This window comes from Cupressus sempervirens, chromosome 8 (genome assembly GCF_028749045.1).
Source record: "Cupressus sempervirens isolate cs-2001-9-10 chromosome 8, ASM2874904v1, whole genome shotgun sequence".
Lineage (NCBI taxonomy): Eukaryota > Viridiplantae > Streptophyta > Pinopsida > Cupressales > Cupressaceae > Cupressus > Cupressus sempervirens.
Window position 1 is genome coordinate 289,425,258 of NC_143125.1, and position 265,000 is coordinate 289,690,257.

Genomic DNA, 265,000 nt, shown 5'->3' on the forward strand with positions numbered 1-265,000 from the left:
AATGATAAGAGTGGAAAAACACTACCACCCGACCACCTGGAACCTAAGTGGTCCACTCCCACCGTGTTAAGGAGATAATCTCAAGTCCCAAATAGGCTATCAAAAATCACATAGCATAATTTGTATAAGTCCAGGAATCCTAAAAGTATACTAACTCAAAGGTTCCAATCACAAAACTGACATCTAATTCTTAAAGACACACAATGACATGTAGGAGACCTACTCTGCAAGCAGGAAGTGTCATCACATATATCATGTACAAGTTACCCTCGCAGTTAGCTAAACTCCATGGGTCCATACTGATCTCATGCGGCCACTAGTATCCTCTTATACTGGTGATGCATACTATGGAATGCACGGTCGCAACCATGCATTCTCTCTACTCCCATCCTAGTCTATACAAGCACTCAAGGCATGGGCGAGAACCAAAACAATTATCTTTTTAGGTTCATTTAATCCCCATTTAGTGTGTAAATGTTATCACTTATTAACCAAACTTACAATGAGTTACCCTGGCAGCCACTTAGGGCCCCGGCCCCCATTGCAAGCCACTTCCTGACACTACAAGTAGATAACCTACCCTAAGCTCATGGAATCATAAAATCACCACAGTCCTATACAAGCGACTGTAAAAAATACCAAAAGATAATCCATAAAAAGAATCATCAAATATCCATAATAAAAGTATCAAATCTCCATGAGCATTTGAAAAGTATGCATAGAAAATCATGACCACAACAGTTCTCTATTGGCAACTGAAGGCATCACTAATAATCATAGGTATCCATTGTTTCTCAACAATCAAAATATATCTCAAAATAAATCACAATATCCATTGGTTCTCAACAAGCAACCAAGAATATCTCAAAATCATACTAATCGAAGTCTCCAAAATGATTGAGTTAAAACATGTCACAACATGACATCATCAAGAAATAAATCAACATTTCAGTTTCATCATGGTGACTAGAAAATAATCTAAGGATAACTGTTCGATGACTCAAAAATGATTAGCTCAAGTGTCTCATACACATATATCTCAGCTTCACACATGAAGACTGATGAATAATAACAATCAGTAAATACAAACATTTCATAGAGCATACGATTACATTACCATGGTTGGGTTTAGAAAGATCGAGACCAAAAAGATCAACATGCCATCACATCTCATAACCCCCAAGCCTCTGGTAACAACCTAGGACTGGTCAACACTAGTCAACTCAAAAACCCAAAACAAGAAGCATAGAGAAAACATAATGCAAACACATGTTTTGGTTTACTAATATCACATGGATGAGTTAAGTGTAGAGGTTTCAATTTTTCGTTTGCAAGTATACTTCAAGTATCTTAAGTTTCATCATTTGACATACAAGTCAACCCATTTTCCCCGATAGCATTATCCTTCCATTAATTAGAATAATATTCTAAGAATAAGTTAAGGGTAAATACTTTATTCATTAAACTGATCATCATTGACCTTTAATTAAATCATTCGCTTTATTTTGCTAAGATCAATGTTAAAAATTGAATAACTCTTTCTTATCATTAATTCAACTTTTCAACATGATCAAAGAATCATTATTCGTTAAATTATAAGAGAGCCAATTATCAATCTTCCAATAAGAAGATTATAACTTTATTAAAATGATCAATCAACCTAGGTACACAATCTATAACTTTTATCATTCTAATAATACTTAATTAAAACTTAATTAAATATTACTAAAATTTAAGCCTCTTAATTCAATCATTGTAATAATTAAATCATCACTAATAACCATTAAAATATCTAAAGTCATTATTCAAGTCATTAGAATAAGACTTACCAACTTCGATAATTTACAACTTTGTTATAAAAATTGGTATTAATTCAAACTCTATTACATAACTTAATTATTAATTAAATATAATTAACTCTAATTAATTAATTAAATTAATAATTTACATAGCCATTTCACATCCCAATGAATATCAGTTGACTAGTAACTAACTATAATTTGTACGTTACAAAGTCAACTACAACCCAATACACAAATAATCAAATTAATAGTTCAATAATAATAACTTGTTAATATTTAATAACAAGCTATATTGGGAATCTTATTAATAAAATAACTAAATTCATCACTCTTCAACAATGTTCCCATTAATACTTTAATAATAACAAGTTATAATAAAAACCCCAATATTAATATCCTCAAATAGTTTTCCCCTATGTATGTTGATTTAAAAATTTAATTAATTAATACTCCTCTAAATTATTAACCAATTCAAATCAATTGATATCATTTACAAAACTTCAATCATTAACTTTAATCTGGTTAATTAATAACTATTTAAACCATTTATACCATTATTTATTAATAGTTTGTTAGACCCAACAAACATTAATAAATAATAAACTCATCAAAATTATAAATGATCGCTCTAGAGAACCCTACAAAACTTCATTGGTTAATATTTAACTAACCTTTAAGGTCTATCAATAGTTTAGTTAATAATACATAATGTATTAATCATAACAATAATTCAAATCGTAGCTATGATATAACAAGGTCAAAATGTAACAATGACCCATTGTCCAATATCATTAAAAATTTGAGTCCCTTAATTTAAAATCATCCTCATTAAATGACTATTATTAACGTAATATAAAATTACCATTTCTTAAATTATTTAATATATATTAAATAATATTTAGTATACATTAAATAATTAATATTAAAACTCAACCATTAGACTCAAATTTCTAATTGTTCTAATGATATTTTGTTTATATAAACGTTGTTTGAAAAAGGCCCCTATCAATTTCCAATAATCAATTAGCAATTCTAATGAACCCAATATTATCAAAACAATGATTGCCTGATTCAAAACTTTGATTTATAATATATACTATTGATTAAATTAAATTTAATTAAGTCAACTAAAATATAAAACTATAATGTTAGTATATAATTATTACAAATAATATTATTAACAAAACTAATAACAATGAGCAATAAACAATATTGTTCATAACCTTTTAATAATATAAATCCATAATTATAAAAACCTTAACAAAACTATCAATAAAGCTAAATTGAATTTTAAACATGCTAAAGTGGAGGGGGTGCATTTTCAAGTTTAGGCGATTTAAAAATCGTTGAACAATAACAAAGGCTGCACAGTGGATAAAGGGCCCGTTGTGGATACCCTGCGGTATGCAAGTACCTTGCCACTGCAGTACCTGCCACCGCATGAAGACAGAGGGGGGGTATGGGGTGGATAATCCTGCCCCTCCAACATATGTATAATTTTTTTATAATGTTTTTTGTAAAAACATTTTCAAATGCGATTTCGGATTTTTGTAAAGAACTTCTTCATTGCACTTTTAAATATTCGACTTTTCCACTAAATGTATATATGTATATATATGTGTGTGTGTGTGTGTGTGTGTGTGTGTGTGTGTGTGTGTGTGTGTGTGTGTGTGTGTGTGTGTGTGTGTGTGTGTGTGTGTGTGTGTGTGTGTGTGTGTGTACGGAAAGTTTTGTACTTACTATATATATATATATATATATGTGGAGATTTGAAAATATATATAAACATGTATGTGTCCATAATGAACATATAAACAAAAAGACTTCCAAACTTTAATAATTTTCTTTTAAAATATTTGTTCTCTAAATTTATCCAATAATCCATCCAATAGGTTTAACTATAAATTTTGAAATCATCATTTCTCAATTTGATTCTAATTCAAACCCAAATCTGATTCATATCTAATTTTTCCTTAATTGGATCTAGGGTTTTCTATTAACATACATAACTAGATTTCAATTCAAATTGCAGATTCAATTATAGAGAGTATTCAGACACATATAACAGACACAATGAAGATAGGAAGTGAAAGAGTGCAAAGGGAATATGTGAATATCATGAGTGCACGTGGACACTGATGCTAATTTGCCATGCCTCAGAAGTCCTTAGAAAATCCCTTCCTTCTCGAACATTCACAATTCCTTCAAGATCCAAGCCAACCAAAATTCCCACGTGACTGAAAGTGCTTGAAGAAGCATATAAGCATGTAGAAGCATATGAGCTTCTCAAAATGCATGTAAGCTTTTAAGCTTTTCCAAACACATTAGGAGAGCCTCTATTTAAAGGCCTCTAAGATGCATCTAGAGTGTCTCTAGAAACAACTAGAAGATAAGCATGACAACTAAGCATGAGTCTTCTCCAACCTTCTAGATAACTCATAAGGTTGTAGACATTATGTGCTCAAAATAATATCCTAACTCCTAAGTGTAGACAACTTAGTGCATTCTTAGAGTGCAAACCCCTGTGTTGTCTACATGACAACTCTCGAGAATTTGCAAACTCCTAAGTGAGAAAACATTAAAATAATACACATTAATTAATATAATATTTACTTTACTCTTTTCAATTTAATCTATTTATTTATTAAATCTCATGCACTAACTTTAATAATTCCACTTGTTTAATCTTAATATATTTATATTTTAATCACATGAAATCTAGAATCTTTTAATAATTTTAATATATTTTCCACTTTTAAATTTCATTTTCAAAACTTAATTGCTAAAATATTTATTAGCTTTAATAATATTACTATTTAGTCATTTATTTAAAAATGAACACCAAATATATGATTATTAAAATAAATATTGTCACATTCCAAATTTAAACTTATAACTTTTAGTTTCAAATTTAATTATTTTATTTAATTAATTTCCTAATTAATTAAATTAAATAAATATTAAAATACCATATTAATTTTCCATTAAATTAAGCCATTAATTAAATCTTTTAATTAGGCTTAATTAATACAAAATACTACAAAGACTCAAAATGGTAAAATGCGAAAATCCATCATAGCCAAAATACATACAAAATCAAACCAAGGGTTAATATCACAAATTATGGTATCCAACATATTTGGAGGGTACTCAACATAGATACTTGTCCTAATTTCCAATTAGAACAAATGGCTTAAAGGGTTGGGATTTGGACTTGAGAATTTATCTCCCCTCTCTTATCATCGAGATAATGTGATAGGGTACGCTCATCCTGGCAATTCAGGGAAGTCGATACCTGGTACCTATAACTTGCATAAAAATCATGCATGTAGATACACAATATATACTAAACTAAATAGGCAATGGCAGAAAGGGGTGCATCATGTAGATCCCGACTAGCAAGTGACTACGACTCCCTTCCTTAACCACATCAGACACGCCATACATAAGAACAAACACGCACACCATACACATGCAAGTATGGGGTAAGTAACCATAAGAAAGAACATGTGATAATAAACCATCTAATCTAATCATCATCAATAGCTAAAATCATAATATATACATGAAATATAAAGTCTAAGTAATCTCATCACATATCAACTGAATCCATAGCACAATTTCTAATAGTCTCAAAACAATGCTGCTAACCATCAACATAAACTAGCCCTAAAAGAGCTCGACAATGACAGCAAAAATGTGACCTAGGGGCAGGCACTACATCCACCCCCCCCTAGAATCAGGCTTACTCCTGGAAGCCTACAAGAATGAAAAACTAGGATACTCACTATATGGATCCCATTGAACCCTTTCCCTCTGTAGAGAAATATGATTCCACTGAGAATATTACAACACACTTAGAGCAATATGGTTCTGGTTTAATGGTAAACCGAAAACCACATTGACCCAACATTCGTTCTTTTAACAACTACTAAAATAGATGCCTTAATACACTCTAATCAAGAGCAACTTAATGCTTGCAAAGATAAACAAATTTTTTCTACCTTGAAACATAAATACAAGATACATGTTTTGCAACTAGAATGAGTTTTCAACTTACAATTTTTCCCATGTTTAGGTTTTTAATATAACTTCAAGTCTAAAACCTAGGTGTTGAAGTGTGAAAAATATACAAGTAATAGTTTTAAGTTCTATTTCAGTTCACCTAGTTTCAAGTTTTTAGTTTGAAAGAGATACACATGATAGTTCAAGGTTTTCATTTTTCTTCAACTAGGTAACAACTAGTGGCATTCAAATATACCCAGAGCTCCCAATGTTGAAACTCAGGCTCTGATACCAAATGTAATACCCTGCCAAGGGATCCAAAGAATTTAACCTAAAAATTTTCAAACAATTTTTTTTTAAAACATGAAAGATAAACCATTCACAACTTATACATAGTAACGAAAGCAATAGCAACAATTCAAATAAATATAACATACATAACAGGTTACATTCTTTAAGGATCTCTTAATGATGAATCACATCTAAATTAACCATTCATCTAACATCACATCCTTATGAAATGATAAGGATACATCCAACATTCTTACACAATACACAAGTGTCCTTTTTGTAATTAGAATTTAGTTTAGCTCAATCATCCACTGTACATGTTACAAGGTATGAAGGGCTTGAAAGAATAAACATCCGTATGAATAAAGTACATCATCCAATAATAATCCATGATGAAATAACATAATAAAACCACATATCATACATGATACATCATCACAAAAGATATAAACATCCATCATAAAAGATAACCATATATCACAAAACATAACTAACTAAGTGCACAGTTCCTCCCAACTGTAAATAGCATCATTAGACCATCGTGGATCCTAGCCATCCCTCTGTGCGTAACATTCCAAAGCACCGAAGAGATCATCAGTATTATCATAGTAGGAATGTCACTCCTAAAAACATCCTACTAACATGCAAAGTAAAACATAATATATCATCAACTAACATATGCAAATCATCAATGTAAGAAACATACCAGTAAATACATCCATCATAGGGTACATCATCTATCATAATGATCCAAGAACATAACGAAGATAAATACCAACCAAGAACGCTCTAGCCACAGTGTCTTAGACGCATCTCAAATGATAAGAGTGGAAAAACACTACCACTTGACCACGTGGAACCTAAGTGGTCCACTCCCACCGTGCTGAGGAGATAATCTCAAGTCCCAAATAGGCTATCAAAAATCACATAGAATAATCTCTATAAGTCCAGGAATCCTAAAAGTATACTAACTCAAAGGTTCCAATCACAAAACCGACATCTAATTCCCAGAGGCACACAATGACATGTAGGAGACCTACTCTGCAAGTAGGAAGTGTCATCACATATATCATGTACAAGTTACCCTCGCAGTTAGCTAAACTCCATGGGTCCATACTGATCTCATGTGGCCACTAGTATCCTCTTATACTGACGATGCATACTATGGAATGCACGGTCGCAACCATGCATTCTCTCTACTCCATTCCTAGTCTATACAAGCACTCAAGGCATGGGCAAGAACCAAAACAATTATCTTTTTAGGTTCATTTAATTCCCATTTAGTGTGTAAATGTTATCACTTATTAACCAAACTTACAATGAGTTACCCTGGCAGCCACCTAGGGCCTTGGCCCCCATTGCAAGCCACTTCCTGACACTACAAGTAGATAACCTACCCTAAGCTCATGGAATCATAAAATCACCACAGTCCTATACAAGTGACTGTAAAAAATACCAAAAGATAATCCATAAAAAGAATCATCAAATATCCATAATAAAAGCATCAAATCTTCGTGAGCATCTGAAAAGTATGCATAGAAAATCATGACCACAACAGTTCTCTATTGGCAACTGAAGGCATCACTAATAATCATAGGTATCTATTGGTTCTCAACAATCAAAATATATCTCAAAATAAATCACAATATCCATTGGTTCTCAACAAACAACCAAGAATATCTCAAAATCATATTGATCAAAGACCCCAAAATGGTTGAGTCAAAACATGTCACAACATGACATCATCAAGAAATAAATCAACATTTCAGTTCCATCATTGTGACTAGAAAGCAATCCAAGGATAACTGTTTGATGACTCAAAAATGATTAGCTCAAGTGTCTCATACACATATATCTCAGCTTCACACATGAAGACTGATGAATAATAACAATCAGTAAATACAATAATTTCATAGAGCATACGATCACATTACCATGGTTGGGTTTAGAAAGATTGAGACCAAAAAGATCAACATGCCATCACATCTCATAACCCCCAAGCCTCTGGTAACAACCTAGGACTGGTCAACACTAGTCAACCCAAAAACCCAAAACAAGAAGGATAGAGAAAACATAATGCAAACACATATTTTGGTTTACTAATATCACATGGATGTGTTAAGTGTAGAGGTTTCAATTTTTTGTTTGCAAGTATACTTCAAGTATCTTAAGTTTCATAATTTGACATACAAGTCAACCCATTTTCCCCGATAGCATTATCCTCCCATTAATTAGAATAATATTCTAAAAATAACTTAAGGGTAAATACTTTATTCATTAAACTGATCATCATTGACCTTTAATTAAATCATTCACTTTATTTTGCTAAGATCAATGTTACAAATTGAATAACTCTTCCTTATCATTGATTCAACTTTTCAACATAATTAAAGAATCAGTATTCGTTAAATTATAAGAGAGCCAATTATCAATCTTCCAATAAGAAGATTATAACTTTATTAAAATGATCAATTAACCTAGGTACACAATCCATGACTTTTATCATTCTAATAATACTTAATTAAAACTTAATTAAATATTACTAAAATTTAAGCCTCTTAATTCAATCGTTGTAATAATTAAATCATCACTAATAACCATTAAAATATCTAAGGTCATTATTCAAGTCATTAGAATAAGACTTACCAACTTCGATAATTTACAACTTTGTTATAAAAATTGGTATTGATTAAAACTCTATTACATAACTTAATTATTAATTAAATCTAATTGATTAATTTAATTAATAATTTACATAGCCATACCACATCCCAATGAATATCAGTTGACTAGTAACTAACTATAATTTGTATGTTACTAAGTCAACTACAACCCAATACACAAATAATCAAATTAATAGTTCAATAATAATAACTTGTTAATATTTAATAACAAGCTATATTGGGAATCTTATTAATAAAATAACTAAATTCATCACTCTTCAACAATGTTCCCATTAATACTTTAATAATAACAAGTTATAATAAAAACCCCAATATTAATATCCTCAAATAGTTTTCCCCTATGTATGTTGATTTAAAAATTCAATTAATTAATACTCCTTTAAATTATTAACCAATTCAAATCAATTGATATCATTTACGAAACTTCAATCATTAACTTTAATCCAATTAATTAATAACTATTTAAACCATTTATACCATTATTTATTAATAGTTTGTTAGACCCAACAAACATTAATAAATAATAAACTCATCGAAATTATAAATGATCTCTCTAGAGAACCCTACAAAACTTCATTGGTTAATATTTAACTAACCTTTAATGTCTATCAATAGTTTAGTTAATAATACATAATCTATCAATCATAAAAATAATTCAAATCGTAGCTATGATATAACAAGGTCAAAATGTAACAATGACCCATTGTCCAATATCATTAAAAATTTGAGTCGCTTAATTTAAAATCATCCTCATTAAACGACTATTATTAACGTAATATAAAATTACCATTTCTTAAATTATTTAATATATATTAAATAATATTTAGTATACATCAAATAATTAGTATTAAAACTCAACCATTAGACTCAATTTTCTAATTGTTCTAATGATATTTTGTTTATATAAACGTTGTTTGAAGAAGGCCCCTATCAATTTCCAATAATCAATTAGCAATTCTAATGAACCCAATATTATCAAAACAACGATTGCCTAATTTAAAACTTTGATTTATAATATATACTATTGATTAAATTAAATTTAATTAAGTCAACTAAAATATAAAACTATAATGTTAGTATATAATTATTACAACTAATATTATTAACAAAACTAATAACAATGAGAAATAAACAATATTGTTCATAACCTTTTAATAATATAAATCCATAATTATAAAAACCTTAACAAAACTATCAATAAAGCTAAATCGAATTTTAAACATGCTAAAGTGGAGGGGGTGCATTTTGAAGTTTAGGCGATTTAAAAGTCGTTGAACAATAACAAAGGCTGCGCGATGAATAAAGGGCCCGTCGTGGGTACCCTGCGGTATGCAGGTACCTTGTGACTGTAGTACCTGCCACCGCATGAAGACAGAGGAGGGGTATGGGGTGGATAATCCCGCCCCTCCAACATATGTATAAATTTTTTATAACATTTTTTGTAAAAACATTTTCAAATGCGATTTCGGATTTTTGTAAACAATTTCTTCATTGCGCTTTTAAATATTCGACTTTTCCACTAAATATATATGTATATATATACATATGTGTGTATATATATATATATATATGTATATATATACATATATATATATACATATATATATATATGTATATATATATATATGTATATATATATATATGTATATATGTATATATATATATATATATGTATATATATATATATGTATATAAAAGAGTATATATGTATGTGTGTGTGTGTGTGTGTGTGTGTGTGTACGCAGAGTTTTGTACTTACTATATATATGTATGTATGTATGTATATATATGGAGATTTGAAAAAATATATATATAATTATGTATGTTTCCATAAAGAACATATGCACAAAAGGGCTTCCTAAATTTAATAATTTTCTTTTAAAATATTTGTTTTCTAAATTTATCCAATAATCCATCCAATAGGTTTAACTATAAATTTTGAAATCATCATTTCTCAATTTGATTCTAATTCGAACCCAAACTCGATTCAGATCTAATTTCTCCTTAATTGAATCTAGGATTTTCTATTAACATACATAACTAGATTCCAATTCAAATTGCAGATTCAATTACAGAGAGTATTCAGACACATATAACAGACACAATGAAGACAGGAAGAGAAAGAGTGTCTCTAAGAGAGCCTCTAAGGTTTTCCAAACACACTAGAAGAACCTCTATTTAAAGGCCTCTAAGATGCATCAAGAGTGTCTCTAGAAACAACTAGAAGATAAGCATGACAACTAAGCATGAGTCTTTTTCAACCTTCTAGATAAGTCATAAGGTTGTAGACACCATGTGCTCAACACTTAGTGCATTCTTAGAGTGCAAACCCCTATGTTGTCTACATGAGAACTCTCGAGAATTTGCAAACTCCTAAGTGAGAAAACATTAAAATAATACACATTAATTAATATAATATTTACTTTACTCTTTCCAATTTAATCTATTTATTTATTAAATCTAATGCACTAACTTTAATAATTTCTTTTGTTTAATCTTAATATATTTATATTTTAATCACATGAAATCTAGAATCTTTTAATGATTTTAATATATTTTCCACTTTTAAATTTCATTTTCAAAACTTAATAGCTAAAATATTTATTAGCTTTAGTAATAATATTATTTAGTCATTTATTTAAAAATGAACTCCAAATATATGATTATTAAAATAAATATTGTCACATTCCAAATTTAAACTTATAACTTTTATTTTCAAATTTAATTATTTTATTTATTTAATTTCCTAATTAATTAAATAAAATAAATATTAAAATACCATATTAATTTTCCATTAAATTAAACCATTAATTAAATCTTTTAATTAGGCTTAATTAACAAAAAATACTCCAAAGACTCAAAAGGGTAAAATATGAAAATCCATCATAGCCAAAATACATACAAAATCAAACCAAGGGTTAATATCACGAATTACGTTATCCAACGTATTCGGAGGATACTCAACACAGATACTTGTCCTAATTTCTAATTAGAACAAATGGCTTAAAGGGTTGGGATTTGGACTTGAGAATTTGTCTCCCCTTTCTTATCATTGAGATAATGTGATAGGGTACGCTCATCTTGGCAATTCAAGGAAGTTGATACCTGGTACCTACAACCTGCATAAAAACCATGCATGTACATACACAATATATACTAAACTAAACAAGCAATGGTAGGAAGTGGTGCATTGTGTAGATCTTGACTAGTAGGTGACTATGACTCCCTTCCCTAACTACATCAGACACGCCATACATAAGAATAAACATGCACACCATACACATGCAAGTATGGGGTAAGTAACCATAAGAAAGAACATGTGATAATAAAACATCTAATCTAATCATCATCAATAGCTGAAATCATTAAATATACATGAAATGTAAAGTCTAAGTAATCTCATCACATATCAACTGAATTCATAGCACAATATCTAATAGTCTCAAAACAATACTGCTAACCATCAACATAAACTAGCCCTAAAAGAGCTCGACAATGAGAGCAAAAATGCAACCTAGGGGCAAGCACTACATATATATATATATATATATATAGAGAGAGAGAGAGAGAGAGAGAGAGAGAGAGAGAGAGAGAGAGGCTTTAATGTACTATTTAAAAATGTTTCACATTTAAAATTTAAAGCCTTGATATCTCTCTCTCTCATATATATATATATATATATATATATAATTTGGTTAATAAGTTAAACTAGCTTTCAAAAAAAAAGAAATAGTAATCTATTAATAGTTAAAATAAATGGTGATGAGTATTATTGATAATAATATGAATAAGTCTCATATAAGATTATATATATATATATATATATATATGTATGTATGTATGTATGTATGTATGTATGTACATACATACATACATACATACATACATACATACATACATACATACATACATACATACATACATACATACATATATATATATATATATATATATATATATATATATCTACATACATATGTACATATATATACATACATATATATACACACATATGTATATATATTTGTATATATATATGTATGTATGTATGTATGTATGTATACATAGTAGATATTAAATTCTGTTAATAAGTGAAACTAGCTTTCAAAAAAATAAGAAATAGTAAGATTAATAGTTAAAATAAATGGTGATGAGTATTATTAATAATAATATGAATAAATTTCATATAATATTACACACACGCACACACATAATGATATTTTAAAAAAAATGAACACATTTATAAAAGAAATATAATTTTTTTTGGCTAAATTTAATTATATATTATGCATAATTTTTCCATGTTGCTTGAACTTTTAATAAAACATTAAGTTTTCTAGCATATTAATTTTTTTATCAAGTGTAAAAATATTATATTAAATTTAATGAACATTTTAAGTTTGTTGATGATTACTAATATTTTAATTTAAGAAATTCTTCTTCAATTAGGATGCATCTACTTTTCTAAATAATAATAACGATAAGCGCTAACAAGATGTGTCAAGTTTTTAAAGGGTTGAATTATGGCCAAGTGCAAGAGTCACTAATCTTTTTGCTTTGATGAGTTTGCTTTTGTATTCATGAGAGAAAAGCTGATGGAGGATAAAGAATGATAGGATTAAATTTTAAAATATCTTGACTTGATTTAATATCTCTATCAATTATAATATTGAAATATATGAAAATTTTAGTCTTTAAAATTCAAAAAACTAAAATGTGTCACTTTTAAAAAGACTAGATTTAATTAATTATTAATAATTTTAATCTAATAAAATAATGTCTTAAGAAATCTATTAAAGTAAAATTGAAAATTGTTTGAATTGAATTGATGAGTAATCTAATTATATGTTATAGTTTGTTTCAAATATAAGCAAATAACTAAAATATACAACATAATAAAAATATTTTATTTTTTCTTCACTTAAATATAAATAATCTATCTTACTTTAGAATATAATTAGATTTATTTAAATATAATTTTTTATATGTCATCATTTTAATCATGATAGAATTTATAAACAACAATTAGATTTATCCAATACAAATTAATGTAATCAATGTGTTTGAAATGAGAACCATTTCAATCTCTTCTAGTCTAGAGAAAACTATTAAAATTTAATATTCGTATTTAAAATTTTAGTTACTAAATATTGAAATAATAACATTTTACAATTGGTTACACTAATTAAATAGTCAAACATCTTGACCAAAAAGATTTAAAAAGGTATACATAAATACATACTATTAATTTAGTCCTTTCTTTTCTAAAAATTACTTATCAAAACAACTAATTTTTATTATATTATTTTTTCCTAAAAGTCACCATATGCAAATATAGAATTTATATCATATTACCTGCTCATATTTAGATGCTTGTAACAAAGGATAAGCATTTTTTTGACAAGTGCAAGTCATCCATTTGAGATTGTCTAATTGCACGCAAGAGTAATAAATGTAATTGGAGTCAAAGGATGGAACAAATTAATGCCAACAAATTCTGCCATTTAAATTTTTGATTTTCTATTCATGAAAATACAAATAAAAGCCTAGGAAAATACTTATCGACAAATTAGAAAATTGAAATTAACATAACAAAATAGATTATTAAAATCAAACCTTTGAAAGATTCAAATATTGCAAATGTCTTTTTAGCAAAAAAATTAATAGTGATTGCTATAGAGGGGTCCAATAAGAAAATTAGTTCCCAACAGGGATTAATATAGCTCACATATAATTTTTTCTATAAAATTTTAAGAAAACAAAATGGAAAAGAAATTTTCTAGAACTCTTATCTTTTCCTAGCATGATAATTAACATGTCTTGTCATTGTATTGCAGTAAATAAAAATGTTATGGACACAGTATAACTTAGTGCAAAGAGACTAACGAAGGTAAATCGCAAAAGGCACACAACTATCAGCCGATGCAAACTTTCATCTATTTAGCCAGTGCCCTTCCCATGCTTTATCGTACCCTTTTATCTTTAATTATTTAGTACATCACCTAAGCAAAAATAGGGAAATTGATCAATCTTTCAACAAGTGGGCTATATGGAAACTGAAGAATAGATAGAACAAAATTTAGGTAGTGATGACAGATGTGGATGTGGATGACAAAAAGGTAAAATGAGGGTAGTACTTTAGACTCCAACTACATGTTTTAGAATTGACATCTATGTACAATGCTCTAATTTTTAGGGACCAAAATATGATATTGTGCTACCATAGAATCCCTGATATTGTTCCACCAAATGTGGTCCTAAAGCCCATCCCCACAACAATCATGGAGACTCTTTCATCTATTATAGCCCATATTGATTTTCCATGATCCTCTATTGATGCAAGTAGAGGAGTTTTATTCTTGGGGCTACAACCCTCTAGAGGTTCCCTATATAAGCATAGAAGGTTCTTCTAGAATGAAGTGGCATTGAATGGCTGTAGATCCGTTCCTCTTAGTATCTGTCCACAAAGCCTATTGGAAGATAGATCCAATGAGGCTAGCTTCATCAATAGAGATAGATCCTTTGGAATTCTCCCCTCCAGCTTGTTTTTAGACAAATCTAACTTCTCTAGAGTTTATATATGTCCAAGGGAACCTGTTATCTGACCTTCCAAATGTTTTCCAGATAGATTCAACAATCTTAGGTTGATCATATTCCCTACACTTTCTGGCATCCAAGATCAAAGTCATCAGATTGCGACACATAGCAAGATCAACTAGCTCATGCTTCCCTACAAAATGAAGATGCAAGGTCATTAAACAAAGTAGGGAAGTGTCATGTTGACATGTGGTAGTCGATGATGATGTGGTAGGATCTAGGAACACTTCACCAAATTGTGACACATGGCACAATCTTGTAGAAGATGCTCAGAAGATAAGGAATGTTGGGAAGCATAAAGGCATCACATGGCATTGGGTCTGGGTGTGTGATGATGTGGCAAAAAGTTGTTTTGGAAAATCAAAGGATGCCATGTGGCGATGATGTGGTAGGGCACTCAGTAGGAAAATGTCATGCCCAAACTATGAGGGAAAAAACACACAAATTCTTTTTTGAAATATAATTAAAATGCTCAAGTTTGATAAGTTTGCGATCACAGTTTAAGTATAGGTTCTCTATGTTACGTCTTAAGTTTAAAAATCTAGAGGATGAATACATTGTTAAGATTTTGAAAATTTCGTTATTAGATTTATATCGATAAACTTATGATCTTACATTTCTTATACAACATTATAGTACAATTTATTTAAATAATAATGTAGATGACTTCAAATTAGCTTAATTAAAAAATCTAAGCAATTAACATCTACAATTTAAACTTATTTTAAATAGACAATAACCTTAAATTTAAAACCAATTAATACTCAAAAATTCTAACTAACTACAATACTAAAACTAAATATATTTAAAAATTTAATTAAAAGAAATCAAATCTAAATGAACGATTACATCCATAATATCTAAAATTGAATGAGTCAAAATCAAACTATCTTTAAATATTTAAACTTTGCTTACCTAAACTAAATCTACTAATTACATTTCAAGATTGGAAGCCTTCCAAAAACAATTATCAATTTAACTAGCATTGCTCCTAAAATTACATACTATCAACAATTTTAGTAATACTAACTTACATCTATACTTTTAAATTATGACTAATTGAATTCTTATTATAACCATTAACTTAACTAATACTAATAATATACAAGCAACTAATCTAAACTACTATTAAATAAAACTAAATATTAAACATATAATATGACACAAACTAAAATTAAATAAACAAACAAACTAATCTATAAATAGCTAAACCCCTACTAACACCTACTAACCTAACATCATACTATCCTAGCCCACTTGACAAGTGGGTTTCCTTACATCCTAACCTACCAAATCCACTCACCCCCTATACACTCCTCCTAACCAAGCTTGGGCAGATTTCTAGACTTCCTACAAGTCAAATCGACTCCCCCACAACTGACAACACATACTCCCACAAAAAGAAGCGCTTACCTATGATCAAGGTGAATAACAATGCAAAATTTAACATCATTAACTTTCAAAACTTCCTGCTAACCCAAACTGATGCCCACCCAACACCATAAACACTCTGCTACAAGTACATCAATGCTTCAAAGCGCTTCCCAAGACCCCCAACCCAAAAAGCAAGTGTTGACCAACAAAAAAAAGGTGGCAAAAGAATTTAAAACAAGCAATCTCCATCAAGGAAAAACCTAGCGCATTTTGGAGGTTTAAAACTTGCAAGGATGATGGAACGGTACACATTGACATCATCTTCATAACCATGCTGACTTAGTTAATTGTTACAACATAATGTCTTTTCAACCCCTATAAAAGAGCTGTGACCAACAAGGAAGTATGGGGAAGCATTAATCCCATAAAGTTTTATAGGTAAGGTTATAGATATTTAGGATATTAGTTAGGTTATAATTTCTTTCTTTCTTTTTAAATAGATTTTATTACTGTTTCTTTATTTTTAAATCTAATTTTTTTAATAAAGCAAAAAGGATCTTTTTATGGAATCTTTTGATTCTCTGTTACCAAAATGATTTAAATTTGATCTTCGATACAAAAGGCAAAGATTTTTTACTCTCTTGAAACACATTTTTGTTTTGTCCTAAAATTTCTAAGTATAGATTTTTAAAGTTGATAGATTTACCAAGAGGGGGTAAATTTTTTTTTGAAAAGCAAGTAAAAAGGATTGATGCAACTTAATATATCAAGGATATTAATTATCTATTTTATTCAATAATGTAAGAATTGTTTGATTCTAATAATCATGAAAGCTGAATCTACATCCATAATATGATTTCTTTTTTTTTGATGGATTTAAAACATAGATTTAATCATTGTGACACATTCATACAAGATTCATTGATATCTCAAACAACTAAAATTGAATCATCAACCATAATCATTTTTCTTTTCTCAACATAGTTTTCATATTTAACATATAAGGAAACTTTAAAATTTTGCTTAATTAAACCATCATCATAACATCTTATTTCTGATATGCATCCATCTAATTTAACATTATGATTAAATCACATGAGAACCAATTATACTCAAACACCAATTTTATTGGCAAACCTGATTCAAAGGCTCAGAGGGGAAAGAACCAGGAAGAAAACCTGGCTTTGTTGCCATTACAACAAAGTTTGAAACACAATTTACATAGGATATCAATCCCAAATTACAACAATTTAATTGAATTTTCTTCATGACCCTCATCAGGGCTATAAACCAAGAACTTTTGTTCTTCCATTTTAATATGCCATACTCATACGAGGTTTGTGCTGACAGGTAGGGGCCCATAACACCCTACCCTCTCTCCCTCTTCTCATCCAAAGAAGAGACTCTACACTAGTTGGAGTCCAACTAAATAGACCTTTCACAAAATTGGTCACTTTTTCCCTATCCAAGGGTGAGTAATACAAAAACACCCATGCAAGAAAATCTCAAAATTGCAAACATAAACATGAAAGGAAATCATCCAAAATAACATGGTTTTCAAATCTTCCCAACATACCCACAAACATACAAACATTCAAACAATAACAAGGTAGCATAAGCATGAAACAAACATGAAAATCTGTACAAGAGAGATCAGAATTCCTACCTTCACAAAGAGGTGATGGAAATGAACAAGTTTGAGTAGAGCTTTTTCCTTCCTTGCTCCAATCTTCCAAGACTCCTCTCTAAATGTAGAGATTGGGTAACAACCTCTACTAGTCCAAGAAGGGCCTCTAAATAAGCCTCAAACTCAACCACCAAAGGGGTCAATAACTTCACCCACCCACCTACAAATCTAGAAGCTCCTAACTCAACCCACACTATGGTTAAACACTAAGTGGAGGTGGGTTGATGCAACTCATGGTAGCCATAGTCAATTTTTTCACAAAGGCAAAAAGAGACTTTTTGAGTGACCTCAAAAGTCAATAAAAGGGGCTTGGGGGTTGGAAAAGACCCCCAACCCATACCCATACCCCTTGGGTATAATTATTTCATATTTTGAAGCTTTAGGAATAGGTTTAGAGCCAAACAAAAGCGAGGAATAAAATAGGACCATCTAACAACTCTAACAATGCAGATTAAGCATTAATTCGGATTAGGGATGACTAAACTCGATTAAGAACCAAACTAGCAAACTGACACTAACTTAGTTCAACTTAGGTCCAAGGGTTACACAGCTAACCTTAAAAAGCACGCTGAAGATCCCAAACAATTCACAAGTGTCAAGCGACACTAAAAGAACATAGTTATGAACATAACTATCACTGATCATAGGAAAATACATACATACATCATGCAAATAAAATACTTAAATTACGAACCACAAGGTTTCCAAAATTAGCACATAGGGATCAGTTGTGTTCCTCCATCGATTTCTCGGCTAAAATATCTGCACACTTGTTGCACACATCAGTAGTTCTGTAAAATCACATGTACATATATGTATACATATCAGGAAATCACATAAATTGAAACATACATCAATTAGGGTTTCTTTCATCCTACTTAATTCTTAACCATTTAAAATCTCTTAAATCAAAGTAGTAATCCTTCATTTACTAATTTCATCAACATACATATACATAAAACATTAAATGACAACATCAAATATCTAAAAGTAACATCACACAACATGAAATAATATAATATGTTCTAAGCATCAGATAATGTCTCGACATCTGGAGTCTTGAGTATTAAAATAATAGTAATGTATCACTATGCTACGATGGGTCAGAGCGAGGCCTCACAGAAAATGACATGGTGAGTTGACTATGTAAGGAGATCCAATGAGAAGTTGTCACATGGCATTTTGACAAGTGACAAGTGGCAGATCAGTGGGTCAATCAGAGGGTACCACATAATGCCCAAGTGGTGGCGATGATGCAGAAACTGACCAATCACATCATGCCATGTGTCAAGTTGGTCAACCCAAGTTTAACCCTGATGGAAATTGAAGGGAAAAATCAAGTTTAAAAAATAATATTTTATTATTTCTTAAAATTTTGAATGTGCAAAAGCCCATTTAAATCAAAATATTTATATGGTATAGTTTCAACATTAATATTAAATCAAATATTTGCAAAGTTGAATGGCCTATCATATTAGTTTGAATATGATTTTCAAATAGACATCCTGAGCATTTTTGATAAATCAACATAGGACTATCATATATTGTCAAAAAGCTCTCTGAATAAACTTTCTAGATTTGGATTTTTTTTGCATGAGATGCCACATGTTTGAGTTATTCAGAGTTTTGTACTAGGTGCCTTTTTTCAACCACTTTCCATTATAGTAGTTCAAATTTGATTTTTGGTGAAATGATGAACTAGATCTATGGAAAAGGTAGTAAGGATGTAGTTAGTGATGATATTTTCACCTCCAAATTAGTTTAGTAGAAGATTTTATCAGCATTCTAGATGCGTATATGATATTTTATTAGAGCAAGGGTTTCTCATCATTAGGAAGAGATATTTTAAGTTTGTTACACTCAATGATGGAATTCTTTTCAATTTTTGATTTTAGAGAGAAGAGAGAAGCTTTTTAATAGAAATGGAAGGAGATTCAAGTGGACACGTATCACTTCCATATCAGATCTAACTTCTTGTTCCTTTCCTATAGGGTATGTGCACCAAATTGTGGTTCCAAAAACACGACACCTAAAGTTTTTTTAATTTTAAAAGGACATACACACTATAGCATGCATGCACTTTGGCTTGGGTCACAAGCCAAAGCTCATATGTGATTTAAAAATCAAAAACTTTTTTAAATAGGCTGCAAACCCGCAACCCATTTTATCATTTCATTTGACTTTTATATTTCTCCCAAATAGCACGCATGCAGATTGAAGAAGTTGAAGAATTTTTTCACCCACCTCCTCAAAATGTCTCCTTGTCACTGAAGTTCAAGATCAAGATCACGTAGTATGCTTTTTGCTCTTTTTTTTGCATTTTTTTATATGTTTTTGCAATGTTTTATAAGTTTTTACATTGTTTTGTAGGTTTTTTCAAATTTTCTTATTTTTTTTATTTATTTAGATTGCAATCAGTTTCTTATCAGGAAATGTAAATAATCAACCACCAAATCCCCAGCCAGGTCAACAAAATAAAAATGAAAACCTTCCACAAGATCCTAATCAAAACTCTCCACAAGATGAAAATCAAAACCCTCCACAACAAGAGCAAGAAACTCTACAACTTGCACTGATTGGAAGACATCCTCTTGGCACTGAAGACAACATTATGAATGAAATAGAAAGAGGGAAAATTTAATTAGAAGCACCCATTGGTAGGTTGAAAGCTTGTGGACAAATCAATCTGATGAGAGCACAATTGGTATATCCCTTGAGTCCATTATGACCCATGTAGCTTTTGTTAGTGGTCAGTTGGATATTTGGCATGTTAAGAGGGATGAACAAAGAAGATATTATGAAAAAAAATTATCATATCAAGATGTAAAATATATATATATACCAAAAGGTAGCATTTGTGTATTATTTAAAAAGCCTAGTGAATAAAATATTGTTAGACATACAACTAAGAGGTTCCCCATCCATTGGTGCATCCATGATGGTATTAGAAATAACTTTTGGGATAGATGGTGGATGGTCTTTGATGCCCCTCCCTGCAACAATCATGAGGTTCCAATGTATTTCCTAAAGAAATTGTATTGTGAATTTGTCCTTGGGGAGATCTCAAACTATTTTGATATATGAGAATCTCAAGGTAGAGGTGGGTGGTCATCATTTTAGAGACTGGGGACATATCTTGACCCTAATGTAGTTAGGGCACCTATTGTCAGACCATAGGGTGAGCATGTGATTATTTCTTTAGTTGTGAAGGAACATGTGGAGACCAACACTCTAGGGACTATTAATGCTTTGACACAGACCCTCATTCATTGCATGAGATCATTAGTTGAAGAGGAGCCTTTTATGTGTCATAGTCACATGTGCACATCATGTGGATCGTTATGCACTTTTGGTAGTCATGCTAAAGGTAGTATGGATGATGGGCTAGTCACTGATTAGTTCTAGAGTCAGACATTTGACATTGACACATAGGTAAATTACAATTATAATAAACTAATTTGATCATATTTCGTATGTATACTAAATGACTAATTAATTAGCATGTATTGACATTGTTCAAAATTCAAGGTAAGAGTGTTACTAGCCCTAGTACAGATCCCCTGGCCCCATTTTTCATCTCATTGACAAGTCAAGAGGAATGTATCAATTTAATCATTTAAATTAATATATATATTTATTAAGTAATCATATTAAGGATTGAATTTTTTTATTTTTATGCATGTGCATCAATTTTCTTCTAGACCATCAACATTCACAAGGGACTCTGAGCCTAGGTGTGATCTGAGCTTTGTAGAGGTACATTTGTTTAATGTTAATTTAATTCATTTGATTATATTTATTTCATTTGTTTCATGTTACATGTAAATTGTATTAAATGACATGTAGTTGTTGACATATGATACTCCTCCTCATCTTTGCTAGTCCATCGATCATGGAGTTGCTACAATGATGGCTAGTTCAGAGCCATTGACTGAGGTATGAAAGAATTTTCTTGGTTTTAGTTGTTGTTTATAATAGTTAGTATCAAAATTTTGAATATTATTTATAAGTAATTATATTGATTGAATTATTGTAGGGCCTTGTTACACCCGATCATTCGTGACCCTTTAATGTGGATGTATAGAATGACTATTTGATGGTGGTAAGAAAAAAATTAATTCTATATATACATATATTTGATTTCAATGCATAATAATTATTGATTCATATCTACTTTGTTTGTATTAGCTTGAGTTAGAGAAGAGCCTAAACAAGAGGATGAGTGAACGTGTGAGGAAGACCCCATCAGCCCCATCATCTGCCTCCACACGATGACTGAAGACTTCTAGGGATTTTTTCCCTTCCCCCCATGGGAAGGAGAAGATATAGTTGATTGACACACATGTATAGGAATTAGTGGACATATATGTTGGATTTTGTATGAGTGAACATATTTGATGTATATATAACATTTTATATTTGATGTATGATATATATTTGGTGGATGACATTATCAAACTTATGACATTATTGGTTAATATATGATTATTTTTTCATGTATGATATTATTCGTTATCATAGTATGTATCTTGTTTTTATTTTTTATGTTTTAAGTATATTTCATGTATTTTATTTTAATGTAAATTGCATCCAAAATGATGTAGAATGCTCACATCAAAAGCTAGTGGATTCCCAATAAGAACACTTTTATGGAAAACTACCTTTCTCGTCTTTTTAAATGTCTTAAAAGACTCTTTCCAACTTGGTTACAACATTGAAAAATCTTCTACCCAACTTCACAAATCTACTTGATCACTTTCCCTATTCAAGACTTGGGAAGTAATAAGAGAAAAATGAGCAAATTTGAGAAAAGGATCATAATCAACTTCTTGCTTCAAACTAACATCTTAGACACTTCAATGAACACCTAATAACTATCTCACAAACTTTAGTTTATCATTTATTCCATCCTTCTAAGAGATTCTTCAACATCCTATGACTATATTTTCTTTGCAACAACATGTAATTTGCTAATTTTTGGACAACTCTTTACAAAGGGAAGTGATTATGTTTCAAACCCATGAAATGACTATTAAGAAAACCAAGAGGATCCTTAACATATTCCACTAATTAGTGATAACATGTAGCTATAGGAGGTTTAATGACTCTCAAAACACTTATTGAGTCAACTTATTAATAGAAACAACAAAAAAAGAAAAAATGTTAGGACTAAGGCAACTAGGGTTTATAGGTCACCTCAAGTCCCTTGATCTTACAAACAAGGATTACCTTATTACCATAAAAATATAACATGTTCAAAATGATGTGTATGATCACCCCTTTACCTTCTATCACAAGTCTCGATCATTGGATGAGATGACATATCCAGTTGCCACAGTAAAAAATCACTGCCCTATGGCATTTAGAGACTCTTAGGGATGATTTAGTTTGGCATGCCTGAGAATGTTTGAGCACTCAATAAGATGGGAGGATCTTGGGGCTAGTGTTTACCTAGCCAACCAGATCTAACAAAATAAATAGTTCAATCTCACAATAAAAGGTGAGATAGATTTGGTAGTAGGCAATTTTGTACTAGCTAAGAATACAAGTTTCAACATCACCAAAGATGGTGTCACAAAATAAAAATAGAATAAGATATCCAAAAAGGAAGATAGGTTATTTTAGGTCTACACAACACATTTCTATAACACCTAAAATCACATCCATATCTCACACTAGCTCCAAGATATGCCCTATCAAAGATCATTGCTCTATGGAATTTAGTGACTCTTAGGGATGTTTTAGTTCGGCATGACTAATAACATTTGAGCACTCAACGAGATGGGATGAGCTTGGGCTAGTGTTTACCTAGCCATCCAAAGTTAATAGAATAGATAGTTTGATCCCATGATGAAAGGTGAGAGAGATTTGGCAATTGACAATTTTGTATTGGCCAACACTACAAGTTTTTGCATCACCCGAGATGGCACCGCAAAATGAAAATAGAATAAGATATCCAAAAAGAGAGAGAGGTTATTGTAGGTCTCTATAACACATTTCTATAGCATATGGAATCACATTCATACCTCACATGAGCTCCAAGATATGCCCTATCAAAGATTGCTGCCCTATGGCATTTAGTGAATCTTAGGGACATTTCAGTTTGGCGTGCCCAAGAACATTCAAGTGCTCAACAAGATGGGTCAAGGTTGGGGCTAGGGTTTACTAGGCCATCTAGACCTAAGGGAATAAATAATTTGATCTCATGATGAATGGTGAGAGAGATTTGGTAGTTGACATCTTTGTACTAGCCAACACTACAAGTTTTAGCACCACCCAAGATGGTGCCACAAAATCAAAATAGAGTAAGATCTCCAAAAAGTGAGAGAGGCTATTGTAGGTCTCCACAACATAGTCCTATAGAACCTAGAATTGCATCCATACCTCACACAAGATCTAAGATATGCCTCATCAAAGATTGCTGCCCTATGACATTTAGTAACTATTAGGGACATTTTGGTTTGGTGTGCCTCAGAATGTTCAAGTGCTCAATGGGAAGTAACAAGCTTGGGGCTACAATTTACCAATCCACTCAAAGATAATGGAATTGATAGTTTGATCCCATGATGAATGGTGAGGGATATTTCATAGTTGGCAGCTTTGTACTGGCCAACACTACAAGTTTTAGTATCACACAAGATGGAGCCGCAAAATCAAAAGAGAGTAAGATCTCCAAAAAGTGAGAGACACTATTGTAGGTCTCTGAAACATGGTCCTATAGTAGCTAGAATCACATCCATACCTCACACAAGCTCCAAGATATACCCAATCAAAGATTGCTACCATATAACATTTAGTGACTCTTAGGGGAGTTTCAGTTCAGCATGCCCAAGAATGTTTAAGTGCTCAAAAGGATGGGATAAGCTTGGGGCTATGGGTTACCCAGCCACCTTGAGCTAATAGAATAGAAAGTTCAAACCCACAACAAATGGAAAGGGAGATTTAGTAGTTGGCAACTTTGTACCAGTCAACACTACAAGTTTCAACATCACCCAAGATGGCACAACAAAATCAAAATAGAGTAACATCTCCAAAAAGTGAGAGAGGTTATTATATGTCTCCACAACATGGTCCTATAACACCCAAAAATGCATCCATACCTTGCACGAGCTCTGAAATATGCCCTGTCAAAGATCGTTGCCTAAGAATGTTTGAACACTCAATGGGATGGAACAAGCTTGGGGCTAGAGTTTACCTAGCCACTTAGGGTTAATAGAATATAAAATTTGATCCCATGATGAATGGTGAGGGAGATTTGTCAGCTGGCAAATTTGTACTAGCCAACACTACAAGTTTATCACCTGAGATGGCACCGCAAAATCAATATGGACTAAGATCTCCAAAAAGAGAGAGAGGTTATTGTAGGTCTACAAAACATAGTCCTAGAGCACCCAGAATTACATACATACCTTACACAAGCTCTGAGATATGCCCCATCAAAGATTGTTGTCATATGACATTTACTGATGATAGGGACATTTTGATTTGGCATGCCCGCGAATGTTTGAGCACTCAATAGGATGAGACAAGCTTGGGGCTAGATTTACCCAAACACTCAGATGTAATAGAATAGACAGTTCAATCCCACAATGAATGATGAGGGAGATTTGGTAGTTGGTAGCTTTGTTTTGGCCAACACTACAAGTTTTACCATCACTTGAGATGGTGCCATAAAAATAAATGGAGTAAGATCTCCAAAAAGTGAGAGAGGTTATTGTAGGTCTTTGTAACATGGTCCTATAGCACCTAGAATTGCATCCATACCTCACACCAGCTCCAAGATATGCCCCATCAAAGATTGCAACCCTATGGCATTTAGTGACTCTAAAGGACATTTTGGTTTGATATTCTCGAGAATATTCAAGCACTGAACAAGATGAGAAAAGCTTGGAGGGTTTACCCAGCCATAGAAAGTTAACAGAATATATAGTTTGATCCCATGATGAATGGTGAGGGAGATGTGGCGATTGGCAACTTTGTACTAGCCAACACTACAATTTTCAACATCACCTGAGATGGCACCCCAAAATAAAAATAGAGTAAGATCTCCAAAAAATGAGAGAGGTTATTGTAGGTCTCTACAACACAGTCCTATAGCACCTAGACTCACATCCATACCTTGCACAAGCTCTAAGATATGTCCCATCAAAGATTGTTGCCTTATGGCATTTAGTGACTCTTAGGGACGTTTCAGTTTGGCATGTCCAAGAATTTTTGAATGCTCAATAGGATATGATGAGCTTGGGGCTAGGGTTTAATGAACCACCTAGAGCTAATAGAATAGACAGTTCAATCCTAGGATGAACGGTGAGGGAGATTTGGCAATTGGCATCTTTGTACTGGCCAACACTACCAATTTTAGCATCATCGAGATGGTGCTGCAAAATTAAAAAGGAGTAATATCTCTAAAAAGTGAGAGAGGTTATTGTAGGTCTCCACAACATGGTCCTATAGCACCTAGAATTGCATCATACCTTGCATGAGATCCGAAATATCCCACATCAAAGATTGCTGCCCTATGGCATTTATTGACTCTTAGGGATGTTTCGGTTTAGCATGCCCAAGAATGTTCAATTGCTCAACAAGATGGGATTTGCTTACGGTTAGCGTTTACCTAGCCACCCAAAGCTAATAGAATAGATAGTTTGATCCCACGATGAACAGTGAGGGAGATTTGACTGTTGGAAACTTTGTACTAGCCAACACTACAAGTTTTAGCATCACCAGAGATGGCTCTACAAAATCAAAATGGAGTAAGATCTCAAAAAAGTGAGAGGTTATGGTAGGTCTCTAAATAGTCCTATAGGACCTAGAATTGCATCCATATCTTGCACGAGCTATGAGATATACCCTATCAAAGATTGCTGACCTATGGCATTTAGTGACTCTTAGGGACGTTTCGATTCAATGTGCCCAAGAATGTTCAAGAACTAAAAGGGATGGGATGAGCTTGGGGCTAGGGTTTACCCTCCCACCTAGAATTAACAGAATACACAGTTCAATCCCATGAAAAATGGTGAGGGAGATTTGGTAGTTAGAAACTTTGTATTGGCCAATATTACAAGTTTTAGCATCACTCGAGATGGCATCGTAAAATCAAAATAGACTAAGATCTCCAAAAAGTGAGAGAGATTATTGTACGTCTCTACAACATAGTCGTATAACACCCAGAATTGCATCCATACCTTGCATGAGCTCTGAGATATGACTCATTAAAAATCAATGCACTATGGCATTTAGTGAGTCTTACGGATGTTTCGATTCAACGTGCTCAAGAATGTTTGAGTGCTCAATGGGATTGGATGAGCTTGAGGCTAGGGTTTACCCAAACACTTTAAGCTAATGGAATAGATAGTTTGATCCCATGATGAATGGTGAGGGAGATTTGGTAGTTTGCAACTTTTTACTAGCTAACACTACAAGTTTCAGCATCACTAGAGATGGTGCTACAAAATCAAAATGGAGTAATATCTCTAAAAAGAGAGAGGTTATTTTAGGTCTCTGCAACATGGTCCTATAACACCTAAAATCACATTCATACCTCGCACAAGCTCCGATATATGCCCCATCAAAGATCATTGCCCTATGCATTTAGTGACTCTTAGGGACATTTCAGTTTGGCATGCCCAAGAATATTTGAGCACTCAATTGGATGGGACAAGCTTGGGGCTATAGTTCACCCAACTACTTAGAGCTAATGGAATAGACAGTTCAATCCCATGATGAATGGTGAGAGAGATATGAGCAATATATGTATGCCTAGGCCATTTTGTGCAAGATATGATAAAAAGGTTTTAACTTGTCAAAATTGGGTCTTTTTGAGTTTTGATCAAGGTAGGCTAGGAATAGGTTTTTTTAGGTTATTTTTTAATAGTTTGGAACCATTTCCAAGTCCTAGAAGTGAAATCTAGTGAATTTTGTAAAAGTTGTAAAAGTTGCTTAAAAATGCAAATCTGACTAGAAACCTTCTAACCTTCAAAAAAATGTTTCCCATGATCATTTACCTAAGTACGGATAGTTACAACTTCCCAAATTTCCATTTGCAACTTTTTTGCAAAAATTGCAAAAGTTGCTCAAGCAACTTTTTGAGCAACATTGCAACTTTTGAGAAATTTTTTTTCTTTACTTATTTAGGTCAAATGGTTCCATCTAGGACTATTCTATGACCCTAGTTAAGATTCCTTGGACCTATTAGGTAACCAAATACCTTAGTTTCCCATGAATACTGAAAGGAAATGAATAAGAAATTGGTTACCAGCTACAAAAATTTTAGATAGAGAAGTAACAAGTGCTATAGAATTGTCAATGGAGTAATGTGAAGTGAAGCCTCAAATTGGCTCATTAGTAGGCAAAGAATCTTGTCATGCACTTCATTCCAGCACCATAGATGTTTCAATTAGAAATACCTATTCATCAATGGCCTTGAATTTACAGGACTTGGGAAGCCAAGATAATCAAGCTAGGCATAATCCCTCAAAGTTCTCATAGAAATATATTAATGATCTTAACAGAGCAACAAAAATCTCATTGCCACCTTTAAATGGAGATTGTTAGTTCCCAAACATGTCCCAGTCGGGTAGATGACTGGTGCAGGAGCACCCATTCTAGACTCACTGAAGAAGGCACCTAAGGATCCTAGATAGTTCACTTAAGATAGGTTGTGATGTAGTAGTGCATGGTGGAAGCTTCTAAAAGGCAAGCCACTAGGAAATTAGACAAGGTTGGAATCCTTCAAATTTCCCAAAAAGAGAGTTTAGTGATGGGACACTTATCACAAGCATCAATATTAAACTTATCATAGGTTATCACAACCCAAACAAGGCAAGAAACCTAATCAATAGCTTTGCCTATGTTCAAATGCACCAAAACATAAGGATTATTCAAAAGCCTAATAAGGGAACTGATGCAGAGAGCACAACTAAGAAGCTTCAAATGGTTTTCCCACTCTTGAAATCAACCAACTAGCTATCAAATATTTAACATTATTAAAAGGCTTTAGCACACTCCAATCCTCCAATGTATCAAAAAAACATGCTCTCCAACTTCACCAAGAATCCAAAGACAAAGAATCAAACTTGCCCATTTTATTGGTTTTGCACCAATCTCCCACAACTAGGTTAATACTAGGAAAAAAACCTAGAAGTTTGTCCTAAGGGTTATAAGATGTTAAATGATCTTAGGGCACCTATTTACCATAGACTACACCACTAGTTTGAACCATACACTTACATAAAGCCTCAAACCCCAATTTGGCCTAGTAGCCCTATGAGCCCCCTTTAGCCCTCCTGAAATGGTTTTTGGGATCTAACTGCACATTATTTTAAAAAAGTCCCCAAAAAAAATAGGTTTTCGAATACCCTTTTCAAATTTACTTCAAACCCCAAAGGATCAAGTTCTAGCCCCACTCCAACATTCCCTTTCCTTCACAACGCAACATAGACCTAAGTGATCAAGTTAAACTTAGTTTACAAAGAAACCAATAGGAAATGGGGACATATAAATGAAATTTATGCCTAGAAAGGTATGGAAATACTAAAATAACTTATTTCCAAATGCTCGTCCCTTCACCAATTCCCAAACTCCTACAATTTGCAAATCAATACACTATAAGAGGTCAAATCCTTCATGGTACTTGACCTAGGGCTTGATTGGAAAAATCACAAAACACATCCCCTAGTCTAGAAACCCTAAAATATTCAAATGGACCCTACTAGCTAACATTTTCCAAGTGGCCATGAAATTTCAACCAAGGAAATTGAAGTTAGAGGCCCATTTTTGCTGTGTGCACCAAAATGTCATCCTAAAAACCTAGTTTCACTAAAAATGCAATAACTTGAGTTAAGAAACACATAGAACAATGAGACAAGAAGAAAGAGAAAGCTAATTCAAAGTTCTATCTCAAAAATATATCACATCTAGTTTGAAAGTTTGTATAGTTTGTGCAGCATGCAAACAACTACAAAAATGACTCCAAAATTGAATTTCTTTCTTTGCAACTTCTTCCAATCCATACATTAATGCCATCTAGACCTCACAAATTTTATATATATATATATATATATATATATATATATATATATATATATATATATATCTATTTTAATGGTTATAACCAATATTTTAATAGTTATAACCCTTTTCCCACTAAGTTGCAAATTTGAGCAACTTTTACAACTTTCAACAATGCGATTTTGCAAGAAAAGTGCAATTTTTAGATTTTTCACTTGATTCCACTTCTAAGATTTGGAAAAGGTTCCAACTTAACTAAAACCAACTAATCTTAGGATTTATTGACCAGAAATATTAAAAATCTTGAATTGACCAAAAACATTAAACCTCTAACTTCTAGGGTCACTAGCACATGTACCAATGTCCATACCAGTCTATACCACTCTCTCTCTCTCTCTCTCTCTCTCTCTCTCTCTCTCTCTCTCTCTCTCTCTCTCTCTCTCTCTCTCTCTCTTTCTCTCTCTTCAATCTAATGAACCAGCTAGATTTGATCTACATTTTAATGTCTCAAGTATTACCTCATGGTCTGACTCATGAACTTTCCAAAGAGTCTTATTATGTGGTTTTCTACCATATTTTATCAAGTGGACATCTGATGCGATAACAAGGTTTGAATAATAAAGAATCTTCCTCTCTATTTACAAATCCTTGAATAAACACAAGTTAAGGTTCTTCATAGAATATCATCTAAGCCATGTGCTAGTTATAACCACCACACCAATATGGTACTCTAAACCTTCACCATCTATAATCAAGTGATCCAATTTTTGTTTGGATTGGACACAATGACACAAATAATAATATCTCCCTTCTTCATTGTCTTCAGGTGTAATAACAAAAAAAAACATGGCTTGTAGTGATAAGTGTACAAAATGTGGTCATTAATTAGAAAATACTTAGGTAAAAGTTATAAAGTTACATATTGAAATTACAAAGATATATAAATATATATATTACCAGGTTGCACTAGATCAGAAAAGTAGTCAAAGTCAATGGATGAATCCATCTCTACCATTTTCAGTGCTTGTGGGGGACAATAGGTGTCAATTGGGTCCAAAACCCATATATCCCATTTGTCCACCTATTTAGTCGACTCATAGTCATCCCAAATTTCCTCTGCACATGATGGACAATAGCATGCCATTTTTAGTGTGTGGATACTCCATGAACCTACATCAGAGCTTCTAAAAGAGTTCAACTAAATTGATCCTATTAGTGTACAACAATTCTCATATGGTACAATGTTAGTATCATCTATCAACCAAAAAAATCTATGAACCATAGACTCACCTTCCTTACCTAGACCCTTTGTAGTGTTACACCATTAGATGATGGATTTTGCATCTATCAGTATTGTTCTATCTTTGTACTTTAGTTCTTCATGAGCTAAGGCTCTTTTGATGCATGTTCCTACACCATCATGTCATCCGTTGTACTCATAGGTGAATGCATGAATATTATGTGAACAAATATGGAAACCGATTGAGAAGTATAATACTTTGCTTGCACCTCATTTTGTGGTTGTAGTGTGTAGTTCTTTGCAAAATCTACAACTAAAATAATGGTATCTAGTGGAAATGTATCCTTGCATAACTTGCTCTATGTGTATGCCTTGCATACTCATAAATAATATTTTCATAAAAAATCTTCATGAACTCATACACTAGAATCTTTTCAATGACTAAATCATATTTTTTACCCTATTTCTCATCTTTAAAAACATATATCACTATCTTATATTTTTCATAATCTACTATTTCATTTCCAATTGCATGTGTACTATCCATATGTTCACAAGTTTATAAAAGTTACAAAGAACCACAAAATAAGAATGTTCCATCCAAACATGATGTCTTGTAAAAATTGTTGTTTGTCCCCTATTTCACATAAAATTTTGGATATGAATTTCCTTAAAGATCATGGTGGCTCATTCATGTCGCAATCCTACAAAACAAACTTAGAATGCAAAAACACACATATATGCCTAAAAACATCAAAATGGTTAGAAAATTCAATATGTATCCTACAACAACAAGTTGTGCATGTGTGATTTATCTTCACATAAAAAGGCTTACCCATCTCAAAAAATCTTTGACTTATTCAAATTTGAGGATACATACCAATAATTTTTGCAAAAAATTGTGTCTAAGTTGAGTCCAAAAAATGTTCCGCATGTGCGTCACAATTTTGGCTACCAATCCTCCTTCTTACAATATATCTTTGATTAGGAGATAAATGTGTGTTATTTTCCAAAAATCTTTGATCAATGATTTCAAAACTTCACTAATTTCTTTATCCTTTCATTATAGTCTACCACTAAATGTTCATAACTCATTTTTTGTTGGATCTTCAAATCTCTCATGCCTTAGCGTGGCTCTCCTTAAAGTACCTCTACCAATTTTCAATGTTTTCTTGTCTTTCTCATGAGTCGAGCTTTCTTAATTTTGGTACTTTTTATTGTTAATGTAAGTACTCACCTTGTGATATTACTATCTTTGATGCATGATTTAGAAACCATTTTGTCATAAACACTTATTCGATTCTTTATAATGTTTTTTTCATTTGAATCATCTATCATTTTTATCCCAAGAATCTTCATGATAGGCCTAAATTTCAAATTCCTCGTCATTTTAACAAATAATTGGTATTGAATTGTATTATTTGATTCTTCAAAGAATAATCTCCACATACAATTAACTTTTCTTTAACAAGTATGCTTTTTAATCTTGCCAGGAATTGATTTCAAAATGTTAGTATCAATATCAATCAAATATTTTAGTCTTCTAAAATGAATTCTAGAAGGTATTCTAATCTCTTCCATTCTCTTAACATTTTGAACATCAACATAAGGTTGAGTGCTTCACATACCTTGAACTGAAGATGATGTGCCTTGGTAATAAGATGCAAAAGATGGAATATCACTTTGGTATGTGCAGGATCACGGTGTGCCAAAAATTGGCAACATGGGAAAAATAGAGTTTGAAAATGTCTAAAAGCATTTCAAAATCTACTTTGACTTTTTTCCACCCATCTTGATACCAAAGCTAAAAAGTAGGCTGAAGCCTTATCGAGTATCTAATTTCATATCAAATATCTAATAATATATCGAATATCCAATAATATATCAGATATCTAATATGAAATCAGATACTCGATACCTATATTGTAATTTTAAAAAAGAAGAAGCAAAACCTAAGGGATGTTTATAGCTATTTGTTCACACTTGTATTTTGTTTTGAGCTCTGACATCTGATCTACGAATGGATACCAGATATAGGTTAGCGATTTTTTATTTTATTTTTTAATGTTTTCGATCAATTTAATTATAAATTTGTTAGTTTTAATTGAATTTGTTAAAATTTAGGTTTTTTTGATAGAAATTGTTGAAATTTAGATTTTAAAAAAAAAAAAATTATGTTTTTTGAATTAATAGGTATAACTGACCAAAATGATGATAATGAGGCAAGAAATATTGTTCCTCATAACCCCTACCAAATGATCTAGTGCCCCCTCAAAATCGTTCACTAAATGATCCCTTACCCCATCAAAACCCTCCTTGAATTGAGGATTTGATATTTGAAAATCTCGCTTAATTGAGGGCTTTGTGAAGAACATATAATATTGTACCTACATTAGCTCCTATGTTATCCATGTTAAACACCATAGTAGATAATATTGAAACACTTATCAATGAGAAAAATGCTATTCTTGATTGGTGTGATGAAATGCATGAGATGTTTGATGATGGGTTAGACTATGATGAGGTTGCGGCCCTTAATATAAGTAAAGATTATTTGGTTGCCCTTTTTGCGAACCCAAAAATTGGTTTACTAGTCAACCATAAAAAGCTCAATCTAGCAATTAAATGATGCTGTTACCACATTTTCTTTGCCCCGCCAAATTTCAAAATTCAAATGTTACCCCACCCAACGGTCACCTCCCCAATTAGTAATATTTTAATAACCATGGAAATATTAAAAATACCAAGTTCTAAACCTTACAACATATGATTTGCGGCCCGCAAGTTTTTTGTCATTGAATCTATAGAGATCAATGGTCGGCACCATTGTGCTATGGAGAAGCTGCACGAGATTTATGATAGCGAGATGGCGCCCTGATGACACGTGTCCGATGAGTCCTAGTGTTCGGCGGGCAAGGTTCGCGGGTCAAAAAAGTTTCACGGGTGGACCAACGACGGCGGGCTGGAAAGTTTCAAAAGGCGGCAAGGCGTCATGTTGCCAATAGAAAACTCATGAATTTTCCTTTAGTGACATAGTGCCTAAACTGAAAAATCCATCGCGGCGAGTAATCATTGCATGACAGGTCCCAACAGGTACTTTACATACATGGTAGGAAGCTTGGTGCTATGGCAGCCAATCAGATGGAGACACGTTTGTGATGGAAGGACATGTCATCAGTTGGGCACTATGGTGCTATAGAGATTCGGCCTCGATTTCCTCATAGCGACATGGCGCCTAGTTGACATGTGGCCGCTCCATGGGGTCAAGTCTTGAGTTTGCCAGGGTGGTGCTTTGTTAGGCCAATGAGGAACAGCCACGTATGCCAGCTCCAAATACAGTCAACGCATGGGACCAAATCTTCAATGCGGCCAGCGCAGTCAAAGGTTAAGATCTCCACCGTCAGATCTATAGAGATCAAGGGTAGGCGGCATCGCGCTATGAGAAACTGCTTGAGAGATAACATTGGTGACATAGCGCCTAGTGGACATGTGTCCTCCTAGGACCAGGTATCACCAAGGAATGTATGCTAAGGATGGCCTAGTGTCATTCGAGCATGGTGCAATTGCTAAGGTGGCGCTAGATATGATGGGCCCAGAGTAAGGACACCGCAGAGCATGAGGAGTCTTCATGATCGTCTCATGTTAAGGCTGATCAACGGTCGGTGCTATCTCACCATCAAAAGCTACATGATGTATATGTTGGTGACATAGCGCCCGGCTAACATGTGTCTCACTGGCAGATCAGGGTTGATGGTTAGCTACTGATAGTTAATGTTGTGGTTAGGTTTGTAATCGTCGCAGTTAATGATAATAGTTCGAGGGTGGCACAGTTAGTTCAATGATGGAAGGTCAACCATGAAAAACTTCCCCAGGTGGTAGAATGAAGAAAGGTGATTGGCCTACATGGCCCAGTTGGCTGTGAGACTAGTTTGACTCACTAATCCTACTGATTCATGAACCAAAAAATGGAGGTAATCTATTTTGTTGTGCGATCTGATCTTCATGATCGATCTTGATCTACCTGGAATGAATGCAGAATGAGGAAGAACACTCCACCGTCTTAATCGACCCATCTACCTGGTCAAAGCACAGTTATGGTGCTGTTTCTGTCTTCTTAGGGCATTATTTGGCAACAAAGATTAGATTTTCTTCAGATTCCCATGATTGTCCTCCATAGGACTTAATGGCAGGTAACTGCAAGGTCACTTCAGCTGGAAAAGATCTTAGTTATGCCTGAACTATAAAGGCAAGTTTTTTTTTCATTTTTAGGGTCAACTCTTTTTGATTTCTCTACTATTGCTTGCAGATCTGTAGTGTAAAATTCCCTTTGTCTCTAAGTTGTATAACATTCTGTATCATCTCTTTCAGCCATCAATATATATGTGCATCCATCTTGCCTCCCATTGGTGTATTGTTGAGATCTGTGGCCTACATACTATATCTATTTTTGACCTATTGGATAATATATAAGTGAAATCCTTTTCCTTGTGTTATTCAGTCTGGTTTCCTAATCTGTATGTGGTTGTTGATTCATATAAGTCTGGGTGTGTATGTCTTTTGAATGTTATCTTGGTTCAGTAGCGCATATGTGGGTAGAAATGAGTCTAAACACTCTATTTTGGTGCATCACCTCCTTAGATTAGACTAGGTAGATTTTCTTTCATGCTCTCCTTCTCCCTTTTCCTCTCCAAGAAGTAGATAGGTGCACCCTGATAGTAAGAGGAAGTCGGCCTTCTCCAGAGACTCAACCTCACAGTTCAAGTCCCATAGCTTGGAGGTTGTTTCCATATTTCACTAGGTTGTCCTCGCATATAGGCCTTGGACAAGGGTGCAAACCTAAGTGACAATAGTTTTTGGCACGCCTAGTGGGACTTATTTTTCCAAACACAATCTAAAGTCTACTGGTGTCAAGAAGAAAGAGTTTCAGAGATTAATGCTGAAGAGATAGTGCTAGCTTTAGTATTCAAGCTTTCAAGAGGCTGATCCTTCAAAGTACTTGGTGACTCTGAACATCAACAAATCTGGTTCCAGGCCAAAGTTGAAGTGATTCATGCCCAGAGCTAAAACAAGGGCATCTTCTAGAGGTAAATTTCAATATCAAGAGCTTTCTCTTTCAAATCCTAGAAGAGGGAGGACTAGAACTTCATTATCACCAGTTAGGGGTGGAATAACAGTTAATATACCTGTAAGATCTATCTCTACTCCTCCTACTATTCGAACTCAGCCTAGATTTCCATCAATACTCATCAATAGAACACTTGTTTACATGGCACAACCAAGAGTTCATGCTTTTGCCACCTTTAGTGGTGGAAGTCCTCTATTGTTAGCCCAAAGGCATGATATACCAGTATCTACACTAAAAAGTATACCTGATTTTACTGGTGAAACTTCCATCTCCCCTTTAGAGCATATCCAATAAGTAGCAAATGTCTGTAATAGTCATGGTATCATAGAGGATGATGTTGCTATCAGACTTCTAACTTCATCTTTAAAAGGAAAAGCATTACAATGGTATAGAGGCCTAGCTCATGGTTCTATAACTGATTGGGATGGACTAGGAGCAGGATTATGCAAACATTTTGAGGATAAAAGTGACTATCTGTCACTGTTAGAGCAACTGACTACTATAAAAAGAGCCCCCCATGAGTGTATGACTAATTTTAATTATAGGTTTCAAAAGACATGGGATAGAATACCTACTTCGGTGAAACCCACCCCTAGTAATGCCTTTTTGCATTACCTTAGAGCTTTTAACAGTGATATTGCCACTACAATCCAAACTATGTGAGGAGATACCTTGCCCAATGCTTATGAGATAGCCATAAAAGCTGAGAACATCCTAATACAAGGAGGCAAACTAGCTCCCAGGCCTCCTATACCCTTCTTTCCTAATATCCCAAATGATCAACTAGTAATGCCCCCTCTTCCTACAACTTCTGCATCACAAGCCCTTACTCCAGTTCCCCAAGCTTCCACATCCTCAAATGGAATAGATGAACTCAAAGAGATGCTCCAAGGTCTAGTGCTGCATACAAATAAGAGAGAGAGGACCCTGGATAAAAAATTGCAAGAGCAGGGGAAGGAGTTGAAGGACCAAGGACAAAGATTAGAGGATAGTTTCTCCATGATACAAAAAATGAGTAACAAGGTGGTGGCCTTAGAAAGGCAACAAGCTCAAGGTGGCGAGCCTCCCCAATTGCAATATCAAGCTCCAAATGGTGGTAGGCCTCCTAATTAGTGGAATAGCTCTTTTGATCAGGGTCGGCAAAATAGTCATGCTTATACTTCAAGCTCAAATAAGAGTAGAGCTATAGTCCCTCAAAATAACTTGGCCCAAGATCAAGATTTTTGTCCTTCTTGCAACTATTCTTATACCTATTGCCTGTGCCAGAAGGCAGAATCTTATTTGGCACTAACTAACCAAGAACCTGAAGCAAAGCAATCTTACAAGGAGGATCATCCCAAGAAGGCCTTATATATTCAAAGGCAGGATGATTGCTCTTTCATGAATCATCAGATGGAGGAGCATTGTAATGTAAACCAAGATTCCATTGCTCATAACACAAGAAGTAAGAAGAGAGCTATGGAACATGTCACCCCTCCTCCTAAGCAGGCCTCAACTTCAAGTGCTACACCTTATACACAAGCAACAAATGAAAAAACAAGTGCTTCGTAGTAGCAAAGGCAAGATTCTAGACAGAAAGATGCAAATTTTTCCCCATCTCAACCTCTTATAAGTGTAGCTCCCAAAGTTTCTACCAAAGTCCCTAATGCACCATTCAGTATGGTAGAGAAAATGAAGAAGACCAATGTGAATATTTCTATGTGGGATGTTGTTGCTACCATACCAATGCAGAAGAGGATGTTGTAGCAAGAATTGGAAAAGATTGAACCCAAGGATCAGTCATCTATCACGGAGAGTGCCACAAGTTTAGTACAACCAGCAGGAGATGTGGAGACAAATAAAAAGGTTAGACCTCCTCCATTCTATGTTTCTCTAATTATAGGGGGAAAATTAGTCCACAATTGCATGATAGATTCATGGGCTAGTAGCTCAGTAATTCCTAGGTGTGTTGCTGATGCTTTAGGAATGAAATATGAGCCCATTGTTAGGGATGTGTTACAATTAGATGGTAGTACTATCAAAATTGTAGGTATCCTTAGGAATGTGGAGATGGCCCTACATGCATGCCCTGGTTGCACTGTAATTCAAGATATATCTGTTGCTGAGGTCAAGACATACTTTGCCATTTGTCTTTCAAGAGACTTCACTGCTCAAATTGGTGGATTCATATATGTTGATTGGTCATATATGTCATTTGAGACCAGATATGGAGCCAATGCCTCAATTAGAGCAGAACCTCAAGCCCTTCATCACACTAAATCTTACAACCCCAATCCCATCAACATGAATTGCCCTATTCTAGAGATGGATGAAAATGACATAGTAAATGAGCCTACCACCTCCATAGCAGAGATCCCTGATTTCTTCTTGGATGAATGGGCTAGTACATATCAGTTTGAAGCTATGTCAGAAACTCTTGAGATAGGCCTTAGTACATATTACACAATAGAGAAAGATGCTCAAGTTCCTGATCTTGTTGGGATTAATGATGATATAAATGGAACATGGAGTATGTACTTTGATGGCTCAAGAAAGAGAAATGGATCAAGGGCTGGTGTTATGTTGATCTCTCCTGCACAACTAAGATACTACTTCTCCTTTAGGCTCCAATTCAATTGAACTAATAATGTGGCCGAGTATGAATCTTTGATTCAAGGTCTCTTACTTGCCCAAAGGAGAGGAATTCAAGCCTTGAGAGTATATGGAGATAGTGGGTTGGTAGTGAACTAAGTGAGAAATCAGAACATCACCAAAAATGGCCTACTCAAGTCTTACAAACACAGAGTCTGGGATTTGCTTGAGGGCTTCAATGCATTTAATATTCAGAGCATTCTTAGGAAAGAAAATAAACATGCTGATAGACTTGCAACAGTGGGTGCATCTTATGATGTACCAGGGAATCTTGAGAAGAAGAAGAAGCAACAAATAAAGGTAGTAGTGAGACTTGCCATCCCCGACAACAATACTCATTGGCAAGTGTTTGATTCTGATGAAAAAATTGTGAGTTTCTTACAGAATGAGGTAGAATTCTCAGATAGAAACCAGTCAAGACTACAAGATCAATATGGTGATTAGATCATTCATCTCAGTTCTAACAAGTTTCCCAAGGGTCTCATTACCTTGGAGAGTGTCTTTAATCCTAATGATCAAACAAGAGGCAAAGGAATGAATCTAGCTGCAGAAAAGGATGATTATGCCCCAGTTACAATTGCTGATGGAAAATTTCTGAATATGGTGAAGGTATGTTCTGAAACTGAATAAGAAAACTTCATTCATTTATGTCAAGAATTTAATGATGTATTTTCTTGGACATATGATGATTTAAAATGGTTTGACCCTAGTTTGTATCAACATACCATAGATTTAATTGATAAGGCCAAACCAGTAAGGAAAAAATAGAGGCCAGTGAATCCTAAGATTGAACCTCTAATGAGAAAGGAGCTATCCAAGTTGATAGAGGCTAATATAATATTTCCTATAAAACACTCATCATGGGTAGCTAACCTTGTCCCTGTAAGGAAGAAGAATGGAGAAATCAGACTGTGTGTAGACTTTAGAGACCTTAATTAAGCTTCTCTTAAAGATCATCATCCTCTCCCTTCCATGGAGAAAATTCTATCCAAGGTCGGTGGTTCAAAGAGATTCTCTTTTCTTGATGGATTTTTTGGTTATAACCAAGTGTTAGTTAAGGAGTTTGATAGATATAAGACAACATTCACTACTAAATGGAGCACCTATGCTTATTGCAAGATGCAATTTGGACTAACAAATGCAGGTGCCACATTTTAGAAGGCAATGGAGATGGCCTTTAAAAAATTAATTGACAAGTTTGTCTTAGTATACCTTGATGATATAATGGTATATTCAAAAGATGTAGAAGATCATTTTGATCATCTAAGACAGGTATTTCTAAGATGTAGAGAGTTTGGGGTTCCCCTTAATCCAGTCAAGTGTGTCTTTGCTACAAGCCAAGGAAAATTTTTGGGACACATTGTATCTAAGGACGGGCTGACCATTGATCTAGAGAGAACAAAGGCAATACTTGCCCTTCCTCTTCCCAAACACAAGAAGGGGCTGTGAAGTTTCCTTGGTAGAATAAATTTTGTAAGAAGGTTTATTCCTAATCTTGCTACCATGGTGAAACCTCTTACAGCTATGCTTAAGAAAGGTATGGTCTTCTCATGGACCAAGGAAGGGAAGGAGATTTTTGAAGAGATCAAGGCAGCCATAGCCTCAGCCCCTACTCTCATGAACTCAAATTTTGAGAAAGATTTCAGCCTCTACACTCTAGGTGGTGAGTCAAGTATCTCTACTGTCTTGACTCAAACAAATGGCAAGGATGAGGAGAAACACATAGCTTTCTTCAGTGAAGGGATTAAGGAATATGAAGATAAGTATAGCTTTGTTGAGAAGCAGGCCCTTGGGGTCATCAGAGCCTTGAAGAAATTCAAGCACCTCATCCCACAATAAAATCTATTTGTTGGTGCCCCATGCCAGTGTAAAAGACTTCCTGTTAAGCAAGGATATCAGTGAAGAGAGAGCTGGATGGATCACTAAGGTAATGGAGTATGATGTTGATATTCAGATTACCAAGCTAGTAAGAGGGAGAGGATTATGCAAAGAAATGTTATCAGGCTAGGATTCAGATGAAGAGGCTGCTATGGTAATAGTAGAGCAGCAGGAGGAAAGAAATGCTAATGGTCCAAGGAGCTGGATAAATGACATGAAGAATTTCTTATCAAGGGATGGATATCCTCAGGGATTGGATAGAACTAAAAGGAGACAATATAGACTGCAATCCATTCCCTATGTTGTAATTAATGGTATCCTATTCAGAAGATATTTTAATGGGACCCTGTTGAGATGCATTGAAGAGGATCAGGCTGAGAGGATGACTAAGGAACTTCATGATGGCCCTGATGGTGGCCATTTCTCTGCAAGAACAACTCCCATGAAGATCATGAGGGATGGTTATTATTAGCCATCCTTGTTTCATGATTGTTATAGATATGTGAGAAAATGTGAGAATTGTGCTTTCTTCTCAAGAAAATAGAGGCTTGCAGCTCTCCCCCTTCGTCCTATTCAGGTGGGTCAACCCTTTACCTAGTGGGGATTGGATTTTATAGGCCCCATTAATCCTCCATCTAGTGCAGGTCATAAATGGATTTTGGCTACTACTGATTATTTCACTAGGTGGACAGAGGTAGTTGCCTTGAAGGATGCCACCGAACCATCAGTTGTTGAGTTCCTTGATGGAATTGTATCTAGGTTTGGTGCTCCTTCTACTATCATTTCAAATAATGCCAAGTCTTTTGTTGGAAACCAAATTTGTGCATGGGCAATGAATCACAATATCTACCTGAGTACATCATCAAATTACTATCCCCAAGGTAATGGTTTGGCTAAGTCTTCCAACAAGAATCTGATCAGAATCATGAAGAAGATAATAGAAGACAATCAGAGGGTCTAGCATAAAAAATTAAGGACTACTCTATGGGTCGATAGGATAACACCCAAGAGATCTATTGGGAATTCACCTTTTGTGCTGGTATATGGTTGGGAGGCCAGACTCCTAATCTCATTGGAATTCTCATCCTTGGAGTTGGCTCATCAGCTTGAATTGATTGAAGATAGTGCCATGTCAGTAAGAATAGCAGAGCTAATTGAGTTAGAAGAGAAGAGAAACAAAGCTATGCAAACCCTAGAGATACATCAGCAACAAATGAAAAGGAGTTTTGATAAGAAAACTAGGGTCAGAACCTTTAGAGAGGGAGATTTAGTTCTAAAGTGGGATACAGATAGGGCAAAACAAGGAAGACATTCCAAATTTGATGCACTATGGAGTGGCCCCTATCTAGTTGCTAGTTGCAAGCAGGCTAATGCATTTCAGTTGAGCAGGCCAAATGGTAAAAGTTTACCCATTCCAGTCAATGGGATCTATCTGAAGCCCTATTTCTAAAGATTTGTGAATCCATGTACATAAGGAGTTTAGTTTCTTTTCTATTGTTTCCTGCTTTTCAAGAAGTGTACAGGCATAGCCATCTCCCTGTGAGGTAGCAGATTTTGAGGTGTCTTAGGTTACAGAGGCAAAGCTAGGGTTTTCAATGTTTTGATTTCCTCGCATAAAGGTTAGGATTTTTTGCAGTTCTCAGATTTGTACCTTCCAGATCCATTTTTTTTGACTCCATAGCCCAATGGATTTTTGTAGGCACTGGTCTGATGCATAGCAGGCTTGCATCCCCTATGAGTCACTAGAATGTTACCACATTTTGTTTGCCCCACCAAATTTCAAAATTCAAATGTTACCCCACCCAACGGTCACCTCCCCAATTAGTAATATTTTAATAACCATGGAAATATTAAAAATACCAAGTTCCAAACCTTACAACATATGTTTTGTGGCCTACAAGTTTTCTATTGTCGAATCTGCAGATATCAACGGTTGGCACCATTGCCCTATGGAGAAGCTGCATGAGATTTACGATAGCAAGATGGTGCCCTGATGACACATGTCCGGTGAGTCCTAGTGTTCGTCCGACAAGGTTCGCAGGTTGGAAAAGTTTCACGGGTGGACCAACCATGGTGGGCTAAAAAGTTTCAAAAGGCGACAAGGCACCATGTGGCCAATGGAAAACTCACAAGTTTTTCGTTAGCGACATAGCACCCGAATGGAAAATCCACCGCAGCAAGTAATCATGGCACGGTAGGTCCCAACAAGTACTTTGCATACATGGTAGGAAGCCTGGTGCTATGGTGGCCAATTAGATGGAGACACGTCTGTAATAGAAGGACATGTCATCAGTTGGGCGCTGTGGTGCTATAGAGATTTGGCCTCAATTTCCTCATAGCGACATGGCACCTGGTTGACACGTGGCCACTTCATAGGGTCAAGTCTTGAGTCTACCAGGGTGGTGCTTCATTAGGCCAATGAGGTTTAGCCACATATGCTAGGTCAGAATACAGTCAGTGCATGGGACCAGATCTTCAATGCGGCCAGTGTAGTCAAAGGTTAAGATCTCTACCGTCAAATCTACAGAGATCAAGAGCAGGCACCATCGCACTATCAGAAACTGCTCGGGAGATAACATTGGTGACATAGCACCTGGTGGACATGTGTCCTCGTGGGACAAGGTCTCACCAAAGAATGTACGCTAAGGATGGCCAGGTGTTGTTCAAACATGGTGGGGTTGCTGAGGTGGCACCAGATATGATGGGCCCAGGGTAATAATAGTGTGGAGCATGACGAGTCTTCATGATCATCTGATGTTAAGGCTGATCAACAGTCCATGCTATCTCACCATCAAAAGTTGCATGATGTATACGTTGGTGACATAGCACCCGACTGACATGTGTCTCACTGGCAGATCAAGGTTGACAGTGAGCTACTAGCAGTTAATGTCACGGTCAGGTTTATAATTTCTGTAGTTAATGATAACAGTTCGAGGGTGGCATAGTTAGTTTAATGACGGAAGGTCAACCACAAAAGACTTCCCCAGGTGGCAGAATGAAGAAAGGTGATTGGCCTTCATGGCCTAGTTGGCTGTGAGACTAGTTTGACTCACTGATCCTGCTAATTCATGAACCAAAAAATAGAGGTAATCTATTTTTTTGTCGATCTGATCTTCATGATCGATCACGATATACCTAGAATGAATGCAGAATGAGGAAGAATAGTCCTCTGTCTTAATCGACCCATCTACCTGGTCAGAGTGTAGTTATGGCATCATTTCTGTCTTCTTAGGGCATTATTTGGCAACAAAGATTATATTTTCTTCAGATTCCCATGATTGTCCTCCACAAGACTTAATGGTAGGTAGCTACAAGGTCACTTCAGCTGGAAAAGATCTTAGTTATGCCTGAACTATAAAGGCAAGTTTTGTTTTCATTTTTAGGATCAACTCTTTTTGATTTCTCTGCTACTGCTTGCAGATCTATAGTTTTAAATTCCCTTTGTCTCCGAGCTGTATAACATTCTATATCATCTCTTTCAACCATCAATGTATATGTGCATCCATCTTGCCTCCCATTGGTGTATTGTTGAGATCTGTGGCTTGCATACTGTATCTATTTTTGACCTATTGGATAATATATATGTGAAATCCTTTTCCTTGTGTTATTCAATCTAATTTCCTAATCTGTATGTGGTTGTTGATTGATATAAGTCTGGGTGTGTATGTCTTTTGAATGTTATCTTTGTTCAGTAGCGCATATGTGGGTAGAAATGAGTCTGAACACTCTATTTTGGTGCATCACCTCCTTAGATTAGACGAGGTAGATTTTCTTTCGTGCTCTCCTTCTTCCCTTTCCTCTCCAAGAAGTAGATAGGTGCACCCTGATAGTCAGAGGAAGCCGGCCCTCTCCGAAGACTCAACCTCACAGTTCAAGTCCCACAGTTTGGAGGTTGTTTCCATGTTTCACTAGGTTGTGCTCATGCATAGGCCTTGGACAAGGGTGCAAACCTAAGTGACAACAGATGCCATATGTAAAAATTTTTGGGATCATTGGTGGATGGTTTTTGACATCCCTCCACATAGCAATTTAGAGGTGCCATTTTATTTCCTTAAAAAATTGTTTGAAGAATTCATGTTGGGCCTCAAGGAGAACTATTGGAGCATGAAACCCAACATGGGTGTAGGAAGAGGAGCTCCTCATGATAGACCATCTTCTTAGCAGAAGAAAACTGGCATTTTTCCCCCCCTAGTGATTTCTCCCCCCTCCTCAAATGCAACATCTTGATATCATTATAGAGGCTAGATCTCAAACTATTAGAGCCATCCATAGATTGAGTAGCCTATTGATATCCCAAGCTAGGTTAGTGTTGCCTCCCCATCTTGATGACATTGGTGTGAGTTCATCATCGATGAGCTTATCACATGCTTGTGTGCCCCATACTTGCATAATAATGACATGAAGAAATAGAAGTCTTTTTGGCCCTTTTTGTGAACATTTGTCTATAACATACTGAACTTTATCATCTTTTAGTATAAGTGTTTTGAACTTTTGATGTATAAAGTATGGAAATAGGGCATTAAAATGATAGTTGGAATTATATCTAAAAAGGGGTTCATTTTAAGTTAAAAAACTTTCTTCATGAATGTTTGATATGGATAGATCTTCCTTTAGCCAAAAAGATTGCAAAAACAATTAGTTGAATAATTAATGTTTTCTTTGTAAACTAATAAATGTAAATAAATGTTTGTGTGAAGTCTTGAGTGTATTAAATGTTGATCATAGGAATACAAGTTGAGCTAGAGTTAATAAAAAACAAATTGTGAAGGAATAGCACTAAGGCATTGATGGTATTAAAGAGAAGCGTTATGACACCGTTGTAGCTAGAGACTTGGCGGAAAAGTTAGAACGGACCTATTTTAATGAATAACAAAGAGGGACCTGATAAAGTGGCTGAGCAAGGAAGCAAGCATCAAAGTGATCGGTTAAACATGCAAAGCATGATACCTAGATTCTTGGAAGTTGTTTAAAGTCAGAGCAGATCTAGCATTTGCTATGATCTATATTTGTGGGGAATTTAAGGGATAATTAATGTCTTTACAATTGCATGCTTGGAGTCTTAAGTTGTAACTGACTTTCCCTCATGTGGAAGTCATAATTATAGGGGTTTTTTGTTTTCCTTCCTTTTCAATAAGACCTCATCTATATCTATGAGGTTAGGTAGTGAGTAGACAGATAGAGTTGATAGACATCTCTTCTTCCAAGTTATTGTAATACTACATATTTGAATAAATACATGACTTTGTTGAGTTTTAATACTTTTGTCTGAGTTGATCATTTCCTTCATTTTTTCATGGGGGCCCACATAGAAGGTGGAGTTTACTTTAGTAAGTAGGAGTTAGATTCAATTTTCTAAGTTAAGATTAGAACTGTTGTCCTTGCAGCCACTAGAAATAGAACCAGACACTATTCCTGTAGTAGTAGGTGCATAGATGTATGGTTAAATAATTAGAAATCCCTTTCAAGTATTTGATAGTTGTATTTCTTTTGGATAAACTAGATTTCCTTAATGGTTATTGCATTCAAGGTAGTAGTGAATTTTAGCGAAACTAGAGCATATACTTTGTAGACATCATCTCAAGTTCACGCTCCTAGATAGACATTTAATAAAGATCAACATAGTACTTTGGCAATAAGGGATGTCCAATCCTGTACCTAAAAAGGTGTTATATTGATTAGACATTTTTGGTGTCGTTGCTAGGGATGGTGTCAGTCTAGTATTCACTATTGAGTCATTTAGTTTCATTTTTAGCATTTTTGCATGCATAGGAGAAGAGACCACCTTGGAATATTTCTTCCCAACTTCAATTAGGAAGACCCTTTTTATCCTAACCCTAAAGAAAGAGAAGAGAGAGAAGAAGTAGAACAAGAACTGATTGAGAACATATTTGTAGAAGTATCAAAACAAGTATAATCACCAACCACATCTGAAGAATCCTTCCATTTGAATAATCTTTTTGCTAAGCCAAAATATCAAGACAATCCATTAGCTTTAGTCATTTATCAACCACCACTAGGACATCCACAAATGGTAGCAGCTCAGCCTACCTTCCCTTTCCAATTTCTCCTTAGTAGGGTAACCAAAATTTGAAAAATATACCCTCAACTGCCCTGCCTAAATTCTATGGCCTTATTACTAAGGATCTAGAATTCAACATCCTTTGTCGAATTTATGACTACACAACTGATTCTCATAAGCTGAAATTGTTTCCATCAACTCTCAAAGAAGCTACTTTAAGAGGGTTCATGAGTCCAGGTGCCAATGTTGTGACAGATTGGCCAACTATGAGTAACCTGTTCCTTAATAAATATAAGGAATATTGCAAAGGCTATGATTTGGAAGGAGATGACAATTTTAAAATGTCACAAAAGGACGATGAGACTTTGGAGGACTATGTTGCCTAGTTCATTTTTAACTTATAGTGTAACATATAGCATCAGCTAAACAAGGAATCCCAAAAGCATCTCTTTTTGAAAGGAGTGCATGACGAGAGTATGGAAGCTTTAGACTTAATGGCTAGAGGTCACGTTACACAGAAGATGTGGGCTGAAATCTAGAATATTTGTTTGAACTATTCTAGAGAAACAATAAAAAAGGGATGAGGTTTGAGGGACTTACTCCAAAAAACTTCTGGGGTAGGAGTATCTAATATAGAACTGTCAAACCTCTTCTCGAATTTCAAGCAAGACATCATTAATGATGTTGCTACACAATTGGAAACCATGCAAGAATGAAGGAAGAAGGAGGATGATGATATTATGTTGGAAAAATATTGCCCCCATTGTAGAGAAAAGAAACACAACTACTGATGTTAGCCTATCACTAGCTTGGAATCACAACATGTGCCTACTGAGTTCAAGGCAATTGATGATGATTGGGAAGTCCTCTATGTTTCTTAATGAAGTTGATGGGCTCCAAGATTAGGTATTCCTCAAGACCCACTACATAATTATTGTGGTAATAACCAATGGCAACAATAACATGGTAATTATAATAATTGACTGCAACCTAACCAAGGGTGGCAACAACCTAACCAAGGTTGGTAGTAGCCTATCCAAGGTTGGCACCAACCTCAACGGGGTTGGTAGCAAACTCAGAACTGGCAGCAGCACTAGTATCAACTAGCCTTGACTCAACCTCCTCAATAGAAAACCTTAATGCCTCTTGTAGCCAATACATCCCATCCAAAATAGCCATAGTTACCTGCACAACCTGCGCCTAATCCTAATAGTGCAAAACCTTCAGCCCAACAAAAAAGTTATTCCATCACCCTGAATGATATCCATCTATGAGTTGGAACAACACTTTTCTCACCTCAACAGCCCATTATAATAGAAATAGATGATACAAATGCCAAGTCAGTTCAAGAACCTACCACCACTCTCTCCTACAGCCAAGAAACCACCATTTCCTAGTAGGTTAATAGAGAAAGTTCTTCCAAGTGAAAATCAAGTTGCATTAGATTTGCTTGAGCAACTCAAGCAAATGACAGTAAAAATTTCCTTGCTTGATGCAATAAAGGAAGTCCCTATATATTCAAAATCCATCAAAGAAGCCTATGTTAAAAATCTAGGAAGGAAAAAGAAAGACCCAAAGACTATCCCTATCCTTGGGTAGCTTTCTAATCTTATGCTTGATAATTGCAAAATGTCTAAGTATGCAGACCCTAGAAGCCCAGTAGTGACCCTCACCATTCAAGGAATGCAAGTGCAAAATGTCTTACTAGACCTAGGAACATCCATTAATGTAATGACCAAGGAAGTAGTGTCCAAATTAAGCATCATTGGTCTCAGGAAAATACCAACAATCTTGTAGCTAGCAGATAGTTCTACCATCATTCCTGATGGTATGCTAGAAGATGTCACTATCACATTACATTCATGGGAGTGTCCAGTTGATTTTGTAGTACTCTCTCCAAACACAAGTATGGAGGGATATCCTATCATTCTAGGATGACCATGGTTAGCAATAACAGATGCTTATATTGCTTGTCAATCAGGAAAAATGACTATTTCAAATGGAATGAACACTAAAAATTTAACCTTGTATTCTCCTGCTCAGCCTTTGTTATAGGATGATCAAGTTGTCTAGCCAAATATGGATGACTCTGATATGGACATAGATTCTATTCAATAATTGATGATGATCTCATGGGACTCATTTGTAAATATTAAAGAAGAATATGGTGTCATTTCTTCTATCATACTGAATGAGTATGGAACATAACCTAAGACATCTTCTAAAAAAGAGTGTGTCTTAGAAAGCATTTTTCCTTTACCTGTTGAACTTCATTATTTTGAGTCTACACAACTTATGCATTCACTTCTGCCACATGAGATAGATTCACAACCAATTGTGCAAATTTCAATGGCTGAAAAAGTAGTCAAAACAAAAATCATTCCAGGAAGAGATTTAAATATAAGTAAGTCCTTATCTCAAGCACAACATCATAATACCCTGAAGTTATTACAAAAGCACTAGGATGCTTTTTATTGGGAGTATACAAATATGAAAGGTTTGAATCCTACACTCTATACCCATAGGATTTATATCAGTCCAGATTGTAAACCTGTGGGACAACCTCAGTGTAGGATAAACCCAGCATTAAGGGATATTGTCAAAAATGAATTGCAAAAGCTACTTAATGTTGGCTTCATATATCCTATTTCAGATAGCCAATGGGTGTCACCATTGGTTATTGTTCCCAAAAAAGGGGGAAAATGGTGAGTCTGCATAGATTATAGAGAACTTAACTCAACTACCAAGAAGGATCATTTTCTATTGTCTTTTGTCAATCAAGTTCTTGACAATCTTGGAAGAAAAAAATACTTTTCATTCTTGAATGGGTTCAGTGGCTAGAATCAAATCCAGATAGCACCAGAGGATCAAGACAAGACCACATTCACATGTCCATGGGGAAAATTCGCTCATGCTATCCTACCATTTGGTTTGTGCAATGCACCTGCAACTTTCCAAAGAGTTGTTATTAGCATTTTTTCTAACATATATGCAGATTGTTTGGAAGTGCATATGGATGACTTCACCACATATGGAAAAACATTTGAAGAAGCCAAGGAGAACTTGGACAAGGTTTTACCAAGATGCAAAGACTAAAATTTCTCTTTAAATAGTGAAAAGTGTTTTATGATGATGCAAGAAGGAATGGTGTTGGGACACTTTATTTCCCCTAAAGGAATTGAAGTAGATCCAACAAAAATAGAAGTCATATGCACATTGGTTGTACCAGCTAAATTGAAAGAAGTTAGGAGTTTTCTAGGACATGCGGGATATTATTGATGTTTTATCAAAGATTTCAATCAAATTGCAACACCTTTATGTAAATTGCTTCAAAAAGATGCAGAGTTTGTATGGTATTCAGATTGTACAAAAGCTTTCCTATAGCTTAAGGAAGTCCTCTCAACAGCATTAGTGCTCCGAGGACCCAATTGGGAGTTACCTTTTCAGATACACACAGATGCTTCATATCATTCCATTTGAGTGGTACTTGGCCAAAAGATAGATTCAGTAGAACATGCAATTTACTATATAAGCAAAAATCTTCAAGGAGCTGAGTATAAATACACTATGATAGAGAAAGAACTGCTTGCTATAATTTATGCTCTGAATAAATTTAGACATTACATTACAGGATACCAAATATTTGTACATAAAAATCACTCTTTTATCAAATAGTTGATGAACAAACCAGCAATCTCTGGATGATTGGCTTGACGGTTGTTAGTAATGCAAGAATTTGACATCACCATTATTGACAAGCCAAGTAAAGAAAATATTGTAGCTGATTTCTTCTTCAAACACCTAATGATCCTACAGCCATAGAAGATAGCTTTCCTAATGAACATCTCTTTCTTTTTTTAGCACAAAACCCTTGGTATGCTGACATTGCTAACTACCTAACTATTGAAAAAACTCTCCCACATTTCTCTGCAAAAGAAAAATGATTGCTAGCGTAAAAGAGTTTTAACTTTTCATGGATCTCTGGGTTCATGTTTTATACTAGACTAGATCAGGTAACACAAAGATGTCTTGGAGAGGATGAAACTTATGATGTCCTTCACGCTTGTCATAATGAACCTTGTGGTGTCCACTTTGCTAACAAAGGGACTGCATTAAATTTTTTTAATATAGGTTATTATTGGCCCACACTTCATAAGGATGCAGCCCAATATACAAAAAAATGTGATAAATGTCAAAGAATGGGTCGACCAACAAAAATAGATGAAATGCCCCTGTAGCCACAGATAGTACTAGAACCATTTGATAAATGGGGAATTGAATTTGTTGGCCCTATTGAACCACCATCAGAAGGGAAAAGTTACTTACTAGTTTGCACTAATCAGGTTACTAAGTGGGTAGAAGAAAAACCCATGAAGCATAATCGTGACAATAATGTTGCAAAGTTTCTATACGAATGTATCTTTACCAGATTTGGTGTTCCAAGAGAATTAAAATCAGATCAAGGGCCTCAGTTTACATCTAATATGATAGTTGCACTCATAGAAGAGCATAAAATTTGGCATGGAACATATACTCACTAAAACTATGTCTTTGCATCGAAAATATTGGGCACCTAGACTTCTTGAAGCCTTGTGGGCATAAAGAATAGCATGGAAATCCACTACTGGGTTTACACCTTTTTAGCTCCTATATGGGAAGACAGATGTTATGCCCATTGAATTTGAGCATAAAACTCTATGGATAGCTTTGGAACTTGATATTACCCTTCCTGCAGCACAACAGGATCACATTTTCCATCTCAATGAGTTGGGTGAATGGCAAAAGTCAACTCTTCATAACATAGAATTAATTCAGATTAAAGAAAGCAATGGCATGACAAATTCATTAAAGATAGAGAATTCTCTGTTGGTGATTGGGTGCTCCTGTATGATTCATGATATGAGTGTCACCAAGGAAATTTTCAAACTTGATGGCTTGGTCCCTATGAAATCATTGTAATTTTTAACAATGGAGTAGTTCAACTATCATCAATTGATCTGGTCAAATTCAAACTCCTAGTTAATGGGCATCGCCTGAAGTTATATCATAAACTAGCAACTCAGGAAAAATTTCTTCAATAGTTCACCACAACAGATACATCTCTTCCTGTAGCCACTCTGTTTGAGTCTCCCACTCAAAAGCCTATAGCCCCTTGAATTAATTTTCAAGGCCTTCATAATAAAAAATTTTCATTCATGTGAAATTTATTTCTTTTTCACCTCATTCCATTCCACCTTCTTTTCTTTCCATCATCATGCCATCTCACTTTCTTTCTCTCATACGGTACCACTCGGACCATCCTTCCTATCACACCTTAGGTCAATCACACTTGACCCCTTTGCATTTATTTAATTTATTATTTATTTAGAAAAGAATGTTATTTTGATTTTCAAAATTTGCAATCTGTACAGTCTGGTGGGACCCAGTCTCTGCTAGGTTGGGGGGAGAGAAAATCAAAATCATGAATGCAAATCAAGGAAAATCTTAAATTGGCATGTAGGATGTACGAGGAAGGGTCATTTCAGTAATGAGCTGGCACTCCTTTGTACTTCCAAAATGTGTGAAAAAATATAAAGAAGGCAAGCTACCTATGTACAGCAAGGTAAAACCCAGTCAGTATCCCACCATTGCTTGATTAGGGCTATAATTGAAAGGGAGTTGATTAGGAAACACTTGGGAACATGGGAGGATTTTGTAAAACTCAAGACAAAGGGACCTAAAAGGGGTGAACCTAAAAGGCAAGGAATGAGGACAAGAGAGAAAACTATTGTAGGAGTCAGGAAAGTAGTATATAGAATGCCTCAAGAAGCTTCAACTTCTGCATCTGTACCTAAAATTGTGAAAATGAAAATTTGCTGGAAATGATTGAAATGATCATAAGAAAAGTTGTTGGAATAATAATGGAATTGGTAATTAATGTCCTCAATCATTGTTTTTTCGTTGATGTCAAACTTGCTACTTGCAGGGATGACATTTTCTTTAATGATCCAAATACTATCAATTAGTTGATTGTCAAGGTGGAGGCAATCAATAAGATGTAACTAGAACACCTAGAGAAAGGTTGAAGTTATGATGTTGTAATGAAGTACAAGGATCAGCTAAGCCATTGATGAAAAAGTGTACTTGATGACATACTATAAGATACAAAGAATGAGCACACTGAAACATATCAAAGATCTAAGGTTTTAGCTAAGTCTTGTGTAAAGCTCAAACCAAGTTCAAGTGCCGAGTAGAACCAAGTGTCGAGCAAGTTCAAGTGCCAAGCAAAACCAAGTGCTGAGTAGAACCAAGTGCCAAGTAGAATCAAGTGCCGAGCAAGTTCAAGTGTTGAGCAAGAACCAAGTGCCGAGCATCAGTAACTCAATGATGCCGAGTAACACAGAGGTGCCGAGCACCAATAACTCAATAATGCCAAGTTGCTGCATTATTTAGAAAATCAAATATTCGCCAGATCTAAGCTGACAAGGTTGTTATCTAGAAATTTTTGAATTAAAAGGAAGATAAGAATGATGAGTTGGTGGCACAAAACACCATGTAGAACATTTTTAAGATACAATTGGTGAAGAAAACAACATATGGGGTAGATACATTGTATCCTACCTAATCCATCTTGAAACCCTAAAATTAGAGAAGGAGAATTGAGCGGCAAAGGAAAATTAGACTTGTATATAAGAAGACATAAGTTAATGGAAAGTAGAGTAGAAGAAAATGGAATAGAGGGGAATAGTGAGAGAGAATCGTGGTCAAGCATAAATCATGAAATGCTGAAGAATGTACTAAGGAGAAGATAGCATAGGAACTTTGTTTGGATAGATGACCACAAGGATAATTTTATTGGCAGAATGAGTATGAAGACTCAAGGAGATGAAGCTTGAGAGGGAGATAAGCAAGTCAGAGTAGAAGTGATTGAAGCCAAGCATAAGGATTGAACTAAAAGAGTGATATGAAATTTGCAAAGTATGTTGTAAATTATATCAGATCAAAAGACCATTATCGTTACTTTCTAGCAATTGTAACAGTAAGATAAGTCTTATGGACTTAGGTTGGTTTAATAGCCATTTGATAAATCCTTTAACAGGGTGACATTCCAAGTGGATGTTCTAATGACCTTTAACCGAGCCCATTCCTAACAGTTTGGTGAAATCCTCTAACAAGGTCACATTTAACAGTGTGTTGTAAGCCTTTAACAGGGCAGGCTTTTAACAGGGCATCACTTCAGAAGAGTGAGAATCAAGTAGCATGTTACTAGTGGTTTTTCCCAAATTGGGTTTCCATGTAAATCATTGTGTTATGTGTTGATCTTGAATTTTTTATCTTTGCATGTTGATTTACAGTAATTTGCTTATATGACTGTTTTAAGTTTGAACAGAGGAAAAGGGTATAAAAGTATTAGAAAGGTATTATTAGGGCATTTTGGACCTTGAATAACTGATTCACCCCCCCTCTCAGTTATTCTAAAGAATTCTAACAATTGGTATCAGAGGAGACTGCTGATTCAATAAAAAGGGACTATAAGTAGAAAAGATCAAAATGCCAAAGAGAGAAGTTCCCAAGCTCAACAAAGACAACTTTGTTGCATGGAAAAGTTTGATGAAGCTACATCTTGGATCCATAGGAGATTATGCCCAAAATTCAATTGTCACTGAACATGTAGATCCAACAGGTGCTCCTATTGCAGAAGACATGAAAAACAAGCAAGAACACAACCAGACAATGCTAGAAATTGCCTATGCACTCATCTATGCTGAATTTGATGATATTAAAGGATGTGACACTGCATTCAAAATGTGGAAAGCCCTATCAGACATCTATGGAGGAGATCAGAATGTACAAAGAGCAAAAGAGAAAGTCTTAGAGGAAAGTTTGATGATATGAAAATGGAAGAAAATGAGAATGTTGCTCAGTATGGTGCAAGAATAAAGGAAGTGGTAAGTGCAATAAGATGCTTGAATGGTCAACTGGATGAAGATACTATTAATAGTAAGTTCTTAAGAACCTTGCTCCCTATCTATGCTATTAGAGTATCAGCAATACAAGAGCTAAGATGTATACCAGGAAATAATCTAAGCTTTGAAGGTATAATAGGCAGACTCACTACATTTGAGTTATCTAACTTTGACAACTACAAACCTGAAAAAGTTGAATCCGCTTTTAAGGCCAAGTTATCACTAAAGGATGCCAAACAGGAGAAATCAAGGAAAGGAAGAAAAATGAAGTATGCATCTAGTGATAGTAGCACTGATGAGGAAGATGTGGAACAATTGGAAGCATTGCTCGCTAGAAGATTTCACAGGGGCAAAGGAAAATTAAAAGGTAAGATGCCTATCATTTGTTTCAATTGCAATGAAGTAGGTCATATTGCTGCAAGATGTCCATAGAAAAAGGATTTCAAGGAAGGCAACAAATACAAGAACAGAAGAGATGATGACAAGAGAGATTACAAAGAAAAAGGTAAGAAGTGTTATATTGTTGAAGAAAATTCTGATGACAATGATGATGAAGTTGTTTATGTAGCCATGAAGGACCAATCTGATGAAGAAGAAGCCACAGCACTGGTGACATGTATAAACAAGAATGATGGATGGATCATAGATAGTGGATGCTCACATCACATGACAGGAGACAAAAGTAAGTTTGTTAACTATACTCAGTACGATGGAAATAGTGTTAGATTTGGTAATGATGCTCCATGTTAAATCAAAGGAAAAGGTTCCATTAAGCTCACAGACCAAATTTCATGTGGCAATGCATACTATGTTGAAGGATTAAACTACAATTTACTGAGTGTCTCTCAATTAGGCAATATAGGTTGCAAAGTGGAATTTGAAAAAAAACTGCAAAAATCTATGACAATGATGGTAAACTAATAGGAAAAGGAGATCAAACAAAGAGTAATTTGTTTTACCTTGATATGGATGATGCTTCTTGTCTATTTGCAAAATTTGATGATGAATGGTTATGGCATAGAAGATTATGTCATGTCATCTTTGACAATCTGGTCAAAATCTGTAAAATGAAGAAAGTCAAACGTCTACCAAAATTGAAGAAGCCTGATAATATCATGTGCAAACAATGTCAGCTAGGAAAGATGAAAAAGTCAAGTTTCAAAAGCAAAAACTATACATCTAAAGAGATACTTGAGTTAGTTCGCACTGACTTATGTGGTCCAATGGAAATACAAAGCAATAGAGGAGATAAATACATAATGTTATTTGTTGATGACTATTCAAGGATGATGACTGTTATGTTCTTAAAACAAAAATATGATGCTTTTCAAATGTTTAAGTGGTACGTGGCCAGAGTTGAAAAGGAAACTGGAAAAAGCTTGAAATGCCTAAGATCAGATAGAGGTGGTGAATTTACATCAAATGAATTTGAGATATTTTGTAATGACAATGCAATCAAAAGACAGAAATCAACTCCTAGAACTACCCCACAGAATGGAATTGCTGAAAGAAGAAATAGATCTATAATTGACTGTGCCAAAACATTAATGATGGAAAAGAATGTTGCTCTAAAATACTGGAGAGAATCTGTAAGTGTAGTTGTTCATACATTGAACCGAGTAGAAGTCAAGAAAGGTACAAATACAACACCTTTTGAATTATGGTATGGTTGCTCACCAAATGTAAAACATTTCAAAGTATTTGGTTGCAAATGTTTTATCCTTAAAGATGTTAGAAAAGGAAAATTTGATGCAAAAAGTGATGAAGGTATATTTCTTGGTTACTCCACAAGAAGTAAGGCATATAAGTGTTTAAATGTTAACACTAACAAAATTGTGGAAAGTGCAAATGTAAATTTTGATGAGCACACAGAAGTCCAAGTTGAAGAACCAAAGAAAATGGAAGAGTACAGAACCTTTGTATATTATTATGAAGGAATGATTGCTGATGAGGATGATGTCAACCAAATTGAAAGTCAACAAGTGTCAGTTTCAGCTGATTCACAACCAGTGAATACCGAGTTGCATTCAGAAGCCATGTTACAGAATGAAGAAAATGCACAATCTGATTTTGCAAATAGTACACATAATGAACAACCTAAAAATGAAGTACATAGTGATCTTGAATTCAAAAGATCAAACATGGAAACAAGGACAGAGCCAAGATTATCCAAATATGTGAAAAGACATCACCCTGTTGAACAAATAATTGGTGACAAAGATGCAAGACCAATGACAAGGAACAGACTAAGACATGAATCATGTCTAATTAGCAAATCTGAACCCAAGACAGTATATGGTGCATTACAAGATGATGACTAGTATAAAACTATGGAAGAAGAAATTAATCAAATAAGAAAAAATAAAACCTGGAGTTTAGTTTCCAGACCAACTGACAAGAATGTGATTGGCACCAAATGGGTATTCAGAAACAAACTAGATAAGAATGGTGAGATTACCAGAAATAAAGCCAGATTAGTATGCAAGGGTTATGCTCAAGAAGAAGGAATAGACTATGGAGAAACATTCACTCTTGTTGCTAGAATGGAAGGAGTAAGAACTTTACTTGCATATGCTGCTTACAAAGATTTTAAAGTCTATCAGATGGATGTAAAACTGCCTTCTTAAATGGTATACTAGAAGAAGAAGTCTACATTGAACAACTAGAAGGATTTTTTGATGAAAACAATAGGGATATGGTGTGTAAGTTACATAAAGCACTCTATGGTTTGAAACAAGCACCTAGAGCATGGTATGAGAGACTTCACAAGTATCTAGTGCAAATTGGATTTGAAAGAACTGATGATAACAACAACATGTACATCAAAGCTAAAGAAGGTAAAGACATTATTATATCTGAAATTTTTGTGGATGACATAGTATTTGGTTGTAAGGAAGTACTTTGCAAAGGCTTTGCTAACAAAATGAAACATGAATTTGAGATGTCTATGTTTGGAGAAATCAAATTCTTTGTTAGATTACAAGTTCATCAACTCAAACATGGAATATTTGTTACACAATCAAAGTACATCAAAGAAATTCTTAAAACATTTGGATTGGAGGAATCCAAACCAGTCAGCACACCAATGGCCATAGCGAATAAACTATCCAAAAATGATGAGTCAGCTGAAGTCAATCAAACAATGTATAGATCCATGATTGGAAAATTACAATATGTTGTACATAGGAGACCAAACATAGAATTAGTAGTTGGAATAGCGGCTAGGTTCTCTGCTAATCCTAAAGAAAATCATCTTATAGCAGTAAAAAGAATAATGAGATATCTCAAAGGGACTGATGATTTTGGTCTATACTACAAAAAGAATGGAAAATTTGAACTCAATGCATATACAGATGCAGACTGGGGAGGAAACATTGATGATAGAAAAACCACAAGTGGAGGTGCATTGTTTTTAGGCAAAAGGCTGGTTACCTGGACTAGCAAGAAACAAACATGTATATCCCAGTCCACTGCAGAATCAAAATATGTGGCAACTACAGTCAATTGTACAAACATCGTATGGCTCACACATCTATTGAATGGAATAAAAGAAGAAGTAACAAAACTGGTGATATTGTATTGTGATAATACAAGTGCTATAAATATATCTAAAAATCCAGCAATGCATGCAAAAACCAAGCATATTGTAATCAAGTATCATTATGTCAGAGAATTGGTAGAAGACAAACAAGTGAAGTTGGAATACATTCACACAAAGGAACAAACTGCAGATATCTTCACCAAACCATTTCCCAAGGATGCCTATGAATATCTTAGAGGCAAGTTGGCGATTATACACCTAAATCAAGCAATTTAAGGTGACAAGGAAGCTACCTTCCATCAACAGGAATAAATCATTGAAATATTAACAGGTTGATGCAAAGGATGAAAGCAGGAACAAAAAATCCAAATCAGTCACAAGCATGGTGACAGAGGGAGAAAGACAATAAGATGCCAAAGCTTATATTTTACATAATAAAGATGCTACATCTTTGGCATTTATGTCAAAGAGGGAGAAATATGTAGAAAACTAATCAATGCAAAGAAAGAAGAGGGAGATATATGTGATCAATAGTGAAAGTAGTGAAAATGCAGCAAATCAATACAATCTTGGTGGTAACTTAATTGATTACTTGATCAGTTTGGTTTGCCATCAATGCCAAAGAGGGAGATTGTTGGAAATGATTGAAATGATCATAAGAAAAGTTGTTGGAATAATAATGGAACTGGTAATGAATGTCCTCAATCATTATTTTGTCATTGATGTCAAACTTGCTACTTGTGGGGATGACAATTGCTTTAATGATCCAAATACTATCAATTAGTTGATTGTCAAGGTGGAGGCAATCAATAAGATGTAACTGGAACACCTAGAGAAAGGTTGAAGTTATGATTTTATAATGAAGTACAAGGATTAGCTAAGCCATTGATGAAAAAGTGTATTTGATGACATACTATAAGATACAAAGAATGAGCACACTGAAACATATCATAGATCTAAGGTTTTAGCTAAGTCTTGTGTAAAGCTCAAACCAAGTTCAAGTGTCGAGTAGAACCAAGTGCCGAGCAAGTTCAAGTGCCGAGAAAAACCAAGTGTTGAGTAGAACCAAGTGCCGAGTAGAATCAAGTGCCGAGCAAGTTCAAGTGTCGAGCAAGAACCAAGTGTCGAGCATCAGTAACTCAATGATGTTGAGTAACACAGAGGTGTCGAGCACTAGTAACTCAATAATGCCGAGTTGCTACATTATTTAGAAAATTGAAGATTTACCAGATCTAAGCTGACAAGGTTGTTATCTAGAAATCTGTGAATTAAAAGGAAGATAAGAATGATGAGTTGGTGGCACAAATCACCATGTAGAATGTTTTTAAGACACAATTGGTGAAGAAAACAAGATATGGGGTAGATACATTGTATCCTACCTAATCCATCTTGAAACCGTAAAATTAGAGAAGGATAATTGAGCGGCAAAGGAAAATCAGACTTGTATATAAGAAGACATAAATTAATGGAAAGTAGAGTAGAAGAAAATGGAATAGAGGGTAATAGTGAGAGAGAACCGTGGTCCAGCATAAATCATGAAATGTTGAAGAATGTGCTAAGGAGAAGATAGCATATGAACTCTATTTGGATAGATGACCACAAGGATAATTGTATTGGCAGAATGAGTATGAAGACTCAAGGAGACAAAGCTTGAGAGGGAGACAAGCAAGTCAGAGTAGAAGTGATTGAAGCCAAGCATAAGGATTGAACTGAAAGAGTGATCTAAAATCTGCAAAGTATGTTGTAAGTTATATCAGATCAAAAGACCATTATCATTACTTTCTAGCAATTGTAATAGTAAGCTAAATCCTATGGACTTAGGTTGGTTTAACAACCATTTGATAAATCCTTTAACAGGGTGACATTCCAAGTGGATGTTCTAAAGACCTTTAACTAGGCCCATTCCTAACAGTTTGGTGAAATCCTCTAACAAGGTCACATTTAATAGTGTGTTGTAAGCCTTTAACAGGGTAGGCTTTTAAAAGGGCATCACTTCAAAAGAGTGAGAATCAAGTAGCATGTTACTGGTGGTTTTTCCCAAATTGGGTTTCCACGTAAATCATTGTGTTATGTGTTGATCTTGAATGTTTTATCTTTGCATGTTGATTTACAGTAATTTGCTTATATGACTATTTTAAGTTTGAACAGAGGAAAAGGGTATAAAAGTATTAGAAAGGTATTATTAGGGCATTTTGGACCTTGAATAACTGATTCACCTCCCCTCTCAGTTATTTAAAAGAATTCTAACAAAATTATGCCCGTAGAAGCCTCAACTTCTAGAAAGAGGAAATCACACACAGTTGCTTCAGAGGAAGGTTCATAAGAAGTATCCCTAGTATCACAAGAACCTACACTCAACCTTAATAAAGGAAAATCTATTGATAAGGGCAAGAAACCAATTTCTACCCCAATTTCTACTCTATGATGAGTCACCAAAATGTTTGGGGTAAATTTGAGAACTAAACCTCTTGTGCCACCTACTGAGCCTCTTATATCACCTGTTGATGTTGAAACTCCAGTACCTACACCTACATAGTCACCAGAGCACACAACACCTACTCCTAAACATGGAAATGATCTTGAGAAAAATTTTGCAAAGCCAAATAGCCCTATTGATATTGATAGTGACACGGAGTCCTCAGAGAAAAGAGTGTTCAAGTTTGAATAGCCAACAGAGGAAACTGATAACCTACCACTAGAGGAATATCCATCTATTGCACAAGAAATGGGTCATGAAATTGTTGAAACATTTTGAGTTAAAATGACTATTGCACCCTATCCTGTAACCATTGTACCTCTAGAAAAATTTGATAACATTGTTGCCTATAAAAATAATAGCTTTGTTGAATGTCAATATTCTCAGGATGACAACACTACTGACCACCATCATCCTGAGCACCACCTTGAAGATTATAGACCTAATGTCCATTTTCATACAACACCGAATATTTCTACTCCATTAATAGCAAGCTTTAGTTTGTACCAACACTTTGAAAGAGAAAAAGTAAATTGGGACCTAGAAAGGAAGTAATTGCTTAGAACTATCAAGGAACAAGCACAACAAATTGAAGAAAAGGATAGTTAAATTATGGTCCTATAACAACATGTCACGAAGATTATAGAGCTCATTCTAGAGCTTGTAAATTGTAGGTCACCATCTCTAGTTTACACACTATTCCTAAAAGAGAAAATGATTAATTTTCAATTAGTTCAAATTACTCAGGGGTTGAACCCTTCCTTGCACACTCCCCAGGAATTATATGCAGCATTCAAATCAGATCTGATGCCTTTGCAAAATATTCTCTATTAGTTATATGTTCATAATCTTGCTATTCCATATGATAAAGATTGGAATTCATTGTTATATGTGGGAGATGTACAATTTAGGGTAGTTATGTCATGGATGCATAATGAGATTAGTTGAGAGAACCAAGTTGCTCCTTATAGGGAAAAGGAAATGTTTGAACCATTGTATATTCAGCCAGAGGTGCAAAACACTCATAGAATATTATTTTATTGACTTTCTATTAGAAATAATCAAAGTTATATTGCCAAAATTCACCCTGTCCACGAATAGGCATTTCTGGATTGGGAGCAGCGTTGTTCTGCAAATGCCCCAGATGCTATACAAGCCTCCCTTCAAAGATGGATCCGATTACCAGAAGATCTAAAAACAAGGGAGTTGCACTCTCCTCAAAATCTGGAGTTGGCCATTAGTAGGATGCCCAGGTACATGATGTTAGATAGAAGTCAGAAAAATTATTGGGTACCTCTTCCCTTCCAACCGCCAATACTCTTGCATCCTATGCTTGGAAAGTATGATTCATTTGCTGAATATAACATGATTTTTGAAGAACAAAAATGGGAAAGGGTTAAACAAAATCATGGATATTTTAATTACGGAGCTCATGAATTAGAGGAGAGAATTGCTAATGATCTTAGGCTACGGATGAAGATCAGAAACCTATAGATGTTGAAGGTACCAACCTCAGGACGATTGGGGGAAAAAAATGATGACATGAAGAAATATAAGTCTTTTTGGTCTTTTTTGTGAACATTTTTCTATAACATATTGAACTTTATCATCTTTTAGTATAAGTGTTTTGAAATTTTTATGTATAAAGTATGGACATAGGGCATAAAAATGACAATTAGAATTATATCTAAAAAGGGGTTCATTTTGTGGTAAAAATCTTTCTTCATGAATGTTTGATATGGGTAGATCTTCCTTCAACTAAAGAGATTGCAAAAACTATTAGTTGAATAATTAATGCCTTTTCTTCATAAACTAATAAATATAAATAAATGTTTGTGAGAAGTCTTGTATGTATTAAATGTTGATTACAGGAATACAAGCTGAGCTAGAGTTAATAAAAAACAAACTGTGAAGGAATAGCATAAGGTATTGATGGTATTAAAGAGAAGTGTTATGACATCATTGTAGCTGGAGACTTGGCAGAAAAGTCAGATGGGACCTGTTTTAATGACTAACAAAGAGGTACATGATAAAGCAGTTGAGCAAGTAAGAAAGCATCAAAGTGATTGATTAAACATGCAAAGCACGATATCTAGCATTTTCTATGATCTATATTTGTGGGGAATTTAAGGGATAATTAATTTCTTTACAATTGCATGCTTGCAATTTTAAGTTGTAACTAAATTTCCTTCATGAGGAAGTCATAATTATAGGAGTTTGTTATTTTTCTTCCTTTTAAATAAGACCTCGTCTGTATCTATGAGGTTAGGTAGTGAGCAGACAGATAGAATTGATAGACATCTTGTTTTCCAAATTACTCTAATACTACATATTTGAATGAATACATGACTTTGCTGAGTTTTTATACTTTTTTCTGAGTTTATCTTTTCCTTCATTGTTTTATGGGGGCCCACACGAAAGGTGGAGTTTAGTAAGTAGGAGTTAGATTTAGTTTTCTAAGTTAAGATTAGAATTATTGTCCCTGTAGCCACTGGAAACAGAACCAGTCATTATTCTTGCAGTAGTAGGTGCATAGGTGTATGGTTAAATAATTAGAATTCTCTTCCAAGTATTTGATAGTTTTATTTCCTTTGGATAAACTATATTTCCTTAATGGTTATTGCATTCAAGGTAGTAGTGACTTTTAGCAAAACTAGAGCATATACTTTGCAGACATCTTCTCAAGTTCACACTCCTAGATTGACATTTGATGAAGATCAACATAGTACTTTGGTAGTAAGGGATGTCCAATCTTGTAACTAAAAAGGTGTTATATTGATTAGACACATAACGTGCAAAAATGTTTGTCTAGGTCCCATGGGTGATCATTTTAAGTATTAGTTTTGTAGACACTCAAAAATGGTTCACATCTATGGTTTCATCACTTCTTCATACTAATTTGTCCCATTTTCTCATTCTACTAACTCTGATCTTTTGGCCAGATTGACCATATTTTGTCATTTGTATCCTCTTTCACATTAATTTCATATCAACTTAGAATCATATCAAATCAACTCAAAACCATTTCAAATCAACTCAAAATCACCCCAAATCAACCCAGAATCACTCAGAATCAGTCCTAATCAACTCGAAACATATCAAACATCCCAAATCAATCATCATTTATCTTATCCTAGGTATTGTTGTGGCTTTCAGTGCCTTGAAAATCTATCAACCTATCAATCTTATCAATTTGACCTTAGTACTATTGTGGCTCTCAGTGCTAGGTCAAACTATCATTCATGTCATCCAATATTTGACATTTTTGAGGCTTTCAATGTCAAATCATGACATCATAAACCATTTTAATAACATTGACAATGTTTGTTGATGTTATTATGATCAAACCTTATCAATCAATTTCAATTCTGTAGCATTTACAATGTCAGTTAAATGTTACATATCAACTAATTCATCTGTCAAGTGTCCTTGGCATGTTATCAATTTCAATCTATCAATCAATTTGACCATGGCTTTGGTCTACCTTTTCATCATCTTATTCCATATCCATCATCATTACATTTTCATCAAAGGATACAGTCACATTCATTTAATCAATTTGGCCAATCATCTGCTAATTTTCTCTATAGGATTAAATAACCCATAATTTAATCCTATTCTTTCTAATTATTATTCCTAATTATCATCCTCAATTAATTAATTTTATTAATTAATTGATTCATTATCTACAAACCATGGAAATTCTTAATTTCCTAAGTTCCATTTTCCATTATTAATTCCATTTTCTACTAATTCTTATTTTGTGGAATAAGAGGATTTTTAATTCGAATATTCAATAAAATATTGCATCATCATGACACTTGGATATGACACCTCATGGATTCTCCTTTGACACTTGGCTAAGATTTGTCATAATAAAACATTCTTAACTCTTACGCATGTCCCTATTTGGCTTATTCGTCGTATTCTTGGCTTTAAGTGGGTTGAGGTGTCTTATGATGTGTCATAGATTCTCTTCCACATTTAGCCAAGTTTGACTTTCATGTGTCATAGAATCTTACAATTGGCATATTTTGTCATATGCATCATGGATTCTCAAAGGAATCTCTTGCCACATCGCATATCTATGGGTGAAAAATCCAATGCTCTCATCCTCCATTTCAATTATAAATTGGACACTCTTTCTCTCATTTTTGGTCCTTGAGTCCTTGAAATGATGAATGCTAAGTCTTGAAAATCCAAATTCTTGAGTCTTTGAGTTCCCACTTCTTTGCATTTTACACTTCTTGCTCTCACACAAAAATCAAACTTCTAGTATTCTCATGGCATTATCCATATCATAGGCTTTGGCTTCAATTTTGTGTGCACTATAGGCAAATTGGAGCTACAATCATTTGGAGAAGAAAGAAGGACATGGGAGCTACAAATGAAAAAGGGGGTTTCTATTGCTTTCTTTATTAGTTTGGATTTCATGGTAGACTAGTGGGTACTAACGTATGATTATTGAGTTTTTTGATTTGCTCATAGTATGTTATGCATTTAACCCATTTTCTGGTCCTACAAGTTTGTATTTGACAAGGATACACCAGACACACATGCAAAGGTTGTAGACCCTGATGTGAGAGAGAAGGGGCATGTAGAGGCATGGACTCCTTCTATGTTAGTATGTATATACAATTTTTTGTTACGACACATGCAATTTAAAGTTAATATTTATAATAGAGTAATTTTAATTTTTAAGCCATACTGACTTATACATGTATGTGATCTTCATTCATGTTTAGTTGATGACTGAGGAGGAGCTGAGACAGGTTGATGATGCTATGCTCTTGGCTATTTCAATTGGCCTTCAGAAATCTACATTACATTATGTTGTATTCTCATTGTTTTCTCTATTTGATATTGTTGCACATATGGTTTCTAATCTTTCTTTTTTCTTACAGGTATCACCTATCCATAGTGGAAAAAGTGCAAGGGATGAGGTAGGACTTGTTAACAAGGAAAAGGTAATTAGGTACTTTCTATTTGATTAAATATTGATGCATTCTTGTAAAATGTTTGTGGCAATGAAATTTAATTACATTCTTTATTGTATAGGGCATGGCTACTAATGATGAGCCCATGTCGTAGATGCTTTAGTATTTCCATTTGCACTGAGAGCCCCATTGTATGTATAAATATCATTTTTTTAATTTTCTTTATTTTCAGAAATAAATTCAAAACTAATTATTTTGATAATAACAACTAGTATTTTATATCTCATAGGAAACTCCTTTTGCACATGAGGTTGGATGGAAGAGTTTTATATCTTTGATGATGCAACCACTATATCCTAAGGAGGAGCTAACACAGGTAAGTTATAGTTTGAATTCTTGATTATATATATAATAAATTTAGCATGCTATGAATTATAATGTTATAGTTTAAGTTGTAGATTCATCTGAAAAACATATTTGAACATACACAACCCACAATCAGCAAGGTACAAGCATTGCCGATGATATATGAGAGGACTCTTGTTTGGTGCAGGAGTTTGATGAGAGAGGCATTTATGATGAAATATTAATAGTATAAATCTTCACTTAAGAAAAGATCATTATGCACTTGAGTAATTCAATGTTAGATACAACGAATCATATAAATTTAGTAGTCTAACTTTGGGTTTTTCTTTTTTGTTTATGTAGGAGGCATCCGATCCACCTAGTGTAGCAAAGCGGTTGTATTTTGATAATCCATTAGTAGCTTAGGATAGTATAGTTGTCATAGGATGCATCATGAGACATTTTGAGATGGCATATGCCACATTGTTTATAGAAACATTGATATTATACACATTCTGATGACACGATCAGCCACATTTTGTATATGGATCTATGTAATTTGATATATATTTGTGTAATTTGTCTATGGATACATGAACTTTGATATATATATTTGTGTAATTTATCTATGGATACATGTATTTTGATATATATTTTTGTCATTTATGTGCACAATGATATACATATTAATTTAGTATCTAGTATTGTTCAATTTATTGTGGATCATGTGTATTATTCATGGTTATGGAATATCATTAATTTTGATCATGTTTTTTATATTTGATTCAAATGTAATATTTTTTAAATAACATTTTAACAAACTTTATTATCAAATTTGGATGCAATGTTTAATTTTAAATGCTATCATGAGTTATATCTTTTTTCTATCAAAAATTCTATAGCTAATATATGAGAGTTCACTTTCTATCATGTGATTCAGAGTAAGAAAAATAGGAAAACCTTATTTATAGAGAGAAACCATAGAAATGAGTGACATACAAAAAACCATTGTTTATCTTGTGGTTTTAGTTTTAGATTGGATTTATTCCTTATCATGGTAGAATGATGTAGAGCCCTTCAATACACCTTTAATAAAAAATAGTTTAAGGGGATTTAAAAAAGGATTTTAGTCTATCAAGGAATTGGAATGAACTCAAAGGCTTTAACAAAGATCCATGGCAATTTAGAGAATAACATCAACACACTTTTAAACCTCCTACACAAGGTTTACATAACCCCAAATCTGATTTTAAACTCCATCTTCAACCTTGAAACTAACTCTTGGCTTCAAACCTAATCTCAACACACTTAAGGACTCCACTCAACCATGGATTCTATTCCCAACCATGAAGTCATTCCTAGACTCATAATCTTTGAGAACTAGCCCTTCACTTTCTTACTATCCTCATACTACAACTTTTCAATTTCAACATAACATCAAAATATTCCAACTTAAGAGACTTGATTTGATCAAACTTTTTTAACTTGGTTCCCCAATACCATATCCATATGAATAACATCTACCTATTTCTCACATTGATTAGATTACCTATACTTATCCACTTAAAAAAATTATGAACCACATCATCCAAAACATACCTTCTTGTTATCCTTTCTATAGACCCAAACACAATCATTTATAACTTTTGAACCATATTTCATTTCCTCAATCAAATCATTGAGTAACTAGATCACTTGACCCTCCATAACATATCTAAAAATCAAGCCAATCCAATAGTGGAAAATTGAGATATGACCCTGAGAAAAGCACTAAAAATTCTATGACAAACCAATCTTCCTTTGACAATCTCATTAAAAACATGTTACCAACAAAGTGTAACAATGGAAAATGATACAAATTGCAAAAATAAACTTTACTTTATTACTTCTTATTAATCGTAAATCATACATTGTTTTTCCATTACTGATCTAATCAACATGTAAAGACCCTAATAAGACATTTTCTACCCTATATAGTACTACAACCCTATAATCCCTTACATTCCCATCATTAGCCTTTTGGGCCATATTTGAATATAATGCAACTTTTATGTAAAGTGGCTTCATTAATGCATTCTATCATTTCACATTTGATATAGGTGTTTCCAACCTTGTATGGTCATGCTCAAAAAGTAAAAGCATAGATCTGTGTCACTGTTTGTGATACCAAAACCTATTTTGGTCAAATCTCATTTCTCTATCAAAACTCATTTTTTTTCAAAAACTAAAAATACCCTTTTATAGATCTTAGATTCAATATCATCATTATATAAATTTTTGATTGTTTTGATTAGTTATAAAATGTTATAATCTCAAAGTATTATAAGTCAATATTTCAACATTTCAGAAGATGCTCCCTCAAAAAAAGAAAAAAAATAGTAAATCATATCAAAAAAATTAAAAAATTACATTTATCTCTAGAGGAGAGAATCCTCTTCATGAATATGTAATGTTTTTTCAAGAAGGTATAGATTTAATAGGAAAGTTTTGATAGGAGGAAAAAACTATTGAATTCTGATAAGGTCAAACTTGAGTACTTATAACAAAGAAAATATACATCAAAAATAATTATTTCTTTTTTTGTGCACTAGATATACATGTCATCTATAAGACATTTTCAAATTAGAACAAAAAAAGATGATTTGCATATACTTGTCTGACGAGAACTACACCCTATATTTTTTATAGTTAAAAAAGGGACTTCAAAATAAAATAAAATGAATAAATTCTTAATCAAAAAAATTATAAAAATTATAGGCATAAAATTCATCCAATTCTACACATTTCATCAGTTTACATCATCTTCATATTTTAAACACAAATACCATTTTTTATGTCACTAATGTTGAACTATCACAGTCTGATATCACATTTCTTTATAAAGAGTGATAGAGGTTTGTGCTTTTACCCCAAACCCCTAACTAAGTCTTTGTACTCATTTTCACTTTGCAAGCAAAAGTTGCAAAAGTTGTAAAATTGCAATTTTGCAACTTTTGCAATTTTTAGAAATTTTTGCTATAACTTTAAATTCTTAATTAGATGAGTTCATCAAACATGGTAAGGGGTTATCGATAACCCTCACAAGCTCTGAGTTACAACCTTCAAAAGATTGACCTTGATACACACTTAGAGCACCTTGGAGACTCTTCAATACAGGGTGGTCGTAGACAATGGAGGATTTCCATGGCCAAAAAAAAGGTGTCACTAGGGTTCACCCACCCATTTAGAGCTAATGGGGATGAGAATTTGATGCCCAGATTAGTGGTTTCAAAGTTATGTTCTGGTGCACCTATGAACTGAGGCACACTATGAGTATTGGCATCGAGGGAGATTGTTGTGCCAAATCCAAATAGCATGTGATCTCTCAAAAATGAGATAGGTTATTTTAGGCCTTGGCATGACCATCCTATAGCATTTAACATTTTATCAATAGCCCTCATGAGCTCTAAGTTATGACCCTTGCAAGATCCACCTTGATATCCACTTAGAGCACCTTGGAGATTCGTCCATATGGGGTGGTCGCGGATGATGGAGGCTCTCTATGGCTAGAAAAAGGATTTCACAATGGTTTTCTATCCCATCCAAAGCTAATGGTGATGATGATTCAATGCCAAGATTAGTGGTTTCAAAGTTATGTTGTGATGCACCTATGAATTGAGGTGCACTGCAAGTTTTGACATTGAGCAAGATCAATGTGCTGAATCCAAATAGAATGTGACCTCTTCAAAATTAGATGGGTTATTTTAGGTATCAACATGACCATCCTATAGCATTTTACATTTCATTGATAGCCCTCATGAGCTTTGAGTTATTACCCTTAGAAGATCGACCTCGATATGCACTTAGAGCACCTTGGAGACTCTTCGGTATGGGGTGGTTGCAGATGATGGAGGCTCTTTGTAGTCAGAAAAAGGGTGTCACTAGGATTAACCTGCCCATCTAGAACTAATGGTGTTGATGATTCAATGCCAAGATTAGTGGTTTCAAATTTATGTTGTGGTTCACCTATGAACTAAGGCACATTACGAGTTTTAGCATCAAGTGAAATCATTGTGTTGAATCCAAATAGAATGTGATCTCTCAAAATGAGAAATGTTATTTTAGGCCTTAGCATGACCATCCTATAACATTCAACATTTCATCGATAGGAAATTGTTGTGCCAAATCCAAATGGAATGTGATCTCTCAAAATGAGAATGGTTATTTTAGGCCTTATCATGACCATCCTATAACATTCAAAATTTCATCGATAGCCCTGAAGAGCTCAAAATTATGACTCTCAGAAGATTGACCTCGATAGGCACTTAGAGCACCTTGGAGCCTCTTTGGTACAGGGTGGTTGTAGATGATGGAGGCTTTTCATGGCTGGAACAATGGTGTCACTAGGGTTCACCCACTCATCCAGAGCTAATGGAGCTAATGATTTTATGCCAATATCAGCAATTTCAAAATTATGTTGTGGTGCACCTATGAACTAAGGCACACTACAAGTTTTGGCATTGAATGAGATCAAAGTGTTGAATCCAAACATAATGTGATCTCTCAAAAATGAGATAGGTTATTTTAGGCCTTGACATGATCATCCTAAACCATTTGATATTTCATCGATAGCCCTCATGAGCTCCGAGTTATGACCCTCATAAGATCGGCCTTGATAGGGACTTAGAGCACCTTGGAGACTCTTTAGTACAGGGTGGTCGTGGATGATGGAGGATCTCTGTGGCCACAACAAGGGTGTTACTAGGGTTCATCTACCTATACAGAGCTAATGGCACTAATAATTTGATGCCAAGATCAGCGATTTCAAAGTTACACTATAGTGCACCTATGAACTAAGGCATATTGCTAGTTTTGGCATCAAGCGAAATCGTTGTATCAAATCCAAATGGAATGTGATCTCTCAAAAATGAGATAGTTTATTTTAGGCCTTGGCATGACCATCTTGGAGCATTTAACATGTCATTGATAGCCCTCATGAGCTCTGAGTTATGACCCTTGAAAGATTGACCTCGATACGCACTTACAACACCTTGGAGACTCTTCGGTACGAGGTGGCCACAAATGATAGAGGCTCTCCATGGTTCAAATAGGGGTGCACTAGTATTAGTATTAAAATAAAAAAATATTATTTTTTACCACTTTCAAGTTTTTGTCATTGGGCATAGTGCAAGTTTGGTGTTAGTATGTATTAAAATCATCATTTTTTAGGTCCATCCACATAAATTGCATTGAGTAAACTCATCTTTGTTCCTTACATTAAATCAACAAGTTTAAATTTTCAATATATCAAATGTTTCATCATTATTACATCAATAGGCAACTATCAAAAATCATAGTGTCAATAAAAGTATTGTCAAAAATTGTAGTGTCAAAAATAGAATAGTTTTTTCTTCATTTTTCTCCTTATTTAGTTGTTTATCTTCATGCATGGCTACTCTTCATGATGTACCTACGTTCCAATATCATAAAAAATATTAGTAACTTATTGTATTAAACAAGGTAATCATCGGTTCACTAAATCATTATGAACAAAATAACATAAGAAGTAAATATGCCTAGTCGAGTGTTCCAGCAAGGTCCTCTCTTTGTTTTAGGGTCTCCAAGAGGGCTTCATGATGAGCATTAGTAATAGTAAAATGATCTTTTACTTTTGGATTTCCTTGATGCTTCAACAACTTTACATTTGTTACTATAATAAGATGTGAATATATGAGAATTATTTTGTGCTTCTGATAGTCTTCGAATGTAGGAATTTCATTCCTTCTAAGCATATATGTCTGTAGCCATGTTCTAGTGACAACCATTGAACTAGTAGGATATGTGAATCCATCATTATCTGCGATTGGTTGTGCAAGCTTTTGTTTACCTTTTGCGCAATGTGCTAACCAATAATCTTATTTTTCATCATTCCCCTGTGGTGCAACCAATGTAAAGAAATGTCCTTGGTTGAAGAAGATTTGATAGATGGTTATGCTCAAGTGAACTTTCCATGTCATCATTTCTGATAGAGGGTATGATATAAAATGGAGTAAGATAATGAGAAGCCCATGTTTCCACCCACTCACTCGACTCACAGTGATCCAAAACACATTGAAAAAAACTAGGACAAAAGAAAGCTAGCTATCATGTCCAAATAGTCCATGTACTAAAATCAAAGCTCTAGAATGAATGCATTTTGATGAGTCTCTCGCTATAGCACAATCTGATCTATCACCTATAGACACTTCCTCAACCAACCAAAAGAACCTATGTACTACAAAATTTAGAGTCCCCCCCTATGATAATGTTGAACTACACCAATCAAAAATGCTATGAGCATCAAGAAGCTCTGCTCATGAAATCTTCAATTGCTTCTTAACTAGGGCTCTCTTCAAACATTACCCTTGCTCCATCATGTTCCGCTTTCCTATGACCAAACTCAAAAGAACTCCAAATATGAGACACCCCCCTCTCTATGTGCATCCTACACAACTAATAAAACATGTGATCATTCTTGAATTGACTTGTACAATTATTTGACCAAATGATATGTCCATCCATAGCAATTGCATGCTCATGTAAGAAATCAAAATAATTCTTGAAACAATGTTGAACAAACTTGTGAGAGTGAGATCTATCATCACTCATATAAAAATGACACTCTATAATAATCTTCCAATTATCTTCTATACTATCAGGGCCATGTCTATATGTTATGTGAACAAAAATAGCAATCTGAATGGAGTTGTAATATTGAGATTATGTCTCATTTTGAGGCTACAACGTGTAGTTCTCAGCAAAGTCAACAAGTGATATAAAAATTCTAATGGGAAAAGTCTCCTTACACACTCTAAATTGTTGATCCAACCACTAAGACCTGTGACTATGTCTTGCATACTTGTAGAAAAGATTTGTCTTGAAATTTGAAATAAAAACTAGCCACATTGATCTCTTTTGCAACCAATTCACATCTAAAGTGCTCACCCCCACTCTTCAATGTGTATTTCACTATTTCATATACCATTTTTTTTTACTATTGTCTTCCCAAGATCTTGTTTGTACCACTCATGGAAACATGTGTCAAACTTGGATAAGGCACCACATTTTGAACACTTCTCATTTAAGCAAGCATTCCTATAAAAGAAACATAAAAAATATATCTAGAAAGTCTTTTGATGATTTCAAAAGACCACTAGCACCACAATTCTCTAACATTTATTTACTATGCAAAGTAGAATAGATGGAGCATAATAGTTTATGGTTTATAGAAAACTCAACATGATATTTGCAACAACATGTATTTTGAATTTTAAGTGACACACAATAAAATGGCTTCAAAGATTCAAAAGCCCTTGGTGATATATGAAGACTCAGATGACTCTCTCCAAATTGTTTGAACAACATAGTTTGACTTACCTCCAAATAAATTTTGGGATGTGGCATGTGGTCTGTGATGTCAATTCTCAACTTTAACATATCTTTAGCATTGGGTGATACTCTTGAGCTAGAGTGCTGAAATTGTGTAATGTCTTCCTTCACATCATCAAATAGCTTCTTATCAAAATGTGGAAGTCTCCCAACAAAATTCCATGTTTCATTTCAAGAGGATCATTAATTCTCTCTCATCTACTAAGTGCTCTTATCAAAGTAGTACAATTTAGATTCAAATCAATACAATTTTGTCTCATATATCTACTATTTCTCAAACGATGACTTACCAAAGAGGTTGTAATAACCCTTCGAGAAAATCTCTTATCCTTCTCCTTACTATTTTTCCCAATGGTATCAAGAGCACTAAAAAGATACTTCACAATAATGGCATTTATTTCCAATTTTTTATTGACATGAGTATTCAATTTCAAAAGCATAGGTCTCATCTTTTGCATCTTTAATAAGTGCATAAAAAGTTGACATTGCTCCACCATTGTCTTTTTGTCAAAAAACATCTTATATAGTCTTGAAGCCAATAATCGAATGGTTCTTTCTAATTTTTTCCCTTCCAAATTGGTTATGATCATTTCATCAATTGCAATTATCCATTTTGGTGTTCTAGAACTTTCATATCGATTATAATTAGGAGATATGTAAGGTTTTTGTGCATTTTCATGTTTGGCATGGTTAATCATGCAATTTACATTATGACCTGGTAGCATTTCATTCTCCAAATTTTGATTCTATAAATTTTCAATCTCAACATTATCATTATCAATTGGTACATTTTCATTCCTCAACTACACATATTCATTATTTGACATTATGATTTCACCAATGACCAATACATCATCAACTTGAATCATATTTAACATACCTTGTCTTTTCCTTTGGTCATTTATCTTGTCCCTTTCCCTATATGTTGTAATGTCTTCATTCAATATCTTCCTTTTGTGTTTAACCTTTTGATGACTAATCCTAACCATTTAGATAACAATATCAAACTCCTAATGATATATTATTGAACCTTTTACAATCATTTGGGCCCCAAAAAGTCATTTTTCCCAAAACTCACGAAAATGACCCACAAAAAGCAATGTTGTTGAGTCTATAGTGATAGGGTATATGTTGGAAAAATTATGCTAGTTTAATTGGGTATCCGATCCTAGATCAAATACCCAATATCGAATCAGATATCCAATATTAATTCTAAAATTTTGGAGGGAATTATGGGCAATGTAAACAAATTTCATTAACTTATGTTTCATTTATATATATATATATATATATATATATATATATATATATATATATATATATATATATGATTATTATATTATACTATTATTAAATATGATTATATATGTTATTATTGTTATTAATATTATTATGACCTATAAATTATATATATATATATATAATATTATTATGATTTTTATTATAATAATCAAATATAATATAGACTACATATATTATTATTGTTATTATTATTATTATGACCTTTGATCCATTTGGTTGGTTCTAATGCATTGACAAGGGTCATAGGTTAACCTATGACCCCTCTCGATACATTGAAACCAACCAAATGCATCAACAGAGGTCGAAGGTTAACCTATGACCCCTCTCAATGCATTTCATGACAACATATGTCCCCAGGGGCACTAGGTCCCCTAGGGACACATTTGGTTGATTCCAATGCATTGAGAGGGGTCATAGATTAAACTATGACACATAACCTATGACCCCTTTTGACATATTTCCTAACAACATATGTCCCTAGGCACCCTAGGACCCCTAGGGACCCATTTGGTTGGTTTTAGTGTGTCGAGAGGGGTTATAGGTTAAACTATGACCCCTATCGATGAATTTCATGACAACACATATCCCTAGGGACCCTAGGGCCCCTAGCGACACATTTGGTTAGTTCCATTGCGTCGAAAAGGGTCACAGGTTAACCTATGACCCCTCTTGATACATTTCATGACAAAAAATGTGCCTAGGGGCCCTAGAGCCACTAGGGATGCATTTGGTTGGTTGTAATGCATCAAGAGGGAACCTATGACCACTCTTGATGCATTAGAAACAATCAAATGGGTCCCTAGGGGTCTTAGGGCCCCTAAGGACATATGTTACCATGAAATGTGTTGAGAGGAGTCATAAGTTATGTTGTCATGAAATGCATTGAGAGGAGTCATAGGTTAACCTATGACCCCTCTTGACTCATTTCATGACAACATATGTCCTTAGGGTCCCTAGAACCCCTAGGGACACATTTGATTGGTTTTTATGCATTGATAGGGATCATAGGTTAACCTATGAACCCTCTCAACACATTTCATGATACTATATGTCCCTAATGCCCCTAGTGAACCCTTTTGACATATTTCCAATGGGTCCCTAGGGGTCATAGGGTCCCTAGTGACATATGTTGTCATGAAATGTGTCATACGTTAACCTATGACCCATCTTGATGCATTAAAACTAAATGTGTCAAAAGTGGTCATAGGTTAACGTATGACCCCTCTCGACACATTTCATGACAACATATGTCCCTAGGGGTCGTAAGACCCATAAGGACACATTTGGCTGGTTCCAATGTGTCAAAAGGGTTCACAAGTTAACCTATGACCCCTCTCGATGCATTTCATGACAACATACATCCCTAGGGGCCCTGAGACGCTTAGGGATGCATTTGGATTGTTCAAATGCATCGAGAGGGGTAATAGTTTCCTTCTCAATGCATTTCATGACAATATATGTCCCTAGGGGCCCTAGGACACCTAAGGAACCATTTGGTTGTTTCTAATACATCAAGAGGGGTCATAGGTTAACCTAAGACCCCTATGGATGCATTTCATGAAAGCATATATTCCTAGGGGATCTAGCACCCCTAGGGATACATTCAGTCAGTTCCAATGCATCAAGAGGGGTCAACCTATGACCCCTCTTGATGCATTTCATCATAACATATGTCCCTAGGGGCCCTAGGGCCTCTAAAGATGCATTTGGTTGGTTTGAATGCATCAAGAGGGGTCATAGGTTAACTTATGACCCCTCTTGATGCATTTCATGACAACATATGTCCCTAGGGGCCCTAGACCCCTAGGAATGCATTTAGTTGGTTTGAATGCATTGAGAGGGGTCACAGGTTCCCTCTCGATGCATTTCATGACAACATATGTCCCTAGGGGCCCTAAGACCCTTAGGGACACATTTGGTTAGTTCTAATGCATCGAGAGGGGTCATTTGTTAACTTATGACCCTTCTCAATGCATTTCATGACAATGAATGTCCCTAGTGGCCTTAGGGCCCCTAGGGATTAATTTAGTTAGTTCTAATGTGTCGAGAGGGTTCATAGGTTAACCTGTGACCCCTCTCAATGCATTTTATGATAATGTATGTCCCTAAGGGCCCTAGGGCCCTAGGGACACATTTCATTGGTTTGAATGTATTAAGAGGAGTCATAGGTTCCCTCTTGAGGCATTTCATGACAACATATGTCCCTAGGGGCCCTAAGACTGCTAGGGAAGCATTTGGTTGGTTGTAATGTGTTGAGAAGGGTCATAGGTTAACTTATGACAATTCTTGGTGCATTTCATGATAACATATGTCCCTAGTGGCCCTAGGACCCCTAGGGACACATTTGGTTGGTTTTAATACATCAAGAGGGGTAATAATTCTAGGACCCCTCAGGATATAGTTGGTTTGTTCTAATATGTCAAGAGGGGTCACAGATTAACCTCTGAACCCCCTTGATACATTTCCTAATAATATGTGTACTTAGGGGCTCTAAAACCTCTAGGGATGCATTTGGTTTATTTGAATGCATCGAGAGAGGTCATAGATTGCCTCTCAAAGCATTTCGAGACAACATATGTCCCTAAGGGCCCTAAGACCCCTATAGACACATTTGGTTGGTTCTAATGCATCGAGAGGGGTCATATGTTAACCTATGACTCCTGTTGATGCATTTCATGACAAAAAATGTTCCTAGGGCCCCTAGGGCTCCTAGGGATGCATTTGGTTGGTTCTAATACATCAAGAGTCATCATAGGTTAATTTGTGACCCCTCTCAATGCATTTCATGACAACGAATGTTACTAGGGACCCTATTTTCCATAGGGATGCATTTGATTGGTTTGAATGCATTGAGAGGAGTCATAGTTTAACCTATGACCCCTCTCGATGGATTTCATAACAACGTATGTCCCTTGGAGCACTAGGGCCCCTAGGGACACATTTGGTTGGTTCCAATGCATCAAGATATGACCCCTTATGACACATTTTATGACAATGTATGACCCTAAGGGCCCTAGTGACACATTTGGTTGGTTCTAATGTATCAAGAGGGGTCATAGGTTAACATATGACTCCTCTCGACACATTTCATGACAACATATGTCTTTAGGCTCCTTAAGACGCCCAGGGATGCATTTGATTGGTTCTAATACATCAAGAGGGGTTATAGGTTAGCCTATGACCCCTCTCAACATAGTTTATGACAACATATGTCCCTAGGGGTCCTAGGAACCATAGGGATGCATTTGGTTGGTTCCAATGTATCGAGAGGGGTCATAGGTTAATCTATGATCTCTCTCAATGAATTTCATGACAACATATGTCCCTAGGGGCCCTAGGACCCCTAGCGACCCATTTGGTGGTTCTAATGTGTTGACAGATGTCATAGGTTAATCTATGCATTGAGAGGAGTCATAGGTTCCATCTTGATGCATTTCATGACAACATATGTCCATAGGGGCCGTAGGACTGCTAGGGATGCATTTGGTTGGTTCTAATGCATCAAGAGGGGTCATACATTAACCTATGACCCCTCTCAATGTGTTTCATGATAACATATATACCTAGTGGCTCTCGGACCCCTAGGGACCCATTTTGTTAGTTCCAATGTGACGAGATTGCATATGTCCCCAGGGGCTCTAGGACTACTAGGGACATATTTGGTTGGTTTCAATGTGTCAAGAGGGGTCATAGGTTAATCTATGACCCTTATCGACACATTTTATGAAAACATATAAATTTAGTTTGTTCAAATGCATCGAGAGGGGTCATAGGTTAATTCATGACCCCTTTCGATGCATTTCATGATAACAAATTTCCCCAGGGGCCCTAAGACCCCTAGGAATGCATTTGGTTGGTTCTAATGTGTCAAGACGGGTCATAGGTTAATCTACGACCACTTTCAATGTATTTCATGGCAACATATATCCCTAGTGGTCCTATGACCCCTAGGAACCCATTGGGAATGTGTCAAATGACCCCTCTCAATGTATTTCATAACAATATAATATTTAATAATAATACTATAATAGTGTATATTTTAATATAATAATAATATTTTATTAGATTATATAACAATAATAATCATATATATTATTATATATAATAATAATCATACATTATTACTATATATTTAATAATAATATGTATCATATATATTACTATATTATATTTGGTTATAATAATAATTATATTTATAATTATATTATATTTAATAATAATAATCATAATAATCATACATATTACTATATATAATAATAATTATAATCATATATAATAATAGTTTATAATAATAATCATAATCATATGTAATAATAATGCCCACACTTCCCGGAAATAATTTTCCCTCTAAAATTTTTCTCTAAAACTTTCTTCTAAAATTTCCCTCCAAAAAGTTTCAATGTGAGTAGTTTCCCTCCTAGTTGGAAAATTCAAAGCTATCAGATACTTGATTTCATAATGGGTATCCAATTAGGCTTGGTATTTACCAAATCTATTTCGTCAACCAAAAAAATGTGTTTGAGAAGGGTTTCACTGACACTCAGACTTCGAGTAGCTATTTGACAATGTTATTTTTATCAAAATTGAATGAAACAAAAAGTATTTTTTTATAACACTCTCGAGATTCCATTGATATAATATCTATGAAATTCTGAATTCGATAAGTATTTATTGGTTAATTTTCAATGAAGGTGATTGTAAAGTGTTGATTGACATACTAATTGAAAAATAGGTAAAACTTTCAAACAATATAACATTTTTAAAATCCAAAATTTGTGTCACATTCTATGCTTTGCATAGTATAAGGGAAAAAAAATTAATTTGGTAAAGTTTTCAATTAGTCAAGGTGGTTAGACATACACCTACTTTTGATTATATTTAAAAATATTATCATTTGATTTTGATTAAGGTGGTTAGACATACACCTACTTTTTATTTTTTCTCTAAAATTTTCATAGTACTGCATTAATATCCAAACTTTTTACTAATCAAATATTTTTTCTCCAGACAAGGCCTAGTAGTTTAGAAACTACATTCAATTTCTTATAGATTATTTTCTTACAACTTTTTGATATAAAGTCTAGAACCAATTTAAAATTATTTGTCAAGTTAACATAACCTTGATTTATTAGTTTTTCATTCCCACTTAAGGCCATAGTTTGGTTGACCATGATCCTGCACATACCAACCTCCTTGATATGTTGATGTTGTGCCTTCAACATGACATGATGGAGTGTGTACATCATGAAATCTACAAATTAGCATCTCTTCAACATGAGATGATTATATGACTCCAACATTGGAAGATGGTGTAGCTTCAAAATTTAATTGTTTTCTTGAGTGCAATAGTCTCATTCATTCTCTTTGTCTTTCCAATTCTTCCTCTTTGTTTCTTTATATCAATGGTTCTTATTCCTCTTCAAAAGTCAATTCTTCATTATTTCTTTGTAATTTTCTTTGTTCACATAGTAGTTTCATTTTATCTCTTTTAATTGGTAAATCTATCTCCCTATCTTCCATTGTTTGAATTTTTGGTTTCTTCCTTGGCATGATGATGATTTCTATATGTCAAATTATTCAACCATATAAATTACTTATAATTTATGAATTACAAATCATTCAAATACATATGCAAATTATAATTATTTCAATGAACACACAATATATATTAAACAACTTGTGAAATTTCTAACCATTTCAAAATAACAATTCATTCAAACATACAAATTTCATTGAATTCAATATATATTAATCAACATGTCAAGTTATAATCAAAGTTGTCTCTATATAAAAATGAAGAATACTTAAAAAGGATTGCACCAACCTTTTGGTGTATCCAATTATTGAATTTGGTGTTTGCTAGCTTTAAATAAAATGAAAGAATATTCAAAAAACCTTCAAATAGTGTTTGCTAATATCCAATAGCTTGAAGCTCGTGTTTTGTCTCGAAACTATAGAATGCACAATAGATGAAAAGAAAAACATGGATCAACAAGGACCCAAACTTGTGTGATGACCATTTTTTGGTGTTCTCATATAGCGCATATGCACTATGTGAATAATAATCTCTCCCTATCCCACCATCCTCCATCCCATTCTCTCTCTGCCTACTCTCTCTCTCCCTCTCTCTCTCAATCCTCTCCCATCACCTACTGTCTCTAGCTCTCTCTCCTCTCCCATCCCCTACTCTCTCTCACTCTCTCTCCTCTCCCATCCCCTACTCTCTCTTCATCTATCTCCCTCTCCTACTACCTACTCTCTCTCCCACTCTCTCTCCCATCCCCTACTATCTCTCTTTCTCACTCTCTCCTCTCCCATCCCCTACTCTCTCTCACTCTCTCTCCCCTCTTAGATCCCCTACTCCATCTTGCCCTCTCTCCTCTCCCATCCCCTACTCTCTCTCTATCTATCTATCTCCCTCTCCCCCTACCTACTCTATCTCCCATCCCTTGCTCTCTCTCACACTCTCTCTCTCTCTCCCATCCATACTCTCTCACTCTCTCTCCTATCCAATCCCCAACTCTCTCTCACTCTCTCTTCTCTCCCATACCCTACTCTCTCTCTCTGGCTACTCTCTATCTATCTCACTCTCGCACTACATCTCCCACCACCTACTCTCTCTCTCCCATCGCCTACTATCTCTCTCACTCTTTCTCCCATCCCCTACTCTCTCTCTTACACACACTCTCATCCCCTCTCTCTCTTGCTCTCCCTCTCACACTCCCTCTCCCACTACTACTCTCTATCTATCTATCTGCCTCTCCCACTCCCTCTCCCATTGCCTACTCTCTATTCCATCCCCTGCTCTCTCTCTCACTGTCTCCTCTCCCATCCCCTACTTTGTCTTGCTCTCTCTCCTCTCCCATCCCCTACTCTCCCTCTCACTCTCTCTCCCCTCTCTCATCCCATACTCTCTATCTATCTATCTCCCTCTCCCACCATCCACTTTCTCCCACTCCATCTCCCACCACCTACTCTCTCTACCTCACTCTCTCTCCCATCCCCTACTCTCTCTCTCACTCTCTCTCTCTCTTACAGACACTCCCATCCCCCCTTTCTTTAGCACTCTCCCTATCACACTCCCTCTCCCACCTCCACTCCCTCTCTATCTAACTCCCTCTCCCATCTCCTACTCTCTCCCATCCCCTACTCTCTCTCCCTTTCCCACTCCCTCTCCCACTACCTACTCTCTCACTCTTTCTCTCCCATCCCCTACTCTATCTCTCACTCTCTCTCCCATCCCCTACTCTCTCTCTCTCTCTTACACACACTCCCATCTCCCCTCTCTCTTGCTCTCCTTCTCTCACTCCCTCTCCCACTGCCTACTCTCTCTCCCATCCCCTACTCTCTCTCTCTCTTACACACACTCCCATCTCCCCTCTCTCTCACTCTCCTTCTCTCACTCCCTCTCCCACTGCCTACTCTCTCTCTCACTCTCACTCTCACTCTCACTCTCTCCCATCCCCTACTCTCTCTCTTACACAATTTCATCCCACCTCTCTCTCTCACTCACTCTCCCTCTCCCACTCCCTCTCCCACTGCTACTCTCTCTATCTATCTCCCATTACTCACTCTCTCTCCCATCCCCTACTCTCTCTCTTGCTCTCCCTCTCCCACTCTCTCTCCCACCACCTAATCTATCTCACTCTCTCTCTCCCATCCCATACTATCTCTCTCACTCTCCCTCTCCCACTCCCTCTCTCACTACCTACTCTCTCTCACTTGCTCTCCCTCTCCCACTTCCTCTCCCATTTCCTACTCTCTCTCTCACTCTCTCTCTTCTATCATCTACTCTCTCTCACTCTCACTCTCTCCCATCCCCTACTCTCATTCTCTCTCTCCCATCTTATACTCTCTCTCTGCCACCCCCTACTCTCTCACACTCTCACAATCTCTTCCATCCCCTACTCTCTCACTCTTGTATACACACTCCCATCCCCCCTCTCTCTCCCTCTCCCACTCCCTCTCCAACCACCTACTCTCTCTCCCAATCCCTACTCTGTCTCTTTCACATACACACACACACTCCCATCCCCCTCTCTCTTTTCCTCTCTCTCCTCTCGCATCCCCTACTCTCTCACTCACACACTCTCATCATCTCAGTCTCTCTCTCTCTCTCACTCTCCCTCTCCCACTCCCTCTCCTACTACCTACTCTCTCACTCACTCTCTCTCCCTCCCTTTCCCTTCTCTCTCTCTCTTATACACACTCCCATCCCCCCTCTCTCTCCCCCCCTCTCCCACTCCTTGTCCCATCGCTATTCTCTCAATCTATCTATCTCCCTCTCCCACTCCCTCTGCCATTGCCTACTCTCTCACCCATCCCCTACTCTCTCTCGCTCTCCCTCTCCTACTCCCTCTCCCACTACCTACTCTCTCTCTCACTCTCTCTCCCATCCCCTACTCTCTCTCTCAATCTCCCTCTCCATCTCCCTTTCTCATTGCCTACTCTCTCTCTCACTCACTCTCCCACTCCCACTCCCTCTCCCACCACCTAATCTCTCTTACTCTCTCTCTCCCATCCCCTACTCTCACTCTCTCTTGCATCCCATACTCTCTCTCTTTTCCACCCCCTACTCTCTTTCACACTCTCATAGTCTCTCCCATCCCCTACTCTCTCTCATACACACACTCCCATCCCCCCTCTTTCTCTCCCTCTCCCACTCCCTCTCCCACTACCTACTCTCTCTCCCATCCCTTACTCCCTCTCTTTCATGAAAACTCCCATCCCCCCCTCTCTCTCTCCCTCTCTCTCCTCTTCCATCCCCTACTCTCTCTCGCTCTCCCTCTCCCACTCTCTCTCCCATTGCCTACTATCTATCGCTCTCTCTCTACCATCCCGTACTCTCTCTCTACCATTCCTAATCTCTCTCTCATAGTCTCACTCTCTCCCATCCCTTATTCTCTCTCTTAAACACACTCCCATCCCCCCCTCTCTCTCTCCCTCTCCCTCTCCCACTCCCTCTCCCACTACCTACTCTCTCTCTCCAATCCCCTACTCTCACTCTCTCTCCCATCCCCTACTCTCTCTGACACCCCTACTCTCATACTCTCACACTCACTCTCATCACCTACTCTCTCTTACACACACTCACATCCCCCCTCTCTTCCTCTCCCACTCTCACTTCCACTACCTACTCTCTCCCCCATCCTGTATTCTCTCTCTCATCCCCTAATCTCTTTCTTTTACACACACACACACACACACTTCCATCCCCCACCCTCTCTCTCTCCCCTATCCCATCCCCTACTCTCTCTCACATACACACACACACTCTCTCTCTTATCCTCCTCCTATCTCTCTCTCCCTCCCTCCCATCCCCTACTCTCAATCTCTCTCTCTCATCCCATACTCTATCTCTGCAACCCCCTGCTCTCTCTCACACTCTCACACTCTCCCATCCCCTCCTCTCTCTCTTACACACACTCCCATCCCCCTCTCCCTCTCCCACCACCTACTCTCTCTCTCACTCTCTCTCCCATCACCTACTCTCTCTCTCTCTCTCTCTCTCTCTCTATGTAAGGCCCCACCCAAAGATCCTAGGGAACAAAGATGAAATATTAAAAAAATAGTTCTTTTTTAAAACAAGTGTAAGTGCACATGACAACAATATACATGGATTACAAAGATCACAACGGAGTAATGACAATCATCCATCACCAATGGATCTCCAAGCGTCACCACTAACCAAAAACATAACATGAAAACAAAAGAGATCCACCAAGCTAGAAGAAAAAAGCTAACTCCTAAAAATTGGTTGAGTTTGAAATTCTTAAGCCCTAAAATTTCCTAGAATCTTTATCTTAGCTTGTAGAGGTCTGGAACTTATCTCAAAAGATTCATTGCATATATTAAAATATATTTTAAGTATAAGGAATTAAATATATGTCAACTTATACTTAAAAAATATATTTTAAAACCCTTAGGAAATCTATTTTGAACTAGGAAGGTGAAAAACCAAAAAGGATATCCAAAACCAACTTTCAAACTTTTCTTTGACAAGCCTAGAGAGCCACTATTTTCTATGTGAGAACATTCTCTACTAGAATTCTACCTGAAGAAATGCATCAAGCCATGTGAAGAAATACCTTTTCACATGAAGAAGTGTGTTTGTGTGTGAGGAAGTTCCTGGCCATGCTACCAAGACACCCCAAGACTGGTGTAGGGTTTCATGCGAGAAAGTGTCAAGTCACATGAAGAAACCCTACACAGCACATGAAGACTTGCATCCTTACACAAGAAACTACATTCTCGTGTGAGATCCCAAATCAACACATAAGAAAAAAAAGTAGGAAAAAGCTAAGAAATCTAAGAATAAATTTCCTCCACACTGAGGAGTATCAGATCCACATTTCGAGGCAATAACACTCAAACCATCTAATTATACATAGAAGTAAAGGAATAGAATAGAAACATCACATAATACTAAAAGAAACATTGTAGTAAACCAAAATAGCATTACAATGAGTAGTACAAACAAGCTAAGTACAGGTTTCCTCCCAACCTTCAATGGCATCATAAGACCATCATAGGCCCTAGCCATACCCGATGCATAACATCCCAAGTCACTAATCAAATCATCGATACCATCACAATAGGGACGTCACTACTAAACATGATACAACATAAGCATAAGAAAATATGACATGCTAGAATAAAGCATAAGATAGTCCTAAAATTACATAACATCACCTATCACATGCTAATCATCAAAATAAGGAAATATGTCAAATCTAACATCATCAAAGCATGATATACAAGCATCCCAATGAAATCATAAATCACAAGAAAGCATACTCCAGAACTTGAAGTGCCAAGTGAACACATCCAACAACAGTCACACTAGGATGAAAGACCATCTCTGTACATTAGTCTATAGTAGTGGTATAGGTAGCTATGCATGCCAACCATGTGGCACCCATAGGTCCACACCCACAATGCTGATGGAGATAATGATCCAACCAAAAATACACACAAAACAACCATCCATGGCTAACACACACACCAAACAATATGATGACTAAATCCAAGATATAGACAATACATAAACTACAGGTCTTAGTCAAACATCTCAGTGGACTACTAAGTAGGGGTTGACATCATGGAGAGTTTCTTGGCATCAACAAGCCCAAACTAGTATTGGTATCTCTCCACTTCCCAATGGAAGGAGAGCATCCCAAATCATTTTATTATCTTTAAGTTTTATTACCACCTAATTTTTAAATTTGGTTATCACTTATTTACAAAGCTTCTGCACACTAACCCTCAGGAAATAGGCACCAGGTTGTAGAGATAGAAGCGACCTCCATATGCTACCCTACCCTACCCATGCTCATCCAATGATGCGTAATCATAGGAATGTGAATTTCCAACCCAACCCTTATGATCATAACTTCTAGAAGTACCATAGAAGATCAGGCCCTATAGGTCACCCAATAAATGTACACATAGGTACTTGTGTGTAGTGCACGACCATCACAATGATCAAACAAAAGGACTGGATGAGAACATAAGAAGAAAGTCACTCAACATAAAATAAACTAGGGAGGATGGATGCAACATAAAAATGCAATAGTGGTCTAATTGATATCCAAACAGATCAACCAAGTCCACAAACCACATTGTGTCAAGAAAATGTGAGAAAGTAGGGCAACACACAAAACAAGGTAAAAACCCCAAACTTTGGAAAATTTCAAAATTAAAACCCACTGGGCCCTTGGGTGCAAAAACCCTATAAATTCAAAATTAAATGAATTCAGACACTATATACAAAAATGACCAACATAACGGCTCAAAATCCCAAAACCCCATCCTAAAATTAGGTAAAACATTCATACCCAACAAACTGAGTAGAACCAACAAATAGAAATAGAGGGGAATACTAGTTCTCAGCCTTCTAATATACTACTACAAAAAATAGAAGCTAAAACAGAGTAAAAACAATAAAACAAGAAGGCCCTACCTAATAGTAAAGGGGCAAAAACTAAAACCCATGCAATAAAATAAATAACTCGCCAAATCTACTGAAAGTGATAGCAAAGCATAAACTCCTCAAGCCAAATCCAATGAGACTGAACTTGTGAAAAATCCACGCTCATAGCTCCCAAAACAAACAAAATTCAAATCCTTTAGAAGATGAAGCTCAAAAGGTTCTCAAATTTTCTATTTCATAAAGTGAGAAGTTCATAATAAAATCACTTTTTCAATACTTTTTCACATTTTGAGTGAATAGCCAATTAGGGAAAATAACCAACTATAGCAGCTAGACTCTGAATCAACCTAAATGAAAATAGGTTATTCTTCATAATGAAAATTCACTTAAGACAAAGCTACCAAAAATTAAATCCAAAAAGATTTAAAAGCCAAAAAGCCAAAATCACAGAAAATTACTTAACACTTTCACGAGAGAGAAAAACTCTAAATGCATAGACATGATCATTGGTCTAATCACATAATGCATATCAGTTTAGATTTACTAATCACCAAAAGGTTTTAATTTAAAATAATTAAATAAGGATATGTCGGCCATATAGAGATGACATTGGTAAAATATGAAGAGTTGAATCACTAACTTCACATGCCACTGCCAGGGATATAAATCATGCACACTAAAACACATGATCAAGTGAAATTGCATATAATATAATAGTCAAAGAAATTAATGCATTAAATAACTAATTAATCCATTTACACCACTCACATTCACAGAAAATGTAAAGATACATATATGAAGTAAATCACTATACCATAAAATCCATCACATAACATAATCAACAAATATGTCCAATAACCATAAAACAAGATATCATCATAGATCTATTGTCATCTCAAAATAGCATCAACATGAAAATATGATAAACTAAACAACATAGCAATAAAGCATCTATGTCACCAAATCAAAGTACAACATCTAACCCTAAGGTCATCTCAATGTACATATAATAATAGTATCAAGTATCTCTCGAATCAAAATAGACAAGCTACAGACTACAAACATGAGAGGCACTACTCTCTATCTCTCTCTCTCTCCATCTCCCATCACCTACTCTCTCTCACTCTCTCCCTCTCTACTCTCTCTCCCTCTCTACTATCTCCCATCCCCTACTCTCTCTACCACCCCATACTCTTTCTCTCACACTTCCTCTCTCTCCCATCCCCTACTCTCTCTCTCCCCTCTACCATCCCCTACTCTCTCTCTCTCTCTCTCTCTCTCTCTCTCTCACTCACACACACACACACACACACACACACACACACTTATCCCTCCTCTCCTCTCTCTCTCTCTCTCTCTCTCTCTCTCTCTCTCTCTCTCTCTCTCTCTCTCTCTCTCTCTCTCTTTTTCTCTCACTCTACCTCCCTCCTTCCAAATTTAGGTCTTAATAGTGCATGCACACTAAAGCATGTATGCACTAAAGTGCACATGCACTATTAAGACCAAAATTTAAAAACCTTTAAATAGCGTGTGCATGCTATAATGCACATGCACTATAGTGCACACACACAATGTAAAGCTTTGCACTCTATCAAGCCTAAGGCTTGGTTTTGCCTCGAGGATCCAACCCAAAGGTTTGGAGTCTCTAAACTGGTTTGAGATGTTTGTGCTACAAACATATAAAAAATGATTGATTTTTCTTGTGTGCTCTCCTTCAAGTTTTCTCATGGTTGAACATCGATAAAATTAGGTTACATGACATTGTAGGTCTCTGTGTTACCTATTTAACCATATAATTTATTTTTTATTTGAATTATTTCAAGGCTTTCAACTATAATTTCTTTTGAATGTATGTCCATTTTTTGTCAAAAACAAACATACAACTAATTGGGCTATAAATTTTAGCTCATTCATTGAATTTTGCAACAACTTAGTTTTTTAGAAACTAGACTCCATTCTACACATATTGAAAAAAAGAAGTTTTGATTTTAGATTAGTTTTCAATCATTTCTAGGGGGAGCACATAGATATTTCATGTTTTTGGGATGTGTCCAATTAAAAAATTTATTAAAAAAAGAACCACATTATAAATTTGTTAGATTAGGTGAAAAACTAATCTCCCAAGAACACTTGCATGCATAAACCTGTCACATGCAAGAAGCAAAGAACAAAGGCAAGGAAAAATCATGGAGGCCAAAAGGCTAGATCCATCTTATGGACATGCAAAGAGCAATATCTCATATAATCCAATAAGTGAATGTTCAAAATACAAAGAGGTGAATCCTTATAAAGGAATCACGAAACCCGAAAAGAGAAACTAAAGTCTAAAAAAGCTAGGGTTGCACAATATAATTAATAAAATATTAATTATATACACCTACAAGATAGCTTAAGAAAACTAGAGTAATAGGCAACTTAATTAATTAAATCAAAGTGATTTAATTAATAAGTTAGAACAAATAATTACTCTAACACCCCCCCTTAAGCGAAGCTTGGGAGGAAGCTAACCTAGCACAGCTATGAAAGAGAATTGGGTCTCGGCAACAAGGCCAGATCAGGTACCCAATCACAACAAAATCTCTATAAAGAGGAGAAATAGAGAAAACCACATGGGAAAAACCCTACTCCAAAAAGAGATAGCAAAGAATGTTCTAGAAGAAGGAACAAAGAGATCAGAAGAGAATCATTGAAGCATGAAGAACCGCAAAACTCTGTCAAAATGCTGATCTGTAGAACCTCCATGGAAATAGAAGGCAAGAACCATCAACCAAAGGAACCTCCATGGAAATAGAAGGCACGAACCATCAACCAAAGAAGCATAGAACAACAATATAACCTCCCCTTAAGGCAGGTGAGGTGACAGGCAGCTGAAAAGATGGGCCAAAAATCTCCTACAACACAGGAGCCAAACACATCGAGAGTGAGGTACAAACACAAACAAAGGCACGTGTCATCGACACTGCATGAGGAATTAGAGAAAGACGGCCTATAAGCGGCAAAAAACTATCCCCCCCATGGCACTTTATATAATAGTGCGAGTACAACGAATCACAATGATGAAAAGGATCCCGAAACGCAAGAGTGGCACTTTATCTCAGTGCGTTGCATAAAAATGCTTACAATGAATATCAACAATGATCAGAAAAGACATAAGGCTGAAACAACAGAAGGTAAAGCCCAAAACAAAGCAACTGAAGCAACAAAATCGATCTCCGAACCTAAAACAAACAGAATATCCACCAGAATGCTAAACTGCAAAAGATTAAATAGGATGTGTCTGGAACAGAATCTAGAACAACAACCAACATCACTGGAAAGAGCACAAAAAGAGCTTTCCAGTGATATAAAGAAGTCCAAAAATGGAGATCGGAAGCTCAAGATACGCCTCCTGGAGTGCAAAATAGAACATCTGACTTTGATTGCCATAATAGGCAACCAAACTGTATCAAAACTATAAAAAAACCTATACCAGTATCTCTGTCTTAGAACCAGCTTTTCGACGCTTCTTTTGGATCAGAAAAATACCTCCATATGCAAAAGTTATGGCCAAAAAAACCACAAGTAGGTCTTGATTTCAATGCATTACAAACCCTCATGAAGAGCATATGTTAAAAGTGAAACTTGGGCACAATAATCAAGGAAAGGAATAGCACCACTACGATCTACTCAAAAAATCATGCACTTTTGAAAAAAGAATCGCCTCGATATGAGGTCGTATGAGAAAGTTATGATCATCCGAAGTTTCCAAAATAAGAACTGTGCACAGTCACGGCTGAGAATCTGCAATTTCTGAAGAATTCATGCATGAAAATCAAAAAATAACTCCAATAGTGCATAGAGCACAAAAAAATAGCCAAGTTCATAACAAGAATCATCAAAATTGGAGTCCATATGAGCAAGAACGAGACATTTGAAAACTGCATTCAAATCTGCGGCTGCCAACGGAGAGGGGTATGGCTGTAGCTTTGCATGCTCAATTCTGAAAAATATACAGCTTGCATGCAAAATCTAAAAGATACCCAGATCATTTTTCGGGGCTACGAACAAAATCCAGAAAGCATTTTTCTTGCTGATGAACAGAAGATGTTGCTGTAGTGTAAATCAGACGCCTTTAACAGTAAAAAACGGCTCCAAAAATCAGAAAATGACCCCAGCAACCAAAATATGACATGCAAATGCTGGATCAGCTTCTTAAGTCCATCAATGGCATGTTGGAACCTGCAAAACTGATTGAAAACTCCAAATATGCAAGTTGGTTGTCAAATTTGAGATTGAAACCCCAGAGAAAAATTGTTTTTGTCAAAACTTTTCTGATTCTCAAGATCATCCAAAGATGCAAGAGAAGAGCATACTTTGTTTTACAAAAAACTACAATAAAGTTTATTTGCCCCCCCCCGAATCTCTTAAATAAGGAAACTAAAATCTACTCTTGCACATAGAAAAGCTCTGATACCATGTTAGAATCTGAAAAGATTAATAACCCAGAAAACTAGTGCAAAGAGTAAATATCTTAAACTATGAATGCAAATGATACAAAATAAAAATAGCATCATAGAGTTAGTCTCCAAGAGAGTAATGCAAATGCTGGAAGCAAAATAACATTAAGAGGATGCAAAAACCAGAGATGCAAATACAAGCCAGGTAGCATGCTTATATAGGCTAGGAAGAGAGAGGAGGTGGCAACACCAACCAATGAGGAGCAACCATCTATCAGACTAAAGATAGCAAAGTATCTTCCCAAGATAGCTAATGGATGTTCACATGTAGGAAGGTGACACCTCACAACCATTCACCTAATAAGACATGCTTTATTAACCTAAGCGAGATTATTAAAAGTGTAGGAAAAACCTAGCAAAATAGGAAAAAATAAAAAACTACACTAACACCCCCCCATAAGAAAAGCTTAGGTGGACATAGAAATGGGTCCCGGCAACGAGGCCATGTTAGGTACCCAAGTATAATGCAAGAAGATGCAACCTCTGAAAGCGGGGAAAGAGAGAAAACCACAAGGGAAGAACCCTCCCCCAAAAAGAGTTAAGAACCTAGTGAAGAACTGAAGAAGTCTCTCGCTAGGGAAATTGTCCCCTAAAATAGGAACAAGGAGTGATCATGAAGAAGCAGCATCATTGAAGCATGAAGAACCACAAAACTCTGTCAAAATGCTGATCTGTAGAACCCCCATGGAAATAGAAGGCACGAACCATCAATCAAAGGAACCTCCATGGAAATAGAAGGCACGAACCATCAACCAAAGGAACCTCGATGGAAATAGAAGGCACGAACCATCAACCAAAGGAACCTCCGTGTGACAAAGATATGGCCAAAAAACCACAAACAGCTTTTAAAACAAAACAAATTATAGAAATGATGATTTGAAAGCCATCAAATTTCAGCCCAAAGATGGATGACGTCAGCACCTGCGGCTGTCAGACCTGCTTCAGTACCTTGCTGATGTCACTTCTCTGTCATACTTTGCTGATGCAGCGTCCTTTTTTGGAAGATTTTGAAAATGTTTTTTAAACGAAAAACAAAAAACTTTGAAGAATTTTTGCAAAAAAAGCAAACGCTTTTTTTAATAAAGCCTTTTGATTTTATGATTTATTTTTTTAATAAAAAAATAAATCTTTTCTTCGGAAAGCGTGCCCAAATCTGGTAACAAATTTTTGCATCAAATTTCAACTGTGTCCAAATTGGACAAATTTTATATGGAAACAGGGGTTTTTGGGTGCTACGAATCCAACGGTGAGGTCCATTTGGGCTCAAAATGCACCAAAAAAATGACCCCTCCAAATCCAATACAAAATAACTCTAAAAATTGAAACCCTCTGAAAAATGCAACTTCTGAAATGCTTCAACAAACCACGAACAGCAAGCAGCAAGTTGGCTCTGATACCATGTAAGATTAGGTGAAAAACTAATCTCCCAAGAACACTTGCATGCATAAACCTGTCACATGCAAGAAGCAAAGAACAGAGGCAAGGAAAAATCAAGGAGGCCAAAAGGCTAGATCCATCTTATGGACATGCAAAGAGCAATATCTCATATAATCCAATAAGTGAATGTTCAAAATACAAAGAGGTGAATCCTTATAAAGGAATCACGAAACCCGAAAAGGGAAACTAAAGCCTAAAAAAGCTAGGGTTGCACAATATAATTAATAAAATATTAATTATATACACCTACAAGATAGCTTAAGAAAACTAGAGTAATAGGCAACTTAATTAATTAAATCAAAGTGATTTAATTAATAAGTTAGAACAAATAATTACTCTAACAAAATTTACCCAAAAAATCTAGGATAAATTACACAGTGTTAGGTAAGTTTTGACTAGAGTGATTAAAGAATTTCAAAAAAAGAAGTCAAAATTTTTTGGGGGGCCACACTTCGTATTGTGTTATTTTTTTTGAATAAATAGTACCACTTTCTATGGCCCTCATTTTTGAGGACCTAAAACTAAACCATTTTGAAAAAAAATAGTAGTTCATAAATTCTTGTTGAAGTTCATAAATTGCCGATTTTAGAAAAAAGGTGTCCACTTATACCCCCCTTTTGGCACCACAACTTGGTGCACTTACCTTATATCTTTCTCTTCCTCTCTCATTATAAGTGTTTGTTCTAGTTTATTGGAAATTTTTCCACTGCTATGATACCACCTGCTGGTTTCCAAGTTCTCTCAACAAGCTCAATCGGATTTCCACCATTTCAACATTTTCTCTTGTATGAACAACAATAATGAAGCGAATGTAGATAGTTCTGGTCTATTTAGTGGTTTTATGAGTTATTTACATGCATCTTGAATGTGTGATTTTAAAGAAATTAATACAATGAACAACAAACTTCTTAGTTTCATTCTAATTCTTGTCTCCTACCTCTATAATTTGAAATATTTTATGGTTTAGGGACAAAGAACTTAAACCCTTTTGTAGCCCCTTAAAGTTGTATGTCTTGTATGTTTTATTGTTGGAACAAAGGGCCAAGTAAATGTTTGATATATTTGATAGGGTTCTTGGTTACATGAGAAGGATACTTGATGAGTATGAGGTCTTTATGAATACTGATGTCTGATTCACAAAGTGATAGGATAGATCTGATATCTTGATGTATGGAAAATGTCACTAGTATCATAGATGTATGTGTGTGATTTATGTAACTTTCCAATAGATAAGGCACTGATCAACTATAGGATCAATATGTTCTTACTACTACATATTTGGGATTTTCTAAAGTCAAACTTAAATTAATTATTCATTTTCCTTTCCATTTAGGAGCTAAAAGGATGCCCTCACTTAGCTTGTGGATTTCATAGGATTCACAATTTTCTACTACATAACTTTGTTATTGCATGAGTATAGGAGAAATAAGGGTTTTATCTACTTCATCTAGATTTAGTTGTATTCTTTTGACATTGGTACCATATGAAGAATCTATAGGTTCACTACCTGGGTTTTGTAGATCCTGAAATAGAAGAAGAGATTAGCATTATAGTTGGCCATGGTGTCTGAAAGGGTATGTTGTAGATGGGGAAGAGCTAACCCTAGGTGTATTCTATTCTCATTAGGTATATTGAAACATGATGTTTTGAAACACCAACACTATATATTTCCTCTCTCTCTCTCTAGCCATTGTTAAAACCACAACATCAAACTTGGCAAATAGAAATCATTTCGAAGATAGGAATTTTAGACTTTAACATTGGAGGACTCACCGATCATATCCTCACAACAACAAAAAATAGTCTATTGGAGGGTAAGATGTTGTATTGTGCACATTAAGTGAACAAAATGCCATCAAAAATATAAAGATAAAGGAACACTACTCTTTTTTGCTCTCTACAACACTACTTCACTTTGGTGTACCAATTGCACCCATAGACCTGTGATTGCTAGCTAATTATTACATACCTATACTAAAGTTTTCAAACTTCAAAAATCAATATTGTTAAAATTTACAATTGGGAAGATTTACTTTTGAGGGGGGGAGGGGGGTGAATTAGAAGCAACCAACTTTAACCTTTTCAAAACCCTTTTAGCTGAAATCGTTCATATGCATGATCTAATAAACATAAAAGTAAAGACATGCATGAAAATAGGTAACACAAGAATTTGGTAACCTAAAAACCCTCCAAAATGAGAAGGTAAAACTAGGGTGGGGATGACACCCACAAAGTATCACTACAACAATATTTAAGTATTTAAGGTTACAAAGTTTAACCACTTCCAATGGTGTGCCTTATGAAAGGCCTATCCTGTTAAAGACTTTACACCCTATTAAAAGTGACCTAGTTAAAGGATTTACAAAAATTCACTTGGAATTTTACCCTGTTAAAGGATTTAGCACCTTGTTTAAAGGCTTAAAAAATGGCTATTAAACCAACCTATCATCATAGGATTTTCATTCCTAATATAATGACTAGAGAGTATTAGAAAGTCTTGACCTGATGACTTTCAATCTTTAATTGCTGATTCCAAATCCTCATTCTACACTGTCTGTTCTAATCCTTGCTTGATTTGATATGTCTCTCTTCAAAAATTTGATAGTCTATTCTCAATCAATTGAATTTTGCAATGTTGTTATGCTCTTTCTAAGTCTTTACACCCCTTTGCACTTCACTAGCATTCTCCCATAAACTCTTACTCATGCATACACACAATGGGGTTTTCCCCTCCTTTTAAAGGCTTCAAAAACTTAGGGTTAGATATGAATCTATGATCAATATTCATTCTTCATTTCTCACTCAGTTCTTTCACTTTTCCTATTGGTTGCATGTTTTCTCCATTTTTCTAATTGGTTACATGTTGATTACATAGGTAATACAAAAGATTCGATCTTATCTTCAAGATCCTTTGAGATTCATCCTGAATTGGCAAAAAATATAGTTTACATCTGAGTTTGTGAAGGCACAAACTAATATTTTGATTTTATGTTACTCAACACTTACTAATTGCTAATACTGGACACATATAGGAATTCTGTCTCACTCGACTCCTATGGTAATTCTATTTCACTTGCCATCTATAATTTTCTTAGCACCTATAGTGACTCAGGATCACTTATCACTCATCTCTTGAACTTCACTTAGCACCTAAAGTTCACTTGGAACCTATTGAATTGCTAGCTTGGCACACACTATAGCTTGACATTGGTATTATACTTGGCATCATCTTGAGAATTGGTTAAGTGTGTTGACACTCAATTGTCAAAAATAATCTAGGGGAGATGAGTGGAAAAAACACTTAACTAAACATTATGGATCTAATTTTTATCAGTATACTATACATTTTGTTCAGCATATGTACAAACATCAAAACTTGTTCAAAAATTTTGTATACCTCAAAAGTTTGTAACTCCCCTTGAGCTAATGTGTCTTCTATAACCAATATTCTCTTAAGCTAAATTTGTCTCATGCTAGTATTTCATTATCTGCCATATCATTCATTTGCCTTTGTTTTTGTGTACCCTATTTCTACTTTGTTTGTACTCTCCTTTTCTTTTGCTCTATGTCTGCTCCCCCTTTCACATCTTTTTGCAATTTTTTATTGTCCTTTTGGTTGTATCTCCTTATTACTTCCTCAAACTTTAAATATCTCCCCCTTTTGATATTCTTTATTACCTCCATGAAAGAATGTATTATCTCCCCCATTCTTATTATATGCCATTATGCGTAATGAATATCTCCCCCTTTTTGACACTTATGTCGAAGGGTCCTAAGACTAAATAGAATATTTAGCCAAAAATGTTTTATTTACCTCCACTATCATCTTTAGAGAATCATCCCAATTGTCTAAGGAAATTTCCAATGCTTTGTGTTGGATGGTTGTCTCTGTTGCAAGATGCAGAAGGCCTTCTAAGGTAGAAAGATCGGGGTCTTTCTTTAAAACGTTTTTTGCCTAGCCCACTTCCTTATGTAGTACTTCTAGATGTGGGGTAATAGTAGATTGAATCTATATCAATTTGGCCTTGACATTGGCCTCTTCTACTATCAATACAGCTAACTCTTTCTAAGTATGAAGCGTTGTTGCAAAATGCTTCTCACTTTGAGATGGATCTTTAAGTAGTTGTATGCTTGATATCTTAATATTGTGTTCCAAGCTCAGTATTCTCTGGCTAGTTTCTTGTGTGAAATATGATGAGTCACACAATTTGGAGTACAATGAGAATATATTCTCAAGTATTATTTTCACTTTTTAACTTTCTTAGCCAGTTCAACTTGTGATAGTGCTATCTCACTTGATATCTTCTCATTAACTTGCATTTGAAATTTCTTTTCATACCATTCTAATAATTTGACATTAGTATCAAGGTTTCCTTTTTTACCTGGTCCACTATGTTGGACAATTGCTTCATGATGGAATTTGTTTCATCAAGTATAGGAAAGTTGAATACATCAAGGAATATGTATTTTATTTCTACTAATGCTTCCTTTTGTCTATACTCATTTCTAAGTATCTCTTACTTCTTCTTTCTCTCAAGTGCCTCTTCTACTTCATTTATCTATGCCAAGTTCATTATTTTGTATTCATAATTAGGTATGACTATTTCCTCATGAAGTATAGGGTCTCCATAGTTAAGTACCCTTGCTACCTTGGTGGAGCTCGAGCCTGGTGCTAAAATTTGTAGTGGTACTACATCAGTGCTTGGCTAGTTGGTAGGATTCCTTGAGGTAGGCAAGTTTACCAATGCCTATATTGGCTCTTGCTCTCTTTCCTTAGGGGTTTTCTCCTCTTCCTTCTCTTCTTCTCTACTACCTTTATTAAAGATAATTATTTGAGGAGGTGTACATTTGCTTTATGTTGTTTGAACATCTTGTCCTGTCTACTCCTTTGCTGGCTCCTCGATAGTTATTGTTGCTATGATTGTGAGATCAACCTTAGCAATTGTATCTTGTGTTGCTTTATCTTTTGGTTGATCTTTCATAGCTATGGGAGTTTTTGAAGGTGGTTCTTTTGTGTTCACTTTCTCCTTAGTAATCTCTGCTACACCTTTTTGTAATTCTTCCACACTCACCAAAATAGGATTTATGCACAATTATGATTATAATATGGTCTGGTGAAGGATCCCTTTGAGATCCTCTATAGTCAATGGATTGATGTTCTGACCTGAGGTGTTAGGAACATCCTTGACAATTACAATTCTTGTAGGTGTTGTATGTGGAGGACTTGGTGGTGGTAATTGGGTGTCTTGGACACTCTGTTCTGGTTGTTGCTCCTCAACTATTGTCTCTTCACCTTGTTGTGTCTTCTCCACTATTACCTCTTCTTTCTCTTTCTCTCCTTCCTCATCCTTTTCATCCTCCTCTTCTTCCTCATCATTTTCTTCCCTTAAAGGGATCTTCCCACCCTTCCTTGATAGTAGTCAAATCATAAATCAATTTCCACATTTGTGTCTATTTCTTTACAACATCCTTTATTTTATTCTATAAAATACTAAAGGCTCTATATTTGGGTGCAAATTTTCTCCCATGTTTCTTACTAGCCTTATATATGTGACCTTTTGTAAGGTCTAGCATTATAGAATCCAATGTAGACTCCCTTATTTCCTTCTCCATATTAAGGCAATAATGCCATTTATTTTCTACAATGGAGCCTAGCTCCTTAGGCATAGAATTGTCAAGTTCAAGTGGGGTAGTTTTGAACTTGGCCATCATAGTGTAGATGGACTCTTCCAATATGTTCTATTTTTCTCTTCAAAATTTAATAAAATAAATGGTCTTTAGACTAGTCAAATCTGCATTGTCCCTAATGTTATCACAAATATTTTCCAAATTTTATTTGGTAGAATGTCTTACCAATCTGAATTGATCATTGTCAGACTTTGTCCTTTCTTCATCTGACTTTGGGGTGCAACATATTTTCTTCTTTTCTTTTGTTCTGTAGGTCCTCCTTGCTCTATGGCTTTTTTCTTCCCCTATTCCTTTACCACTTGTGTTGTTCCCCTTGTGTCTACCCTTGTAGTTGGCTTGGTTGGGCTTGGCTTTGTCACTTTCTTCTTCCCCTTATGTTACACAACTGGCTCTTTTTGTGCTTTCTCTTCTTTGACTCTAGGTTTGTTGCTTCTTTCTTGAAACCTTCTTCTCCTTCTACATCTTCACCCATGCCTTGGGTCAATGCAAGTGTCTCCTATACTTGTTCTTCTTCATCATCCTTAACTTCTTCACCTTCTTCTTCTTCCTCTATCATGCCCTCACAAAATTTCTTAAAAAATTTGTCTTTCTTCTTCAGTGTGGAGGTAGTCTTTAACTCCATATCCACTTTTGACCATACCAATCAAAAGTTCCAAAATGTGGTGCACTTTTGTCTACTTCCTCAACTAATAATGTAGTTATGGATATTGATGCATCATCTATATTTATTTCATAGCCAAGAGGTCTTAACCATCTAACTCTTGGTATGGTAGCTTGTATATAAGTATAATTGATATCTACAAGAAAACATACATCATTTACATGCTTTTCTACCAATGAAACTAGTATTCTTAGTCTCTACTTCATGGTCTTCTTGAAGTGTTAAAAATAATTAGTCATAAGAGTCTCAAAATTAGCTCCCATTTGTTCTATATTCATTAACTTGAGCTATGATAGACTTATTTTCTTTCTAGACAAAATTACCAAAAGAATGAAATTCATTCTATACATAGAAGAATATGCAAGTCAAAATAGCTCCAAACTTACATTGTTCTCCCTTGGTTCTTCTTATTGCTGCTAAATTCTCATTGATTTGTTGTAATTGGAGTTTTGAAAGATCATAAGTATGATCCTTTTTCACTAATTTGTAGCCCACATCCACTGCAATGCATGGTACACTGTTAAGTCTGCTGAATTGGTAGGATTTGTGTGCAATAACCCTAATAGCAAAGTCAACAAGAAGGTCTTGGATGGTGTCTATTGTCGTTCCTCTCTTGTTCCACTTGGCACCAGTGTTCTTTTCAATTTCTGATCTAGGGTTGGGTACCATGTCACTCTATGTAAAACCCTTTTTTAAATTTTTACAGGACCATCCTCCAACCATAAACTTCCATCATGTATCCTGCTAAGCACTATCCTAATCCATTCAATTTTGAAAATTGTGGGGAATTCTAGGGCATGTGTCAAACCCTTCTTCTCAATAATTTGATATTCTTCTTTCAAAACACCCTTTTCACATAATCTCTCATAGGCTTCCCTCATCTCCATGTCTCCTAGGCTCCAATTTTATAGTTGTAACATCTTCTAACATCTTAGACCATGACTACCTTAGGGGGTATGACAGATAGAGCTTCAACTGGGTCATTTTTATATGTCACATCAGGGATTGGCCAAAAATCTGGTTGTTTCACTTTGTTTGACACTAGTTGTACCTCAAACAACTATTTCTCCTATGTTTTCCTAGAGCTAGAAGCCATTTGTGCAATCTAGGGTTTGAACTCCAAGAAAATATGAAACTGCATCATTCTGCACAAATATAAATACCTTGAATTTGATGAAATTGTGTTAAATCACTATTGAAATCAGCTCAAATGCTGGATTCTCTACTCTAAAGTCATTTTGCACTCTTCTTTGTCTTTTCTCTTCATTTGCAATGAAAAAAATGATTTAAAATGTGATAATATACACTATTTTCATAGCATTTAATGCTTAGTGCATTTACAGCTATCCACTCAACTTCTTAAGCATTTCTACATTCCTCGGCTTCCATTGTCTTTTCACCACTCAACATCCATAGAAGTATTCTTCACTCAACTTCAACTAAAATTTATCTTTACTCAGCTTCCACTACCAACTCAGCTGCAACTAATCATCCAGCTTCTACTAATTTTGATAGTCAACTTGGCTTTTATTGGAATTTTGCTTGGTATCTAAGGGAAACTTGACAACACTTATGAAAACTTGAAGTTTTAACTTTGCATCTCTAATCATGTTGATCTGTTCTTTTTAGTACTTTCTTATTTAGAAACTATGGTACTACATCAGTCCCTCATGTCTTCTATTTGCTTAGTTTGATAAAGTGTGACCACTTGACCTTTTAGTTGAAGTGATCCCTTTATTTGATGCGCTACTCCCATGTTTCTTCTTCCATGTCTTATTCATTTCTCCTCTAATGTGTTCAACATCTACCTTTCCTTTTCCTTTATTGATCTATGAGTTGGGTGCCTCTGACCTTGTTGGGAAATTCCTGCTGATATGACTAGTCTTCAAACAACTAAAATATGTGGTTTGGCTGAGCCATCTATTGTAGTTTCCACTAAAATGTGTTCTTATGCAATTTTCAGGAATGTGTCCATATTCTTGATAGTAATGATAGCTATAGCTAGTGTTATAGTCCCAATTATAGTGATGTCCATGGTTATTTCCCCTTGTTGGCTGATTAGATGTCTACATAGGCTTTGATTTGCACTCAAAAGCTCTATGTCCATACTTCTTGCAATTGTAGCACTGACCTTCAAATCTTGGTGTTCTAATAGTCCTAGTCATGCAGTCATGTGCTTAATGTCCTTGCTTGTTGCACTTATAACAATGACTCACATTCTTAGGTTTGTCATGGTGATGGGAATTCCTACTCCTATGTACAGTAGAGGTATGCCCCTTTTTACCATAGAAATAACAAGTAGGTTTAGTGTTATTACCTTTGTTACTCCTTTCTTTTGTAGTCTTGGATGGCTCTCCTTGTTTAGTGCTAGTGTATCATAGCCCTGAAGTACCATTGCTAGCCCTTGGCAATTTTAGTAGTTTCTCAAAGTACTTGATGGCCTCGTTGGGTTTGTTGAAGCTCTCTACAATCTCTTGTAGTTATTCATTTTGCATCTTCAGTGTAGAGATCTCAATATCCTTGACATTCAATTCATGATGTGCATTCATCATCTGGCTTAGCATGTCTAGCTACATGTTTGAAATTTTTGCAAGTTCAATTGACTTTTCTTCTAGTCTATTGGAAAGAGTTCTCTTTTCTTCTTCTAGCATAGCCTTATCTTCAATGGCTCTTTTCTTCTATTCAGTCACCTCACAAAGCATCATGGCTTGTGATTCTTGTTCAATCTTGAGTGTTCTAATTCTTCTACTCGGGCTCTATTCTTCTCAATTAGGTCTGTTATTGCTACATAAAAACTTTTTGGAATCTCCATTTGTAAAGAGTTTTGAAGATTCAATTTCCTTGTATTGTGTCTCATTCTCAGCTATGACAATCTCTCTTCTTCTCTTTAAAGATTTTTCCAATTCCTCCCTAGCTTCTTCCAAAGTGTGTAGAGCAAGTTGTATATCAATTTCTTGATTCTCTATGATCTTCCCAAGTTTGTAGGCTTCCATTTCTAGATCTTTTGTCCAAGTTGTAAAGCTCCTCCTTGTGAGAACTTCATTCTGATAGCAATTGTGGGAATTTACAATTGGGAAGATTTACTTCTAAGGGGGGAGGTGAGTCAAAAGCAACTAACTTTAACCCTTTCAAAACCCTTTTAGCTAAAATCATTCACATGCATCTAATTCATCTAATAAAAATAAAAGTAGAGACATACATGAAAATAGTGTTGCCCCACTTTTCACCTAGTACCCATTATGCAAAGTGGAAAATGGTATTGTGTATCAATTAGGTTTAGGTATGTCTGAGTTTATTTCTTTTCTCCAAGTGAAAAGTGTCTCCATTGGATTTTTATCATCCTCCTTCTCCTGCATTACATAATAGGGTGGGTTTCACCTTGTTGTCATGACTTTTTTGGGTAATCTAAGATCCTTTTTGATGGAGATTCTTAGTTTGTATCACAGTCTTCACAAAATCATTTCCAAGAATGAACCTTCTCGCAACTTATTATAGTTTTCACATAAAGAAAATGAAGTCTATAGAAAAGCTAGTGTTGGCTTCTCCTTGGTAGAATTTCGAATTGTGAGGGTGATTTTCCATAGAGGTCAACAAAAGAGGAATACAAGCTAGAGCAAGGAGGAAATGAGTTGTTTTATAGATGGATTGTTCTTATGTATTAGTATTCTACATCGAGAATTACTTGGAAATCATTATAATGATCCAAATAGCATCTGGCTAAAAATTCTAAAGTAGCTTCTCCACTGTGAGTTTTCGACCTAGGAAGTCAGTTTTTCGACAAAGGCATTTGTAAGAGAGAAAAGAAAGTAAGTATTCTCCTTTTTTCATTTCCATAGCTCTTTTGATAATTTCCAAAGTCTAGATACATATTAACTTAAAAGGCTAAGTGAAAATAAGAACAAGGGTTGAAAAATAGAAGTTGCCTTCTCTGCGGCGGGTTTTTAACCCCTTGAAATGATTTTTTGCATCCATTGAAAAATCACTTCTGCAAGCATGTTGAGCTCATAGATCAATCATAGGATGCTTAAAAATGATAATGGAAGCTATTTGATCACATTAGGGAAGGAATCTTGAGTAAAAACTAGCTGGGAAGATTTTTCTCCACGAAGTACTCCATTCTTAATTCTCTGCAACTTGGTGAAAAACATGAAAGTAAGACTGTAATAAAGGAAAGTAACTATTGGGTCAATAGGAATAGTGAAATGACATGTAAAAATCCATTAGAAACACCCAAATTTACTAATCTAATAGATTTATCATTTAATTCACTCATGTGGTGTAGATCTTAAAGATTAATGGGTGGATTGAGATTTCTATATAGAAATGAACATAACTAATTTTTAAACTACTGATTTCTTATTTGAACTATTATGTTGTTGAATTGGAAAGTGATTTTAGAATTATCACAATTACAAGGTCCTACTCTCTATACTATTTTCAATTTTAAGATTTATAGTTCATCTCTATCTCAATTACTATGGCAACAAGATTTGTTGGTTTTGATGGACTGAGTGGGATTAAGTCGACAGTGCCAAATGTTACAGATACCTCACTCCACTTCTTTGACATGCAAGATTTCCAAAGAAGGTTGAAGATGGATCCAGTCCACCCAATAACAAAGAAACTCTGAGCAAGTAGGCTAGTGGAAGTAGTCGAGTTCCTAGTAGAAATTCAAGCCCCTGAGCTGATAGTTGAATGCATTAGCCATTACAATGTAGATACTACACAAATTCTGTTGTCAGATCATATAGCTTTAATCTTAATTAATAGGCAAACACTAGTCAATTGCCTTTGGATTCCAAAATGGGAAGAATTTTCCAAATTGACCATGTGAGGAGCCATGTCTGAGTTCTCCTTGAAGAAGATGGTGTGGCAGAAGGAAATCATGAGGTCTTGGTTACAAAAGCCATGAGGACCTAAGAGTAAGGTTCCTAAGACTCTTTTTGGCATTGATCTTAAGCTTGAAATTGTTGACATCCTGGTTCTTTTACATCAATTGAAAGGTGAGGTAGAAGCACTTAATTTCATATGACAATATTTCTTCTTAGTGCAAGTCATCTATTTAGACACACATTATGTTGATTGGACATATGAGGTGAGTGAACATTTGTCCAGAGTTTTGACTCCTATAAAGTTCTACAATACCTTCTACATGTCCTCATTCCTAATTTATAGGTTGGCTTCTCAACAATTGTGGTTGTGTCTTCCCAGAATAGAGGATTTTCCTGATGATGTAAAAGGTTACGAATTTTATCCATGCTTGTAGTTAAAAAATAGTTATGCAAAGTAATTCAAGGTTAATGACTCTTTTACAATGAGGATTTGTAGGGAGCTATAGGGATTCTTAGAGAGGAGGTTTAGCCCAAAAGCAATGGCAGCCATATGCCAGTTTGGTAGCTATTTCATTCAATTCTCATCCTTTTCATATTTGCATCTTGCAACCTTCAACAAATTTACTCTGAAGCTGCCTAGATACCTAAGTGACATGATCATGCTCATAGAGATCATAAGACAATCTATCCAAGTGAATGTGTTGAGCACCAGTGTAAGGAAGAAGGGATATGAGTTCCCCATGAAGGTTGTGGCTTATAGTTGTGATTCTCAGTTTGATGCTAAAAACATGCTCAAGGTATTCAAGAGTATGTACAAATTGAAGGAATATGAATTTATGAGGCCCATGTTCAACCCAAATGGATATGCAAGGGACGTGCTTCAGATTAGGAGTGTGATAAAAAATGCCACCACTTTGGAGGATTATTTGGAAAATTGCAGGGATGATTTGGAGAACCATGATCGTGCATTTTCTAGACTCAGAGTGGAACAAATAAAGACATATGGCATTGATCTCAATGTAGAGGGATTAGGGGATGATGGTCAAAATATATATAGCAATACATATCTTACTAAATTAAGAGGAACTCCTATAAGTTTTGAGCCTTATGTGGATGTGGAGGAGAGTCTCGATATTATGATGGCAAGGATAATCAAATGAACTAGGAAGTGGGTTGAGTGGACAGCCAGAAAGAGCCAAAGTAAGGGTGCAACCACTCAAGCCTCTCTAACAACTGCAATCCCTACCTCATCCCAGAGTGTCACAGTGGGTGTGACCATAGCTTCCACCCAAGGACTAGCTCAACCTATAGGCAAAGTTAATCAACCCCTAGACAAGAATGTTCCTATAGCCCCAACATGTCATGATGGATCCTTGCTAGTTATAGGAACCCAGATTGGCACACTAAAGAGAAGAAAGCATATTAGCCAAAAGGCAGTGTTCTTACTCCCATATCTTCCCCAGATACTACTCATGTTCCATCTCCACACACTACCCCTATTCCTTCTCCTCATACCACTCCAATCCTATCCCCTCATTATAGCTCTATTCCATCAACAAGTGCTTCACTTTTGAGACTAGGTGGTTCCCCCATACAGATAGTAGACTTAGCAAATGGAAAATGTAGCACCAGTGAGTCAACTAAATTAGATGAAGAGATGAGGAAAACTTCAAAGATGGAGAAAGGCCAAGCTTCTTCCAGACTCATCTCCAAGGACCTAAAGAATACTTTCTCCTCAACCACTATAGCCATGACTCAATTGAAAAAGAAGATGTTTAGCATCAAATTACTTGAAACAACTTCCAAGGTGATAGGAACTCATTCTTGGCTAAAAGATACTTTGGAAAGGAAAAGAGAGAGAAAAGATGAGGGTGTTTCTACAAAAGACATTGTATCCCTCGCAGTTCATTCGAAGACTGCATTGACAAAGCTCAAGAAGTAGAAGACTCTATCCATACTTGGACAAGATCTAGAAAGAGGGCACTTGACAATGGAGATAGAAAAATTGAACAAAGGAGGGAGAATTGAGGATATGATTCCTAATGGTTTTACTTTGCATTCAATTGACCTTGGGGAAGCCAAGCATGACACAAAGGTTGGCTTGTGGAGATCGAGCAATGAAGTGATAGAAGGACAATTAGAGAGTCTCAAATTTTCCAAGATCAAGATGAAGGCAGAAATAGAATAGTTGAATAAGTTTATTAGGTAACTAGTCACTCCACTAGCAACCATTTTTGGTATGTTTGTGACTCAAACTCCTAGTGCAGGCAAAGTGCAAGCTCTCATTTCCCAACTCTAGGAAGATAGGCACTATGGCCAGATCGGTAGAGGGTGGATTGAGAGACTCAAATCAGAAGGAGTTTCTCTCATAGATCAAAGTGGAAATGTTATCCTCACCTTGGAAATAGAAAAGGATAACATATTATCTAATAGTAACACTCTAGCTAGAGAAAGAGTCAGGTATGATGAATGCCTCTCCCTCTTAAAGATGATCATGTAGATGAAAGCCAAAGAAGTAGTCAAAGCCAAGATTCTAAAGAAAGGGAATGAACCTTTGTCTGAATGGTTCCAAAGTATGTAGTTCAAACTAGAGATGATCCAAGAAGTTGAGAAATGGCTCAAGGAGATAGAGGAAAAAATAAAGAGGACTCAAGATAGAGGATTTGAGCTGATGAGAGGGTTACACACTAATTCTCAAACTAGTGGCCAAGGAAAGGACTTCATTAGAATAGAAGTGATGAAAAGTAATTTCTCTACCTTTTTAGATAATTTGTATATAGTAGCTTCCAGTAGCCAAAACAAAACTGTAGAACTCGAAGCGCTCAGTGGGTGGATACATGTGGGCACAGAAGAATTGCCAGATTAGTTGAATGTTGTTAAAGAGTTGTCAAGGGAACATGCAAAATGGCTTTTGAGATTCACCAATATACACATGCCCAATCATGAAGAGTTGGTCCCAATAATAGTTGCTACTAAGTCACATAGGGAAAAAATACAAAAGGGGAAGAAATCTAAATGATTCATATTATACCCTCTTTTTGTTTTCTTTTGTAATTTTGTAATATGATAAACTGGCACCTTGCCATTTGTCACCCTCAAAAGATGAACTGATTAAACTTCCTTTGTAATGGTCATCTCAAAACTCTAAATGTATGAATTGAAAAGATTAATGAAAGCTTGGCAATTTTTTTGGTGTGAAGTACTATTTGTCGTAGAGACAATTGAATGGTATTTTATGTCAATCTTTTTCTGTTCCAGTTACTATTATATTTATTTTATGTTTTCTCTTTCATCTTGAATTGGAATGAGGGAAGAACAGAGTTTTACCTCCCTTGTTTCGAGACAACATATGAATGTGATAAGTATTGTAATAGTTCATTCAATGAAGAGATTCTATTAGTATTCCAATTTATTAGTTATAGTTTAAGTTTGAATTTTCTTAGTTCAACATCAATTAATTATGTGGATGAAATTTATGGATTCATAAGATGTGTGGGTACATGAATCTGTTCCAATGTTGAGAAGTTTTTATCTACCTGAGTTGGATTTTGTTTAGGTCTAGCTCGGTTATCCCTCTACTATTCTTAGGTTAAGAACATACCCCAAAGTAGTTTAGGAAGAAAACAAAATTCATTCCAAATTTATTTTAGGGAGTTGTACCTACTAATCCAAAGGAAAGCTAATACATCTACAAAGAGCTTTCCAAATATTTTTGACCAAATATTGTTCTGAATTAGGCATTAAATAGTAATAATTTGAAAGAACAAATTTATTTACCAATAGATTTTTGGTGACTCTACTAGAGAGATGAACAATCGCTTGACCAATAAAGCCTATGTCATGTGGAAAAATGGTACTACCTCATAAAAATATAATCCTAGTGCTCCAACCTAACCTTGGTTTTCAAGATGACCAAGAGGATATAATTTCATCCATTAACACATTCATTTGGAGACATAGAAGGAACACTAAACATTACAAGAATGCTAGTCAGGTATTAGAAGAAGAAGAAAGAAGAGTTGAAGCCTTGGAGAGAGCTATTCGAAGTAGAGATATCTGAAGAGTAGAAAGACAATTGAGACAAGAAGCTCAGAGATAAACTTGACCCAACATCCTAAAACAATTTAGGTTCCTTAGAAGTATCAAGGAATAGGGTGGGAAAAACCCTATCTTTGCTAAACTTATAGAGCTTGGCTTTCCAATTTTAGATGTCCCAAAGTGGAAAAGTTAAGGTAAAAGCTAGAATAGACCCCCTTCTCCTATTAGAAATCAAGATGTCAGCAGTTTGCATTCCACTTGTAAGGTGTTAGCACTACATGGAGTCATTGCCCCTCCCATTGTTAATTTCTCACCATAGACTACTAGGACAATAATGGCTACTCCATGGGCTGTGGGAACAAGACCCTTAGTGTTAAATGCTTATCATCAACTTCTAGCCGATTTCAGGAAGAATTTCCTTAAATTCTCAAGTGATGGGAAAGTCACTACAGACAAACATATTAAAAATTTCTTTTTAGTCACTCATATCTTAGGGGTGGGACATGAAGATGTGGTTGTAAGGTTGTTTATAGAGATCCTCATAGTTAATGCAGTGGATTGGTTTTACCATCTAGCTAACGGCTCAATAATTGATTGGGATATATTGAGGACTGCCTTTGAGACAAGATTTAAAACCATGAAGGATGAGCATGCCTTACTAACATAGTTGAATTCAATTAAGAAGCAACCAACTATGAGCATGAGGGATTTCATTGCCAAATTCAATAAGATTATCAGCAAAATTCTAGTTGCTAGCAGACCCACACTTGGTAATTTGAAAACTTTCTTTATTAGTGCAATGCCTCCAAATGTCAATTATGGTTTAAGGAGGGCACATCCCATGGATCTAGCTAATGCACAAAAGAAGGTGATTGAATGTGAGGATGATTTGATTTGTATGAGAAAATGGAAATGAGAGCTTCAAACTAAAGGAAGTTCTAGTAATACCACATCATCGAAGGAGATGATTTAGAAGTTGTTTAATGAGCTGGTAGCAATGAAGAAACAATTACCTAGATTTAATAGGGACTATCAACAAAATTATCAAAATTCACCAAGAAGAAGCAATGAAACTAGATTTTCACAACTTACAAGTTCATAACATAGGTTGCAAATTGAGGCAATGCCAAAAAAATGAAATATGTGCATCTTTCATTTGACCATAGATCATGATAGCGAGAGTTGTCCTAAGATTACCTGCATGATGTAGTTTTTATCTACTAATGAATTAAACACCATGACTCCTTGTTCAGAGTCCAATTCTTATCCAAATGGTGACTTTGGAAATTTATTTTTGGAATGTGAATTAGATTCTGAATCAAAAGGTGAGTGCTATGCAACAATCAAAGGAACTTCATACATAGTGCTTACCCATGGACAAAGGTTGAAGAATCAATCCTCAAGTCATACTCACAAAAATGATTCCAGTCCTCTGATAAGTAATACACATGCTGATCAAGGAACAACTACTTCACAAATGGGTAAGGATAAGACATCCTTTGATTACATTCAATTTTGTGAAGAGTCAAAGATTCAAATTTCTACTATTGATTATTTAAAGTCACATTCTTTTGAGTTAAAAAAACTAGTAGACTCATGTAGGGGAAGTACATCAGAAGCAAATTGTAATGTAATGGTTGAGAAAGAGGATGAAACCTTGACATCTGGTTTGTTTAGCAAAGAAGACTCTATAGTTTTAGCGACATCCCTAGGGTAAAAACCTAAGCCTTTTTATATTTCATTGTATATTAATGGATGTAAACTTAGTAATTGTATAATAGATTCAAGTGCATCAGATAATGTTATGCCTTATTCAATAGCCAAAGCCTTTGGTCTCAATCTCATAAAAGTACATGGAAGGTGCTACTCGATGGATGCTAAACAAGTTCCCTTACTTGGGTAGATTAAAGATGCTCAGGTAGCCTTAGCTTCTCACCTAGAAAAGAAGCTCCTATTGACTATTTTGGTAGCTGATATTCCAGCTAGTTATGAACTCCTTTTAAGTAGAAGTTTTTGTTGAGACTAAGGAGGAGAAATAAAGTTGGACTAGTCATAAACGGTGATCCCTATCGGGAATAAGAAGATCAAATTAGAACTTGAGGAAAAGGCAAAGCTCATAGTCTTGAAATTAGATGACCCTAAATCTCAGATTCTCTACCAAGAGCTAGAATTTGGCAACTATATGTTGTTTACTAAGGAAGGCTCGGATGAACAAATAGACGAGAGTCAAAGCAAGGAAGTTTTAAAAGAAAATAAAGATACATCGGGTATATGGACACTTGAACTTGATGGAAGTTGTGCCACCTTTGGATTTGGAGTAGGTGTACTACTGATATCCTCAAAAAGAGAACCTAAACCTATGGCTTTCAAATTAGAATTTGGGAACATGAATAATACTATGGAATATGAGGCTTTATTACTGGGGATAATAATAGAGAAAGAAAGAGGGATAACGATTTTAAAAGCTCAAGGTGATGTAGAGCTTATTGTAAATCAGGTAAAAGGACTGTATTCTATTAAAAATCATAAGTTGAAGAATTATAGAAATAGAGTCTAGGATGAAATTGAAGGCCTAGATGCCTTCTCTATCAAAGCAATTCTGAGAGAGATGAATACCAAAGCTGATTCCTTAGTAGTCTCGACATCCCTGTTACTACCTCACCTAGATTTCAAAAGAAAAAAGTATCAAATCAAAATTGTGTATCAATCTACCATTGTAGATAGCAAAAAATCATGGCAAGTTTTCAATGATGATAAAAGTTTGCAAATGTTCCTGGAAAATGACAAGTCTAGTTCTGAACATGAATCTAGTGGAAGTAATCATGAAAGCTCTGATGTGAGTGGGGAATGAAATCAAAATGGAGAAATTCAGCTGAAAGGTAATATTATTCCTCCATATTTTGTGGCTTTAGAAAAATTATTTAATAGACATGATGCTTACATAAAGTAGAAGAGAGTGAAAAAGGGGTGAACAATGGGTGAATATGAAGGAGTTAATATAGGGGATATTCATAATCCCATAATGATTAACATCAAGAAATGTTGTTCACCTAAAGAGAAAGAAGCCACAAGAAATCTATTTATGGAATATAGAGATGTTTTTGCTTGGACTTATGAAGATTTGAAAAGTTATAGAGATGGGAAGGTAAAACACCAAATCCCATTGAAGCCTGATGCAGTTCTTTTTCGACAAAAACAAAGGAACTACAATCCTAAAGTCGTTGATGCCATCTTTCGAGAAGTAGATAAGATGTTAAAAGTGAGACTCGTTTATCCTATTCATAATTTTGCTTGGATAGCCAATATAGTACCTGTCCGAAAAAAGAATGGAGAAATAAGAATTTGTGTTGATTTCTACAATCTAAATCAAGTGTCCTTGAAAGATAACTTTGCTCTTCCTAATATGGATTATTTATTGAAAACAGTGATGGAATCTGAAATGATGTCTATGCTTGATGGCTTCTCAAGTTATAATCAAGTCAAAGTAGAGGAGAAAGACTAGCATAAGACAGTGTTCACTACTCCTTGGGGTACATTTGTGTATCATAAAATTCCCTATGGGCATATCAACATTGGTGCTCCATTTCAAAGGTGCATGAGTAAGGCATTCGCTGATTTGAAAGATTGAATCATAGTCATATACCTAGATGACCTCACCATGTTTTCGAGAAAAAGGAAAGATCATATGGAAGATTTGAGGAAAGTTTTGCAAAGATACAGAGAGCATGGAATATCTCTCAATCCCAAGAGGTTGGTTTTCTATGTAATAGAGGGGAAACTCCAAGGTCATAACGTGTCCTAAGAAGGCATTAGGATCGACCCTGAATGGGTAGAGGCTATTCAATGATTGAGCTTGCCTTTGAATAAGATAGGAGTTAAATCTTTCTTTGGGCAGGTGAATTTCCTCAAAAGGTTTGCACCTAATTTCACGAAAACAACTAAACACATAGCAAATATGATGAAAGGAAATTCAAATTTCAAATGGAACGAGGCAAGAAAGTGAGCCTTTCAAGATATAAAGACTAGTATTGCTAATGCCCCGATGTTATGTCATTTGAATTATAAATGAGATTTCATCATCTATTATTAGGCTTCCAAACACACCCTATCAACCATACTTATGCAAGAAATTGATGAGGGTGTAAAAACCCCAATAGCTTTCATGAGCATACCAATCATGACTTGAAATATTCATAGATTGAAAAGCATGCCTTTGTAGTAGTTAAAGCCCTTAAAAATTTTTGATTTTATATCTTGCATTCACATTTCATGGTCTTTGTCCTTGATGTAGTAGTGAAGAGTGTATTGACACAATAGGATGTGGGCTGTAATGTCAGAGGAGAATGGGTGGAAAAGATATAGGAGTATGATATAGAAATAAAACCTACCATGCTAATAAGAAGAAATGCTTTGTGCAAAGCAATTGCAAAAAACAAGATAACTGAAGAATCAAAAGAATTAGGGGGGAAGTAGTTGGTGTTGGCTGTAGGCCTCTATGATTCATGGTTTGAGAATATTTCTTATCTATTGACATATGGTGAATGCCCAGAAGGATTAAATGCAAAACAAAGACAAGATCTCAAATTGAAAGTAGCCAAGTATGTGATTTGGGATGGGAAGCTATTCAAAAAATCCATTGATGGCACTTTCCTTAGGTCTATAGACAAAAAACAGCAAGAAAAATTGTTGAAAACATTTCATGATGAGGCTTGTGGAGGTCATTTCTCATCTTTAGTCATAGCTTGTAAGATACTAAGGCAATGTTATTACTAGTCTGGGATGTTTAAAGATGCATATGCCTAGGTAGCAAAATGTGAGAAGTGCAAGATGTTCTCTGGATGTCCTCAATTAGTCGCTTTGCCATTGAGACTTGTTATCATATAAGGACCTTTTCAGCAATGGGTCTAGACTTTATTGGTTTGATTAGTCCTACATCTAGTGCTGGTCACCAATATGTGATAACTGCGACTAGCTACTTCACCAAGTGGGTGGAAGCTAAAGCTACTAAGAAAACTACTTCCGTAGTGGTGTGTGAATTCATAAAGGAGAGAATATTGGTCAGATTCAGTGTTCCTATTAAACTAGTGATGGATAATGCATCTTATTTTTATTTGATTGAAATTATTGATTTTTGCTTTGAGTATGGGATCACCGTGGGTCATTCATCTGACTATTTTCCCCAAGGAAATGGCCAAGCTGAGTCAAGTAATAAGAATCTAATAAATATTGTTAAGAAATTGGTTTTAGATAATCAAAGGAATTCGCACAAAAAGATTCATGAGGCATTGTGGGCAGATAGAGTGACACCTAAAGGGAAATCGACATATCTCCCTTTGAATTGGTTTATGGAACTAGAGCTAATCTTCCCTTACCTCTAGAATTAGCCACAAATAAACTAAGAATGTTGATCGAAGATGATGTTTTCAAGGATGGTTTAGAAAAGAGGATCCTATGCTTGAGTAAACATGAAGAAGAAAGGGAGGAAATTGTAGACCACATCACACAACACCAGATGCAAGTGAAGGATCTCTTTGATAAGAGAACAAGACCAATGAAATTCATGGTGGGAGATAGTGTGTTGCTCCGGGATTAATGAAGTGCTTTGAAAGGAATGCGTAAGAAGTTTGATAGTTTATGAAAAAGTCCATTCAAGATTGATTAGGTATTTGAAAAAATTCTTTCAAATTGGCATATGAAGATGGAAAAGTACTACCACTGACCTATAATGGTTAGGATGTAAAGCTATATCAAATTGCTAACTAAAAATAGGTAACCCTTGTATTTGTATTATAGTTACGCTTAGTATCTCCTTGTGCTTCCTAAATAGTCCTTTCCCTTGTCTTTTCTTTTCCTATTCTTTGTGTCATTTTGTTTTGTTGTGCTGCCACCTTTCTTTTACCTTATTTGCAAAACCAAAGATTTTGAGTTCCTTGCTTGGGTTTATTCAACCCAAGCGCCCAGTCAGAGCTAGTTGTTGACCCACTTTTCACCTTGTACCCATTATGCAAAGTGGAAAATGGTCTTCTATCTCAATTAGGTTTAGGTATGTTTGAGTTTTTTTATTTTCCCCAAGTGAAAAGTCTCTCCATCAGATTTTCATCTTCCTCCTTCTCACACATTACATAACCAGGTGGATTTCCCCTTGTTATCATGAGTTTTGTGGGTAATCTAAGATCCTTTTTCATGGAGATTCTTAGTTTGTATCATGGTCTTCACAAAATCATTTCCAAGAATGAACCTTCTCACAACTTATTATAGTTTGCACATAAAGAAAATGAAGTCTAAAGAAAACCTAGCTTTAGCTTCTCCTTGGCAAAATTTTGAACTGCAAGGGTGATTTTTCACAGAGGTCAACAAAAGAGGAATACAAACTAGAACAAGGAGGAAATGAGTTGTTTTATGGATGGATTGTTCTTATGTTATAGTATTCTACCTCAGTAGTTACTCAGAAATCATTATAATGATCAAAATAACATCTGGTGAAAAATTCTAAACCAGCTTCTCTACTGCAGATTTCAACCCAGGAAGTCAGTTTTCTGACAAAGGCATTTGTAAGAGAGAAAAGCAAGTAAGTGGTCTCCTTTTTTTCATTTTTGCAGCTCTTTTGAGACTTTTCAAAGTCTAGAGAGATATTAACTTAAAAGGCTAAATGAAATAAGACAAGGGTAGAAAAACAAGAGTTGCCTTCTCCAAAGGGGGTTCTCAACCCCTTGAAATGATTTTTTGCATCCATTGAAAAATCACTTTTACAAGCATGTTGGGCTCATAGATCAATCGCGGGATGCTTAAAAAGGATAATGGAAGCTAGTTGATCACATTTGGGAAGGAATCTTGAGTAAAAACTAGCCAGGTGGATTTTTCCCCACAGAGTACTTCGTTCTTAATTCTATGCAACTTGGTGAAAAATGGGAAAGTAAGTCTATAATAAAGGAAAGTAACTATTGGATCAATGGGAACAGTGAAATGACATGTAAAAATATATTAGAAACACCTGTATTTATTAATCTAATGGATTTATCCTATAATTCACTCATGTGGCGTGGATCTTGAAGATTAACGGGTGGATTGAGATTTTTGTATAGAGATGAACATAACTGACTTTTAAACTACTACTTTCTTATTTGAACTATTATGTTGTTGAATCAGAAAGTGATTTCAGAATTCTCATAGTTACATGGCCCTACTCTCTATACTATTTTCAATTTTAAGATTTATAGTTCATCTCTATCTCAATTATGATGGTAACAAGATTCGTTGGTTTCAATGGACTGAGTGGGATTAAGTCGACATTAAAAAATGTTACAGATACCTCACTCCTCTTCTTTGACATGCAAGATTTCCAAAGAAGGTTGAAGATGAAGCCAATCCACCCAATAATAGAGAAACATTGAGCAAGTAGGCTAGTGGATGTAGCTAGGTTCCTAGTAGTAATTCAAGCCCCCGAGCTGATTGTTGAATGCATTAACCATTACAATATAGATACTAAGAAAATTCTATTCCTAGATCATACAATTTTAATCTCAATTGGCTGGAAAATTGTAATCAATTGCCTCCAAATTCTAAATGAGAAGAATTTTTTGAATTAACCATGGGAGGAGCTATGTCCGAGTTCTCCTTGAAGAAGATGGTGTGGCCAAAGGAAATCATGAGCTCTTGGTTCCAAAAACCACAAGGACCTAAGGGTAAGGTTCCTAAGACTCTTTTTAGCATTGATCTTAAGCTTGAAATCATGGACATCTTGGTTCTTTTACATCAGTTGAAAGGTGAGGTAGAAGCACTTAATTTCATAGGAAAATATTTCTTTTTAGTGCAAATCATTTGTTCAAACACACATTATGTTGATTGGGTGTATGAGGTGAGTGAACATCTGTCTAGAGCTTTGAGTGGTGCAAAGTTCTACAATACCTTCTACATGTCCTCTTTCTTAATTTATATCTTGGCTTCTTTACAATTGTGGCAAGGCCTTCCCAGAATAGAGTATTTTCCAGATGATGTAAAAAGTTATGAATTTTATCCATGCTTGCAGTTACAAAATAGTTATGCAGAGTACGTCAAGTTTAATGACTCTTTTAAAATGAGGATTTGTAGGGAGCTACAGGGATACCTCGAGAGGAGGTTTAGCCTAGAAGCGATGGTAGCCATTAGCCTATTTGGTAGGTATTTCATTCAATTCTCATCCTTTTCATATTTGCGTCTTGTAGCTTTCGACTGATTTCCTTTGAAACTACCTAGATACCCAAGCGACATGATCATGCTCATAGAGATGAGAAGACAAGCTATCCAAGTGAATGTGCTAAGCACGAGTGTAAGGAAGAAGGGATATGAGTTCCCCATAAAGGTTGAGGCTTACAGTTGTGATTCCCGGTCTGATGCTAAAAACATACTCGAGGCATTCAAGAGTAAGTACAAACTGGAGGAATATGAAGTTATGAGGCCCATGTTCAACTCAAATGGATATGCAAGGGAGGTGCTTCAAATTGGGAGTGTGATCAAACATGTACCACTCTTGAGAAGTATTGGGCAGATTGTAGGGATGAGTTGGAGAGTTGTGATCCTGCATTTTCCAGACTCATGGTGGAATAAATAAAGACATATGGCATTGATCTAAACATAGAGGGATTAAAGGACAATGGTCAAAATGTGTATAGCAATACATATCTTACTAAATGAAGAGGAATTCCTATCGATTTTGAGCCATATGTGGATCTAGAGGAGAGTCTCGATATTATGATGGCAAGGATAATCAAAAGAACTAGGAAGTGGGTTGACTGGATAGCCAAAAAGAGGCAGAGTAAGGATGTAGCCACTCAAGGATCTCAAGCAACTGCAATGCCTACCTCATCTTAGAGTGTCACAGTGGGTGTGACCATAGCTTCCACCCAAGGACCAGCTCAATCTATAGGTGGAGGTAATCAACCCCTAGACAAGAATGTTCCTATAGCCCCAACATGTCATGATGGATCCTTGCCAATTATATGAACATAGACTAGCATTGAAGAGAAGAAAGTAGAAGAGCCAAAAGGTAGTGTTCCTACTCTCGTATCTTCCCCACATATTACTCTTGTCCCATCTCCACACACTACCCCTATTCCTTCTCCTCGTACTACTCCAATCCTATCCCCTCATCATAGCCCCATGCCATTAGCAAGTGCTTTGCTTTTGAGACCAGGTGGTTCCCCCATATAGATAGTGGACCTAGGGGATGGGAAAGGTAACACCAATGAGTGAACTAAATCAAATGAAGAGATGAGGAAGACTTGGGAGATGGAGAAAGGCCAGGCTTCTTCAAGACTCATCTCCAAGGACTCAAAGAATCCTTTCTCCTCAACCACTGTAGCCATGACTCCAATGAAAAATAAGTTGTTCAGTATTAAATCACTTGCAATAGCTTCCAAGGTGATAGGAATTGATTCTTGGCTAGAAGATACTTTGGAAAGGAAAAGAAAGAGAAAAGATGAGGGTGTTTCTGCAAAAGATGATGTATCCCTCGCAATTCTTTCTAGGACTACACTGACAAAGGTCAAGAAGTAGAAGACTCTTTCCATACTTGGACAAGATCCAGAAATAGGGCACTTGAAAATGGATATAGCAAAACCAAACAAAGGAGGGAGAATTGAGGATATGACTTCTAATGATTTTACTTTTCATTCAATTGACCTTGGGGAAGCAAGGCATGACACAAAAGTTGGCTTGTGGAGATCAAGCAATGAGATGATAGAAGGAAAATTAGAGAGTCTCAAATTGTCCAAGATCAAGATGAAAGGAGAAATAGAAGAGTTGAATAAGTTTATTAGGCAGCTAGTCACTCCAATAGCAATTATTTCTAGTATGTCTGTGACTCAAATTCCTAGTGCAGCCAAAGTGCAAGCTCTCATTTCCTAGCTCTAGGAAGATAGGCACTATGGTCAAATTGGTAGAGGGTGGATTGAGAGTCTCAAATAGTAATGGGATGACACCCACAAAGTATCACTGCAATAATATGTAACTATTTAAAGTTACAAAGTTTGACCACTTTGAATAGTCTACCCTATGAAAGGCCTATCCTATTAAAGACTTTACACCCTGTTAAAAGTGACCTGGTTAAAGGATTTACAAACATTCACTTGGAATCTTACCTTGTTAAATGATTTAGCACCTTGTTTAAAGGCTTAAAACATGGCTATTAAACCAACCTATCATCATAGGATTTTAATTCCTAATACAATGACTAGAGAGTATTAGAAAGTCTTGACCTGATGACTTGCAATATTCAATTGCTTATTCTAGATCCTCATTTTGCTCTGTATTTTCTTATCCTTGCTTGATTTGATATGTCTCTCTTCAAAACTCTGATACTTTGTTCTCAATCAACTGAATTTTGTAATGTTGTTTTTCTCTTTCTAAGTCTTTACACCCCTCCGCACTTCCCTAGGATTCTCCTATAAAATCTTACTCATGCATACATACAATAGGGTTTTATCCTCCTTTTAAAGGCTTTGAAGACTTAGGGTTAGATATGAATCTATGATCAATATTCATCCTTCATTTCCAACTTAGTTCTTTCACTTTTCCTATTGGTTGTAGGCTTTCTTCATTTTTCTCATTAGTTGCATGTTGATTACATAGGTAATGCAAAAGATTCAATCTTATCTTCGAGATTCATCCTAAGTTGGCTCAAAAATTGGTTTACATCTGAGTTTGTGAAGGCACAAACTTATATGTTGATTCTGTGTTACTCAGCACTTACTAATTGCTAATACTTAATCAATATTCATCCTTCATTTCCCACTCAGTTCTTTCACTTTTCCTATTGCTCTATGATCAATAGGAAAGTTGATCTATGATCAATATTCATCCTTCATTTCCCACTCAGTTGTTTCACTTTTCCTATTGGTTGTAGGCTTTCTTCATTTTTCTCATTGGCTGCATGTTGATTACATAGGTAATGCAAAAGATTCAATCTCACCTTCGAGATCCTTCAAGATTCATCCTGAGTTGGCTCAAAAACTGGTTTACATCTAAGTTTGTGAAGGCACAAACTTATATGTTGATTCTGTGTTACTCAACACTTACTAATTGCTAATACTTAGCACACATAGGAATTCTGTCTCACTTGGCTCCTATGGTAATTCTATTTCACTCAGCATCTATACTTTGCTCGTCACCTATATTAACTCAGCATCACTTATCACTCAGCACTTGAACTTCACTCGACACCTAAAGTTCACTTGACACCTATTGAATCTCTGGCTCGACACATACTATAGCTTGACATCTGTATTTTACTCGGCATCATCTTGACAATTGGTTAAGTGTGTTCACACTCAATTGTCAAAACCAATCTGAGACCAACAAATGTATAGTAAAAAACTCAGTACAACCAATGCAAGATGATTCAAATAATTTTTTCCATCCATCTGATGACATAATGCGAAATGAGAGAAATGGAAATTATTAAATGGAAGGCATCCCTTCTGTCACACAGATGACAAATTTTTTTTTTTCCTACCAAGTCTTTTGGCCATAAGCTATAGGGATGTTAATCAGATTGCCATGTGGAGAAGAGTTTTATTATTGTCATGTCAAGTGAAAAACCTTGCTACCACTAAGTTGGTTTCCACGTAAAAGTGGCTTTTGCATCATGTTATATAATGGAGTTTCATTTTCTTCACAATCTCCCACAGTCTCACCCATTCTCCACTTTGGCTCCATAGATTTCAACCTTAGATTTTGATCACTTGCTTCAAAAATGTTAGATTTACTACAACATCTTCACCAAATTTTGGATTTCAGGTTTGCGCAAATTTAGTTGACAAATTCATTTAGGAGTTCTCTATGTATGACATGTTTTTTCTATGAGTTGCCAAAATTTGAAACTATAGTGCATTGATATCCTTTTCCCATTTTTATGAGATTTAGGTTCATAATGTTTGAATTTTTTTCGCTTCTCAGTAAAGGTTTAGCTATGATCAATGGATTGCCTTTTTGAAAACCTAAAAGAGAATATGTGGTGGACATGCTCCTATTTATTATTGACAATATGTAGTGTCAGTGGATATTTGTCATACTTGCAATAGTATTCTCATTGCTAAAGCTCACAACTTAACTTTTGAGAACATTGTTTATAGAGGAACATATGAAAAGTGTCATATGCTATTACTAAGAAAAAACCTACCATTTATTGTTTCTTTAGATACATATTGTTCTATTCATTAGTTTTGTTGTTTTCTCTACTATTACAACTAGACAGAATCCAAACTCTAAAGGTCCTTTTTTGTGCATAGGATTTGTCACCATTTCATACGCCAATCCAAGCACTTCTAAATCCTAAAAAGAATGTTTGAAATTTCAATTCTATTCTTCAACCACTTTCCATCCTCTTCTTGAAGATTTTTGTTAATTTGGGTGAGATTTTATTTATTTATTTATTTTGGCTTACATTGTCTCATTTTTCCCTCTTACTCCATTTTTTTGCTTGGATGGTGGTGAACTCTGTTTATTTTGAATGGGTGGTCTCTTAGTCTAGATTAATAACTTATTTTTATTTCACTATGGTGGGTGTGAATTGATCTGGATTTGGATTAAGAATTTGAATTATTATTAATTTTTGTTTATATATTCAATTTCCTTGATCAAATTAATTTTTTTTTATATATTTAGTTTCCTAGATCAAATTGGTGTTATGGGTTCACTATTTTTTAATAAAAGCTTTGAATCATTTGTAAAGTTTATTTTGACCATAGTCAGATATGCCCATCTGATAGGTAAAAATGGTATTTGTTTCACAAAAGTGGTGTCATGTATTTACTCTTTGTATGGTAGTTCCCTTCTTAAATTAAGAGGTAGTAGTGTGAGAAGGGCTTTAATGAGAAGATGACTTGTTGGTAATGAGGAACATGTAGAACTTTGGCATTTGTTTTTGAAAAACTTTCCAAGTGATTTGTTCCATACTATATGAAATCACCTTTCTAATGCTTGTCTCTTTCCTAATTTTTGTTTGAAATTCCCTTTCTCATCTTATCCTTTGAATTCAAGTTTGACTCTCCTTTGAGAAAATCCTAGACCTCCACCAAGTGCATAATTATATAGCTAAATTCAGTTTGACTAGCTAATATCAATCTTTGGAGTGGTTTTAAACAAGAATATTCATTTTAGCATTAAGTTGGCGCCACTTAGAAGATGACAAAAGATGGGGATTTTTCTCCTAGAGAGGTGGGTGACTATGTAATCAATGAGTACATTAGATTGGGTTCATTTATGGTCATCTATATGCCTGCATGCAATTGTTCTGGTAAACCCTTCCTCTAGCCTCCAAATAATTATAAAATACCGTAAGTTAAAAATATATAAACTATTCCAATATATTCAAATGATAAGGCACCTAGTGTGCTTTGGTTGTAGAATTTGGTGATACATATAACTTTAGTGTACATGCTTTGTTGTTTTAATAATTGGCAATAAAAGTAAAGAGTATTTTGATACATTTAAATAATGAAACTTAGGCCAACTTTTAAAGAAAAAAGCTATACGATTTGATATGTTTTACATGGTAGAAGTGGAAATTAACTACATGGTTATCTTTATTTAGGCCAACTTATGTGAGAATAAAACTATAGGATTTAACATATTTTACATGTTAGAAGTGGAAATTAACTGCATGGTTATCCTTCTTTAGGCCAACTTCTCTAAGAAAAAAACTATAGGATTTGACATATTTTACATGTTAGAGGTGGAAATTAATTGCATGGTTATCTTTCTTTATGCCAACTTCTCTATGAAAAGAACTATACAATTTGACATATTTTATAGGGAATGGTTATCTTTCTTTTGTTTTGTAGTTATGATTCAAAGATCATTTCCTATTGCTTTTGCTATTAAAAATAAAATATGTTCATTCTTCAACTCCATATTTAAAGCAGGTTGTGATGAGCATCCTCTGGACTAGATTTTCTTTTTAATACAGATCTCACTATAGGTATGTTATTGGATGTAGTTCTCCAAGTGATAATCTTATGTTTTTGTATTAGTTCATAAGAATACATAAGAGTAATTTTAGTCAATTGTGTCCCAGCAATCACTTTGCATACGAATGTTAGATATGTGACTTTTTCGTGCTATTCTTATGTTGCAGCCATTGTCCATATTATTGTTGACTGCTATTTGTTGGTGGCACAAGACAAGATGCTTGCTACATGAGAAAATGCACAAGAAGTTGAGTGATACATCTTTGGATAGGGCTCCCAAGACGTCATTTCTAACCTTGTATATTTTATAACATCTTTCTAATTCTCTATCATCTCTCTAAATCATGAGTAGGAAGTGTTCTAGAAGTGCAATTAGTGAAATTTGTACCACCTTGATTGAATCATGCTACAAATATAAAGTATCTTACATACTTTTCATATATATTTCATTTTTGAATCCCACTTTTTGTGCATTGGCAATAGTGTACAAAATGAAAGAAAATAAGCCTTACAAGTGGCATCTACAAATGAACCATTGCTTAACAAATAGAAGGAACTAAAAAAATTCGAGTGACTATTTTAAGTTTAGACTATTTGAGAAACTATACTATCATATTCAGATAGCATGATAGAATATGATAGAAGTAGACAATGATATAATAAATTTCCTTTGATGCATTGCATAGCATGATAAAAGTAGAAAATGACAAAAGAAATTTCCTTTGATAAATTTGTATTGCTAATATTTTCCTCCAATTACCTGCATGATTCCCAAGGCTGACTATGTTTTTTTCCTTATGAATTTTATCATGCTTTTTAAAAGCATTTTTATTTGCCATTTTTCTTTGGATAAGTACTGCCAAGAGGATAGCTCCTATTATATTAATTTATAAAATAGAATTACAGCCATTCGTGCTCCACAAATATTATCCCCTCTGCACATTTATACAACATATACAACCTATCTATTCACAAAGGAGATAAGAGGTCCCCATTCATCCCAATGCAAAAGTCGCGAGATTCCCCTTTCCACTCCATCCTTGCAACTCTCTCTATTCAAATTTATTAACTAAATAGTTTGTCTACTGATCTTGTTAGTTCCTTCCTTATTTGACTCTAAATATGTCTTAGGTGTTTCCATATTGCTAGCTATTTAGTATATCACCTAACAAGAAATAGGGAAACTGTTAAACCATTCAACAAGTAGGCTACATGGAAACTGAAGAATAGATGGAACAACATCTAGGCAGTGATGGCAAATGTGGGCGTGGATGAGCGAAATGTAAAACGAGGGTGGTACTTCAAACAGCTCTGATTTTGAGGGACCTCATGATATACCAAAGTCTGAATTTGTTCCACCATATAATCCCTGATATTGTTCCACCAAACTCGATCCCGAAGCCCATCCCCATAGCAATCATGGAGACTCTTTCATCTATTATATCCCATATTGATTTGCCTGCACACTCTATCGATGTTGATGGGAGTGGAGGAGTTTTGCTCTTTGGGCTGCAACTCTCTAGAGGTTCCTCGCACAAGCACGAAAGGTTCTTCTCGAATGAAGTTGCGTTGAATGACTGTAGCTGTGTTCCTCTCGGTATCCGTCCACAAAGCCTATTGGAAGATAGATCCAATGAGGCCAGCTTCATCAATAGAGACAGATCCTTCAGAATTCTCCCCTCTAGCTTGTTTTTAGACAAATCTAGCTACTCCAGAGTTGATATCTGCCCAAGGGAACCTGGTATCTCACCTTCCAAATGGTTTCCAGATAGATTTGGCAATCTCAGGCTGCTCATATTCCCCATGCTTTCTGGAATCTTGCCGCTGAGATTGTTACATGACAAATCAAGTATGGTATTTGATGTCAGCACATATTACATCTTGTACTCTGTTCCTTTCATTACAATGGGTAAGTCCTCATACAGTGTGTTTCCACTCAATTTTGGGTCTCCCAGCTTTCCGAATCCTTGGAGACTGCCAAGATTAGTGGGTATTCCTCCATCAAATTTTTTGTTCCATAAATCTAGCACCTGCAGATTCATGAGGTTTGCCATGGACGGAGGAAAAGGACCATGAAGCTCGTTATACCCGAGGATCAAGACTCTCAATTTTTGGAAAATTATCAGATACAAAGGAAGGTCACCTCCGAAATGATTGCTTCTGAAATCCAACAGCTGAAGATCCATGGAGTTGGCCAATGATGCAGGCAGAGTCTCAGAGAAACTATTGGAGTGTGTAGACAAAACTTGTAAAGAAGAAGAAAAGTTCAGATACAGATTTTCGTGAAATGAATTCTGCAACAACTTTAGCCTCCTTAAAGATGTGCAGTTGCTAATTGTGGGAGGAATTCTTCCCGACAAATTGTTGTTGGATAGTATCAATTCTGTCATTAAGTTGCAGCTGCCAATGGAGTGTGGAATCTCTCCACTCAGCTTATTCTGGGGCAAATTTAAGCACTTGAGAGCAGTGCAGCTAGTTATACCCTCTGGAATTTCCCCATACAAGCTGTTATCCAACATATCTAACTCCTCCAATGGTACCAAAGTACTGATAGATTCAGGAATACTCCCTGAAATGTTATTGCTCTGGAGTAGCAGCCTAGTAAGCTTCTTGAGCTTGCCAATACTATGAGGCACAGAACTAGTGAAGTTGTTGAAATGAAGAAAAAGGTTTGTTAAAGATTTGAGCTCTCCAATGGACTTGGGTATCATGCCTGTCAGATTGTTGGAATGCAAAGTAAAAAAATTTAATTCTTGGAGGCTTTCTATACCCTCTGGAACTGGCCATGTCAATTGATTGGTGTCCAATTGATTGGTGTCCAAGTGAAGTTATTACTTGGGGTATGGTGCCTGTTAAACTATTTGTGCCCAGATTTAGAAAAGTTAACTCTCTCAGATTTGTAATGCCATCAGAAATGGCTCACACATATTCGTTTAAACCTAAATCTAAGTAAGTTAGGTGGGTGAGATTGAAAATGAGTTGTGGGATTGTCCCTGAAAAATTGTTAGTGATTAAGGAAAGAGTGGAAAGGGGTAGCAGGGAGATACTGTAGTGCCTGCCCCTAGTTTACATTTTTCGAGCTACATTTATGATATGATTGCCAAACTCTTTTAGGCCAATTTATGTTTGATGAGTAGTATCATTATTTTAGAAATTATCAGAGGATGTTTACACTCAGTTTATTATATGATGAGATTACTTGGTACTCTATATTTCGTGCATGTATGATGATTATTCAATGGTTTTAGTTATCAATGATGATTAGTTAGATGGCTTATTATTTCATGTGCCTCTTATGGATACTTACCCCATACTGCATGTGTATGGTGTGCATGTTGTTTTATTTATGTATGGTGTTTCTGATATGGTTAAGGAAGGGAGTCGTAGTCACCTGCTAGTCGGGATCTACACGATGCACCACTTCCTGCCATTGCCTGTTTAGCTTAGAATATTGTGTTTGTACATGCGTGAATTTTATGCAGGTTGCAGGTACCGGGTATCGACTTTCCTGAATTGTCAGGATGAGCGTACCCTATCGCACTGTCTCAATGGTAAGAGAGGGGAGATAAACTCTTAAGTCCAAATCCTAAACCCTTTAGCCAATTGTCCTAATTAATAATTAGGACAAGTATCTGAGTTAAGTACCCTCCGAATGCATCAAATGATGTAATTTTGTGATTATAACCCTTCTTGTTTGATTTGGTATGTATTTTTCTATGATGGGTTTTCGTATGTTGCTTTATGAGTCCTTGGTGCATTTTCTATTAATTAAGTCTAATTAAAAAGACTAATTAATGATTTAATTTAATAAAGAATTATTATGATATCTTTATATTTAATTAATTAATTAATTAATTAAATAAAAGAATTAAAGTTGGAAATTAAAGTTCAAGATATATTTAGAACAGGATAATATTTATTTAATTTTATAATAATATATTTGGAGTTCATTTTTAAATAAATGCTAAATATTATTGTTATTTAAATTAATTAAATATGTTATCAATTAAATTCTAAAATAAATTTTTTAAAAAAAAGTTGAAAGATATTAATTTATTAAGAATTCTAGATCGCATGATCTAAACATGAGATTAAATATAAGAATTAAATTAAAAGATTAAATTATAAAAATTAATAATGTTATTTTAATTTCTTAAAAGTGCACATAAGATTTAAAGTAATAAATTAATTAACAATTGAAGTCAAGTGAAATTTTAAATAAAGTTATTTAATCATTCAACTTAATGTGCATGAAAGTTGAATGCAAAAGGATTAGAAAAGATAATAAAAGTTAATTTGGAGTTAACTGAGTTGTGAAAAGAGTCTTCTCGGGTAAACGCACAATTAGTGCCCCGAATTGAGGAGAATTTGCTTATCACAACTTTGGGGGTTCATTTTTGTGATATACGAAGTTGGACAAGAATTTTTGGGGGGAGACAATTTTGGAAGCGAATTTCAGAAAGCTAATACCAAGAAAGTTTTCCAGAGGACGGTTATTGAGAGGAGCAAATTCTTTTACAGTTCCTGGAGTTTGCATAATAGCATCAGAATCAGGTAGGGTCTGGTGTTTTCGATTATCGATTTAATACGCAATTATCCCTTCCTGCCTTCTTCATGTCTGGGGTTTGTAGATCTGAATTCTCTGTGATGAAAGTTTTAAGCTTTCAATATTGTGAATTTATTAATTATTCGTCAATAATTTCTGTATCCGTGGAGACTGGATGAATTAATTAGAACCATTGTTTTCTTGATTTAGAAATTAAGATCTAATTTAATAAGGGTTTTGTTTTAATGAAATTGAAAAGTTCTAGATAAATTAATAAAAAAAAAAAATATATATATATATATATATATATATATATATATTACATATTTAGCCTTTGGAAGAAATTGTTTTTTTATTAAAAATTAAACAAAACTAATTTTTAAAATAAAACTTATTTTATTTATATTAAAATAAAATAAAATAAAATATAAAAAAATATATATAAAAAATATATATATAATAATATTTAGTGGGGGGGGAGGGAATCACCCCGTACCCGCCCCCCACTGTCGGCAGGCCGATAGTACCTGCGTCGCAGGTACTGCGACGGCAGGTACAGAGTACCTGCCGCCCTGCCGCCGCAGGCCCTGCGACCGCAGGCCTGCGGCCAAAGCCGACGGGCTATAAACGTGGAGAGTTAGAAAATAAAATATAAAACTTTGTTTTTTGTTTTTTTATTTTTTTTATATAATTTTTTTTAAATTATAAAAAAACAAATTTTATTTATTTAAAAATTTTAAATAATAAAATTATAATATATTCAATTTTTATAATAGATTAAACTTTTTAAATATTTAATAAATAAATATTAATTTCATAGATATAGTTGTAGATTTTAATCTATTAATAATTTTGCTTAAATATTAATAAATTAACAATTATTAGTTGGATTAAAATAAGTAATTAGATCTAATGAATATTGATTAATTTAATTAAAATTAGTTTAATTAAGTTAATTAATAATGAATTTTATTTTACTAAATTATAAATTTGAATATTGACTTAAGGGAAGTTATTATAGAAAGGGTTAATCGTAAGGGGGGTAAATATGAAAACTTTGTTACTTGAATTCGACATTAAACTGAAACACAAACCTTACCTTAACTTAAATAATATACTTTCAGATCCAATCTCTAAGACTTTGATGTTGTCTTTGTACTTTGAATGTTTTGGGGTTGGTTTAGCGTTGACCAGTTCAGGTTGTTACCAGAGGCTCGGGGTTGTGAATGTGATGTCTTGATGATTTGGTCTCGATCTTTCTTAACCTGACTATGGTAATGTGATGAAGTGCTCTATGACATGATTGTGTTTACTGTTTGTGATTGCTTTCCGGTTTCCTTGTGTGAAGCTGAGGTGTATGTATTTGAGAATACCTAACTTAACCATTTCTGAGTCTCGATCAGTTATACTTGTATTACTTTCTGGTTGCTCATTAGAGAACCATTGGATTTTGTGACTTATCATTGATACCTTCAGTTGCTGATAGAGAACTGTCGTGATTACATGATTACTATTTGATGTTATCTGTTGCTCATGAAGAACTGATATATTTTGTGGATTATCTTTTTATGATATTTTCAGTTGCTCGTATAGGACTGAGATAGTTTTATTATGATTCTTTGATTTACGAGTTCATGAGCTAGGGTAGGTTATCTATGTGTAGAGTCGGGAAGTGGCTTGCAATGGGGGTCAGAGCCCTAAGAGGCTGCCTTGAGAAACCCATTGTAAGTCGTTGTTAATAAGTGAAAACATTTACACTAAATGAGAGAAAATGAACCTAACAAGATAATTGTATGTTCTCTCCCATGCCATGAGTGCTAGTATAGACTAGGATGGGGTAGAGAGGACGCTTGGTTACGACCTTGCATTCCATAGTATGCCTCGTCAGTACGAGAGGATACTAGTGGCCGCAGGATCAGTAGGGACCCGGGATTCCTAAGGGATTGTTCGGGTAACTTCTACATGACTTTTGCGATGACACTTTCCCGCTTGCATATTAGGTTTCCTACGTGTCTTGTGGTACCTCTGGGATATAGATGTCGATCTTTTTAGGAACCCTTGAGTTAGCATACTTATAGGATTTCTTGGACTTAGAGAGTATCTATGATTATAGGTTTTGTTATCCTATTTGGGACTTGAGACTATCTCCTCAGCGCGGTGGGAGTGGACCATTTAGGTTCCACACGGTCGGGTGGTAGTGCTTTTACTCTTATCATTGAGATCCGTTTCGTGGTCACCGTGGCTGGAGTTTTCGTGATTGGCAATTATCTACACTATGTTCTTGGATTAGTATGATGGATGGTTAGATTTTATGATAAATGTTTTATCATTATGGATGTATGGATGTATCATGTATGGTGAATAATTTCATATATTTTTACTGTACTTTGTATCATGGATTTGAGGATGTTGTATCTTGATCTTTACATATGTATATTCTTTTAAGCCTTTCATACCCTGTGACATGTACAGTGGATGATTGAGCATTCCGAATTAATTTGCCAAGGAGCATTCGGAACAAATGTATATTATGGACATTGGAGTTTCTGATTATTCTTTTATATGTATGTGTTAGTTGTTAGACTTAGAATTAATTAAATTTAAACGTGACTCAACGTCTTGGGATCTTTAAGAAATGTAACTTGCAATGTATGTTTGTCGATGATTTCATGTTATTGCTTCCGCTACTATTTGTTTGATGTGTATGTCATACTTTCTTACTTAAAAAAAAAAAAAAATGTTTAGCAAACTTAGTGAAACTTTAGGTTAATTCTTTTGGATCCCTTGGCGGGGCATTACAGATACTCTGAGGTAGGGGTCCACTCACTCTGTGGTTTGTTCCAACATCAAGCCACACATGATTGCTATAGTTTCCAATCTCTGGAGGGATGGAACCTGAAAGGTTACCTGGGCCATACAACAAAAATTGTACAAGCTATTTCAATTTCCCTAGTTCGGCTGGAATATCACCTATCAGTGAGTTATCCCCTAGAAACAACACCTTAAGTGATGAACAATTACCCAGAGCTGTTGGGATTCGAGACCCCAACTTGTTTGATTGCAGGCCAAGCAATTGCAATTTCTTCAACATCCCCAGCTTAGACAGGATGCCACCAGTCAGGAAATTGTGTGAAATATCAATGTTGGATAAAGAAGAGCAATTACTAAGAGGAGGGATGCCACCAGTCAGGAAATTGTTTGAAATATCAATGTTGTGGGAAATATAAGTTAAAAGAAAAAAAATTAAACTCAATACTCACAACCCTAATCCTAAAAACTAAAAATTTATACCCAGCACTTAAAAGTTGCTTAGCACATGAAGGGGCCGAGTGCCAGTCTTACTTGACACTTGCTCGGCACTTGAAGGTGCCGAGTGTCAGGCAAGAGGTGTCGAGTGAACTCGGCACAAAGAGCAGCTCGACACTTGCACAGGAAATGCTCAGCACCAATGGATGCTGAGTGAGCTCGGCTCCAACTAAGAAAGAAGATGCTGAGTGTTCTGTTTCAAACTTAGGAAATATAACAACGTGAATGCTTTCAAAATTAAAACCATAAAGCCAAATGCTTTAAGCTTTCAACCAAACTTGTTAAATCCAAAGAATAGAAGATGAAGAACAATAGAGTAAGTATGTTGGCTTGCTTTCTATTCAATCTGAGATTTAAACTATTACAAATCTAGGAGCATTCGGCTTCAACCTGAAAACCCTAAAATAACCCTAAACTGATAATACTTCAAATTTTAATAAAATTTTAAACCTACAACTCTAATGGCTGCATACAATGGTTCCTGGAGCAATCACTGCTTCAATAGGACGAATCCAAACAACAAACTTACAGAGTGAACAAGGAACCATGTGCAACTGCAGGCACAAACTTCCTTCCTTCTTCCTTCTCTACTCAGCTCTGCAACTTCTCTTTGATCTGCTTGATTTGCAAACTCTGAATGGAATGAATGAATGTAAAAAAAAACATTCCTTTTGTCTTCTGACCTAAAACATTTTTCCTTATCATTTCCAAATTCAAAAAATCTCACCTACCTGTATTAACTTTTCTGTCTGTTCTGGGCATAAGAGTGGTAGGTGAGCGTTTGGCTCAAGGGGCAAACATCAACACTACAATAACTTTTCCAACACTCCCCCTTTGTCCTGAGCCAAACAAAAAACAAGGATCACAGCTGATCCAAATCAACTACACCAAGACACTCTCTTAGGTGTACAAAAGATCCAATGCCTAATGGCTTTGTGAAAATGTCTGTTAGCTGCTGCTCAGACTTGCAGAATTCAATTTTGATATCTCCATTCTCCACCAACTCTCTGATGAAGTGATATCTAATTTCAATATGCTTGCTTCTCCCATGGAAGACTGGATTCTTGGACAATGCAATTGATGAGATGTTGTCACAATAAATTGTGGTTCCATTCTCTTGCCTTTCATTCAAATCTGTCAAGATCCTCCTTAGCCAAATAGCCTGACATGTTGCTGCATTTGCTGCTATGTATTCAGCCTCTACTGTAGATTGAGCAATAATAGGTTGCTTCTTGGATGCCCATGAAATTGCACCCGATCCCATATGAAACATGTATCCGGAAGTGCTCTTCCTATCATCTAAACTTCTAGCCCAATCACTATCCATGTAACCAACCAACTTGAAATCATTATTTGCAATATGCAAAATTCCAAATCCCTTGGTACCTTTCACATACCTTAGGATCCTCTTTCCTGCTTGCCAATGGGAATCCTTTGGTGTTTCCATAAATCTAGAAATCAGACTTACTCCATGCATTAGGTCTGGCCGAGTTGCAGTAAAATACATTAGACTTCCAACCATACTCTTGTATAGTGTTGGATCCACTCTCTTGCTAGAGTCTTCCTTGCTCAACTTCAGACCTACTGTTGTTGGTGTGGGGGCTACCTTACTATTCTTCATTTTAAATCTCTCCAAGATTTGCCTTGCATACTTTTCTTGAGAGATGAAGATGCTATCATGCATTTGTTTTACTTCTATGCCTAGAAAGTATTTCAAGAGACCTAGGTCTATCATTTCAAATTCACTTTTCATGGCCTCTTTGAACTCACCAATTAGAGCTTTGTCATTTCCAGCAAAAATCAAATCATCTACATACAAGACAACAATCAACACATTACCATTTGCTGCCCTGATGTAGAGAGTAGGCTCACCATTGCTTTTGCTAAAGCCGTTGCTCATCAAATATGAGTCAATCCTACTGTACCATGCTCGTGAAGCTTGCTTGAGCCTATAAAGAGCTCTCTTCAATCTATATACTTTGTTCTCTTCACCTACAACTTCATAACTAGGTGGCTGCTCCACATACACTTCTTCTTTCAATACACCATTTAGGAAGGCAGACTTCACATCCATTTGAAATACCCTCCATTTGTGCTGAGCTGCAATTGTTATGACAACACGCATGGTTTCCATTCTTGCAACTGGGGCATAGGTCTCATCATAATCTCTGCCATACTATTGTTTGTAGCCCTTGACTACCAGCCTTGCCTTATGCCTACCAATCTTGCCTTTAGCATTGCATTTGGTCTTGTAGACCCATTTCACTCCAATAACTTGCTTCTTAGGAGGCAATTCAGTTAGCTCCCATGTCTCATTCCTTTCTATAGCATCTATTTCCTCATCCATGGCATTACACCATTTCTTCTCCTTAATATCTTTTTCAAAATATATTGGATCGCTATGAGAAAATAATGCAAAATTAACACTCTCATCATAATCTTCATACCTATCATCTTGGTATATCTCCCTAAGACTCTTGGTCTTTCTTGGTAATAGGGAGGAGAGTGTGGGATTAGAATCTTCATTGCTACTGCATTGCTGACTTGGTCGGTCTTCACTGGTACTCGGCACTAACACTCGATCATGCCTAGAGGAGCTCGGCACTGTCTAAATCTGCTTGCCTTTTCTTCTATCTGCTCCTTCTTCTTGCTATTCATCAGCATCTTCTTCACTCATAATTGGCACTTTACTTGAAGTGCTTGGTGACTCATCAATTTGTCCATACCAAGACTGATTTTCAAGAAATTCCACATCTCTTGAAAGCATCATCTTGTTGTTCAATGGGTCATACAATCTGTATGCCTTTGATTCTGGGCTGTACCTTGTGAAAATTCATTTCACACCTTTGTCATCAAATTTTTGCCTTTGCTCTTTAGGGACATGTGCATATGCTACACATCCAAACACTCTTAAGTCTTCAACTGCCCATCTTATTCGTGACCAAGCTTCCATTGAAATTCTATCACAGACTGCCTTTGTAGGACACCTATTAATTAGGTAAACTGTTGTTTCCATAGCCTCTCCCCAAAATTCAGTTGGGAGACCTTTATCTTTCATCATGCTCCTTGCCATTTCAACAATGGTCCTGTTCTTTCTTTCAGCCACTCCATTCTATTGTGGTGTATAGCTGGCTGTGAGCTCTTTCTTAATGACATGTTTCCTGCAAAAATTTACAAAATATTTGGAGGTATACTCCCCTCCTCTATCTGATCTTAGGACCTTGATATAATGTCCACATTCTCTTTCAACCTGGACCTTAAATTCTACAAATTTATCAAATGCTTCAGATTTATTCTTTAAGAAATACACCCATGTCCTACAACTGAAATCGTCAATGAATGTCATAAAATAAGTACTCCCCCCAATGGAAGTAACTTGCATAGGACCGACTAGGTCAGTATGCACTAATTCTAGTGGATATCTAGCCCTCCTAGAATTTCCAGAATTAAAGGGAAGCCTATGTTGCTTACCCAAAATACAAGCCTCACACTTGTCACAAGAATTTCCTACACGTGGCAAACCTTCTACCATTCTTTTATTTGACAATAAATTTAAACCAACATAACCAAAATGACCATACCTAAGGTGCCATAGCTGTGAGGGGTCTTCAATCACACTCCTTAGAGCTGATTGTGTGGGAGGTGCAACACGAACTTGAGATGAGAAACATGTCTCAATCCTCAAGGGAAACATTCTGTTCTTGGTCATTTGAATTGTTGCAAGTAGGTTCTTGCTCCCATCCTTTTCTTGAATGACACACATGTCATTCTCCATTGGCACTTTGTATCCATTTTGAATGAGCTAACCAATGCTCATCAAATTGTGCTTCATACCAGGGGCGAAATACACATTTTTTATTTCCCTTTTCTCACCTTTCTTGGTGGGGACCATAATAGATCCTTTGCCCACAATTGGTAGGGTTCCATCGTTACCCATCTTAATTTTTGATTTGAAACTCTTGTCAATGAATGAAAATAAGGTTTCATTACCACTCATGTGGTTGATACATCCATTGTCGAGGTACCAAACCTCAAGGCTTCCTTCTTCACTAACATTACACATGATGAAGGCAGTGTTTTCACTTCCCATATTCACATCAGCGACATTTGCTTGTCCAGATTGATCTTTCTGCTTCTTCCAACATTCATTTGCATAATGCCCATATTTATGACAGTAGTAGCATTCTACATTACTCTTATTTGAGTTGTAGTTTTTCTTACCTCCTTTTGAAGTATTTTGTGAGCTACTTGCTCCATCTGCTCTTCTTGAGCTTTCTGTTGCAGCATTCCTTTGTCCTCCATTACCTCGGCCTCTGCCTCTGGAGTTTCTGCTTGAGCCATTTCTTCCTCTCCCCCTTCCTCTTGGATTTGACTAAGCCTTGAATGCTTGCTCTTGGGAAGAAGAAGATGTGGATATATTGATCCTATGCTCATGGGTTTGAAGTGTACCCATCAACTCATCCATAGTCAAAATAGTGAGGTCTTTTGCCTCTTCTATGGTCATGACCAAGTTGTCATATTTATGAGGTAGACTCCTCAATATCTTTTGCACTATCCTCTGCTCTTGATAGTCTTCTCCATTTGACTTCAATTGGTTAATCACATTGGAGGTCCTTGAACTGAAGTCTGCAACTAATTCATTCTTCTTCATCTGAAGGTTCTCAAACTCCCTCCTGATGTTCTATAGCTTTACTGTACGAACTTGATCATTCCCCTTGAAGTTCATCTCAAGGATAACCCATGCTTCCTTTGCATAATTTGCTGCTGCAATCTTTGGAAAAATTGTCTATGTCATTGCTGCTTCAATCAAACTTAATGCCTTAGCATCCTTCCTCCTTGACTCTTTCAAATGAGTCTTCTGTGCATTTGTGAGAGTAGCATACTGAGTTGGATCAGTCACATCATTGAATCCATTAACTAAAAACTCCCACAAATCATTTACAACCATAATGGTCTTCATCTTCTTTGCAAATGTATCATAATTTTGTCCATTAAATGATGGTGGCTACTGCCATATCTTTCCTGCATCTCCTGCCATGTCAAATATCCCAAGAAAAAATAAATGGCCTAACTCACTGTGGATGTGGGGCCTCAAAGCTCTGATACCATGTGAGAAATATAAATTTTAAAAAAAAAATTTAAACTCAATACTCACAACCCTAACCCTAAACACTAAAAATTTATACCCGGCACTTAAAAGTTGCTCGGCACATGAAGGTGTCGAGTGCCAATTTTACTCGGCACTTTCTCGGCACTTGAAGATGCCGAGTGATAGGCAATAGGTGCCGAGTGAACTCGACACAAAGAGAAGCTTGACACTTGCACAAGAAATGCTCAGCACCAATGGATGCCAAGTGAGATCGACTCCAACTGAGAAAGAAGATGCTGAGTGTTCTGTTTCAAACTTAGGAAATATAACAATGTGACTGCTTTCACAATTAAAACCAGAAAGCCAAATGCTTTAAGATTTCAACCAAACTTGTTAAATCCAAAGAATAGAAGATGAAGAACAATAGAGTAAGTATGCTAGCTTGCTTTCTATTCAATCTGAGATTTAAACTATTACAAATCTGGGAGCATTTAGCTTCAACTTGAAAACCCTAAAATAACCCTAAATTGATAATACTTCAAACTTTAATAAACCTTTAAACCTGCAACTCTAATGGCTGCATACAATGGTGCCTGGAGCAATCACTTCTTCAATAGGACAAATCCAAACAACAAACTTACAGAGTGAACAAGGAACCACGTGCAACTGCAGACACAAACTTCCTTCCTTCTTCTTTCTCTGCTCAGCTCTGCAACTTCTCTCTGATCTGCTTGATCTGCAAACTCTGAGTGGAATGAATGAATGTAAAAAAAATAATTCCTTTTTTCTTTTGACCTAAAACATTTTTCCCTCTCATTTCCAAATTCAAAAAATCTCACCTACCCGTATTAACTTTTCTGTCTATTCTGGGCATCAAAGTGGTAGGTGAGCGTTTGGCTCAAGGGGCAAACGTCAACGCTGCAATAAGTTTTCCAACAAATGCTGGATAAAGTAGGACAATTACTAAGAGGAGGGCTGGTACCTATGAGACTATTATAGCTGAGGGCCAAATCAAGTAGAGACGTGCACTTCCAAAGAGCATTTGGAATGCTCCCACTTAGATCATTGAAGGACAAGTGGAGATGCTGTAATTTACCCAGGCCACTGAATTCTTTTGGTATGCTCCCTATCAAATTGTTGATTGAAAGTCTGATCTACTGGATGTGCATGCAATTGGCAAGAGATGTGGGGATGGAACCCACCAGCCAATTTGATTTCAAGTCTAGTAGTCTCAATGCCTTCAATTGGCCAATCTGAGGTGGAATGCTTCCCCTCAACGAATTATCAGAAAGATTGAGAACTCCTAGTAAGGATAGGTTCCCTATGAAGGCTGAAATAGTACCTTCCAATCCCAATTGAGGCAAAATGATGGCCACAACTTGCTTGGTATTCTTTTTGCACCAAACACCATTCTATGAACACACATTTCCCGAATTGGTGGAAGTCTAGTTGGAAAGGTAGTGCATTGGGTCTATAGTAATGCCATCTTTGAAAGAGAGTAGGGATTACACATCTCTCTCCTCAAAAACATCTTCATTGTCATTGTCGAGTAGCATATAGCCTTTCACAACAGAAAACATTATACTTCGAGCATCATGGGCATGTAAGGCAGAGGCATGAGAAGAAAGTGAAGTGTTGTAAATGGGCAATGAGCTAGTTACTATGAAAACCAGCACCAAGCCTACCCACATGAACATCCAAATTACTACATGCTGTGTCTTTTGCCTATTGCAATCCATCTTTTTAAACTGAAATGCAATTTCTTGAAGACTCACTATGGCTGCCTCCATATATTTCACTTGCCATTCCCTCTACTCACGCCATATTCACTCGAGCAGTCCGAGGACTTCAACAAGACTTGGGTCAATTTGATAATTTAAGTCTCCCTCTCTCTCATGGCAACTGCTATCCAACCATGAATTTTGTTCCGGATGGATGCCTCACATGCTTTGAAATGTAACAGTTCAGCCTCTGATTTGACTTCTGCAGAAAGTACTTGTGACAAAACATTGAGATGGTATGGTAAGACATGAGCATGAGGCATCCCGCTGCCTGGAAGGTACCCATGCCTAGCAAGGCACCGGCTATTGCTATTGCCCATCTACATGCCCTGGCCTACCCTACTACTGTACTATCCTTCGCTGACAACACTGTCAGGGAACTGCAAAATGATTTTGAGACTCAATTAAAATTGACGGGTGAATATTTTAAATAAAATAAATTAAACCATGCTATTTTAATTTTTAGATGATATTTTAATTTTTTATTTAAAATCTTTGTAAATTAAATTTTTTAAATATATTATATAGCTTAGTAGATGTGGAATTAAATTACAAATTAACAATTTTTATTTGAATATATGGAATGATGAATTTAAATAAGATTTTTATATGTTTTAAAAAATATTTTAACTAAAAATTATAGATTTAACTTTAATTTGAATATTTAATTATAGATAAAATATATTTTATTTTATTTTTTAGTAGATATAAGAATTTCAAAAAATACAAAGCAACCAAAGTAATTCCACGAAAAGCAACAAGGAGGCCAAGCCTCACTAAGGAAGAATAGTATCAGTTGTACAACATAACAAAAAGAGGAGAAGGACTATCTAACTAAGAACATCATAGTAATTGACCAAACAAGTAGTCCAACCTAAGGGACCCTCCATCCAAATGATGATTTTACGTTCTTGAATCTGCATCAACTTGAATAAATTTTCTTTTCTAGCATTCACTTTCCTATTGATTTCTCTATTCAACTTAATGCAAGCTTACTCAAAAGCTTGCAGATCATCCAGGGTTATATGCCATTGGTATCCATGCATCAAGTCATAGTAGAAAAAAGTAGCATGCCCATCATGAAGGAACCTTCTCATCTTGTCCTGCTTGATCAGCATAGTGGCCTGCACCTACAAAAAAAAATTCAAATAATTGTGTTTTCAAAAAAACTTAGTAAGATCCCTCAGCTTACCTTGGTACCTTTCCTCATTCTTGCACTTCAAAATCTGCAAGAGAATGTTAGACAATAATATATTTCAAAATAAATTGGTATCTTTAGGAAGACCATTAATATGACCAGTGATAATATAAGGAATATTAACATCTATAGCATAAGCAATGCCAAACATTCTCCATATTTCTTTAGCAAAAGTACAATCTAAAAGAATATGTCTACTAGTTTCAAGAACTTTGCATAGATTACAAATATCAGAATTAGATAAATCTCTCTTAACAGATAGTTTGTCCAACATGACTAACCATCTAAAGCATCTAATTTTAGGCTCAACAAAATTCTTCCACAAAATATCAAAGTATTTTTTCCAAACATTAGCATCATAAGAAGAGTACCAAACAACATTGACATGATTAATAATATCTGTATTGCAATCAAGGATTTTTTATATGTTCTTGGGCTTAAGCAGATTCACGACAACTCCACCAAGCCAGTTACATTTAAGGTGCCTTTGAGAGTCAACATGACATATAGTGGGAAGACCATTAATAGCTTGCATAATCATGTTATAAGTTCTTTTATGGGAATCAAGGATATCATATTTACTTTTAAGCTCATCCCAAAGAGTGATTTGATTCTACTCAAAGAGATCTATGAATTGTTTAATACCTTTCTTAGCCCACAGTCAGGTAGAACACCCTTGGGTAAGGGCCAAAGGTTTGCCATTTAGGTGAAGATTCCACCAATTAGATCTTTCACCATGGAGTTGATTATTACAATGAAAATCCTTATTAGTGATGAATTTCCTAACATGGTCCCAAGCCTTCCAAATAGATATGAAAAAAATGGAACCTTAGATCATGACAGGAAAATTACCAATAATGAGGTTCCAAAAGGGGAGATTAGTCCAAGATTTGGCTTTCTTAGCACCCCTCTCAATGTTGTTTCTAACCAACAGTTTCCAAGGATAGTCACCCTCCATGAATTGAAAAATCCATTTGGCAAACATGGCAATACCCTGAATTCTTAGGTCCTTCAGCCCAAGTCCCCCAAGGGACTTGTCAGTGTGGCACCAAGCTCACTCAGTAGAATGAATTTTATTATTACCCTTTCCATTATACCAAATAAATTTTATAATGGACTTCTGAATTTCAGCAATTAGATAATTATTAAAAAACTAGGTAGAGGAATAGTAAATGGTGTAAGAGGACAACATCTTCTGGAAAACCTAAATTCTGCTTCCCAGAGATAATGCCCTATTATGCCATTTGTTAAGCTTCTTATCAATCTTCTCTTTAACTAATGACCACATGTCTTTGAGGGTAGGTTCCACCGAGAAAGGGATACCAAGATATCTAGCGATCTTATTGGGGCCTCCCCATTGAAAATTGTATTGACCAAACTAATCTGAGGGCCACACATCTTACCCCAAAAAAATTGATTTGGCTTGAGATATTTTAGCCCCAGATAAAGAACAAAAAAAAAAGAGTTTATATTGCAAAGCCTTAAAAGTGCTCTTTGAAAGCTCAAAGAATAGCACGGTATCATCCACAAACTGGCAATTGATGAGCTCTTCATCATTAGGAAAATAGATACCTCTGACATCAAGAGATAAAGAATTATCTTTAAGAATATTAAAAAGAGCCTCTGAAGTAATCACGAAAAGAGATGGTGCTAGAGGGCACCCTTGTCTAATGGATCTCCCTAGAGAAAAAGGAGCAGAGACAACACCGTTAACTTTAACATGAGCAAAGGCTTTGCAAAGAAGCACCTATTGCAAAAGGAGGGAGAGAAACCAAAGGCCTCTAACATCATAAGAATAAACCCCCATTCAACCCTATCATAAGCCTTCTCAAAATCCAAAAGAAGCATGGCTGAGTTTTGGTGTGAACATTTAGACCACTCTATGGCTTCGCAACTAGTTATGAGATTCTCAAGAATATATCTACCCTTGATGAAACCAGGTTGGGTAGAGTTAACAAATTTAGGAAGAAAATTAACTAACCTAAGAGCCATAATTTTAACCAAAATCTTATATGACACATTAAGAAGGGTAATCAACCTCCACTTCCTAATGTGAGTCTTATCTCCATCCTTGGGAAGGAGCTTAATGATCCCTCTATTAACAACTTGTCCCAAGGAGCCAATAGACAAAGCTTTAGAGTATAAGTCATGGAGATCCTTACATATCCAATTGATATTGGATTTATAGAACTCAACAGGAAAACCATTAAGGCCCGGGGCTTTATCATTATTGAGAGCCTTGATAGATCCCTCAATCTCCTCAATAGAGATATCTTTAGCAAGCACATCAACATCATCTGTGTCCAACTTTTTAGGAATAAACATTTGCATTTATTTCTTAAAGACTCAGCCTCAAAGGAGTCCTCTAAAGTAAAAAGAGTCTTGTAATAATCAGCAAAAGCCTAAATAATAACCCCAAGGTTTGAAATGTCTTGATTATGAATCGAGAGTTTATTAATGGACTCTTTAATATGTTTATGTTTAGGAAGAATGAAGAAAAATTTCAAGCCCCTATCCCCATGTTGGAGCCAGTGGGCTCTAGATTTGATCCTAGCTCCATGAATCCTAACATGTTGATGCTTCCTAAGAGTATCTTTGGCAGCCATAACTAGGGAGAGAAGATCCATATTGGAGGAATCTCTTTGGATTTTTTTTTTGCTATTTGCAATTTAGAAGATAATTGTTTTTCAAGAAACCAGTAATCCTTAGCCTTTTTTTGACCAATGGTTTCAAGAAAAAGCTTCCATGAACAAATGTTAGATTTCCATCTATCAAGATGGGATAGGTGCTGATGGTTAATTTTATTGATACCCCTAATAATCTGCATAGCAACAAGAACATCCTCATCCATGAGGAGAATAGTGTTTAAGATGAATTTACTACTTCTAGACTTGTGCTGAAGGGGACTACTACTAAAATTAACCTTAGTCAAAATAGGGTGATGATCAGACAAAGTGGTGGCAATAACCCGAACAATATTTCTAGAGATATCAGGAGGAAAAGAGAAAAAATACTTATTGGCATAAAACTTGTCAAGCTTGGAATAAATCCTAGCATTGCCCTACTGAAAATTGCACTAGGTGTGCCATAATCCAGGGTTGGTTTTCATGTTACCAGCAAATAGGATAAAAAAGATAGTTAGAATTTAAAAATCTATTCCAATAGAATTTTTCATTATCCTTCCAATGAAGGGGAATGCCCCCCAACTTGTCATCCTAAGATTCAATCATGTTGAAATCTCCACCAAAAGGGCAAGGCATATCTGGGAGGCCTATAAGCCATTTCCAGAGCTCAATTCTTTCCTTAGGATCATTTGAAGCATAAATAGCATAGACCTCAAAGGTCTTTTCATCATACTGCAAAGTAACCCACACTACTCTCTTACAAGAAGAACATCCATTATTAGTAATATGTTTTTTCCATTTATTACTAATGATCAGGGCAATTCCTCCTCTACCTCTCTCATGGTTAGTGCAAAACTTAATAGCATCTTTCCAAATAAAATTGAGATTGGAATCCAAAATGAGTCCCATGGACTTAACTTCCTGCATCATAAAGAAGTCTATAGAATGCAGAGAATTTAACAATTGCTTGATAACAAATTTCTTGTTAAGGGACTCTAAATCCCTCACATTCCAAGATAGGCAATTCATTGAGACAAAATGTTAGAGGTGGAGCATAGATTACCCTCTTGATCAACTAGGACCAAAAAATTATTTGAGGACTCCCCTGGTTTAGGCACAGATGGCTTATTTTTTGAACCAAGTGGTCTTCCTATTCACCTAGTAGTAGGAGAGTTGGTGGCAACATCGTCTTCAATTTCTACTAGAGAATCCACATCCATGCACTACCCATTACTAGACTTCAGGGGAATGGGGGCAGCCAAAATAATTTCAAATTAATAATCCTCCACAATCTCTTGGAATATTTTCTAGGGGAATTTTTGGGAGGACTCACTAGTTTGGGGCTTACAATTCATATCAGCATTCTGACTGATAGTATTCACATTAGTCAAAGCAAGACCAATTAATAATTTAACATGTTTATTATTACTAGTGTTGGGGTGAAAAGTTTTAGGCACAAAGATACTATTTCCCCTTCTTCTTCTTTTCTTATCTGGAAAAATAGTAAAACCATCATCTGTATTAAGATCAATAGCCAAATCAAGACTGGGGAGCATCTAAAGACCTCCAAATGTAGGAGTGGTATCATACAAAATGTTCTTAGGAAGAATAGTAATATAAGAGAGAGGGTTATGTACAATTTTATTTGAAACATTCTCAAGCCAAACAATGTTAAGAACATCATTAGTCAAAACATTAGTGGGGTTAGGGGTTTTGGCGGGAGGTGATGATAATGAAGAGGAAGTAGGGGTTGTATGAAAGAGAGCATTCTCAAGGGGAGGGTTACTAGTGATGGGAGGATTAACCATATTTTTATTGAATCATTGGAGGGATTAGGTTTTTTCCTAATGACCGGACAATCCCTACAGAGGTGGCCTTCTTTGTGGTAGAGGAAACAGGCGTTAAACCCCCCAAAATCTCTATAGGATAGATATAAGTATCATTAAGGATGTTAATGTAAAGATAGGTAGGAAGGTCCTTACCAAGCAAGAGAGAGATAAGAATCCTAGTGTCCATATGTGGGATGAGTCTCATAGTTTCATTCATTCGGATAATTTTACCAATAGGCTCAAGAAAATGTGGTAAAAAACACCACAAAAAAGGGGGAATGTTCTTGACCAGTATCCATCTTGAAGCCAAAAGTTGGAGAACCTCCTCATGGATAGCCTCTAACAACCAAGCAATAGCCCTAAAAGATGTTGAACCCACATTGCAATATTATTTTTTAAGAACCTTTGTTTGAGTATCATGATTCACAAAGAAAATCACATTTAAACCCTTTTGTATTTGCCTACAAAATGAAATATGCAACCCAAGTTTGTTATTCTAGTAATGATGGAACCAATCATCCATAAATTTCCTTGGTGGACATTTATCAATTTCAACAGCTGAAAAAAAATCATAGTATCTCTTAATCTATCTTTTGCCTTAACAATTTCTTCCAAGATTTTAGGATTAGGAACAATAGCAAAATGAGATAGAGAAGCCAAAGGGGTCTTACTAGATTCAGAGGCATCATTGTTAACCACACTTGCAAACTCAAACCTTGCCCTCTCATTGATGACCGATGATCGACCCACAACCTTAGAAAAAGATCTAGGTCGATCGCTGCGATGGGAAACTGGGTTACTAATGCCATTACCTAGAGCAGATTTAACCGCCATCAAAAAAATTTTACCTGGTACTTGCTCGGTAGTCTTGCCATTACTACTCACCTTAGACATTTTAAAGTCTTTAATGTTGGATGTAAAGGGGGATACGCCCGGATCAAGGAGCAGCATGGAAGAGCTATGCTATCCCCCACCATGAGTATGGGCATTGTTGGAGGTCGCCAGCTTGACAGAGCCCTAGGCCAATTGAAAATCACAAGCGGATCAAAAGGAGCAGATCGGATTAGAAAGCTTCACACAAAAAAAACCCTAGTTTTTCATATGCAATTGCAATCACTGCCAAAGGTTCAAACTTCGCTCATATCACTCTGAATAATTCGCAATCACTCGCATACAGAGAATTTCTAGTGTCCAATATATTTTATTTAGTTTTAAATAATTTATTTAATAATAAGTTTTAGATCTTATATTTATTATTATATAATATTAAAATAATAATTTTTTTAAATTAAATTTATATACGAAATAAGTTTAATTATGCATATCATATATATAATTTATAATTGAGATAATTGGTTTATTATGTCAATGATAACATTTGGTTATATAATTGGTTTATTATGTCAATTATAACGTTTGGCTATAAAATTTGGTTTATTATGTCAATAATATTAAGAATATATAGAAACATACCTCATAGCTCAAGGTGTTGATGAAATATTCTTTTAGCGATATTTAAATTAATTGGTCTATATTGTAACTTTAATTTTGTTTGAAATAAGAAGTTATTAATGTACATAAAATAAATAAGAATGAGACAGTGTAGTAGATTTGAAATATAATCAAGTGAATTTATTTTTAAATTTAAATCTAAATGAAATCATATTTTATTAATTATTGAATTGTATTAAACATATAAAAGATTGTTATTGAAGAAGTCTACAATTTGAGAGGAAATCGGCCATACTATTTCATAATTGGGTGTGCCAAACAATGTTCAAAAAAATATTAAATAGATAAACCTACAACACTTAATGGAAGTGAGCTCAATATATCATTTTTATCTTGTATGCATTTGATTTTCATTGGTATATGGGTAAGTTAAAATAATACATTCTAAATGGTAATTTTTGTAGGTATGGTTAGTTATTTTATATAAATTATTTGAAGTCAAAGTTTATAGTTTATTGCTTAAATCAAAATTTTTGTAGACATTCTATTTATTTTTTTACTAAAAGAGGGGTAAAATTTTTATTGAAGATCAAAGAGAGCTGAACAACACAAGAAACAAAGAGAACTACATAGCTTTATCCTAGTCCACAAGTTGATCTAGCATCTGAGATAAATCAAGGGGAAGCATCCTAGGATCAAGAATGTTCCAAGCCGGCCCCTGCTCAGAGGCCCATTTAGCCAGACAATCAGCCACACCGTTCCACTCATGAGGGATATGCATAAAGGACACAGAATCTACAGAATTGCATAACTGAATGATCTGCTGAATAACCAGAGCCAAATTCCAATCCACATGCACAAGGTTTCTATTATGCAATAAATTCACAACCACATGCGAGTCAGTCTCACAGAGGATTCTTTTCCATCCACATAGACAACACTGTTCCACTGCAACCAAGATAGCTAGGGCTTCCATGAGGTTATTAGTATAGTAACCCTTGTAAGTAGAAAATAGAAACTGGATATTACCAGAACTATCATGCCCAACTCCCCCAATACCAGCTGGACTAGGATTTCCCTAAGAAGAACCATCAGTGTTGATTTTAAGAGTGCCCACCTCAGGAGGAGACCAACGGCCCTGACGATTAACTCGCTGAGGGTGTTGCTTAGTTCGATTCCTAGAGCGGGTGTGGGGTATCGAGGGAGAACAACCCTGAAGAGGAAAGGAGAGGCGAGAGTAAATACCAGCATCAATAGGATCCAAACCCCTGCCAATGTCACATTTAGCAAGGAGTGTTTCCTGAAGAGAATTAACAATTCTCCCCCACAGGTGCTTGATCTCAAACTGCAAATCATGAAAGATCCTTCTATTCCTCTCAAGCCAAACATGCCATACAATAAGGGAAGGGAAGATAGTCCAAGCAACTTGAAGAAAAGAAGTCTTGGAAGGGGAATGGCCCAAATGGTCCCAGAATTCAGACAAAGAGGGCACATGCTAGCACGTGCATCCCCACACACTCCACCAGAGGTGCCAAATCTGTTTGGCAAAGGGGCACTGGAAAAAAAGGTGAGATACAGTCTCTTCACTATTGTGGCAGAGAACACATAGGGAAGGCCCCTGGAAGCCTCTCTTGCAGAGATTATCCCAAGTGAGACAATGATTGTAAACCAAAATCCAAAGGAAAAAGATACACTTAGGCCATGAAAAACTATTCCAAACTTTCTTCCACCAAGAGACCTCCACCTCACCAAACATTTTCTTTGTCAGTGCAAGGTACCCAGAAGAAATAGAATACTTTCCAGAAGAAGCACCTCCCCAAGCCAAAACATTTGGTTCTTGCAATGAGCTGCACTCCCTAGAAGCCAATATCTGAGATAATTCCAGTCAATCTCCTAGTGAGCCACCCAGAGGCCAATCAGAAGAATTCTTCCATCTATAACCCACATCAAGGCCCAAGTTAAAAGCCTCCTTATAATGAGCCACCTTATTCCATCCAGCAGAAAGGAAAGAATCACAAAGAGCCTGCAAGTGAGGATGAGACGAAAGGAGAGGGGGATGCCCATTCCAAGAATCACTCCAAAATAGAGCCTCAGTGCCTCTGTTGCAGATCCAAAATAAACTTCTCTGCACCAGGTGAGCACCAATCTTGAGGGTATGCCACACCATAGAGCCTCTTCCCTCAAGAGAAAACCTAGAAACTTCTGAAGGTTCAACACCAAGTAAATACTTGTGTGATAGGTTATGGGCCCAAAGCTGAGACTGACTAGTACACCAATGCCAATAGAGCTTGGCAGCAAGAGCTTGACTGCACAAGATAGTAAACCGAAGGCCAAGGCCTCCTTATTGAGATTCTATTGTTAAGATTCTTTATTTTCATTTTTTCAAAATAATATATATTTTCCTTTGAGATAGCTTGAAAGATCATATTATTTGTAAGTTTTTACAATATCCTCTCTTGATCAATTTACTTTTCTTTCCCAATTTAAGGGAGGGACTAAAGCTTAGAGAGAGCCCTTTTTCTTAATCAAACTTTTCATATTATTATAAATAATATTTTTAAAAAAATATTTAGCATGACAAATAAAAAATATTTTGTTATTTTAGATAATTAATTTTTTTTTAAAAATTAAGTAATTTAAAATTATGATTATATATTTAAAAACAATTAATTTTCTTTTGATATAAAATAATTATTATTTCATAATCATTTAATTAATTGAAATGGATAATTTACAACTAATATTTGAATAATGCATTATAATGGATAATTCTAAATTTTATATAGTAGTATTTAAATTGTATTATGTTTGTATATATATTGAAATAATTAGATGATCGACATTACAATAAATTACATTTTTTAGTGATTTTTTTTTTCAAATTTAGAAATGTCTTCAATCAATTATATATGATATGTATAATTATAGTTGTAACTGACTTATTACATATATAAATAATGATAGTGTTGTCAACAAAGGACAATACAGTCGGGTAGGCCAAGGAAGGTAGATGGGCAGCGACCAGGTGCAAATATGTTGCACCATAGCCGGTGCCTACCTAGCAATGGCTACCTAGCCATATCATATTTGATATGGCTGGATGCCATGACTATGTGCAAAATTAAGTAATGCTTGCTTATTGCCTTTACGTCAAAGTCAAGCTGTATGGAAAAACAAACCCAAGCAAAATATATATGAAGAGTTTTTAAAATAAAGTTTGTGGGTGCTAATCTCATAAGCAAAAATTAGATTATTAATAATTTTCAATTTAAATAGCATAGTATTTATTAAAATATTTTAAATAGTTTAATTAATATTATTTATTTAAATTAAATTTATCAAATATGAAAAAGGTAATCATTTAAAAAAATCTATCAAAAATTATGTTATAAAAAAATAATATGAAAAATATGAAAAAATAACTTCTCTAATAAATATTCTATTGACTAAATAAATTATAGTAAGTAAAAAACAATATTTAAAGAAAAAACTAAACTAATATTAAAAAAAGTAAATTTAAATAATTTAAAAACTAAAACTTAAATCAATTTTAAAAATCAAAAGTTAAATAAATAGAGATCACAACATGAGCTATGGAATAAACATAAAAAGTAAAACAATAGTTAAAAGTGAAGATATAAAATATAATCTCATGTAAACAAATTAAATTATTAATCATTTTCAATTTAAATAACATAATATTTAGTAAAATATTTTAAATAGATTAATAAATATTATTTATTTAAATTCAATTTATGAATATGAAAAAAATTCATTTAAAAAATCTCTATCGAAAAAATCTATTATAAAAGATTAATAAGAGAAATACAAAAAATAAATATGGAAATCTCTAATAAATATTCTATTGACTAAATAAACTATAGAAACTAAAAGGCAATATATAAAGAAAAAAATAAAGTAATATAAAAAAATTTTAAAAAATAAAAACTAAAATCCAAATCAATTTTAAAAATCAAAAGTTAAATAAATGGATATCACAACATGAGCTAAGCTAATGCGAAGAAAGTAACTTTAAAAAAAAAAAAATAGAAAAAGAAAAATAATAGTTAAAAATGGATGTAATAACTAATAAATATCAAAACAAGAGTTAAAAGTGGAGTCAGATCAAAATTGGTTGGTAAATAATTAATGGGAAGGATTTACAATTTTTCAGCCAAATTGACAACTTTTCTAAACCACTGACAATTTTTTCATCAAAAATTCAATTTCGAGGAACAAAGTTCTCACAAATAGCCTATTAGCTAAAATATGACAAACGAATATATTAAAATGTACAAAATATTATGTCTTGTTGAGTGTAAGGTTCCAACATCAAAAGGGGATAGGTTAGGATTGTGCCCTGATGAATTTGGCAAAATGGATACCTCTTAGTCTTCGGCTCATGTTTAAAGATGTTCAGTCATAAAAATTATGCTCTTGTATCGAATAACTAAAATGATTTCATGGAAGACCTCCTTATATGTCTGTGTGTGTGTGTTTTACCTCTTACAACTTATTCTATTAGCTTCCCCACTTACTTCACACTAAATAGTAGAAAGATATCAAGGAACCTCATATGTTTTCATTAAAGAAGAGTACACAACACAATCACAAATTGATGATCACCATTTCTCTCAACAAAACATGAATCCAAATTCTTGTCAATGTTAAAATACTAAATGAAGAATAGGAAAAAGGAGATAACGTACATGTCCAACCACATATTCTTTTCAACTCTAAAATGAACCAAGCTAGGTAATAAACATCTCCTTCACCATTAAAAAACTCAAATATTTCAAAGGACTAAAGTTAATTAAAAGAAGAAAGCCACCAATCAAGATACTTGAGATATAAGAAAGGTTTCTTTCAATTAGAGGAAGAGGCAACTTAGGCTCTCAAGAATCTTAATAAGGTTTTATTTGTCTCCTCATTCAAAACATTCAGATAAATGAAAACATAGAACCAATACATGAAAAACTCTTAAATGGATGTTAGATGAAACAAACTAATTTTCTCCATAAAATGGTCATATCCATATACTAGTTCTTGTACCTCTTCAAATAAGCCCTTGATGACTAAAAAAATTACAAAGTTAAATTCTAATAGCAATGTCACAACTATATTCATAATGTCAAATCAACAAGGAAAACTATGTAAATCTATACACCATGTGTCTTCTTCTTGAAATGTTGTCAAAATATCTATATTAAAAATTATTTCAAATTACAAGACAACATAATATTCAATGATTTCTATATCTTTGATATTCATGGAGGCAATACCTTCCTAGTCATTACAAAGGCAATTAGATAGAAAGAGTTGTACAAACCTACATACTCAACTCTAAGAAATCAAAGATTATAATTATATTAAAGAGTAAGATTATTTCATCTAATCATTATGTAGTCATTATTTTATCTTGTATTATTAGTTACTCATTTATTATACATTATATATAATATCATTAGTTATTTTCCATTTATTAATCATATTGTTTTTCATTTATTCATCTCAATTTTCTAGACAATAACCTAAAATATCCATTTTTTATTTATTTACTTCATTAAGTATTTTTATTATTCATCAAATCAAAACTAATTAAATTTTCATCTCTATCAAATTAAGTCAATCCTCATTTACTAATGACTCTATTTTAGAATTTACTTATTTCATTAGTAGTTAAACCTATCTTATTTTAAATACCCCTTTATAATCAATTGATTCTATCTTTGAAAGGAAATTTCATGTTCATAACTATCTAATAAATTTATTAAATAATTTATTAATATTCTTTCCTGGATTTAAAAGGGAAAGTTTCCAAAATTAATTAATTTAATTTTGCAACCTCTTCAAATATTTGAGCTTATCCTCATCTCCTTATTAATATTTTCTTGAAAATTCTAAAAAAATGATCAATGCTTTATCATTTTCATCATTCAATTTAATTAAAGTGATAGAATTACTCTCCACCCAACCAATGGTGCCTCAAATTAGACCATCACTACCTTCTTCCCCCCCACTTGTCATCCTCTAGGGGTAGGAAGTGACCACTGGATACACCCACATTGGTACACATCATATCTATTAGACCACATTATAAATTCATCAAGCAATGACATTCTACTCCCAGTGCTACTCAAATTCAGGCTTGGGCCCTTGGTATCCCTGGGTCTTATCCTTCAGTGATGGATTTCTGTGTACTGAGAAAGGATATCTAGTCCTTCTCTTGTCTTTTCATTCTCATTTCCTCTCTTTTTTTTGTTGCTCATTCTTTTTCAAACACTATTTGGTGCTCCTATTAAAGGTTTCTTTTTTCCCCTATTGTATCTTCCCATCCCTTGGACCCTTTGTTGGTCTTTTGTCAAATATCAATATCATTATCTTATCTTATCTTATCTCCTAGAGAGAGAGAGACTTAAAATAGATTGTTCAAATAATTCAATAGTTTTACACTATAAAAAATGGAAACAATGTTGAGACATGACAACAATTGAGAATTGGATCTCTGTTGGCAGTAGACACATAGCAATAAGATTTTGGAGTTTTTCAATTTTGTGAAGATCTAAGATTTCTAATTATCTAACCTTGCCCAACATAATACACCAAACACAAACTGACTGTCATATGAAGGAACTTAGATTTTCTCTAATTATTTATGTTTCACAACCTATTTGTTGCAGGCTCTAATTGTAGTAATTTACATGCATTTTTTTGTTGCAACACTATTTATTGCCTAGGAAATAAAATTATTTTTCTTAAACTAATAGTATGGTTTTCTACTTTAGAAAAAGTTTAAAATAATAGTGAATGGAGATGCAATTGCACATGACATAATAATGGTGTCAAATAATAATTTTTTTTTCTTTCCTTTAAATAATTGAATATCCACTCTACCTAACAAACTAACTTTTAAGAGCTTTTGGCATGTTTAGGGTACAATTTAAAACTTTGCATGCTAATTTTGACACTAGAAATTTGATGAGATGGCATCAATCTGATACAACTTTCAAATAATATCATGCCTTGCTTAAGTTTTGCATGCACATTTCATGCCAACTCATGGCTAACCACAAAGAGAGATTAAGCATTGGGAGGGTGAGTGCATTATAATTTGATTTAGATATTCTAGGTGAATCCCATTGGTACTCTTTATTTGAATACAAATTGAACAATTCACATTTATAAGAACTCATTTTATAATAGATCGTACAATCAATAAATAAATTCATTAAATGAATAATTTTTATTAAAAATTAAAAGAACCTACTATCATATTAAAGAATTAATGTACATTATTTTGAATAGTATTCTTAACATCTTTGTAATACCAAAAAGAAAATGGCCTTGAAGGAACAATTGGCAATGGCTATGGAGAGTGATAAAAACTATGGGGCTAACATCTACGACAACATTTTTCAAAGGATTCTAGTAGTTATTCACCATAGAGTAATCGAGATAATAGGACCCACTAGTCGAATGCATCCAAAAATTGAAGATTTACCCATAATGAAGATGGAGGATGAGACAAAGGCATAAGGGTTTCTAAACCTTTTTTTTTAGTTGTGGCCTTTCAAAAAAATCCAATTAACATGGTTTGATATTATTACAAGGCTTCAAGGGAACCCTCTCTAGAACCCTTCCTAGAGAATTCATTCAAGGTTTCCATATGCTAGGAGGAATGGTGGGAGCAGGGAGAAATTTGTACCCTTCTCTTGCAACAAACACAAGTTCTTTTAGTTTCCAAAGATATTTAGCCTCAAACAAATTGAAAATAAGTTTACACATCCAAAGGAGGGAGGCACAACTCTTAACACCAATAAAATTGAAGGGTTTTTTCCAGAATCCAACAAGAGGTATGTAATGTTGAGAATTTTAGGGCTAATCTCTATCGATTGATAACCCTCATTAGTTGGAGTATGTTAATCATTTTCAAGAGGGAATTATTTATGAAATGGTTAGGGCATTGGCCTTTGATTGATAAGTTATAGAGATGGATACATGAACATTGGAGCAAACATTTAGAGCTCAAAAGATTGACTAATAATTTTTTTATGGTCATATGTTTGTCAAAAATGTATAAGGGTTGGATCCTTAATAGTGGCCCATATATGTTGGACAATATAGGTGTTTATGTGTGTGATTAGAGGCAAAACTTTAATCTTGATGTTGAAAAAGTTAAGAAAATTTTTGTATGGTTGTAGTTAAATAATTTTCCATGGGAGTACAAGGATGGGGAAGCTTTAAAGGCTATTAGTAACAATCTGGGCTCTTACTTACAGTCTGAGGAGGTAGTTGTCACTAAATTTTTTTATTTGTAATCTAAGTTGCTATTTAAATAAAAGACTATTACCAGATACCAGATTATGTTGTATCAGACTCATCCAATGGTGAATGGAGATTGAAGATAAAATTTGATTATGTTGAGGATGTGAAAATAAAAACTAATGTTGGTGATTAAAGAAAAGGTCTATAAGAAAACAAAATATTGGAGTGGATTAAGAGAAAGAAGAGCTTCACAATTCCACTCCTATTTAGTCCATTAAACATGAGGAAGAAATTATCTATAATCAATATTTAATAGGGAGGACATAATCTCTTTGTGGGGATATGGATGTGTATGACCATTACAATCAAGTAAAAGTAGAGGATGTTGTTGTTGCCTATTAGTGAGGGACTAATAAAAGCCATAAATCAACATAGATTGTGAAAGAGATGCCTTTTCGTCATCTTAGGGAGACCTCAAATCTAGGAGGGATGGTGGATAATGAGTGAGGTAGAAATCTGGAGTGATTTCTTATTATGGTGGATTCATTGGATAAAAGTATCATCACCCTATAACCAAATATGATGGCTTCTACAGACAAAGGAAGAAAGCTAGATCTTATAGATGAGGTTTTCTATGTCCTGAATGAAGCCCCTTGGGAGTATGATAATGGGAACCATGGATTTTGCAAGGAAATATAGATTTCACCTCTAAGAAATTTTGAAAATTCTATGGATGGTATAAGGGATAGTGGTGGCAATAACATGATTACAAAATTAGATTATGAATCACAAGAGGAAGTGGAAGGGCAGGAGAATTTTAGTTTATAGGATCAGCTTGATGTTGTTGAGAGAAAAATGATTAGTTAGAATCATTCATACATTCAAAAACCCAATGTTAAGGAAAAGAATAAGTGTAGCCCTAAATCAGTCAAGGTAAAACTTGTTGTTGGTAGTGTAATAAACCACACAAAACTATAGAGAGTGGGAAGAGGCTTACTTCTTCTTAGAATAAATGAAGCTCTTTTTGTGGAATGTTAAGGGCTGCAATACCCTTGAAAAAAGGCATTAGGTCAAGAAATGTCATGATCAAACACAACCATACTTGAGATTACTCCAGGAAACAAAGTTGAGTGGTGATTTTAAGGTGTAGTTTGTATGAAAGTTTGGTATGCGGGGGTGTCTTTTCTTAGATGAAGATGAGGATTCTAGGGGAATTGGTATTTTATGTAAGGATGTTGTGATGAAAGTTGATCTAGTTGAGTCATATTGTCATTAATAGTTGGTGGAAGTTACTTCCTTTATCTAAGGATGCAATTCTATGCCATTAATGTCTATGGGCCTTGCAACCAAGGTATGAAAAATCAGTTATGGATTTCTTTATCTCTAAAAATTAAATAATTGTAAAGATAGTGTGCTTGTGTTAGGGGGTGATTTCAATGCGATCCTCTCCCTAACTAAAAACTTAGGTGGAAAAGGGTGGTTAAGTCAAAGTAAAAAGGACTTTGCTGAATTTTTTTATTCAAATCATCTTCAAGATGTGAGTCTAGAAAATGGGGAGATCACATGGACAAATAGAATTCTAGTGTTTTCCAATATAGTGTAGAAATTTTACATATTCATTTTGGGGGTTGAGTATATGGATACAAATTGTATATGTCAATCAAAGATCCTATCCATAATTGTGTTAGATCACTTTCCTAGATGCCCAATAATTCTTGATGAAGTTGTGCCAAAATGTGCATCCTTTCAGTTTAAAAAGATGTGGTTGTGAGAAAATAATTTAAAGGATCTAATAAAGGTATGATGGGAGATATGCCCAAAGTTCTTGGGAAATATTTCCTTTATTTTCTTTAAGAAGATTGAATACCTAAATGATAAATTAAAAGTAAGGAATAAGGAGGTGTTTGAAAATATTTTTGATTAAAAGTTTAAATTGGAGACTGAATTCGAAAATCTAAATGAAGAAGTTATAAATTGGGGGCATTGATGATTGTGTGTTGAAACAAGAGGAGTTAAAAAGTGCCTATAATGAGGTGTTAAATCATGAAGAGACTTTTTTGGAGGAAAAAATCTAGGGAATAATGGTTACATGAGGGGGACAAAAAAAAAAAAAAACCATAATTCAATTAAAGGTACATTCTCTCTAAATAAGATTTTCTCATTAAAGGATCAACAAGGCAACTTTTTGTTTGGGCTTGGGAAGATTAACAAAGAAGTTGTTATATACTTCTCTTCTATTTTTGCAAAGAAAATTGAGAATGGTAATGTAGACAATTATTTCTTGGTGTTTACTCCAAAGGTTATCTCAAGGGATCAAAATAAATTTTTAATGAAGAGAATCTCAGAAAGAGAAGTTAAAAATTCCCTATTTAGTTTTGGGAGTGATAAGGCCTTAGGGCTTGATGGGTTTTCAACATTATTTTTCCAAAAAGGGCATGACATATAATTGGAAAAGATTTTTGTGAGATGGTGGAAGAATCTAGACAACTTGGTTTTATTGTCAAGGCCTTTAATAATACTTTCTTATCCTTGATACCAAAGAACGGGGTGGCATTAGATAACTAAAGGTGGGGGTGGGGTTGGTGTAATAAGTTATATCTAGTTATCCTAGAGGCCTTTAAAACACTTTTCACAAACTTCAAAACTTTATACTTTTAGACCATTAGCTAGGTAATCAGATCTAAAATCATAATATAAATGTTGCATCAATTTTTCAACTTTATATATACTTCATCTACCAAATATTAGAGTAAGCTTTTAGTTTATTCTAAGTTGCAGTGGTAAACAATAAATATGAAATAAACATGCAACATAGTAAAATCCCACAAAATTTTGACACAAGTATTTAACATGGAATTCATGTTAAGAAAAAAACCAACTCAAAACTGACAACCCAAAAATTTCACGCTTCTTAAGTGAGCTCTGTTAAGATTCTACCTTGTTAAAGATTCCATACACATTGCTAATGTGAACTTGTTAGAGGATTTTCACCAAAGATCATCTAGACCTTATCACTCCATGAACATCTTTAGAGTGGCCTACTCTAAAGGAATTACAAAATATTCAACTAAATGTCACCATACAATGGATTTTGCAAATAAGACTAGTTTGGTCAATTCGGTTAAGATATTTTATGCTATGGTTGTTAGAAAGTAATATTGTTCAATGATCAAGTAGGCTTAGCACTAGCTTTTCTTGTTCAAACATTTATTTTTCTCTATTTCTTTCCTTTTCTTATCCTATTACCTTTTCTTTACTCCTTTTGACGAATCCACTCAATGACTTATCCACTTACCACTTCTCTTGCTTAATCTTCACAATGCCATTCTTCTTGGCTATCAATTTATTCTCCAACTTGCTCAGCAACAATGATCATCGCACTCATCCCTTAAATAGAAAACTTTTTTCTTTGTTGATCTTTCTAATCCCTTCATTTTTCCACTTTATTAAAATCATCAAATCTTTATTTAGCTCAAATTCATTGAATCTAGACACTTATATAATACACTTTCACCTTAAAACTTGTGTTTCAATTCAAATGATCAAATCTCCTCATCATATCTCTTTTGAACTATTCCAGTCAATGATCTCATAACCAAAATTTACCTTATCCTTGAAACTTCTCAAATAATCTTTATATTCATCAAATTTAATCCTCATATTAAATCTATTCTTAACATTTATTTCTTTCCATGCCCAGTTAACACTATGTTGAATCTAAGACTCGTTTTGAGTATTTCGTGTCAACACACTTAAGATGCTTACTAAGTTCATGTCAAGCTAGTAACACATGCTGAGTAAAATATGTATAGATGTTAATTAAATAGTTGATTCCAAGTAAACAATTGATTTCTAGCTACAATGTATGTTGAGCCAAAGAATTCAACAGGTGCCAAGTGAACTTCAGGTGTTGAGTAAAGTTCAAGTGCCGACCTAGTCAGAACTACAACAAGTATTGAGTAACAAAATGATCAACTGTCAAGCATCAGAGGTAACAAGTATTGAGTAACATAGATTGGACATAGTTTTTTGTAATTGCACAAACACCTATGTAAACCATTTTTGAGCTGACATACAAGAATCTCGAAGGATATTAAAGATAAGAATGAATCTTTTACATTACCTATGCAATCAACATGCAGCTAATAAGAAAAATGGAGAAGGCATGCAGCCAACAAGAAAAGTGCATGAATTGAGTGGGAAATGAAGAATGAATATGGATGATAGATTCATACCTAACCCTAAGTCTTCAAAATCTTTAAAAGGAGAATGAAACCCCATTGTATGCATGGACGAATGAAGTATATGGGTAAACTATAGTGAAATTTAGAGGGAAGTGAGAAAAGACTTAGAAAAATAGAGTGACATTGCAATATTTAGTTGATCAAGAATAGAGTATCAAAACATCAAATAGTGACATATCAAATAAGAAAGGATTAGGTTAGTTAGAGCTAAACAAGGATCTAGAATCAACAATTGGAGATTGTAAAGTTATCAAGTCAAAAAATTTCTAATACTCTCTAGCAATTGGATTAGATATGGAAATCCTTTGGACTCAGGTTGGCCGAGCAGCCATTTGTAAATCCTTTAATAGGGTGGCATTCCAAGTGAATGTACAAAATTCCTTTAACTAGGCCTACTTTTAGTAGGGTAGTGAAATCCTTTAACTAGGTCACTTTTGATAGAGTGTAAAAGTCTTTAACAGGATAGGCCTTTCACAGGGCAGACCATTGGAAGTGGTCAAACATTGTAACCTTGAACAATTACACATTGTTGTAGTGATATTTTGTGGGTGTCATCCCCACCCCAATTTTACCTTCTCATTTTGGAGGGTTTCTAGGTTACCAAATTTGTGTGTTGTCTATTTTCATGCATGTCTTTACTTTCAAGTTCATTAGATAGATTGAATGCATGTGAATGGTATTAGTTAAAAGAATTTGAGAAGGTAAAAGTTAGTTACTTCTGATTCATGTCCCCCCCCCAGAAGTAAATCCTCCCACTTGTTAACTCCAAGAATTGGTATCAAAGCCTAGTTCTCACAAGAAGGACCCTTACAGCTTGGAGAAAAGATCTAGAAATGGAAGTCTACAAACTTGGGAAGATCATAGAGAATTAGGCAATTGACATACAACTTGCTTTACATGCTTTGGAAAAAGCTAGAGGAGAACTGAGAAAATCCTTAAAAAGTAGAAAACAGATTGCCATAGTTGAGAATGACACACAGTACAAGTAGATTGACACCTCAATTCTATTTTCAAATGAACATTCCAAAGAGTTTGATGTAGCAATAGTAGATCTAACGGAGAAGACTAGAGCTCGAGAAAAAGATATTAAAATTCTCAAGCTTGAACAAGAATCACAAGCCATAATGCTTTGTGAGGTAACTAAATAGAAGAAAAGAGCCATTGAAGAAAAAGCCATGATAGAAGAAGATGAGAAATCTTACCAATAGACTTGAGGAAAAGACAATTGAGTTTGAAAGGATTTCTAACATGTACCTAGATACTTTAAGCCAGATGATGAATGCACATCATGAGGTAAAGGAGATTGTAGAGAGTTTCAACAAACCCAATGAGGCTATCACATACATTGAGCAGCTACTGAAATCACCAAGGGCCATTAATGATACTTCAGGACTTGGTTACACCAGCACTGAACAAGGAAAGTCCTCCAAGACTATAGAAGAAAGGAGTGACAAAGGAAAGAACACTAAACCTACTTGTCATTTTTGTCGTAAAAAGGGACATCTAATGTATCCAAGAGTAAGAATAGCCATTAGCATAACAAGCCTAAGAATGCAAGCTATTGTCATAAGTGCAAAAAACAAGGACATTAAGCACATGAATGTAGGACTAGGACTATCACTACACCAAAATTTGAAGGTCACTGCTACAATTGCAAGAAGTATGGACATCGTGCTTTTGAGTGAAAATCAAAGTCTATGTGGACATCAGATTAATCAACAAGAGAAGGTAGCCATGGTCATCACCACAAGTGGGACTATAACACTAGGTATACCTATGATTACTTTCAGAAATATGGACACATTCCTAAAAAATTTATAAGGACACATTTCAGAGGAAACTACAATAGATGGTTAAATCAAACCACATGTTTTAGTTGCTTGAAGACTAGTCATTTCAGCAGGAACTACCCAACAAACTTAAAGGCATCCAAGTCATAAGTCAACAAAGGAAAGAGAAGGTAGATGTTGAACACATCAAAGGAGAAATGAATAAGACATGGAAGAAGAAAGATGAGTGTAGCTCATCAAATGAAGGAATCACTTCATGTAATAGGTCAAGTGATCACAATTCATCAAACTAAGTAGATAGAAGGCATGAGGGACTGATTTTACAAAGTTTTATCATGCATTAGTCCTAGAAAATATAGTATTGAAAAGAAGAGATCAGCATGATTAGAGATGCAAAGTTGAAATTTAAAGTTGTCACTAGTATTGCCAAGTCATCCTTAGATGCTGAGAAAATGTCAATATATGCCAAGCTATTGGTAAGAGCTGAGTGATTGGTCATAGTCAAGTTGTTAATGGAAGTTGAGCAAAGAGGAAATCTAGTTGGAGTCAAGTGATGGAAAGCCAATGGAAGCTGAGTTATGTTGAAATCCTTAACAAGTTGAGTGTACAGCTGTATATGCACTAAGCATTTAATGCCATGTTTTGAAAAGTATAAGGTCAATTCTACAATCATTTCTCATCATTCAAATTCAATACAAGAACAAGAAGAGCACAAAAGTGATTGACAAATAGCAATTAAATCTTTTTCACAAATTTTAACAAAGATCAAGTACCATTTTCATTGATCTAAGGTATTCCTCAAGTGCCAAGTTGCGCAGTTATAAAGTTTAATATCTTTTCAAACCCTAGATTTATAATATGGATTCCAGTTCTAAAAACCCCAAGGAAAAAGAAGGTTTTGAAGTTCAATTAGTTAGAAATGAGGTTAAACAACTAGATTTTAGGCTGATTCTAGAAGTTTTATATAAAAATGACCCTACCGATGCACTATCCATGATTCCACCCAAAGTCATAATGGTGCAAGATATAAGGAAATGTTACAATTGCAAGGTAGGAGCAATATGAGACACAGAGACTCATCAAGCATATGATAAACTGTGTGAAGATGGACTGCTAAAGGAAGAATTTCAAATAGTTGAAAGAAAGGGCTTAACTCATTCCCTAGTTTTACCCATAGTTTTCAAAACTGAATGGATAAGAATTGTCCTAAGGAGGATACATAATGGTTGTTTATAGTTAGAAGGAGGACCTATCAAGTTAACAAAGAGAATCATGCATAGGGTTACAGGTTTTCCAACCCTAGATTGGTAGAAGACCCTGCAAAGTGATTCTAAGGAAGCTATTGAAAAGAACACTGGGACAAAATGGAACAAAAGGGGCATGACTATTGATACAATAATAGATCCCCTCCTAGAATTTGCAATAAGAATCATATCTCACGAGTTCTATCAATCAAGTAGATTGAATAGTGTTCCATGCATTGTTCTAGATGTGGCATACAAAATTGTGAAGAATGATCATACATATGATCTAGCAGAATTGTTATTACAATAAATCTTGGAGAATCTAGGAGCAATAAGAAGATCAAAAGGTGTGTAGTATAAGTTTGGATTAGTTCTGATATATATATTTTTCTATGTTCTGGAATAATTTCTCTCTTTTGGAAAAGTAAATTGGACATTAGATAAGTTAGCTATTACTCAAATCAATGAGTACATTGAGCAAATGGGAGACAACTTTGAATCTCTAATGACAAGTTACTTTGAGAATTTCAAGAAATCCATGAAGTAAAGACTAAGGATACTAGTTTCCCTAGTGGTACAACACATCAATGATTTTTTTTCTTAGTTGATATTGATTATACTTATATCCAAGTGAAAATTCCAAGGACCAAATGGCTAAGACCATTAGGATATGAGCTAAACATTGATGAAGCATCAATAGCAATCACAGCATTGCTTGTAGAAGAAATTGACAAGGATGCACCACATTTTGAAATATATGATGTGGTGTGATCCAAAGTGGATATGGAATTGAAGACTACCTCCACTTTAAAGAAGAAATATAATCTTGTATAGAAGCTAAAAGAAAAGTTTGGAGAAGGTGCTGCAGAAGGTGAAGGTGCTAATGAAGAGGAAGATGATGATGATGATGATGATGAGGAACATCAACCTCTTGCATTGACACAAGACTTAGGTGACGATGAAGAAAAGGAAGAAGGTGTTGAGGAAGAAGAAGTCAAGGAAACACTAGCTCAAGATGATACCAAGAAGAGAAAGGCCAAAGCTCAGCCTATAGCCCAACCTAAAGCAAAGAAGGTTACAAAGACAACCCAAGCCAAGCCAACTATACCAGTAACAAGATACAGAGGTATAGGGCACATAGATACATTAGCTTAGGGGGAGCACAACAAGAGAAAGGCCAAAGCTTCACCTATAGCCCAGTCTAAAGTAAAGTAGGTTACAAAGACAACCCAAGCCAAGCCAACAATACCAATAACAACAGCCACCACAAGAGCCTCATCTCAAAGGGCCACAGAGCAAGACAAAGAAAAGAAGAAGGCTACTGAGAAGATTGGTCCTATGTAGAAGAAACTAAAGAGAAAACATGTTGCACAACCAGAGTCAAATTATGAGGAAAGGATAGAATATGAAGATATCAACCAATTTAAAGTGGTAAGCCATGCTCCTAAATCAAATATTCATAAATTTTGCTGAAAGAATGCAGATTTTTCTGAAATGAAGAATATAGATTTTAATAAATTAAGTAGAGAAGATCAAAATAAATTTCAAGAATCAGTATATGTCATGATGGTAGAATTCAAGAACACTCCTCTTGAATTAGACAATACAATACCCAAGGAGTTATATGAAATTGTTGAAAATAAGTGGCATTATTGTTTAAAAATGGAAAAAGAGATAAGAGAATGAACATTGGCACAAGTAATGCCAAAATTGAGTAAAGGTCAAATTACTAAGGTGAATAAGAAACATGGGAGCAAGTTTGCACCAAAATATAGAGACTTTGGCATCTTGTAGAATAAAGTTGAAGAAGTTGTCAATAAATCAACAAGAATGTGGAAGTTGATACATGGCTTGACTATTATCAAGGATGGAGAAGAAGATCCCTTTAAGGGACAAAAAGTTGAAGAGGATGAAGATGCAAATAAGGTTGGGGCTAGTAAGAAAGAAGAAGAAAGAGAACAAGAAAAGGATGAAGGAGAAAAAGAGCTAGAAAAAGAAATAGTGGAGGAGGAAACAAAAAGAGAAAATGAAATGGTAATAGTTGAAGAGGAGTAACAAACTGAATAGAATGTACAAGATACACAATTGCCACCTCCTAGTCCTCCACATACAACACTTGTAGTTATAGTCATTGTAAAGGATGTTCCTTACACTTTTTCTTAGAACATCAACCCTTTAACTATAGAGGATCTCAAGAAGATCCTTCACCAATCAACACTACAAGCACAACTTTGCACAAACCCAGTATTGGTGAGTGTTGATGAGCTACATAAAGTTGAAGCAGCAATAACAAGGGAGAAGGAAACTATGAAAGAACAATTCTCACAACCTCCCACAACTATAGCTAATCAACCTAAAGAGAAAGAGGTGCAATACAAAATTGTTAAGGTTGATTCTACAACAAAAATGACAACTACTACTGAGGAGTAACCAAAGGAACAAACAAACAAGATGCTCCTGCAACACAAACCCAAGGTGGACCTCATCAAATTTTCATCATTGATCAAGGCAATAGAGGAGAGTAGAAAGAAGTGGAAAAAACCCCTAAGGAGCAGGAGGCAATACAAACATTGGTAAACTTGCCTAGCTCAAGGACTCCTCAGGAGTAGCCGAGCACTAATGCAATGTAATTGCAAATCTCTACACCAAGCTCAAGCTCTACTAACGTTACAAGGCTACTTCACTATGGAGACCCTACATTAAATGAAGAAATAGTCATACCAAGCTATTACTCAAGGATAATGAACTTGGAATAGATATATGAAGTGCAAGAGACAGTGGAAAAGTGGAAAAGACAAGAGATACTCAGAAATGAGTATAAGCAGAAGCAAGCACTGGTAGAAATAAAAGAAATATTTCTTGATGCATTCAAGTTGTAGACACCTGATGACACTGGAAATCTATATTGGAACAATTGATAGATATTGTAGAACAGGTGACTAATGAAGACTAGGAAACCAATGTGAAACTCATGTAATGGTCTGAGAAGAAGTTTCAAGGAAAACTTAACGAAAAGATATCAAGTGAAATAGCACTGTAACAGGTTGAATTTGTGAAAAAGATTGAAAAAGGGAAAAAGGTACTTGAGAATGTATTCTCATTGTACAAAAAGTTGTGTGATTTCTCATATTTCGCACAGGAGACAAGTCAAAGAATAATGAGCTTGGAGCAAAATCTAAAGATTTCTAGCACTCAACTCCCAAAAGATCTAGCTCAGAGTGAGAAGCATTTTTCTCAAATGCTTCACACATAGAAATAATTAGTTGTGCTGATAGAAGAAGAGGCTAGTATTAAGGCCAAACTGATGTAGATACAATCCTCCATAACCCCACATCTAGAAGTACTCCATAAAGAACAAGCCTATGTTGAGAATGTACTAAAGAAAGACCCAAATCTTTCTACCTTGGAAGGACTTTTTCATCTTGCAACAGAGACAACAATCCAGCATAAATCATTGGAAATTGCTTTGGATAATTGGGATGCATCTCTCAAGATGATTATGGAGGTCAATAAAACATTTTTGGAAAAATATGGTCTTAATCCTTAGAACCCTTTGACATAAGTGTCAAAAAGGGGGAGATATAGTTAAGGGGGAGAAATAATTGAGAGGGAGATATAATGTTTTGGGGGAGTTGTAAATAAGAATGGAAGGTAACACAGATACAAAGTATAGGGTACACAAATACATTAGCTCAGGGGGAGTACAATAATTTTGGTTACAGTTACAGGAATAGAAATGGCATATTAGCTTATTCGGAGTTACAAAATTTTTGAGGTATATATATATATATATATAGCTTTTACAAAATTTTGAGAAGTTTCGAGATTTTGTATATATTCCAAACTGTATGCATATTTTACTCAAGGAGATTAGACTTTGATATATTGCTAAGTGTTTTTGATACTCATGTCAAAGGGGGAGATCATTGAATCTAAGATTGGTTTTGACTATTTCGTGTCAACACACTTAAGATGTTCACTAAGTTCATGCCAAGCTAGTAACACATGCCAAGTAAAATATGTATAGATGTCGAGCAAATAGTTAATGTCGAGTAAATAGTTGATGTCGAGTAAACAATTAATGTTGAGCTACAATGTATGCTAATCTAGGGAATTCAATAGGTGCTAAATAAACTTCAGGTGCTGAGCAATCTTTAGGTGTTGAGTAAAGTTCAAGTGCCCAACAAGACAAAACTACAAGTGTTGAGTAATGGAATGATCAATTGTCGAGCATCAGAGGTAACAAGTATTGAGTAACACAAATTTGACATAGTTGTTTGTAATTGCACAAACACCTATGTAAACCATTTTTGAGTTGACATAGAAGAATCTCGAAAGATATTAAAGATAAGAATGAATATTTTATATTATCTATGCAATCAGCATGTAGCCAATAAGAAAAATGGAGAAGGCATGCAACCAATAAGAAAAGTGCAAGAATTAAGTAGGAAATGAAGAATGCATATGGATTGTAGATTCATAGCTAACCCTAAGTCTTTGAAATATTTAAAAGGAGGACAAAACCCCATTGTATGCATGAATGAATGAAGTATATGGGTAAACAATAGTGGAATTCAGAGGGAAGTGAGAAAAGACTTAGAAGAATAGAGCAACATTGCAATATTTAGTTGATCAAGAATAGAGTATTAGAACATCGAAGAGTGACATATCAAATCAAGCAAGGATTAGGTTAGTTAGAGTAGAACAAGGATCTAGAATTGGTAATTGGAGATTGCAAAGTTATCAGGTCAAAAAATTTGTAATACTCTCTAGTAATTGTATTAGATATGGAAATCCTATAGACTTAGGTTGACCTAGAACCCATTTGTAAATCCTTTAATAGGGTGGTAGTCCAAGTTAATGTACAGAAGTCCTTTAACCAGACCTACTTTTAGTAGGGTAATGAAATCCTTTAACCAGGTCACTTTTGATAGGGTGTAAAAGTCTTTAACAGAATAGGCCTTTCATAGAGCAGACCATTGGAAGTGGTCAAACATTGTAACCTTGAATAGTTACATGTTGTTGTACTGATATTTTGTGGGTTTCATCCCCACCCCAGTTTTACCTTCTCATTTTGGAGGGTTTTTGGGTTACCAAATTTGTGTGTTGTCTATTTTCACACGTGTCTTTACTTTCAAGTTCATTAGATAGATTGAATGCATGTGAATGGTTTTAGTTAAAAGAATTTGAAAAGGTAAAAGTTAGTTACTTCTAATTCACCCCCCCTCTCAGAAGTAAATCTTCACACTTGTTAATTCCAACACACTACATCTTTCTCGGTCAATACTAGGCTCAGTTAACACTGTATTTTCTTAATTAATACTATACTTCCCTCACTTTCTTCTTTACACCAAACTATAATGTGGTAGTTTGAATAATATTAGAATTCTTCTTTCACCAACCAAAGTGGTGTCTCTTCTCAAGACCTCATAAATTTCTTATACATGATCTCAAGACTTAATCAAAGCATGTTAAAAAATTAAACCAACACTATACTATCATAGTATAACTCATTAAAATACCCATTGAATACCATGCACTTATCATCACTTACATCATTATACTTTCTTCAAAATATATTGGTCAATAAAATGATATGGCACTCTATTGATTTAGCATAATGTATTACCAATTAAGGTTTGACATGAATGACAACATAACACCTAGTATGGCTCTTTCACATACATTAACAACATTATCAGTTGGGGATAATAATATCCTCCTTTGTCAATGATAGAAACACATAACCATAATATATTATATTACATAAGATTACATCATAAAACAAGTAAACCATCATTGAATACCAATACATCTTTAGCTCTTTGACTTTGTTTAGGTTCTCTGCAATATTCATGATCTCTTTATTAGGTTCACTTTATCATGTTCTCTACTTGGTTTGAAACTTTAGACTCCCCCTTTGGATATACTTATTTGTTTAGAAACATCTTCAACTCATTCTGTCTTCTTTCTCACAACTCTAGAAATAATCATAAAGTGTGAATGCTTGCATCGACTCCACAAATATATTTGAATCAGCCATGAATTGATGCAACATGCATCTTCACTTGATGAATCTTGTAGGGGAAGGTTCCCTTGTTATAAATTAAAAACCATGAAGATAGGGATGTGGGGGGGTATGGGGGAGGGGTGTGGTGGGGGCAATACATGGATTAGTTATGCAAACAAAACAAGTCTCAATGTCCTTCTTAATTTTAAAGCATGTAAATAGTAGATGCAACAACCATAGAAGGATAACCATTCATAATAAAACCATACTTTTTAACTAGGGAAACCCTTGATCAAAAGGAAAACCCTAGTGGGGATGCTATCCAAAAAATGATGCACTAATATAAAAGCTCCTTGTAAGAGGATAGACCCTATTAGGAGTCAATGAAATACAATCACTACATGTGAGTCCCTATTAGGAGAATTTGAATCCCATTTATGAGATTCCAACCTAGTAGGGAGTTGTTCCAACCTTGTTAGGAGTTGAAAGGAAGCTGGCTAAACCCACTATCCAAACAACTTCTCTACTATTCCTTATAAATAATAGAATGTGATACAACAACTGTCCAACCAACAACTTGTCTTTCCAAATACACTTTCATTTTATCTCACTGTGCCTCAACTTGACTAGACTCTTCTCTAATGTTCACAACTTCATACACCAAGTTCATACAATAGATATTAAAAAGATATTCTTACTAATTACAAAATATAGACACTAGATCTCACTCTCAAGTTCATATAACATAAAAAATGATCTCACTGATGATTACAACCAAGGAAAACATCTTTCCTTTATACCAAGTCCTCAAAATTTTATTGATTCAGCCTTAAGGATTTTCCAATTTACAATAATAATATAGGACCAACTTAAGATATTATAATACACTTTACATTACAATTTTACAACCAATATTACAATTAATCTATCAACTCAAATTCTTCATATATTTCCATGCAATGAACATCCAATCATGCTATGTTAACCAAGTAATCTTCAACTTGTCCTCAACCTCTATCTCAACTTGCTCAACTAGATTCCATCTCTATTAGGAGTTTAAATCCAAACAACAATAGCTGCTTTACAAAAACATTGTCAGAAAGATACTTTTACAAAAATATACGTAACTTTTTCTAGTCCTTATCATTCCATATGTTATCTTAACTATAAAATATATACATACTCTAGAACATAATACCAATTGTGAATAATATAATATTCAATCCTCAAACTTTGTAAAACCAATCTCTCTCTATTGTTCAACCAATCTTCACAGAATAAATAGTATGTTGACATCAATGACAAACACTATCATGAATGAAAAACATAAGCTTTGAGAAATTTCTTCAACAATGCTAATATACTCCCTCATAGGAATACCATTAACATTAATTCTAAAAATCCCCCCCTTTGGCATTGATGGCAACATAGATGAAAAACATCTAAGTTCCAAGAATACCAAACATACTTCTTCCTCATCTACCTTTTCTCCCCTATTTATAATTCATGAATTTCATATTTCATTAAATAACCAAAATGAATATGGATGGTTCTAATATACCCCATACATCAACATATAATTGTAAATCATCTTCATCAATCATCAATTCTTCTTCATCAATAACAATCCCTATTCCAAATACACATCTCACCTCCAAAGGATGTATCAAATATAATGTTTCTTATGTTGTAATATCCCATCAAGTATAATTTTTTTCATGTACTCATCTCTTCCCCATTGGCATCAATGACAAAGGTATCATTATGTCAATTTTTCAAGTTTAATCATTTCCAAAATAACATGTTCAAGATGTAGTATGAAAATATGCTATATAATGCCAATATCAAGAGTCCTTAATGACTTAGCTCAAGCATAGATAATCTCCCATAAAGGAAGCCTCAAGCATCCATTCTAGGTAAAGAAATAGAGCTTCACTACCAACTGGACTAATGCAATCTTTGCATCATTTACTCTAAAGTAGGTTGGGGCATAACCCCAAGCATACCTCTCAAATACTCAAATGTGTCCCATAATGCCTCTCATGTTTGCAGTTTGTATCTTGTTATATTTTGATCTGAGAGATAATTGTACTATTGTTATATTACATTTGAGATGACTTGAGGGTTAGATGTTATACTTTGGTTTCATTATCATAAATGTTAGATTACTATGATATTCAGCTAATCATATTTGCATGATGATGCCATTTTGAGATGAAAATATGTTTTATGATGATACATGGTTATTTAGTATCTGGACATATCTCTGATTTGGTTATGTGTTGAATTTAATGCTATGGTAATTTACTTCATTCTTTTCTTGTTATGCTTTATGCGAATATGAGTGATATAAATGGATTAATTTAGTATATCTGAATAAATGATTAAACTTGGTATTTAATGCATTTATTGCTTCACCTATGTTATCATATGCAACTGTAGTTGATCATGTGTTTTAGTGTGCAAGATTCATATCCCTAGAAGTGGCGCAATCGAGTAGTGATTAAGCTGTTCATATTTACCAATGTCATCCCTCTATGGTTGACGTATCCTTATTTAATTGTTTAAATTAAACCTTTTGATGATCATTAAATATGAATTCATTTGCATTATGTGATTAGACCTGCGAGCATGTCTATGCATTTAGAGGTTTGCATTGTCTTGAAATTTGTTAAGGAAATTTATGTGATTTTTGGTTAATTACTTGAAATAGGCTAATTACATTTGGGTTGATTCAAGGTCTGACTAATCCCTTTGGTTATTTTTCGCTAATCGATTATTCACTCGAAAAGTGAATAAGTATCCAAAGAGGAAATTAATTCCTCACTTCTCACTTTTACAAATCACAAATTTGAGAGCTTACATTCCAAAATCTTGTCTAAAGGATCATTTTTTTGTTAGTTGTGAGAGCTACAGGCATGAGTCTTCATGAGGTTGGTCTCGTTGGATCTAGATCGGGGAGACCTTGGTTTGCCGTAGTTTTTGGTAGCTTTCAAGTGATTATTATTTTATCTAGTTGATTTCCATTTCTATCCCTTTTGCTATCAACTAGGGCTCTCTTGTTATCATGTTGTAGCTCCATTTCTGGTTATTTTTCTATTAGTTGTTTGTTAGGAGGCTGAGAACAAGTGTTCCCCTTTGTTTTTGTTTGTTGGTTCGACTTGATTGGTCAAGTATGAATGTTTTCCCTATTTTTGGGATGAGGGTTTGGAATTTCACACTATTATGTGAGTTATTTTTGCATATGATATTCAAACCCAAATTTTATTGTGTTTTTGTAGCTTTTGTGCCCAAAGACCAAATGGGTTTCTATTTCAAAGTTTTCAAGTTTTGGGATTTCCACCTCCATTTGCATTCTTCCCATTTTTTTGAAGTTTTCTCGGCATGATGTTGATCGTGGACCTGGATCATCCTTAGGATATTGGCTAGATCATTTTTGCACTTTTATGTTGAATTTGGATGGGTCTTTCATCCGTTCTCCTGAGCTATTTTGGTTGAGTACTTTATTGCTTTTATTCTTATCTAGCCCTTGTGATTTGATATTTGTGACAGTGGTGCACCCACTCACAAGCACATGTGTGTGCATCTATCAGGTGAGTTACGAGGCTTGAACTCTTAGTGGTAATGTGGCTGAGTTATATCTTTGGGGTTGGGTTGGGAATATGCATGCCTATAGGTGCTCATTGTCATATGAGTAAGGGTAGTGTGGGGTAGCTTCATGGAGGGGCTTCTACCATATCCCTGGTGACTATGCCTAGGTTGATAGGTAGAAGGCTTAACTAAGTGATAACTAAATAAAATATTGGGTGGTAATAAAACATAAGATAATAAAATATGTGAGCGCCTGATTAAGTTTGAGGACACAATGCGTGACCCTTCCATTGGGAAGTTGATTTCGCACCATGCTACTTTGGGTAACTTGATGCCAAAATATTTCCCCTCTAGGCAAGTTTCTACATAGTTAAGCATTAAGTATATGACCATGACCTATTCTACTTGCATTGTCTCATGATCTTGGTTGTACTCCTCCTACGGTTTGGCATGAATGTTAGCCATGGATGTTTTCTTTATGTGTGTGTGGTTGGATTATTATCTCCATCAGCATGGTGGGAGTGGACCTACAAGTTTCACATAGTTGGGTGGCATAACAACCTATACCAATGCTGGGGATCGATGTATAGAGATAGTCTATTACTAATGCGACTAATGCTTGATGTTTACTTGGTATTCAGTTTATCTAGAGTATGTTTCCCTATGATTTATGATTTCATTTGAATGTTTGGATATCATGTTTAGATGATGTAGTTTATTTGACACATTCTGATATTATGATGTTTAGCATATGATTAGATGATGTAATTTACTTAGTTGGAGTATCTATTACTTATCGGTTAACATGCTAAATTTCCTATTCTTATGATGTTATTATAATTTAGTAGTGACATTCTCATAAGATAGCTCCGACTATCTAGTTGGTAATTTGGGATGTTATGTGTGGGGGATTGCTAGAGCCTTCAAGGCCTCATGATGCTATTATGTTTGGGAGGAATGGTGCATGAGTTTTGTTATTCTTTTACATTGAGATGTTGCTTTCAGTTTGTTCCTTTACTGCTATGTTTAGATGGTTAGACTCAACTTTCATGTTTTAGTTATTGTGTTCGAGTGTCCAAGCCTTGACTTGTGGATTTGGTACTCCTTGATGTGGAGGAAATCTTCTTCCTACCTTTTTACTTTATATTTTTATGACCCGTTGTTGTGAATCCTTGCACAAGATTTTACTTTCCTATGAGAGAGCACAAAAGTTCACATGGTGTGTTGAGTTTCTTTGTGCAACTCATAGTGTTTCCTCGTCTGAAACTCCACACTAGTGTAGGGTGTTATGGCTATGGGGCCAAGTGTTTCCTCATGTTTTTTGGTACATTTCCTCATGCAAAAGGTAGTTTCTCTTGCGAGAGGGTAGTTTCTTGCATGATTTTTGTACTTCCTTGCATGAAGGAATACTTCTTTGTGCGGAATTGTTAGTTTTGTTTTCTCACATGGAAAATATGTAGCGGTTTTGCTATTTTTTAGAGAATGCAATTTGGTGATTTGAGTACCCATTGGGATTGCTTAATTTTCCAGGCTTCAATAGGTCAAAGATTTTGTGTTTTTTTTGTCTTTAGTTTTCATCTTTTAGTTAAGTTTGTTAGTCAATAGTGGCATTTGGAGATCCATTTGTGATTAGGATAGCTAGTTGAGTCTCCCATTGTGATCTTCATGATTCTCATATGTTGGTTGTCATGTGCTTTCATACTTGTTTAAAATAATTTATCTTGGCTTATATTGAATCCTTGTTCCAAGGATCTCTGGGTAGGGCATTACTTATCCTTTGCTAAAGGTTTTGTAAATATATCCTGTTGGGACTCAAAATTGCCTTCCCGATTTTGAGTACCATTGAGAAAATGGAGCCCTATAAATGCTTTTTGATGAGATTGTACCTAGCTATCAGTCTAAGGCCTAAGAGGTGTTTAATGTTTCTAACACCTTCCATTTAGCCCATCCACATGTTTCATGAAGTTAAATTGACATTCCAAGCTACTTTGTGAAGTCTTTGTTTTGAGCAAATTCAAAAACTGCATTTTCACCTTAGTGTCAAACAATGAAAAGAAGCTATGTTTGTAATTGAATATTTTGCACCCAAAAATGTTTCATGACATGCCACTTTGGGAGTGTCTAGTGTCCATACCCAAGGATCTATGTTTCAGATTTTGAGTCATTTCAAGTCCATTTGCCTAGGTGTTGAACCAATCAAAGTTGGTAGTTTACTATTTTCATGTTGGTGCACATTGCACATAATTCTAGGAAGCCCTGTTTGATGTGTTATAACTTTGACCCAGTTGACCAAAATGTTGAATTTCCTTTCGCGTTGCACTTGATAAGTTTTCAAACACAATTCCAGATGCAATTTCTATCTTTTTATTGGTATTAGCAAATGCAGATTGTTTGGTACCCCTGTTCATGATGTCATAACTTGAGATCCATGATTGCCTAGATCAAATGGATTGTACCACTATGTTGTACTCTGAAAATACTTTATGTGTGCTAGTTTGTAAGTCATAACAAATAAGTATGCACACTTTTCCAAGTCAATTCCATTTGCAAAAATCACCTTTTTTGACATTGTTTCCAGTCTGCAAATTTGAGTAGCCTACTTTGATCATTCGCCATTCACGTCCTATTATTCATCATAAGCCCAAATCATAGATCCATAGTCTCCTCATGATAGAGAACTAGTGCCCCAAGTTTCATTTTCCCAAATGTCCATTTGCCTAATTTTCAAAGCCAAATCCGAACCCAGTTTATTGCTTTCTGACATGTTTCCTTGCAGGTAGTTCTAAGAGGTCAAATTTGACAGCGAATATCTTTTGACTTAAAATTTGTCATGAGATGAGATTCAACAAGGTGCAAGAGTATAGAATAGAGAGTCAATGTGTTAGATTTCAAAGAAATCAGTTTTTAATGCCAGTCAAAGGACTTCCTAGCACAAAAGTAACAGGTTGCAAAAAAGGGATAAAATGAGTTTGAAGATGTTGATTCATTAGTCAAATTTGTTTTGAATCAGTATTAGGAAGTCAGTGGGCTAGTTATAAGATTCAGTTGTCTGAAAGTGAATTTTTTTTTTAAATAGACCCACTTTGGGGTCTGACTGATTCTGTCAGGGTGATATATCATTGAATGGTCCAATAAATGTTAAAGTTATCATAAATAGTTTGAAGCATGAACAACCATCTTTAATGCCCTCAAGATCATGTCCTAATAATAACAAGATTTATCATTATAAAGATGGAGCAAAAGGTTCTGAACTATGGATAGATGGGTTAATTTGTGCTTACAAGTTTATATTTTGTAGAAGTGGGTTGCATTTTGAAAATCAAATGGCAACTAGGAAAATTGATGAAAAAATATAATCAAGTGGCAGAATTATGGTTCCAAATAATACTTGTTGGCACTATTGCTTTGTCCATTTTTGCATGTGAGTATTACATTGATCAACTTCAATTGCCCTGATGGGGAGTACTATTGGTATGTATAATTGCACTATTCTTCACACTTTCTATTGGCATTACTACTCTAACTACTAATAAGACTCCGAGCCTGAACATGATAATAAAATACATTATAGGTTACATCTCATGCCATGATGGAGAAAGTCGTCTGTTCATCCGACAAGAAGACTCATAGCAACACATCAAAGGAGTACAAGGCAGAGCCCACATTTTGTAACATGACATGTTTTGAGAATAACATGGTAGTTGTTGGTGTACCTGCATGACTAGAAGCTGGTGCCAAATTGTACATTTAAAATTTGGATTATGGATTAATAAATTATGATATAAAGGAACTTTTCTCAGAAGTTAGGGAGCTCAAACAATGCTTCATTCATTATGATAGTGTTGGTCATTCAAATGGTATAGCAGAGGTGGTTTATGTTAAAATGAGCAATGTTGTTGTAGCTAAGAAGTGATACAATAATGTCTAATGGTAAACGAATGAAGCTAGAGCCTATTGGTTCTAATTTGAATTTTCCTATCTCTACTCTTGTGAATTTTCCTAGAACATTTGCTACAAGGGGACGTTATGGCAGAGACTGGTCAAGGCCAGGCAATCTAGCAATTAAAGAGAGGCTCACACATTAAACAAGAGAAGGTACCCACATTTTTATAGCACAACAGGCAAACTAGCATATCAAAGAGACAAATCTACACATGTGGAGGAAGAGTTTTAAAGAGCCACCAAGAACAAGTAACAAAAAAACTACAGTCAATGGTAAAAGAAAGGAGATCATGCCTAATGAAAAGTAGCTCCATGTAATTGTAGGCAAGGGAGCCATAGTGAAGACATAAACCAGCTCAAAGAAGTCGTTGCAGAGCATCACATGAGGAAATAAAGGCAAATGTAAATTTTATTGTATGTTTATAATCTGCACAAACAAGGAGTGGAGCACTAACAACATGGAGGACCTCTACAACAACCCAACAACATGAAAAGCCCATGCATAAAAGGGATTCCCCAAGAAAAATAGAGCTCCACGTTGTATGGGTCAAAGCCCAATATAGAAAAATAGTGTCGTGGAAGTAGATAGAAAAGGTAACTTAGTAATGTAAAAAGAAATCCACACTCAGTAGATGACATAGGAAAATGAAAGGGGAGATCTATGCATTATATGCAAGCCGCAACCTACAAATAGGCAGTCTACGCTTAGTGCATGACACCAACAAACACTCTGTGCATGCAAAGAGATTTACAACAAAAATGACCAGCAGAGGGGCAACCCACAGTGAGAAAGATAGGAACAAAGGCGAGAATAATCAATGGCATGGGCTAAAATGGAAGCACCTGTGTGCAAGACATGAATAAGGCAGATGGATCTACCGCCAATATCCTACATGCGACAAGGAGGGGATTTTTTTGTTCTTTAAAAGTTCTAGCACCCAAAGAATAAATGTCTCAATGAGCATGCCTTGGAGAGAAGGCAAGGTTTATGTGGAGTGGCTTGAGTCAAACAAATTTTGAACTATGGAATGCCCAAAGACAAATTAAAATGGGGTGCAAAACCTAGAGAAGTCCTGAGAATGTAAAAGAAGTTTAAAGGCACTTACGTTGATACGACCATACCGTGTGGTCGTAAGACAAATTCTAAATGCTCATAATGGTATGCGTGAGGCTTCTCGTATGGTCATAAAGTGCAAATTTTCCCATATGAGTGTAAAGCATAGTTTAAAGGCTTCCAGTGGTACGCTGGTACCCGTATGGGTGTAAAAGGAAAATTTAAAATATTCACGTGAGTGTAACCATGTAAATCGAATTTGTAAGGGCTCTAGGGATACGCTTGTGAGTGTAAAGGCATAAAGGGAAATTTAAATGTAAGAATGTAAAAGAAAGTTAGAAGGCTTTTGGTGCTACGAGAGATGGAAGTAAGAAGTTAAGAAGATTAATTAATATTAAAATATTAATTAATTAAAAAAATTCAAATGTCATAGTCAATCAAAGTTTGACACAAGGCGATAGCAGATTGTGGGGATAAGGAGAATTGAATTTCAAATGGAAATTGAGATGCTTCAAATTCATAGAATGAAAAATTGAAATATTTTGAATTTTTATATAGTTCAAACTATATAATTTTTAATTTTTTTCATTTTTAAAGCTCTGATACAATCCGGACCTAATTTTTTCAAACTACTACTAGGGGGGCATTTTTTATCTAAAATATGTCTCATAATATACTGTTGGAACTAGGAGAAGATGAATTTTCCAGATTTGGGGTCAGATTTTGCACAGCAGCCCACTGGTTCAGTTTATAAGTAGTTTTGTAATTTTTAGGATCTTCTCAACAAAATGAGCAAAATTCATCATGGGACATTAGAATAAAATAAAAGGTAGATATGAAGGCTTGTTGAAGTTTGAATGGAAAGAAAATTAATTTCAAATGGTTTTCTTGGCTTTTAGAAGTCATTTTTAAACTGATTTTCACTTTTACCTAGAGTAAAGATTTAGAATCAAAATCAATTATTGATTCTCATCAAATATCTCAGATATTTTGAGCTTCTGGAGGCCAAATGATGAAGATTTGATTCACCAGTTGAGGGGAGAGATTAAAAGGATGTTTCAACCTGTTGAGAAGGTTTTCCAAGTGGAGAGATGTCATGTTTAGATTAGATCTGAGAATTCTTTTTTCTTGTATCTTTTTTGTTCTCTCTCCTTGTAGAGGTTGGATGCAGTGGGTTCTAGTCTTTGAAGAAAAACTAGCCTTTGTTGTGATACCATGTTTTGGATCCAATTTTGATGTGTTCCCATACTGTGAGACCACTTTTTTTTCAGCAAATTTCTCTTGTATGAACAATGGTAGGGAAGATAATACAGCTAGTTCTTGTATGTTAGATGTTTTCATATTTTTATTTCATGCATATGACTATATTATTTCAAGGAAATGAATACAAATGACCAAGAATCTCATTAGTTTCATTCTAATTCTCACCTCCTTTATTTGTGATCTTCAATGTTTTGTAATTTTTGAACAAAGAGCTTCGGTTGTAGTTGTAGTCCCTTAAGACTATATGTTATTTCATTGTTGCTTATAGCTCAAGGGGTTATGTAAATGCTTCAGGGGAATAAATAGGGTTGCAAGTTTATTGATGGGGATATCATGTAAGAATGATGTTTAGATTGAACATGGATGTCTATTTACAAGGTGAATGGATAGATCGTATATCTGAATATATGAATAAGTATCATGTATCTATATGTATCTAATTAATTCATGGAATTTCCCAATAGATAAGGCATTGTTCATTTCTAGGATCACTTGTTCATGTTGTTGCATATTAGGGGTTTTTTTGAATTCAACATTATTAATCAAAATCAATTTAGTTTTTTGTATGTTAAAGAGTTAAAAATTCTAATCCTCACTTAGCTTGTGAATATCAAAGAATTACAATTTTCTACTATAGATCTATGTCATTTCATTAGTCATTAGGAGATATAAGGGATTTTCATCTATAGTAAATAGGTTCGGATCTATTTTTAAATTGCACTGGTACCATACATCAGAACCTCAAGGTTAACCCACCTAGGTCTGATAGAACCTAAAGTAAAGAAGGGTCAAGCTTTATAGTTGGCCCGATGTCTAAAATGGCATATTGAAAATGGGAGTTAGCTACCCTTAGATGTGTCTTGTTCTCATCAGGGTAATTGGAAATCGGTAATATTTTCAAACACCAACAAAATGGTGACTCTTCTGGGGAATGTATTGAATCTATGTGATGGACAAACCCTGAGAATTTAAAGAAGATTCAATACATCAGAAAAGTGTTGCTATAGCAATAGGCTTGTGAGGTGTTTCTTATTTCCTTACTAAAGTTTCATGCACCCTAGTATGTTTTATCCATTTGCAGTAGTAATTTCAAGGTTGAATACAGATGGTGTTACCAAGTTTTATTTCTATTCAATTCAACTAGTTGTGGTTTTCATAGTACTGTACTATTGCAAATTCAGAGTCAAAATTGTGATCAAAAGTTTTTTCTCTCTTCTAAGTGTTTTGAAGTTTTGCAAATTCTAAAAAGTGACAATTTAGTTCAGATTTTTAGTGTTATGAATTATGTTTTAGATATTTCTCACAATAGTGAGTGGCGACTCTCTCTAAAAGGATCTCTGAACTAGTGTAGATTGGTTATATGTATAAATTCTTTCAAAGAGTTTTCAGTTGAATCAAGCAGATCTGAAAATTATATAAATTTTCAAGCAAGAAGAGAGAGTATATGATTTTCTAACTAATAAGTTTCAAAGTGTTGTTTTATTTTCTATTGTAAAATTTTTTGAATGATAAGAATGAATCCTCAATGATTTCATTTAGTTCTCCTCAAGGAGATGGTGGCTCTACAAAGGATATGATCAATGGTGTTTGAAATTGAGATCAACACCAGGCCAATCAGCAGATCAGTGGTTTCATGCAGCAACACTTGAGGTATTTCATTTTCATGATATTTTTCTTGTCATGAAAGAAAGTAAGTTCTACATTTGTGTTCTCCATCAAGTGGTATTTCCAGGACTAAGAGGAGGAGAATAGTTTGAAGGTTTCATACACTTCATTGATTAAGTTTCAGCTTGTTGTGTTTAAGTTGTGAAGTATATTTAAAGTGATTCATAGGTAGAAGGGTATAGATCTGCTACAAATTACAAAATAGAATTATGGGTGAATGAGTTTCATTTTATTTTTTTAAGGATGTCAAGTTTCATTTCACCTAGTATGTAGTCAGTTACTAAAATGCCTAGATCCATTTCTACCAAGCGATATATGCCATTATGTTTTAATTGTATTCATGGTTTCCCAAATGTCATTCCTAATGATGTTAGGAAATGTTTGCCTAAGTTTAGTGGGAACCATCTTGTTTGAGCTAGTCATCATGTTGAATTGTTCAGTGATTTAATGCGTGATTATGAGATTTCTCATGAGGATGTGCACATGAAGTTATTTGTTCAAACTATGGAAGGTGATGCTAGAGATTGGTTTGCTTTCCTACGAACACGTTCTATTTCATCTTGGGGTGAGTTGCATTCCAATTTCATGGAGCAATTTGGAGAAAGGGTAAGCATATCTAATTCTTATGGTAAGTTCTTGAATATTCAGATTGAGAATGATGAACTTGTTCCTCAATTTAATATTAGATTTGCAAAGGTTTTGAATGAGATCCCTGAGAGTTATAGACCAGATGATCAAATGTGCTTAGCAATTTACTTCGATGCATTTGGCAAGAAAATTAACTATCTACTAAGGGATAAGGAACCACAGACATTATATTAGGCTTTTATGACTGCTAGGGATATTGAGAATAATATAAAGTATGGATTGATTATAGGTCATTTTGCTACGAATGATTGCCGGTATAATGGTCATGAAAGAAAATTTGAACATGGTGTTGATGCTTCAATTTCAAAAAAGCATATCAAAAAACCTATTGTAGGTTTTAATCAAGTGGAAAATTTAGATCAAAATATGTGTATAAGGTTAGTTTGGTTATAAATGATGACACACATGTTCATGATGTTACAACAATAAGATACATTTCAGACTTTGATAAGGATCAGCATTGTGGTGATTTTATGAATCAAGGTTTAGTTATAGTAGTAAGTTCTTCTCATGATAATTATATGTATGATGATGTAACTAATGCTTCAAATTTTGAGGATGCTACACCTAAATCTCAGTCTTATGTAAGTGAGAAGGCTGGAAGTTATCTCTCTGATCATGAACTTGATGTTGTTGATCTGATATGTCATGGAGAGATAATACAAGATGGAGAATATGAATCACACTTATCTTAGTCATAGTCAGAAGAACAAGGTTCACATATTTATAATGTTTCAACAATAAATGGTAATATGGATTCACTTGATCAGTCAGATAGGCAAGAAATGATTTATCTTCTTCATAGATTGCATCATGTTGAGAACGTTATTAAATCTGAATTTGAAAGACAATCATATCAATGTGAGTATGATGAATCTAAAAGTCATCTTTCAAGTGATAGTGAAGTTGTTGATCCATTGTATTATGAAGAGGCATCATGTGAAGACAATGATGAGAGTGGTTGCTCAAGTCAAGAAGAGGACAATGCTAGTACATGTTCATCCTCATGTGTATTAGATCCAAATTGGGAAAAAGAAAGTAATAATGGGAGTGAGTATTCTTACATCAATAAAGGTATGAGTTCTATTTCTAAATCTGAAAGTAAAGTTTCATTTCAGAGTTATACAAGTCAACTAGATGTTGAAAGTTCTGAAGAAGATTTGTCTACACAATATGAAGACAAAGAGATTATCCATAAAGACAGATTATCTAATTGTGTAGATGAATGTCTTGAGAATGAGTGCAGTGATAATCAGCATACAAATGATTCTAAGGTTAATACATCAACACCTATTGGCAAGATAAATGATGATTTTCTTGTAAGACATTTGAATCACCTACATGAAGACAATGAAAGTAACTTTGATTTGTATTCCACATGCTTCGTTGATGAAATAGAAAGTGAGTCTACATGTAGTTCTAATTTTTCTTTACATGCTCAAAGTCTCCATGAAGATGAAATAGATAGTGAGTTTAAATTATATACTAATTCCTTATATGATGAAGGTTGTGATGACGATCAACCTATGTTTTGTCAAGATGTTCAACAAGGATCACTACATGGAGTTATTAACCCATTGTTTGAAGAAGACATGGAACTTTCAAATTTGATTGAGGATGGTTTAATGATGATACCTTGTCTTACTGCTGTAAGAGGTTAGACTGTTCTTCTTCTGAGTATGATAGTGAAAATAATGATTATGTTGCATTTGATTAAATGAGAACAAGGTGTTTGATGAAGGTTTTTTTGAAAATTTGTGTGCACCTTGTAATTTTTTTTATGATGAACTTTCTAATGCAAAGACTGATTCATTTGCTGATTGTGAAGAACCATTAAAGGACTCCAAATTAATTTTGGATTCTGACATTGGTGATATATGTGAGTACAAGTTAGAGTGTTCATTTGAGTATTATCTAGTTATGCATGAGGATACACATTTTCAAGGTATGTGTGATTCATTTCCCCAAGTTGAGTATGAAGCCTTCGTATTCAAAGTTGATAGCATGCATGAGTCATTAAATGTAAAGGATTTTTAGTTTTAGTCTAATATATTTAAGCATGTTGATCAGTACTTTCATAATGAACATCAGTACTTTCATAATGAACAAGTTGTAGAAAATGAAGCTAGTTGTTATATGCATTATGAAAGTGAAGTTGTAGATTTAGTTTTACCAAGATAGTTGATTCATGATGCTAATATGATTGGTGAAATTGATAGAGGAAATATTTCCACTTTACCTCATACAAGTTTAGATGAGAATTAGGTTTTTGATAAAGGTAAAGGTTTTTGTTGAAGTTTGGTGGCTTGGGGCCATCATGTGTACATAGTAGAGGTAGTTGTTTTTGCTTTCAATAAAGTTGTTCGAGAGGAAGTTTTGTTGTTTTGTGAGTGGTCTGCTTCTCCCAAAGATTTGAATCCTTTCCATGACCAAAAGGCACATGCATCCCCAGATAGAGCCACTATTGGGACTCAAAATTGCCTTCCTGATTTTGAGTACCATTAAGAAAATGGAGCCCTATAAATGCTTTTTGATGAGATTGTACCCAATTGTCAGTCTAAGGCTTAAGAGGTGTTTAATGTTTCTAAAACCTTCCATTTAGCCTATCCACATGTTCCATGAAGTTAAATTGACATTCTGAGCTAGTTTGTGAAGTCTTGTTTTGAGCAAATTCCAAAATTGCATTTTCACCTAGTGTCAAACAGTGACAGGAGGTCATGTTTGCAATTGAATATCTTGCACCCAGAAACGGTTCATTACATGTTGTTTTGGGAGTGTCTAGTGTCCATACCCAAGGACCTATGTTTTAGATTTTGAGTCATTTCAAGTCCATTTACCTAGGTTTTGAACCCCTCAAAATTGGTAGTTTACTATTTTCATGCTGGTGAACATTGCACATAATTCTAGGAAGCCCTATTTGATATGTTATAACTTTGACCTAGTTGACCAAAATTTTGAATTTTCTTTTGCATTGCATTGTAGACATCAGTGAATTGTTATGTTTTAGGTTTTAGCTCATGACAAATCCGTTTGATCAGTTTTCAAATGCAATTCTAGACACAATTTCTATCTTTTTATTGGTATTAGCAAATGTAGATTGTTTGGTACCCTTGTTCGTAACATCATAACTTGAGATCCATGATTGCCTAGATCGAATGGATTGTACCACTATGTTGTACTCTAAAAATACTTTATGTGTGCCAGTTTGTAAGTCATAACGAATCAGTATGCACACTTTTCCAGGTCAATTCCATTTGCAAAAATCACATTTTTTGACATTGTTTCCAGTCTGCAAAGCAGAGTAGCCTACTTTGACCACTCACCATTTGCATCTTATTATTCATCATGAGCCCAAATCATAGATCAATAGTCTCCTCATGAAAGATAACTAGCATCCCAAGTTTCATTTTCCCAAATGTCCATTTGCCTAGTTTTCAAACCCAAATCCAAACCCAATTTATTGCATTCTGACATGTTTTCTTGTAGGTAGTTCTCAGAGGTAAACTTTAATAGCGAATATCTTTTGACTGAGAATTCATCATGAGACGAGATTCAACAGGGTGCAAGAGTGTAGAATAGAGAGTCAATGTGTTAGATTTCAAAGCCCAGTCAAATGTTCAGATTAGTTTTTAAGGCCAATCAAAGGATTTCCTGATGCAAAAGTAACAGGTTGCAAAAAAGGGATAAAATGAGTTTTAGATGTTGATTCAGTGGTCAAATTTGTTTCAAATTAGTATCAGGTAGTCAGTGGGCCAGTTATAAGATTTGATTGTTCAAAAATAATATTTTTTTTTAGCTGGACCCACTTTGGGGTCCAACTAATTTTGTCAGGCTGATAGATCATTGAATGTTCCAATAAATGTTAAAGTTATCATAAATAGTTTGAAGCACAAACAACCATCTTTAATGCCCCCAAGATCCCATCCTGATAAGAACAAGATTTATCATTATAAAGATGGAGCAAAAGGTTATGAACTCTGGATAGATGGGTTAATTTGAGCTTAAAAGTTTATATTTTGTGAAGTGGGTTGCATTCTAAAAATCAAATGGCAACTAGGAAAATTGATGAAAAAATATAATCAAGTGGAAGAATTATGGTTCCAAATAATACTTGTTGGCACTATTGCTTTGTCCATTTTTGCATGTGAGTATTACATTGATCAGCTTCAATTGCCTTGATGTAGAGTACTATTGGCATGTGTAATTGCACTAATCTTTACACTTCCTATTGGCATTACTACAGTAACTACTAATAAGACTCCAAGCCTAAACATGATAACATAATACATTATAGCTTACATCTCACACCATGAAGGAGAAAGTCATTTGTTCATCCAATAGGAAGACTCAAAGCAACACATCAAAGGAGTACAAGGAAAAGCCCACATTTCGTAACATGACATATTTTGAGAATAGCATGGTAGTTGTTGGTGTACTTGCATGACTAGAAGCTAGTGCCAAATTGTAAATTTAAAATTTGGATTATGGATTAATAAATTATGATATAAAGGAACTTTTCTCATAAGTTGGGGAGCTCAAATGATGCACTGTTCATTATGATAGTGTTGGTTGTTCAAATGGTATAGCAGAGGTGGTTTATGTTAAAATGAGTGATGTTGTTGCAGCTGAGAAGCGATACAATAATGTTTGATGGTAAACCAATAAAGCTAGAGCTTATTGGTTCTAATTTGACTTTTCTTGTCTCTACCCATGTGAATTTTCCTAGAACATTTGCTAGAACAAGATGTTATGGCAAAGACCAGTCAAGGCTAGGCAATCTAGTAATTAAAGAGAGGCTCACACATTAAACAAGAGAAGGTACCCATGTTTTTATAGTAGAGCAGAAAAACCAACATATCAAAGAGACAAATCTACACATGTGGAGGAAGAGTTTTAAAGAGCCACCAAGAACAATAAAAAGAAAAATGTAGTCAATGGTAAAAGCAAGGAGATCATGCCTAATGAAAAGTAGCTCCATGCAACTGTAGGCAAGGAAGCCACAGTAAAGACATAAGCCAGGTCAAATAAGTCACTGTAGAGCATCACATGAGGAAATAAAGGCGGATGTAAATTTTATTTTATGTTTATAATTTGTACAGACAAGGAGCAGAGCACTAACAACATGAAGGAGCCCTATGGCAACCTAGCAGCATGAAAAGCCCATGCATAAAGGGGATCCCCCAAGAAAAATAGAGCTCCACGCTATATGGGTCAAAGCCAAATACAAAGAAATAGTGCCATCAAAGTAGATAGAAAAGGTAACTCAACAATGTAAAGACATAAACTAGGTCACTAGCAATTGCAGGCAAGGAAGTCATAGTAAAGACATAAACCAGGTCAAAGAAGTCACTGCAAAGCATCACATGAGGAAATAAAGGTGGAATTAAATTTTATTGTATGTTTATAATTTGCATGGATAAGGAGCAGAGCACTAACAACATGGAGGAGCCCTGTGGCAACCCAACAACATGAAAAGCCCATGCATAAAGGGGATCCCACATGAAAAATAGAGCTCCACGCTGTATGGGTCAAAGCCAAATACAGAGAAATAGTGTCATCAAAGTAGATAGAAAAGGTAACTCAGCAATGTAAAAATAAATCCACACTCAGTAGATGGCATAGGCAAATGAAAGGGGAGATCTATGCATTATATGCAAGCTGCAACCTACAAATAGGTTGTCTATCCTTAGTGCATGACACCAGCAAACACTCCACGCATGCAAAGAGATTTACAACAAAAATGACCTAGAGAGGGGCAACCCACAATGAGAAAGATAGGAATAGAGGTGAGAACAATCCATGACATGGGATAAAATGGAAGCACCCATGTGCAAACATGAATAAGGCATATGGATATGCCGCCAATATCCCACATGTGACAGGGAGGGGGATTTTTGTTGTTTAAAAATTCTAGCATCCAAAGAATAAATGTCTCAATGAGCACGGCTTGGAGAGAAGGCAAGGTTTATGTGGAGTGGCTTGAGTCAAACAAATTTTGAACTATGGAACATCCAAAGACAAATTAACACATGGTGTGAAACCTAGAGAAGTGAGAATGCAAAAGAAGTTCAAAGGCACTTACGTTGATACAACAATACCATGTGGTCGTAAGACAAATTCTAAATGCTCACGATCGTACGTGTGAGGCTTCTTGTATGGTTGTAAAGTCAAAAGTTTCTTGTATGAGTGTGAGCATAGTTTAAATGCTTCCGGTGGTCCGCTGGTGCCCGTATGGGCGTAAAAGGAAAATTTAAAACATTCTCATGAGCATAACCACATAAATCAAATTTTTAAGCACTCCGAGGATATGCTCGTGAATGTAAAGGTGTAAAGGAAAATTTTAATGTAAGAACACAAAAGAAAGTTGGAAAGCTTCCAGTGCTACTGGAGATGGAAGTAAGAAGTTAAGAAGATTAATTAATATTAAAATATTAATTAATTTTAAAAATTTCAAATGTCATAGTCAATCAGAGTTTGCCACATGGTGATAGTAGATTGGGGGGATAAGGAGAATTGAATTTCAAATGGAAACTGAGATGCTTCAAACCCACAGATTGAAAAATTGAAATATTTTGAATTTTTATATATAGTTCAGACTATATAATTTTTTAAAATTTTCATTTTTAAAGCTCTGATATAGTCCAGACTTGATTTTTTCAAACTACTACCAGGGGGCATTTTTTGTCCAAAATATATCTTATAATATACCATTGGAACCATGAGAAGATGAATTTTCCAGATTTTGGGTCAGGTTTTGCACAACAGTCCACTAGTTCAGTCTATAAGCAGTTTTGTAATTTTTGGGGCCTTCTCAGCAAAATGAGCAAAATTCATCATGGGACATCAGAATAAGATAAAAGGCAGATATGATGGCTTGTTGAAGTTTTAATGTGAAGAAAATTGATTTCAAATGGTTTTCTTGGCTTTTAGAAGTCATTTTTAAATGAATTTTCACTTTTACCTAGAGTAAAGATTTAGAATCAAAATCAGTTATTGATTCTCATCAAATATCTCATATATTTTGAGCTTGTGGAGGCCAAATGATGAAGATTTGATTCACCAATTGACGGGAGAGATTAAAAGGATGTTTTAACCTATTGAGAAGGTTTTCCAAGTGGATAGATGTCATGTTCAGATCAGATTTAGGAATTCTCTTTTCCTATATCTTTCTTTTCTCTCTCCTTGTAGAGGTTGGTTGCAGTGAGTTCCAGTCTTTGGAGAAAAACCAATCACTGTTGTGATACCATGTTTTGGATCTAGTTTTGATGTGTTCCCATACTATGATACCACATTTCTTTCAGCAAATTTCTCTTGTATGAATAGCAGTACAAAAGATAATATAGTTAGTTCTAATATGTTAAGTGTTTGCATGTTTTGATTTTATGAATATGCCTATATTGTTTCAAGGAGATGAATACAAACGAGCAAGAATTTCATTAGTTTTATTTTGATTCTCATCTCCTTTATCAGTGATCTTCAATGTTTTATAATATTTGAACAAAGAACTTAGGTTTTATTTGCAGTCCCTTAAGGGTGTATGTTATTTCATTGTTGCTCATAACTCAAGGGGTTATGTAAATGCTTTAGGGGAATCAACATGGTTGCAAGTTTACTGATGGGGATATCATGTAAGAATGAGGTTCAGATTGAACATGGATGTCTATTTACAAGGTGAATGGATAGATCATATATCTGAATATATAAATAAGTATTAGGTATCTATATGTGTCTGATTAATTCATGAAATTGCCCAGTAGATAAGGCACTGATCGTTTCTAGGATCACTTGTTCATGCTGTTGCATATTAGGGGTTTTGTTGAATTCAAAATTATTCATCAAAATCAATTTAGTTTTTTGTATGTTGAAGAGTTAAAAAGTCTAACCCTCACTCAACTTGTGAATATCATAGAATTACAATTTGCTACTGTAGATCTATGTCATTTCATGAGTCATTAGGAGATATAAGGGATTTTCATCTGTAGTAAATAGGTTCAGATCTATGTTTAAATTGCACTAGTACCATACATTAGAACCTCAAGGTTAACCTGGCTAGGTCTTGCAGAGCGTGAAGTGCAAAAGGGTCAAGCCTTATAGTTGGCATGATGTCTGAAATGGCATATTGAAAATGGGAGTTAGCTGCCCCTAGATGTGTCTTGTTCTCATTAGGGTGATTGGAAACTGGTAACATTTTCAAACACCAACATATCCTCTATCTACTATTTTCTCTTGACATATTCCAATTTGATCTTTTTTTTCTGCAACTTTCTCTCTCAAAAAGTTAATAGATATATGCTTTATCTTTGAATGTAATATCAAATTCTTTGACATAAAAAACTTGTGTTATCACAATGTATGATAACTGTTTCAATAAATCTATCTCATTGTATTTCAACATTTTCTTCATTCAAATAATCTAATTACTATTGTTTGTTGCTACTACATATTCTGCTTCTATTGTACTCTTCAAAATTCAATCTTGTTTCTTTCTTAGTCAAGAATCCAATCTTGCTACCTAGAAGAATACTCAACCACTAGTTCTCTTTCTATCATCTTCACTTCCTAGTCAATCCACATTAGTGTATGCACATAAAGTGAAGTCATATAATTTTTTAGACCATAATCAGGCGTGTTGTTCAAATATCTAAAAATCCTCTTTACTCCTACATAATGTGTCTCTTTAGGATATTCCTACAATCTTACCACAATTATGACTGCATTAGCTATATCAAATCTCGCTATATCAAATCTAGTGTGTGTCAAATATTGCAATTTTCCTATCATAGATCTATAATTTTTTTATTCAATAGTAGGGGATTCATCTTTTCTAGATAACTTACATTTAGTTACTATAGGTTTTCGAATAGATTTACAACTTTCTAATCCAAATCTTTTCAACAAATCTTTAAGATACTTTTTTTGTGATATAAAATGTCATCATTGTTCTCTATAATATACAATCCTAAGAAGAATATCATCTTTCTAATCATGCTAATCTCAAATCCTTTCTTCGTTTAATCTAAAAATGCTTCACTCACTTCATCATTTCCTCCAAAAAATATATTATCCAAAACTACTTCAACAATGAATAGTCCATTGTCATTCTTTCTCAAATACAAATTACTATCGACATTACCTTTTACAAATGCCATACTTATCCAATCTTTCATACCAAGCTCTAGATGTTTGTTTTAGTCCATACAGTACCTTTTTCAATATAAAAACCATATCACATTTATCTATCAAAATAAAACCACCAAGTTGTTCAATGTACACCTCTTCTTTAATATTTTTATTTAGAAAATTTGATTTGATATCCATTTGATAAAATTTAAAGTTCTTGTTAACTGCATATACCAAAAAAAATCTTACTACTAGAGTAAAGGGGTAAGTGCACCAAGTTGTGGTGCCAAAAAGGTGACACCTTTTTTTTTTAGTTTTGAAAAGCATGCACGCGCTATAGTGCATATGCTTTATAGTGTGCACATGATATAGCTTGGGTATGCCAAGGCATAGTGTGTACATGCTATAGTGTGCATGTGCTATAGTGTGTATGCACCATAGTGCATGCACACTTTTCAAAAAATAAATACAAAGCATGTACGCACTATTTAGAAGTAAATTTAAAAGGCTTTAAATAGCACATGCATGCTATAGCACGCATGCACTATAGGGTGCACATGCTATTCAAAGCTTTGCATTCTACCAAGCCTAATGTTTGGTTTTGCCTTGGGGATCCAACCCAAAGCTTTGGAGTCTATAAAATGGTCTAAGATGTGTTTTGTTGCAAACATATAAAAAATGATTGATTTTTCTTGTGTGCTCTCCTTCAATTTCCTCATGGTTGACCATCAATAAAATCAAGTTACATGAAATTGTAGGTCTCTGTATTAGCTACACAACCATATAATTAATTTTTTATTTGAACTATTTCAAGCCTTTCATCTATAATTTCTTTTGAATGTATGTCCATTTTTTGTCAAAAACCAACATGTACTAATTGTGTTGTAAATTTTAGCTCGTTCATCGAATTTTACAACTTAGTTTTAAAGAAACTAGACTCAATTCTACACACTTTGAAAAAAGGAGTTTTTATTTTAGATTAGTTTTCAATCATTTCTAGGGGGAGGACGTAGATATTTTATGTTTTTCAGATGTGTCTAATTAAAAAATTCATTAAAAAAGAATACACGTTATAAAATTACCCAAAAAATCTGGGATAAACTACATAGTGTTAGGTAACTTTTGACTTGAGCAATTAAAAAATTTCAAAAAAAAAGTTAAAATTTTAGGGGGGCCACACTTTGTACTATGTTATGTTTTTTTGGAATAAAAAATACCACTCTTTGTGGCCCCCTTTTTTGAGGACCTAAAACTAAACCATTTTGAAAAAAAATTAGTAGTTTAGAAACTAGATTCAAAGGACTATGACTTTTGTGTTTTTCATATCTTAAAATTTTGAGCATAACTATCTTCAAATTCTTGTTGAAGTCTAGAAATTGCTAAATTTAGAAAACAGGTGTCCACTTATACCCCCCTTTTGGCACCACAACTTGGTGCACTTACCCAAAGGTTAATTACCTTTATCTACACTTAAGATTTCACTATTGTAGATCACTATTCAATCACTATTGATGTTTGACTTTTATCACTTCATGTGGATGACATTCAAAGTAAATAATGTGGGTCACATTTAATAAAAGAGATTCTTTTATTGAATGTCACATTATCCCTTTAGGGTTAGGTTAACTTGATTGGCAAGTTTCTAAAGAGGTGACTTACTTAGCAAGTCTCTCAAAGTGGATGATTTCTTTTATAAGGAGACCACTCCTTATATTTTGTAGCACTTGAATATGTGAACATTTGAACACTTATTCTTCATTTTTTCCTCTCTTGAATACAATTTTGATCTTGAGAGCCACTCTTCTCTTCTTTGCTTCAATCTTCCATGTAACAGGTTATTTGCTTGCAAGCGATTGTTGTGGCTTTTGTGAAGTTGGGTTTGGGTTTTGCATATATATTGTACACCAACTTCTACATGGTATTAGAACTTTCTTGCAGCTTCTTGTTTGTGTTTGAAGTTTTTTTTTGAAGCTTTATTATTGAAGGCTTTGAGATACCCTTTTTCTAGGCTCTGAAGGGGTGCATTTTTTTGGTGCAATTTGAATCCAAATAGACCTCACCATTGGATTTAGAAGGCCCAAAAACCACCATTTTATATAATTTTTTTTCATTTTGGACAAAGTTATTGTTGGAGGCTTTTTTTGCACTATTTTACATGTTTTTTGTGGATCTAGGAGGGGTGATGAGCCTCTAAAAGGGCATTATTTTGAGAACTTTTTATCATGTTTTTAGACAATTATCTTCCAAGAAACATTTTATGACTCTATGGTTTAAGCAAATGAAACTATGTTTTAATGAATATATTATCTATATGTTAAGACATGAAGATTGAAGTATAGTTTTTTCATATATGTTGTGTTTGATTGAATATATGGACTTCTATGGTTTAATGAAGGAATATTACATGCTAATAAATATTTCCTCATCCATGCTATGTTTGGATAGGTTCCTTCTTGTAGCCATAGGATTTGCAAAGAGTGATAGTATGAACATTATACCTTTTCTAACATTGATGATGAAATGAATATATGTATGTGGAAGTTGTTGCATTCAATATTTTGTAGGTACTTGCTGGACATAGTCAAAGTCAGTATTTCAATGCTAAGTCAAAGATGACCAGATTGATGAATCACCAAAACAAGTAAATTATTGTGTGATTTCTATTATGGTAGTGCAAAAATATAGCTTTCTCAACCTACTATATTCTTGGAGGAGTTAAAACACTATTAATGATATTTCTATTGTAAAAGTTATGATCTTTAATTGATCCACATTGATGGAGTGATCGTAGAAGTAGGAAGTTGTAGCTTTCCTTTAAATAATGCCCATTGTAGCTTTGAAAAGGGCTTTTTTTTTGTTGGAAGGAAGATAGAATAGATTGTTTGTTCAGTCATGTGTAATCTTGTTTTTAGATGTAATCTCTTACTATGAATGAATAGAATACAAGGTTCAAGTTTCCACCTTCTGTCATACAAACCACACCCTTCTAATACCCTAAATTTCTTGGTGTGAATAAAATAGCTAATGAATAGCCAACATGGTGAAATAGATGTTAGTTACATATTCTAGAGATACAAATATGATGATTTTGATACTGAAGAATATATGTCATGATATAGATCTAATTGCTTTTATGTATACTTATCTTAAAAATCTATTACTATGATGGAAAAAATTGTCATAAGACAAGAAAATGGATAGTGTGGGTAGAGGAATGAACATGTGAAGGACACATTTTTAGAATATTTAGACACAAATCCAAAACTATAGGAAGTCAATTAGGGCATACTTGAGTTATTAGATGGAGTCTCCCCTAACTAAAGCTTGGAACTGTAAGCAAATAAATTTGAGAGAAAAAGCCACTTGTTATATGCCAAATCTACATCCTTTGTTTTAAATATAGTTTGAATAAATCAAACATTGTAACTCCTCATTAAGTAGAAGAAAAAAGATAAATAAAAAAAGATCTAATATGGTCAATCTGGTCATGAACAAAATTCCTAAAACATTCTTCAAGAACCCTATTTACAATATTAAAACAATGATCAAGCTGAAGAGTATATACAACTTGATCAAAAGATCTTGTGCCAAATCAATGATGGAGACAAACAATTCCATAATTTTTTTCTTCTACACAACCTAATGATGGGAGGGATACATTATGAAGTGAAAATATATTTTCTGAAACAAGTCATTCCAAGATTTTGTATAGTGAATATTAAACCTAGTTATTATGCAGATTTTAAATATGTCATTCCAAGGTTTGAGTAAAGAAAATTGTATCTTGTCAGAAAAACCATAAACTTAACATTATGATTTGAAAATTGAGAATGGTTTTTGCATATATCTAATAAACCATATTAGATATTGTTGGCATATGTTTTCTATGTAACCCATGTTATTTTATATCAAAGAACAATATAAAATTTCTATGGTTATTGTAATTATTGTAGATCATTCTTTAGATTGATCTATTACTATTGCTACATTGGATAGGTAATATTATATATTTCATCAATAGAATCCTTTCTAAATTCATTTTTATATCTAAATCTTATGATAGGTTTGTTCAAGTGACATATGATGAGGTTGTCTGTACAACATAATGATTGAGTTGAAGTGATTTATGAAGTAAAGTGCTATTTAAATCATGCATATTTGATGGTCATTTCCCTCTATTTTTGTCTTTTTTCACAAAACTATTTCTAACATGGTGTTAGTTGTTCAAGTATATGAATGATCACAATATCCATGACTATAACCAAGGAATCAAAATATCTAGGGTTCAAGAGGAGGTCTCTGTCTTGGTAACATCTTCCTACAACCATGTCTAAGAGGTTATAACCCAAATCTTCAGTTTATCTTCTAAACACTCACATTGTTCACCATGCACCTAGTGTACCCTGGTGTCTCCAACATACCAAAACTCATCCTTGGCTTCATAAAATTACCCCAACACCTTGGATCATCTCAACACATCCCATATAACATGTTCCAACTCTTTTCACACTCTCAGCAACTCATCTCTTACACTTTCTCAATTTTGCCTCTTCTAGGCTTGTTCCAACTAGCCCTTGCCAGTCACTAATTTGCTATTTTCTCCAAAATCTCCCATAGAACTTCCTAAAATATTTTGTGATTAAAATACTCTTTTCCTCACTCTAAAATATACTCCAAAACCAAATACACTTTTTTTGTAAAATATCACTCAAAACTGGCTATTTCAGTCTGCCAACTAGGCCTAGTTTGAGGCCATTTACAAAGCAACTCAAAATCCCTTGACTCATAGAACTCCCATGACCCAAAAAATTCTTAAGAAACAAATAAAATTCAAGGATTATTCTATTTTTTTGGTCTCATGATCAAATTTACAATGGTTTTTGCAAAACCCTCCTTTCTACCCCCTTTACCCTATGGCTTTCCAGAAATCTTCCTTCACAACATCTCTAGAACCCAAAAATGGTTCAAACACCTTCAATTTGGTTATATTAGATGGCTTCCAACATAAAATGCAACTCATTTTTGGAGAAAACACTAAATCCACCTTTGGAGCAGTCACATACCCCTTTTTATGCACTCTTTCTCACTCAACCACATACACTTAGGCATCAAAAACTCAACTCTAGGTTCTTCCCTGCAAATGAATGATTAAAGAACATATTTTAAAATATTACTGAATCATTCCACAAACCCCAGTAATCACATAAACTAGAATGGGTCAGATTCAGAAAATGACTCTCAAACCCCTCTTAAACTGTCAGCTACAACTGATTTTAGGACAATCAATATGAAAAATACAAAATGATTGATTAAACCTTCATAAAAATGCTAAATGAAAGTAAAAACATTTTCCTATCACCTCCAAAAATAATTAGATCAAAAAGTACTTTAAAAATGAAATTAAAATAGTTACAAGTTTAGATTTTTTATCAAAATTTCAGGGAAAACTATACATTCATTGCTCAAACTTCAAAACTCTTGCATTACCAATCAATTTCAACCATCCAAAATTGTCTCCCGCACATGGGAATGAGGTTTTAAACTCATTTAGACTCTCAAAACCAAAAGAAACCTCTCTAACTACCCTTCTAACCACCTTTGTGCATTAATCACCTTATTTTGTTGTCAAATTAACACTTTTAGTTGTCAATTGACAAGTTTTTGATCTTCCTTGCTACATGACTATCCCATTACATTAATATGGTCATTTGAGAATTTATTAAACAAAAAAATTTAAGAAAAACTCATACCTACCATTTGAACCCCTTACATGACTCCATTAAGCCCATTTTGGCACTTACAAAATATTGCACTTTTAGTGCCTTTTACATCTTTTAGAGGCTTTGATAGCCTTATTACATTATTCAAGACCCTTATAGGTTCTTTTTATCCATCCCTAACCTAGGATGAATCAAAATCCATTCCTAGTGACCCCTAAATACCTTATAGGCTCAATAATGCCATTAAGGCTTACATTAAAGCTTTGATTACAATATGATCAATCTATCATCAAAACAAGATCACATGTCCATGATTAAACTCTTTACAAGTTTTAATCACCTTAGAAGGCCAATTTTCTTCTGATCTACCTAAGGATCCATCAATGTCCCAACTACTCATCTTGACTCCTGCTTGTGACCTTGGTGCTCCTGCACTAGTGTTGGCCAACAATTAGAAAATTTGTGTTATTGATTGAGCTACTAGATCTTGTCATTTTCATTTTTTTCCTTGAACAAATTCTTACACTTAGCATAGCTACTATCTTTTAAAAGTTCTTCCTTATCCTTATAAATATTTTATTTGATTGTAGTTTCAATATTTGGTAGCTTATTACCAAGAGTAGTCATCTCATAGAAAAAAAAGTCTTCCATCCTAAGCTTCTCTTGAAACTTGTTTTATAGTTCTTAATTTCAAAATAGATATGACTTTTTCATTGTAACATTTAGGAAAAGATCTCATAATTTTACTCATGTTCATCATCATCACTTAATGGTGTAGGGGCACCAAGGTCATTCTATGAAGATACATTCATTGAAGACACCAAGGACTAAGGAGGAGATCTTGACAACAAAGCCAATAAATTGGAATATTTTCAAGACTATTTCTTTGAATGATTTCATTGTATCTTCATTGACTATAGCATTCAAATCTTGTATGGATTAATTAAGACTTTCATACAGTCATTTCATGGTTTTTAAAAGTTATCTTGAAGCATTAAAAGTCTCATTGTCTTGTTATTTACAGTAACAATGTTGTAACAGTCCCAAAAAAAAAATGTTTCAAGGGGTTTTATGATGATCTGATCCATTCTTTGGGTATTTTGTTATTTTTTCTTAGGTTATGGATCTATTATAACATGTTTCAAATTCTACTAACTGATTTGAGTGTAAGAAGAAACATTTAAGAGGTGATCACCGTGACTAATAGTGGAAAAAAGAGAGGAAAATGCTGCTACAAGTACACCAGTAGAACATTTACCTTAATGAAGGTATGATTTTATGTTTTGATGAGTTAGAAAATGTCCTAAATATGGTTTTTAGTCTGTGAAAAAGTCTTAGAAGTGACTGGATGTGGGAGAACCATAAAATCGTTGTTTTGCACCATTTAATGAGAGGGCTTGTTGGAAAGCATGCCTAGAAGAGTCAACTTGGAAAAAGGATTGTGGAATCCTTAGTTTTGCATCAAAATACCAGACTATAGAAATTTTGGAAGTCTAGAGCTAAGTTTAAAGCACACTTGCTTTGTAAAAGTGGCCTAATTAGGCCTAATTCTGAGACAAACTTCCATGTTCTATACAATCTTTACAAAGGAGTGATATCTTGTTTTTAGATATGTTATAAAACTTTGAAAAAGGTATTTGAAACAAGTGTTTATTTTCTTGGTTTTTTGGAAAGTTTGTGAGATAATTCCAAAACATAGTGTTTGCTAACCTAATAGAGAGAGTAGCCTAGTTAAGGGGGGTAACTTGGTTTGTGCATGAACTTGAGTTTTGGGGTTATAAAACCTATTGAAACATGTCCATTTATGTCTATATCTTCTTGATGCATTTCATGTTGCACCAGCTTTTCCCTATTTTGTGAATCCTCACCACATGATCCTACTTTGTACTAGTAACTATACTTAAGATTTGATGCCTTTGACTTGGTTGATTTATGCTTGTAGCTTTTATCAGCTACTCACTTTGATCATCTAGTAGAAAATATTTATACCTTCTAAATGTCTTTTCCTCCATGAGCTTAACATCACATCTAAGTATAACTCTTCTAGTGTTTGGAAGAAAATTCCTATATTCCTTTGAGGTTTTACTATACCAAACAAAGTAGCCCATATCTATAGTCAGATCTTACTTAGTACATGTGTATCACTTGGAATATGAAAATATATCAAACTTCCAAATATATTGAAGCAACTAACATCTAACTTCTTCCCTATGAAAGCTTCCTCTAGTGTCATCTTCCCTAGCATCTTGTGTGGAGATTTGTTGTATGTGTATACTATTGTACTACATGTCTCTTCCCATAGGTAACAAGGCATGTCTTGGTCATATAGCATATAACACTTTCTTCCTTATATATAGAATGATTCTTTCTCTCAACAAATCCATTCTACTATATATTATAATGAATATTCCAATCTCTTTTGATTCCTTCCCTAGTATTTCCTTTGTACTAGATCAAGAAAAACCTCAAATCTAGTGTCACTCATTAGAAAAGATGCTTTTGTAAACTTCCCCAGAAAAATCCTTTAAATGCATCATAATGATCTGTGCTTATCTCTAGAATACATGTCACTATCTCTTGAAGAAATTTAAGTTATCCATGATGAATAAGGCCCATCCTCCTATTCCATATTTCTCTAAGACAATGCTAATGGATTAGTAGTAATTCATACAACTAGACACTTAGCAAAGAGCCACACTTCTTAGAGATTCCAAAAGATCAAACTCTGACTCTATTCTAGCACCAACTAACACACACTTTGAGTCATGGACCTAATTGGCTAGATTAGGCTAGGTTACAAAAGAAGTATGAGTACTACAAATCCATACATACCAACCATACCAAAATTTCACTACTACCAATCTGTACAAGTTGTACAATATTGAAACAATGGAGAAAAAGGCAAAAATTCTAAGTTTTATTTAATATTTGCTGCTCATTGGTCAAGTTGATCACATATAAGTATAGATATCTATTATGGTTGGATATCTTTATGAATCTTCATTTTTTTGCACTTGGAATGAGGTTTTAATTCACTCTACAACTCAAGATATTCCCATTTTACTAACTGTTGTCCCCATTTTGTGCCATTACCTAGGGTTTCATCTATTTTCCCTCTTATCTTGAGATTCCACCATGGGAAATTAACAACCCTTGGTGGAATCTGAGTTACCATAATTTTTTTTATGTTCCTTTTGGTTTTAGGACAAAAGAATCAGGCTGGAGGGAAAAACTTGATGCCCTAGGCATGCAAGATCCATGTGCATGCTAGAAATTCATAGCAACATCTTTCATAACTCGCTATAGAGAAGGTTTCAAGGCTTGAAAATTAGTATGTGATCATCTTATATGATCACCCTCATGGTCCAAATTCTAGTTTGAATTTTTTCTCAAGAGGTAGGCTTCTTCCTTTGTTAATGGATACCTAATTGCCTACATTCCTAAGTGAGCCTTAAAAAACTTAGTTTTTGCATACTTCTCTTGAGATCCCAAGGATTTAGTATGTTGTATAAAACTTAAAAGGGTATCCAAATATGTAATTCTTTTCTTTGGGTTGTGAGGAGATGTTTGTGATTTTCCATGTTCAAGGCTAGAAGCCTAGCCTTGAGTTTGTGAAGCAACTAGCCAATGAAAGTTGCAGAGTTTGAATCTAATGTTGGATTCATGTTAGTTTGGATATAAATAGACCCTTTCCATGCTTGGAAGTCACCCTTGGTCATTATTTTTATTTGTGGGGTTTTGTGTCAAATATGCCTATGGGCCACTTTTTAGGCATAAAAATGAGTAATATAGGTGATTTTTCAAGGAAAAAAAGAATTTTATGTTTCTTAGAAGATTATAAATGTCCTTAGGGTCATTAGGTGAAGTTTTAGGCATCTAGGAGTTAAGATGTCAAAAATTGCAGAAAATTGAAAAAGTTGTCAAAACAAAATTGCAAAAATGCTAACAACTTTGCAAGATTTTGGGAATTGGTAAAGGAATGAGCATTTGGAAATAATTTATTTTTCTATTGCTGAACCTTTTCTAAGTCATAGAATTGTAATCAAGTGTAAAATGTAAAAACTGTACTTTTTGTACAAAGTTGCATTGTTGAAAGTTGTAAAAGTTGCTCAAATTTGCAACTTAGTGGAAAAAGGGTTGTGGGATCAAACTTTCTACTCCATTAGCTCCGAGTGGCTAGGTAAACCCTATCCCCAACTTTTTCTTTTCCCCTTCAATGCTGAAACATTCTCGGGCATGCTGAACCAGAATGTCCCTAAGGGTCACTAAATGCCATAGGGCTGCGATCTTCGACAGGGCATATCTCAGAGCTCCTACGAGGTATTGATGTGATTATAGTTCCTATAGCACCATGTTGTGGAGACCTAAAATAACCTCTCTTGATTTTCAGTGATCACACTCCATTTTCATTTTACGATGCCATCTCGAGTGATGCTAAGACTTGTAGTGTTGGCCAGTACAAAGTTGCCAACTCTCAAATCTCTCTCACCTTTCATCGTGCGATTGAACTGTCTACACCATTAGCATCAGGTGGCCAGATAAACCCTCTCTCCAACCTTATCCTATCCCCTTTAGTGCTTGAATGATCTCGGACACATTGAACTGGAACATCCCTAAGGGTCACTAAATGCCATAGGGCTATGATTTTTGATAGGGCATATCTTGGAGCTCGTGCGAGGTATGGATGTAATTCTAGTTCCTACAGGACCGTGCTGTAAAAACCAACAATAACCTCTATCACTTTTTGAAGATCACACCCTATTTTCATTTTATGATGCCATCTCAAGTGATTCTAAAATTTGCAGTGTTGGCCAATACAAAGTTGCCAACTACCAAATCTCTCTCAACTTTCATCATGGGATCAAATTGTCTACTCTGTTAGCTCTGGGTGGTCAGGTAAACCCTATCCCCAACCTCATCCTATCCCCTTCAGCACTTGAATGTTCTCAAGCACACGAAATTAAAACATCCCAAAGGGTCACTAAATGGCATAGGGCTGTGATCTTTGACGGAGCATATCTTAGAGCTCATGCAGGGCTAGCGATTCTAGTTCTTACAGGATTATGTTGCAAATACCTATAATAACCTTTCTCACTTTTTGGAGATCACACTCTATTTTCATTTTATGATGCCATCTCGAGTGATGATAAAACTTGTAGTGTTGACTAGTACAAAGTTGCCAACTACCAAATCTCTCTCACCTTTTGTCGTGATTGTCTACATTGTTAGCTCTAGGTGGTCGAGTAAACCCTATTCCCAACCTTTCTCTATCCCCCTTTAGTGCTCAAAAAATCTTGGGCACGCTGAACCAGAACATCCCTAAGGGTCACTAAATGCCATAGGGCTGCAATATTTGACAGGGCATATCTCAAAGCTCGTGTGAGGTATGGATGTGATTCTAGTTCCTATAGGACCATGTTGTAGAGACCTACAACAAAATCTCTCACTTTTTAGAGATCACACTTCGTTTTCATTTTATGATGCCAACTCAGGTGATGCTAAAACTTGTAGTGTTGGCTAGTACAAAGTTGTGAATTGCCAAATATCTCTCACCTTTCATCATGGGATCGAACTCTCTACTCTGTTAGCTTTGTGTAGTCAGTTAAACCCTATCTCAAACCTCATCCTATCCCCTTCAGTGCTTGAATGTTGTCAAACACGCCAAACCAAAATGTCCCTAAGGGTCACTAAATGCCATAGGGCTGTGATCTTTGATGGGGTATATCTTAGAGCTCATGCGAGGTGTGGATGTGATCCTAGTTCCTACAGGACCATGTTGTGGAGACCTACAATAACTTCTCTCACTTTTTGGAGATCACATTCTATTTTCATTTTATGATACCATCTTGGGTGATGCTGAAACTTGTAGTGTTGGCAAATACAAAGTTGCCAACTGCCTAATCTCTCTCATCTTTCATCATGGTATCAAAATTTTTACTCTGTTAGCTTCAAGTGGTCGGGTAAAACTTATCCCCAATCTTGTCCTGTACCCTTTAGCACTCGTATGTTCTTGGGCATGCCCAACAGGAATGTCCCTAAGGGTCACTAAATGCCATAGGGCTACAATCTTTGATAGTGCATAACTTAGAGCTCATGCAAGGTATGGATGCAATTCTAGTTCCTACAGGACCAAGTTGCAGAGACCTACAATAACCTCTCTTCCTTTTTGGAGATCACATTTCATTTTCATTTTATGATACCATCTTGGAATTTGCTAGAACTTTTAGTGTTTGCCAGTACAAATTTGCCAACTACCAAATGTTTCTCACTATTTGTCATGGGATTTAACTGTCCACTCCATTAACTCTGAATGGTCGGGTAAATCCTATCCTCAACCTCATCTTTTCCCCTTTAGTTCTTGAATGTTCTCGGGCACGTTGAACTAGAATGTCCCTAAGGGTTACTAAATGCCATAGGGCTATAATCTTTGATGGGGTATATCTCAGAGCTCGTGCAAGATATGGATGTGATTCTAGTTCGTACAGGACCATGTTGTAGAGACCTACAATAACCTCTCTCACTTTTTGGAGTTCACACTCTATTTTCATTTCACAATGCCATCTTGGGTGATGCTGAAACTTGTAGTGTTGGCCAGTACAAAGTTGCCAATTGCCAAATCTCTCTCACCTTTCGTTGTGGGATCAAACTGTTTGTACTGTTAGCTCTAGGTGGCCAGGTAAATCCTATCCCCAACCTTTTCTTGTTCCCTTAAATTCTTGAACAATCTCAAGCACGTCAAACTGGAACGTCCCTAAGGGTCACTAAATGCCATAGGGCTATAATTTTTGATAGGGTATATCTTAGAGCTCATGCAAGGTATGGATGCAATTCTAGGTCCTACAAGACCATGTTGTGGAGACCTACAATAAAATCTCTCACTTTTTGGAGATCACATTCTATTTTCACTTTATGATGCCATCTTGGGTGATGGTGAAACTTACATTGTTGGCCACTACAAAGTTGCCAACTGCCAAATCTCTCTCACCTTTCATTGTGGGATCAAACTGTCTACTCCATTAGCTTTGGGTGGTCGGGTAAACCCTATCCCCAACCTTGTCCCATCCCCTTTAGCACTCAAACTATCTTGAGCATGCCAAACTAAAACGTCCCTAACGGTCACTAAATGCCATAGGGTTGCAATCTTTGATGAGGCATATCTCAGAGCTCCTGTGAGTTATGGATGTGATTCTAGTTCCTACAAGACCATGTTGCAGAGACCTACAATAACCTCTCTCTTTTTTTGGAGATCACACTCTATTTTCATTTTACAATGCCATTTTGGGTGATGTTAAAACTTAGTGTTGGCTAGTACAAAGTTGGCAACTACCAAATCACTCTCATATTTTTTTGTAGGACTGAACTGTCTACTCAGTTAGCTCTGGGTGGTCGGGTAAACATGGCTAAATCAATTTGGCTGGGTAAACATGCCAAATCTCTCTCACCTAAATTGTATGTCTTTCTTGATATGTTCCTAGATTCTAAATATTAATTTGAACTCAGTTGACATGGTTGTAATGATATGTAGGTAGTACTTTACAAAGTGTTTAATGGTTATCTAATTTCAACTTATTATATGATATATGTGACCTATATGCATATAAACATCCTATTACTAGTATTTCCATTGTTGGTAATGAAAATCTACCATAAGACAAAGAGCTACAAGAGCTCTGTCAACCACCAATACAAGAAATTGAATACATTCTAGACAAGAGGATAGCCAAACAAACCAAGAGTTCTACTTACTATGAATACCTAGTAAAATGGAAACACCATTTATTGGAGGATGCTACTTGGTTGACACTTAAAAACATTAAGAATACTACTTTCAATTTAGAAGAACTCCTAACTAAAGGGACTTAAGTTATTTGGTCTTAGGGAGTATGTTTTTAGTTGTGTGATCGTATCTATGGTGATTCTTACAAACTAAGTTGATTTTTTGAAGATCCTTTTTGTTATTGTGATATTTTAAATTGGTTTGAGAGAGTTTAGTTTTGATTTAAAGTTTTTAAGGAAAGTTTTCTAGAAACAATCTAGGAAAAGGCTTATTAAGAGCTCATTCCACAAATGAAGCCCTAACTTGTATTTGAACCAGTGGAATTCTCTAATATTCTAGAAAATTCAAGTAAGTAGAGTATAATTATAGATTCCTAGAGCTTAGGAAGTGTCTCGATGGAAAAATCATGTTTGCATTAGTCCCTAAGTTGAATAGCTTAGTGTATTCATGTAGGATTGAGACTAAAAAGATTTTAAAATGTTGAATTGAATTGATGGGTGTAGTTTAGTGGTGGATTTGAGTTATTTTTGGTTAGTAGAGGAGGTCTAAGGCCATTCACCAATTCATGCACCAATTATCTAGTAATTACTTTGAAAACCAAACCTAGTGTAACCTTATTAGGTCTATGTACTTTGCATGGGTTAGGTGCTATAGGAATGGAATTGGGAATCTAGGCTTTGGAGTCTTAAATAAATTCCAAAAGGGTCTCTAAATCTACCCATAGAATAGTTAGATCTCAACCTAAGAGGAATTTAAGTCTAGAAAATTAGAGTAGGAGACCTACAAGGAATTCTATGATAGTCAACATTTTGTACTATATGACAATTGGAGGGTTAAACCAAGAGTTGATTCTTGATCAGTTCAACATAATGAAGGTGTCCCAATAAAAACTTGGGTTTGGTGAAGCCATTCGTGAAGAGTTACAATAATTGGCTTGCAATAGGGCTAGTGTTTGTAAAACAAAAAGGTGGAAGATCTTGATTGGAGAAGTACTCACCTTGGAGGAGTTCACAAATGACCCTATCACTTTAGATAGGCCACAAAAATGATATCCTAAAGGAGTAAGATATTAGGAAGGCCACAAGTTTATTTTGGTAGATTAGGAAGAAGAAAGTGCTTAAACCTCACTACTTGCCCAACATCTCTACATTAGTGAGAGGGAGATAAAGAGGATAGATGGCTACATAGATATGGAAAAAATAGAAATATAAAGAGGGGGGAATAAGAGAGAGTGACATACAAGGATAGAGAGATATGAAAAAAAATTATATAGAGAGATAGAGATAGAGAAGTAGGGAAATATAATTATAAACAGAGAAGGAGAGAGGGAAAGAAGGAATGATGCATAGAGATAGAGGGAAACAAAAGAAGGTGTAGGTAGACATGAAGATTAAAGGAAATAAAAAGATAGTTATAAATTCATAGAGATATAAGAAGAGGATGAATGTGAGATGAAATAGAGAGAGTTAGGGAGACGCAGAGAGACATCTAGATGGTGATATAGATTCATAGAGATCATCATATTAATACTTAGTTTTCTCTAATTCAAAAAATATTGAATATATCATGTTAGAACTCTCTTATTGATTTTGTATCAACTTCATACTTAATTTGTCTTCTTTAGGTCATCCTTTTTAAGTTTAAGTGTATGTGCATACATTAATGATTATTAGCAATTGTAAAACTTAATCTACTTCTTATGTAACAATATTTAAGATTAACCTGAATAATTAAATTTATAAATTTTTTACATAGAAAGAATCATTTATGACCATTGCATTGTACTAAAATGAATCTAATCTACACATTAATCTAGGACACGTACATGGTTGATTATTGTTTTTATGAATACAACGTTGGTGTAGTTGAAGAATTTGACATTGGATAACACAAGATAACACAATTCTTGTGATCTAGTGATCCCTACCAAGGTATTTTCCATACCACTAATCCTGACAGAAAACTTAAGACATAAAATATATGGGTGAAATAGAGGGTAGGAACATAGTTATAATATCACTTTGTGCATTGGGTTAATACTATAAAGGGTAGGATTGGTGCAATGTTGGTTTGTAGGTAATACCATTATAGATCTTACATTGTTACTATGCTTATTGGGGCCTGTATTATATTATTAGTTGTTTTATCTAATGCTCAGTGTATTTTGAATTTGATTGCTTCAATTTGGAATAAATTGGTAGCAGATATTATTTTTGTTAAGGGAAGTGTTAGGTATATTACAATAATGGATTTCTTTCCAGGGCATTTGATCCTTTTGTGACTACCTTGGAAACAAGTCAAGCTATCAAGGAGTGCCTCTTAAACTTTGTGAGATCAATCTTGACTGATAAATTTTATTTCCAATCAATATTGTATCAAAAATTCAAACTAATTAGGTATTGAATTAAACTTGATAAACAAATGACAAAGAAGGAAAACTTTAAACATGAACAAGATCATAAATCATACAATGATGACATATTGGAAATGATTAACTTATGCTTAAATAGTGATAAAGTTTATTGTTAATCAATATTCTATCAAAGTTTTGAATAGATTAGGTATTGAATTTAATCTCATAAATGAACATATCGAATTTAATGTCATACATGCACATATCTAATTTAGTCTCATACATGAACATATCTAATTTAATGTCATACAAGAACAAACATATAATATAAAATGATAACCAATAATGTCATGTACATTAACAAACACATAATATATTATCATAACCAATAATATCGTATATGAACAAACATATCACATATTAACCAATAATGTCATAAGTTGAATAATGTCATACATCAAATAAATGTCATACATCAAATATAGAATGTCATATACATCAAATGTGTATTGAATATGTCCACTGATTCCTCTAGATATACATGTCTAGATCAACTATATCTTTTCCTCCCCACAAGGGGAAGGGAACAAATCTCTCAAGGTCTGTTGTTGTTGTGTGGAGGGAGATGGTGGAGATGATGGGGTCCTCCTAACATGCTCACTCATCCTCTTGTTGAGGCTCTTCTCTAACTCGAATTGATACAAACAAAGTGGATATGAATCAATATTTATTATACATTGAAATCAAATATATGTACACACAAAATTAATTATTTTCTTACCACCATCAAATAGTCGCTCTGCAAGTCCACCTCAAAGGCTCGTGGAAAATCAGGTGTAATGAAACCCTACAACAATTCAATCAATATAATCACTTATAAATAACATTAAAAATTTTGATACTAACTATTATAAAAAACAACTAAAACCAAGAAAACTCTTTTATACCTTAGTCAATGGCTGTGAGCTAGCCATAGCTATGGCCACTCCATGATTGATGGACTATCAGAGATGAGGAGTGTTCGACATCATGAGTTTCATGTCATATAATACACGTTACATGTAATTTGAAACATGAAACAAATATAATCAAATGAATTAAATGAACATGAAAAAAATATACCTATACATAGCTTGTATGATGTCTATGCTTTGAGTCCATAGTAAAGGTTGATAGTCCTTTAGAGAATTGATGCACATGCATCATTTTTTTGTCAATCCTTAATATGATTAGTTAATAAATATATGTATTACTTAAATGATTAAATCAATACATACCTTTGGACTCGTGTATGGGACAAAAAATGGGGTTGGAGGATCGCTACTAGGCTCGCCAACACTCTAACCCTAAATTTTGAACAATGTCAATAGATGCTAATTAATTAATCATTCACTATACATATGAAATGTGATCAAATTAGTAAATTATAATTGTAATTTACCTTTGTGTCAATGCCAAATGTCTCATTTAGGAACTGATTAGTGACGAGCCCATCATCCACACCATCTCTAGTATGAGTGCCAAATCTGTAAAAGGATCCACATGAAGTGCACATGTGACTGTGATGCATGGAAGGCTCCCCCTCAACTAATGGGCTTGTGTAATGGATGAGGGTCTATGTCAAAGCATTAATGGTCCTTGGAGAGCTTGCTTCTACATATTCCTTCACAAGTGAAGGAATAGTCACATGCTCATGATGTGGCTTGACCATAGGTCCCCTAACTACATTAGGATCATGATGTGCTCCCAGCCTCTCAAATAATGACCCCCCACCTCTACCCTAGAAGTATAATATATCAAAATAATTGGAGATCTCCCCAAGGACAAACTCACAATACAATTTCTTCAAAAAATAAATAGGGACCTCATGATTGTTGCAAGGAGGGGCATCAAAAACCATCCACCACCTATCCCAAAAATTATTTCTTATAGCATTGTGTATGCACCAATGGATGGGGAACCATTTAGTACCCTCTCTAATAGTATCTTACTCACTAGGTTTTCTAAATAATGCACATATTCTACCTTTTGGTATTTCTTTTTTTTTTTAACATCTTCATATGACAATTTATTTGCATAAAATCTTTTTTGTCCATCCCTCTTATCCCACCAAATATCTAACTGACCACTAACTAAGGCTATTTGGGTCTTAATGGATTCGAGGGATGATGCCAATTGAGCCTTCATTAGATTGGTTTGTCCAGATTCTTTCAACCGACCAATGAGTCCTTCTAATTTAGCTTTGCCTCTTTCTATTTCATTTATTATATTTTCTTGTGTGGCAAGTGGAGGTCTTGCAATTGGTTTAGGTTGCAAAATTTGTTGTTCTTCTTGGGGAGGGTTTTGGTTTTGAGGTGCTTGTGGATTTGTTGGTTGATTATTGACATTTCTTGATAAAAAATCAATATAAATCTTTAATAAAAACAAATCTAAATAAAAATTGTAAAAACCCTATAAAATAATATAAAAAACCTACAAAACAATATGAAAAACATATCAAACAATACAAAATGAAGTTTAGATCACATACGTTGTGGGTGTGGGCATGTTTGTGATCTTGAATTTCATTGGCGAGGAGGCATATCGGCAAGGTGGGTAGTGAAAAGTTTCATTTTATCTAACTCACGTACGTGCTACTGTTGGAAGAAGCTAAAAACTTGAGATAAAATAAATGGGCTATGGGTATGTAGCCTATTTATATAATTTCACTTTTTTTGAACTGTGTATGCACTATTCAAGAAATGAAAAAAGAAAAGGTTGTCACCTTTTTGGCACCACAACTCGGTGCATATACTCAAGGAATCAAAGCATATACTTTGCAGCCACCCTCTCAAGTTTACACTCCAAGGTTGACAAAATAAAATGAAGTTAGCATGTTATTATTAGGAAAAAACATGATTCTATCTAATCATAGAGTCAATTTAAAAGGATGTCCAATCCTTTGTTACTAAGGTATTTAGCTAACTAGACAGAAGGGTTGATCTTTTGGAACACTTTGAGCACAAATAGACCTCACCATTGGACTCAAAGCACCTCAAAACCCCCATTTCCATATAGTTTCATTTGGTCATTGTTTGCTCTTAGACCCATGAGAACACCATATGAGACATAAAAAAAATTATTAAAAAAATGAAATGGACCAATGACAGGTTGCTACATGGCAACCCACAGTTGGCCAAAGAGCACTACCCAACTATCGTCATGACCCTACTGCCACCTGACCATAGTACCACTAGTCACCACTGCTATCGGTTGAGCACCTATCAGCCACCACTGATTGACCACCTACTGGTCACCACTGTTCACTACCAGTGTGGGTAGCATTGCCGCCTATGACCACCCACACACTGCTATCTGAGTGGCTTTGTCACTTATGGCAACTAGCTACCACAAACCACATGGAATCTTTAGAGCCTACCAGTGTGTGCCCATGTGGTGTAGTCATTTCCTATCACATGGCATTAACACAACATCAACATCTGCCACATGGTAGGTGCCACATCAGTACATGGGCTTCATACTACCATGTTAGCATGCCATGTAGCACTACCACATCAGCACTGATGTGGCAATCATTTATTGATGTGATGACCCCATGCAATCAAATTTAATGTACTATCCTACTAACATCAGCATGATTTCATCACTGCATCATCCCCTACATAGCTTTTTGACCCTTTTAGAGCATCTATTGGTTTTTTGGCCATATCTTGAGCATGCAAACTCTATTTTTAGAAAAAAAATTCCCAAAAATCCAATTCTAATGTTGTTCTATTGGTGCAGACTTTGTGGGATTTTAATATAGCTTGGTTGCTTGTCTGGGCAGTAAAAGCTAAGTGTTCTATTTTTCACTCCAGAAGGCATATCTCGAGCATACCACCTCTATTTTTTGAAAACATTATATTTGTGAAAATTTCATCTAGTTATCTTTCTAGAAATGGTAATTTATCTTCTAGATTCTACTCCAAGCTCTTTCTATTCTTATTTTTTCCTTATTGCACTATGGTGGATATCTTGGGTGTTTCAGGTCTAGGAATAATTTTTGTGGCATGGAATTTCTTCTTTTGGGTTGTACTATATTTTTTAATATCTCTCTACCCTTTCTAATAATTATTGATATCATTTGTAAGCACTTTTATGCAAACACACTAAGATAAGGTGCCACTCCTTGCATCCTAAAATTTTGCACATCATTGTGACTTATTGTATTTGCACTACATTATAAAGTTTCATGGGGGGATAGTTGTTTGCATTTTAGTGCTATTTTCCTTTGTCATGTGAGTGTCCATTCCACAACATTAGCCCCATGATGTGTTGATGACACATGCCTTTATAGTGTTGAAAATAATTGGTCAATCATATATTGTCTTTGATGTTACACAAAATGTCATACATTCACCAGTCAATGTCTATTGAGCTCACTCAATTGATGAAGATAATTTTCTATAGTTTTTGAGCATTCTTATGCATGCCAAGTTTAGATGATAGTGCTTAAAAAATTCACTCAAGAGATAAAGGAAATTTGGAAGGTAACAAGTGTTAATTGAGCTCACTCAGTTACCAAAGAGAATTTGCAGAAGATAGTATCCACTAAGTTTACTTGGGAGACAAATAAAGTTGGCATGAAAACTAGTGTTAATTGAGCTCACTTGGTTATCAAAGGAAAATCTCTTATGGTTAGTGTCTACCAAGTAGGGTCGGCTAACAAAGGATTTTCTTGTTTTGGAAAATTAAGTTAAATAAATTTGTTGATGGTTTTAGCCAACTAAGAAGAAGAATATTATTAATTGTGATTTGTATTCAAGTTGACTTGACAATGTATAAATGTAAGGTCAAGTTGTGGGATTGAATAAGAATGAGTGTGAAGAAGAAGGATGCTTAGAGGAAGCGAATTTAAAGGATAAGAAGAATATCCTTATGGAGCTATCAAGATACATTTGATCGAGAAGGATCAAGTATTAAAGCTAGAATTAAGATCTATAATAAAAAAATTAGTTGCATCAGAAATCAAGTCATCTCATTGTTACTCTCTAACCATTGTAGCAATGATCTAAATATCCTAATAGAGTTGGCTTAACAACTATTTGTAAATCCTCTAACAAAATGGCATTTCTAGATTAAATTTTTTAAATACCTCTAACAAGGACACTCTTAATAGGGCGATTAAATGCTCTAATAGGGTCACACCTAGTAGTGTGTTTTGTAACCTTTAACAAAGTTGGCTCCTAATAGGGCTCACTTAGGAAGAGTGAAAACCAATAACTATTTGGAATTGGTAGTTTTTCTCAAATTGGGCTTCCACATTAAATCTTGGTGTCACTTGTGTTCATGCTATTTAGTTTCATGTGTATGCAACTAAGTTTAGTTAAGGTTAATCATAGTTAACATCTTAAAGATCAGTTATTGCCAAGTAACAATTGATTTTTGATATTTTTTGAGTTGCAACATTTGCTAGTGTTAACCAAGTGCCTATGTATTTGTTAAGTTACATTAGAATATAGTTTATCAGAGTTTATGTTTTAAGTTGTGCTGAAATCTAAGGGATGTAGGATTTATTTTTGTGGTAATTGATTCACCTCTCCCCTCTCAGTTACTCTTGCTATATTTCCACCAATTGGTATCAAAGCTTTTAGTGCTTGCAAAGAAGGTTTCAAGGACCTAAGTTGAAGATCAGGATGTCTTATAGGATAGTGATTCCTAAGTTGAACAGAGACACATTTACAGAATGGCAAGAAATTATGAAGTTACATTTGGCAACTATTAGTGATTTAGGTATGAAATATCTTGATAATAAATACAAGGCTCCTACTAGAACATTAACAGTTGAATAAATTGCTAAAAGGAAAATCATATCATGATGATGATTGATATTGCTTCCACTCTCAACTATACTAAATTTGATGATGTCAAAGGTTGCACTACTACTCATCAAATGTGGATCAAACTAAAGGATATCTATGGAGGTGATGACAATGTAAAAAGAGCTAAGGCAAAAAGTCTTAGAGGCTACTTTGATCAGATGAAGATGAGAGAGGATGAGAACATTGAAAAATATGTTGAGCAAATCAAAGAAAGTGTAAGTGCAATCAAAGCCTCTAGTGAAGACATTGATGATAAAACAATTGTAAGAAAGGTACTCAGAACCCTTCTTCCTATCTATGCTATTAGAGTGTCTACTATTCAAGAGATGAGATGTGATCCTAATAATAAGATAAATCTGGATACTCTAGTGGAATGATTGATAGCTTTTGAATTGGATAACTATGATAATTATGTTCCTAGTTCCAAAGCAATTGAGTCTACATTTGAATATAAGATTTTACTCAAAAAGAAAAGTGGAAAATCAAAAGCTAAACAATTTGAAAGTGAAGAAGAGGAAGAAAGTTTTGATAGTGATCTTGGAGTCGTTGAAGCTCTACTTGCAAGGAAATATCTCTAAGGCAAAGGAAAATATAAAGTTAAGATTCCTCTAATCTATTTTTCATGTGAAGAAGTTGGTCACATTGCTACAAGGTGTCCAAAAGGAGAAAGAAAAGAAGAAATGAAAATTAGTAAGTTCAAAGGCAAGAAGGAATTCAAGAGCAACAAGGACTACAAAGACAAAGGTAAGAAATCTATTTTTATGGTTAAAGTTTCTAATAGCAGTGATAATGATGAAAGGGTCTATATAGCTATAAAAGATGAATTAGATGATGAGTCAGATAAGATGTCACTTATTTCTCACGTTAGTAAGAATGATACATGGATTATAGATAGTGGTTGTTCTCACTATATGACTGCTTACAAAATTTTTTTTGAACATATGGAACACTATGATGGTGGAAGAGTTATATTTGGAAATATTGAACCTTGTTTTGATTAAGTAAAACCAAGTTTTAAAGGACCCAAAACCCTTTTATGAAAATTCTAGCTAGAAACAGAGATAGAAATTAAGAGCAAACATGAAATAGACCTCCAAGAATAACAAAGAAGAGGTCACAAAGAGATCTGCTCAAAAAGATAGCAAAAAGACTACAAAAAGATAGCAAACGAGATAGCAAAGAACCAGCTAGGTAGCCTTGATTAGGTCCAATGCTTGGTCTGCCAGGATCTGCATGTTTTTAGCCACTACCTTCACCTTTTCCTTCTTTCCCATGTCCTCAATCTTCTTTGAGTGAGCCCTAGTGTGCTTGCTGGGACCTTGACTATCAACAACCTGAGGGGAGTCTTGACCTTTCTCCATCTCCAAGTTCTTCAGTAGAGTACTCACATTCTCAACCATTTGTTTAATCAATTTTTCCAAGTTGCTCATCTTGGTTTCCATCTTTGTGATCTTTCCCTGGTTGGCAGTAGAATCTTCGTCCATTGCCCTATTCTTTGCCTCTAGCTATGAGATCTTCTACATTAGTTTTTTAACATCTTCAGCACTCTTGACCACCTTCATTAATCTATCAATGTGTTGCCCAAGGGTGCATTCTCCATGAGAAATTTCGCTAGCATGCCCAACTTCCTTCCTTAAAGTTTGCATATCCCTACCAAGCATCTACATTTGATTTTTCATAAACCTAGTTTCTTTTAGAATAGTGCTAGGGTTATGATACATCCCTTTAAAAACCCTTGGAGTATGTACATACTTCTCAACCAACTTACAGTGGATCCCCTATTCTTGAGAATCCTCATCTTCCAACTCTCCTTTATAGCTAAAATTCTTCTCTAAATGTCTTGAAGGAAATCTTTTCATTTCCAACCTATGAGCTAAAGTCTCATCATCAAAGGGGAAGAAGCCCTCCCAACCAAACTACCCTTAATCCTCTTACCCTTATTCTCAATTTTTTCTTTATAATCCCTCACCAATTCTTCCACAAAATGACTCTCCTTCTCTGAATTAGAATGACCAACCACTCTTTTCTTCTTCTTTGAACTACTCCTAGTGTCGTTAATTAAATTCTCCTCACTCCCTTTGGCTTCATCCTGGGTTTTAGAGTCATAACCCTTCTTCAGGATGCTCCATCCCATTTCATAATCAACATTCTTCATGCGGTCTCTACTCCTCACTATCCTCTTAGATTTTAAAAAATTCATGATGAGAACGGTGAGATCGTCATGGAAAATGTGTTCACCATTCGGGTATTTCTAAATGGCTTGAACAGAAATACTAAGCGACTGCTTCAAATAGTAAGGAAAATTAATCTTAACACTGTGCCAAAAGTGGTTGGACAACATAAAATTATACTCATAAAATTTCAGAAATCTCTCATCTAGGGTTAAGTAATCCATAATCACAAACAAAACAAAGTGCCATGGGTGCAAGACAAAGGCCTGATTTATATAGGACTTACCAATTTTGACTAGGCGACTCTTCTCATGCTCAGATTCCACAAATTCCTCAATAACTTAGTTTGAAAGTTTTCACTCCCTATATAAATTGATACCCTCACTTCCTCCAAAATCTACATACATTGGTTTCCTACCATAATAGAGCCTTCCTTCTGAGTTTTGATAAACTGCTGCATAATGGTCAGGTTATTGCCATTAAGCCTCTCCATATGCTCAGTAAAGTTACCCCACCTTAGAATATCCCACAACTCCTCCTTCTTCATCCACTCCATACAACTCATTGGTTCCACCCTTTTCCTCTTCCCTCCCATTTTCCTCTCAGTAAAAACCCAAAGCTTCTTCGACTGCAACCCCCAAAAGAAAAGAGTCTCATAGAAAACAAAGAGAAGAATGGCACAAAAGACCCAAAATCCATGCGAAACAAAGCACAAATCATTGGAAATAAAAGCCCAAAGCCCATGGCCAGATAAATCCACATAATAATATTGTACTGGCACTATCATAATTAAAAAACCTTTTGTAGAGACCTCCATTTATCATAATGAAACATTTGGCAACCATCTAGAGGTAAGGGACCATGAATTCCCCAAATGATAGTGTGATCATTTCTACATGCCACATTTGTTGCCTGGTCAATAGCACCATTAGCTTCTCTAAAATTATGGATAATAATACGAATATCAAAGGAACTTATAATATGAATAGCCTCATTAATAATATTATTAATTGTCCATGAAGGTATAATTACTTTGTTAAGATAATTAATAATATTGATAGAATCCCCCTCTACCCAAATATTATTCAATTTCATTTTCTTAGCATAAATAAGACCATAAAGAGTAGTCAAGGCTTCAACAATGTGATTTATTTGATTCCCAATTGGTATAGCCATACTCCCCATATTATATCACAATACCACACCCTACTTTACCTAGGTTTCCTTTCGAGGCCCTATCAAAGTTTATCTTAAATCAATTGTTAGGAGGACAATCCCATCTTGCATGTTCTCTAGGATTATATCTATGAACACCCATTCTCATACTTTTCAAATTCCAATTATGAGGAACATTGGATTCCCAGTCATTACAAGGTTGTTGTTCAGAGCCCAAAATTTTAATATTCTCTATCATAAGAATCTTTATCTTATGGAAGACCTAAGTCGGATTGGATTCCACATCTCTAAAGATCCTATCATTATGCTCCTCCCAAATACCCCAACTCATATATGGAAGAATGAAGTCCCACAGTTTAACAACTAGAGTATTCTTTGAAGGAGCCTTCCAACTAGTAAAGAACAACTAAATAGTGGAAGGGAACACCCATTCAACATTCAATAAGCAACATATTTTATCCCAAATCTTCTTAGAAAAAAGACAGTGCAAAGTGATGTGATCAACCAATTCCCCATTATTCTTGCAGAGAACACATCTATTAATAATAATCCCTCTCCTTTTAAGATTATCTAGAGTGAGGACTTTATTCTACAAAAGGATCCAAAAGAAAATGTTGACTTTGGGTGTCATACCCTTCATCCAAGCCTTAGCCCAACAATATTCTTCAAAACCATCAAAGGAATCAGCATAGGCTGAAGCAATTGAAAAAACACCACTGGGATCATTTTTCTAGATCAGCTCATCCTCATTTTGGTTTAGGAAGAATGCATTTAGGCTTTTACTAAGTTCAACCGAATTGGAGTCCACTCTAATGAGGTCCATCCATTCATTCTCTTTCCAGTAATCTGCCACAAGAGTTCCAATCTATGTCTTATAAAGCTCCATATACCTATTCCATCCTGGGTCATCATGCAATGGGTGATCCAAAATCCAAAATGTCTTCCCAAAAAAGAACTCTCCTACCATTACCAACCTTCCATTTAACCCCTTTTCTAATTATATGTTTAAGTTTCTGAACAGTCTTCCAAATCATAGATCCCCCTTGATCCATATTACTATTAAGGAAGTCATAAAAATCAAAGTGATCTGTGTTATATTTATCAGTCCAAATACTCCTCCATTCCCCTGCCTCTTTATGTCATCTCCATAAAAAATTTTCCATTAATAAATCATTCATAAAAGTAACCCTTCATAATCCAAGCCCTCCCTTCTTTTGAGGCATACAAAAATTTTCCCAAGCAATGCGAGGGAGTCTTTTTTTATTCTCCATACCCTTCCATAAGAAAGTTTTCTAGATCCTTTCAATAGCAAGAGCATTTTTTCTAGGAATTTTGAATATAATCAAAGCATAAAGCAAGACACTTTGCAAAATATATTTCAAAACAACAACCTTACCTATCTGACTAAGAAGGGATCCCTTCTAACCCGCAAGTTTTGAATGGATTTTTTCAATCAATGAGTTCTAGAAATTATTAGGGGGGGATAACCCCAAAGGTAAACCCAGATAAGAACTAGGCAAAGAACCAATCTCATAGCCAATGATATTTTTTATCTTCAATTGTCTATCAATGTTGACATTCATAAAATAAATAAGGCTTTTATTGCAATTAATAATTTGACCAGTAGCATTACCATAGTCCACTAGAGCCTTTTTAATATTCCTAGCATTCTTCACCAAAGCTTCTCCCATAACAATAGAGTCATCAACAAATTGCTGGTGAGAACACACTAGAGCTAATGAGGAAGGATCAAGGCCCACAAAGTCCCCTTTAAGAACATATTATCTAAAAATATCCCCAAGCATTTTGCCAAAAGTTTGATAAAATAAAATATTGAACCTTGTTGCATAAAAGGAAAAGGTTGTATTTCACTAGCCAATGAACTCAGATGTGACAATGCCTATTGGGTGGAGGGATTAAAGCATAATCTATTGACTATGGCACAATTATATACCATTGGATTCAAGGTAGAATTCATAAATGAGAAGGCCAAGTTGCTAGATGAAAAAGGAAATCTAGTTGGATCTGGTAATCAAACAAAAGGTAACTTATTCTACCTAGATCTCAGTGAAAGTTCATGTTTTATAACTCAAGTAAAATAAAGTTGGTTATGGTACAAAAGACTATGTCATGTGAATTTTGATAATCTAGTCAACATAAGAAAAAAAAAAAGAGTAAGATGTATTCCAAATTTGAGGAAACATGATATGGGTCTATGTGGAAATTGTCAAATTGGAAAGATGGGAAAGAGTAAGTTTCAAAAGAAAGAACTATCATTTAGAATAAGTCTTGGAGCTAGTTCATACAAAACTTTGTGGACCTATTGGAATATAAATCTATAGTGGAGATAAGTACTTCATTTTATTTGTTGATGACTATTCTAGAATGATGACTGTAATCTATTCTTAAAAAAATCTAAGTCTTTTCAAAAGTTCAAATGGTATCTAGCTAGAGTTGAGAAAGAGACAAGAAAAAAATTAAATTATCTAAGGTTAGATAGAGGAAGTGAATTCATTTATAATGAATTTAATGAATTCAACATTGAGAAAGGAATCAAAGGACAAGTATCATCACCTAGTGCACCTCAAGAGAATGGTATCGAAGAAAGAATCAACAAATTCATTATGGATTATGCAAGAACCTTGACGATAGAAAATAATGTTTCAATCAAATACTAGAAGGAAGAAATCAATACAATAGTTCATACCTTGAACAAAGTACAACTAAAGAAGGACTAAAATCAAACACCTTATGAACTATGGTAAATTTGATGTCAAAGCTTATGAAGGCATATTCCTAGGATACTCATGTAGAAGAAAAACATATAAATGTTTGAATGTTTCAACTCATAAGATCATAGAAAGTGAACATGTAAGAATTGATGAGTTTGTAGAAAAGAGTAAAGAAGAAAGCAACAAAGAACCTGAGGATTACAAAAGGTTTTTGTACTATGAACCTAATACATTGCCTAATCTAACTAGAAGTCAAAAAGATTCATCTCCTGAGTCCCTAAAATCTCCAAAAGTACCTAAGTTGCAATAGTGCAACCCAAGTCATAATCTAAAGGACTTGAGTCATAGTCAGAAGCTACCAAGTTGCAACTAGTGCAACTTGAGTCATCAGATGGACCTGAGTTAGAGATAGTGGGACCTAAAATTGAAGATCATGTTGAGATTTGTGAAGCAAGTTCTAAATCCAAAGTACCTATATTATCAAGATATGTCAAAAGGTACCATGTATTTGAGTAGATCATTGGAGATAGGTCTAATGGTGAAATGACAAGAAACAAATTGAAATGTACATTTTTTCTTATTGACTTTGAACCTATAAATGTTAAAGATGCTTTGGATAATGAAAGTTAGATTGAAGTAATGAATGAAGAAATATAATAGGTAGAAAGGAATAAGACTTGGAATCTTGTTCCTAGACCCAAGGATAAAAATGTGATTGGCATAAAGTGGGTTTTTAGAAATAAGCTAAATGAAGATGGAGAAGTTTCAACAAACAAAGGAAGGTTAGTTTGTAAAGGTTACTCTCTAGAGGAAGGTATTGAATATGGTGAAAATTTTTCTCTTGTTGAAAGATTAAAAGGTGTTAGAAATTTACTAAAATATGCAAAACATAAAGCTTTTGAAGTTTATCAAATGGATGTGAAATTTGCATTCTTGAATGGAATTATTGAGAAGAAGTTTACATAGAACAAGAAGAAGGTTTTGTAGATCCTAGAAAAATGGATATAGTTTGCAAATTGCACAAAGAATTGTATGGACTCAAGCAAGCTCCCAAAGCTTAGTATCAAAGACTTCACAACTACTTGATAATGATTGGCTTTCGAAGAACAAATGATATCATTTCTCTATATATCAAAGAAAGACCAGACAAGGAGATTGTATTGCCATAAATATTTGTTGATGACATATTATTTACTAGAAATGATGACTTGTGCAATGATTTTTCAAAAGAAGAGAAAAGAATTTGAGATGTCCATGTTTGGTGAGATAAAATTATTTGTTGGATTGTAGATTCAACAAAAGAAAGATGGTATCTACATTACTTAGTCTAAATATATCAAGAACATTCTAAAGAAATTTGGAATGGAGGATTCAAAGCTAGTTAGAACACATATGTCTACTAGACATAAGCTTTCCAAAGATGATGATTCCAAGGAGGTATATCAAACCACATATAGATCAATGACTGGTAAATTGTGACATGTGGTGTACACAAGGACTGATATTACATTTGCAGTTAGTATGGTGGCAAGATTTTTAGCTAATCATAAAGAAAATTATATGATGGAAATCAGAAGAAAGATGAGGTATCTGAAAGGCATTCAAGAGTATGGATTATGGTACAAGAAAGGAGGAAATTTAGAGTTAAAAGCTTTCATTGATGATGATTAGGCAGGAAGCATTGATGACAAAAAGAAAACTAGTGGTGGGGCATTCTTTCTTGGTAAAAGACTAGTGTCTTAGACAAGTAAAAAGAAAAAATGCATCTCTCAGTCAACCACAGAGGTAGAATATGTTGTAGTAATAGTCAGTTGTTCCAATATTGTTTGGTTGAAGCAACTATTGGTAGGTATGAAGATAGAGATCAAGGATCTAGTAGTTATCTTTTGTGATAACACCAGTGAAATTAACATATCAAGAAATCTAGTGATGCATACCAACACATAACACATTGTAATAAAATATCATTTCTTAAGAGAATTGGTGCAATACAGGGATGTAAAGTCAAATTATGTGAATACTAAAGAACATATTGGAGACATATTCACCAAGCCATTACCTAAGGATGCATTTTTGTATCTAAGAGGTAAGCTAGGGGTCATTCCCCTATCTAAAGCTCACTAAATGAAGTTTAGTGATGCATCAACTAGTACATGTTGAAGATCATTCATGTTGATGCAGTAATGAAAGGGAATATTACATATGAATTAGTACTTAAGGTACATTGGAAACTATATTGTTTATGGTCTTTGACATAAGATGTCAAAGATGGAGAGTTTGATGTCATAATTCTATGGAGAAGAGTTTGATATGCTGAAGATGTCAGAAAGGGGGAACTTCAATGAAGTTTATAAAGAAGAGAGTTTGCTGACAATAGAAAGGGATACTAAAGTTAGAGGGAGTTCACACTAATAGAGGGAGTTATCATGGATGATAATCATAATGAAACTAAGGATATTTTCCTTACTCTATTTTTCTCTATAATTTCATTGTATTATGACATGTTGTGTTGCCATCAATACCAAAGAGGGAGATTGTTAAAAACAATTGGTCAATTGTATATTGTCTTTGATGTTATACACAATGTCATACATTCACCATTTAGTGTCTACTAAGCTCACCTAGGTGATGAAGACAACTTTCTATGGTTGTCGAGCATTCCTGGGTATGCCAAGTTCAAATGAAAGTGTCTAACAAGTTCAGTTGGAAGACAAAGGAAAGTTGGAAGGCAATGACTATTAATAGGCTCACCTAGTTACCAAAGAAAATTCATAGAAGGTAGTGTCCATCGAGTTTGCTTAGGAGATAAACAAAGTTAGCATGAAAACTAGTGTTAACTTAGCTCACTTGATTAACGAAGGAAAATTTGTTATGGTTAGTGTTTATCGATCAAGGTCATCTAGCAAAGTATTTTCTTGTTTTGTCTTATTAAGTTAAATGAATTTTTTTGATGGTTTTAACTGACGAAGAAGATGAATATTAGTTAGAGTAAGTTGTATTCAATCTAAATTAATAATGTATAAATATAAGGTCAAGTTGTGGGATTGAATGAGAATGAGTGTGAAGAAGAAGGATGCTTAGAGGAAGCAAATTTAAAGGATACGTAGAATGTGCTTATGGAGCTACAAAGATACATTCAATCAAGAAGGATCAAGTATTGAAGCCAGAATTGGGATCTAAAATCAAAAATTTAGTTGCATTAGAAATTAGGTCATCTCATTATTACTCTCCAACCATTGTAGCAATGATCTAAATATCCTAATAGAGTTGGCTTAATAGCGATTTGTAAATCCTCTAACAAGGTGGCATTTCTAGATTGAATTGTCTCAAGACCTCTAACAAGGCCACTCCTAACAGAGTGGTTAAATCTTCTAACAAAGTCACACCTATCTATGTGTTTTGTAACTTTTAACAAGGTTAGCTCCTAACAAGGTTCATTTCATAAGAGTGAAAATTAGTAACAAGTTGCAATTGGTGGTTTTTCCTAAATTGGGTTTCAATGTTAAATCTTGGTGTCACTTGTGTTCATGCTATTTAGTTCATGTGTATGAAACTAAGTTTAATTAACGTTAATCATATTTAACATCTTGAAGATCAGTTAATTCCATGTAACAATTGAGTTTTAGTATTTACTAAGTTACATCATTTTCTAGTGTTAACCAAGTTACATTAGAATACAATTTATCAAAGTTTACATTTTAAGTTGTGTTGACATCTAAGGAATCTAGGATTTATTTTTGTGGTAATCAATTCACCCCTCCCCTCTCAGTTACTCCTCCTATATTTCAAACATATAGGTGTATGTACCTCTTCCTTACTATTGATGTTCTTGGTTCTTTCTTTTTGGTAGGAGATATTGAGCCACTTTCTCTATTTCCTATCACCTCAACCTTGTTTGCATTAGGTGGGGATTTCACTATTGGTTTCTAATGCTTCATTGGTTTGATGGAGTGAACCATGTATTTAGTACTTGCTCCTATGTACTAAGTAGTTGTAGTGGCTGGGTACTTATGCATTCCACTGAGATGGAACATTTACCATATGGAAACTCTTCTTTTTGTTCCTATTTTGGCTGTAGCCTTCCATGTTCTATTGATAAGATCTTCAGGCTTTGGAGTTTTATGTCATATGTATCTTCAAGTTTAGTTTTTTTCCTTTGTGTGTCTCTTGATTTGAGTAGTGTCATCATAAAGCACTCATATAGATCACAATCTTCTCTACCTAGTCAAGTTTTATTGCCATGGAGGATCTTCACAATTAGTAGTTTCTTTTTGACAGAGTTTGTGACTCCCTCTTGATCACTCTCTGTTCCTATTTTGTGGAGCAATTCTCTAATTGAAGTTTTTTGTGTTCCTTTATAGGTTTTCAACTATCTCTTTTTGTAATAGAGTTTTTCCCATGATGTTTTCTCTATTTCTCTACTTTATAGAGATTCAGTTGTGATTGGGTACCTAATCAAACCATTTTGTTGGGACCAAAGTTTTCATTGTAGTTTCCTTTCCTTTTCTGCATTGTTTGTAGATGCATTATCACTCATCTTAAAGGGGTGTTAGAGTAAAGGTTAATTACCATTATCTACACTTAAGATTTCACTATTGCAGATTACTATTTAGTCACTATTGAAGTTTGACTTTTGTCACTTCATGTGGATGACATTCAAAGTAAATCATGTGGGTGACATTTAATAAAAGTTCCCTTTAATTAAATGTCACATTATCCCTTTAGGGTTAGGTTAACTTGTGTGGAAAGTTTCTAAATAGGTGAGGTGCTTAGAAAGTCTCTTAAAGTGGATGATTTCCTTTATAAGGAGATCACTCGTATTTTGTAAAACTTAAAATATGTGAACATTTGAACACTTGTTTTTCATTTGTTCCTCTCTTGAATATAGTTTTGATCTTGAGAGCCACTCTTCTCTTCTTTGCTTCATTCTTCCATGTAACAGGTTATTTTCTTATAGGTGATCATTATGGCGTAGGGTATTTTTTATTGGTGGATATTTGTAATTTTGCAAATTTTAGAAAATATTCATTAGTAATTTGGCTAATAATTTAAGATTTAATACAACCTAAATCACCACAGTTTTATTAAATTTAGTTCTAGAATATTTAAAATCACTCAATAATTTATTTTATTAAAAACTTCAAACTCAAATATTTGCCACAATATTCAATACACTATTAGATTTGATTCACCTAAATATTATATATTATTGAAGAAATTAAAATTAATTCACCAATAATTATCATAATTATTATTAATTTAGGGATATAAATTACCAATATTCATTTAAAATATAATGTAATTATCCTCATAATTTCCATGATATCAAACATGTTCAATTTTGATTTGTAATATTCCATGACAATTAGCGAACTTATTATTATTGAGATTTGCTAATATTTTCTACTCAAAAATCATGACTCCAAAATAATTGCCAACGTAAATAATATTTAAAATAAAAAATTGAGAGATTTTCCAATACAAATAATTTGGTTTTTCAAAATAATGAAATATTCACCAATAATTTATATCTTTTTCTAAAGGAAGGTTTCTTAAAGTTTACTCTGGAAATGATGATAATCCATCCACTGAACTTACTTGGAGATGAAAAAATTTGTTGCTAACTACAATTTTTACTGCCTCTTATGTTCATTTAGTTCACCATTTCATTGGAAATTAAATCTAAACTAACCCAACTTAATGAAACTAGAGAATGGATACCTAAGACAAATCTTCACATAACTTGAACTAGTGACTTCCTGTGTGAAAACAAACTCCAAAACTAGAAATTTCTTTCTCTCCTGATTCTAGTGATATATAATAGTGCCATATCCTCTTATCAAAAATGCCTAGAATCTCATTTTGATGATCAGGCTCTAGGAGTGGCCTTCTGGTCTACGTTTGCATTTTAAATCTTATCTTGTTTCTAAAGTAAAAAATATATATTATAACTTTCCTTACATTTAAAATTCCTATACGTGCCTTTTGTGAAGAAAAAAACATTATGCATTTTTAATCTTCCTTCCACTTTCAATCTGGGTCAAACTAGGTTTGAATTTCTATGACATGTGTCACATTTTGATTCATCCATTCCTTGCTCAATCATCTAACACCTGCCACCTGGGTGCTACATGTCACTATCCTATTGGTCTTTGTTTTGCCACGTGGTGGCAACACCATTGATCTCTATGTTGCCATCCTACTCAGCATGGTGCCATGCCATCGTGACATAGAAACATCATGACACATGTCACTTTTTTCCATGTTACTACCTCATGAAGCATGCTAAATTTGGGTCACCTTGCCACATGTCATTATCATATTCATCCAACTTAGTCAATTTGCTACCACTTGTCATTTGGTTTGTGCCCCTGATACTAGTTGTGAATTTCTTGTTGGGCTGACAAATCCAATCAATATCCATGTCAACAGCTTGGCTCAAAATTTTGTTATATCCACCATCTAGCCAGCCTGGGCCCCATGTGAGCTACTCTTATCTTCAAAATTTGTTGTATTTTAAAACAACTAATGAGTGTGCTCTATTATATTTAAAACGAAAAAGACCACCTTACGGTGTACATGTGGGACTAAATCCATTTAATATCTTTTCATAACTAGACCCCATTGCTCTACGATCATGACTGACCTTAACTTTATGAAGGAGAAGAAAATGCCTTACTTCCTTCTATTCTACTTGCACCTTTCCTAGCTCCATGTAGACACCACCTTCTCCATCTAAAATGTTGTGGACTACCTCCCCAAAAGATTTCCCTACCTTTTGCTTGAATTAGTGTGCTTTGTCCCAACAACAATGCTAGGGTCATCCAAAAGGGGTGTGATCTCTTTCCATTTATTTCTACATTTCCTCCAATCTCTCCAACTTATCTGTGAAACAACTTAGTTTGTTCTCTCTAATCATGACATTAGAATATCCTAGTTCTTAAACTCCCCTGTTCTTCACAATTTTCCCAATCCACTCAAGCACAAGGTGGCTCCCTTCTATGGCATTGAATACTCACTTCTTCTCATTCCTAACACAACTATCTCTACATTCACCACATCATTGCTATGGATTCTCCTATGGAGGCTCCAATTACATTGTCTACATTACCAAAAGTCACCATCAAAGAGGATCCAAGCAAGAAATTAAAAGGCACCCAAGATAGTTAGAAAGATTCAAGAAATAGGAAAACAAAAAGAAAACCAGTAGACATGGGGAATGAGTGGCTATGGTAGAACAAGCAGGAAAAAGAAAATGTTTATTAACAAGAAAATAGACAATCATCTAGTATGGTTCCTTAGCCAAATTTGAAACATTTTTCAGCATCCTTTTAGGAAAACTTAAGAAAAGACTCCATACTCGATAACATTTTAGAGAGAAAATAGGTAAATTATACTAATTGTTGCCCTTGTGCATGTTATTTATTCCTTTTTCCATTTCTATATGTCATTGATTCAAAGGTTGAGCTGATGGTTTGTCATTTGTTGTTAGTACAAGTGACTTCAACCTATCATGGTACTTTGAGATGAACATATACGAACCCTTCGAATGAATATTTACTTTCAACTTCTTCAATGATGTAAATTGTTCAAAATTTAGTTTTGCAATGCTTGGCAGAGTGCCAAACTCTATTCTTGGTCATTTGTACACCATACTTGTAACATGGACTATATTTTAGTTTGATGCCCTTGGATAGAAGGATGCATTAAGATATTCACGTAAGAGTTTTAAAAGAAAAACTTCAAGTCAACCCATCTACACCAACATTGACCATATAAGATATTTAGTAGTCTTCAGGGTCACAAGTCATTAAGAATTTGCCCACAATCCAAGAGAAACATGGTACGGTATCACATTAAAGAAACTTTAAAATTCACTTGTAACTTTTATTTGCCCTACATTATTTCCCAATTGGCATATTTTCCTTTGTATTTTCATTGTACGAAAACACACAAATTTAGCATTAATTTGATTTAGGAAAAACCATTTATTATGCTTGTTTCTTATATCCCACTCGGTCTTAAACTCAAGTGTACATATCATGGGAATATAATGGTTAAAATCATTAGAACATCTCTGTTAGAACTAGTGCCTAATCAATCTGCTAAAAAAAGTTGGTCCCCAAAGTGGGTCCAGCCAAAAAAAAATTTAAACTAAAATGCCTGACCCCTCAAACTAGCCTATAGAACATATGTCATTGATTAGAATCAAATTTGACCACTAAAATATATATTATAACTCATTTTATCATTTTATGCAACTTGCCAATTTTATACCAAGGGGTCCTTTGACTAGCCTTAAAAACTAACCAAAACACCTGACAGAGCTCTAAAATTAGAAACATTAATTCTTTGTTCCATGTTCTTGCACCCTACCAAATCTCATGCCATGAAAATTTTGAGGTCAAAATATATTGACCATTAAAGTCTCCTTAGACCGGCCTGCAAGAAAACACATCAGAAAACCATCAAATGCATTCAGATTTGGCTTTGAAAGTAGGGCAAACTAATACTTGGAGGCATGAAAACTAGGGCATTGGCTCAATGCCATGGGAAGAGTATAAATCTAGGATCTGGGCTCATGAAAAATAATTAGGTGCATTTGGTGAGCAGTCAAAGTGGGCTACTCAAATTTGTAGAATTGGAAACACTAGCAAAAAAGTGAATTTTGCAAATAGAAAGGACCTAGGAAAATGTGTAGACAGATTCATCAAGACTTGAAAAATGGTATACTTAAAGAATTTCTAGATTATAATGCAATTATGCAATCCATTTGATCTCAACCATCATAGTTTCAGAGTTATGACATCACGAACAGGGGTGCTAACCACTGCACTTTATGACAGTAGTAAAACTTTACAAATTGCATTTGGAATCACATTAAAAAACTAATCAAATAGGTTTTTCCTAAGCTCAAATATTAAACATAACAACCATCTAATTTCTAGAATGCAATTCAAAAGGAATTTTCTCATTTTGGTCAATAGGGTTAAAGTTATAACAAGTCAAATAGGGCCTCTCAGAATTCTGAACAATTTGCATTAGCAAGACAACAATAAATGGCTGAATTTAAGGGATTCAATACCTAGTCAAAACATGTCAAAATGACTCAAAATATTAAACATAGGTTCTTTGATAGGCATACTAGACTCCCAAATTGGTAAGTCATGAAACATAATTGGGTGCAAGATACGCAATTGCAAGCTAGGCCTCTTGTTGTGTTCTAACACTTAGGCAAAAATGCAGATTTGGACATTGCTCAAAACAAAACTTCATGGAATGACTTGGAATGGCAATTTATCTTCATGGAACACATGGATATGCTAAATTCAAGGTGTTAGAAACATTAAACATCTCTGAGGGATCAACATGACAGCTAGGTAAACATGCATTAAATGCACTTTAAAGGGATCAAAAGCTTGGAATGGTACTCAATGGTGGGTCACTTTAGAAAAGAAAGTCATAAAATTGATGGAGTTAATTTTGACACTCACAAGATGGAGTTCCTTGGTGAGATATTAGAAATATGTATTGTACAGAATTTTTTTTTTCTAGATCTAGGATATTTATGTTGCACACAAAATAATAGAAGCACAATTAAAGACAAATCCATATCTGAAGAAGACAAGAAGATCAAAGAAAGAATTGATTTTCTTATAAAAAGAGAGCTAGAAGGCATGAATTTTTTTATTTATTTGACATGTAAAGAATTTAGCCATTTTTCATCTAGATATCCTAAGAGAGTAAGGAAAACTAGAAAGGATTCACTTTCTAATGATGAAGAAGAATTTAAAGAAAGTATGGAAAGATTCTAGAATGATAATGATGATAAAGACAATGATCTTGAATTGGCTAAGAATGATCTATATGTTGAAGTTTTCTTTGAGACTAACAATGACTTGCAAAATGATGTACACATTGCTGAGCAAAGAGAAGAACAAAGATCTGAACCAAGAGAAGAGACAAGAGTTGAGATAGCAACTCCTACACCTAATATGTGTCTAGCAAAGAATCACCTTATTGAATAGAGTATTAGAAGAAAAGATAAAGGAGTGATGAAAAGAAACAAAATACATGAGGAATTATATTTTATTTCTCAAGTTGAACCTAAGAGTGCAAATGAGCCATGCAAGGATGATCGTTGGATTCAAGAAATGAGTTAAGAACATGACATGGGAACTAGTTCCTAGGCCTAAAGACAAGAATGATATAGGGAAAAAATGGGTATACAAAAATAAAATGAATGAACAAGGTGAGATTTTAAGGAATAAAGCTAGACTAGTATGCAAAGGCTATTCACAACAAGAAGATATATATTATGAAGAGACATTTTCCCCTATTGCCTAAATGGAAGTAGTAAGAATGTCTGTGACTTATGCAATAAGTAATAAGTTTAAAGTGTATCAGATGGATGTAAATTAAAAATTTTTGAATGGAGAACTTGAAACTAAACTTGGTATGTAAGGTTGGACAAATATTTCACAAAATTGGGATTTGATAAAGGTATAGTAACTTATATTTGAGAAAGACTAAGAATGAAATTGGTGAAGGGTGCTCCCCTTAAAACCATAAACTCATAACATAAACAAAGAAACAATAGAAAATGCAAGAACAAAATATGGACTTCCTATTTGCACTGCAAATGCAAAATTATAGAATCTACAAGCACAATATGCTAACCAACATGGGTGCCTTCATTACAGTAATTTGCAAGACTAAGCTTTGAATGACCACCTAGAGCCATCCTTGACAATGTTTGGGCCTTTCTTAAATAGGCAATTTTATGCCACCCAAGAAATTAATACCTGGGGCCAATGGACCTTAACAATATATATAGACTCACAAAAATATATCTTTGACAATTATTTTAGATATTTCAAGTAGCCCAAGTTCTAAAGGCCATAACTCTCAAACCGTTGCTCTTATTGGCTATTATAACCACTTTTCAAAAATGTCAGCTCCTGATCTACAAGATCAAAACTACACTAGCATCATTTTGTCAAGTTTTTGGATCTCATTTGAGCACTCTAAGGCCTCCAATGATGAGACCAAAGATTTTTCTGCACATATTTCCACCAAAAATCTGCAATAACTTCTCCAATACTTATACTTGATCAATGAAATTTTTATGATAGGCTTATAACTCTAAAATAAACCTTCTTGTAGAAAATGAGAACATTTCGACCTCATATGAAAAACTTATAAAAAATAGCACATTCCCATAAATAGTAACCACACTATCTACTAGTCCTTATTAAAATAGAAAAGACTGAAAATGAAATATTTTTGGGTGATGCAAGATTGCTCTTACACCCAAGATGCTCCTACATCAAACACCTAGGGTAATTTGTGAAGTGACTCCATCACATCTCAAGTGTTTAGAGGAAAACTAAGATGGTTAACCTCCTCCCTTGCTAGCCATGACAAATCCTCTATTGGCCTCCCTTTCCTTTTGACCATGTATTCCTCATAAGTTTTCTTCCTAGTACTTTTTCCCAACATGACTGTCCAGTATCTCCTTAATCTCCTTTGTAGGTGAACTAGCTATTAGAATACTCCACTACACTTCTACAAATTCATCTCCATCACCTCCTTCATAATACTCTGTCAAATGTGAAATGTTTTTTTATTAAGGAAAACAAGTTTTGAAGGGTGCCTAAAACCCTTTATAAATCATAAAATATTCAATGAAGCCCAAACCAAATAAAACTATAACCCAAAGGTAAAACATATCACCAACCAAGACAAGGTGACCAAGGTAGCATCACAGATAACATAATTCACTACAGCCACAAAAATAGGTTTTGATTGGGAACCTAAAATCCCATGGCTAGAAAGAAAATAGACAATAAGTCCCTAACCATGTCAGACTATAAAGAACAAGAGGCCAAAAGAGCTAGGAGAGCCAAAAATAGGACATTCGCATCAAGCTTTCCCGTTTGGTCTCGTCTTTTGAGAGCATAATGCCATATCAAAAGAGGGAGTGGAGGGTTTGACCTTTTTTTCCTTTTACTATGGCCAACCCATCCTCCGCCATACTAGTAGCCTTCTACCATGCAAAGTCAGCAACATCACAACCAATCCCCAAAACTCCCATAGTTGGGGAAAAGATTGTAGCAAAAGAAGGGATAACAACATCCTAAGATAGCCCAACAACAACATGAGACTGAGTCATAGGAGGAGCAATAGTTGACTCGCCAGTGACAAAATTCTGGAGAGGGTGAGCATAAGAGGTCACAACCATTGGGGCAACAATCATACCATCAGAGCCAATAGTTGAGTCTACCATTAAAGTTTCCTAAGGAGAGTCACCATTCCTTATAGAGTGGACTTTCAGAATGATGTAGTGATCATTTGAAATCCTTTCCACCAAGAAAGGGACTTCTTCAGTTTAGATTTTTTAGAGGAGCAATGGGTAGCAAGGTGGCCTATCTTGTGGTATTTCCTACAATGGAAGGGGATACCCTCATAATCAAGAAGTTGAATCCAAGATCTAAGAGGAGAGGCCAACTTAATCTTTTCAGGGAGTCCCTTGGATACATTAATCTCAACCAAACTTTAAGCATAAGTCATCCAAAACACATTGGAAGATGTAGTGTCAACCAACAAGAAGTCTTTGAGGGCTATCAAATCTAAAATGTTAAATACTAGTGAAATATTCAATTCAAAAGGCAACTCCACTTCATACACATTTTCAAAATCATGCCTTTTCACTATCTTGCACAGTCCAAACTTCTTCATCTTTAGCTTATTATATGTACCCATTGGAAAATGCTCCTTCCTCAAATGAACCATGTCTTCATCTTCAATCTAAAATTCTATATACCTCCTTTTTACATCAGCCTAAACCTTATATTGTGTATTAATCTTTATAATGTGCTTCCTCACCTCCTCATGGATGTTCTTTAAATTTTTGGCAAAATCTTCTACTTTAGCATTACTTATCTCTCCTATATCCAACTGCCTCAATTCAAAAGCATTCCTAGGACTAATACCATAAACAATCTAGAATGGTGATTTACCAGTACTCCTATTGATAGAATTATTATATGCAAATTTCACCTATGGTAAGATTGTATCTCATCCTTTTAGCTTGTCTCCAACCAAACATCTTAGCAAGTTTCCCAAACTATGATTCACAACTTCTATCTGTCCATCAATCTATGGATGATGTGATGAAATGAACTTCAAATCTTTCTTCAACTTCTTCCATAATGTATGCCACAAATACCCAACAAATTTGGTATCTCAATCTAAAACTATACTCTTTGGTAGACCATGTAATTTCACCACTTCTTTGAAAAATAACTCTGTCACATGAACAACATCACTAGTCTTCTTGGAAGGAATAAAATGTTCCATCTTTGAAAACTTGTCAACCACCACAAAAATAGAATTATGCCCATGCTAAGTCTATGGTAATCCAAGAACAAAATACATGCTGACATCCTCCCATGGCTTCTTTGGTACACGTAATAGTTGATACAAACCCATATTCTGCATTACTCCTTTCACCATTTGACATACTCTGCAACTCTATACAAACTTCTTCACATCTTGCTACAACTATGGCCAGTAATAATTCTTAGCAACCAAAGCTATGGTTTTATCTCAACCAAAATGTCTAGCCAATCCTTCACTATTCGTCTCCTTGATGAGATTCTCTCTCATTGATTTTTTTGGAATGTACAACTGGCTTCCTTTGAACAACATACTATCCTAGATCATGAAATCCAACCACTTTTTCCTATCTAGAGTAATAAGTTCCATACAAGCCTTCCACACTTTAGCAAAATTAGGATTATCTAAATACAAAGTACTAAGTTCCTTGAAACCAACTACTTCTATCTGCATTTCTATCTGCAAATTTGTCTTCTACTAAGAGCATCTACAACTTTGTTAGACTTCCCACTCTTGTGTTTCAAAAAAAATGTATAACTCTGCAAAAAATCAACCCACTTCAAATGCCTTTGGTTTACTTTTCATTGACAATTCAAATATTCCAAAGCTTGATGATCAGTATAAAAAACAAACTCCTTAGGAAGAAGATAGTGTCTCCACTTCTTCAATCCTTGATCCATTCGAGGATAGCCTTCACTTTCTTTGGGTCCATTTTCAAGCCTTGTATTGAGACTAAAAATCCCAGGCACACCAACTCCTTTAGAAAACTGCACTTCTTCAGGTTTTTCAACAACTTTTCTTTGCTCAACTTATCAAACACCTTGCAAATATGAATCAAATGCTCCCCCAATGTCTTACTAAAGATCAAAATATCATCTAGGTAAACAATGATAAATTTACCAAGAAATTCCTTTAGTACCTCATTCATGAGCCTCATGAAAGTGCTCAACACATTGGTTACCCCAAAAGGCATGACCAATTGGTCATATAGTCCTTCTTTGGTCTTCAAAGAAGTCTTCCACTTAGCACCTTCTCTGATACAAATCAAATGGTACCCATTTTTTCAGATCTTTCTTTGTGAAATACTTAGACCCACTCAAACAATCTATAATATCATCCATCCTTGGAAATGGAAATCTATATTTGATTGTGATCTTGTTGATAGCATGAGAATCTATTCACATTGGGGGCAATCCATCTAGTGACTAATCTTACTCACTGGGGGCAATCCATCAAATACATTATCTAATACAATATAAGAAAATTCTCCCAACATATATGCAACTTCTATAGGTACCTCCTCTACTTCTTCTTTACTATCTTTTAGAATGATAGAAAAACACATATGCTCATGCTTGATACCTTTGAGAAACTCTTTTCCATCAACAAAACATATTTTGATAGCACTACATACCTTTTCTTCTTTCTCCTTCAATGCCTTCAATTTATGTTTCACTCCATCCTTGGTTAGAGTGTAGGGGTTTTCTCACCCATCATGTACAACATACCTATCAAGATGCCATGAAATATCTAACAAAATATGAGATATGTCCATTGGTATGATAATACCTTGTCCTGGTAGCTTCCAATGTTGAACTTTACTGAGCACTACTCATTGACCATGACCTTGTCATCTTGCACCAAAGCAATATGGTATGGACATGAGTGTTTGTATCTCTTCAGCTTCAACTTTTTGACCATCATTTCTGACACCAAATTTTTAGTACTTCCACCATCAATGATCACATCACAATAGTTATTTTCACATCTGCACCTTGTGTGAAACAAGCACTTTTTTATAATTAGGTTCATTCTCACCACTGAACAAGACTCTTCTGTTAACTAGGACTTCTCCTCTTTCAACATCTTTAGAGTGTGAGGATTTGACATCTTCAACAACATGTGCAATTCTGGCCTGGCCATCTATTCTTTGATCTATCATTCCTTGGTGCTAGGAATATTCAAATTCTCTATGCCCTCTTCTACATAGTGAAAACATTTCCCAAGGAAGCCTCCTCTTCCAGATCCTTGTCCTTTACCTCTTCCTCTTTGATCTCTATTGTCCTGATCATGAAATGGATGGGAATTGTCCCCTCTAATTTTAACTATTACTTCTAGCCTCATCCTTGTTCTTTTGGTCATCGTTATGGCCACCATAAGATTGTCCACTAGATCTTCCACCATGACCTCTTTCACTATTCTTTTTGTCAAACTTCCTATTCAATTTCTACTTAACTCTTAGCGAAAACTATTATGCCTCCTCAATATTGTTTATTCAAACTAGACTATGCTCATACTAAATACTTGGCCTTAACCCATTAAGATAATGGGCCAATTTCTCCTTATTAGCTTCTATATGGCTAGTTCTAATGGTAACTTGGTAGAACTCCTTGGTGTACTCTTGAAGAGATTATTCCACTTGCTTCAACTTTTTCATTTTCATCAACAAATCAAGCTAATAATCCACAAGAATGAATTATTTCTTTAGTTCTTTAGTTTAGCTATCATCTATTTCCATCTAGTTATTTTATCCTTTCCCTTTCTATTTCAGTCCAACTGAACCTCTTGCCTCTAGATCTTTGCATGTCCCTTCAGTTTTGCCTTCACAAACCTGACCCTATCAAGATCCTCAATATCTTCATACTTAAATTACTCCTCTAGTTCATTGATCTAATAGACTAGCTCATCTGGGTTAAGAGTTTCCAAAATGTGGGAACCTCAAACTTAGGTTTTTTTCTAATCTTGGATATGGCCCTAAAATGCCTCTCTTCCTCTGGGTTTAGAACTGCCTCTGCTTCAACATTTTCTTCTACTATGTCCTCATCCTCACTTTCATCTCTTATATGAAAATTTATTCTTCTACATATTTTTTCTTCCAATGCTTGCATTTTTCATTGCAGGCCTCTAAAACCTTCAAGTGTAACACCTATAGCTCTTCCTCCACACTCTCTTTGTGGAGGCATTTTTACACTTCCACTAAAACCCTGGTGCAAACTACCTCTCAATCGATGATTTGTCTACACACTCATCCCAAACCATAGTCCTAGTGTGAACTACCTCATAGTCAGTGATCTGTCCACACACTCAAAATCTCTAGCTCTGATACCACTTGATGAAGGGTGCTTCACTTAATACCATAACACATAATTGAAACAAAGTGAAAATAACAAATGCAAGAACAAAATATGGACTTCTTATTTGCACCACAAATGTGAAATTATAAAATTCACAAGTACAATATGCTAACCCACATGGGCACCTTCATTACAGTAAGTTGTAAGACTAAGTTGCAAACTACCACCTAGAGCTATCCTAGACAATATTTGGGCCTTTCTTTTAAAGACAATTTTATGCCACCTAGGAAGGTTCTAGACATTAAAACTTAATACCTAGGGCCAACAGACCCTAACAATACATATAGAGTTGGCCATATACATGTTTCATAATTATTTTAGATATTTCATGTAACCTAATTCCGAAAGGCCATAACTCTCAAGCCGTTGTTCCAGTTGGCTATTATAACCACTTTTCAAAAATGCTAGCTCTTGATCTACAAGCTCAAAACCACATTAGTGCCCTTTCGTCAATTTTTGGAACCTCATCTAGGCACTCTAAGGCCTCTAATAGTGAGCCTAAATATTTTTCAGCAAATATTTCCACCGAAGATTTGCAATAACTTCTAAACCTTGCTATAGAAAATGAGAACATCCCAAGCTCATATGACAAACTTACTAAAAATAGAAAGTTCCCATAAATAGTAACACCCTGTCTACTAGTCTTTATTAAATTATAAAAGACTAAAAATGAAATATTTTTGGGTGATGAAAGATTTATCTTACACCTAGGATGCTCCTGCATTAGAAATGTCTATCATTGCAATATTTTTTGATGACACAATCTTTGGAGGTTATGATGAAGCAAGTGATAAGTTTTCTGATGATATGAAAAATAAATTTTTGATGAGTATGATTGGTCAGTAAATTTTTTCTTTGGTTTACATATTGTGCAAAATAATGCTGGTATTTTCATATCACAAGACAATTGGAAAATTGTAAGCCTACTGGTATACCTATGATAACTAGTCGCAAGTTATCTAGAAAAGATGAGACACCTAAACTTGAGCAGAAGAAGTATAGATCTATGATTGGAGGTTTTTGATATTTGACTCACACTAGACTAGATATAGCAAATATAGTTAGAATAATAGAAATATTTCAAGCTGATCCTAAGGAATCTCATTATGTAGTAGTAAAGAGGATATTTAGATATCTAAAGGGTACACCTAATTTTGGATTATGTTATGATAGATCAAGTGATTTCACTTTGTGTAGTATGGATGACCTAAAGAGAACTAGTGGTGGAGCCTTTTTTCTTGCATGAAGATTGGTTTATTGATTAAAAAAGAAACATGATTGTATTTCACAAAGTATAATTGAATCAAAGTATGTAGCAGTAGAAAATAACTATAATAAGATCATGTGGATGAAGTAGATGCTAAAGAAAATTCAAATAGAGTTTTTAGAACTTGTTATGATATATTGTGATAACACAAGTACAATATGTATGTCTAAGCATCGTGTATTACATTCTAAGACTAAGCATATATCTATTAAGTATCATGTTTTGAGAGAGAAAGTTGTTAAAAAAGAAATCAGATTGGAGTATGTAAGTACTAAAGAGCATATTGCAAATATATTTATGAAGCCTTTTCCTAAAGATACATTTGGGAATTTGCAAAGTATGTTTGGGTTTATACCACTACCTACTTTTGAGTAGATGATGCAGAGATTGCATTAGTCTAGTTGTACAAAGCATAATTGTTTGACTAGATTGAATGCTAATGTTTCCTATATGGGAGAGTATCTAGGATGAGAAGAGTCGTCAAGGACTCTTGGTAGTTGGTATAGAATAGTGTCTTTGGACACTCTAGCTAATTGAAGACTTGGATTAAATGATTGACATAACTAATCCATTTTCATTGATCTCAATATGGGAGAAGCATATATGATTTTTTTTTTGTATAAATGGGGAGAAAGAAGTACCATGAATGGGGGAGAAGATCCTTGATTAGGAGAGATATTTCATAGAAGATATCTCCTATGAGTGAATGAGAAAAATCTTATGTATGTATGGGGGAGAAGTATTTTTTATGTTAATGGGGAGAAACATTGAACGAGGTAGAGGTTATGAATAATTGATTTCCATCCATGGAAGAATGGGAGTTGTTCTTGATAATTAGAGTGTGAATAACTGATTCCAATCCTAAGAAAGGGATGTAGATAGAGAAATTTTCTAGAGGATTTAGATTTGACTGATGAAGAGGATTTGAAAACATGAAGGAAATAGTAACAATAAAGTGTTGATTTGGTATTCCTGGAACTTAGATGTTTTTCATCTATGTTGCCATTAGTGCCAAAGGGGGAGAATATTAGCATGAATTTTGATGGTATTCATTGTGGGAGTATCATAAGAATTTATAAGACACTTGGAGAGATTGTATATGATTGACATGTTGCACTCATGACTCTATTTGTCATTGATGTCAACATAGCAGTATTTCTATGAAGACTGGCAAAATATCAGATGGAGAACAAGGTCATATGGATGGAGCGTTGATAATTAGGTGAAGTATAGTTAAGGACATTACCTACATTGTATCATAATGACATGGTTAATTGCACATATAAAAATATGATGTTTAATTTATAGAGAACAAATGGAGTACCTGAGGAGTAGTTTTTGATGTTTGTATTGTATCTCCTAACATTGAGAGAATCATGATATGTGAAGTTAGAAACTGATAGAAGACAACTTGATGATGATGATGATAGAATTTTTTTAAGGTTTGAGGTCACATTTGTGAGAGGTAGTAAAGTCTATTAGTTGATAGTGTTATTTAATTGTAAAATAATTAATTATCTTAAAATGGTCCTATTATAATTAATTAAGAAAGCCTCAAGGCTAACTCAAAGGAATTATTTCAAGGATACAATATAAGGAAGGTTATTTTCTTTTTGATGAAGTGTAAATCTAACAAGTCATATGCAAAGTATTTGGTAAATGTGAGTAAGCGATCCAAGGGATTATTGGATGTAATGTTGGCAATCTGGTATCGAGATAAGAAGACAAGTCTAGTTAGAGGATAGAGAAGGATCTATACATTTCTATGATTCTACAAGGAATAATATGGAGATTAGTTGGACAATTAGTTTAGTGATCTTACTCATGAAGCTATTTGGATAGTTGGTCCATCTACCTTCTATAACTCCTAATAGGGTTGGTACAACTCTTAATAGGGTTGAAATCTCCTAATGGGAGTTTAAGAGCTCCTAACAAGGATTGATATGTACTAAATGTATTTAATTGACTCCTAATAGGGTCCATCCTCTAACAAGGAACATTTATATTAGTGCATCATTTTGTGGGTACCATTCCCAGCAAGGTTTCCCCTTTGATCAAGGGTTTTCATACTTAACATATCTAGTGTTATTGTGTATGACTATCTTCTTATGGTTTATGATTATATTTTTCACATTCTTAAAGATTAATAAGGTTAATAAGTGTTTTAATAGTTGGATAACTAATTCACCATCCCCCGCCCCCAATTATATTGATGGACTTTACTTATTAACACCACCAACATGAAAGCATAAAGAAAAGGTGATTATCTTTTTGAGTAAGGTTTCTATCCCTTAACATGAATCACAATGAGGGAGGATTAAATGGTCTAGTAGGTTTATGTACCTGATAGTCAATCCTCAAAAAAGAAAAAAAAACACCTAGATCAAATGGTGTAGTAGGTTTGTGTTCTTGGTAGTCAATCCTATGCACCCATCAATGACTTATGCATGCATGTGTACATTTGTATGTGTCCACCTATGGATCAATTTCCTAGTATCACCACATAGTGTAAATGTGTGTGTGTTACCCTAGGAGGGATTTAACAAAAATAAAAACAAAAAGATATGTGTCTTCAGGATGGAGAAGTATAACTTATATCCATAGTAGATTTCTAAAATCTGATGAGTTAACTATATGTATGATATTTAACATATGTGGTTGTGTGTGAAAATGGAAATGAAGACACAATTCATAGATTTGAAGATGATGTAGAAATAATACCAAGAGATCAAGGATGAATTACTCCAAGCCATACTCAGAATCTATATTTTTGCTTCATGGAAACTATGTACAAGGAGAGTGTATATATTCACCCCTTCTTAGGGTCACTATGTAATCATAGACACTATAAGGAATATAATCAAGGATAAATACTTCTATCAATAAGGAGACACCCTCTATCAAAAATGTATACCATAAAAATAGAAAAGAGCACTAGCTCTTGTAAGCTAAGGAATATAAATAAATTATGAAAGGACATATCACTAGTGAGAAGAGGCCTTATGTACAAGACATCTACCTTAAAGAGGAGTATCATGAATGAAGATAAAAATTCAAGACAAAGAAGAAGAGGAATATGAATGCACCAATTTAGCCTATTGTATACAAGTGGAATAGGGATCCTTGAAAGAAAGATGGAAAGCTTTAGAGCACATAGTAATGAAAAATGTTTATAACGAACATAGTTTTGCAAATAAATAAGAGGTGACGATCAAGGAATTACACCTTTTGTATAAAAGAGAGAGACATGATCAAGACATTATTATTTATAAAAAATAATGTCACATAATAAAAAATGCCACTATATTGATAGAGAGAAAGAATATACAAGGGAACCTTTCCCCCCAAGCATGAGACAAGAAATAAAATCTATGGTAGGATTATACAACAACTTATAAGATATAAGATGAATTGTAAGAAAAAACCAATAGTTGTGCACAAAACATAAACATTCCATATCTAACAAGAAGTATTATATAAAAATGTAACACCATAGATGATTAAAGAAACATCATAGGATACTGAACTCTAAACAACCATAAAATATTTAGAAAAGATATCACTTATGAAGTAAACTATAGATGATTATAAAATAAGAAACATTACTACCAAAGGTATAAAAAGATATTTGCTAGGAAATCGACACATGATCCTACATGTAACAAAGATTTTCATAACCAAAGATAAGAATGTATCATAAAATAATGCAATCTATAGAGAAATAAAGAAGGACAATGAAAGGATACCACATTATTCCCACTTAGTTATCATGAAAGGGACAATATATCGATAATGGATCCTTGAGAGAAAAGAAAAGAAAAATCCAAAATATACCATAAATGATAGATTATATGATAATAAAGTTGAAATTGCAAATATAATCAATATATTCAAGAGAAAACATCAGTTTATAAGAGAACACAAGTTAATAAAGGGTATTGGAAAAGAGAAGAGAAGAAGAATCATAGAATACCTTCCTAATTGGTTTAAATTTATACTATACATGTGATTTCAAGAAAACATAAGATTACACTCGGGATGCTAGTCCACAAGTAATCACAATAAATAAATACAAGAAAATATTTCATCATAAAAATGAATACAAGTCAACAAAGGGAGAAAATGCATCCTTTGATATAGACGAAAAGAGAAAATAGGGCCTTTACCCCTAAGTGAGGAGACAAGGGGAATGCTTATTATGTTAATCAAAAAGTAAGACAAAGATCCCCCAAAAGATAGGATAACAATGTCTCAGAGCTAGGAGATACATAATAGGGATGTGAATGCATCATGTAAAATGATCATGAAAAGGATACCATTGAATATTGAAAATAATACCAAACATAACATTAGAAATGAATTGAAAAGAAGGATGAAGCATAGATAAAGAAGGTATCTTTAGTTTAATTAGGTGGAAATGTAAAGAGAAGAATTCAATATGCATATAGTCATCAAATAAAGGTGTTGGATGCAAAAAGTTAAGAATATAAAATATAGGTCTGAAATATAGGGTTTTCCAATATTTAAGAGTTGAGAAACTAATCATAGACTTAATGTGAGTAGGATCTTTAGGATCTAAATTTAAATTGGTAAAAATAAGGTCATAAGAAACATGTTTTTCAACAAGACCTAGATTTAATTAAGATATGTTGTGAGAAGGAGGATAAAATGTATGGTCTTCTATTTCTAAGGCACTCTTCAAAGGAGGATAAACAAAACTCATAAAGGCCTCATTTATAGAAGGTATATAATTTAAATGCAAAGAAAGAGGTTGATCATCTAAATGTGTCGCATAAGGAAGGGAATAACCCATGTCTTTATCCAAGGGTTCATCCCAAATAGGATAATCATTAAAGGATGAATAATTTTCATGAGGAAGAGAGTAGTCAATATTCCTATCATAGGGCTCATACTAGATAGAAGAACTATATGAGTTAGTAACATCATGAATCACTAAAGGTTTGATTAGCATCATCTTCAGGAAGATAATTCTCAATAAGCGAGCATGTCGAAGCATCATCATATGCATAAAATTGAATATCTATTGGAAACATGAATGCTAATGATACTTCTATAGGGGAATATTGTAGAAACATGGTTAGATGATTATCATGATGATATGTTGCATTCATGACTATGTTTTATGTCAACATAGCAATTTTTTGTGGTGCCTGACAGAAGAACAACTATAAAGATCAAGTTGGTATAGATAGATCATTGAGAATTTTCACTAAAAGGGTTAAAGAGAGATACTACTAAGTGTCAAGTATATGCAACTAACCTCAGAAGCATAAGATATAAAGTCTAGAAGCGTTATGCAAGTTTTGGTGAAGACTGTTCTAAGATAGAATTTACAGAAGCATGTTCTAGTAAACTTGTTGTATCTCTTAGCAAAGTTGTTATTCTAGGAAGCAAGGTTAAAGGCATCTAGAAGACATGTTGAAGATGACATGGATAATCTTACTTGTCATGATATTACATGTACAAATAGTTAGTAAAGTTACAAGGTAATAGATTAATGTTATCACTAAGTATAACATGTTCTTAATGAGGTCCTATAACAATTAATTGAGAAGGTGTAATAGCCGACTTAGGGAATTGTTTTATGGATTTGGTATAAAGGAAGGACATTTTCATTTGTTATGTATGAATGTATGAACTATTTTAAGAAGCACAAATAGTGAAATAGAAGAGAAACAAGTTGATATGTGAGGATAAGCGGAGCAGAGAAAAGTTGGAGGGAACTTCATTGTTGAGGTTTTATTCTGAGATATGAGGTTTGATATTTGGATCCAAGCTTCATGACCTAGTTTACAAGCTCTAATAGTGATTGGTCTAGTTGACAAGATAGAGAAAAGAGGTTAAAGTACAACATAAACAAGTATTCTACAAGGAATATTTGAGAGATTGGTTGGAAAGTTAAGTTCAGTGGTCTTGCCCCATAAGCTATTTGGACAATAGGTCCTTCTACCTTTTACAACTCCTAATAGGGTTGGAATGTCCTAACAGGGATTGTTATTTACTAAATATGTTTATAGACTCCTAACAGTGTCCATCCTCTAATAAGGAATATATACATATACATACATACACATACATACATACATACATACATACATACATACATACATACATACATACATACATATATATATCTTTGTGAGCATCATTCCCACTAGGGGTTTCCCTCTAATCAAGGATTTTCCTAGTTAATAAATTGATGTAATTGTATATGTGCATCTTGTTAGGGTTGTTGTTTACTTTGATTGGATGGTTAAGATTAATTAAGGTTGATAAGTATTTTAATTGGATAAATAATTCACCTCCCCCCCCCCCCCATCTCAGTTATCTTGGTGGAATGTTATTTCTAACAATTGGTATCAAAGAATCATGTCCTTGAAGATAAAGTTTAACAAGTTTTGGAGATCCATGGAAAAAATATTTAGAAAGGATAGTCCAAATTTTGATGGAACAAATTATGATAACTAGAAGGAAAATATGAAGACACATCTATTGTGTATGGGTCCAGGATATTGGATCTTAACAAAATTTAAAAAGAAAATTATTGTTGAAAGTTATTTGGAAACGTATATTGAGGATGAGAGAGAACTTTTCATGTGCAACATGAGAGCTAGATAAGCACTATTGTGTACACTTCCTGAAATCGAGTACAACTAGGTAGAAACACTTGATACTTCTCATAATATTTGGAAAGCTTTGGAAAATAGTTTTGAAGGTGATTAACATTCTAAGAAATTGAGGCTACAAAGCTAGATTTTTGCATTTCAAGATGCTAAAATGATGGAAGATGAATCTATATAAAGATATGTAGGAAAAATATTAGAAATTACTACAAGTATCAGATCTCAAGGAGGAACCACAAAAGATGATGAGATAATCTAGAAGATATTGAAGAGATTAACACCACCATTTAAGCAAGAAGTTCAAATCATACAATTTTTGATCTCTTGAACCAAACATTTCACAAAGGAAGCATTACTTGGGAGATCAGTAGTAGTTGAGAATGAGCTTAGATAGTCCAAAGAATTGTCTAGAATAGAGACAATTTTTAGTGCCCTAAAAATTTAACCTAATCTATCAAGGAGCACAAGTGCTAGAGGATATTTTTTTAGTAGTAGCAAATTTGATGAGGATAGAAAGATAGGAGTAGCCCTTTTGGTAAGAAGAGAAAAATATGGTAAGAAAATCCTTAAATGTTGGACTTGTAATGAGTTTGGTCATTATGCATCTAAGTGTCCTAAAAGAGAGAAAAAGTAAAAAGGAAATTTCAAACCCATGAGAGATAGATTTTATTTGTATGCTAATGAAGAAGATGATTTTGATGAACAAGAAGTAAGTTCTAGTGATGATGAAATAGGATTTGTAGCAATTAAGGAAGAAACTATAGAGAAAATGTCTTTGGTATCACATGTTGAAAATAAATCTAATTGGATAATTGACAATTGTTGTTTATAGCATATGACTGGTGATATGAACAAGTTTGTTGACTTCAAAAGTTATGATGGAGGCATTGTCAGAGTTGAAAACAATGCAACTTTCCATGTGAAAGGTATTGGATCTATAACTATTCATGGTAAGACTAACACTAAGGATATTTTTTTTTTTGATGGTTTGAAATACAATGTTTTGAGTGTTTGACAACTAGTGGATAAAGATTATCAGTTGCAGTTCACAGAGAATTCATGCATGATCAGAGATAAAGATGGAAAGGTAATTGGAATAGGAACTAGATCTAGCAGTAATGCATCTCTACTAAATCCCAATTAAATGACATGTTTGGTTGCAAAGGTAGATGACAGTTGGTTATGGTATAAGAGATTTTGTCATATAAACTTTGACAACATTGTGAAAACTAGTAGTATGTTTGTAGTTAGATATTTTCCTTAGATTGTGATGAAGGGTGTTCCTTTTAATACCATAATGTTAGGAATAAGGTGTCTCAACCTTGTATATTTCCTATTCTTATTATTTGTTTTGTAAAATGTATTTCTTGAAAATAATGTTGATGTGTCAACATCTTGAATTGTGTGTAAGGAGATCACAACTAAAATGGTTATGACAGATTCCTATGACACGTAAGAGCTATGTTAGGAAGAATCAATGACAGGTGAAGACATGTGGCAATTAAGATACTTGAGTACTATACACTCTACCCCAATAGTGGGGTTTGGGGTTCCTATTTTCTCAAAGAATGGTAAAACCCTAATACAGTTTACTTTTGGGAGTAGCCCTAAAGTGAAGCGCATGTTATAAGCATTTTTAGGGTTGTGAAGAGAGATGATGTGAGAGAGTGTGTTGTTGGTACTGTGAGTTGTTATTGGAGTCTTCTGTTGTCACTGTTGAGCTTGTACTGCAAGTGTATTGTAACCTTTATTGAAGATAATATATTGTGCAGGTTCTGAAGGGGTAGGGTTGTTTTACCGAAAGGTTTTTCCCCACAATCTTTGTATTATGTGTTTTTTTCTCTGTCTATTTTCTGTATGCATGGTTGGTTGCAATATTATTGTTTACATGATATTGAATCTATAAGTGTAGAAGATTTTAATAGGATTTGCATCATACTTTCCTTATGAGATTAGTGTAGAAAGCTGTTTCTGCACCTGAGTTTCCTTACAAGTGGTATCAGAGCTTGATCAACTTTCGATCCTAGTTGTTGGGTAGGTTTTTTTGAGCTAATCTCAAGTCAGGTGGGAGTCTTGTGCAAAGTATCTTGAATCTTGTTTGCAGATTGAGATGGTGAGTTCATCATATGGAAGAATGGAGGTGGAGAAATTTAATGGCACTAATTTCAAGTTGTGGAAACTCAAGATGGAAGACATGTTGGAAGATCGTGACATATGGGAAGTGACTACAAGTGTTACAAGACTAGCAACCGTAGCTCAAGAAGATTGGGATATCAAAGACCATAAAGCTAAGGGTCTCATAAGACTTTGTTTAACTAATGCAGTTCTTCTGAATGTTCTAGATGTGAAAACTACATATAGTTTGTGGGAGAGACTTGGGGCCATGTATCAGGCCAAATCTTTGGTGAACAAGTTGTTCCTAAGGAAGAAGTTGTATTCTCTACAAATGGAGGAAGGTCAATCCTTAACTGATCATTTAAATGCATTTAATCTGCTGGCTGCACAGTTGACATCAGCTGGTGTCAAGTTAGAGGAGGAGGATCGTTGCTACACACTTTTGTGTTCTTTATCGGATTCATGGGACCATCTTGTGATGGCTCTCAAAAGCACATTAGTCACCTTCAAAATGGATGATGTGGTATCTTCGCTGCTATCAGAGGAGATGCAGAGAAAGGCTTCTATTTCAGAAAAAGAAACCCTTGTTGTTCGTGGGACATCCATGGAAAGAGGGAAGAAAAATGACAATAAGTCTAACAATAAGGGTAGATCCAAATTCCGTGGGAAGTCAAAGACTTCCAATAAGTCCAATGCAAAATGTTGGAACTGTAATAAGACTGGGCACTTTTGTAAATACTATAAAGAGCCTAAGAAGAAGAAGAAAGCCTTAGATTTTGGTTCTGAAAAATCTCAAGAAGATGGTGATGCATTCATCGTAGCTTTGGCGGCCCATGCATCTAATGATGTGTGGTTGGTTGACTCGGGTGTGTCTTTTCACATGACCACTCATCGAAATTGGTTCTTAAAATATGAAGAGTTCGATGGTGGAAAGGTGTACTTGGGTGATGATTCTCACCTAAAGATAGTTGGACATGCAAGGGTCACTATCAAATTTCCTGATGGACGAGTAAAGGGAATCAATGGAGTTATGCACATTCCAGGTTTGGCACGAAACCTATTATCTGTAAGTATGCTAAATGATGTAGGTGTGCAAGTTGTTTTTTTGAAAGAAGGATGCAAGATGATGAGAGGATTGATAGTGCCTGCAAGGGGTACTAGGAGAGGTACCTTATTTCAGCTAGATGCATGTATTCCTCTATGTAATAGTTCTTCATCCTCACCATTTGAACGAGCAGTGAAGAATACTATGGTTATTGGTTCTGATGGAAATGCAAACACTTTGGAAGGTAAGATTCTTGTAGAAAAGAAAATGTTATGGCATTTGAGATTTGGTCACATTGGTGAAAAGGGTCTCAGAACCTTGAAAAATAAAAATCTTTTTGAGGGGTTAAATGATTGCAATCTCGAGTTTGACTTTTGTGAACACTGTGTCTATGGTAAACAAAATCGTGTTTAGTTTTACTCTAGTTCTCACAAATCTTCTGATGGTTTGGATCTTATTCATTTTGATGTATTTGGTCCTGTAAAAGTTCCTTCAATCTCCAAGTTTGTATTTTTTGTATCTTTCATAGATGATTACAGTAGGACATGGATTTATTTCCTTAAAAGTAAGACACGAGTCTTTAGTCAATTCAAGGAATTTAAAGCCCTTGTAGAGAATTAGACTAGTAAGAAGATTAAGTGTGTGAGAACTGACAATGGTGGTGAGTTTTACTTAGCAAAGTTTGAATAGTTCTGTAAAGAACAAGGTATCGAGAGGCATAAGACAACTCCTTATAACCTGAAGCAAAATGGAGTTGCAGAGAGAATGAATAGGACACTGATGGAGAAGGCTAGGAGTATGCTTAGTGGAGTTGGTTTAGAATAAAGGTTTTGGGCTGAAGTTGTGGCCACTGCTTGTTATCTAGTTAACAGATCTCCTACATCACCCCTTGTTGGTAAGACACCCATGGAGGTGTGGTCTAGTAAGAAGCCTTCAATTAGACATCTTCATGTTTTTGGTTGTGAAGCTTATGCACATGTTCCAAAGGAGAAAAGATCTAAGTTGGAAAATGAAGCTATTAAATGTATTTTCATCAGATACAGTGCTGGTGTGAAAGGATACAAGCTTTGGGATCCTATGACTAGTAAGGTGTTGTATAGCAGAAATCTTATTTTTAGAGAACTAACATCTTCTCCTATTGTGCTACAACTAGATGAAAAAGAAAAGGAAAAAGATGTTGTTCAGTTGCCTCCTACCCCTGAGAAGACTGAATAGAGAGACCATGTTGGCTCTAATGATGAGGAGAGCTCTAGCAGCTCTGATAGTTTACAAGAAGAGTAAGAACAACCTCAACCTCAGCCCTTGAGGAGATCCACGAGAGAACAAAAGCAACCAGAAAGGTTTGGTTATTCTATGTTAGATTCCAGTTGTGCTTTTGCTTTGATTACTAACACTGATGAGCTAAGATCTGTGAAAGAGGCTTTGGGCATGGAAGATGCAGGTTCCTAGATTGAGGCTATGGATGATGAGATGGCTTCATTAGATAAAAACAAAACATGGGACCTTGTAGCTTTTCCTAAAGGGAGAAAATCTATTGGTTGTAAATGGGCATTCAAGAAGAAATTCTATGTAGATGGCAGTGTTGAAAGGTACAAAGCTAGATTGGTTGCAAAGGGGTATTCATAGGTAGAGGGAATAGATTATGGTGAAATATTCTCTCTTGTTGCAAAGTTGACATCCATTAGATTTTTGTTATCTCTTGCTACATCATATGATTTAGAGATAGAACAGATGGATGTGAAGACAACTTTCCTTCATGGTGATTTGGAGGAAGAGATTTATATGTCACAACCTGAGCACTACATTGTTAAAGGTAAAGAATCCTTAGTTTACAGATTAAAGAAATCTCTATATGGTTTGAAGCAATCTCCTAGGATGTGGTACCTTAAGTTTGATGTCTTTGCGTTGTCAATTGGATTTGTAAGATTGAAATCAGATCATTGTGTCTATTTCAGAGTTGAAAATGATAGCCTTCTTATTGTCGCATTATATGTTGATGATATGTTGCTATTTGGGAAGCGTAAGGGTATGATTTTAGATTTTAAATCTTAGTTGTCAGGACAGTTTGAGATGAAAGATCTTTGGGCAGCTAAGTACGTCTTGGGTATGGAAATCAGTAGAGACAGGTCTAACAGAAAACTTTGGTTGAGTCAAAGTAACTATGTGAAGTCTGTGTTGGACAAGTTTAGCATGGCAAATTGTAGACCACTATGTGTTCCTATTCCTGTGGGAACAAAGTTATCTGTAGATGATTGTCCAAAATCTCCTAGTGAGGTGGAGGACATGAGTAGAGTACCTTATGCTAGTGCAGTTGGCAGTCTTATGTATGTTATGGTCTATACTAGACCAAACATTGCCCAAGTAGTGGGAGTCTTGAGTCACTTTATGGCTAACCTTGGATGGGTACATTGGGATGCAGTTAAGAGAGTATTCAAATATATGAGGGGTACATCAAATTACTCCATATGTTATTGTGGTAACTCTTCTGGATCTTCGCATTCAGTTTGTATTCATGGTTTTGTGGATTCAGATTGGGTAGGTGGTCTTGACCATAGGAGATCCACCAGTGGTTATGTGTTCACTATGTTTGGTGTTGCCATTAGTTGGATGAGCAAGCGACAACCTATGCTTACTTTGTCCACTACAGAAGCTGAGTACATGGCTGCTACTCATGCTTGTAAGGAAGCCATTTGGCTTAAGAGATTGTGTTTTGATGTTGGTGTTGATGCAGAACAGATTACTATTTGGTGTGATAATCAGAGTGCTATTTTCCTTGTGAAGAACCCAACTTTCCATGCCAGAATGAAGCACATTGATGTGCAGTTTCACTTTGTGAGAGATATGGTGGAAGATGGAAAGGTAAATTTGGAGAAGGTAGATATTGTGAAGAATTTTGTCGATGCATTAACGACTAGTGGGCACTGAGAAGTTTAGATGGTGTTCGGAGTCTATGGGCCTTTTGGCCTATAGCGGTTAGTTCCTATTATGTTCATGTTGCCCTTACAAGGTGTTCGACAAGTGGGACAATGTTCGGAATAAGGTGTCTCAACCTTGTATAATTCCTATTCTTATTATTTATTTTGTAAAATGTTTTTGTTGCAAATAATGTTGATGTGTCGACATCTTGAATTGTGTGTAAGGAGATCATGGCTAAAATGGCTATGATGGATTCCTATGACACGTAAGAGCTATGTTATGAAGATTCAATGACAGGTAAAGACATGTGGCAACTAAAGTGAAGTCCTAAAGAGAAGCGCATGTTATACGCATTTTTTAGGGTTACAAAGAGAAGTGATGTGAGAGAGTGTATTGTTGGTACCGTGAGTAGCTACTTGAGTCTTCTGTTGTCGATGTTGAACTTGTATTGCAAGTGTATTGTAACCTTGTGTTGAAGATAATACATTGTGCAGGTTCTGAAGGGGTGGGGTTGTTTTACCAAAAGGTTTTTCCCCATCGAAAAATCATTGTGTTATGTGTTTCTTTCTCTGTCTATTTTCTTTATGCTTGCTTGGCTGAAGTATTGTTGTTTACATGATATTGAATCTATAAGTGTAGAAGCTTTTAATTGGATTTGCATCATACTTTTCTTATGAGATTAGTGTAGGAATCTATTTCCGCACTTGAGTTTCCTTACAAGTGGTAGATTTGGAAAAGGTAGAGAGTGTTTGTGATGAAGGGTGTTCCTTTTAATACCATAACACATAACATAAACAAAGATAGAAAAAAAAATGCAAGAAAAAAATATGGACTTCTTATTTGTGCTACATGGGCACCTTCATTACAATAATATGCCTACAAGACTAAGCTGCAAACTACCACCTAGAGCTATCCTAGACAATGTTTGGGTCTTTCTTAAATAGGAAATTTTATACTACATGGGAAGGTTCTAGAAATTTATATCATGAGAATCTGTGCACATCCTCCATTATCCATTCTTCTTTGGTGCTAATATTATTGGTACAACACATGGACTCAAACTCTCTCAAATCAACCCCTTTTGCAACAACTCATGAACTTCTCTTATCAACTCTTCACTTTCTGTTGGTGTCATTATGTGTGCTTCCTTGTTTGACAAATTGGCTCCTCGGACTAAATCCATTTGGTGACTAATCTTCCTCATTGGGGGAAATCCATCAGGTACATTATCTAATACAATATCAAAAAATTGTCCCAACATATCTGCAACTTCTATAGGTACCTCCTCTACTTCTCCTTTACTATATTTTGGAATTATCAAAAAATACATATGCTCACATCTAATACCTTTGAGAAACTCTTTTCCATTAAAAAAACATATTCTGCCAGCACTACATACCTTTTCTTCTTTCTCCTTCAACGATTTCAACTTATGCTTCACTCCATCCTTGATCAGAGTGTAGGTATTTTCTCACCCATTGTTTATAGCATGCTTTTCAAACTACCAATGCCTACCCAAAAACATATGACATATGTTTATAGGTATGATATCACATAGTATCTCATCCTAGTAGCTTCTAATCTTGAACTTTACTAAGTACTACCCATTGACCATGAACTTGTGGTCATCTTGCACCCAAGCCATATGGTATGGATGCAGGTGTTTCTGTCTATTCAATTTCAACTTCAACTTTATGACCATCATTTCTGACACCAAATTTTTAGTACTTCCACCAAATGATCACATCACAACATTTATCTTCACATCTACACCTTGTGTGAAACAAACTCCTTCTTTGATCAAGTTCATTCTCACCACTCAACAAGACTTCTATTAACTAGGACTTCCCATCTTTCAACATCTTTATAATGTGAGGATCTAGCATCTTCATCAACATGTGCAATTCTCACCTAGCTATCTATTCTTTGATCTATCCTTCCTTGGTACTGGGAAAATTCAAATGCTCTATGCCCTTCTTCTCCATAGTGAAAACATTTCCCATGGAACCCTACTCTTCTAGATCCTTGTCCTCTACCTCTTCCTCTCTGATCTCTATTGTTGTGATCATGGAAATAATTGGAATTATTTACCCTCTGGTTTTGACTACAACTTCCAACCTCATCCTTGTTCTTTTGGTCATCATTATAGCCACCCAAGCAATATGGTATGGATGCAGGTATTTCTATCTATTCAACTTCAACTTCAACTTTATGACCATCATTTTTTACACCAAATTTTTAGTACTTCCACCATCAATGATCACATCACAACATTTATCTTCACATCTGCACCTTGTGTGAAACAAGCTCCTTCTTTGATCAAGTTCATTCTCACCACTCAAGAGGACTCTTCTGTTAACTAGGACTTCTCATCTTTCAACATCTTTAGAATGTGAGGATCTGGCATCTTCATCAACATGTGCAATTCTCACCTAGCCATTTGTTCTTTGATCTATCCTTCCTCGGTGGTGGGAAAATTCAAATGCTCTATGCCCTTCTTCTCAATAGTGAAAACATTTCCCATGGAAGCCTACTCTTCTAGATCCTTGTCCTCTACCTCTTCCTCTCTGATCTCTATTGTTGTGATCATGAAAATGATTGTAATTATTTACCCTCTAGTTTTGACTACTACTTCCACCCTCATCCTTGTTCTTTTGGTCATCATTACGGCCACCCAAGCAATATGGTATGGATGCAGGTGTTTTCGTCTATTCAACTTCAACTTCAACTTTATGACCATCATTTCTAACACCAAATTTTTAGTACTTCCACCATCAATGATCACATCACAACATTTATCTTCACATCTACACCTTGTGTGAAAAAAGCCCCTTCTTTGATCAAGTTCATTCTCACCAGTCAACAAGACTCTTCTATTAACTAGGACTTCTCATCTTTCAACATCTTTAGAATGTGAGGATCTAACATCTTCATCAACATGTGCAATTCTCACCTAGCCATCTGTTCTTTGATCTATCCTTCCTTGGTCGTATGAAAATTCAAATCATCTATGCCATTCTTCTCCATAGTGAAAACATTTCCCATGGAAGCCTACTCTTCCAAATCCTTGTCCTCTAGCTCTTCCTCTCTAATTTCTATTGTTGTGATCATGAAAATGATTGGAATTATTTACCCTCTATTTTTGACTACTACTTCCAACCTCATCCTTGTTCTTTTGGTCATCATTACGGCCACTATAAGGTCATCTGCCACATCTTCAAGATGACCTCTTCCACTATTCTTGTTGTCAAACTTCTTGCTCAATTTATTCTTAACTCTTAGGAAAAATTGGCACTCCTTAATACTATTCATTCAAACTAGACTTAATTCATCTTGAATACTTTTCCTTAACCCATTAAGATAATGGACCACTTTCTCCTTATTAGCTTTTGCATGGCTAGTTCTAATGAGAACTTAGTAGAACTCCTTGGTATACTCTTGAACATATTTTTCCACTTGCTTCTACCCTTGCATATTCTTCAATAGATCAACTCATAATCCATAGTAATGAGTTTTCAATTTAGTTTAGCTATCATCAATTTCCATCTAGTGATTTTGTTTGTTCCCTTTCTATTTACTCCAACTGAACCTCCTACCACTAGATCTTCCCATGTCCCTTTAGTTTTTCCTTTGCAAACTTGACCCTACCAGGATCCTCCATATCTTCATACTCAAATTACTCCTCCAATTCATTGATCTAATCGATTAGTTCCTCTAGGTTAAGAGTTTTTGAAAATGTGTGAATCTCAAACTTAGGTCTTTTTCCAATCTTGGAGATGACCCTAAAAAATCTCTCTTCCTCTGGGTTTAATTTGCCTCTGCTTTGGCATTTTCTTCTACTTCATCCTCATCCTCACTTTTGTCTCGTATAGGAAGATTTATTCCTTTTCTTATTTTTTCTTCCAATCCTTGCATTTGTCTTTAGAGGGCTCTAAAACCCTCAGGTGTAACACCTAAAACTCTTCCACCACACTCTCTTTGTGGAGGCATTTTTACACTTCCATTGAAACCCTAGTGCAAACTACCTCTCAATTGATGATCTATCTATGCTCTCAACCCAAACCATTGTTCTAGTGCAAATTACCTCATAGTCAGTGATCTATTCACACACTCAAGAACTCTAGCTCTGATACCACTTGATGAAGGGTGCTCCCCTTAATAGCATAACACATAATAGAAACAAAGAGACAACAAAAAATGAAAGAAAAAAATATGGACTTCTTATTTGTGCCTCAAATACAAAATTATAGAATTCATAAGTACAATATGCTAACCCACATGGGTGCCTTCACTATAGTAATCTACAAGACTAAGTTGTGAACTACCACCTAGAGTTGTCCTAGACAATGTTTAGGCATTTCTTAAATAGGCAATTTTATGCCACCCAAGAAGGTTTTAGACATTGAAACTTAATACATAGGGCCAATAGACCCTAACAATACATATAGAGTTGGCCAAATAACCTTTTACAATTATTTTAGGTGTTTTGGGTAGCCCAACTTTGAAAGGCTATAGCTCATGAAAATTACTCTAATTGGCTATTATAACCACTTTTTGGAAATGGTAGCTCCTAATCTATAGAATTGGAACCATGCAAGCACCCTTTTTCAAGTTTTTGGACCTCATCCATGCACTCTAAGGCCTCCAATAGTGAGCCAGAAGATTTTTTTGCAATAACTTCTTCGATACTTATGCTAGAGAAATGAAATTTTTTTGGTAGACATATAATTCCAAAGTGATCCTTCATGTAGAAAATGGGAACATTCTAAGCTCATATGAAAAACCTAATAAAAATAGCAAGTACCCATAAATAGTAAACACCTTGTCTACTAGTCCTTATTAAAATAGAAAAGACTGAAAAGAAAATATTTTTGGGTGATGCAAGACTACTCTCACACCTAGGATACTCCTACATCAGATTGTAAATTCTACTAATACAATTTACAAGGAGTGTGTATTGGCAAAGCATACTAGAACTTCTTTTCCTAGCAAGTATTTTACTACTACAACAAAGTTGGAGATTGTACACAGATATCTTAATGGTCCTATGAAGACTAAAGAATTATATGGTGAAAGGTAATTCATGATTATTGTTATTGACTTTTCTATAATGATGTTGGTTGCATTTCTTAAAGAACAATTTGAGGCATTTGACAAGTTCAAGATATGCAAGAATAGAGTTAAGAATGAATCAAGTATGAATATTAAATTTTTAAGATTAGATAGAGGAGGAGAGTTTACTTCAAATGAGTTTAATATCTTTTGTGAAGCTAGTGGAATCAAAAGACAATTTTTAGCTCCTAGAACCCTGGAACAAATGGTATTGCAGAAAGAAGAAACAAGAGCTATGTTAGTTGAAAATGATGTATCCAAGATGTTTTGGAGAGAATCTATGAATACAATAGTCTACACTATAAATAGAGTGCAAGTTAGGAAAGACACAAACAAGATTCCTTATGAACTATGGTTTGGTCACTCACCTAGAGTTAAGTATTTTAGAATTTTTGGCAAAAAATGTTATATCAAAAGAGATGGTGATGTTGGTAAATTTGATTCTATAAGTCATGAAGGTATGTTTCTTGTTTATTCATTGAAAATAATAGCTTATAGATGTTATAATTTGAGAACTAAGACTATTTTTGAATGTGTAAATGTAAGATTTGATGAGAAATTTAGGATACAAGAAAGAATAGTTGACTACAATTCTAATGATGAGAATGTTGTTACTAAACCAAGGAAAGATGAAGTATTCTTTGAGACTTACAATGATTTACAAAATGAAAGGGAGCTAAGGAAGGAACAAATCTCAGAACCTAGAATAGAGCTAAGAGTTGAGATAACAAATCCTACCTCTAGTAATAATATGAAAAATAATCATCCACTAGATCATATCATCGACAGTAGAGATAAAGGTGTGATGACAAGAAAAAGAATCAATGAAGAACTATGTCTGATATCTCAAGTAGAACCAAAGAATATAGATGAGGCATGTAAATATGCCTAATGGAAGCAAGCTATGAAAGAATAATTGGAAGAATGAGGCATGGGAATTGGTCCCTAGACCAACAGACAAGAATGTGATAGGAACAAAATGGGTATTTAGGAACAAGATGAATGAACCAGGTGAAGTTGTAATGAATAAAGAAATATTGGTATGTAAAGTTTACCCATAGCAAGAAGGAATAGACTATGATGAAACTTATGCTCCCATGGAAAGAATTAAAGTAGTAAGGTTATTCTTAGCTTCTCTAAGCACATAAGAAATTTAAAGTGTATTAGATGGATGTGAAGTAAACATTTTTGAATGGAGAACTTGAAGAAGAGGTATACATAGAATATCTTGAAGGTTTTCCTTTAACAAATGACAAGGACATGGTATGAAAATTGAAGAAACTATTGTATGGCTTAAAACAACAACCCAGAACTTGGTATGCAAGGTTCGACAAACATTTGACAAAACTTGGATTTAGCAAAGGTATGGTAGACAATAATCTATACTTGAAAGAAATAGATGATGGATTGATAATTTTGGTAATATTTTTTGATGATATCATATGTTGCAGAGATGATGATGAAAGTGAAAAATTTGCAAAAGAAATGAAGGAATTAGACATGAGTATGATAGGAGAGGTGAAATACTTCTTAGGATTACATATTGTACAAAATAAAGAAGGAATTATTTATTTCTTAGACTAAGTATTTGGAAAATCTATTGAAAATATTTGGTTTGGAAACATATAAACTCGTTGGAACACCTATGATAACTTGACATAAGTTATCTACAAAGGATGAGACACCTACTATTGAGCAGAAGAAGTATAGATCTATGATTGGAGAATTATAATATCTGACTCATACAAGGCTAGATATAGAAAATACAATTGGAATTGTTGCAAGATTTCAAGATGATCCCAAAGAAGAACATTATGCAATAGTTAAAAGGATATTTAGATATCTGAAGAGAACACTAGAGTTCGGATTGTGGTATGATAGATCTAATGATTTCACTTTATATTCTTATACTGATGTTGACTGGGTAGGTAGTATGGATGATAAAAAGATCACTAGGGGTGGAGCTTTCTTTCTTGGAGGAAGATTGGTTTCTTTGTTAATCAAGAAGCATGATTATACCTCACAGAGTATAATAGAGGCAAAATATGTTGTAGTAGTAAACAATTGTAATCAAGTTGTTTGGATGAAGTAGATGCTGAAGGATATAAGGATAGAATTTAGTGAGCCTATTGTCATACATTATGATAAGACAAGCACAATAAATATGTTTAAGAATCCAATGTTGCATTCTAAGAATAAACACATTTCTATCAAATACCACATGTTGAGAGAGAAAGTTGCAGAAAAGGAAATCAAATTTGAGTATGTAAGCACCAAAGAGTAGATTGCAAATATTTTCACCAATCCTCTTCCCAAAGAGACTTTTGAGTATTTGTGAGGCATGCTAGGGGTTATGCACCTACCTACATCAGAGTAGATGATGCAAGAGTGCATTAGTCTAGTGATACAAAGCACTATAGTTTTTTTAGAGTGAATTTTGATGCTTGTTGTATGGGGGAGTATCTATGATGGATAGAGTCGTCTAGGATTCTTGATAGATGTTGTTTTGAACAGTGTCTTTGGACACTTGAGCAAGTTAGAGATAGATGGTTGCTGAAACCTCTAACATTGATGTCAATGGGGGAGAGATTACACCATGAAAAATAGTTTTATATAGAGTACATTGAGGTATATCAATGATGGAAAATGATTGATGAAGAGGATTTGAAAAGAAAGGATAGCAATATTTAACATGTTGGCATTCTTGGAACTAGATTTTTTTCATCTATGTTACCATCAATTCCAAAGGGGGAGGTTGTAAGAAGTATGGATGTTAATGATAATTCTATTGCAGAAGTATCATAGAAACATGGTTAGATCATTATCATGATGATATGTTACATTCATGAGTATGTTTGTGATTGATGTCAACATAGCAGTTTTTCATGGTATTTGATTGAAGAACAATGGTAAAGATCAAGTTGGTATAGACAAATCATTGAGCATTTTCACTAAGTGAGGTTAAATGGAGATACTACTATGTTTCTAGTATATGTATCTAACCTCAAAAGCATAAGATATTAAGTCCAAAAGAAGTGATGAATATTTTGGTGAAGACTATTCTGAGATAGAGTTTATAGAAGCATGTTCTAGTAAACTTGTTAAATCTCTTAGCATATCTTCTATCCTAACAAGCAAGGTTAAAGGTGTGTAGAAGACATGTTGGAGATTACATGGCTAATATTGATCATCATAATATTACACATATAGAAAGTTATTCAAGTTACAAGGTGACAAATTAAAGTTATCACTAAGTATAATGTGTTCTTAATGAGGTCCTATAATAATTAATTGAGAAGGTGTAATAGCTGACTCAAGGAGTTGTTTTATGGGTTTTGTATAAAGGAAGGACATTTTCCTTTGTTATATATGAATGCATGAATGATTGCAAGAAGCATGAAGAGTAGAATAGAAGAGAAACAAGTTGATATGTAAGGATAAGCAGAGCATAGCATGGAGAGAACTTCATTGGTGATGTTTTATTTTGAGATCTAAGGTTTGATATTTGGATTCGAGGTTTCAGACCTAGTCTAGAAGGTCTGATAGTTATTGGTATGGTTGAAAAGATAGAGGAAAGAGGTTAAAGCACAATACAAACAAGTATTCTACAAGGAATAGTTGAGAGATCAGTTGGACAATGAAGTTCAATGCTCTTTCCCTAAAAGATATTTGGATAGTGGGTCTTTCAACCTTCTACAACTCCTAACAGGGTTGGAATCTCCTAACAAGGATTCAAAGTCTCCTAATAGGGACTCTTACATGTATTGAATGTGTTTATAGACTCCTAACTAGGTTCATCCTCTAACAAGGAATATATATTTGTATATCTTTGTGGGCATCGTTCCCGCTAAGGTTTTTCCTCTGATTAAGGGTTTTCCTATTTAACGAATCTAGTGTAATTGTGTGTGTGCATCTTGTTATAATTTTTGTTTACTTTGATTGGATGGTTAAGATTAATAAAGGTTGATAAATATTTTGATTCAATAACTTATTCACACCTTCCCCGCCTCTTAGTTATCTTCATGGACTATTATTTCTTACAATGTCTTCAATATCATGAATGATGTTTGAAAAGAAAGATAGAATTCCCATTAGAAGAAAATGTAATCTAAAAATGAACTAAATGTACTATTGTTTTTATGGAAAAAATGCAAAAGGAGATCTAAATACATCCAATGCAAACAATAACATATAAAGCATATCTAGATATGCCCATAAAACATCTAATGTAAAGAAGGAAACGAGGGAGATCAAAAAGATCTAAATCAAAAATCCACAAGAATGGGGAAAAGATGTCAAGTTTACCAAAAGAAGGTAAACACTGAATACAAATAAGGGAGATCTAACACTAAAGATGCAAAATAAGGGGTAAAGAAGTCAGGATCACCAAAAAAATTAGTGGTAAAATGGAAGCACTTTAAATAAGATGTAGGTATCCACTTTATAGGGTCACTAAGGCATTCAAATATGTATGCAAGCAAAAGAAGAGAATATCCAAATGTGATTCCACTTATGATCCAAATTAGATTATCTAAGACCCAAAGGAAGAAGGGAGCTAATACTAAATTTGAATTATAAAGAGGAATGCAATGCAAGGAAATGTACTTTCTTTGGCCCTTCATAGGATAATGTAAATGTGGAATTGAACTAATTGCATAAATAATGGAAATCAAGATGCTATATAAAGAAAATTAGCCCAATTTAAATGTAAATCTAGGGTAAAGATATGAAAGTAAATAAAATATAAAAGACTCACCTTGAAATGTGTAGAGAAAGATGTATTTTCTCTCCAAAACTCATAGATCTAAATTATATCTGAATATCCTCCCATGGATCTTGGAATGAAATGATGAAAGGAAAGAAATCTAAAAATCTCCCTGGAATCTAAAACAAATTGATTAGGTAAAATTAAAAAGATGTCTTACAACTAGGTCAATGTAGTCTGATGATCTACAAGTGACAACTCTAGAAAGATCATGAATAGTAGGTTCTAGATCTATAATCCTTTTCACTCCCAACTTTCAAATCAAGACAAATACGAAAGGTTTGGGGTTGGGGTTTGATGAGGGATTTCCTTGGTCAAGCCCTAGGTTAAGGAATTAACTATAATTAAAAAATGTAAATATTAATGAAATTCTTGCATGAAGTAGTTCTAAATAATATCAAATTAAATATACAATTTCCTCTAAAGATGCAATCACCTTTGAAATGTGATCAAGTTTGTGAGTGTAATAGCCTTGACTTAAGGAAACCATAAGGAAATCAAAGAAGCTAAAATCCCAAGTTTGGAAATGCATGAGGCATGCCATAGATAAATAATAGAATAATTTCAATAGATTGGAATGATAGATCTTCAGCTTATAGCCAAAATACACTACCTCCTTGAAGGAATAAGCTTGATGTAAGAAGGAGATGCTTAGACATGAATGCTTGGAGATGTTTGCTTGAAGAAGAATACCTTGAACATATTTTTATGGAGATGAGATAACTTGAGAATGAGATCACTTAAGAACATGAGATATGAAATTTAAATCACCAAGACTTCATTTATACTAGTTTTTGGGTAGGAAAACAACTCAGTTTGACTAGGTAATGGTCACAAACTAGCTAAATCCCCAAGGTCTTTCGAGCCCCAAGATTTGGAATTGTAGGGGACTAAGTCAACCTAGGTCAACCTAGTAAGGGTCTAGGTCAACCTAAGAGGACTAGGTAAACTTGGGTCAACCTACTCTAGACTAGGTCAACATAGTCCTAGAGGTCCAGTCCCAGATACCACAAAACGTGCTAGGAGCTAGCGCAGGTAAAACTTGAAGATATTGAACTAAACATGCCATATGGTCAAAAGGGTGCCAAAATTACACCTAGAAGACCATGTGATAAATAAAGACACAATGAGAAGCATTAAATGGAAGAGGAGAGGAGAAGAAGAGACCAAAATCATGCTATGGAGGGCTAAAAGTTCTCAAAATGAAGTGTGTCCATTTTAAGATGGTATAGTATGGTTGGCCTAAGAAGTTGTCTGATGTAAATTTTGAGAGTGGTAAAGGTTAGTAGAAAGAAAAGAGTTAGAGGCTTAACAAATCTAAATAATCTTGAGAATTCTATGTGTAAATAATGTCAACTCAATAAGATGAAAAAGTCAAGTTTCTCAAGCAAGTCACACACTTCCAATGATATTTTGGAAATATTACATATTGATTTATGTGGACCTATGAGAGTGAAAAGTTACTACAGTGATAGATGCTTCATATTATTTATTGATTATTACACTAGGATGACGATTGTCATGTTCATGAAGGTAAAATCACATATTTTTTATATTTTCAAATGGTATAAGGCTAGAGTTGAGAAAGAAACTAGTATACAATTGAAATGTCTAAGATCTGCTATAGGTGGGGAATTTATGTCTATTGAACTCACTAAATTTTGTCCTAAGAATGGTATTAAAAGATATTTATTTGTATCGAGGACACTACAAAAAAATAGAATTGTTGAGAGAAGAAGTATATGTATTGTGGATTGTTCAAGGACATTGCTAATTGAAAACAATAGTGCACAAATGTTCTGGAAAGAAGCTATAAACAATGTAGTCTATACTCTCTGCCAAGTTTAGTTGAAGAAAGGACCAAATAAGACACCCTATGAGCTCTAGTAAGGTCATACAGCTAATGTAAGTTATTTTAGAAAATAATTAAGTAGGTGTTATATTCATAAGGATGCAAGGAATGGTAAATTTGATTCAAAAGGAGATAAAGGCAAATTCCTTGGCTATTCATCTAAGAGTAAAGTATTAAAAATATTTGAACAAATATAGTAACACAATGATTGAAAGTACAACTATGAGAATGATGCAATGAGGGTTTTAAAAGCTAAGGCTAGAAGCACACCTAACTATCCAAACACCTTGCTGAGTAAACACAATGGAAACAAACAACACAGAGAACAACAACAATTTTATTGATTCATTGAATTTTCAGCATGCATGCCTAGCTATAAGGCCTCTTGGATTACAAAAAAATACAAAATACAACTTCAAATCTATGAACTAGCTTCAAATTTTTTCTCCTTGAAATATTTACTCTCAAATCTCTAAGTGATACCTAACCTAAACCTAAACCTAAACACCCCTATTTATACTTGCCAAAATAACTTATAGAAGATTCTAGATCATTATAAAATAGAAAGAATGACTTTTAAAATGGTCTATACACATCCCAAGACAAGATCCTAATGTTACATTCATGGTCCAAATTAAATACACAAGTTGGCTCAAACTAAGAACCAATCACAGACAAAATTGGTCAAAGAAGTAACCAAGCATCAACAAATATCATGTTCACTCAACACATGAAGGAACACTCAACCAATACTAGACAACTTGGTAGCAATTGAAAAATGGACAAAAATTAGTAGGATTACAATGCACCCTAGGATACTTCTACATCAGATAACTACAGTTAAAAGAAATGATTCTCCTAAATCATTGAGATGCCACAACCTGAGTTGAATCTAACTCAGATTGAGAAATCCATGTATCCTCTTCAACTATTCTATTCTTCCACATTGCCAAATATTCATAGTAATATTTTCCTCTTGTCCTCTTACCAACTCTTTGATCCAATATCTCTATTCAACCTCTTAAATTTGCTTCTTAGGATAACATCTGGTACAATAATTTCATCATCTACCTCATGATACTTATATAAATCAGAAACATTGAATATAGGAGATATATCCATGTCATCAAGTAACTCAATTTTATATGCATTACAACTGTCAAACTTCGTCAAAATATTACAAGGTCCAAACTTCTTCATTTTCAGCTTACTATATTTTCCAATAGGAAATATTCCTTTTCAAATGAGCCATCACCTCGTCACCAACTTTAAAAACATGATCTCTCCTAGACTTATCAACATTCTCCTTATACTTTTGATTACTTTTTTCCAACTTTAACTTCAAGTCCTCATGTAAAGACTTGATAAATTAGAAAATACTTCCCTTTCAACACCTCTCTTCTCTTCATTAGATACATCCCTCAAATCTGATATACCTCTAGGCTATATTTTAGTAACTATCTCAAAAGATGTTTTCATGTACTCCTATTCATAGAATTATTATATACAAAACACAGCTTGTGCCAATACCATATCCCAATTGCTTGGCTTACCTCCAACGAAACATTGCAATACATTACCCAAGGTTCTATTAACAACTTCTATCTATCCATCTATCTATGGATGGAATGTAGAACTAAAATTCAACTCAGTATCCATCCTTTTCCACAAAGTCCTCCAAAAATAACTAGCAAACTTACTATTTCTATTAGAAATAATACTTTTTTGTAATCCATGCAATCTAACAATTTTTATAAAGAAAATCTTAGCAGCATACACAATATTTGATGTCTTCTTACATGGTATGAATGTGACATTTTAGAAAATCTATCCACAACAACAAATATGGAATCACGCCCTCTTGATGTCTTAGGTGACCAAATAAAAAAAATCCATATCGATGTCACTCCAAGATTCCTTAGGAATAAAAATAGGTGTATACCACCTCATATTCTAACTTACTAGTCCTTTTCCAACTTGAAAAATTCCACAAGTCCTTAACAAATTTTGAACATCCTTATAGATTTGTGGCCAATAATACTTATCCATAAGAAAAATCAATATCCTATCAATCCCAAAATGTCTAGCCAAACCACCAGAAATTTTTTTTTAATCAAATTAACTTACTAGAACTTCTTGATATATACAATTGAATTCCTTTGAACAACATAAATCCTTGAATGAAATACTCATCAAAAATATTTAGTTGAATTGATAGATTTAGTGCTCTGAACTCTCTCCACACCTCAGAAAAATCAAGATCAATATCATACAATCACTTCATTTCGTCAAACCAAGAACCTCAGCCTTCATCTTGGTCAACAAAGAATGTCTTCTACTCAATGCATCAACAAATCAATTAGTAACTCAACTCTTATGATTTCTTACAAATGTGAAACTCTACAAATACTCAACCCACTTCATATGTGTCTAATTCAATTTATGTTGACTTCTCAAATATTGTAAATCTTTATGATCACTATACAAAACGAACTCATTAGGAATCAAATAATGTGTCCACTTCTTCAAAGTTTGAACAATAACATAAAAATCTTGATCATACATTGAATACTTCCTTTTAGCACCATTCAACTTTTCACTAAAGAAAGAAACAGGTTTACCTTCTTGACTCAACATAGCTCCTATTACACTACCACTTGCATCACATTCAACTTGAAATACCCTATTGAAATTAGATAAAGCTAATATAGGTAACTCAAAAAACTTTTGTTTGAAAGTTTCAAAGTTCTTATTAGCCCCATGTGTCCACTTAAAATCCTTTTTTATCTCCTCTAATTATCTATGTCATATGATTACAAACATAACTAAAATTCTTTATAAAATGTTTGTAGAAACTAGAAAAACCATGAAATGATCTTATCTCACCCACATTATTTTGTGTATGCCATTCCAAAATTTCTTTAACCTTGTTAGGGTCAATTCTCAAAGCATTAGATGAAATCAAAAATCCCAAATATGCAATCTCTTCTTGCATAAAAGGAACACTTTTTCAAATTAATCAACAACTTCTCCTCTTCCAATCTCCAACATACTTGTTTAACATGGTCAAGAAGTTCTCTCTTAGTCTTACTAAATCTCATAATATCATCTAAATAAGCAATCACAAACTTACCCAAAAATCTCTCGAGAACTTCATTCATCAACCTCATGAAAGTACTAGGTGCATTAGTCAAACCAAAAGACATAACTTACCATTCATACAAACCATGTTTTATCTTAAAAGTAGTCTTCCATTTACCACCTTCTCTGATTATGCTATGATGATAGCCACTCTTCAAATTAATCTTGGTAAAATACTTTGCTCCACTCAAACAATTCATTATATTATCCATCCTTGACATAGGAAACCTCTATTTCACTATGTTCTTGTTAATAGCTCTAGAATCAATTCACGTTCTCCATTCTCTACTCTTCTTAGGTGTTAATACAAAATGTACAACACATGGACTCAAAATTTCTTTGGTCAAATCTTTCTATAGCAATTCTTGCACTTGTCTATTAAGTTCTCCATTCTCTATAGGTGTCAATCTATATGTTTCTTTATTTGGAAAACTAGCTCTAGGAATTAGATTCATACAATGACATACACCTTTTACTAGTGGTAAACCATAAGGAATATCATCTGCAATAATCTATGTGTACTCATTTAACAAGTTTTCTATTTTTCCTAGCACTTGGCTAACACTATCATCTTTTGTTGTCACTCAACCTCTATTGTCTTTTGTTGCTTGACCTCTACTTGTTACTGGACCATTACTATACTCTGTTGCTCAACCATTAATAGCATAAATCAAACCTCAAGGAATTATAGCAATCTAAATTGGTTCCTTTTCATCTCTTTTTCAAATTTCTTCCCACTAACCATGCAAATTCTCATAGTAGTCCAATTTATCTCATCATGAGACTCAACTAAAGTTAACAATTATTTGTTTCTCCATTCACCCAAAGAGTATATTGATTTAATCTACTATCATGCACAAAATGTCTATCATATTTCTAAGGTCTAACCAACACAATATGGAAACAATCCATAAGCATAATATCACACAAAACTTCATCAAAATAGTTCCTAATCTTGAATTCCACAACACACTGCTCACTTACCAACAATTTATGCTCATCCTTGATCCATGACACATGATAGGGTTTAGGGTGTCTCAAATTTGATGCCAAAATTTGTGAACTACCACTCTCAACAATTACTTTGAAACATATTCCTTCCATCCTATATTTTCTCTTGAAAAGACTTCTCCTCAAGTTAGGTTCCTCATCAAAAATTTTATTGCACAAAGTTTTTCTCACCATTATATTTTCTCCAACCTTAGGTACACTTGGTGAACCCTCAAGATCTCCTTGAATCACAACATTTATGTTGTCTTGATCATTCTCACTAGAGTATTCACACTCAAAGAATGTATGCCCTTCTTTACCACATCTGAAACATTTACCACAAAAACCACCTCTAGAATAATAATTATCTCTTCCTTGGTAAGAAGTAGTACCACCTCAGTAAGAACTACCACCTTTCCACTCAGTATTTCCTTTGTCATCACTTTCCCACTCATATTTGTCATTATCTTACACAAAATTGTCATATTTTCCACTCTCTCCATAAGATCTACCTCCACCTCTTTAAAATATACCACCTCTACCTCTTTGTATTTGTTCATGATTCATTGTCAAGATATCCTCTACCTTCAAGACATATTACCATATTCTTCTTCCACACCTTATAGTTTCACAAAACTTATCCCACCTTGAATTCTAGATATAAATCCATTTAGATATCTTGCAACTTCCTCAATCTCATCATGCACATGTCCAGATCTCAATATGCTAACTTGGTAATCAATAGGAAGGAACTTCTTCTTCACTTTGTTCACCATTTTCAACTAGCTCCTAATCTTCTCTTTTCATCTCCTTTATCTACTAGTTTTCAAATGCTCCCACTAGAGTGAGGCATGATCCTTCAACCTAGTGACTGCAATCTTCACATTCCTACTATTAGGAGTGCCTTCAAACTCAAAGAACCTCTCCATAGTAAAGACCCAATTCAACACAACTTTGGTGTCCAATTTTCTATCATAAGGAACAACTTCCACAATAGATGTTGAATGGTCCCTAGATAACACTCTCAACAATATTTCCTCATCCTAATCTTTGTTAGGTTCTAGATTAGGGTTTGGTGCCATTGCTTCATCACTACTCACATCATCAAGATGCACTCCTCTATCTCCATAGCATCTAATCTAGCTAAAATTTATCTCAACATGTCCATAATAGTAGTATCAATATTTTCTCTACCTTGAACCATCTTTAAAAATAGGTTCCTACAAGATTGTAACCCTCTACAAGTTATAGGTATAATCCATAGATCTGCCACCCTATAAAAAATTTCAATCTAGGATTCTACAAGATCCAATCTCCACAAGGAAAAACCTAAAGATCTAATAACACTTAATAGAAGGAGGGTTTGAAAAGCTAGGGCCAGAGGCACACCCAACTATCCAAATACCTTGCTAAGTAAAAACAATGAAAGAAAACATCACAGAGAACAACACCGAGGAGAGAAGAAATAACAACACTTTTATTGATTCATCCAATTATCAGCATACATACATAGCTATGAGGCCTTCTAGGTTACAACCAAATACAAAATACAAATTCAAATCCACAATTTAGCTTCAAATTTTCTCTTCTAGAAACATTTATTCCCAACTCTCTAAGTGATACCTAACCTAAACCTAAACACCCCTACTTATACTTGTCAAAATGACCTGCAAAAAATTCTAGATAGAAAGGATGACCTTAAAATAGTTTACACACATCCCAAGATAAGATCCTAACATTAAATTCACGATCAAAATTAAATACATAATTCAGCTCAAACTAAGAACCAATCAAAGACAAGCTCAATCAAAGAAAGAACCAAGCATTAGCAAATATTAGGTTCACTCAACACATGAAGGAACAATCAACCAACACTAGTCTTCTCAACAAAAACTAGAACTCCACAATAACTATAACTCAACAACAATTGGAACTCGACAATAACTAGAACTCGGTAGTAACTAGCACTTGACAGTAACTAGTAGAATGAACAAAAATGAGAAGGATTACAAGGCAACCTAGGATTCTCCTACATTAAGAACTAATGAGTTTGCAAATAAGAACATTGTGGAAACCAAGAAGGAATCAAAAGATTACAATAGATTTGTGTATGTGTATGATGATGTAATGTCCCCTTTTGGGACACTACTCATTTTCCTTTTATTTATAATATACACTTCATAAAATCCATTTCATATTCCTCCTCCTAGGTTTAATACTTCACTTATATATATTATGATGAGAAGAGACATGTCTTTTCAATTAATTATATTATTAATATTAATATAAGTTATTATTTATTAATATAATATTATTAATACTAATTAATTTGTATATTATTAATAGCACTTCAACTATTTCATATTAAATAGAATATGATAACTCCTAACTTAAATGCCTATATATACATTCATTACTATTTGTTATCGTATAGTACAACATAATAATATATTTCTATATATATTATAGTATTATTATTTCAATATGTATATGACTATAGTCATATGAAAATATTATGACACATATAAATTGTATTATAATTTATATCTAAACTTAATATTATTATATTATTTATTTTTGTAAATATTATTTATTATAAACTTTATATACAATAGTTATTTACTATTAAAGCCTTATCTCAAAGTGGTGATATCATACTCTTACCCTCTCAGATTTGCTTGTCCTCAAGAAAAGATTAATTATATATAACATTTCTTCAGACATTCAACATATAAATCTTATACTTGGATATAATAATAGCTACATGATTTATGCAATACATGTATTAATGCATGAAAACACAAAGTAGACACGAAGTATGCATGAAGACACAAAGAAGACACATGAAGATATGAAGCAGACACATGAATACATGAAGACATGAAGAAGACATGAAGTAAACATATTAATGCATGAAGACGCTATGTAGATGTTGTGCACCTTTCTCTTTTCTCAAAATCGAAAGCTCTTGAAGAAGCATATTTTAACAACTTTTCTTTGGATCGTACTATAATAGGGTGTATAATTCCATAGTGAATGTTAGATTTACTACTACTTGAGTTTGGACACACTCAGCTTGGGGCTCCCTCATATTTTTATCCATATTAGGATTCTCTTGCCCCAACTTGACCGATTTACTCCTCCCCTTGTGCACACTCCCTGCCTACTAGGAAGATGTTTAATTTTGATGTGGATGGTAGATTTACTACTTCTTGAGGTTGGCCACACTTAGCTTGGGGCTCCCTCAGATCTTTATCCATATTGGAATTTTCTTGCCCCAATGTGATTGATTTACTCCTCCCCCTGTGCACACTTCCTATCCAATATGTAATAGTTCATAAATGGATTTTTATCTAGTTCACTAATAGTTCCATCCTTAATTTTACAAAATAACTTTTAATGTGTTACCAAATAGTATTGTATACTCATATATAAGATTCAAATATCTTCTTTATTAACATTGGAAATCATGTCTAATCTATGATATTCATCTCATTATTAGACTATCATTATACTATTTATTTTATACATTCATACATCACTATTTATAAGATTTTTGATGAATAGTGATCTTTTCTATTAATAAAATATACTCAGTTTACAATTCACAAAATAGGGGCCCAAGGATACTATTTATAAGATTTTCATATCTTACCTTTACATATTATAACTATATTACAAGAAAATATACCTTCCTTCACAATGCTATTGTCAATATAGAATTTATTCTAATTGTTAACTAATAATAAGACCTTCATTATAATTATAAAACAAACTTGATGTGAGCCTTTTTGATTGATCATATTTTATGCATGGGTCATGTTGGGTTAATCGAATTGGCATA

The 265,000-nt window shown here is 34.5% G+C and overlaps 1 pseudogene; it reads right to left on the minus strand.

The window, feature by feature from the left end:
• Positions 1-14,861: 14,861 nt before the first annotated feature.
• LOC149542560 (uncharacterized) lies at positions 14,862-137,054 on the minus strand (annotated as a pseudogene).
• Between the last annotated feature and the right edge of the window lie 127,946 nt (positions 137,055-265,000).